General features: G+C 43.9%; 5 protein-coding genes, 1 long non-coding RNA gene and 1 pseudogene across 16 annotated transcripts in view; 2 read left to right on the forward strand and 5 right to left on the reverse strand.

Annotated features, from left to right (window-relative positions):
• The window catches only part of LOC139540586 (PR domain zinc finger protein 2-like), a 12035-nt gene extending 4111 nt beyond the window's left edge, over positions 1–7924 (reverse strand). Inside the window, exons 1-6 of the mRNA XM_071344421.1 lie at positions 7810–7924; positions 7126–7229; positions 6805–6957; positions 6036–6162; positions 2506–2616; positions 1–2321 (exon numbers count right to left, since the gene is read on the reverse strand). The exon at positions 1–2321 is cut by the window's left edge and continues 2301 nt beyond it. Coding sequence (XP_071200522.1) covers positions 1–2321; positions 2506–2616; positions 6036–6162; positions 6805–6957; positions 7126–7229; positions 7810–7924 — 2931 coding nt within the window. The remainder of the gene's footprint in view (positions 2322–2505; positions 2617–6035; positions 6163–6804; positions 6958–7125; positions 7230–7809) is intronic.
• Positions 7925–17255: 9331 nt separating this feature from the next.
• LOC139555206 (forkhead box protein J3-like) lies at positions 17256–156610 on the reverse strand. Of its 2 annotated transcripts, XM_071368815.1 has the most exons (12): positions 156405–156610; positions 94892–95360; positions 57909–57983; positions 37362–37445; positions 35917–36018; positions 30745–30873; positions 26860–27025; positions 23783–24226; positions 23326–23427; positions 22454–22648; positions 21646–21744; positions 17256–21411 (listed from the first exon to the last, which is right to left on the reverse strand). In XM_071368815.1, the coding sequence occupies exons 2-12, from the start codon at positions 95213–95215 to the stop codon at positions 21299–21301; spliced, it is 1833 nt and encodes a 610-aa protein (XP_071224916.1). In that variant the 5' UTR covers positions 95216–95360; positions 156405–156610; the 3' UTR covers positions 17256–21298. The 2 variants fall into 2 exon arrangements, with proteins under 2 accessions (XP_071224916.1, XP_071224924.1); XM_071368823.1 differs by lacking the exon at positions 23326–23427.
• LOC139551769 (octapeptide-repeat protein T2-like) lies at positions 47561–56718 on the forward strand (the record flags this gene model as incomplete). The annotated part of the gene is made up of 3 exons (XM_071363103.1): positions 47561–47628; positions 52015–52363; positions 56638–56718. Coding segments are annotated over exons 1-3 (498 nt in total), but the record flags the coding sequence as incomplete, so codon positions are not given.
• A 5179-nt stretch (positions 156611–161789) lies between the features above and the next one.
• On the forward strand, positions 161790–164463 carry LOC139555217 (phosphopantothenate--cysteine ligase-like; annotated as a pseudogene).
• Positions 164138–171003, reverse strand: LOC139555225 (uncharacterized). Of its 8 annotated transcripts, none has more exons than XR_011670963.1 (7): positions 170830–171003; positions 168743–168792; positions 168469–168525; positions 165994–166298; positions 164664–164783; positions 164531–164577; positions 164138–164217 (listed from the first exon to the last, which is right to left on the reverse strand). It is a non-coding gene; the product is annotated as an uncharacterized lncRNA (long non-coding RNA). The 8 variants fall into 8 exon arrangements; XR_011670964.1 differs by having other exon boundaries at positions 165994–166089; positions 166267–166298; positions 168615–171003; XR_011670959.1 differs by having other exon boundaries at positions 168469–168792.
• A 10149-nt stretch (positions 171004–181152) lies between these two features.
• Positions 181153–185191, reverse strand: LOC139555240 (epithelial membrane protein 3-like). The gene is made up of 5 exons (XM_071368881.1): positions 185080–185191; positions 183946–184047; positions 183474–183576; positions 182300–182440; positions 181153–182111 (listed from the first exon to the last, which is right to left on the reverse strand). Exons 2-5 carry the CDS (start codon positions 184015–184017, stop codon positions 181936–181938), a joined length of 492 nt encoding a protein of 163 aa, XP_071224982.1. The 5' UTR covers positions 184018–184047; positions 185080–185191; the 3' UTR covers positions 181153–181935.
• Positions 185192–228957: 43766 nt separating this feature from the next.
• Positions 228958–270927, reverse strand: LOC139555248 (alpha-1,3-galactosyltransferase 2-like). 3 transcript variants are annotated; one of them, XM_071368902.1, is made up of 8 exons: positions 245891–246021; positions 245713–245784; positions 245337–245395; positions 244886–244975; positions 244541–244636; positions 237674–237811; positions 231354–237536; positions 228958–229739 (listed from the first exon to the last, which is right to left on the reverse strand). In XM_071368902.1, exons 3-7 carry the CDS (start codon positions 245339–245341, stop codon positions 236849–236851), a joined length of 1017 nt encoding a protein of 338 aa, XP_071225003.1. In that variant the 5' UTR covers positions 245342–245395; positions 245713–245784; positions 245891–246021; the 3' UTR covers positions 228958–229739; positions 231354–236848. The 3 variants fall into 3 exon arrangements, with proteins under 3 accessions (XP_071225003.1, XP_071224993.1, XP_071225012.1); XM_071368892.1 differs by lacking the exon at positions 245891–246021 and having other exon boundaries at positions 245713–245878; XM_071368911.1 differs by lacking the exons at positions 244541–244636; positions 244886–244975; positions 245337–245395; positions 245713–245784; positions 245891–246021 and adding exons at positions 270231–270326; positions 270613–270927.
• Positions 270928–274662: the final 3735 nt, after the last annotated feature.

The raw sequence follows: 274662 nt of genomic DNA on the forward strand, positions 1-274662 counted from the left end.
ACAATGGTCAATGGATCTGGGGGACATTTTAGGGGAGAGGAGAGGGAGAGAGCTGGAAGTGGGGCAGTCTGGTGAGGGCATAGAGGGTAGGACAGGGGGAGGTGGAGTTGGAGAGGTCAGGCTGGAGACGCAGGGGGAGGAGGGATTCATAGTGACAGGGGTTAGAGAGGGGGGGGAGGGATCGGCTGATTCAAAGGGCATATTGGAAGAGGGACTGTGAGAAGCTGTGCCTGTACCACTGCTTGCAGTATACTGAGAATCTGGGCTTCCCAGGGCACAAGAGCCCTCCTCTCCTGCTGGGTTTAAGCCAGCGTACTCATTCATCAACACCTTCTCTAGCATACTGGTATTGGGCTTCTTCTTCTTGGTGTGGGGCTGTGTCGGAGCTGGACTTCCCTTGGACTCTGGCTCCGCTGTACTCTTCCGACTCATGCTTAAATCCAGCACTTCCTCCCTGGGCGTCTTGTTGAAGCCGTCACTCCATTTACTGATGCCGCTGGAAAGGTCCAAGGGCTGCTGATTACATGAGTTCCCTCCGCTCCGAGAGGCAGACCAGCTGCACCCGTCCTTCCCGCTGGGACTCATGGTGTCCCTCTCCTCCTTGCTGGACAGACTCCAGGCAGAGGACATGCCCAGGCTCTCCAGCTTTGGCACCTTGAGGGTGTACGACGAGACCCCAGCCTCACTCTTACAGCCATCTGCTTTCAGCGCAGGGCTGAGCTGTGGAGATGAGGGAGGAGAAGCCGTTCTTCTCTTAAACCTGCCTGAGGCTGCAGGCAGGGACGCAACGGAGAGAGGGGGAGCTAATCTGTGGCTGTCTGCTATCAGGGCGATGGTGGGTTTCTGACCGTCTGTCTGAGTCTGGAGGAGCTGTTTGAGCTTAGGAGACAGATAGATAGTTTTCTCCTTTTGAAATGCTAATGAGTCTGAGGACTGAGGGAAGAGACTTTCCACCAACAAGGCAGATGAGGAAGACGTGGAGGAGGAAGAGGAGGCAGAGGAGGACCCATTTTCAGACTCCATTTTAAGACTGGGCATGAGCGGGGGTGTCGACGTTCTCCTTTTCGTCGTGGGCTGGCCGAGGTTGGAGACCTGCTTCACAGCACAGGTCCTGGTGTCCACTTTGAAAGCCTGACTGATCTGATTGGGGCTGATGACCACTGCATCGAGACCAAACAGTGCTGCAGAACTGGAGTCCACTTCGATCACTTCACAGCCGCTGACTGAACTAGTGGACAGGATCTTGCCGTCGATGTACAGGCTGAGATTCTCCGAGATGTTATCGGATATGTCGACCATGTACTCCTCTCGGTCCCCCTCATCCTCAGTGTCTGCACTAGGCACATAGACAGGGGGTGGGCTGGCACTGGGGGACTGCTCAGGCAGACGCTGCTGCTGTTGCGGGCTCTCCTGCAGCAGCATGCCTTTCCTGCGCACACCCTTGGGCAGTAAGTGGCGCTCGTGGATTCTGCGCTGGTGTCTGCGCATGTTGGTGTGAGTGCCGAAAGCCTTATTACAGTACTTGCAAGGATGAAGCTCCTTTGTCTCTCCATTCTCATCCACGATAAAGGGCTGGTCACTCTCAGCCGCAGGGTCCTTCCTCACAACCTGAGGGCTCTGCATAAGTCCTCCAGGGACCGGGGACCCCATGACAACGTAGTGGCCAGAGACAGTGGTACAGTCTGGGCTGGAACAGTCAGCCTGCCCCAGAGGACTGAGTAAAGTAGCAGTCCCAGCCAGTGAGCCAGGCCTTTGGCCCTTGTTCTTTGGCCCGTTCTCATGCCTCCGCTCGTGCCGCCGACGTCCCACCTGCGAGCCAAAGGACTTGCCACAGTAACGGCATTTGAACGTGTGCGTCTGCTGGTTTGCAGTGGCATGGATGTGTGTGTGGCGCTCCAAGCCCTGTTTGGTGGAGAAATGGCGCTCGCAGTGCTGGCAGGGATGGGACTCCTCTCCGTGGGGGTCACCTTCAAGGTCAGGGTCGAGGTATGGGTCAGCCTCTGGTTCAGGCCTTGGTAGGGATGAGGCAGTCTGAAGGCTCCCAGGCCCCACCTCACCTGGGCTGCTATGGCTTAGTGGCAGATCAGGCTGCTCACTCCTATCCTCCGACTCAGCAGACCGAGCACTCTGCGTTATCAGCGACGGCCGCTGCTGCAGATCCCTTGGGTCTTCCTCATCACCCTCCTCCTCATCTTTCTCTCTCATTGCTGCTGAGATGAACTGGGCTTGAGAGAGGCTGTTACTCCCCATGGTGGAGCTCTCCCGAGTCCCCTGTGAAGGCCCTGGAGATGGGGAGGGTCTCTCGTCCTCCTCATTTGGACCTAAAACCGCAGAGCAACAGAATATAAAAGTAACATTTAATTTCAATGTAAAAAAATATTCTGAGATTTTAAAGGGGGAAACCTAGCCGAAATGGTTGAAATACATGAATAACACGACTTAACTAGCTACACCTGAACAGACTTCCCAAATTACAAATATCCATTATAAAATGGGGCAACTTACCTTCCTCTGTATCCCACATCTCTGTGACAATAGGTTTGGTTCCGCCTGTTTGTTTGGGCCCACGGAATCCACCCAAACAAGCCTGTCTGGCTCTCTCCAACAGTTTTCTGGCTAAGGTAGAAAGCACACATCAACCAACAAACATTAGCCAAACTCAAATAAAAGAATTCACACCAACGCAATACTGGTAAGATGTGGAATGTAATTTCTTTAAAATGTTGACATTGGACTACTTCTACATAAGTAAATGCACCATCAGAAAGAAGATGTTCAGATAAGTGAACATCTAGTGGGGAAAGTGTACTAATTCACACCTTAACTCACAACTGTGCTGTGTATTGGTTGGCACTTAAAATACATGGAATTTCAAACTCATAATATTATATTTGTCTAACAGAAAGCAAAGCAATATACTGTATGACTGCTGAACAGGATCTTAAACAATGTAGGCCAAGTACCACATGTGCTTATGTCATCAATTGTCTTTCGATATTACCATACAGAATGTTTTTCCCCCTTCTTCTAAACAGCTGCAGGTTTAAAAAAGTCAGGCTAATGTCCAATACGGTCAAATACAACTTCTGGCCAAAATGAATTTTCACAGCTATGATGCCTTCATTCAGAATTGTTCAAGTCATACTAAACTACATAATGAACAAACTGTCATGTGAAGAGACATGGATATTTTTGGAATGGCTGATCAATGTAGTGGTTATGTGCCTAGCCAGGAGACCATTTTGAGTTGATATCAGCCAGCCTCAAGAGACTGGGCTAGCATCCAGTCATCACTGGAGTTGCTGTGACAACAAGGTCATCTGGCCTGGCCTACAAAGCCTGATTCATGCGACAGAAACACATGTTGCAGCTCAGTCACCTGTGCCCCTCAAATTGGTTTCAAGTCAGCAAAATAAATAAGTTTGAGTGCTTGAAAACACGCATTGAAATTGTGCTAGCATTTAGTTTTTCTCCAGAAGTGAATTTATTTACATTGAAAGATTATATGGTGTATAGATAGTTCCCACTTGTTGGAAATTTGATGCAGATATGTACATGATTTGTCAAAGAGGGATTGCAGATAAATGACAAGTAGGCTCTCTCAACAGACAATTCTGAATGTTGAGACTTCTAACACAACTCACTGATAGTACTCAATAGGCATTTTAACATGGCAATGTTGTTAGCCCCTGGCTATCCTTAGTCCCAGGCAAAAACTGGTCGTGGGCTAGCTAAGCCTGTGTCCACACAAACAGAGTTGCCTGAAACCAACCAACTGTCACTTTTCTGGAGTAAAATATTCAAATTAGGAGACAATGGAACACTGATTGACTAGCCCTGCAAAGTCGGTGCCACCCTGCTCTGGAGCAGTGCCAGCAAGACCACTTTTTTTATGAGTGTGAAAACGCTGGAATTAGAATGCACCGTAGTGAATGAGAGAAAACAGATAGGCCGCGAGCGTCAATGCCGTCATGCACTTCACATTAGAACGCAAGTCTATTTTTTTCCGCATCTACGTGAAGCAATTCCGGTACAGTGAGCATATAAAACGCCACAAAATACCGTTTGTGCATTGTTACGTCTGGAATTGTGAGATGTACAAGTTAGTTAGAAAGTGTCTATTTAGTGTTAAATTTAGCTGCCAGTGACAATAATACATATTTGAAAGCAATAACTTTATGCCTACCTTTGATGATGCCAAGCACATGCATATAGCCTAGGCAGGCTACGACTGGGAAACTCGAACTCCGTTCAAGAGAGAATACTGTTATGTATAAATAACCAGACTAGCTACATTCTTTAAAAACTGCTAGGGTGTATTAGCTAACGTTACAACTCTCCTGTTCGTGATCCAACATAACAGGAGGCAGGTACGGTGGCTCCCGTAGGACATAATGTGAGCCAAAATGAACACAATAATTCACAAGGGCTACATAGCAAACATAAATACAACTGTTTATTATGGATTTTCATGACAATTAAATTGGCATAAACTACTTAGTGTATGTGAATTGACGCTCTACTCGCACGCAAATTAACGTAATCTGTTTGATTTCAGTTATGCCCTGGGATAAAAGCTCTTTTAGCCCTGGGCATTGGTGTGAACGTGACTATTTAGTTAACCTTTAACTAGGCAAGAACAAATTCTTATTTTACAATGACGACTTACCCCGGCCAAACCCTCCCCTCACACAGACGACGCTGGGCCAATTGTGCACCGCCCTATGCGTCTCCCGATCACTATTGAGTCAATAAATCAGTGCAAATTAAAAACAGACCGGGGTTGAATGCATAGATAGGCCTACACCAAACTTAAATCATAGACATACAGTTAACCAACATCGTTAACTGGTCATTCATATTGAAAGGAAAACACTAGGTCAATTTCATGTAGATATAAAAATGTAAAAAAGTATGAATTTCATTCTAACAGGTAATTATTATGCAAAATGCAACTCGATTTTAAGATTTGGTATTGTTGAGAAAGGAAGGGTGGGACTACAGAACTTGTGCAACTACATGCATCCTGGGCCTAGTCTGCAGCACTACATTACCTCAACTTTGCATTGACTTTGGCTGACTAGCTAGCTAGTCGCTACAGTCCTGATGCCAAATGAAAATGGAGCTCACTTACCTGGGAAACATGAACATTTCAAATTTGTCAAAGTATAAGAAACCTATACCGTGTTTGTTACGTCGAAAATAAAGGGTGTTTATTTTCAGGGCAGGCATATTCCTAGCGATGGCACAGACAAAATTGATAAACGTATCCAGGTAACGTTAGCTAACTAGATGTAGCGAAGGGTTTACAGCACATGTATGACACATACATCGAGTAATCTACCATCCCTTTACCACAACGGCAACTGTTTTGATCAGTTATTTTCTGAACACAAAAGCCAGCACTTTGCAATCTAGCACGCCCGTGCTTGACCTAGCCTGTTAGCTCGCGAGCTAGCTACCTGAGCTGAATTGACAGCAGAGTGAAACAAACCGATCAGACTATGAAATCCCTAACCTGCAAGTCCTGTAACATAACTAGCTAATTGGATACCTCTTAAATATAGGTAAGTAGAAAATGGACCAACGAATCAAATAACGTGGCTCGCAAATAAGTTGCTAGTCTGGAAAGGTCACATCCTAGAAAACTCGGTGGCTGGTTCGTCGTGACGTTTACGTTAGCTAGCTAACTTATTTATCCGACAAGCCAATGTTGACAGTATCGTGCTGTCTGTGTTGTTACATACTAGCTACCAATTTGGCTGCAATCAACCTTTTTTAAATTGACAGTAACATAAAACTACTTTTGAGATAGAAGGTTTGGAAAGGAAAATGACTGCATCTAGTTAGTTACACCTCACTGTACTGTTAGCTAAGCTAGCTAGCATGCTATCAAGAATTCAACTTCGAATGGGCGTAAGGACAATTTCCTTCGACTTCTGCCACCCACTGCCAGCTATCGTATCGAAGAGTTTGGTAAATATGTACTGCAAAATGTATGAGAGAAATTAGAATTTTAGGGGTGTACGCCTTACCTCGCTTTGCCCTGGGTGAATTTTTCTTGTTCAGATTGCTGGCTCTTTCTTCCTCTAATGCAGCTGTTATCTCAGGGTTGTCTTCCCCATTGTACCACACCAGCAACTCTTCCCCGGGTCCGATTGGCTGTTACAAGAAAAGAGGAGAGTGGGAACAAATCAGAGACAGGTTTGCTGAGAGACAGGATGAAATACTTGGGCTCTTGTTGTGCCTGTCAAGTCCAACAGGAAGTTAGGTCCTGACATTTCACTAGTTGTAGATGCCAAACTATGTATTTTAACATTTTTAAATGTAATTCCCTTTATAAATGGTTTATTATACCCAAGTATAGCAGAGACAGCATAATACAAATTTGGATTTTGCATTAATTATTTTAAAAAGTTTACCACAGTGGTAAAACATAGCAAAGACCAACCAAATTGGTTGTAATTCTCTCATTTGGCTTCAATGAGAATAACCCCCATACTAGCCAGCAGATCCGACCACTTGCTTACATCTGCACTAGGGTCGGACAGAATCCCTGTGTAGATTAAGACGCTGCGGAGCCGGCGTGAGATATGGCTTGAGAAAACATACCTCAATCCAGGAATGAGAAATGCGTTGTACTACAAATTGTCCCATTATCCCAACTGTTACACCGAGAAGATTGAACGCTAAATAGCCAGTACTCTTGCATTCACATGCCTAAATAGCAAACCATCACTCTGCTTTAATGCTCAAATGTTTAGAGAGTAACATTTTACCAGTGAGACTTCATGTCTGAATTACCCGTAACACTTTGTAGTAAATGGCTCGGTTGATCTCCATGGGGAAAAGGTTCTGTTCTTGAGTGGAGTGTGCCCAGTTTACATACCGTAGCCAGTTCCCCTTCATGGGGTCTGTAGCATCCACACACATCCAGCCCCTGGCTGGAAAATACACCTACAGAGGACAGATTGGTTATCTGGATGATCATCTTTAAAATGTTATGAAAACGGATAACAGCATATATAATACGGAGGGTGTGCTGTGCCTGTGATGTTTACAACCTATATGTCTGTGAAGGCACTGTAGATCTCTGAGGCTTTTGCTCTATCCTCTGCTGCTCACCTCCCACATGTAAACATTGCTGGACACCTGGGACCTCTTTTTCTTCTCTCCTACAAACGGGCCGAACCTCTTGCCTTTAGGGATCAGCCTCGAGGCCCAGACACCTGGGGAAAAGAGTGGAGGAAAATTCGTCAGCAATCTCAAACCAAAACCCCACTGCCTACTAAATGTTGCCTAGGCAACCCCCTGCCATTGGGGATAGTGATCCCAAATCAAATTCATCTTACAAATGCAGATTTTTTTTAAGTTGGCCAGAATTGGACATGCACTACAAAATTCACAATTAACCATGCAATATAGAAAAGCTTTCAGACTCTAAAAATGTATTAAGGTGTGCCGATTCTCTGAGGCATGCCAGAACAGGCTGGAGATTATTATTTTTCTTGAGTTGAAAGCCTTCATAATGTACTCTGCTTCCACTGCCAGATGTAGTTCTTCCTCTCCCTTGTGATCACTGGTCGTTACTGTATGGTCCTAAGTATCAGGAGCTACACTTATATGAGCTACACTCATACCACACCAGCGAACGCCACAGTCAGAAACCACAGAGCCACTCACTGCATATCGTACGGTGCACTGCTAGCGGAATTTTACCACCAACAAATGATCATTGATCACTTATCTACAAAACTGAAAAGTGATGTGACGTTAGAACAAACCCAAAGCAGCTCATTTTCAACTCACCAATGCGACTTTGATCAACAGCAGAGCAGCTTAGTCTCATGCTATCGGGCAAGCCCTTCCACACATGGCACGGAATGTCAGCGAGCATTTCCTTTGTCCCTCCAGGAACTGCCATGGTCACCTAGAATATAACACACAATTTCATATCTAAAACAGACCAACACCCTGACCAAAACATAAAAACACTCTCACACCAGGAGCACTGTAAAACTGAGCATAAATGTATTGGCTTCTTTTACCTGCTCATGTAAGACTCCACAATGGACTCTGGGTCTGGCACTTTGGGCAGGCTGTACTTACATTGGATCTAAAGGGGAGGCAGCACAGGAGACATGTATAATTGTGGTCTCAGGATAATAGTCAATCCTATGGTTGGATAATAGCATTGAGGCAGACTGCCGATGCCACATATAGCCACATGATAGTGACTCTGCCAGAGTCACTACTGATTATGAAGGGGATAGCCATCATTACTAGTACTCCACTATAATTAAGATTAACTACCCCTTTATTAACAACACAAGGTGAAATATAAGACATGCATGTTTGTGGAATCAAGTTGTTCTTCTTACAACAAGCTTGAGAAGCACAGGTAGCAAGTTCCTTTTGTAAGAGGTTGTATTTTTTACTCATAAGGTACTGTATTGGGAAAGGTGAGGGGATTCTAAGGCAAACTGTCCTGGCTGTCACTGGTTCAAAATATCACACTCCTTTATGTAGTTGACAAACTCCGACACAAAGCAGATTACATGGAGGCCAGGCACATTTTTTCAAGCTGCAGACATGCCAGCATGCATATATTTGAGATTGTAGTATGAATTCAGTGTAATAACTCATTATTGTAGTAGACTTTTCCATAGCCTGAAATACAGTGATGTGATCATCTCCATAAGTAAGGCCTACCTCACCAAACAAGTGCAAGAAAATGCCTCCAGTAGGCTATAGGCTGCACTCATGTTGAATATAGGGTAGTCTATAAGGTGTTTTAAAAGCTTTCAAATTATGATAATTTTACAGTTACAACGGAGAGAGACTAGCATACTACCTATCGACTAAACCATTATTGATCCAGAACTTTCCTACATTTTTCATGAACAAATCAATGTAGGGAAATGCTTATGTTTCTAGCTCCGACAGTGCAGTAATATCTAATCATTTCACAACATATACCCAATACACACAAATCTATTCATTAGGGTTGTGGAGCAGGGAGAGTTAGGCGGCTCGTGCAACTATCGATGGGGCAATGTTCAATTCGTTTAAAAAAATATTTTTGCAAGGACTGTGCAGAATGGACAACAGACTTCTCTTGAAAAATGTATTAATAGATTAATAATTGTTTTCAAGCACCTACGCCCAAGTCACTCAATAGCCTAACCTCAATTGTCAAATTGTTGACCGATGGTCTTTTCATGTCTCACATCATTATTAAATGGCATATTCAATGGCATTTAGATACAGTACTACAATAAATTGATGTCCACTAATCAATCAAATTTTTATTCGGCCCATGCCACATATAAATGTTTAACTGTTATGTTATCATCAGGCAAATGACATTGATAGTTGGTGTCTAAAAAATGTACACATAATCATTTGATTACATATATCCTTTAATTTCTTACCCTCAGGATGTGGATGTAGGTTAAAAATCCTCATAGTATTTTTTTTGTATTTAGTTCCAGGAGTATTACTTTGTACTTGAAAATAACGCATGAAAGACTATTACATGAATTACAAGAATCTATTGTCCATTTTATTGCAGAGATTTTTTTTGCTCAATCCAACACACACCTGGGAACCCTGGAAGCCTGCGGTGCAGCACCCCTAGAGCTGTTATAGAGCTGTTATAGGGCTGTTATAGAGCTGTTCTAGGGTCAAGTGCCATGCTCAAGGGAACAGCAGCATATTATGGCATCAAGAATCAAATAACATTTTATTGGTCACATACACATATTTAGCAAATGTTATTGCGGGTGTAGAGAAATGCTTGTGTTCCTAGCTCCAACAGTGCAGTAGTGTCTAACAATTCACAATAATACACACAAATCTAAAAGTAAAAGAATGGAATTAACAAATATATAAATATTAGATCGAGCAATGTCGGAGGGGCATTGACTAAAATACAGTACAGTATATACATATGAGATGAGTAAAGCAGTATGTAAACATTATTTAAACATGATTAAAGTGACTACTGTTCCATTATTAAAGTGGGCAGTGATTTCAAGTCTATGTATGTAGGGCAGCAGCCTATAGGGTGCTGGGTTGAGTATAGTGATGGCTATTTAACAGTCTGATGGCCTTGAGATCGAAGCTGTTTTTCAGTCTCTTGGTCCCAGCATTGATGCACCTGTACTGACCTCGCCTTCTGGATGATAGCGGGCTGAACAGGCTGTGGCTCGGGAGGTTTATGTCCTTGATGATCTTTTTGGCCTTTGTGTGAATCCTGATGCTGGCTCACGCTAACAGATTTTCCCTTCAGACTATGAATGGAAGTGGAAGTAAATGGAATGGAAGTAAAAACACATTGATTTAATCACATGGTATCTTCTTTTAAAAAAAAATAATGATATACATTTAAAATGTGCTACTGCTACAGAGTAACCAGGGAAAACGGTACTTGTCAAAGTTTCGTTCCAAACATGTTAGTGGCCAGCAGAGGAGGCTGTGTTCCCACACAATGTAGGTGATTATATACCCCCCCCCCCTTCTTTCTCTCAACAGAAGAGCACACAGTCATTCCAATAAATGTTTACCAAGTCTCAAGCCCAAGAGTATACAGTTCATTATCCATGGTTAATTGTCAACCTGACCAATAAGTGTCTCTCATTCATGTTGTTGGATAACGGATTTAAGAATTCATTAGCAAACCATTGTTAATATACACTGCTCAAAAAAATAAAGGGAACACTTAAACAACACAATGTAACTCCAAGTCAATCACACTTCTGTGAAATCAAACTGTCCACTTAGGAAGCAACACTGATTGACAATAAATTTCACATGCTCTTGTGCAAATGGAATAGACAAAAGGTGGAAATTATAGGCAATTAGCCAGACACCCCCAATAAAGGAGTGATTCTGCAGGTGGTGACCACAGACCACTTCTCAGTTCCTATGCTTCCTGGCTGATGTTTTGGTCACTTTTGAATGCTGGCGGTGCTCTCACTCTAGTGGTAGCACGAGACAGAGTCTACAACCCACACAAGTGGCTCAGGTAGTGCAGCTCATCCAGGATGGCACATCAATGCGAGCTGTGGCAAGAAGGTTTGCTGTGTCTGTCAGCGTAGTGTCCAGAGCATGGAGGCGCTACCAGGAGACAGGCCAGTACATCAGGAGACGTGGAGGAGGCCGTAGGAGGGCAACAACCCAGCAGCAGGACCGCTACCTCCGCCTTTGAGCAGGAGGAGCACTGCCAGAGCCCTGCAAAATGACCTCCAGCAGGCCACAAATGTGCATATGTCAGCATATGGTCTCACAAGGGCTCTGAGGATCTCATCTCGGTACCTAATGGCAGTCAGGCTACCTCTGGCGAGCACATGGAGGGCTGTGTGGCCCCACAAAGAAATGCCACCCCACACCATGACTGACCCACCGCCAAACCGGTCATGCTGGAGGATGTTGCAGGCAGCAGAACGTTCTCCACGGCGTCTCCAGACTCTGTCACGTCTGTCACATGTGCTCATGTGCTCAGTGAGAACCTGCTTTCATCTGTGAAGAGCACAGGGCGCCAGTGGCGAATTTGCCAATCTTGGTGTTCTCTGGCAAATGCCAAACGTCCTGCACGGTGTTGGGCTGTAAGCACAACCCCCACCTGTGGACGTCGGGCCCTCATACCACCCTCATGGAGTCTGTTTCTGACCGTTTGAGCAGACACATGCACATTTGTGGCCTGCTGGAGGTCATTTTGCAGGGCTCTGGCAGTGCTCCTCCTGCTCAAAGGCGGAGGTAGCGGTCCTGCTGCTGGGTTGTTGCCCTCCTACGGCCTCCTCCACGTCTCCTGATGTACTGGCCTGTCTCCTGGTAGCGCCTCCATGCTCTGGACACTACGCTGACAGACACAGCAAACCTTCTTGCCACAGCTCGCATTGATGTGCCATCCTGGATGAGCTGCACTACCTGAGCCACTTGTGTGGGTTGTAGACTCCGTCTCGTGCTACCACTAGAGTGAGAGCACCGCCAGCATTCAAGTGACCAAAACATCAGCCAGGAAGCATAGGAACTGAGAAGTGGTCTGTGGTCACCAACTGCAGAATCACTCCTTTATTGGGGGTGTCTGGCTAATTGCCTATAATTTCCACCTTTTGTCTATTCCATTTGCACAACAGCATGTGAAATTTATTGTCAATCAGTGTTGCTTCCTAAGTGGACAGTTTGATTTCACAGAAGTGTGATTGACTTGGAGTTACATTGTGTTGTTTAAGTGTTCCCTTTATTTTTTTGAGCAGTGTATTATACTGAGATTCATGTATCAAAATGACTTTTGAAAAAAAAAAAAAAAAAAATGTTTTTTAACATCCTGTCATGATGAGCACATGTTCAACTTAATAAAAAAACGTGTTTCCATCTCAAGAGGTAAAAAAAAAAAAAAATGACTATAGGAAGTGCCTAATTAAGTGCCAAAAAGTAACAGGGTTGGTCATAACAGGGGGAATGGATGCTTGTGTGCAACAGGGAGGGGCAATTGAATGCATGCTTCACAAAAAAAATGTTCTTGTTAAAAATTTCTAGCCTGTCTATCTATAATAACAGGGTTGACGTGTTATGCTCAACACACTCAGTTTCCCACAACAAAAGACCAGAAAAATGATTTTCAAATCCAATATTAGTGAACAATTTCTACTTAAATATCAAAGGGAGGCAAAAGGGACACATTTTGTGGAAGACCCAGGTAGTGGTTGGTTTGTAAAGCACTCGTTTCAACTGCTTCCCCAATTTCACTGAAGTCTGTGTAATAAAACACCCTTCTACCAGAGCTGACTCCTCCCATCTTCCTCAAGAGAGCATAAACTCCACCCTCAACTCCCAGGTCATCCTCCCTGGCTCCTCGACTCAGCTGTCAGCAGCACTCCAGCTCTGAGAGGGGCATTCCCCCCTTGACAGCAACTTCTCATGCCTTCCCACTCAGGACTTCCATCATTGACCCTCATGCACACATGTATACAGCTTGGCCCTAGGAGCTCTTTAAAGGGCCTCATATAGAACATCCCGTTCTCTCATCAACATAAATATTGTATGTGTGAGCACTGAGCAGTGCACATACTGTTCCTGCAACATGCCTCTGTGTGGGTGACACAGGACCTTCCTCTCTTGTAAAAAAAAAACTTGAGAGGTATTGATGTACCTTACAAATCCAGCCTTGCCACTGACTTAAATATGTGTAGTATGATGTTGTTTATGTGGTCTATTCAGTATGGTGACTCGACCACTGGAGATAGGTTCAAAAGAACACCAGTCAGTGATTATTTATTGCCTTTTACAATTGAATTGGAACTTGAAGACAGGTGCAAAAGTAGTTGTGTTTAGATTCATAGACAAGATTTTACGGTAGCACATCATTTTAAGGGGTTCTTATGACATAGTAATTATATATTTACACTGTATCAAGTTTTGTAATGAATTGCAATACATAATTATATAGTAATAACATGTAATTGGTGGTAATTGCAGTCTGTAATTACAGAGGTGTAACAATGAAGGCTTGTTACAAATGGGCAAGTTCAGTTGCTACTCAGCTGCATCCGATTCAGTAAGAACTATCACAAGGTTGGAATCTCTTGTGGACAGATATGCTGGGTGTCCCGGGATTACATAGGCTCTAATTACCTACCTTTGAATGTACACTCTTCAAAATGTCCACTCAATGTTGTTGCTAGCACTTGGTTGAGTTTACAAAAACAGATCAGATAAAGGTCAACCTCACTGACTGGGGTCTACCATACGAGTGTCATCCTCGAGTGGGAGGAAAACACACTAGTACACCACAGAGTACGTGTACTATCTACATAAGTACAATTAAATTACTACGTGTTACACAATATTAAGCTGGAAAATTAAGTGTATCTTGAGGGGTACTTACATACTTAATGTGTACATCTGCTGCAGCTTCATTTGGAACAATCAGGACAGCTTCTGCTGGGGCAGCTTCTTCTGCTTGCTTTAGTGCAGCTTCCACTGGAGCTATCAGGATGGTGTCCTCTGGTGCAGCTTCTTCAGAACATTGGTAATGTTCTACGGGGAGAACTATTTCAGGTTCTACAGAGGCAACTAGGTCAGGTACAAGGACTACTGGGACAGATTCCTCAGGGGTGATGGCAGGTCCTTCAGCAGCAGGTTCCTCACGGGCAGGTTCTCCAGAGGCAGGTTCCTCTGGGACAACTGGAAGAGGTTCTACTGCGGCAAGTTCTTCAAGGGCAGGTTCCTTTGGGACAACTGGAACAGGTTCTACAGGGGCAATAAGGGGGGTTATTAGCCTCAGCTACCTCTGTCTTGACTTCAGTGATAACAAAACAGCAAATTCTTTGGTTTGGCCTTTCCAATAGGTTCAGGAGATTAATAAGTGAAAATAACATGTACATGTGACTGGCAAATAAAGGAAACTTCAACATGAAGCGTCTTAGTGTCTGGAACTCTATTGGATTGATGCAACACCATTCTTCCACAAGAAATCCTATCTTTTGGTGTTTTGTTGGTGGTGGTGGAAAACGCTGTCTCAGGCGCACACTCCAGAATTTCCCATAAGTGTTCAATTGAGTTTAGATCTGGTGACTGACCCACACACTTTAAACCCCATATGCTTGTTTGAGACCCTTCTTTCAAAGTCACTGAGATCTCTTCTTCTAGCCATGGTAGCCAACATTTTTATACATCACCCTAAGCATGATGGGATGCTAATTGCTTAATTAACTCTGGAACCACACCTGTGTGGAAGTACCTGCTTTCAATACACTTTGTATCCCTCATTTACTCAAGTGTTTCCTTTATTTAGTCAGTTACCTGTATATTTCAGCAAAAGAAAGTAATTATTCTTAGTGTTTGTCCCCATGCTGTCCAAACACAGATTTGAGTATGGTGTGGACGTAGGATTAGCTTCCCTCAATGCAGGGGAAATGGGATGAGTGTGGAGTGTAGTGTTAACTCCTAAATAGCTTACATACTTTCATTCTATACAGCTGGGGGAATTTCTGCTACCAACCATCAAGACTAGAGCATCAGACACTCCACCTGGCAGTATTACATAACAAGTACCACCAAGGCAGGGCAGACGGCTCCCCTCCCCATATTACATTTCAACATAAGGAACTTTCATTTGGATTCACAATTAAGTAAGGTGTAACCATAGCCCTGCCATGTATAGTAGTTCTGATGACACCCTGAACAGCACAGCCCAATGTGGCCCGGTACAAATATTTAGCATACCTAAAAGAAACCTGTTCCATATGGTTCTGATCAAATAAAAATAGACACCAGAGTCAGAGGTCTGACATATAATCCATAAAGGTTACTATAAATAAACATAACCAAGTCTCAATTGAATACATTAAAACTAACTAAACAAATTGATTGAATTCACTAAATTACGAAAAGGGTGTTTCAAATCAAAGCTCAGGACATACAGATATAGAATCCTAATTTGATCCCTTTTGTTGCTGAGAGTTGCAGGAAATGCAGATGAGCCTGCTGATTTACATAAATTCACTGAAAACCCACACTAACAGTTATATTAACAGTTTAACACTTAATGTAGCCTACCTTTGGCCAGCTAATAGCCTAACCACCGATCAAGCAACATTATGGACTAAACGTTAAAATCCTGTTGCTGCAGGATTCATTTGCTGTGATAATATAGAGTCAAATTAAGATCCTACATCTGGGACATAGGAGGCTAGAGTGATTGAATAGTTGATTTAACACTTCAAAAAATAAAAATACATTTAACAAGGTAAGTCGGTTAAGAACACATTTTTATTTACAATGACCGCCTATACTGGCCAAACCCGGACGACGCTGGGCCAATTGTGCCCCGCCCTATGGGACTCCCAATCACGGCCGGTTGTGATACAGCCTGGATTCAAACCAGGGTGTCTGTCGTGATGCCTCTAGCACTGAGATGCAGTGCCTTAGACCGCTGCGCCACTTTGGAGCCCCAAAAAATTAGAGCGGAGGCTTATTTACTTGTTCAATCAATCAAATGTATTCATAAAGCCCTTTTTACATCAGCCGATGACAAAGTGCTATACAGAAACCCAGCCTAAAACCCCAAACAGCAAGCAATTCAGATGTAGAAGCACAGTGGCTAGAAAAAACTCCATAGAAAGGCAGGAACATAGGAAGAAACCTAGAGACGAACCAGGCTCCGAGGGGTGGCCAGTCCTCTTCTGGCTGTGCCGGGTGGAGATTATAACAGTACATGGCCAAGATGTTCAAACGTTCATAGATGACCAGCAGGGCCAGATAATAGTAATAATCACAGTGGTTGTAGAGGGTGCAACAGGTCAGAACCTCAAGAGTAAATGTCAGTCGGCAGCGCAGAACATAGCTGTACTGCCAGTGCCAGCAGAAGCAGCATCAGAGGAATTCTCATGACTGTCTTCCTGATGTCTTCTCTTACAGTAACTAGACCAACGCCCCTAGCTGAGTCTAAAGGAGCTGCAGCACAGCTAAGCTCCCCCACACTACCTTCCCTGACAGCAGTGGAGGCTCTTCAGTCAGTTACTCACTTCTACCAGTTTGGACCAAAGAGATGGAGCAGAATTCCAAAATGAGCATGAAGTAGTGTATGTCATGGAGTGTGAAAGTGGAAGTTTCGTGGGTGTCATGGGGGCTTGACATGTGTAGGGGCTAGGGGAGGGCCTCCGGGAGCTGGGCGGGGAAAAGGACATGCATGTCTTGATAAACCTATGATTGCTGACTAACTGTCCTGGGAGACTATTCTAGTCCAGGAACGTGTCATGTGGAAAACAACATACGGAGCCTGTCATTGACATGGAAGAAAGACTTCCAGTATGAACACTAGTACTAAATGTATGATCCTGGAAAACCTTCAGAATTAGTGAACTTTTAAACATTTAGAGTGCACAGAACTAAGTGGAACGTTGCAAGTGAAAAAACCAAATATTTCCCAAAAACTATTTTAGGTAAATGTTTGAGGTTGTGAGCAAGGAGCTGCACTACTGCCAGTTGGGCTCTACTACCTGTTATATTCAACACTAACCATTCAGTTTGGCTCTGATTTGTCATAATTGCTGCAATTTTAACAGTGTATATAGAAATTCCCCTACACACAACTACTATGGTCTAAACATACTGCAAAACGTGTTCTGTAACGGCGATGCGAGTAACAGCTACATATTATGTTCAAAATATGAAATAATTCACAAGTTGCTTCATGTAACTCATTCAAATACACAAAAAAATATGATAAACGCACAACCATTCCACAGTGAAGTTAACATTTTATTTGTTTAAGTGCCATTCATGCATATTGGGGATGGGGGTGGTATCGACAACTCTAATAACAAGTTATTTTACAGCACTAAACCAATACAAAGAGTAGCTGTATCACCTCATTGGACAGCAAAAGTAATAAACCGTGCAATAACCAAGAGGACAAAAAGGAGAAAAAGAAAACAAATACAAGAAATGACAAAGACAAAATCAAAAACTGAAAAACATAACAAAATATATATTATCAACATTGAAACACTGAATGTAGAACCATAGTACAGGTAAAAGGTAGTGTCACAAAAAGCCAACACATTTTCATCACATATATACAATATAGATATATACACATACGGTCTCACCCTCTGATTGGACAATAACAAAATACTCTATTCTTTTCCCTCTTTCATGAGTAAGACCAACCCCTTGCCTTGATGTCCCGCCCCCAAGAGGAAAAAGGGATGATTGAAAAGACATTTATTTACAAGAAGCACAACAACACACCAGCACTGAATAAAATAGGCCTCAATCAGCAGTACTTCTTGGCAGTTTTCTCCGTAATGTAACAAGCGAACAAGGCTTATTTTCTTTTTTCATATCATAGTAATCTCTCTGGCAGGTACATCTCCAGCAGTATTTAAAAAATTGAATTGTCTTTTTAAACAAAATGTACTCACTCGCACACAGACACACAAGCACACACAGTTAAGAGGGTGATCCAGTCATTGTCTTTCCCTCCCTCTTTACCTCTGATCACATCCATGAGCTCTTTCCAGCCCATCCCATCTCCTGAGCTGTGGGGGTGGATTTACTACATACCCTACGGCTGTCTGAGAGTTTTTCATTAGTGCCCTCATCATTACCAGTGATGAAATGCAACATACAAAACCATGGGCTGCCAAGACTTCCCTATCACTTTTATATCCACATTCTCACCGTGTCCCTCTAAACACCAATTCCTTAGGTCAGTCCCAGAGTCTGTAGCACCCACGCTGACTTCAACTAGCAATCAAATGGTCAATTCAAAATCGCTACACTGATCTCTTCTCCATAAAGTAGTCCTCCTTCACTAATGAAGGGCTCAATGGTGGACAATCTTAAGTGATCTTGGCTTTTTAACTGAATGAGCAATCAGACTGTGCTTTAAATGGCTGGCTGACTGACTGACTAACTGACTGACTGATTTTGGCCATTAAACAAAGCCTAAACACTCAATGGGTATCCACAGGCAAGACAATCAGCCACACACAACGCTTTCAAATACAATGAACATTTGGGAATCTAACCGAAAATCCGGTACAGGTAAAAGTAGCAGAAGTAAGAAAAGGAAAAAGATGGAGGAAAAGAAAGAAAAAAACATTTAAGATCAAAACAATGGTCAGTATTAACGAACTGGCTGCTAAAAGATCTGTGAAACCTTGCAGATATGCCTGGCAGTATAGCTAGCTGTGAGAAGAGCTAGCACTAGCTTCAGCCAAGCTTCCCTTCTTGTCTTCTGCCTCCTGTTTCAAAAGGACAATGGCGGTTCAGTATCTACACATGTACACTGTCACAAGATACATTTTGGTGTCTGGCCCAGTGGTGTTTATGTGATATTACAAAACAATGTCATGATTTTTGTTTGTTTAAAAAAACTAAACATTTTCAGAAATGGAGTAAAACAAAATCCAGCCACAGATTTAGTTTATCTAAGGGGCCAATAGTGGAGGAACAAATTAAAAAGGGAAGATGAACTGTGCTCTACCCAGACAAAGCTCCCATATAGGTTCAACGCAGCACCGTGATGAGGGTTCAGGGCCAGTCTGATTAAGGCGCCAAAGAGGGACAGAGAGGACAGGAGTGTTTCCAGAACCTCAAGTCTCCCATCCTCCATCTCCACCTGGCTGTTGACCAGATAGAGCTCATTTCTCAACATAAGAAACCCTGCCTGCAAAACGCACATCTGCCTTGAACCCTTGCTTTCATCTCTTTTTTCTGCATCTGTTTTGTGCTCGTTGATAGCATATGCAGATGATTGTAATTTTAGGGCAACACACACACACCTCGTTCCCTTTTTATATCGTATTTCAGCATATTTTCTGCCTTACAGTGTAAGTCTGACGGTCACAACCAAGAAGATATTTGGGAGATCAATTCTGATGACTTCAGACGTATAGCATCTGAATGAAGAACATTCCTATTGCTTGTAGTAATTGATTTAAATCAGTACATTTCCTGTATCAGAAGATAACAGGAAAATATCCTACAGTTCATTGTGCTGCATTTACACTGAGTTTAATATAATGAATAGACACCTACAGGCGTATACGTGTACTCATTCATTTTGTGTATTAACTACAAACTATTCCCTTAATACACTAGTACAGGGAAATTATAATCAATCTCATTGATTGCGGGACCAGTGGAAGGATGTAGTGATTGAGAATGAGACTACTTTCAGTCTAATTATTATTTTGACAAAGGAAAAAAAAGCCAGACAAAGGTGGGGGAAAAAAGGTGATGAGGTCTGGAATTCATCTACCAGTTTCAGTCTTGTTGGAGTATTGGAGATAAAGGTATGACATTGTTGACAGAATAGACACAAAACCACAACAAATACTGCCTGTAATGTTTCTGAATGTACACAATTAGGTTTATTTTTATGGGCCAGATGTGTTGGTTAAAAGGACAATGCTCTATGATAAAGCATTTGTGTTCTTTATGTGAAGCCTAGTTCAATGCAAAACACCCTGTTCAAAACATAACCTCAGTTATTGTAAACCTTCCTACCAATAGACCCACTATTGGGGAGCCTAACTTTCCTACCACTAAACCCACTATTGGGGAGCCTAACCTTCCTACCACTAAACCCACTATTGGGGAGCCTAACCTTCCTACCACTAAACCCACTATTGGGGAGCCTAACCTTCCTACCACTAAACCCACTATTGGGGAGCCTAACCTTCCTACCACTAAATCCACTATTGGGGAGCCTAACCTTCCTACCACTAAACCCACTATTGGGGAACCTAACCTTCCTACCACTAAACCCACTATTGGGGGAGCCTAACCTTCCTACCACTAAACCCACTATTGGGGAGCCTAACCTTCCTACTACTAAACCCACTATTGGGGAGCCTAACCTTCCTACCACTAAACCCACTATTGGGGAGCTTAACCTTCCTACCACTAAACCCACTATTGGGGAGCCTAACCTTCCTACCAATAAACCCACTATTGGGGATCCTAACCTTCCTACCACTAAACCCACTATTGAGGAGCCTAACCTTCCTACCACTAAACCCACTATTGGGGAGCCTAACCATCCTACCAATAAACCCACTATTGGGGAGCCTAACCATCCTACCAATAAACCCACTATTGGGGAGCCTAACCATCCTACCACTAAACCCACTATTGGGGAGCCTAACCTTCCTACCACTAAACCCACTATTGGGGAGCCTAACCTTCCTACCAATAAACCCACTATTGGGGATCCATCATCCACCCAAAGCTGACCAACAAGCACCACAGGCGGCCTGCGTTTTCCATAAAATAATAAAAACGAATAAAGAGAGACAAACTCATCCAAGAGGCAGCTGAGGCCTGAAGTCAACACGAGAAGGATAACAAGCGGAACAAGTCGCTCAAATCACAACAGTTACGGAGGGAGCTGGGGGAACTTTGGAAAGCTGCTGTCTGGGAGGGGGATGGGAGAGGGCTGGCTGAGGAACGAGAACTGGAGGATTTGTTTCGACATGAACGTGTGCTACTTGCCTGGTCAAGACAAGCACATAAGCCACCACTTAAACATGTCCTAGTAAATATGATTGTCTTCAAAGTAACCTTTTATTTTGTATGTTTCATTTTGTTTGTAAAAATGGCAGCACTCTGAAGTCTCTCCCTCTATCCTCCCAAAACGACACCTGCTCTTCTGTTCTGTATCCCACCAGCAACAGTCAGTCTCCTCGCTAGAGCGTACAGCTCAGCCTGGCTTCTTCCTCCTACTTCCACCTGCTCTGCACCACCTGACCGTTCCTCGTTAGGGGCAGAACATCTAACATTAGACAATGGAGTCCCAGTCAAAGTCATCCTGGATGTCATCAGCTGGCATGCGGTGCATCTGGAAGTTTCTGGGAGAGATCATGTGCTGCTGGTTCATCTGCGCATGGTGTCCTAAGAGAAGAGAGCAGGGGAGTTGGGCATAGTACATACACACAAAGACACACATGCACTGTGCAAGCTTCATTGGTTAAATGTGTAGTTGAACGGGAAATGGACTTGTCAAGGTGTTGTTGTAGTGCTTGTAGAATGTGGAAAGATAGGTTTGAAGAATACTCGGAGTGACCATCCCCTTAACTGAGACCTAGTTTAGTGAGTAGTTGTATAGGGGCTGCCGCTGTTCTGTACCTGTCATTGTGGGACCTGCGCTGCTCATTGGGGGCATGTGGGGGTATCCTGGGGGGCCCATCATAGACATGCTCTGTCTTGAGTCCATGTAGAGATTTCCTGTGGAGAGAAAGACAAACTCAAATATCGCAATCCCAAAAGAATATATGCGCTAGCTAAAACAAGCCACCTGGTCCGCAGCATTATTGCAATATACACTGAGTGGACAAAACATTAAGAACACCTGCTCTTTCCACGACAGACTGACCAGGTGAATCCAGGGGAAAGCTATCCCTTATTGATGTCACCTGTTAAATCCACTTCAATCAGTGTAGATGAAGGGGAGGAGACAGGTTAAAGGAGGATGTTTAGACCTTGAGACATGTGTATGCGTTTAATTCAGAGGGTGAATGGGCAAGACAAAAATATTTAAGTGCCTTTGAATGGGGTATGGTAGTAGGTCCAGTTTGTGTCAAGAACTGCAAAACTTCTGGATTTTTCACTCAACAGTTTCCTGTGTATCATGGTCCATCACCTAAAGGACAACCAGCCAACTTGACACAACTGTGGGAGGCATTGGAGTCAACATGGGCCAGCATCCCTGTGGAACGCATTCAACACATTGTAGTCCATGCCCCAACAAATTGCAAATTGAGGCTGTTGAAGGCAAAAGGGAGTGCAACTCAATATTAGGAAGGTGTTCCTAATGTTTTGTACACTCAGTGTACATTTACATAAAGGAAAATGCCACCAATGTCCAGTGATCTGGAGTGGTAAATGCAATAATAATGTTAGTTGGGATGCAGGTTAGAGGTGATGAGTCACCCACCTGTGGCCATGTGCTGGCTGGGCTTGTTGGGGTGCATGGAACCATGGCATACGGGTACGGGCTGCACTGCCCCCTGTGGCTGAATGACGCCGGTGCGGGCGAAGAACTGGTTGATAGATGAGCAGAGATCTGCGATCTGTGTGGGCTCCAGGGCCCAGTTGTTCAGCTCTGCTAGTCTCATGCTCTCCTTCAGTCCTGCACAGGGTCAAACATACATATCATCAGCCAAGGAAAACAACAGCGATGTACAGCCGCCGCCTCAGCAGCTCACCAGTCCAACCCATTCAGTAGTACTAGCTGCTAACCACTGCAGAGAAATGTCTCAACGACAAGTTAGTCATAAAAATCACCGGTCAAATCATCCACACCCCATAAATGTGAAAAGTGGGTGTAGATACTTTTATCTATGTAAAAAAAAAAAATGCTTTAATTACATAACTAAACTTTATCGGTGATAATTAAAACCGCCTACCTTGCAATTGTATACTGTAATTGGATCAACTCTGACCTGCTGAGCTACACTGTTTGGTAATTAAACTTGAAGGCAGTGTTCTTTAATTGTAGAGCTCCTTCAAATTCAACTGTTGATTGGCAACACGTCAGCACACCAACAAAAAGAGAGAACTCCAACGTGTCTAATGGTGCTCATCATGGGCAATCAGCCATGAAATCATTAGGATAAAATGACTCTGGTAAACACAATAAACAGCTTTTAAAATGTCAGTGAAAAGAATACAGGTAGACAGTAAGAAAAATATATTAAACGCAGGCCTAACATATTGAAAAATGAGCAGCCTGTATAGTTATCCTATTTGAGGCTGAAATTGGCTGTGTCAATGCAACTGCATTTACATAATCCTTCATGGCCACACCTTGAAAAGGTGAGAGGTCGACATCAGCCCAGTTATAACTGCTGGCAATACGGCAGCTCTCTTTCAGTGCGTCCAGATTTGGGTACCAGTCAGAGGGCAGACCTGTAAACACAGACGGAGCACAGACTGGTTTTTAGAGGCAGGAGGAGTCCATTAGTTTCTACATTTCCTGCAACGGTACTCTACTTTGGCCACTGGTAGGAGCCAGTTCCCTCTGAAAAGGTTGCTGTGCTCCAGAGGTACTGTCTGCTGTATGGATGCAACATTTGCTTTGTTCTCATTACAGCAAACAGCATAAATCAGATGGTGATTTACTGTCCGTTGTCCTAAAGCAGGTCTTGGTATTTATACAGAACAAATGTCCAGCTGTGTCTAGGAGGGTTATCCCTGAGTGTATCTGAATGTGTGTGTTTGTGTTGTGAGAGACATATGTGTGGAAGAGAGAGGCAGGTCTTACCCGTGTTGCAGGCCATCTGTTGCTGGGCAGGATGGGGCTGGTGAGCCAGAGTCTGATGCTGCTGCTGGGAGGGGTGCTGGCTGTGCTGCTGGGAGGGGTGCGGCGTGTGCTGCTGCTGGGCGTGCTGCGATGGGTGCGGACCATGCTGGGAGTGTGCAGGGTGATGGGGGTGCTGGTGCTGGGTGTGTTGGGCATGTTGGTTGTGCTGGCCATGTTGGTTGTGTGGGCCGTGCTGGGAGATGTGCTGTGTGTGGGGCGAGCCATGGCCCGGGTGGGCGTTCTGGCCAGGGAGCTGGGGAGGGTGGGACAGAGGCACCTGGCCACCGCTGCTGGAGTGGTTGTTTGTCAGGCTGTTCTGGGTGCTAATGGTGCCACTGGGTGAGTGCTGATAGGAGCAGGAGGTGTGGGTCTGTTGGGACGATTCCGTTGGCATGCCCATCAAACCTGGAAGTCCATATACACACACACAAAACACAGTCATTATTATTGCTCTCTGCTTAGAGAATTGAATCACTATTTGATATTAACATTATTTAACATATTAAATAAACTGATGTTACATTGAAACTAAACAGCTGCCATTTTGAACGAGCTGAAGGAATGTCTCAGCAGCACTAGAGTCTGAGCCTTTCTTCTGCATCCTGTGTTTCTTTTCACATTTGTCATTGTGCAGCAGCACTGTTTTCTAAACAAGCACGACTGGAGCACGAACATCTGCACACCCAACAGCAATCGTGTAGGGGAGTGGTTCTTAAGAGGCCTGTCCATTTACATGTTAGTCATTTAGAGGTGTCTTCGCCACTGCCTCAGAACACTTACTGAAGAGGTGACAAAGGTGGATCTCTTATCGGCACGACTTACGGCAGCAATTACAGTTAGTGCCTTGCTCAAAGGCACATCGGCATATTTTTTACCTAGTCGGCTTGGGGTTTTGAACCAGCTACACTTCGATTACTGGCCCAATGCTCTTAACCACTAGGCTAACCGCTAGGCTACCAGCTTTGCCACAGTTAACCTATTTCACTGGAGTGCTTTTAGAGTTGACTCCAGCCCCTCGCCACTGCCCCATAACACTTACTGCAGCGGTGACAAAGGTGGATCTCTTATCGGCACAGAAAGCCCATTGTCCAACCAGGGAAATACAGAAAGCAATTAGCGCGCAGCCCCAGAATAATAATGCGAGCTCATTACCTATTATCAAAGCCGGTGAATTAGCTCACTGTCTACAGCACCATGGTGTGAAATCCTCTCGCTCGCTTATTTACACTTTTTAATTGCAAGGGCTTGTCTGACTAAGAGATTTCACTTTTATGCACATAAAAAGGGAACAACTTTAAACTAATGAAACTTAGATGATAGATTAAAGGAGAGGAACACTGAAAACATTAGCATGAAATGCATTAGATTTGTGAAAGTAGGCTATACAAGGAAAAGCATTGTCTGCTTTTGCCCATAACCCACTTGTCAAGTGCTTTTTGTTCATCAGTCAATCAGATTACAAACAAAAAGCATTACGTTCTAAAGGGCTGCCATGTTTTGGAGAGCCACACTTGATCTGACTCTGTGCAATAGGCCTTTATCATTATGAACTTCATCATTATGGCAAAAGCAGGTTTGATGCTGCAATCATATGAAGTGTGTGTGTGTGATATATATCATCCTAAAGATATACTAGATTACAGGCAGAGTAAGGATTAACATGTTTCATCCCATATAATGAATAAAGTCCACTGCATCATTCTGCTATGAACTTGCCGACTCTGTTTTATGCTTAGCATTGGGAATGAGGCCAGAGGCTTTAGCACGTGGCTTTAGCACACAGTAGACCATGAAAACACCCATAGATTTGCACTACGGTTACTGTCTATTAAATAACTCATTGAAATCACTAAACCTAATTCGCACCAATTCCACTCTCCTTCGACCAAGCGTCAATTCCACTCTCCTTCGACCAGCTGTTAGATGTATAACAACACCTATAGAATAATCCTGGCATCTTCTGCACGAGTTTACTAACACTACCCGGTAGGGCTGGGCGATATGACCATATATATCATGTGACGATAGAAAAACGTCTATCGTTTAAATCGTTGTCGCAAATCACACTCTTTACGGCAATATTTTTAGTCAATTGGACGACGCTTTGCATTCTTCCACACGAGTCGCGTGGAAGGAAATTTGCAACACAAACAAACATGGAGGAGAGTGAACATGACACAGAGCACAGAGCTCATACCTAAAAGACGGGCTTCTTCGGTCGCATGGACGTGGTTCGGGTATGAAAAGTCTGACACGGACCAGAAAACCGTCCTCTGCAAAATATGCCGCAGGCCGGTCCCGACAACAGGCTCAAACACCACTAACCTCTTTTACCACCTACACAAGAATCATGTGAAACAGTACGGAGAGTCTACGGATGAGACCCAAAAAAGTAGTCGAGTGCTCAAAACAAACCCCCGACTCAGACGTTGCAAGAGGCGTTTGCCCGCGGCACACCATATGGCAAATAATCACGAAGATGGAAGGAGATAACAGCTGCCGTTACAACTTACGTCTGCAAAGACATGGCCTCAATTTACACGGTCCAGAAACGGGGGTTTCGTGAGTTGGGCTAACACTCAACTCAAGGTACCAAATGCAAATTGATATGTGACACGTATTAAAACCAAAATAACATGCAAAACAGGCAAGCCGTCAAAAATAAATAAATAAATATATATTTTAGGCCTATGTTTATTTTGTTTGCAATTTACCTCTTTAGATTTTATACATTAATATTTTATATTTTGTTACATGCTTAATTGAACATTTGCACAAGTAAAAAAATCGAAATAAAAGGAGAAATAATAAAATATGAGTAAGTACCTTTTATTTGTTGAGTTTAATTCTAAATGTATTAAGAAATAGGCCTTTACATGTGGTCATTTTATATCAACCATATACAAAATAGGTGCTATATCATGATTTGTATCATTATCAGGATATGAACTGACCTATATCAGGATATGAGATTTTGGCCATATCGCCCAGCCCTACTACCCGGGAAGGGTCATCCTGCCCTCTAGACAAGCACTCACCCTGTTGGCTGAAGGACTGCCCAAAGACAGACTTGTAAAGGCTGCGGAAAGAGGCACTGAGATCTTCAAAGTCGGAGAAGAGGAGCTGCTTGTCCCTCTCTGGCATGTTGTACTGGGGCTGCTGGAGGCTCATCGACTGAGACACTGGCTCTGGGTGGTTAGTCACCTGGGGATGGAGGAGGAGCGAGAGGAGAGGAGTAGAAATAGAGGAGAGATAATTAGAGATTTTGGAGCAGTGAATTACATCTACTCAACACCCAACACTGACGGCTGTGTTCTGTCATGCAGTACAACCTAGCGGTACACACCTCCGTCTAACATACTAACTACAATACAAACCTATTACCACAGCCAAACACAGACTACAACTTTCACTTTAACTGGTGAAGAGCACCGACTACACCATCGAACACTGACGCTTGACTGGGAAACATACGTCTCAGAGACATCAATGGATATCTGCACATGGATCTGCTGGAGAACAAGAGAGCCACAAACATTTCATGCAAAACATTTATCTACACTGAACAAAAATAAACAACATGTAAAGGTTTGGTCCAATGTTGCAAGAGCTAAAATAAAAGATGCCAGAAATGTTCCATCTGCACAAAAAGCTAATTTCTCTCAAATTTTGTGCACAAATTTGTTAATATTCCTGTTAGTGAACATTTCTCCTTTGCCAAAATAATCCATCCACCTGACAGGTATGGCATATGAAGAAGCTGATTAAACAGCATGATCATTACACAGGTGCACTTTGTGCTGGGGACAATAAAATGTCACTAAAATGTGCAGTTTTGTCACAACACAATGCCACAGACGTCTCAAGTTTTGAAGCAGCGTGCAATTGGGATGCTGACTGCAGGAATGTCCACCAGAGCTGTTGCCAGAGAATTAAATGTTAATTTCTCTACCATAAGCCACCTCCAATGTAGTTTAATTTTTTGGGGCAGTATGTAAAACCAGCCTCACAACCGCAGACCATGTGTAACTACGCCAGCCCAGGATCTCCACTTCCGGCTTCTTCACCTGCAGGATCGTCTGACACCAGCCACCCGGACAGCTGATGAAACTGAGGAGTATTTCTGTCTGTAATAAAACCCTTCTGCCCTCCGAGGCCCATCCATGGCTGCGCTCCTTCCCAGTCATTTGACTGATCAGTATAAAGAACTGTAACTCAGTAAAATCATTGAAATTGTTGCATAATGCGTTTACATTTTTGTTCAGTACATTTTTGGTGCAACAGATCAAGGCTTATATTTTAGTCCTGTCCACTAATCTAATTAAACTGCCAAGAACCCATAATGAACATGTATAAGCAGCAAAAAATCTGGTGTAAAGTGGTCACTCCTCAAACTAAACATCAACTACATGCCTTTGACTGTCTTGATCGCTGTTTGCAACCTTCTCAAAAAGTATTAAAAGAGAAACCAAAATCAACACAAAGCCAATACAATAGATGACCTGCAAAATGTATTTAAAACAAAAACACAAAAGCCTTGTACAAATAAGCAATCATTTTACCCATGTACAGTAGTGTGAGGGTCAATTTTATCCAATGGTGTATAAGAGTGCAGGCAATGTTGCCCTCTAAAAGACGGTCTAAAAAGGTTAATGATGAGAAAAACACTAATATGGAGCAATCACTATTCTATAACTGTGGAGGTACCTTACATTTACATGAAGTAGACTAGATGTTTAAGAACAGTATATATCCTTTAATCGCAGCATCACAGAGGTAGCTTTCAAGCCATACCAGGTTTAACATGTGAAGGACACTAATAATGGAGCTATCACTTAAAGTAGCCCTGCTGTTAGAGTACACATTCTTTAACACAGCAAAGGGCTTCGCAGACATACTGGTGGGCTACAGTATAGATTGCCTTGCTAAAGAATCCAGTCTGAGTCTGCCTGGCTGAAGTGAGGCAGTAGGAAACAGTCTGCTCTCAGCAGCAGCACTGGAGGGACATCCATCAGTCTGAACGGATCGATGCAGAGAGCCTGGAGCAATAGCACCCTGGGAAGCAGGAGGACCCCACCAAAGAAGGGGGCATCTCTGGTGGGAAGGCATCACAGGCAACAGCTCTCTTTGTCTGCTCTCCAAGAGTGTGTACAGCTCTCACTTTCCCTCAACCCCCCCCTGATATTCTGCACTAGAGCACCATCCCCCCGACCTCTTTAGTCTCTCACTGTCTATAGCTCTTCTGAAGGGAAACTCCTGGGTCTCTCGGATCATATGAGATACACAGTAACTAACTGGTCTGGGGCACTGCCCTCAGATTGGAGCTGATACACTGTGTTTAAGTTCCAGGGTTACAGCTATCTACTGTGATAAGAGATTGGCATGCACTGCCTAAATTCCTGTATGTCTAACTGTGATACAGTGACAGTTATTTGTGGTGCTTGTTTGGTTTTAGCTGATGTATAGCTGGGGTACTGTGGTTAGAGATTGACATGCATGTTCTAAAATCGGTGGTTTTCAACTGGTTTTGCCTTAGGACCGAAATTGAACCAGGTTGTCTGTCTCAATCCAATATCCGCATTGCGAATTTTGTTGCCAAAATGCAATCTGGAAAACTTTAAAAAATTATATATTGCTAGTAAATGTACTAATTAAATGACAATGGAACAACAGTCCCACCTTTTTAATTATATTTCGCCGATATTCTTGATGAAGAATGTTAAGCATGAAATACACAGAATCTCACTGCCAATAGACTGCCGATAGGTACTTGCTAGAACAAAAGCGGTACCTGCTGCAGGCCGACCCAGTAGTAACATTCGTGATCGCTGATTGGCTCAAAGTCAAGTTGTTGGCCATTGACAAGGATTGCGATTCTACAAGTATAATCAGCAGGTTCGTCACTTTTGTTCTAGCAAGTACCTATCGGCAGTCTATCGGCAGTCTATCGGCAGTGAGATTCTGGGAGCAAAGAAAAAAAAAGGAAAAAAGACGAGGGCATTTTCTCTGTACATCCACGAATCAACCAGTCACACTTCATATGTAATGTTGGCTATGGGATGGTAGCAAGCTAAGTTCACAGACAATGCACACAACACTACATACTATCTAACCACTGTAGCTAGTATTGACATAATTGAATCACAATGGATTAGCTCATTTCCATGAAACAGCTGCCTGTGTTAGCTGCTGAGTTAGTGCAGTGTCCTTAGCTAGGTAGCTATGTTATGCTAGTTAGCGAATATGCTAACTTGAGCTATCTAGCTAAACATTTGGCGATGGCCTGGCACTGACAGTATTAGACAAGTATCAACAGATCGCTTGAAATCTAGACCATAAGCAATACGCGTGTATATGCATTGCCAAACAACACTATTGATACCTTATGGTTTGGAGTATTTTAACTTTGCTGTGTGAACACAGGCAAACATTTGACAATCCTACCAGTGTGTCTGAGCTTTCAAGCTTACTGGTTTGAGACAATAAAATCAACCAAATCCGTTAAATAGCGCTGCTAATAAATCTATATTGAAAATTATATGATTGAACTATTTTACTTCAGAAGGTTAAATTATTTTAAAATATAGGTTCATTATCACTTCTACACACGTTATACCTGGTTTTAGTCATTTAAGTTCAGAATGGAGTATGTTTAATAAAAATAAATTCTATATTTTTTTTTACACAATCACATCCCATTCAAAACCTCCCGCAACCAACCAGCTGAGAATCCCGGTTGTAAATGTTTTCTAACTGGGATCCTGTAGTTGTTTGTGTTGCTTGGTGTTAGCAGTGTGTATAGCTGTAACACTGTGGTTAGAGGAGGTTGCAGTGTGTATAGCTGTAACACTGTGGTTAGAGGAGGTTGCAGTGTGTATAGCTGTAACACTGTGGTTAGAGGAGGTTGCAGTGTGAGCTCTTACCGGTGTGTAGCTGTGCACGCTGCCCACACTGTTTAAATTGACGGAGGCCAGACTCTGGTCAGACAGGCTGTTGTTAAGGCTGCTTCTTGGGCTGTCACTCCCATCCTGGTCTGGGTTGTATAATGCCACCTGAAATAAGAAGAGGCTGTGTTAGCTTTTCTTGCATACCGCACATCACACAACCTAGAAATACACCAACAGGGTTTGACGAATAACTGCATGCCATATACAATCATTATCATTCTGATGGTGAGTCACCATTTGCCCAAATAATGGGCGGGGATGGGTTTTGTTCCGTAACAAACTGAATTTGGTTTGTGTGCGTGTGGCTGTGTGTGTAGGAATTCGATAGCTGTGTGTGCATGCAAAGCATTTGTGTACTGGATGTTATCAGAGTGCTTTTTTTGGACTGAGAGGGTGGCTGGCCAGGAACATATTTTCTGAAGCTCCACAGCTATCCGAGCCACAGGGTCTCCTTCTGAATAAGTGTCCAGGTAAAGGCTCTTCTCTCTGGGTAGGTAAGGGAGAGCGTCTTTTTTTTACTAAAGGTCACACTACCGGCCGTGTCAGACCCATCTGCTCACAGAGCGCAAATCGGTTTGGGACAACAAAGGTCTTCAATTCAACCGAGACCCTGACCTTTCAATACAGCAACGCAAGCAACCAGAGCACCGCAACGTGCCCATCTTCATTATTATCATCTGAAAAGGCTTTGCTAAAGAAAAAAATGGTGTATTGTGGTGTCACACAACAGATTGCTATTAAGTAGCACTGGTGGTAGAAACAATCTGGCGATGAATATAATGAGATCCGGAGAGAATAGACGTGCATTCATTTTTTTCCATTTTGTGAAACTGAAAGGATGTGTGGAATGGCAGCTATGCGAGTGATGCTACTGGCTGGTGTGTGTGACAGGGCAGGGATTGGCAGCAGCACTAACATCCTGGATGGGGCTGGTGATGTGTGCTCAGTCTTGCCCAGTGTCCAGTCAGGGCTCTCTGCTTATCAGGCTGAGTGGCTGTGGCCTTGCCTGCACCCTCTCTCTCAGTGTTACACACAGCAGCAGCAGAACATGAAGGCTGCTCTGCTTTCTGAGGCCAGAGAGAAGTCTAGGCCTGACTCACCTCCAGATCTGAGCTCAAATAGTACTTGTGCTTGATTGAGCTTGCCTGGCACAATGGAACCAATGGAATAATCACAAAAGTGAAAACCCGGCAAATCTGTCAAACCAGGCAAGCTTAATCATCCGCTCAGTGTTTGAAAGAAAACATACCATTTGAACCCAGATCTGGCTGCTGCCCTCTGTAACTGTTATATAGGCAGTCTGAGTACAGCCACGCTGACTAGTTCTGAGCAATTAACCAGTTTTTTTTTTTTGGGGGGGGGGTTATTAAACAACTAATTGACAAACGTCAGTTCAATTACTTGAATTCCATAGTAGCTAATTACCACGTTTCTGCGCTGAAATAGGTAGACTATTTGCCTACAACTCCCTTCAGCTCAGCGTCCCACAGTTCGTTATTTTTCTCTAGAGAGAAACCAAATCATTCAGAAGATACATTTTGTCAAGAACTCTCTGGGACGCTGGGCTGAAGGGAGTTGTATATTTCATTAGGCAAATATATGACCTAGTTCAGTGCAGAAACGTGGTAATTAACTACAATGAACAGAATCCATCGTGCCTGTCCTTCCCGGCTAGGACATAGACGGCTAGCCTACACAGACCACATGAGAATGTACACAACACAATAATGAGAGGGATAGAGACAGTTCTTGAGGTAGCTCTACCCGATTGATAGTTGGAGTAGTTGCTCATAAGCGGTCTTGTAAGTATGCCATATATAATTTGAAGAACTAGTCAAATGATTGTCAGACAGCTATGTAGCATCCATAAGCAGCTACTAGCTAGCAAGCTAGCCTAGCTAAATAGGATGACTCAAAGACAGTACAGTATGGGGAGCACAGAGAACGTTAGATGTTTGTCTGGCTGGCTGGCTGCCTGCTACTGCCTGAGAAGAGATGAGATGGCTTTAAAGAATGAAAAATAATAACACCATCAAATAAAAACCAAGTAATACACACAACTGAAATATTATTTCATAGTAATGTCCTCTTTTTCTATTGATGTCTACCCAATGTGGAACTGACAAAGACAAGAGTGTTTTCAATGTTTTGGCAATTCAATGTTCACTATTTTGGGCTTTGGAATTTCCACTAAAATAATTTGTCATTGTTTCATAATGCATTTAATGTTGAAAAAGATAATCAAAACTGAAATCCGTGATAATTTTTTTATAACCGAACTTGTCCTCAAAAGCACTAATCCTGACACACAGCACTCTCCCTCAGTAGTGTGTCATTGTGGGCTCTCACTCAGCCAGAGAATGACACAAAAATGTAGTGCTTTAATAACAGTCAGAGGAGAGAGTATTGGATCCAGTGTTGTAGTGAATGTGTGGTGGGGGAAGGGGATGAAAGAGAAGCTAATTAGTCGACTCTTGCCTTCCACCACTCAGTGTGGGCTTGGCTCCAGTGTTCATTAGCGTGAAGGAGGAAATCAATGAGCAGCTAAGACTGAGGGCTTAGGCACGTCTCAAAATCAGCACTACAATGCTAATCAAACTGTGCGCTGCAGAAATATAAATGTTACATGTAATGAAGTCATAAGCGGGTTTTAGCCTTAAACCACCAATCTATTTTTACTCCCCTGATCCAGTGTGATGATTTCCAGACCTCACTGCTCTGTGGTTTACACAGACCCCAGAGTCAAGACGCCCACTCGAGCACGCCACACAGTCACAGACCAAAACCCAGTCATCATGTCTCTCACACACACGCAAAGTCATCCAATCCCACAAAGACAAGCATGCTCACACAGGCAGGAGCTCCTGCCACAGTAAATCCTGATGCGTGTTTGGTGCTAGCAACTAGCAGGAGTTAGTGTGTGTTCTATTCTTAGCAGTAAATTAAGTAAAAAGCCAGGTGTGTCTTTTACATAAGACTATAATCTGGAGCATGAGACTTGGATTATGAAATCAAAGCGAGATTCACCCAGATGTCTTTAACAATGCCTGCCAGTGTTCAGCAGAATCCCTGCTCACAGGATTTAAGAGGGAGAAAGAGAAGCAAAGCACAGGGCCAGACTTTTCCTTAGTAAACACACACTTCTTCCTACAATCCCCCTTCCTTTATCCCGCTCTAGTGCCAGACTTCTGTCTCATTCACAACCATTGCAAACAGCTACCTCAGAATAGACCAGAGAAAAATGTTTTAAAACATGTGTGTGTGTGTGTGTGTAAGAGAGAGAGAATGAAAGGCAGGGGGGAGACTTGAGGCACGTCTAACAGACAGTGTTGGGATTCTCACTGGTTCTGTAGTCCTGACACGGCCTCCCATTGGCCTCTCAGAGAAGGCAGGAACATGAGATAGAGGGAAAATAGAGAGCGAGAAAGAGGGAATTCCTGTGGTTTGGCACAGTGCACCAAAAGAGGCGTGGCCAGTTGTATGTTTACAGTGTAACACAGTGAGAAACAAGCCCTCTCAGGAGTAGGGCTCAGATCTGCTGCTGCTTCTCCACTTTATCATAGCAACAGTTACAATCAGGAGAACAAAAGACACTCATAACATCACACACACAAACACAGCCCCGCTGTAACCTTGCCTGAAGCAGGGATGTTCAGAATTTTGAGGGTTTTGTTTCCCATGATTCTTATGTGTGAAATCAAACTGTTGTTATCTATAAAGGATGTCCGTGTTAAATGACCAACTGAGGTTTGAAACCTCAATTTTCCCAGCAAATCGATGGCAAGTGATTATTTGTTGAGATGAGAGCAGTGTGTGTGTTTACAGGGGCTTAGCCTAGCCCGTCTCACACGCCAAAGACAGTCCTCCTACCGAAAGGGCAGACACACACCACTCCCCCTTACTGCACACACACGCAGTCAGACACACGGTTCTATCCTCGTGAGGCCCTAAAATGTATTTCCTTTCAAAATCCTATTTTCCCTAAGCCCAAAACCTAAACCCCAAAATAGCCTTTGTTCTCGTCGGGATGTGGGAAACGTCCCAACGAGGGAGAATTTTCCTCGTTTTACTATCCTTGTGGGGACTTCAGATCCCCACGAGGGTAGAAGAGCAAGACCACACACACCCTCCTCTTCTCACAAATCCCACCCTCAAGTACTCTACCCCAAAGCACCAACCCCCCCAGCCCCCCCATTTATATAAAACCCAGTATTCTTTTTATGCTCGCTGCAGTAAATGAATGAGCGACTCTTGTAGGTTACTCCAGAAAGCTGCCCCCACTGGGCCCAGAGGAGAGGGCTTAAGGTTAAAAAGCCTATTTCAATTTCAGAGTGAACAGCGTATTCAACGCCAATAGCTTGCAGTCCCTGTGGCTTCTCCCGCTCTTTCTCTGCAGTGAGGGTTATTCAGGCAACAGACATCCACACACACAGTACTGTCTTGCCAGCCTACCCAGACTCCTCCAGCCAAACGCTACGGCACGTCCGTGGACGTTAGTTTCTTCTCCACAACGAATCTGGATCTGAGTACTTGCCTGACCCCTCACCGAATGTGAACACATTCGGGGACGTCTGATTGGTCCAGAAGACGCAAAGATAAAGCGGCGGTTTGACTTTGATACTCTGATTTGTTAGAGACGATCAAATGGGTTACTTTGTTTAGTACAACACCCCTCGTCACCACAAACGACATCAATGATGACTTTAGTGTGAGTCGTGAGGCTAGGCAACCCAACCACATCTCATGGACAGACCAGAAAAGGACTGGGCATCTCCATGAACTTTCAGGTGTGTGTAGAGTAGTGTTGTCACAACACCAGAATTTTGATTTCAATACCAGAGTTATCATCACGATACTCAACTCAAATACCATACTCAACATCAATATCGTATTGAACAGAATGAGTAATCCCCTGTTGTTGTTGTGGTGTGTGTGTGTGTGTGTGTATCCATCTATACAGTGTTTCTTGTGCTGCCGTGCAGCTGTGTGTTACAGCGTGAGATGTACTGTAGTGTGTGTGTGTGTGTGTGTGTGTATATCTCGGTTGAGTGCTGCTCTCAGTGAGGAACAAGCTGTAGGTGGGTGGGCAGAGGGAGGAAGGAGGGGTCAGGGTGGTGCAGTGTGTGCAGGTGCATGCTGGGTAGGTACCTTGTTAGTCACAGTGTTGATTGCCAGAGTTGGAGAGGCACTTCCAGAGATCATACAGTCCATTCCCAAAGACTCCGACTCCAGGGTGTACGGTGTGGAAGCCTTGGGGAGGGAGGGAGGCAAAAGTATTACTTTTAGCCAATTATCAAATATAGGACCACTAAAATATTCACTCTTAACTAATTCTAAGAACAATACATAACCTCAAGCCATAAGTACGAAGGTATAGGTTTTAACACTCATATGTTGCCGTGTTTGTTAGGAAGCTAGTTTTCCTTCCAGGCAAGAGGGAGGAATGCAGATCTCTAGTATGGAAAATACACCAGGACCATTTATAAATAACAAAAGAAGCAACACCTTTATTTAGGTCACATTTGAAATATTTCCTGAGGAGATGAAGAGAAGAGCCCCCATTGCTCTCTGCGAGTCGCGGGCGCGCCGCTGGGGGAGATAACTCCCCCATGCCTGTCTGCCAAAACTGCTTACTGTAAGAGGATTGGCTGGCAACAATACCAATTTTAATTCATGATAAACATAAATGAGATTTCACAAAGTCACAATTTTCTAAATGTCTGAGACTTAATGGGATGCCTTGTATGCCAACAGTCACATCTGTAGTAAGGGAGGATGGTGTGCATGTGCACGTGGGTGAATAGTGTGAATTCTGTGCATTTGTTTTGCTTTAGAATTACACACCAATGACTATATTTAAACGAATTTACACACACAAACACACAGGTGTAGGTACTGTATAGTATAGGATGTGCACCTCTCCCTCCCCATCTTAGAACCACAGACATACACGTGGCTGGTTAACTGAGTGAGTGGGTCTTTGTGTCTGTCTCTGTATGTCTTGTAGCGGGCCAGGAGGAGATGGATGGATGCCTCAGAGCCAGGTCAATCTGGGCAGTTTACTAAACCAGTCAGGCTGTGCGTTACATTGGACACAACCCATACATAATTAAAGACAAAAGCTCCCGCTCAGAATGAACAGCCAGTGCACATAAATTGATGTTTGTAAAAAAAAAAAATTATTTAAAAAATGTTTAAAAAAAGATGACTGCAGAATGCAATGTATGTAAGTAACAGCAGCCTGGGGCATAGTTTATTAATGAGGAGCCTGCTACAAGACAAGACTGAGACTCATCCAGAGGCAGTTACATAAAGGGAGGAGAAACTCCTACTGCGTGCCTGCGTGTGTGTGTGTGTACACGCGTGTGAGTGAGACAGTATACGGGAGAGAGGCAGAGAGAAAGAGGTCTATCAGAGAGAGATTGAACATAATTTATTTTTTGCTGTATGTGAAGACTTTGTATGATATGGTTACCCAATTCTCCACATAAGCGCACTCATCATTACTGGTGATGGCATGGTTTAAGAGAGGGTATCTACATGCGTAAAACACAAAGCTTCAGGGGAGGATGTGGCGTGTCTGGAGGACTCACTCGCTCTCCGGACCGCGGCCTCTTCTTTGGCCGTGTGGGCAGGGCGTCCTCCTTTGGGTTGGTGTCGATGGCCCAGTAGGAGCCCTGTGGAGAGAGGAGGGACCACAGTAAAGAACACAGAACAGACAATGCCCTGCCTGGCCTGATACCACAGGGACGTTAGCGTTGGACATGAGGGATTCATATCTCCAGACGAAGGGTAAAGGAATCAGAGGCTTCTCTTTGGGACTGACACAATAGAGCTTTAACAAATGCTATTAAAACACAATCCAAGAGTAAATAGTGGTGTGTGATAAGTGTGTGTGTGGCTTTGTTTTATATTGGAGAGAGCTGTGTTGTGTGGCGAGGCTTCTCCTCGTCTGTGATGCTCCGTAGTTAGAGACAGTGGCTGGTGAAATGCTAAGCTCCTCCTAAAGCAGTGCTTTCTCAGCCTCAGGTAGTGTAGGTAGCCAACTGTAGCTGGGCTGGGAGCTGGAGCAACGTGTTGGCTTTCTGCCCAGGTCTGAGCCCGGCTAATCAAGGAGAGAATAGACCTGCTGGCTCTGGGGCTGCAGCTCCACACTCCAGCTGCATTATTTAGCTCTGCATTCAGCCCCATTTAATACATTTTTCTATGGTGTTCCTCCCTGAAGCCACATGCAACACATGATTTTAAATATTTTATATTAATCCTGATAAGATCTCAATTGCCAAGGGAAAGTGAGATCAGGACTTTTAAAATTCTTCCTAAGCTGAGAGAATCAATTCAATATTTTTTTTGAAATTGTCAGTCTGGACAACAGAAGAGGAGAGGTACGGTTTCAACAACCTGTGTCTAATGTAATCCATACAATAAGGTGTACCATACTCCAGTCACAGTACTACCGCCATCTAAAGCATCATTCTGGGTTTTATTCCTGGCTTTTATTTTGAAACACTGCAACAATACAATGTTGAGCAAATATGTTTTATATTTTCAAAGCTTGGGGTCGATTAGCATTTCCCTCAGAGGGAGAATAACTCACAGTGCAACCAACCAGAGATAGACATCTCATAATAAGTAAATCCCATTATACTCTCAGCTCTGTAGCCCAATTCCATTGTTGGTATATTTGGTGGCGTTGTCTTCAGTGTAAAAGGCTGAGAGTAACAGACAGAGAAACGTCTAAGGACGTCTGAAGGTGAGCTGCCTGAGCTCCGTGTTATGATCATAGCATCTGTTTTACTGCTAAATATATGATTTAGGGGTTAACTGATTTAGGGGTTAACTGATTCAATTAGAGCTCCTGGTAGACTCAAAACCACTGTCCCGGTAGAGGGCCGGGCGGCGTTTCTTTTAATTTAGAAAAAAAATCTAAGCACAAACCCTTGGGAAGGGAGTTTCTGCATTTCTCTACACGCTCCCATGAGACTCGATGGGGGGGGAAAAAACAAACCCATTTAAAGAGTTCTTAAATTATTCACAAATACACTGCATCATAGCAAAGCCTGGCAAGGAAAGTGTGTGTGTGTCCATATTGTAAGCTACAACTGTTATGAAACTAAGCTCCAACTATTCAGTCTCTAAACAAAGGCCATGATGATCGTGTGATGATTTCACCAGAAGCACTGTTTAACTGCTATACCTGCTATCAAAAAGGAAGCTGACTTTTCCTCCCTACAGTACGCATGTCAACATCACGTTCTCTGGTTTCCCCATCTCAGTCTAGATTAGATACAGGACATGGAATATGCAGTACACTTAGCGTTCCCTACCAGTTAAAGGCCAGTGCAGTCAAAAACGTGAAATCCCTGTGTACCAGTCATAAGAAGTACCATTCAAAAGTTTGGACACTCATTCAAGGGTTTTTCTTTATTTTTACTATTTTCTAAATTCTAGAATAATAGAAGACATCAAAACTATTAAATAACACATATGGAATCATGCAGTAACCAAAAAAGGTGTTAAAAAAAATCATAACATATGTTATATTTGAGATTCTTCAAAGTAGCCACCCTTTGCCTTGATGACAGCTATGCATATTCTTAGCATTCTCTCAACCAACTTCATGAGGTAGTCCCCTGGAATGCAAGTGTGCCTTGTTAAAAGCTAATTTGTGGAATTTCTTTCCTTCTTAATGCGTTTGTGCCAATCAGTTGTGTTGTGACAAAGTAAGGAAAGGGAGATACCTAGTCAGTTGTACAACTGAATGCACTCAAGTGAAATGTCTTCCACATTTAACCCAACCCCTCTGAATCAGAAAGGTGCGGGGGGCTGCCGTAATTATTTTTTATTTTCGAGATGGCAGCGCAGTAGGACGTGTATATCTGTCTTTGTCTTATCCCATGTAAATAGCCTGTATTTTTCGTATACATCTTAATCTCTACGAAATAAATATACTTCCTGCAAACCGCCTCAACAAATATGGTACGGATCTGCTATTTTTATTCCTTATAACTGGAACTTCCATCAGGAGCTCACCAGCTAACTAGCTACTAGTCTTTTGCTACTAGTCTTCTACTAGTCCACGGCTAGCGATCCTCGCCTTTCCCCCCCCCGGCATTAGCCAGCCTTAGCTCGGACAACACCTGCCAGTCTGCACAGTGCGATATCAACCCAGAGCATATCGGACTGCTTCTCTCTACCATAATCACCGGATTCCTGCCGCTCTGGATCATTACACCGGATCATCGCAGCTAGCTAGCTGCAAACAATTAGCTACTGTTAGCTAACGCCTCTGTCCCAAAGAAAGCACCAGCTAGCCTTGAGCTAGCCTCAAGCTAGACCCATATACCAGCTAATTTTAGGGCTACAATACCTCCTTTGCCAATTGGCCAGGACCCTTTATTGTTGACACGGAGCCCCTCCGATCCATCATGACTGGACTGCTGACGTGATGGCCCGATGTGGTCTCAACAGGGTATTCTGTTACGGTGTCACCGAAAAACCATCTACTAGCCACGGGCCGCAAGCTTTTCTGAACGCTGTGTCCCCTGCTTGCCTAGAGTAGTAGTGACTACAGAACGGCACCCTGACTCACCTATTGCTGCTCTTTTGACCCAATGATCACTCAGCTACACAGCTGATGCCCCCTGGACTGTTTCAATAACACAGTACGTCATTTTGTTTACCTGTCGGCCCCAGCCTCGAACTCAGGTCCTGTATGTACCTAACTGACCTGCTGTGCCCATTCATCGCCATTTACCCGTTGTTGTCTTAGCTCTCCTGATCAACACCTGTGTTTGCTTTATGCCTCTCTCCAATGTCAATATGCCTTGTCTACTGCTGTCTTGGCTAGTTTTAATGTTTTATTTCACTGTAAGTCCCTCAGTCCCGCTCAAAATGCCTTAGATAGCTCTTTGGTCCCACCCCACACACATACAGAGACCTCACCTAGGTTAACTGATGCCCCCAGAGACGAAACCTCTCTCATCACCCAACGCTTAGGTTTACCTCCACTGTACTCGCATCCAACCATACCCTTGTCTGTACATTATGCCTTGAACCTATTCTACCACGCCCAGAAATCTGCTCCTTTAATTCTCTGTTCCGAACCCACTAGACGACAAGTTCTTATAGCCTTTAGCCGTACCCTTATCCTACTCCTCCTCTGGTGATGTAGAGGTTAACCCGGGCCCTGTAGCCCCCAGTACTACACCTACTATTCCCCAGGTGCCATTACTTGTTGACTTCTGTAACGGTAAACGCCTTGGTTTCAAGCATGTTAACATCAGAAGCCTCCTCCCTAAATTTGTTTTTTTCACTGCTTTTAGCACACTCCCACAACCATGATGTATTAGCCGTGTCCGAATCCTGGCTTAGGAAGGCCACCAAAAATTCTGACATTTCCATTCAACAACAACATTTCCGCCAAGACAGAACTGCCAAAGGGGGTGGAGTTGCAATCTACTGCAGAGATAGCCTACAGAGTTCTGTCATGCTATCCAGGTCTGTGCCCAAACAGTTTGAGCTTCTACTTTTAAAAATCCACCTTTCCAGAAAAAAGTCTCTCACTGTTCCCACTTGTTAAAGACATCCCTCAGCTCCCATTAATCACCAACCATTTATCTTCAGAGTTTGTACTGTTAGGTGACCTAAACTGGGATATGCTTAACACCCCGGCAGTTCTACAATCTAAGCTAGATGCCCTCAATCTCACAAATTATCATGGAACCTACCAGGTACAACCCTAAACACGGACACCCTCATAGATATCACCCTGACCAACCTGCCCTCTAAATACACCTCTGCTGTCTTCAACCAGGATCTCAGCGATCACTGCCTCATTGCCTGCATCCGTAATGGGTCCGCAGTCAAACGACCATTCCTCATCACTGTCAAACGCTACCAAAAACACTTCAGCGAGCAGGCCTTTCTAATCGACCTGGCTGGGTATCCTGGAAGGATATTGACCTCATTCTGTCAGTAGAGGATGCCTGGTTATTCTTTAAAAGTGCTTTCCTCACCATCTTAAATAAGCATGCACCATTCAAAAAAAATTTGAACTAAGTACAGATATAGCCCTTGGTTCACTCCAGACCTGTCTGCCCTTGACCAGCACAAAAACATCCGGTGGCGTTCTGCATTAGCATCGAATAGCCCCAGCGATATGCAACATTTCAGGGAAGTTAGGAACCAATATACACAGGCAGTTTGAAAAAGCGAGCCTTTGCTTTCCTAACATAAATTTGCTTCCTGTAGCATAAACTCCAAAAAGTTCTGGGACACAAGTCAATGGAGAATAAGAGCACCTCCTCCCAGCTGCCCACTGCACTGAGGCTAGGAAACACTGTCATCACCAATAAATCTACGATAATCAAAAATTTCAATAAGCAATTTTCTACGGCTGCCATGCTTTCCTCCTGGCTACCCCAACCCTGGTCAATAGCTTTGCATCCCCCACAGCAACTTGCCCAAGCCTCCCCATCTTCTCCTTCACCCAAATCCAGATAGCTGATGTTCTAAAAGAGCTGCAAAATCTGCACCCCTACAAATCAGCTGGTCTAGACAATCTGGACCCTCTCTAAAATTATCCGCCGCAAATGTTGCAACACCTATTACTAGCCTGTTCAACCTTGCTTTCGCATCGTCTGAGATCCCCAAAGTTTGGAAAGCTGCCGCGGTCATTCCCCTCTTCAAAGGGGGAGACACCCTAGACCCAAACTGTTACAGACCTATATCCATCCTACCCTGCCTTTCTAAAGTCTTCGAAAGCCAAGTTAACAAACAGATCACTGACCATTTCGAATCCCACCGTAACTATTCAGTTATGCAATCTGGTTTCCGAGCAGGTCACGGGTGCACCTCAGCCACGCTCAAGGTCCTAAACGATATCATAACCACCATCGATAAAAGACAATACCGTGCAGCCGTATTTGTCGATCCGGCCAAGACTTTCAACTCTGTCAATCAACACATTCTTATTGGCAGACTCAACAGCCTTTGTTTCTCAAATGACTGCCTCACCTGGTTCAACAACTACTTCTCAGATAGAGTTCTGTGTGTCAAATCGGGGGGCCTGTTGTCCGGACCTCAGGCAGTCTCTACGGGAGTGCCACAGAGTTCAATTCTCAGGCAGACACTTTTCTCTGTACACAACAATGATGTCGCTCTTGCTGCTGGTGATTCTCTGACCCACCTCTACGCAGACGACACCATTCTGTATACTTCTGGCCCTTTGGACCCAAACCTCCAGACGAGAATCATGCCATACAACTCTCCTTCCGTGACCCCAACTGCTCATCAATGCAAGTAAAACTAAATGCATGCTATTCAACCGATCGCTGCCCGCACCTGCCCGCCCGACTAGCATCACTACTCTGGACGGTTCTGACTTAGAATATGTCGACAACTACAAATACCTAGGTGTCTGGTTAGACTGTAAACTCTCCTTCCAGACTCACATCAAGCATCTCCAATCCTAAATTAAATCGAGAATCGGCTTCCTATTTCGCAACAAAGCATCCTTCACTCATGCTGCCAAACATATCCTCGTATAACTGACTATCCTACCTATCCTTGACTTCAGCGATGTCATTTACAAAATAGCCTCCAACACTCTACTCAGCAAATTGGATGCAGTCTATCAGTGCCATCCGTTTTGTCACCAAAGCCCCATATACTACCCACCTCTGCGACCTGTATGCTCTCGTTCACATGAGGACCTCCGTTCCACCGCTCTTCTGAAGTCAATCTAATTCTCCGGTTGGAACGTTATTCAAGATGTATGTTAACAACATTCTAAAGATTGATTCAGTACATCGTTTGACATGTTTCTACTTACTGTTACGGAACTTTTGGACATTTCGTCACGTTATAGTGGACGCGCTTTGTGACTTTGGAATTGTTTACCAAACGCGCTAACCAAAGTAGCTAATTGGACATAAATAACGGACATTATCGACCAAATCAAGCATTTATTGTGGACCTGGGATTCCTAGGACTGCATTCTGATGAAGTGCATCAAAAGTAAGGAAACATTTATCATGTATTTTCTGGTTTCTGTTGACCCCAACATGGCGGCTAATTTGGCTATTGTTCTGAGCTCCGTCTCAGATTATTGCATGATTTGCTTTTTCCGTAAAGTTTTTTTGAAATCTGACACAGCGGTTGCATTAAGGAGAGGTATATCTATAATTCCATGTGTATAACTTGTATTATCATCTACATTTATGATGAGTACTTCTCTTGAAACGATGTGGCTATGCGAAATCACTTGATGTTTTTGGAACTAGTGAATGTAACGCGCCAATGTAAACTCAGATTTTTTGTTATAAATATGAACTTTATCAAACAAAACATGCATGTATTGTGTAACATGAAGTCCTATGAGTGTCATCTTATGAAGATCATCAAAGGTTAGTGATTAATTTTAGCTATATTTCTGCTTTTTGTGACTGCTATCTTTCGCTGGAAAAATGGCTGTGCTTATTGTGGTTTGGTGGTGACCTAACATAATCGTTTGTAGTGCTTTCGCTGAAAAGCATATTTGAAATCGGACACTTGTGGGATTAACAACAAGATTACCTGTAAAATGATATAAGATGTATGTTTGAGGAATTTTAATTATGAGATTTCTGTTGTTTGAATTTGGCGCCCTGCACTATCACTGGCTGTTGTCATATCGATCCCGGTAGCGGGATGCAGCCATAAGAAGTTAACTTAAGGCTAGGGGGCAGTATTCGGAAGTTCGGATGACTGATGTGCCCAAAGTAAACTGCCTGTTACTCAGGCCCAGAAGCTAGGATATGCATATAATTAGCATTGGATAGAAAACACTGACGTTTCTAAAACTGTTAAAATAATCTATGTGAATATAACATCAATGATACGGCAGGCTAAAACCCGAGCAGAATCCAACCGGATTTCTTTTTTTTTAGGTCACCACCCATTCAATTGCTTGTCTTTGGGATATTCAAAGGAATTCCTCCCAGATTGCAGTTCCTATAGCTTCCACTAGATGTCAACAGTCTTTAGAAAGGGTTTCAGGCTTGTCTTTTTTGAAAAATTAGTGAGTAATTGTAGTTTTTCAAGGTGGCTCTCATTTTGGACTGTAGTCTCGTGGCGCACGTGGATGAGGGAGCGCACTTCGTTTTTTATCTCCGGTATTGAACATTCCGTCTTAAATTTGATCGTTTATTTACATATTAGGGTACCTCATGGTTGATTAGCAACGTTGTTTTACTTGTTTGGACGAAGTTTATTGGTAACATTTGGGATTCTTTGTATGCATGTTGAACGAGTGGAACGGGTGGATTAGTGAATCAAACGTGCCAACTAAACTGACTTTTTTGGGATATAAATTAGGACTTTACTGAACAAAACGACCATTTGTTGTGTAGCTGGGACCCTTGGGATTGCAAACAGAGGAAGATCTTCAAAGGTAAGTGATTTATTTTATCACCATTTCTGACGCCTCTGCTGGTTTGGAAAATGTTTTTAATGCTTTTGTATGCGGGGCACTGTACTCAGATAGTCGCATGGTATGCTTTCGCCGTAGCCTTTTTGAAATCTGTCAGCGCGGTTGGATTAACAAGAAATTAAGCTTTTAAATGATGTAGGACACTTGTATGTTCATGAATGTTTAATATTTCGATTTTTGTATTTAGAATTTCGCTCTCTGCAATTTCACCGGATGTTGTCGAGGTGGGTCACTAGCGCCCCACCTAGCCCAAGTTAAATAAAGGTTAAAAAAAAAGCATGGAGGTGGTGGTGTGATGGTGCATTGCTGGTGACACTGTCAGTTTTTTATTTAGAATTCAAGGCACACCTAACCAGCATGGCTACCACAGAATTCTGCAGCAATACGCCATCCCATCTGGTTTGTGCTTAGTGGGACTATCATTTGTTTTTCAACAGGACAATGACCCAACACACCTCCAGGCTGTGTAAGGGCTATTTGACCAAGAAGGAGAGTGATGGAGTGGTGCATCAGATGACCTGGCCTCCACAATCACCCGACCTCAACCCAATTGAGATGATTTGGGATGAGTTGGACCGCAGAGTGAAGGAAAAGCAGCCAACAAGTGCTCAGCATATGTGGGAACTTCTTCAAGACCGTTGGAAAGGCATTCCAGGTGACTACCTAATGAAGCTGGTTGCGAGATTGCCAAGAGTGTGCAAAGCTGTCATCAAGGCAAAGGGCTACTTTGAAGAAGCTCCAATATATCTTCATGCGTTTAACACATGTTTGGTTACTACATGATTCCATATGTGTCATTTCATAGTTTTATGTCTTCACTATTATTCTACAATGTAGATAATAATAAAAATAAAGAAAAACCCTTGAATGAGTAGGTGTCCAAACTTTTGACTGGTACTAATAAATATTTAAATATATATATATATATATAAATATATATATGTTTGTGCGTGCGCATACACACACACATAGATATTTACACACATACATACACTCTATCTATACCTTGAGGTTGGAATAATACTTTGGGAGACAAAATAAAATGATGCCCTTCTAGTGTAAGAGCTGTTTGAAAAGACTGCCTGCAATTTCAGCCTGTTTTGGTGAGATGGCGTTTTGGCCTTCTATGGTTGCATTAACATGCAGTAAATTAGTTAATAGACCAATAAAGAGTTCCAAACCTCTCTGCCAATAACAGCCAATTTTCAGTTTTCCCTTCCCCACTCACACCACTCCCAGACAGTCTAAGATAAATTCTTGTTGATAAATTGCTATTTTCTCAGAAGACATTTATTTATTTTTTTGACCATTTTCATTTGACAAAATCACAGTTTGGTACTGAAATTGTTACAGTTCTGAATTTGACCCCCTAATTGGGCAACTTTTGATAATGTTTTCTTGTCTCAGTGAGGGAAATTCTGTAAATTCCCGAGGACTTTTGAAAGACGAGAAGTTGAGGATCATAATAAATACTGCTTTGATGTCATACAAGCAAGCCACACACCAGTGAGTCCAAATGTGCACTTTACATCGCCATGTAAAATACAGTGTCAACGTTTATGATCACTATGTTTGATGTAGTTACAAGATGACATGACGTCATATCCTGGGTTGTCCTGAACAGAATTAGCCTGTTTGTTGTATTGTTAAGAAAATTTACAACGGACCTTGCATCTGAACACACTCATGACTCCATTCTACGCGCACCAAAATTACTAATCTGTCTCTCTGAATTGCCTACTGAAAGCCAAAACAATAAGATCGTATTTTAGAATTTAACTAGTCATGTTGGCAATAGATCAAGCTTTAAAATGATGCCCACATGACCCAGATTGCGATTTATAATGGACTGTTTTTGGATTGTGTAAACAACAACAGTAATTGTGTAAAGGAGGGGATACAGGGCTGTGTTCCAAGAAAAGTGTGCTTGTGTAGTTCCTCCACGGCACAGCTAGGAGGGCTTAAAAAAAACACCTTCTAGTTGAAAACTCAGTCATGAAAGTGCATTAAAATGACTTAGGAACTCAGCACACTTGGTGAGGTTTGTGACATCTTGGAAACACCAGTATGTCTTCTTACTCAAACCCTTGTCATTTTTATGTCTTATGTTGTTCCTACCCCAAATTCCCCAAGAATATTCTTATGTTACTGAATGTATCCATTTTAGTTATTAACAAATGTGGTGAAAAGTGCAGTAAATGGAAAATGACAAAATCAACAGTGTAATAGAGGTCGACCGATTAATCGGAATGGCCGATTAATTAGGGCCGATTTCAAGTTTTCATAACAATCGGTAATCGGCATTTTTGGACACCGATCATGGCCGATTACATTGCACTCCACGAGGAGGCTGACTACCTGTTATGCGAGTGCAGCAAGGAGCCAATGTAAGGTGCTAACTAGCATTGAACGTATCTTATAAAAAACAATCAATCTTAACATAATCACTAGTTAACTACACATGGTTGATGATATTACTAGTTTAACTAGCTTGTCCTGCGTTGCATATAATCGATGCGGTGCCTGTTAATTTATCATTGAATCACAGCCTACGTCGCCAAATGGGTGATTTAACAAGCGCATTCACGAAAAAAGCACTGTCGTCGTACCAATGTGTACGTAACCATAAACATCAACGCCTTTCTTAAAATCAATACACAAGTATATATATATATATATATATATATATATATATATATATATATATATATATATATATATACACAGTGGGGAGAACAAGTATTTGATACACTGCCGATTTTGCAGGTTTTCCTACTTACAAAGCATGTAGAGGTCTGTAATTATTATCATAGGTACACTTCAACTATGAGAGACGGAATCTAAAACAAAAATCCAGAAAATCACATTGTATGATTTTTAAGTAATTAATTTGCATTTTATTGCATGACATAAGTATTTGATACATCAGAAAAGCAGAACTTAATATTTGGTACAGAAACCTTTGTTTGCAATTACAGAGATCATACGTTTCCTGTAGTTCTTGACCAGGTTTGCACACACTGCAGCAGGGATTTTGGCCCACTCCTCCCTACAGATCTTCTCCAGATCCTTCAGGTTTCGGGGCTGTCGCTGGGCAATACGGACTTTCAGCTCCCTCCAAAGATTTTCTATTGGGTTCAGGTCTGGAGACTGGCTAGGCCACTCCAGGACCTTGAGATGCTTCTTACGGAGCCACTCCTTAGTTGCCATGGCTGTGTGCTTCGTGTCGTTGTCATGCTGGAAGACCCAGCCACGACCCATCTTCAATGCTCTTACTGAGGGAAGGAGGTTGTTGGCCAAGATCTCGCGATACATGGCCCCATCCATCCTCCCCTCAATACGGTGCAGTCGTCCTGTCCCCTTTGCAGAAAAGCATCCCCAAAGAATGATGTTTCCACCTCCATGCTTCACGGTTGGGATGGTGTTCTTGGGGTTGTACTCATACTTCTTCTTCCTCCAAACACGGCGAGTGGAGTTAGACCAAAAAGCTCTATTTTTGTCTCATCAGACCACATGACCTTCTCCCATTCCTCCTCTGGATCATCCAGATGGTCATTGGCAAACTTCAGACAGGCCTGGACATGCACTGGCTTAAGCAGGGGGACCTTGCGTGCGCTGCAGGATTTTAATCCATGACGGCGTAGTGTGTTACTAATGGTTTTCTTTGAGACTGTGGTCCCAGCTCTCTTCAGGTCATTGACCAGGTCCTGCCGTGTAGTTCTGGGCTGATCCCTCACCTTCCTCATGATCATTGATGCCCCACGAGGTGAAATCTTGCATGGAGCCCCAGACCGAGGGTGATTGACCGTCATCTTGAACTTCTTCCATTTTCTAATAATTGCGCCAACAGTTGTTTCCTTCTCACCAAGCTGCTTGCCTATTGTCCTGTAGCCCATCCCAGCCTTGTGCAGGTCTACAATTTTATCCCTGATGTCCTTACACAGCTCTCTGGTCTTGGCCATTGTGGAGAGGTTGGAATCTGTTTGATTGTGTGTGGACAGGTGTCTTTTATACAGGTAACGAGTTCAAACAGGTGCAGTTAATACAGGTAATGAGTGGAGAACAGGAGGGCTTCTTAAAGAAAAACTAACAGGTCTGTGAGAGCCGGAATTCTTACTGGTTGGTAGGTGATCAAATACTTATGTCATGCAATAAAATGCAAATTAATTATTTAAAAATCATACAATATGATTTTCTGGATTTTTGTTTTAGATTCCGTCTCTCACAGTTGAAGTGTACCTATGATAAAAATTACAGACCTCTACATGCTTTGTAAGTAGGAAAACCTGCAAAATCGGCAGTGTATCAAATACTTGTTCTCCCCACTGTATATATATATATATATATATATATATATATATATATATATATATATATCAATACACAAGTATAAACCTGCATATTTAGTTAATATTGCCTGCTAACATGAATTTCTTTTAACTAGGGAAATTGTGTCACTTATCTTGCGTTCTGTGCAACAGAGTCCGGGTACATGCAGCAGTTTGGACCGCCTGGCTCGTTGCGAACTGTGTGAAGACTATTTCTTCCTAACAAAGACAGCCAACTTCGCCAAACGGGATGATTTAACAAAATCGCATTTGTGAATAAAGCACAATCGTTGCACGAATGTACCTAACCATAAACATCAAAGCCTTTCTTAAAATCAATACACAGTAGTGTTTATTTTTAAACCTGCATATTTAGTTGAAAGAAAATCATGTTAGCAGGCAATATTAAACTAGGGAAATTGTGTCACTTCTCTTGCGTTCATTGCACCCAGAGTCTGGCTATATGCAACAGTTTGGGCTGCCTGGCTCGTTGCGAACTAATTTGCCAGAATTTTACGCAATTATGACATAACATTGAAGGTTGTGCAATGGAACAGCAATATTTAGACTTATGGATGCCACCCGTTAGATAAAATATGGAATGGTTCCGTATTTCGCTGAAATAATAAACGTTTTGTTTTCGAAATGATCGTTTATGGATTTTACCATATTAATGACCTAAGGCTCGTATTTCTGTGTGTTATTATATTATAATTAAGTCTATGATTTGATAGAGCAGTCTGACTGAGCGGTGGTAGGCAGCAGTAGGCTTGTAAGCATTCATTCAAACAACACTTGATTGCATTTGCCAGCAGCTCTTCACAATGCTTGAGGCACAGGGCTGTTTATGACTTCAAGCCTTCAACTTCCGAGATTAGAATATTGAAGACTCAGGTTAAAAGGAACCACCAGCTTTCATATGTTCTCATGTTCTGAGCAAGGAACTTAAACGTTAGCTTTTTTACATGGCACATATTGCACTTTTACTTTCTTCTCCAACACTGTGTTTTTGCATTATTTAAACCAAATTGAACATGTTTCATTATTTATTTGAGACTAAATAGATTTTCTTGATGTATTATATTCAGTTAAAATAAGTGTTCATTGTTCATTCAGTATTGTTGTAATTGTCATTATTACAAATATATATATATATATATATATATATATATATATATATATATATATATAAAAATCGGCGATTAATTGGTATCGGTATTGAAAAATCATAATCGGTCGACCTCTACAGTGTAATGTTTGGATTCACTAGTGTCAGGTGAATTGTTGTCCTCACCTTTAGTCTAATAAGTTCCCCATTATGCCCAAACTGTTCCCTTTTAAATGCTACCATGGTTGTGTGTATGCTTTCCATATTTCTTATGTAAGAAACATTAATTTAGCCCTATCCATACAGGCCAATTCCCAAGAGTGTAAGACGAAATGCACTCATTAAAAATAACCTCCGTAATCTCTCTTGCTAGCCATCTCTTGTATTTTATTCAAGTGGGTAAAGTATATATATTTTTAATTTAACCTTTAACTAGGCAAGTCAGTTAAGAAACAATTCTTATTTACAAGTAGTGACGTAGTTCCTCTAAGCCAAACACGTCCATCATTGAAAACAGACCCTAGTCACTGAGTTGAAACTAACCAGTTAACATCATGTAAATGAATATGTAGGTCTATCTGCAGTGGGAGTTGTATCGGCACTACACTGTACCCCCTTACCTCCATGGTAAAGGAGTATGCCATGCCTGCCATCATCTCTCTCTCTCCATCTCAGAGAAAGACATGGCTCTCGCCTATCTCATACAAACAGCAGTGCTCATATTCCTGCCACATTACAATATTGATGTAACATATCAAGAGAGGCTAGCGCTTCTTTGAAGTTATCTTCGGGGGGAGAGAAATTCCAAATGAAACATTAAGGAAGCGAGCATGTTGGCCATGCATTTGGAATGGGATCCATACAGCAATAGATGGTTTGTATTTAGTGGAGCAGCTCCCAGGAGAGTCAACATCAGAGGATTACAGCAAAACATGAAATTAAGCATTCAGTCCCCATCCTCTACAGTTCATAGCTCGGTGTAGCACTTCAAGCCTGTGTGAGTGTGTGAGTGTGGAGAGAGAGAGAGCGGGAGAGAGAGCGGGAGAGAGAGAGAGCAGAGACAGCAGAGAGAGCGAGACAGCAGAGAGAGCGAGACAGCGAGACAGCAGAGACAGCGAGACAGCAGAGAGAGCGAGACAGCAGAGAGAGCGAGACAGCAGAGAGAGCGAGACAGCAGAGAGAGCGAGACAGGAGAGAGAGCGGACAGAGGAGAGAGCGGACAGAGGAGAGAGAGTACAGAGGGGAGAGCGACAGAGAGGAGAGAGAGCGAGAGAGAGCAGAGCGAGAGAGAGCAGAGCGAGAGAGAGCGAGAGATAGAGGAGAGAGAGAGCGAGAGAGCAGAGCGAGAGAGAGCAGAGCGAGCGAGAGAGAGCAGAGCGAGCGAGAGAGAGCAGAGAGAGAGAGAGAGAGCGAGAGATAGAGGAGAGAGCGGACAGAGCGAGAGATAGGAGAGAGAGAGAGCGAGAGAGCAGAGAGAGAGAGCGAGAGAGCAGAGAGGAGAGAGAGCAGAGAGCGGAGAGAGAGAGAGAGAGAGAGGGGGCGGAGAGAGATGGCGGAGAGAGGGCGGAGAGAGAGGGAGGGGCGATAGCAGAGAGGGGCGATAGCAGAGAGAGGAGAGAGAGCAGAGAGAGGAGAGAGCAGAGAGAGGAGAGAGCAGAGAGAGGAGAGAGAGGAGAGAGAGGAGAGGAGAGAGCAGAGTGAGAGAGCAGCGAGAGTAGAGAGAAGAGAGAGCAGGCGGAGAGAGGGGGAGGGGCGATAGCAGAGAGGGGCGAGAGCAGAGAGAGAGCAGAGAGGAGAGAGAGCAGAGAGAAGAGAGCAGAGAGCGAGAGCGGAGAGAGAGTAGAGAGAAAAGAGGAGAGAGAGCGAGAGGGGGGAGAGAGTGAGAGGGCGGAGAGGGTAGAGCAGAGAGAGCATAGAGCGGCGAGAGCAGAGAGAGAGCATAGAGAGAGCAGAGAGAGGAGCGAGAGCGGGGAGAGAGAGACCAGAGAGCGGAGAGAGAGAGCAGAGAGAGCAGAGAGAGAGAGAGCAGAGAGAGCAGAGAGAGCAGAGAGAGAGCAGAGAGAGAGCAGAGAGAGCGAGAGAGCGGAGAGAGCGGACAGCGGAGAGAGAGCGAGAGAGCGGGGAGAGAGCGGAGAGGGGCGAGAGAGCGGAGAGGGGCGAGAGAGCGGAGAGGGGCGAGAGAGCGGAGAGGGGCGAGAGAGCGGAAAGGGGCGAGAGAGCGGAGAGGGGCGAGAGAGCGGAGAGGGGCGAGAGAGCGGAGAGAGAGCGGAGAGGGGCGAGAGAGCGGAGAGGGGCGAGAGAGCGGAGAGGGGCGAGAGAGCGGAGAGGGGCGAGAGAGAGAGCGGAGAGGGGCGAGAGAGCGGAGAGGGGCGAGAGAGCGGAGAGGGGCGAGAGAGCGGAGAGAGCGAGAGAGGGGCGATAGCAGAGAGCAGATAGAGAGAGAGAGAGAGAGAGAGGTGAGAGTAGAGAGCAGAGAAAGAGCAGAGAGAGGCGAGAGCAGAGAGAGAGGCGAGAGCAGAGAGAGAGGCGAGAGCAGACCAGAGAGAGAGAGCAGAGAGTGAGAGAGAGAGCGGACAGATAGCAGAGAGAGAGAGGAGCGAGAGTAGAGAGAAGAGAGAGCAGGCGGAGAGAGGGGGAGGGGCGATAGCAGAGAGGGGCGAGAGAGGAGAGAGCAGAGAGCAGAGAGCGAGAGCGGAGAGAGAGTAGAGAGAAAAGAGGAGAGAGAGCGAGAGGGGGGAGAGAGTGAGAGGGCGGAGAGGGAAGAGCAGAGAGAGCATAGAGAGCAGAGAGAGCATAGAGAGAGCAGAGAGAGCGGAGGAAGAGAGGAGAGTAGAGAGAGGAGCGAGAGCAGAGAGAGGGGAGAGAGAGGAGAGAGAGGGTAGAGAGAGGGGAGAGAGAGGGGAGAGAGAGGGGAGAGAGAGAGCGAGAGAGCGGAGAGAGAGAGCAGAGAGAGAGAGCAGAGAGCGGAGAAAGAGAGCGAGAGAGCGGAGAGAGAGAGCGGAGAGGGGCGAGAGAGCGGAGAGGGGCGAGAGAGCGGAGAGGGGCGAGAGAGCGGAGAGGGGCGAGAGAGCGGAGAGGGGCGAGAGCGGAGAGGGGCGAGAGAGCGGAGAGGGGCGAGAGAGCGGAGAGAGAGGGGCGAGAGAGCGGAGAGAGAGCGGAGAGGGGCGAGAGAGCGGAGAGAGAGGGGCGAGAGAGCGGAGAGAGAGGGGCGAGAGAGCGGAGAGAGAGGGGCGAGAGAGCGGAGAGGGGCGAGAGAGCGGAGAGGGGCGAGAGAGCGGAGAGGGGCGAGAGAGCGGAGATCGAGCGGAGATCGAGCGGAGAGAGCGGCGATAGCAGAGAGCGGCGAGAGCAGAGAGAGAGAGAGAGAGGTGAGAGTAGAGAGCAGAGAAAGAGCAGAGAGAGGCGAGAGCAGAGAGAGAGGCGAGAGCTGAGAGAGAGGCGAGAGCTGAGAGACAGGCGAGAGAGGCGAGAGCAGACCAGAGAGAGAGAGAGCAGAGAGTGAGAGAGAGAGCGGACAGATAGCAGAGAGAGAGGAGAGAGTGAGAGAGAGAGCGGACAGATAGCAGAGAGAGAGAGAGAGCGAGCGGAGAGAGCGAGAGAGGGCTGAGAGCAGAGAGAGGTGAGAGCAGAGCAAGCAGAGAGAGAGGGCGGAGAGAGAGGGCGGAGAGAGAGGGCGGAGAGAGAGCGCGGAGAGAGAGCGCGGAGAGAGAGCGCGGAGAGAGAGCGCGGAGAGAGAGCGCGGAGAGAGAGGGCGGAGAGAAGGCGGAGAGAGCAGAGAGAGAGCGGCGAGAGCAGAGAGAGAGCGGCGAGAGCAGAGAGAGCGGCGAGAGCAGAGAGAGAGCGGAGAGAGCAGAGAGAGAGAAAGCAGAGAGGAGAGAGGAGAGAGAGCAGAGAGAGCGGCGAGAGCAGAGAAAGCAGAGAGGAGAGAGAGCAGAGGAGAGAGAGAGGCAATAGCAGAGAGCGGCGAGAGCAGAGAGAGAGAGAGAGATAGAGTAGAGAAAGAGCAGAGAGAGGAGAGAGAGAGCGGCGAGAGCAGAGAGAGAGAAAGCAGAGAGAGAGCGGCGAGAGCAGAAAAAGCAGAGGAGAGAGAGCAGAGAGGCGAGAGCAGAGAGAGAGGCGAGAGCAGAGAGAGAGGCGAGAGCAGAGAGAGAGGCGAGAGCAGAGAGAGAGGCGAGAGCAGAGCAGAGAGAGAGAGGAGAGAGAGCGGACAGATAGCAGAGAGAGAGAGGAGAGAGAGTGAGAGAGCGAGCGAGGGCCGAGAGCAGAGAGGTGAGAGAAAGAGCGGAGAGAGAGAGCGGAGAGAGAGAGCGGAGAGAGAGAGCGGAGAGAGAGAGCGGAGAGAGAGAGCGGAGAGAGAGAGCGGAGGGGCGAGAGCAGAGAGAGCAGAGAGGGGCGAGAGCAGAGGAGAGAGCGGAGAGAGAGTAGAGAGGGGCGAGAGAGCGGAGGGGCGAGAGAGCGGAGAGGGGCGAGAGAGCGGAGAGGGGCGAGAGAGCGGAGAGGGGCGAGAGAGCGGAGAGGGGCGAGAGAGCGGAGAGGGGCGAGAGAGCGGAGAGGGGCGAGAGAGCGGAGAGGGGCGAGAGAGCGGAGAGGGGCGAGAGAGCGGAGAGGGGCGAGAGAGCAGAGAGAGAGGGCGAGAGCGAGCAGAGAGAGAGGCGAGAGAGCAGAGAGAGAGGCGAGAGAGCAGAGAGAGAGGTGAGAGGCGAGAGAGCAGAGAGAGAGGCGAGAGAGCAGAGAGAGAGGCGAGAGAGCAGAGAGAGAGGCGAGAGCAGAGAGAGAGGCGAGAGCAGAGAGAGAGGCGAGAGAGCAGAGAGAGAGGCGAGAGAGCAGAGAGTGAGAGAGCGGACAGATAGCAGAGAGTGAGAGAGCGGACAGATAGCAGAGAGAGAGAGGCGAGAGAGCAGAGAGTGAGAGAGCGGACAGATAGCGGAGAGAGCGAGCGGGAGAGGGCCGAGAGCAGAGAGAGGTGAGAGCAGAGAGAGGTGAGAGCGGAGAGAGAGAGAGAGAGGGGGCGGAGAGAGAGGGCGGAGAGAGAGGGCGGAGAGAGAGGGCGGAGAGAGAGGGCGGAGAGAGAGAGAGAGAGGGGCGATAGCAGAGAGCGGCGAGAGCAGAGAGAGGAGAGAGAAGAGAGGAGAGAGCGGAGAGAGAGCGAGCGAGCGGAGAGAGCGAGAGAGGGGCGATAGCAGAGAGCGAGAGAGCGAGAGCGAGAGAGCAGAGAGTAGAGAGAGAGAGAGAGGTGAGAGAGCGAGAGAGGGGAGAGAGCGAGAGAGGGGAGAGAGCGAGAGAGGGGAGAGAGCGAGAGAGGGGAGAGAGCGAGAGAGGGGAGAGAGCGAGAGAGAGAGAGAGAGGAGAGAGAGCGAGAGAGAGCGAGAGAGGGGAGAGAGCGAGAGAGGGGAGAGAGCGAGACAGGGGAGAGAGCGAGACAGGGGAGAGAGCGAGACAGGGGAGAGAGCGAGACAGGGGAGAGAGCGAGACAGGGGAGAGAGCGAGACAGGGGAGAGAGCGAGACAGGGGAGAGAGCAGAGAGAGAGCGGCGAGAGCAGAGAGAGAGCGGCGAGAGCAGAGAGAGAGCGGCGAGAGCAGAGAGAGAGCGGCGAGAGCAGAGAGAGAGCGGCGAGAGCAGAGAGAGAGCGGCGAGAGCAGAGAGAGCGGCGAGAGCAAAGAGAGAGCGGCGAGAGCAGAGAGAGAGCAGAGAGAGCAGAGAGAGAGCGGCGAGAGCAGAGAGAGAGCGGCGAGAGCAGAGAGAGAGCGGCGAGAGCAGAGAGAGAGCGGCGAGAGCAGAGATGGAGAGCGGCGAGAGCAGAGAGAGGAGAGAGAGCAGAGAGGGGCGAGAGGGGCGAGAGCGGAGAGAGCAGAGGAGAAAGCAGAGAGCGAGGAGAGAGCGGAGGAGAGAGCGGAGGAGAGAGCGGAGGAGAGAGCGGAGGAGAGAGCGGAGGAGAGAGCGGAGAGAGAGAGGAGAGAGCGGAGAGAGAGCGGAGAGAGAGGAGAGGAGAGAGCAGAGAGAGAGAGAGAGCGGAGAGAGAGAGCAGAGAGAGAGAAGAGAGAGAGAAGAGAGCGGAGAGAGAGAGAGGAGAGAGCGGAGAGAGAGAGAGGAGAGAGCGGAGAGAGAGAGAGAGAGAGAGAGGAGAGAGAGAGAGGAGAGAGAGAGAGGAGAGAGAGAGAGGAGAGCGGAGAGAGAGCAGAGAGAGAGCAGAGAGAGAGCAGAGAGAGCAGAGAGAGCAGAGAGAGAGCAGAGAGAGCAGAGAGAGAGCGGAGAGAGAGGAGAGAGGAGAGAGCGGAGAGAGAGGAGAGAGCGAGAGAGGAGAGAGCGGAGAGAGAGGAGAGAGCGAGAGAGGAGAGAGCGAGAGAGAGGAGAGAGAGAGAGAGAGAGGAGAGAGCGAGAGGAGAGAGCGAGAGAGCGAGCGAGAGTAGAGAGAGAGCAGAGAGTAGAGAGAGAGCAGAGAGTAGAGAGAGAGCAGAGAGTAGAGAGAGAGCAGAGAGTAGAGAGAGAGCAGAGAGTAGAGAGAGAGCAGAGAGTAGAGAGAGGAGAGAGAGCAGAGAGAGGAGAGAGCAGAGAGAGCGAGCGAGAGTAGAGAGAGAGCAGAGAGTGAGCAGAGAGTAGAGAGAGCAGAGAGTAGAGAGAGAGCAGAGAGAGGAGAGAGGAGAGAGGAGAGAGGAGAGAGCATGCGAGAGTAGAGAGAGAGCAGAGAGTAGAGAGAGAGCAGAGAGAGAGCAGAGAGTAGAGAGAGAGGAGAGAGAGCAGAGAGAGCAGAGAGAGGAGAGAGAGAGAGTAGAGTAGGAGGAGAGAGAGTAGAGAGAGAAGAGAAAGTAGAGAGTGAAAGGCTTAAAAGGCAGCTAAAATTTTAAACAATGTTATTGGGGGGTTTCTTGGCTAGGAAAATATCGGATATCGGTATCGGCCAAGAATGTCATATCGATGCATCACTACTTTTTACCACATCTTCAACTTAGTCTGACTTGCCGGTCTTAAAAATAACTCATTTACATTTGCCATGCAATTTTGGGTGGGTGAACTGTTCATAATAGATTAAGAGCATGCCATGCATTTCTAAACTGGCAGCACTGGCAGACGTTCAAAACTAACATATTTCTAGTGCAGATTGCAAGAGTATATATATTTATGTATATGTGTGTGTGTCTAGACTGCTACATCAACCTGTGGACAGCAGCTGTTTATTCCCACTCCATTTACTGTCATCTCTGTATGTTGGGTTTGAACTGACAGTCCTCTTACCTTTCCTGGGTCGTCTTTGGAGCGAGGCACTTTGAGAAAACACTTGTTCAATGACAGATTGTGCCGTATTGAGTTCTGTGGGGGGGAGAGAGAGAGAATATCAGGGTGAGAGATTAGGAATTAAAAAAAACAGGAAGAGGTCTCGTGTCTTTGAGAAGAGAGCATATCATAGCCACAGAGGCCGTGCCATTGTGACAAAGTGAAAAGTGAATCTTGGTAGCATGCTACACGATCATCCCGTGTCAAGTCATTTCCTGCTGTCAAGATCAACTTTTAATTACACCCTGAGGAATGAATCTGCTAAATCCATGACTCGACACACTCAGTCACTTGATCTTTGTCTTGAACCTGGCCAAAGCCACTAGGAAGACAGGGTCTAATCTACCTGGTAACAACACTCTGGAGACCACAGCAACCTGGCTTCTTCTACTTCTCAAATTACATGGGCACCAAAAATCAAAGCTCAACTTGAATTAAGTGACACACGCATCCCAAATGAATCCCTCTCTGGGATGATGCCTGATATGAGTTATTGCTACACAAGGCTCCTTGGAGGGAAGAAAATACATTATGGAGATCATTCTGAAAGTTAACTCATTATGGTGTTGGCTAGTCCTCACCGTCAGAGAGAGGCTGATTTATCTGGCTGATCAGGGGCTTGAAGCAACATTGATGATGGCTGTAGAGGAGTGATGCTCCTGGATTAATAACAGCCAGGATAGAGCCAGCCAGGATAGAGCCAGCCAGGATAGAGCCAGCCAGGCAGCAGGGCCCTGGAATCAGCAGGAGCTGGGCCAGCCATGGGCTTAGCGGACTCACTGAATGCACGCGTCTCCACTCCATTTTATGGAGTAGTATTGATAGATAGCTGCACTAAAAAGCTTACTAATCCTCAGATGAGTTGGACATAGGTTGAGCAGATGTGAGATGAGTACACAGCATGGAGCTAGTTGTAATATCAGTAAAGAGAAAGTAGTTTTGCACCTCAGTAGGCTCAGAATACTAAAATATATCTCAAAACAAACACCACACACTTGTCAAATAATGAAGAGGCATATCAATCCCCAATATCTGGGGCACCATCCCATAGCAACCAGCCCAACCTCTTCAGGGTAGTTGCACCAGATGCATCCGCTTTTCAGGGGAAATGGATAAAGCTTGTGACGCGACTTCTGCTTTTGGACGTTAACAAGACAACAGTCCATCTTAACTCCTCCTCCACATTTACTGGATTGGTTCAACAGCGCAGAAGAGAAACTCCCAACTGTTTTTTCCTCGTCAGGACAAGAAATAAAGAATAAAAGGCCGCTCAGGTGTTTATTTTACACCTGCTATGTCAGGTTTGATCCCGTGTCAGTGGTGGGATGGAGAGATGTGGTCTGGTTAGGGGCTGCCTGCCTCCTCTCTGCCAGGAGTCTGTTGAAGCAGTTGTTCACACCTAGGCCTAGCAGGGTTCCCTCACACAGACAGCACTAATCAGCAGTACAGTATCGATCCATCAGCCTGCCCCTTCTGTCCTCTAGTCTAGCCTTAGTCTATACTGCCTCCTGCATTAAGGGACATGACCATGAGTCAGTAAGGACACTAAAGAGTAGACATACAGTAGGCTGAGTATTCATAACCTACATACAGGTCCAGGATGGTAACGAAGGGGTGTGATGCACACTATTAGTTCGGAAAACGACGGCCCCTAGGAAGAAGAAGAGAGGGAGACCGAGAGGAAGAGAGGGAGTGTAATGCAGACCTTAATGTCTTACAACTGAAGCACTTAAAAGACATCCTCTGGGACTTTGGCGACTTAAGTATTTTTTTTACCTCCCGCTTTGGGCTCGATGTGCCATTGTGTAGTTCATACATGCCTAATCTATGAGCAAAATTACTGTCTTCCCTCAATTATCCACTAAATATTAATTCATGCTACACAGAGGGTAGTACGTATGGCCCAGTACATCACTGGTGCTCAGCTTCCTGCCATCCAGGACCTACATACCAGGCGGTGTCAGATGAAGGCCCTAAAAAAGACTCCAACCACCCTAGTCATAGACTCTCTCTGCTACTGCACGGCAAGAGGTACTGGAGCGCCAAGTCTAGGTCCAAAAGGCTTCTTAACAGCTTCTACCCCCAAGCCATAAGACTGCCGAACAGCTAATCAAATGGCTACCCAGACTATTTGCGTGACTCCCCCGCGCTGCGGCTTCTCGCTGTTTATTATCTATGCAAAGTCACTTTCCCCCTACCTACATGTACATATTACCTCAACTAACCTGTATCCCCGCACATTGACTCGGTACCCTCTGTATATAGCCTCATTATTGTTACTATTTTTTACTTTATTTAGTAAATATTTTCTTAACTCGTATTTTTCTTAAAACTGCCTTGTTGGTTAAGGGCTTGTAAGTAAGCATTTCACGGTAAGGTCTTCACCGGTTGTATTCGGCGCATGTGATAAATTATATTTTATTTGAAATCCCTTGTTTGAAAACTGTTTTCTGGAAGCCGTACGGGGCCATTTCCCCTAAATTGTCCCTCACGTGGGTTACAGCCCCCAGCAATTAGTTTAAGCCAATAAAAAAATATATATATTTCACCATTATTTAACCAAGTAGGCCAGTTGCGAACAAGTTGTCATTTAACTCTGCGACCTGGCCAAGATAAAGCAAAGCAATGAGCTTCAGCCCCTCGCCATCTGAGTGACAGCTAGCAAGATGCACACCCAGCAGAGTGAGAGAGAACAAGAAACGTGGTTCAATGTTCACAAATCTACACATGTGATGTAGTATGTCATTTTCAGAGAACACTTTTGGCTCGTGAGCGCTACTTTCACAACTACTGACTAAAAGGTATACAAAAGTACTGGAGAATCTCTAAGACCCAAGTAAAACCACCCACCTTCCAGACACAGCCGTCAAGGAGCAGGAGTGGTGAGGAAAGGGGGATACCTAGTCAGTTGTGCAACAATGCATTCAATGCCAACCCCTCTGAGGAGCGGAGTGTGTGCGTCATGCATTTGATGTCAGAGGGAAGTGGTGCCTGTACACAGCGCATTCGGAAAGTATTCAGACACCTTGACTTTTACCACATTTTGATATGTTCATCTTATTCTAAAATGTAAGAATCTATTTTTTCCCCTCAGTCTACACACACTACCCCATAATGACAAAGCAAAAAAAGGTTTAGAAAAGTTTGAAAAATGTATTCAAAATAAATAACTGAAATATAAAATTTACATACAGTTGAAGTTGGAAGTTTATACACTTATGTTGGAGTCATTAAAACTCGTTATTCAACCACTCCACAAATGTCTTGTTAACAAACTATAGTTTTGGCAAGTTGGTTAGGACATCAACTTTGAGCATGACACGTAATTTTTCCAACAATTGTTTACAGACAAATTATTTCACAGTATCACAACCCCAGTGGGTTAGAAGTTTACATACACTAAATTGACAGTGCCTTTAAACAGCTTGGAAAATTCCAGAAAATTATGTCATGCTTTAGAAGCTTCTGACAGGCTAATTGACATAATTTGAGTCAATTGGAGGTGTACCTGTGGATGTATTTCAAGGCCTGCCTTCAAACTCAGCGCCTCTTTGCTTGACATCATAGGGATTTTTTATTTTATTTTTTATCAGCCAAGACCTCAGGGGGAAAAAGTCTGGTTCAGCCTTGGGAGCAATTTCCAAACGCCTGAAGGTACCACGTTCATCTGTACAAACAATAGTACGCAAGTATAAACACCATGGGACCACGCAGCCGTCATACCGCTCAGGAAGGAGACGCGTTCTGTCTCCTAGAGATGAATGTACTTTGGTGCGAAAAGTGCAAATCAATCCCAGAACAACAGCAAAGGACCTTGTGAAGTTGTTGGAGGAAACAGGTACAAAAGTATCTATATCCATAGTAAAACGAGTCCTATATCAACAACCTGAAAGGCCACTCAGCAAGGAAGAAGCCACTGCTCCAAAACCGGCATAAAAAAGCCTGACTACGGTTCGCAACTGCACATGGGGACAAAGATCGTACTTTTTGGAGAAATGTCCTCTGGTCTGATGAAACAAAAATAGAACTGTTTGGCCATAATGACCATCGTTATGTTTGGAGGAAAAAGGGGGAGGCTTGCAAGTCGAACATCATCCCAACCGTGAAGCACGGTGGTGGCAGCATCATGTTGTGGGGTTGCTTTGCTGCAGGAGGGACTGGTGCACTTCACAAAATAGACGGCATCATGAGGGAGGAAAAGTATGTGGATATATTGAAGCAACATCTCAAGACATCAGTCAGGAAGTTAAAGCTTGGTCGCAAATGGGTCTTCCAAATGGACAATGACCCCAAGCCTACTTCCAAAGTTGTGGCAAAATGGCTTAAGGACAACAAAGTCAAGGTATTGGAGTGGCCATCATAAAGCCCTGAACTCAATCCTATAGAAAATTTGTGGGCAGAACTGAAAAAGTGTGTGCGAGCAAGGAGGTCTACAAACCTGACGCAGTTACACCAGCTCTGTCAGGAGGAATGGGCCACAATTCACCCAACTTATTGTGGGAAGCTTGTGGAAGGCTACCCGAAACGTTTGACCCGAGTTTAAATTGTTTAAGGCAACGCTACCAAATACTAATTGAGTGTATGTAAACTTCTGACCCACTGGGAATGTGATGAAAGAAATAAAAGCTGAAATAAATCATTCTCTACTATTATTCTGACATTTCACATTCTTAAAATAAAGTGGTAATCCTAACTGACCTAAAACAGGGAATTTCTACTAGGATTAAATGTCAGGAATTGTGGAAAACTGAGTTGAAATGTATTTGGCTAAGGTGTATGTAAACGTCCGACTTCAACTGTAAGTAGGCAGAACATTTACTCAGTACTTTGTAGAAGCACCTTTTGGCAGCGATTACAGCCGCGAGCCTTTTTGGGTATGACGCTACAAGCTTGGCACACCTGTATTTGGGTAGTTTCTCCCATTTTTCTCTGCAGATCCTCTCAAGCTCTGTCAAGTTGGATGGGGAGCATCACTGCACAGCTATTTTCAGGTCTCTCCAGAGCTGTTTGATCGGGTTCAATTCTCTGGAGCAGGTATTCATCAAGGATCTCTGTACTTCGCTCCGTTCCTTTTCCCCCCCTCGATCCTGACTAGTATGCCAGTTCCTGCCACAGAAAAGCATCCCCACACCATGATGCTGCCACAACCATGCTTCACCGTAGGGATGGTGCCAGGTTTCCTCCACTCTACCATAATGGCCTAAATGATGGAGTGCTGCAGAGGCGGGAGAACCTTCCAGAAGGACAACCATCTCCACAGAGGAACTCTGGAGCTCTGTCACCTCCCTGAACAAGACCTTTTCCCTCGATTGCTCAGTTTGGCTGGGCAGCCAGCTCTAGGAAGAGTCTTGGTGGTTCCAATCTTTTTCCATTTAAGAATGATGGAGGCCACTGTGTTCTTGGGGACCTTCAATGCTGCAGACATGTTCTGGTACCCTTCCCCAGATTTGTGCCTCAACACAATCCTGTCTCGGAGTTCTATGGACAATTCCTCTGACCTCATGGCATGGTTTTTGCTCTGACATGCACTGTCAACTGTGGGACCTTATATAGACAGGTAGGTGCCTTCCCAAATTATGTCCAATCAAGTTGTAGAAACATCTTTTTTTAAGTGAATCTTTATTTAACTAGGCTAGTCTGTATTTAACCACTAGGCTACCTGCTGCCCCTAGTCTCATAGCAAAGGGTCTAAATACTTATGTAAATAAGGTATGTTTTTACATAAATTTACAAAATGTCTACAAACCTGTTTTCGATTTGTCATTATGGGGTACTGTGTGTAGATTGATGAGGGAAAAATTAAGTGAATCTATTTTAGAATAAGGCTGTAACGTAACCAAATGTGGAAAAAGTCAAGGTCTGAAAACTTCCCGAATGCACTGTAAATGAATGGACAAAGTCCTTGATCACTTGACACCATTTATTTATATTTGAAAACTCAATAGCGCATTGAATCCAAATGAAGTCGGTTAAGATGACATAACATGCAGAGTTTGAGCTACTACAAAAAGTGACGTTGCAGGCTAGCTCAGTGATGGCCTTCAACTTGAGTCTCTCAATGAGTCTGACCGGGGTGACGCCAGCTGCCATTAGCAACTAAATGATCCTTATAACATCTGTGCGCGATCCTAAAATATATCGGTTCTCAGCCCCCAGCCCCGCAGGAAGCCTTTTGCCAGGCCTCCTAGTTAAAGGTCAAATAAAAAGAATATCTGGTATAATAAGCAATTATTGGTACCATGGTCTTAAAATTAAATCAATTTTTTAAACGAAGACTGCAAATGTTCAACTCCTGTTTACTGCTAACAATCCCTGCAGTACCGTGTTCGGCCATCGACTTCCATGGCTTCAATGAGAGCAGGCAGTAGTAGTGCTCAGCCTCTCACAGGGAGAGATGTTTCTCAGTCTCCATTTAGGGCCTTCTTGCGGGTCTAAATCATTGATACAGTCATCTATCCCAACCCAGCCTAGATTACTGCCACTGCATTAGAGGTTTACTTTTTAATGAACTCTTCTCTGGCAGCACTCCACTGCCCTGACAGGCTCTGCGCTCCAGCAGCACGCTGTATTCTGTCAAACACGCTCCCCTCTAAGCTTACACATCACTGGTGTGAAACTAACAGGCTGAGGGTCATTCATGGGAGAAAGGGTAAAGTGGAGTGAATAGAAGCGTTTAACACATTACGACTGCAGTGTTACACAGAGAAACCTGATGACACCCACTTCTGCTTCTGGTGAGAATCCTCCCAATTAAAGCCAGTTAGCCATATTAATGTGTCTGTTTTGGGAAAAGCTACACTACAATTAGCCTAAGCATCTACAGTATGCAGTGTCATACTGGCACACAATGAGGATGGAGCAGCCTGATAGGTACCTAGTACAGATCCAGTGTTAACAGAAGTACAGTAAGTAGAAGAGATCATTGAGTATGAGCAGTAATGCAAATGTAGTCAGACAGAGCCGAGTGCTGAGCAGGGGTCCAGCCCAAGCGCTGCCCAGCATGTACCTGCAACCCCCACAGTGCAGCTCATGCTCATCCACTGTGTGAGTCTCCCACAACCGCCTCCCACACACCACAACGTGTTTCCTAAAGAACATGGTGATCTAACACACCGGGACAGCAGTGATGGCGTAAGCAGTGCCGCCCTGCCCTGACATCCACAAACACACCAGGGAGCTGCGCCACAACAGAAGGACCGCCAGGGGAAAGTAGGTCACGCTGACCCCGTGCTCCACGTGTCAAACGTTCAGAGTGAGCCAAAGGGACAGGCGGTGTCAGAACCCTGCTCCTCTCCTCACAGGCAGGGAGGGAAGGGGTCAGAGCACCCTGTACACACACTGCTGAGAGAACCAGGGGACTGCAGCCTCACAGAACACATACTGACATGCAGGGAGGTAGACGTCTCACACAGAGAACCAGCGAAGAGCGGTCGGTCTCTCCACAGGTCTGTCTAACGTTCATACACTTACACTAATGCTGTCCTTCCCTGCTGCTGCATCTCTGCCTCAAAAACATATCCTCCTGACAGGCATCCCAACACATGGCTGTTCTGACATTTCACACCTCTCATGTGAAGTTTAGTATTTACTTGTGAGCCTTTTGCAAACGTCCATCTTACTAATTAAGGGAAGGCCCGGACACGCTCTTTAATCGTTTAGATTAAACTCCAAATGGGATGACGCTTAAATACCTTCGGATTTACAGCATTGTGATCAAAAATGTTTTCCCCAGCAACTAAAAGAAGCAGGAGTGTATACTGCATAACTCAGAGCTGTTCTAGTGGAGGTCTAAAGTTTATTTCTTATGACACCTTTCCCAGATAATAACACTGACACTAATGTACCACACACACGTTCACTTTACACTCCCAATAAAGCCAGGGGCTAATACCTTTCAGACTGGATGGGAGAAAAGCCCTAATGATGAGGCAGATCCCAGTTTTGGACCAATCACAAACTCAAATTGTAAACAACAGGTGTAAAATAACAGTGAATTTCGTACTTATGGGCCCTTCCCAATTATGCAGAGAGAAAAATAGAAAAATAACGAGGAATACCTACAAAATAAGTAACGATAACTTGGCTATATGCAATGGGTACCAGTAACGAGCCGATGTGCAGATAATTGTGGTAGATATGTACATATAGGTAGGGGTAAAGTGACTAGGCAACAGGATAGATAACAGTAGCAGCAGCTTATGTGATGAGTCAAGAGTTTGTACAGATATTTGGGTAGCTATTTGGTGAACTATTTAGCAGTCTTATGGCTTGGGGGTAGAAGCTGTTCAGGGTCCTGTTGGTTCCAGACTTGGTGCATCGGTTCCACTTGCCGTGCTTCCATCTCGTTTAGGTTCAACCCATCTCTATGAAATCAACATCTAATTTACCCAACAATGAAAGACTTGTTATGAAAGATGGCACCACAAGGCTTTTAAGAGCAACTTAAAACACCAGGGCCAGCGCAGCCACTTCAAATATCCATTTTAGAGTGACTAGAGAGAAGAAAGAATAGTTTGTCTGCAGTGCCCTGTAATCGACCTGTGGGTAGAACTCCATGTGATTGACTGAAGCAGATAAAAAGAGTTGAGCCACATCTTCTGCGGTGCATACCTAAGATCTAGTCCAGTCATACAGAAAGGGATGTGATCTTTCCGATAAGGCCTGAGAGCCCGCGAGAGCGAGCGAGCGGAGAGAGAGGGAGAGAGCCCGCGAGAGCGAGCGGAGAGAGAGGGAGAAAGCCCGCGAGAGGAAAGCGAAGAGCGGAGAGCAGGGGCGGGGCGGAGAGCAGGGGCGGGGCGGAGAGCAGGGGCGGGGCGACGGGACGGAGAGCAGGGGCGGAGAGCAGGGGCGGGGCGGAGAGCAGGGGCGGGGCGACGGGACGGAGAGCAGGGGCGGGGGGACGGGGCGGAGCGACGACACGGGGCAGAGCGACGACACGGGGCAGAGCGACGACACGGGGCAGAGCGACGACACGGGGCAGAGCGACGACACGGGGCAGAGCGACGACACGGGGCAGAGCGACGACACGGGGCAGAGCGACGACACGGGGCAGAGCGACGACACGGGGCAGAGCGACGACACGGGGCAGAGCGACGACACGGGGCAGAGCGACGACACGGGGCAGGGCGACGACACGGGGCAGAGCGACGACACGGGGCAGAGCGACGACACGGGGCAGGGCGACGACACGGGGCGACGACACGGGCGGAAGGAGAGAAAGCGGAGTGACACAGGGTAGAAGGAGAGAAAGCGGAGTGACACAGGGTAGAAGGAGAGAAAGCGGAGTGACACAGGGTAGAAGGAGAGAAAGCGGAGTGACACAGGGTAGAAGGAGAGAAAGCGGAGCGAGAAAGAGAGGGCGAGAGCACCAAGGCGAAACAGGACTGACACAGCACAACTAGGATAAAACCAAGGTAGGGACCAAACAGTGGTGAAGATAAAGCATTGGCACAGTAGATTACTTTACACTGTTGTTGTGACACATTTCATACAAGGCCCCATTCCTATACAAAACACACACAACTCTGCTTCAGAGACCTCCACAGGGGGCTAAGGAATGTAGCACCTTCACTGTCTATTTGTAGTGGGTGTGGGACGATGTGTGGGATGCCTTGAACGCCACAGCGTTCCCACAGCAGCAGGGCACCACCTTCCTCTTTCACGCACGCACTCTCACACACACACACACACACACACACACGTTATGCATGGGAGCACACACAGACACACACACAAAGGTGCTAAACTACAGTCTGACCCGGTGCAATCTCACAGGATGTTTTTAATCCTTTTAGTAGTGCGAAGAACAGTGACCCCAGGGCCGTAGAGATGAGGCCTTTCTGATTGGCTGTTTATAGAACCGGGTGAGATGAGTCAGGTTAGGAATAGGTTTACCTCCCAACATTCTGCACACCTCACCTTATACAAGCCAACCACATAAACCATACACTACTGAAAAGGCCTGCCTGAGACATTCCTTCATTCCCCCTTCGCCCCAACACACTGCACACTAACTGAAGAGAAGATGCACACAGCCAAGCGCCGGCTCGATGCACAGCACAGTTCTCTCTCAAGTCCACTAAAGTACTGAGAGACGCGAAGCACACACTTGAAAAACCATGAAGTCAACTGCAACGATTTTCAACTTGATTATTTACAAGCTTCAAAGGCATTTGATCTGCCTCCCTTGGCGTCTAGTAGCAGTGCTGGCATGCTAGGTTTTAAACCCCTTAGTCTCTGATCTTTACTCACTTGTATGTTGTTTTATTAAAACATGAACAGTTTGTTTGCTGCAGCAAAACGCATGCCAAGGTGAAAACTAATAAATATGAAAGCGCTTTTACACCACGTAAATTGAACACCATCCCATGTGATGAAGACAAAGAGAACATGTCGATCACACAACCCTGTGACGAAGACCCTATCTAGAACATGTTGAGGTATTACAGTAATTAAAAAGAAACATGCTCTTCTGCAAAGTGAGATTACACCATAGGGAAATTGTCTTTTCAATGGTTAAATTAAACCCATATTTCACATTATGAGCACAATAAAATGTATGCGTACAGAAATGTAAAAGACAAATAAATGAATGAACATAGCCTCCAAAGAAATCAGTGGTCCTGGTAACCAGTATCTCTCCCGTTTCAAGTGTACAATAATGGTTTTGCATTCATTGGATAGATAAAGCTTTTAATGCACTGACTATTTAAAAAGGTTTCTCCTTAGCATGGTTGTGAAACGCTTCAGACACAGGTCAAGAAAAAGCAGCAGGTTTAACCCCAGGTAAAGCTGTGCTGACTAAACCCACTGGATATCCATAGTCAGACTTGACTGCCAAGGTCATGTGATTCTATACAGATCTGAAATATCCTTCGGGATAGGCTACAGTACATATTCCATACATAAGTACAAGGACAAGTTAAGCAAATGACAGAGACAGGCAGGTTCGTAGGAGCGTTGGGCCTGTAACTGAAAGGTTGCTGGATTGAATCCCTGAGCTGACAACGCAATAATCTGTCACTCTGCCCCTGAGCAAGGCAGTTAAACCGGTCCCCGGTCGCCGATGACGTGGATATCGATTAAGGCAGCCCCCCGCACCTATCTGATTCAGAGGGGTTGGGTTAAATGCGGAAGACACATTTCAGTTGAATGCATTCAGCTGTACAACTGACTAGGTTTCCCCCTTTCCCATCCATCAAGTGAGTATGGGGCCGTGAAGCATTGCCGGCCAGGCTTATAAAAGTACTATACTAGTTAAGAGTTCAGGTGGCCTCCGCATGACAAAAAGGATTTACCAAGATACAGTTCAAAAAATGACTAATTTGAGTCAGCAAGGAGTTGAAGCACTTAACAAAAAAAGGCAGAGAATAATTTATTACAGCTCACTTGAATCCATTGTTCAGGGTGAGTATACAGGTGACTGATGTTTCAACATCAATCTGACTACTATACTAGTTACTCTGGCGGGGAAGGTGTAGGAGACATGGAGCTCCTTTCCAGACAGGTATGCAGGGGCCAACATGGTGCTGACAGGGAAACTGACACTCCCCCTGGCTGGACTGACTAACACACCAGTCAGTCAGTCACTGAAGACTGTCTATCCAAAATGCACACACAGATATTGTCATTCACAACACAGACATTATGTAGAGTATTCCCCATATTCTGGCTTTCCAGTTTGGCATAGTGTGAGATCTGTGATCCTCTCAGCAGTAAGTCAAGATATCCGTCTTCATCTGATGTGTAACTTTGTTGAAGCCCACATATAGGAGTACAGCCACAGACAATACGGCTCAGCTAACAAACCCCTAATGTATTCTCTTGAGTGTTCATGAAAGCTGCACCAAGGATGTTCCCTTTTCAGCAGAGGAAGAGATTTGGAGACCAACAACACTGCAATGGAAATGTTCTGAGCTCAACCTCCATCACACCCACATCTTTACCTGCTTTGTTGAGTAAGCTAACCTTGAACTGGGTCTGCAGACATTTAGAAAAGCCTGTGGATGCATTCAAAGTTAAAGCCCTGACTTCAGTGAAATATTTAACATTTTTTGAAAGCCTCCATTTCAAAATTGGAAGTCGGGTTGGCTGCTGCGAATTTATTTGAAAGGCTGTGGGGAAAATGAACTTAATTTAATACTGAATGACAGGTCAACACAACGACAAAAGATCTGAGCCACTCGTCTGAAGCCTCTTTTAATCATAGTCCTTCAGAGAGCTCTCCCCCGCCTGGTGCTGAGAGCAAAGCACACACAGTCAAAGGGCTTTCCACAGCCTCCGGAGCAGAGCAGCTCCACTCACATAACTCACTGCAGAGACAGAACAGCACAGGAGGCTAGCTACTGTAGCTGGCTGACTACAGCAGCCGACAGACAAGCTCAAATCATTTCACTGCAAACAAGCACCCTTAAACAGATGGGGTTGGCACTATTAAATAAATGATTTACTCTGTAAATCTCTGGCCTGGGTTAAGGGGACATGATGGACATGGACCTTGTTGAAAACAGTTAGGAGAGCCACTGTTCAGTCATCATGATCATCATGAATTGATTGGTACAGTACAGGACACTGAAAATAATCATCTGGCCCAGAGGAATGGACTGAAGAACAAGGTGGTCCAGAAAAGTTTTAGGTTGTGAATAAAGTAGGGAACAAACATTGGCCAGGATTCCTATTTGGCTTATTTTACCAGTATGGTATAATGAAGGTCTCACTGAATGAATTTCCAGACAATGGAAACATGTCTAAATGAATGTCAAAAGATCTGCATCATCCAAATGAGGGCCCACTGCACTAAGAAATGATTTTCTTAAAACAGTGTATTTTATATTTATGTTTTAACCCATCCACCACCCACCCTCAGACGGCAACTTTTTTTACATTTATTTTTTACAGCTTTTCTGCTACTTCCACTGTCTGTCTAATCTGATCTCGAACTATGATATTTCGAAGAGGAAACAAAGACAAATGACAGGTTTTCAAATTAGGGAAAAACAATAGTCTTGCACTTAGCCTAAGCCATTTGACATAACACGCAAAACAGTAGTGAATTCACAATATTTGCCATAAGACAGAAGAGCATAATAAGACAGGCTGCTACTGTACATTTGGTCCATTTGTTTGAGCGATGCAAGCTTGCACTTTTGGGCTATACATGGTTCCCTCTCTGTCTGCAGAGGCAGCGCCAGGCCATGAGAGATGGAGGCAAAGTGACATCCTCCAGTTTATGCTCCCTGAAAGCCTTCACATACTCTCTGTTCCACATGAGAGATCTGATGAAAGCCGTTTGTCAGTACGCCATTTAGAGCATCTTCACACTTACTACACTTCCTGTAAAAATACCATCCTCTACACATATTACTCAAAAGGTAAACTTGTGTACTTTCAACGTCGACTCAATCGCTACCTCCGGAGGTAGGAGAAGGGCAGTGTAAACAATTGTCTTGGTGAGCCATCACTCCTACAGTATACATGGTAATAGCAGAACAATGTTTTAGAAACAGCTGAAATGTATGAACATTTTCCTCATATTTAAGACGTTTTTTTCAGGGGGTGCATCAGCTTTATAATATTTAATATAAACTCACAACAACAAAAAACATCCCCTTTTCAGGACCCTGTCTTTCAAAGATAATTCGTGAAAATCCCTTCAATGGAAAGGGTTTAAACACTGTTTCCCATGTTTGTTCAATGAACAGTTAATGAACATGCACCTGTGGAACGGTCGTTAAGACACAAACAACTTACGGTAGGCAATTAAGGTCACAGTTATGAAAACTTAGGACACTAAAGAGGCCTTTCTACTGACTCTGAAAACACCAAAAGAAAGATGCCCAGGGTCCCTGCTCATATGCGTTAATGTGCCTTAAGCATGCTGCAAGGAGGCATGAGTACTGCAAGGAGGCATGACGCCTAAGACAGCGCTACAGTGAGACAGGACGGACAGCTGATCGTCCTCGCAGTGGCAGACCACGTGTAACACCTGCACAGGATTGGTACATCCAAACATCACACCTGCGGAACAGGTACAGGATGGCAGGCAACCACAACTGCCCAAGTTAAACCAGGAACGCACAATCTCTCTATCAGTGCTCAGACTGTCCGCAATAGGCTGAGAGGCTGGACTGAGGGCTTGTAGGCCTGTTGTACGGCAGGTCCTCACCAGACATCACCGGCAACAACGTCGCTTATGGGCACAAACCCAGTGCTCTTCACTGACGAGTCGTCGTTTTGTCTCACCAGGGGTGATGGTCGGGCTCATGTTTATCGATGAAGGAATGAGCGTTACACCGAGGCCTGTACTCTGGAGCAGGATCGATTTGGAAGTGGAGGGTTCGTCATGGTCTGGGGCGGTGTGTCACAGCATCATCGGACTGAGCTTGTTGTCATTGCAGGCAATCTCAACGCTGTGCGTTACAGGACAGACATCCTCCTCCCTCATGTGGTACCCTTCCTGCAGGCTCATCCTGACATGACCCTCCAGGATGAGGGTCAATTCACCATTGATTTCGTGCAAAACAGGAATGTCAGTGTTCTGCCATGGCCAGCGAAGAGCCCGGATCTCAATCCCATTGAGCACGTCTGGGACCTGTTGGATCGGAGGGTGAGGGCTAGGGCCATTCCCCCCCAGAAATGTCCAGGAATTTGCAGGTGCCTTGGTGGAAGAGTGGGGTAACATCTTACAGCAAGAACTGGCAAATCTGGTGCAGTCCATGAGGAGGAGATGCACTGCAGTACTTAATGCAGCTGGTGGCCACACCAGATACTGACTGTTACTTTTGACCCCCCTTTGTTCAGGGACACATTACTCAATTTCAGTTAGTCACATGTCTGTGGAACTTGTTCAGTTTATGTCTCAGTTGTTGAATCTTTTTATGTTCATACAAATATTTACACATGTTAAGTTTGCTGAAAATAAATGCAGTTGACAGTGAGAGGACATTTCTTTTTTTTCTGAGTTTATAATAATATTTAAGACTTGTTTTACTGAGGTTTTACCTAAAATTGCAGAAACAGTAGCTGCTGGTTGCACTGAGCCACGTAAAACTACAGATGCAGCTGTGGTGGTTATCAGTAGGCTTCTCTACGCTACCTGCAGCAGCTGTGGTGGTTATCAGTAGGCTTCTCTACGCTACCTGCAGCAGCTGTGGTGGTTATCAGTAGGCTTCTCTACACTACCTGCAGCAGCTGTGGTGGTTATCAGTAGGCTTCTCTACGCTACCTGCAGCAGCTGTGGTGGTTATCAGTAGGCTTCTCTACACTACCTGCAGCAGCTGTGGTGGTTATCAGTAGGCTTCTCTACACTACCTGCAGCAGCTGTGGTGGTTATCAGTAGGCTTCTCTACACTATCTGCAGCAGCTGTGGTGGTTATCAGTAGGCTTCTCTAAGCTACCTGCAGCTGTGGTGGTTATCAGTAGGCTTCTCTAAGCTACCTGCAGCTGTGGTGGTTATCAGTAGGCTACAGTTGATCAGACTAAAGCACAGACTAAAATGTGCACGTTGCATAAGGAATTGTATTTTTTATTTTTTTTAAATGGTAGCGGTTATGGCCTTCCATATAAAACATTGTCGCAAATCTACAGTGAATTCACTTATACCCACGTTTTCGGTCTCAATTTGCTTTTACGACATGATGTTGATAAAAATTAGGCCTGGTTTGTTGTAAGATAAGCCTACTGATGATACTTTGTATAATTTTGGAGGATAGTTTGTCCTATCGGGGGACCGTTCGTATTTTGTATATGCAGCGTCTTCGGATGATGGAGGTGAATGTGGTTAGGTAGGCCTATCCCTGAACATTAACTCAGTACCACTACTTCTTACACACTACTGTTCAAAAGTCTGGGGTTACTTAGAAATGTCCTTGTTTTTGAAAGGGGGAAGGAAAAAAAATTGTCTATTAAAATAACATCAACTTGATCATAAATACAGTGTAGACATTGTTAATGTTGTAAATGACTATTGTAGCTGAAAACAGCTGTTCAATGGAATATCTACATAGGCGTACAGAGGCCCATTATCAGCAACCATCACTCCTGTGTTCCAATGACACGTTGTGTTAGCTAATCCAAGTTGATCATTTTAAAAGGCTAATTGATCATTAGAAAACCATTTTGCAAGTATATTAGCACAGCTGAAAACTGTTGTCCTGATTAAAGAAGCAATAAAACAGTTGTTCTTTAGACTAGTTGAGTATCTGGAGCATCAGCATTGTGGGTTCGATTACAGGCTCAAAATGGCCAGAAACAAATAACTTTCTTCTGAAACTCATCAGTCTATTCTTGTTCTGACAAATGAAGGCTATTCCATGCAAGAAATTGCCAAGAAACTGAATATCTCGTACAATGCTGTGTACTACACCCTTCACAGAACAGTGCAAACTGGCTCTAACCAGAATAGAAAGAGTGGGAGGACCAGGTGCACAGCTGAGCAAGAGGACAAGTACATTAGAGTGTCTAGTTTGAGAAACAGACGCCTCACAAGTCATCAACTGGCAGCTTCATTAAATAGTACCCGCAAAAAACCAGTCTCAACATCAACAGAAAAGAGGCGACTCCGGGATACTGGCCTTCTAGGCAGAGTTGCAAAGAAAAAGCCATATCTCAGACTGGGCAATAAAAATAAAAGATTAAGATGGGCAAAAGAACACAGACACTGGACAGAGGAAGATTGGAAAAAAGTGTTATGGACAGACAAATCTTAGTTTGAGGTGTTTGGATCACAAAGAAGAACATTCATGGGACGCAGAAAAAATGAAAAGATGCTGGAGGAGTGTTTGACGCCATCTGACCATCACATCAAGCAATGTGATGGTCTGGGGGTGCTAAAGTTGGAGATTTGTACAGGGTAAAAGGGATCTTGAAGGAGGTAGGCTATCACTCCATTTTGCAACGCCATGCCATACCCTGTGGACGGAGCTTAATTGGAGCCAATTTCCTCCTACAACAGGACAATGACCCAAAGCACAGATCCAAACTATGCAATAACTATTTAGGGAAGAAGCAGTCAGCTGGTATTCTGTCTATAATGGAGTGGCCAAGGAAACAAGGACATTTCTAAGTGACTACAAACTTTTGAAAGGTAGTGTATATAGCTTCGGTATTGTTATTTGGGTTGCAATTTCTTTTTGCAAATTCGTCTTACTTTTTAACTCGGCAATGTTGGGAAAGGGCTCATAAGTAAACATTTCACAGTAATGTCTGTCTACAGTTGTATTCGGCGCATGAGACATTTTGATTTGAACTTTAAATTCATATGAGAGGGTTAATTGTTTTTTGGGCTAAAATGTAATGTGTGGGGCCAACAGACTCACAGCACTGCAGCCCCCTATAGTGCCCACACAGAAACATTCTTTGGTACCTAGTGGTGCTAACCGCCCACTTAATACTAGAACACATTAAATACTACAAAGATGTAGCCTATTGGATATATAGGAACATTTGGTTTTATATGGCCTTGTGCAAGTCGCTAGCTGTTCTGGGATTGATTTGAACTTTTCGCACCAAAGTACCGCTCAGGAAGGAGATGTGTTCTGTCTCCTAGAGATGAACGTACATTTATGGGGTAGATCAGCTTTAATACTGCAGAAAGATTTTGGCTTCCATCAACGTAACTGTCTGCATCATTTCCAATCCATGTACACATAGATATATAGACACACAAATATGCATATATCTCTTTGGATCTATCTCGATAAGTATTCATATTCCTTCATTATTTTCCCCTAACCCCACCACCCTTCCACTAATTGGAGTAAACTAAATGGACAACACTTAGGTTTCTGCTTCCAGCTTATACAATTTACAGAAACAATCTATTTTACAATAGTTATCTTTTGTTTATTTTTTGTCCCATCCTTCAGCTCCACTCAACCCCTCCCATTCATCTGGGAACACCAAGTTTTGATTCATATTTTTCATATACTTTTCAACTGTGCTGTTTCACAAAAGTTCTGAACCTTTCTATTCTCTTAGTTTCTACAGATTGTAAATTAAAAGACACTTTTAGTAAAAAAATGTATTATATTATTGATCGATTGACTGACTTTTTTAAATTATTTTTTTAAATCACCCAGCAATGCTATTTGCAGAGTTATCTCCAGGTAAATGTTGCAATTCTTCAGCCATTCCTGCACCTCCGACCAAAAACAAGCTACATTCGGACCATGCCAAGACAAATGATCTAATGACTGTCTCTTCGCAGCAAAATCTGCAGAGATGGGATGGTTGTAACCCCCATACAGTGCATTCGGAAAGTTCAGACCCCTTCCCTTTTCCACATTTTTACTTTACAGTCTTATTCAACAAAAAATGTTTTAATCCCATCAATCCACAAACACCATAATGACAAAGCAAAAACACGTTTAGGAATTGTTGCACATATAACAAAATAAAAAACAGGAATATCTTAATTACATAAGTATTCAGACCCTTTGCTATGAGACTTGAAATTGAGCTCAGGTGCATCCTGTTTGCATTGATCATCCTTGAGATGTTTCTACAACTTGGAGTCCACCTGCAGCAAAGTAAATTGACTGGACATGATTTGGAAAGGCACACACCTGTCTATATAAGTTCCTACAGTTGACAGTGCATGTCAGAACAAAAACCAAGCAATGAGGTCGAAGGAAATGTCCGTAGCGCTCTGAGCATCATGTCTGGAGGAAACCAGGCACCATCCCTACAGTAAAGCATCGTGGTGGCAGAATCATGCTGTTGGGATGTTTTTTAGCGACAGGGACTGGGAGACTAATCAGGATCGAGGGAAAGATGAACGGAGCAAAGTACAGAGTGATCCTTGATGAAAACCTGCTCCAGAGCTCAGGACCACAGACTGGGGTAAAGGCTCACCTTCCAACAGGACAACAACCCTAGGCAGACAGACAAGACAATGCAGGAGTGGCTTCGGGACAATTCTCTGCATGTCCTTGAGGGGCCCAGCCAGAGCCCAGACTTGAACCCGATCTAACATCTCAGGAGAGACCTGAAAATAGCTGTGCAGCGACGCTCCCCTGACAGAGCTTGAGAAGATCTGCAGAGAAGAACGGGAGAAACTCCCAAAATACAGGTGGGCAAAGCTTGTAGCGTCACACCCAAGAAGAATCGAGAATGCCACGGTGCTTCAACAACTGAGTAAAGGGTCTGAATATTTATGTAAATGTGATATATATATATTTTTTAAATAAATTAGCAAGCATTTCGACAAACAAGTTTTTGCTATGTCATAATGGGGTATTGTGTGTAAATTAATGAGCGAAAAAAACTTTAATCCATTTTAGAATAAGGCTGTAACATGTGATATACACGTGCTTCTACACCTGCATTGCTTGCTGTTTGGGGTTTTAGGCTGGGTTTCTGTACAGCACTTCGAGATATTAGCTGATGTACGAAGGGCTATATAAAATAAACTTGATTTGATTTAACATAAAATGTGGAAAAAGTCAAGGGGTCTGAATACTTTCCGAATGCACTGTGTGTGTGTGTGTGTGTGTGTGTGTGTGTGTGTGTGTGTGTGTGTGTGTGTGTGTGTACACAAACATATACAGTGGAGAGAAGAAGTATTTGATACTGCCGATTTTGCAGGTTTTCCTACTTACAAAGCATGTAGAGGTCTGTAATTTTTATCATAGGTACACTTCAACTGTGAGAGACGGAATCTAAAACAAAAATCCAGAAAATCACATTGTATGATTTCTAAGTAATTAATTTGCATTTGCAAATTACAGACCTCTACATGCTTTGTAAGTAGGAAAACCTGCAAAATCGGCAGTGTATCCAATACTTGTTCTCCCCACTGTATATCATTCTATTGGTTGTAATAATTTTGTATAATAATTCAAATTGAAAAACTCTAAGCCGATTTAAATGGTTACCGGTCCTGGAAATTTGGGGGTATAAAAACAATCCCTGTTCTGTAGAAATGCCACAATAACCGTATAACCGAGCCTTGATCACCAAAACGAAATGCATTTACCTTTTTTAGGGTAGAGGGTATAATAGTGAGGGGCAGATCATGTGCTACGTGTTGGTGGTTACATTTAGCCTTTACATTACTTAGTAAAGGCACAATTAAAGGAGAGGAAATAATGTGGTTGCTTTGGGCCATGAAGTCTGGCAGAAAAACCAAAGACCTTTGATTTGCTTCCATGCCAACATTAAAATTACGGAGTTTATACTCCGCAATAAGAGCAATAATCAAAGCATACAACTCATAAACTGTAGGCAACAAGCATTCCTTAATCTACCATTCTTGACAGAGTCAAATTTATTAGTCAACTTATTAGTCAACAACAAAATGGTGACTTAAGCTACGCCTGAGAATAGCACGATTATTTCTCTGGAATGGAAAAGAAAAAACATCCTATCACATGTAATGTACCAAGAGTGTCAAATTGGTTAGGCATTTTCATTTTCTATTCAGTATTAGAGACATGAAGGCCATGATTGAGCACCACTAAAGGCAGGACGGAGGAAGCTGTTGCAATTGGGTCGACCTCATCCGAAACATGGTGGGGTTGTCTGGTGGCATCATGTATTCACTATGCCTGGTGAATGCAAACAGACTGCCTCTGGGAGTTTAGCTGCTCAATGAAATGCAAGAAATGAATATTTTCTGTGGAAATATGAGTCCTTCGTTTCATGTTCTGTTGTGTTCGTCTCCCTTCGCTATCAATACAGAACAAACAGGGAGTAGAAAAGGATACATGAACTTGATCAAATAGACCAGGGGTCTTCAGGGCCACATTCACCATCATCCCAAGCCTCTGGATAGGCTGAACAAAATACAAATGATCCCCCAATAGGACAGAGAGAAACTATCCTCCAATTATACAAAGTATGATCAGTAACTAGTCCAAGAAAAACTTAAGTTGGTATGGGGCAGCCAATCACGTCATGCCTTTGCATCACAATCCAATAGAACATTACTCAATCCTGTAACCGAGAAGCACCCGTGCTCAGGTCTGTTCAACGCTGGTCCGACCAATCTGATTCCACGCTTCAAGACTGCTTCGATCACGTGGATTGGGATATGTTCCGCATTGCGTCAAACAACAACATTGACGAATACGCTGATTCGGTGAGCGAGTTCATTAGAAAGTGCATTGACGATGTCGTACCCACAGCAACGATTAAAACATTCCCAAACCAGAAACCGTGGATTGATGGCAGCATTCGCGTGAAACTGAAAGTGCGAACCACTGCTTTTAACCAGGGCAAGGTGACCGGAAACTTGACCGAATACAAACAGTGTAGCTATTCCCTCCGCAAGGCAATCAAACAAGCTAAGTGCCAGTATAGAGACAAAGTAGAGTCGCAATTCAACAGCTCAGACACAAGAGGTATGTGGCAGGGTCTACAGTCAATCACGGATTACAAAAAGAAAACCAGCCCCGTCGCGGACCAGGATGTCTTGCTCCCAGACAGACTAAATAACTTTTTTGCTCGCTTTGAGGACAATACAGTGCCACTGACTCGGCCCGCTACCAAAACCTGCGGGCTCTCCTTCACTGCAGCCGAGTTGAGTAAAACATTTAAACGCGTTAACCCTCGCAAGGCTGCAGGCCCAGACGTCATTCCCAGCCGCGTCCTCAGAGCATGCGCAGACCAGCTGGCTGGTGTGTTTAAGGACATATTCAATCAATCCTTATCCCAGTTTGCTGTTCCCACATGCTTCAAGAGGGCCACCATTGTTCCTGTTCCCAAGAAAGCTAAGGTAACTGAGCTAAACTACCATATCACCTCCACCTTACCTGCCACTCTAGACCCACTCCGATTTGCTTACCGGCCCAATAGGTCCACAGACGACGCAATCGCAACCACACTGCCCTAACCCATTTGGACAAGAGGAATACCTATGTGAGAATCCTGTTCATCGACTACAGCTCAGCATTTAACACCATAGTACCCTCCAAACTCGTCATCAAGCTCGAGACCCTGCCCTGTGCAACTGGGTACTGGACTTCCTGACGGGCCGTCCCCAGGTGGTGAGGGTAGGTAACAACATCTCCACCCCGCTGATCCTCAACACTGGGGCCCCACAAGGGTGCGTTCTGAGCCCTCTCCTGTACTCCCTGTTCACCTACGACTGCGTGGCCATGCATGCCTCCAACTCAATTATCAAGTTTGCGGACGACACTACAGTGGTAGGCTTGATTACCAACAACGACGAGATGGCCTACAGGGAGGAGGTGAGGGCCCTCGGAGTGTGGTGTCAGGAAAATAACCTCACACTCAACGTCAACAAAACAAAGGAGATGATTGTGGACTTCAGGAAACAGCAGAGGGAGCACCCCCCCTATCCACATCGACGGGACAGTAGTGGAGAGGGTAGTAAGTTTAAAGTTCCTCGGTGTACACATCACTGACAAACTGAATTGGTCCACCCACACAGACAGCGTTGTGAAGAAGGCGCAGCAGCGCCTCTTCAACCTCAGGAGGTTGAAGAAATTCGGCTTGTCACCAAAAGCACTCACAAACTTTTACAGATGCACAATCGAGAGCATCCTGTCGGGCTGTATCACCGCCTGGTACGGCAACTGCTCCGACCAAAACCGTAAGGCTCTCCAGAGGGTAGTGAGGTCTGCACAACGCATCACCGGGGGCAAACTACCTGCCCTCCAGGACACCTACCGATGTCACAGGAAGGCCATAAAGATCATCAAGGACAACAACCACCCGAACCACTGCCTGTTCACCCCGCTATCATCCAGAAGGCGAGGTCAGTACAGGTGCATCAAAGCAGGGACCGAGAGACTGAAAAACAGCTTCTATCTCAAGGCCATCAGACTGTTAAACAGCCACCACTAACATTTAGTGGCCGCTGCCAACATACTGACTCAACTCCAGCCACTTTAATAATGGAATTGATGGAAATATATGTAAAAATGTATCACTAGCCACTTTAAACAATGCCACTTAATATAATGTTTACATACCCTACATTACTCATCTCATATGTATATGTATATACTGTACTCTATATCATCTACTGCATCTTGCCATCTTTACGTAATACATGTATCACTAGCCACTTTAAACTATGCCACTTTATGTTTATATACCCTACATTACTCATCTCATATGTATATACTGTACTTTATACCATCTACTGCATCTTGCCTATGCCGTTCTGTACCATCACTCATTCATATATCTTTATGTACATATACTTTATCCCTTTACACTTGTGTATAAGGTAGTAGTTTTGGGATTGTTAGGTTAGATTACTCGTTGGTTATTACTGCATTGTCGGAACTAGAAGCACAAGCATTTCGCTACACTCGCATTAACATCTGCTAACCATGTGTATGTGACAAATACAATTTGATCTCCCGCGATAACCTATGCACTATTCATTTTAAAGGAATGTACAGAGAAACAGAGAAGAGACTATCGACTTTGATGTGCCGCCTTAGCTTCCAACTTCAGACCAATCAGAACTTTCCTAGAATTTTATTTGACTTGCTACTGAGGTAAAATAAGTCACAGCCTTCCTAAACAGTCAAGGAGCCAAGTTAATGTAGAGCTGCCATACTCGCTGACCCATAAATAATACATTGCAGTGGTCAAGAGGGGCCAGACACCTCGAGCACCCATTCATCCCACTATGGGCTAATTCAAAATCAGGACCCCCACAAACCAGCTGGGCTAGTCAATCTGGACCCTCTCTTTCTAAATATATCCACCGCAATTGTTGCAACACCTATTACTAGCCTGTTCAAACTCTTTCGTATCGTCTGAGATCCCCAAAGATTAGAAAGCTGCCGCGGTCATCCCGCTCTTCAAAGGGGGAGACACTCTAGACCCAAACTGTTACAGAGCTATATCTATCCTACCCTGCCTTTCTAAGGTCTTCGAAAGCCAAGTTAACAAACAGATCACTGACCATTTCGAATCCCACCGTACCTTCTCCGCTATGCAATCTGGTTTCCGAGCGGGTCATGGGTGCACCTCAGCAACGCTCAATGTCCTAAACGATATCATAACCGCCATCAATAAAAGACAATACTGTGCAGCCGTATTCATCAACCTGGCCAAGGCTTTCGACTCTGTCAATCATCACATTCTTATTGGCAGACTCAACAGCCTTGGTTTCTCAAATGACTGCCTCGCCTGGTTCACCAACTACTTCTCTGATACAGTTCAGTGTGTCAAATCGGAGGGCCTGTTGTCCGGACCTCTGGCAGTCTCTATGGGGGTGCCACAGGGTTCAATTCTGGGGCCGACTTCTCTGTACACAACAATGATGTCGCTCTTGCTGCTGGTGATTCTCTGATCCACCTCTACGCAGACGACACCATTCTGTATACTTCTGGCCCTTCTTTGGACACTGTGTTAACAAACCCCCAGATGAGTTTCAATGCCATACAACTCCCCTTCCGTGGCCTTCAACTGCCCTTAAACGCAAGTAAAACTAAATGCATGCTCTTCAACCTATCTCTGCCCGCACCCGCCCGCCCGTCTAGCGTCACTACTCTGGACGGTTCTGACTTAGAATATTTGGACAACTACAAATACCTAGGTGTCTGGTTAGACTGTAAACTATCCTTCCAGACTCACATTAAGCATCCTAAATTAAATCGAGAATCGGCTTCCTATTTCGCAACAAAGCATTCTTCACTCATGCTGCCAAACTATCTGACTATCCTACCGATCCTCAACTTCAGCGATGTAATTTACAAAATAGCCTACAACACTCTACTCAGCAAATTGGATGTAGTCTATCACAGTGCCATCTGTTTTGTCACCAAAGCCCCATATACTACCCACCACTGCGACCTGTATGCTCTCGTTGGATGGCGCTCACTTCATATTCGTCGCCAAATACACTGGCTCCAGGTCATCTATAAACGTCTTTGCTAGGTAAAGCCACGCCTTTTCTCAGCTTACTGGTCACCATAGCAGCACCCGTCCGAAGCACGCGCTCAGCGGGTATATTTCACTGGTCACCCCCAAAGCCAATTCTTCCTTTGGCCACCTTTCCTTCCAGTTCTCTGCTGCCAATGACAGGAACAATTTGAAATAAATAAATAACTGAAGCTGGAGACTCATATCTCCCTCACAAACTTTAAGCATCAGCTGTCAGAGCAGCTTACCGATCATTGCACCTGTACACAGCCAATCTGTAAATAGCCCACCAAACTAACTCATTCCCATTTTTTTATTTTTTGTTGTTGCTCCTTTGCACCCCAGTATCTTTACTTGCACATTCATCTTCTGCACATCTATCACTCCAGTGTTTAATTGGGAAATTGTAATTATTTCACGACTATGGCCTATTTATTGCCTTACCTCCCTAATCTTACTGCATTTTCACACACTGTCTATAGCTTTTTCTATTGTGTTATTGACTGTACGTTTGTTTATCCCATGTGTAACTCTGTGTTGCTGTTTTTGTCGCACTGCTTTGCTTTATCTTGGCAAGGTCGCAGTTGTAAATGAGAACTTGTTCTCAACTGGCCTACCTGGTTAAATAAAGGTGAAATAAATAAAAAATCTGGGGAAATGAACTGGTGGGGAAGAGGGTGCGGGGGGGGGGGGCTCTGGCCTCGCGGCTTGAAGAGCTACAGGCTGTAGGGTCAGGGAAGAGGGCTGCAGGACTCAAAGCCAGGGCTAACAAATTGGTCTGGGACCCACCCACTCTGATCTCCATATACATACTGTTGTATTAGGACAGAACTCACAACATCTACCTACTGTAGCCTGCATAGAGCCTGAGCAGAACCACAAGGTAATGATAAACACGATAAACACATTTGTTTCAGCTCTTCCTGGTCATTGATAAGATTCCAGGGTAGAACCCAACAAGTAAGCATAGTCAAACTGAGCTACTGTGAATGTCAGCTGCAGTAGAAAGCCATTCTGCTTACACAGTCCCTGCCTTGTAGCAAATTTACTTTCCTCCAATTCTTTTTTTTTGCGTTTGTTAACGGGACTTTCATTGGATAAATTAACTGCAGAAAACATACATTGAGAATGGTGACATTGACAAACGAGCAATTACAACCAGCGATATTTATGTGTCATATCCCTGGCTGCCATGACCTGCGATTAGCCCCTCCGATGCTGGATGGGAGAGTTGTGGCTGTCAATAGGAGCGAAGGGGAAGGCTGAGCAGCCCATTCTGACATGTCATCCATCACTGGTTCCGCTCCGCTCCGCTGCCACAGCTGTGTCACTGTCCCCCTCACCATAGAGCGCCGACCCCAATGAGGACCCCGCAACCATGGAGATCAACTTTCACTCTCATAGGCCGTCCTGACGTGAGCAAGGCCAGAGAGAGACGCATACAACAAAAAACGATTTGTGGCAATGATGATATTCTGATCACTACGTCAATATCCAGCAATGTAATAATACTCTGCACTTAGAGAGATATCTTGGTGGTCACCACATGAATTTAAATGAAGAAAGTGGAGATTGCAAGCGGCAGCGTGAGGCTATTAGCTCTGTGAGAATGACAGAAGGGGTGATTGGGGTTAAGTAATTACCACGGTGGAGAAAGGACGGATTAAACAAAGATGAAATGAAACGACGTTGGCCAGCAATGTTCGCACTATAATTAGGCTACTAACCATGCTGATTACATCAGCATACCAAACATTTGGGCTGGCTACCTCTGTTTTTAATTCCTATCAGATGACAGTGATCAGCAGTGTAGATGTATAGGCTACATAACATAGCTTAGATCCCTGTACTGTAGGTGTAACTGCATTATGATCAGTTGAGAGCTTACCTCAGCCAGCCTCCAGACCTCTGGCCAGATCACTAGCTAGTCTCCTGCTCCTCTGGACCTTCCCACAGACATTCTCACAGCTTCTGCTAATTAGTAATGGCTGGAGCTCTCTTCTTTCAAAAAGGAAACGCTGAGCACGGGAGAAAAGCTGACAAATTAGTAGCGAGCTTCACAGGAGGCAAACTGATCTACAGGGAGAGCAGACTACCTCAATTACGGATAATATTAATTCAAATCAAACAAAGACCAGGAGACAGACGGGATGAAATCCTTCAGACACATTTTTTGTTGTTTTATCATTCATGGTTTCTAGAGCATTTATGAAAATCTTTATATAGCAGAAGCCAGCGGCAGCAGCACTAGCCGGTCTAGCCCAGCTTAGGCGGATTTAACAGGGCAGATTCAGAGTTAAAGGCGGATTACAAGGACTGGGCTCTATTTATAGCATGTAGAATTCATTATGGCTCAGCGCCTCCCTCTCCCCCCTCGCTCTCCCACTCTCCTGGCAAAATCACAGAACCTATGAGAGGCCATCCTTAGGTCAGACTGCCTTAACACAGAAAAGCCATGAGTAGGCTTTCAATAAAAACGAGACTGGCCAAGCCGATGCTTTCATGATTGGGTGTTACAGTATTCTTACACTGGAGCCATGATTATGCTTTCACTGTCTAGCAGGGGCCTATGTTTTGTGAGATCATCATTAACCTTTAATCAAAGCTTTTTAATCAAGCTGTCCCTTAAGTCAGATGGTCCAGAGCTATCCTCAGACATTACATTACATGTTTGGATAAGGCTTTAAATACAGGATAACATTTTGCTATGTCACAATTGCACAAAACACAGGGACTGTTATAAGACTTTTGCTGCCCTTACAAATGACAGGTCATTCGACAATGACAGGTCATAGATCAGGAACACCATGATAAAAAGGCCAACTGGACACACCTCAGAAAAAAATGCACATTTACAATGCAATAAAAACCATCAAGACTTTCAATTCAAATCTGACTGGGTACAAAATGATGACTCTAGGATTCTCACACTATCCGTTGTCCCTACAGAAGAACCTGACGACTGGCTAATGATTTTCCCAGTTATGAGTTGTTTTAAAGTGCTTAAAATTCTTTGCAGTTCATAACTTTATGTAGTGAGGGTGATTTGCAGTTCATAACTTTATGTAGTGAGGGTGATTTCCCCCCATGCGGGCTCCATTTCCAGATCTGAGATGAGGCATGGGCGCGGCCCATTGGAGGTAATGATCTCAGTCCCACATAAGCGATCTGGAACATATCTGGAAAAGCCATAGAAATACAGAAGAACCACCCCTTTCCTCAGTTATTAAATACTCACATGTAAATCTCAGCCACTCTAAATTCATCCCTATAATGTACTTCAATGTACTGCTCGGGAAGTATCACTGCGGTGTATAGCGCATCAGTCCAAACCCTATCCCCAGCTACTGAGCGGCTCTACAGCCAATCCTGCTTCCCCACTGCTTTAGTGTTGCTGTAGCGCTCAGTGGCTGAGTAACGTTCCAGCATAACAGAGAGATGCAGTGCTTTTGGAAAGGCCTGGAGCAGTGACTCAGTAAGTGTGCGCCCCGTCCAGAGCACAACAGTGCATCACTGTCCAGCAAAATGTGTTGCGCGGCAGGGAAAGTCAAAACAGACGAAAAAGCTCATGTTTAGGCTACGATTGGTTGTATGGGACCTATAGATAACAGACTGAACTGTGAAGTCATGGTCATGAGCAGGGAAGAGATACTGTTACATATAAGAACAGAGCCTAAATCAGCACATACAGGCCAAAAAAGACACAACTCCAGAGCCCGAGCCCTTTCATGTTCCTCCTCACTGTAGTTGACTCTTCACTCAGCGGGGTGTGGGGACAGCGGCTCCTGCCAAATGGATCCGGGGCATGCCAGCCAGCATGTCCTCCCCGCCCACTCTGAGGTGCAGAGCGTGATCAGTGGGGAGGCGGTGGGTGCAGGCAGTAGCAGGGGAGGGTTTAAGGTGAGGCTGGTGGGTGGGTGGGTTGCCAAGCAGGAGCTTCCTAACACGGGAAACCGGCTCACAGCAGGATCAAACCGGCTGCCGAATGAATCACTACCGCCACCAGGCCACCACACATTCACTGCATCTACAATTTACAGCAATCTGGGGAAAGAGAGTCGCTAAAGATATTCCCACATGCACCTCAAAAAACAAGGCTCTCACTTGCACTGCACTCCCTTTGATACAGCATGATAAAACGGAGCTCTAAAATGTCTGATTTTTTGGATGAGGAAAAATAAGCTTTAGTGTTAGGCTACTGCCTAAATGTGTATCTGAGCTGCTGAATTATTCAATATCAGCAAAGCTTTTAAAATGTAAATGCTTGCTTAACAGCGTAATAATGATACAGGCTGGATGAGCAGATGGAGGCATCACAGTCTAGCATTGAAGCAATTTTACACTTTCCCATTCCACGCCCTGAAACCCAAGCTTGTGGGAGATTGCAGGGGCAGAGGAAAGTGAAAATACTCTTACCTGGCTGATCACATTTAAATAAGCAACAAAAGGAGCTGCCTGGGATTCCTGTGCTGTAGTCAGTCACTACAGTAGTGAGCAACAACATTCTCTCCAAAGTAAATAATGTCTCGGAGGAACGGCAGCCCTCCAAATCACCTCTTAAAAAATAGAAACGTCTCCAGGCTGCCATTATTAATCCCACGCCATCCAATAGGAAGGCCAACCTTTGATCTGTTTAGGGCGCTGTGTATTTGCATTTTATAATGAGATCAGAGGTTAGCTCTGTCCAGGACCACTGTAGAAGGCAACACCACACCCCAGCTCTAGTCTTCAGACTGGTCGACAAAGCCTCAGACACTGGAGGAGACATGTCTCTATTAACATGTTACAGTAGCTGTGGCTGCAGTAGGGGAGATAGTGTTTGTTGGGTAATCAGCAGCCACATGCATTATTTTTTCAGCTTCCCTGCACGCAGGTGTGGAAAAAACAGGGGGTGAAAAGCATGCCAGTAGCAACAATCTCCTCCTCGACAGTTAAAGTTCAAAAGCAAATATTTCAGGAATTTTTAAACTGGTTGAGAATTGCTCCACATTTTCTTTGGCATCCCTCACCTGCGAGAGACGCAGTAGGGAATCTTCTCTGGACGACATTCGGTGTGGGGAGCAATATTTGAGATGGGGGTGGGTGGCAACACAGTCAGAAGCTGTTGGATGAGGTGTGTGTGTGTGTATATTGTGGAAAGTCTCCATCTATACTGTTGCCAAGGGGACTCCTTTGGAAAGAACTGAGAGCACTAACACATAAGCCTGTGTCGGTCATGAAATTTTGGATGACGGTAATTGGCCAGCCAAATGACTGCAGTCCCCATAATTTTTATATATACAAAAACATATTGTTAATTTTTTTGCACATTTTGACTGCATGTACTGTAATATAAATAAAATGAATGGAACGGGCATCCTCATTCAAGTGAATGATGGCATAATGGGTGGAGTGGCGGCCATTGTGAGGAGCAAAGCAGAAGTAAATGCAGGAAGTAAAAGCAGGTAGTGTACCCATCAATGTGGTGTGGATTTGTTGATTAAACGCGACTGACATTTAAAAAAGATACATTCCATTGGATGCGCCACATCAGTTAACATAATTTCAATGAACATTTTATATTACAATGGAAATTGCATCACAATACCAGACAGCCATTGCGAGTGTACCCATGAGTTTACCAGTCAAATTTCCAGGGTTAGAGGTTCCAAACCGTTCTCCCGGTGTGCGGCAGGAGAGGGGGTTGAAAAAGCTATGTCGGGGGCCGCAGGCAAATTGGTGCTGTGACATCGTCGTGGCAACAGCAAAACATAATCTAGCGAAGTCTAGTGACAAATCAAGGGGCCAATAGGGATGGGGGAAAAATCTAAAATAATTGATAGTCGGATATAATTTACTATGTATTGTGTTGTTTGGACAATATCACAATACTGGCCTCACAACCACAGACCATGAGTAACCAGGCCAGCCCAACACCTCCACAGAGGAGTATTTCTGTCTGTAATAATGCCATTTTGTGTCAAACTCATTTTGACTGGCTGGGCCTGGTTCCCAAGTGGGTTTACATGAATTGACTGATTTCCTTAAACTGTAACTCAGTAAAGTCTTTGAAATTGTTACATGTTGAGCTTATATTTTTGTTCTGTATAAATATTTATACACCACCAGTCAAAAGTTTTAGAACACCTACTCATTCAAGGGTTTCTTTATTTTTACTATTTTCTACATTGTAAAACTATGAAATAGCACATATGAAAGGAATCATGTAGTAACCAAAAATGTGTTAAAGAAAAAAAGATACATTTTATATTCTTCAAAGTAGCCACCCTTTGCCTTCACAGCTTCGCACACTCTTGCCATTCTCTCAACCAGCTTCATCAGGTGGAATGCATTTCAATTAACAGGTGTGCCTTGTTACAAGTCAATTTGTGAAATGTATTTCCTTCTTAATGCATTTGAGTCAATTAGTTGTGTTGTGACAAGGTAGGGGTGGATACAGAAGATGGTATTTTACCAAATAGGGCTAAGTTCATATTACGGCAAGAACAGCTCAAATAAGCAAAGAGAAACAACAGTCCATCATTACTTTAAGACATGAAGGTCAGTTAATACGGAAAATTACAAGAACTTTGAAAGTTTCTTCAAGTGCAGTCGCAAAAACCATCAAGTGCTATGATGAAACTGGCTCTCATGAGGACCGCCACAGGAATGAAGACCCAGATTCACCTCTGCTGCAGAGGATACGTTCATTAGAGTTACCAGCCTCAGAAATCGCAGCCCAAATAAATGCTTCAGAGTTCAAGTAACAGACACATCTCATCATCAACTGTTCAGAGAAGACTGCATGAATCAGGCCTTCATGGTCGAATTTGCTGCAAAGAAACCACTACTAAAGGACACCAATAATAAGAAGAGACTTGCTTGGGCCAAGAAACACAAGCAATGGACATTAGACCGGTGGAAATCTGTCCAAATTGGAGATTTTTGGTTCCAACCGCCGTGTCTTTTTGAGAGGCGGTGTGGGTGAACAGATTTCCGCATGTGTATTACCCACCATAAAGCATGAAAGAGGTGGTGTGATGGTGTGGGGTTGCTTTTCTGGTGACACTGAATTATTTAGAATTCAAGGCACACTTAACCAGCATGGCTACCACAGCATTCTGCAGCGATACGCCATCCATCTGATTTGCGCTTAGTGGGACTATCATTTGTTTTTCAACAGGACAATGACCCAACACACCTCCAGCCGCTGTAAGGGCTATTTGACCAAGAAGGAGAGTGATGGAGTGCTGCATCAGATGACCTGGCATCCACGATCACCCGACCTCAACCCAATTGAGATGGTTTGGGATGAGTCGAACCACAGAGTGAAGGAAAAGCAGCCAACAAGTGCTCAGCATATGTGGGAACTCCTTCAAGATTGTTGGAAAAGCATTCCAGGTGAAGCTGGTTGAGAGAATGCCAAGCTTGTGCAAAGCTGTCATCAATGCAAAGCGTGACAATTTGAAGAATCTCAAATACACTTTTTTGGTTACTACATGATTCCATGTGTGTTATTTCATAGTTTTGATGTCTTCACTATTATTCTACAACAAAGAAAATAGTACAAATAAAATAAAACTCTTGAATGAGTAGGTTTTCTAAAACTTTTGACCGGTAGTGTATATAATTTTGTTGGAAGGTTATGACTTTTTTTAATGAATGTCTTCATCTCTAGCCGTTGGTTACACAGTTCTAGGTAACTGTGCCAGCCCTACTAACACAATCCTGTTTCCCGGAGTGGAGCAAAGAGGAGTTTGCGGTGTCATCTGTGGGCGTGGCTCCGCCGGACACACGTTTTCAGAGGAACTGATCAGATTAGACGGACGGTTCTTAGCGGGATTATAAACCTGTTTTGTAAACATGGATTTCAAATCTCTGCGCATAACAAGCGCTTTTGCATTGACTGGGTGGGATCCCGGTAATCCTCTAGTATCTAGACATTTAATACCTTTACACTGAGGTTTATGCGTGTTGCACCACTAAGGATTCCACACTAATGCATTTCAGCGGTAGCCTATAAGGCCAACGGTTCCCAAACTACGGGGCGCGACCTCATGTGGCGTCGTCTGATATGAAATGGGTTAGCGGGAGAATTTCCAAAATCCGGGATTTTTTTTTAATAATATCGTTTTTGCATCTCAAAATCATTGTAATGTGGTTAACCTTAAAAATAGAAATGATAACGATTCATATATAAAAGATCAAATTCAACCAGAGAGCGCCCTTAGATCTCAGGGCACACTTGAGCGTTGCACTTGAATCATTCCCACGGTGAATGGTTAGGCCTGCTACGATATGAAACCACACTATTGCAGAGACTTTTATATTACTGGACGCAATTGATACGGTGAAAACAATGTGTGGGGAGGCAGAGGCACAGAAACTCACATCAATACCTTTGTCAGAAAACACTTAAACAAAGAATGTTTGCTATTAATAGCAATCAAGAGGAAACTGACTGAACAACTCAAATTCCAAAACAGACGTTAACTGTGAGGGTCGAGATGGCCATGCATTGATTTTTGTTCGCTGTACTTGCGGGGGATGCTACATATTGTTCTGTCTCACAATTCCCAAGCAAGAAACAGCACAGGGGATGTTCATTATGCTGCCTGACTATATTGACGAAAAACAGATTCCATGCGATAGAATGGTGGGTTCTTTTGAACAGATGGAGCTCCATCTATGGCGGGACAGAGGGCAGGCCTCTGCCTGCTAGTTCTGAATGTGTCTGCCTCTGCCATATGGACACATTGTATGATACACCGAGAGCAACTGGCTGCAAAAGAGCTGAGCACAGAACGCAGAGGTATACTGCAGCAGGTAACTTCAATTGTAAACTACATCAAATTACACCCACTGCCCTGCCTGTTGCAAAACTATGTGGAGATATGGGATTAGAGCAGGACAATGTTCTATTTCACACCGAGATTTGGTGGTTATCAAGGGGGAGTGCTGGAAAGATTATTCGCATTGAGAGGGGAACTGTTGTCATTAACAATGGATGTAAAAAAAAAACAGACTTGGTTAACCTTGTGTAATGAAAAGAAAATGTGTCTACTTGCCTATGTAACAGAAAGATTTGGGAAATTGAATGCAAGAATGCAATGGAAATACAAAAAAACATTCTACAGATGAGTGACCAAAATCAGTGTATTCAGAGGAAAGAATTATTATTGGAGAGAGTTTTTTAAAAGCGAATCATTCCCGTTCCCTTGGCGGTGCATGTTTCTAACAGAAAACAACATCAGTAAGTGTCCCGGCTGCTATGAGACCAGGCTGGTGTCCCACACGAGTAATGACTGCTCACCTCCCATGCTTGTAAGAGGACTTTAGGACCTACTTCCCAATCCGTTTGACTGTGATCCTGGCTCAATTGACATGCCGGTAAGTGAAATCGAACAGCTGATCGAGCTGTCATGTGACCAAATGCTGCAGACAACGCATTCACGGGTCACTACGGAGGAGTTTTGGTTCCTGCAGTCTCCCTCTGAGCATTAATGCCGCGTTCAAGACAACTGGGAACACGGGGGGGGGAAGAGCCCAGACTGGGAAAAATAGTTTAACGGTCATCCAACTCGAAATTCCAACTCGGGAACCTTTCAAGAGGTCCGACTTTCCGACCTGAGGATTACTGACATAATTTGAGTTCCCAGTTGTATTGAAAGGACCATACGACTCATGGTACCCTTAGCCAGCTTATATCTGTGTGAAGCTGGATTCAGTGCTCTCCTCTGTATTAAAGCCAAATATCCATCCAGGTTGGAAAAGCTGACGCGACATGCATCAAGCACACCCATCTCATTAGTGGTGGTGAAATAACCTCCATTATGTCAGACTCATTTGCAATTGACTACCATCACCCCACATTAAAAGTATGTGATAGTGAGTTGAGAAGACAATCAGAAATAGTGTTAAAATGATTTTCAATTGACTGCTACAGCCCCAAATAAAAAAGTAAACAATGTTAATTACATAATTTTTTTTCACATAGTTGGGCTGGCGAGAATGTTCCGATATTAAAATTGGGTTGTGTTTCAAAAAGAGTGTGTGAACCCCTGCAATAGGCTGTGTGCTTGGAGAAAGCAAGTCACGGCAGGGAAGAAGTTAGACACCCAGGCAGGACATGATCGCTTTAAATTCATTAGTGGACGCTCAGGAAGAAGCCAGACAGTGTCAAACTCATAAGCTTAGAAACTGACCCACAGCCTACCGTCTTGATAGCATTAAAAAGCCTCAGAGGAGAGAGCTTCTGATAGGAGGAGACACCTCCTAACCTGGGAGACCGGATCGCTCTTATTCGCCATTTAATCTGGAGAAAGTCATTAGGGCCAGCTCCACATATCCAATATTGTAATGACATGGACTCGAATGGATGGGATTGAGCAGCAAGATTGAATTGAAGTGAACGGAGGATAGGACTACACACAGAGAGGGGTCCATTTTAGAATACAAGAAGCTCTATAAAATGTACATACATGATTCTATCATGTAACATGCTCAGTGATGTTGGTACAAATAGATACTATGGGATGAGGGGGAAACTACAGAAAGGATGATGCATCCTTAGGCAAGTATTCTTGTAAGAGGCATACTGGGTCAACAATATATATAATACAGGAATAGCCAGTGTGTTTCTAGCTGTTCCCCAACAACACCTTTAACTTATAGCGCCTGCCCTACAGCACAGGCCCATATCGAAAGAGACCGCATCATGAAACTCTTCTGCATCACTTCAGAGTTAAAAACATTGTCAAAAAGGTGCTTTAGAGAGCGTGTAAGAAAGCCTCTGTCTGAATGCCTGCTCGTGGTCGCTGTGTGCATATTCACTCCTTCAAACACAGCATTCAGATTTTTTTGACCTTGATGAATTATCTGTTCTTATTGACAGCACTTATTGATATTTCTTAAAAGTGTAGGCTAATGGAGTTATATTGAGATGATTAAATGAGTTGCCGGCGCCTGGATTAGCCCGGTCTCATCTCGGCGGCACAGCCTGCATTATCATACAGAGCAGACGTGTGCGTGCACTGGGTCCTAAATTCCTGCAGCGCGCCAACATCACTGGGGGAATAGCGGAGCGATGACTGCATCCGACCTACATTCACCTCACCCAGACATGCTCACAACAACCCTCACACACGCCCACTAAAGGAACTAGAACACATGCTATAGGTGCATTCATATCCTAGTAGATACAACGTAGAGGATAGGATGACTACTGCTGCAGATTGCATCCCCAGGACTAGCACCCTGCTAACTGAACTACATGCTTTTGCTCTTAGAAAATGGAAATAAATGAACAGGGAGTAAAACATGTGTAGTGCCATTACATATTTAACAGCACAACCTGAAGATTGTCAACCTGAATACAAGTCAACATCACCATAAAGTACAGATGTTAAAAGATGTTCAAAAGGTCAATATCCACTAGAGTGTATTATCCTTAGCAAGATATTGCATATCTACAGAGTTGACATGAAGCCAACTCAACCCAATTCTATAATATTGTTGGATACTTTTTTCCCCTTCCATAGATTCACTCGCACACGCACTTGCTCTCACACACAGGAAATGGGCTACATACATTGTGCCTGGCTGCAATAAAGCAGTGCATCACATTCTAGTCCATATAAATGTCACTGACTGGAAAAAAGCATATCAATTTATATCTGGGCTCTGTAAAAGGCAATCAGCATAGCTTTATCTCTGTATATCACGTGCCTCTTGAGATGACACAGCACTGGCTCTCTCTCCTACATAATTGCTTTCTATCAAGGCATCTGCAATGAATAATACCACCCATGAATGGGCTATTTAGTCTGTGTTCGCTCAGATAGGGCCATCTCTCGCTCTGAATATTAATCCAGAATTGTACACTTCACACAGTTCAGGGCTGCTCCTATTATTTCACTCAAAGATGTAAGGCACTTAGTGGATATAGAGTGGGTAGTCTCGCTTTGAGCTTTAGTGAAATAACAGTGTGGGTGATTATTATGAATGACAGTTAGCTTTATGTCTAACTCAATGTCTACAAACCATCTCATACACTCATGACATCAGCTCAGAATGACATCCATTCTACTCCAGCTCCTTTCTGTCCATCATCTTACCTTCCAGCCGCTGCCTGCCTCCCTGTAGTAGGGGAAGTTATCACAGATCCACTGGTAGATCTCGCTCAGGGTCATCTTCTTCTTAGGCGAGCTGTTGATGGCAAAGGTGATGAGGCTGGCGTAGCTGTAAGGCGGCTTGCCATCTTTGTGCTGCTGGACCTCCTCCTGGTCCAGAGTGGTGTTGGGGTCCAGCATTGCACTCTTCTTGCCCATGCCCGGCCCCCCGTGGTGCCCCTGGGCATCAGCCTTCTGGATGGCTGCCCGCATGGTCAGTTGAGGCAGCCAATCCATGGAGGTCAGACTACTCTCCAGCTCCGACGTCATAGTGACGACAGGCTGGCCTGCGGCGAGTCTGTGGTGGTAGAAGGGGGTTGATGGGTGAAATGCAGGCCAGGTGAGGTGAGTGGAGGCTGAGTACAGGGCTCCCCCAGCTCAGGGCTTCAGCGGTCTAGCTGTCTCTGAGTGAAACCTAGAAGATGGTGAAGAAGATGAGTTTTTAGTCCAGCTACACACATTTGGAAATTACACTAACAATGAGGTTGGTTGAGCATAACTAATTACACAAACATGTCTGGCAGCTAGCTAAGCATTCAGTATCAAATTAGTTCCATATTTCCTGTAGTGAAACTGTACACTGCAGACTGGTTTTTGGTACTTTCAAAATACCAGGGCTCCCTTAACATGTGGATGCTTCCCATTTTTCATGTGAATATAGAAGGGTTGGGAAATGCCAGGGACCTGGCAATAAAATAATAACGACACTAAGTGCCGATACAATATTTACATTGCCATTTTAGTCATTTAGCAGACACCCTTACAGGAGCAATTCGGGTTAAGTGCCTTGCTCAACAGCACAGACCTATTTTTTCACTTAGTTGGCACGGGGATTCGAACCAGCAACCTTTTTATGCATTTCGATTCAATACTTCTATTTTATTTTGATTTGATGTTCCACACATACTGCTCACCATATGTCTGCAGCAGAGAGAAAGCATGACAAAATGAGTTTATCAATACGTACTGAAAACATGTTGGCTCACTATTTGGAAAGAAGATGGAGAACAAGCTATAGGATGAAAAACACAGGAGTTCTGGAGCAAGTACAGCCCACCAGTGCTAACTAAAGTAGGAGGGAAACACACACACGTACGTGTGAATATATTGTTTTATTTTTTTTACAGTCAAATATTGATACATCCCAATATTATTTTTGGACAATATTGTAACTGTACTGATTTTTTCCTCCATCACTAGCATATAGGCAGTGTGGTTGTGTAAACAGATACTGGACACAGTCAAGTTTGATTGACTCAGTCTGGCCCCAAATCTGTGCCATGTCTTCAGTTACACTCCTGAGCTATGGTAGTGCAGTTTGTTTCTGTGACCACATAAAGAAACTAATCTGAGTCGTGTTCATAACACCATGCAAGGCTGTCTAACAACTACTCATAACCCCTGATCCCAGGCCAGCACACAGGAACTCTAACCCCAAATATCCCACCACCCCTGCAAGTTAGCTGATTCACACTCCTCTCCCTGCCCACTCTGCTCTGCTGCCCATGCTAGATGGGGAATTGTTTTCACAACTGCTAGTGAAATGGGGGAATGGCTCATGAGGAATTGCAACCCTTGTGAGGTTAGTAAACTCCCCTCCCCTTTCTCTCCCACAGGCGGAGCCTCTGACGTAAACAAGCAGCCCTGTGCAGTTGTGCCAACCCCAGTCCTCAGCTCAGCCCTCTGCACCCACAAACAGTTTCTCTCTGGGATCGCTGCCCTCTCTGGTTTAAAATAGAAGCAGAGGAGAGGCCTAAAGTTGCAGGCATAGATAGGTGAACGCATGCCACCATGCAAAACAAGCCCCCTGTGTAGAGTGACACTGCACTATTATTTATTTATTTTATTTAACCTTTATTTAACCAGGAAGGGCTCATTGAGATTTAAAATCTCTTTTTCAAGAGCGTCCTGGCCAAGATAGGCAGCACCAAGTCATTACAAAAATTACAGACAGACATGAAAAACTACAAGTAATCTAGTAAAAACCATTGAATTCACAAGAGTATAACAATATCAAAAACAGCAAATTAAAAACATTGACAGGTCAGGGAATCAGCCTCAAAATCCTTCATCAGTGATTTAAAAACACCAATCGGGACAAGTTCTTCCAGTTTAAAATTATTTTGTAAGGCGTTCCAAGACGATGGCGCAGAGTACATAAAAGACCTTTTACCAAATTCAGTTCGGATATTTGGAACAGTTAGCAGGATAAAGTCTAGCGAACGAAGAGAGTACCCACCACATTTCTGAACAATAAAAATGCCCAAATAAAAAGGTAGTAAACCCAAAATGGCTTTGTAAATAAAAGTATACCAGTGACTGAGCCTACGAGTGACTAGAGAAGGCCAGCCAACCCTGGTATATAAAGTACAGTGGTGCGTAAGGGTTTTGCAGTTTAAAATAAATCTCAAAGTGCCATGGTAAAGAGTGTCAATTGATCTCAAACACTGAGCGGAAGCATTCATATATAAAATATCCCCATAGTCTAGTAAAGGCATAAATGTAGCTGATACTAGCCTCCTTCTGGCTTCAAAAGAAAAACAGGCCTTATTCCTAAAATAAAATCCCAATTTCAGCTTCAATTTTTTTGTAAGTTGTTGAATATGCAATTTAAAAGAGAGGCCGTCATCAATTAGAATTCCAAGATATTTATATGAGGTTACAACCTCAATCTCCTTGCCCTGACAGGTAGTAATAGGTGATAGGTTCAGAGGTCTATTTCTTGCATTAGAAAACACCATTAGTTTAGTTTTGTCAGTATTGAGGATAAGCTTCAATTGACACAAGGTATGTTGAACAGTATAAAAAGCAGTTTGCAAGTTCTGGAAAGCTTTTGTAAGAGTTGAGGCACAACAGTAAATAACAGTATCATCAGCATAAAAATGAAGTTGTGCATTTTGGACATTTTTGTCTAAATCATTTATATAAATAGTGAATAAGAGAGGACCAAGTACAGAGCCTTGGGGCACACCATTCAGGACAGACAATTTGACAGACATGAGCCCATCAAATTGAGTGCACTGAGTTCTATCAGACAGATAGTTAGCAAACCATGCAACTGCATGCTCCGAAAGACCTACACTCAACAATCTCTGCCTTAGTATAGCATGATCAACTGTATCAAAAGCCTTAGAGAGATCAATAAAAAGTGAGACACAGTGCTGTTTTTTGTCAAGGGCTTCAGTGATATCATTTAAAACCTTCATGGCTGCTGTAATTGTGCTATGCTTCTTCCTGAAGCCCGATTGGTACATTGATAAAATAGAGTTAGTAAATAAAAACTCTTTTAGCTGTTCACTTACAAGGGTTTCAAGTATTTTCACCAGGGGTGACAGCTTTGAGATTGGCCTATAATTATTTAAAAGAGTTGGATCTCCCCCTTTTAAAAGTGGTAGGACAAAAGCTGATTTCCAGATCTTTGGAATTTCATTACATTCCAGGGTTAGATTGAACAGATATGTAAGTGGTTCAGCTATGAAATCAGCTGCCAGATTTAAAAAGCAGGGATCCAAAAGATCAGGACCTGCAGGCTTTCTTTGATCTAAGGATTTCAGGGCTTTATGTACCACCTGCACTGAGAATGGCAGAAAGCTAAAAGTTTGACCAGCTCTCACTGGTTCATCCACACAGGGTTGTACAGAGACAGAGGACACTGGTTCATCCACACAGGGTTGTACAGAGACAGAGGACACTGAATCAAACAGCCTACCAGATGATACAAAGTGCTCATTGAAACAATTCAGCATTTCAGTTTTGTCATATATAGCAACAGAGTCCTTCAAAACACATGACGGTAATTCATTAACATTACTGTTACCAGACATAGACTTAATAGCATTCCAAAACTTTCTAGGGTCATTCAGGTTATCAGTGGTAACAGACATAAAATATTCAGACTTGGCCTTCCTGAGAAGAAAAGAACACTTGTTTCTTAACTGCCTAAAAATATGACGAGAGAAAGAGAGTGGAATCTCCACTCTGTATGTGTGTGTCCTCACAAGCCCGCCGTGTAGCTGCCGTGCTGTATTAAATACCTCACAGGCCGCTGAGGGTTTGAGGAGCAGTAGGAATGCCCTTGACAGAGACACAGAGACTAGGCTATACTGTGCAGCCGCAGCTCACTGACTGAAACCTCAGTCTAGTGGTAACAGACCCCGATCTGAGAAAGGAGACGCAGTAGCAGCACATATAGCTCACTGCTGCTTTATTACATGACACTACCAAACACCACAGTGGCTCTGGAGCTAATTGAAATAAAAGGTGAGTCAGGACCTGCTAATGAGAGTGATTCATCATGATAAAATGGCAGAGATGCACGGTCGGCGCCCAACCCTCTCCTAGAGCAAATAAATACCGTATTCTCATTACATACCGTTGAACACAGGAATCCCAGATTGTTATTCAAATTATTGCATTTCAACACAAGCCACATCACCTGGTGTCTAAACCTCACCCTAACCCTGCATGGTCTCTGTGTGTGTCTAAACCTAACCCTGCATGATGTGTGTGTGTGTGTGTGTGTGTGTGTGTGTGTGTGTGTGTGTGTGTGTGTGTGTGTGTGTGTGTGTGTGTGTGTAAACCTCACCCTAACCCTGCATGGTCTGTCTATGTGTGTGTGCGTGTCGCTCTCTGGAGCCGGTCCTAACCTGCGTGTCGCTCTCTGGAGCCGGTCCTAACCTGCGTGTCGCTCTCTGGAGCCGGTCCTAACCTGCGTGTCGCTCTCTGGAGCCGGTCCTAACCTGCGTGTCGCTCTCTGGAGCCGGTCCTAACCTGCGTGTCGCTCTCTGGAGCCGGTCCTAACCTGCGTGTCGCTCTCTGGAGCCGGTCCTAACCTGCGTGTCGCTCTCTGGAGCCGGTCCTAACCTGCGTGTCGCTCTCTGGAGCCGGTCCTAACCTGCGTGTCGCTCTCTGGAGCCGGTCCTAACCTGCGTGTCGCTCTCTGGAGCCGGTCCTAACCTGCGTGTCGCTCTCTGGAGCCGGTCCTAACCTGCGTGTCGCTCTCTGGAGCCGGTCCTAACCTGCGTGTCGCTCTCTGGAGCCGGTCCTAACCTGTAACACAGTGGCAGTGATCCACTGCATTCTAATTAAGATGCAGGGCTAGGATGCAGCCAGAACCACATCGGCTCGCCATGAGAGGCCAGCCAGCTGACAGACAGCAAGTTGATGAGTGCCCCCCCAAACGAATGCCATTTGACCCCATGCTAATGATCCAGATGCTTTATAATCTGCAGGGCCGAGCGTCTTAATTAGTGAACCTTGGCTGTGGCAGGAATGATGAAGAGCAGGCAGTAGCACAGCAGCCCTTCCGCCTTCATTAGGGAAAGGTTCCGTGACAGACAGGCAGCCAGGGGTAGGGCCTCAGAGAGACAGGCCCCAGCCTGCTGCTGCTGGGGAGGACCGATGCACATGTACCACAGGCCAGGCATGGTCTGGGGTAGCCAGCCAGGGGAAGGTGAGAATGGGGGAAGGGGCAGTGGAGAGGCATGAACGTGCTGGCAGCGTCATATCTATCCAGAGGTCAGAGAGTTCAGGCCTCAACACTTAGGAGCCCCAGGTAAGAGATTACCACACCACACACAGACCCACTTTGATCCGGCTGAGCAGCCCTGTCGCTTTCACAAACCAGGGGTTTTCCTCATATTTAAATACATTTTGAGTGTGGTGCACACTTGAACTGAGTGGAAGAAACACCTGGACAAATTAATTTATATTCAGAGGCGCGCAAGTGTTTGATCCCCCTCGGATTAATGGCAGATTTGGTATTAAAAAGAGGCGGACATTAAATATTTTAATCCAACAAATTCTTGACAAGAGTTCCCTACCTTTTTATTACACAAAGAGCACTGACTGAATCACTGTCATGTGTCTGTACCTAAGGCTGATGTCTCAATCAAACACAGTGCAGACATGTAGTGCCAAACCCTTCTCAGTCAGGAATCATCCTCAGTGAGGCAATAGGGTGAGTAATGACAGCCTGCAGTCTTCACCTTAACATCACAGTAGATTACACTGTCTCCTTTGTGGTGTTGTGAGAGAATGGAGGTGAGGAATTGTGCTGGAAACTCATCCCTCCCACATTCCCCTCCTACTAAATTGTTGCAGACGCCTCCACTTGGCAAGCGTTTCATAGTTTCAGTACCTACTTATAGCTCCATAAAGGCTATTTCAAGTAAGTACCTTTAAATTAAGTTGTGATGTTTAACGTTAAGAAAAATATCATTTAAAACCTTCATGGCTGCTGTAATTGTGCTATGCTTCTTCCTGAAGCCCGATTGGTACATTGATAAAATAGAGTTAGTAAATAAAAACTCTTTTAGCTGTTCACTTACAAGGGTTTCAAGTATTTTCACCAGGGGTGACAGCTTTGAGATTGGCCTATAATTATTTAAAAGAGTTGGATCTCCCCCTTTTAAAAGTGGTAGGACAAAAGCTGATTTCCAGATCTTTGGAATTTCATTACATTCCAGGGTTAGATTGAACAGATATGTAAGTGGTTCAGCTATGAAATCAGCTGCCAGATTTAAAAAGCAGGGATCCAAAAGATCAGGACCTGCAGGCTTTCTTTGATCTAAGGATTTCAGGGCTTTATGTACCACCTGCACTGAGAATGGCAGAAAGCTAAAAGTTTGACCAGCTCTCACTGGTTCATCCACACAGGGTTGTACAGAGACAGAGGACACTGGTTCATCCACACAGGGTTGTACAGAGACAGAGGACACTGAATCAAACAGCCTACCAGATGATACAAAGTGCTCATTGAAACAATTCAGCATTTCAGTTTTGTCATATATAGCAACAGAGTCCTTCAAAACACATGACGGTAATTCATTAACATTACTGTTACCAGACATAGACTTAATAGCATTCCAAAACTTTCTAGGGTCATTCAGGTTATCAGTGGTAACAGACATAAAATATTCAGACTTGGCCTTCCTGAGAAGAAAAGAACACTTGTTTCTTAACTGCCTAAAAATATGACGAGAGAAAGAGAGTGGAATCTCCACTCTGTATGTGTGTGTCCTCACAAGCCCGCCGTGTAGCTGCCGTGCTGTATTAAATACCTCACAGGCCGCTGAGGGTTTGAGGAGCAGTAGGAATGCCCTTGACAGAGACACAGAGACTAGGCTATACTGTGCAGCCGCAGCTCACTGACTGAAACCTCAGTCTAGTGGTAACAGACCCCGATCTGAGAAAGGAGACGCAGTAGCAGCACATATAGCTCACTGCTGCTTTATTACATGACACTACCAAACACCACAGTGGCTCTGGAGCTAATTGAAATAAAAGGTGAGTCAGGACCTGCTAATGAGAGTGATTCATCATGATAAAATGGCAGAGATGCACGGTCGGCGCCCAACCCTCTCCTAGAGCAAATAAATACCGTATTCTCATTACATACCGTTGAACACAGGAATCCCAGATTGTTATTCAAATTATTGCATTTCAACACAAGCCACATCACCTGGTGTCTAAACCTCACCCTAACCCTGCATGGTCTCTGTGTGTGTCTAAACCTAACCCTGCATGATGTGTGTGTGTGTGTGTGTGTGTGTGTGTGTGTGTGTGTGTGTGTGTGTGTGTGTGTGTGTGTGTGTGTAAACCTCACCCTAACCCTGCATGGTCTGTCTATGTGTGTGTGCGTGTCGCTCTCTGGAGCCGGTCCTAACCTGCGTGTCGCTCTCTGGAGCCGGTCCTAACCTGCGTGTCGCTCTCTGGAGCCGGTCCTAACCTGCGTGTCGCTCTCTGGAGCCGGTCCTAACCTGCGTGTCGCTCTCTGGAGCGGTTAAGAAAAATCCCTTACCGAATTTGTTTTCTTCCCCACAACATTAAAATCACAGTGCCGTTATCACAAAACATCATTATCCATGTTATAGCCCAACCAGACTATATGGCTATAAAGGCCTGGGGAAAGTTGTGCAAAAAAAGGAAAACCAGAGAGGAAGAGGAAAACATTTGGCTACTTTGGTGAATTTGCGAGGCATGCAAGACAATTAATACATCGCCAGATGCAGATTACCAAGACATATCCAAATGGTTCTGCCTTCTCCCTCGAGCTGGCCTGCCTTCTCTCTCTCTCCCTCGAGCTGGCCTGCCTGCCCCTCTGCCGTCTCCCTCGAGCTGGCCTGCCTGCCCCTCTGCCGTCTCCCTCGAGCTGGCCTGCCTGCCCCTCTGCCGTCTCCCTCGAGCTGGCCTGCCTGCCCCTCTGCCGTCTCCCTCGAGCTGGCCTGCCTGCCCCTCTGCCGTCTCCCTCGAGCTGGCCTGCCTGCCCCTCTGCAGTCTCCCTCGAGCTGGCCTGCCTGCCCCTCTGCCGTCTCCCTCGAGCTGGCCTGCCTGCCCCTCTGCAGTCTCCCTCGAGCTGGCCTGCCTGCTCTATCGCTAATGACAAGCGTGTGTTCAGTCTGTCTGTTTGGTGTAGAATATCCTAGCTTAGGCTAATCATGGGAGCGATGACACCGGGATACAGTATCTTCAGGTCAGTCTTGCGAGCACGGGGTAGGCTAGTCTTGGTTGCTGAGCGGGTGGGGGTGTTTTTGTCTCATAATATGAAATGACAGTAGGCTACCGGTATAGCCTGTATCGATTACCCTTTTCAGATAGAATGGTATGTGGCCCCTTGAAAGCGCCTTGCCTACGGCATGTTTGTTAGTCAGTTAGGGTCGGCTATACTACGGCTTTTTAAACTGCCGACACAAAACATTCTCTGGAGACAAACAGCATTTTACTTGTCTGTAAAGTCGCTTCTGAAGTGGGACTAACTTTCAACACTAGGCGACCAGAACTGTCAATCCTAGCCTGCCTGCGGGCAGACCACTTTCCTAAAAAAAGTACTTTAAAGTTTGTTAAATAACACTACTTACCAAGACATTTAGTAGAAAGAAAGCACATCTAGCTATCATACCATAAAAAAATTAACTGCATAAACACAACAGCACATCAATCAGCAACATTTATTGTTGTCAGAGAAACAAAAGAACATATGCTGGAGCAGAATTCTACTGTCTGAAAAGAGACAGACGCCCTTATTTTTAGTTGTCTGAAAAGTTAAATTATCCACACGTTACTGTAGCTGCGTTCTGTGTCTGTAAAGGATCATGGTAGATTGAACTTCATCACCCGGCCGGAGGTCATACATAAGTAAAAGGAACCATTACAATGAATTGACCTGAAATTGTATGATTTTTTCTTAGCCTTTTAAATGGGAAACCGCTAAAAAGAAAATCAGTATAAACGTTAAGAGAAATGATCCATTTGTCACATCCCTACTTTGACTACCTATTGTTTTCTTCACCACGCAATAGAACCTAGTAGATATATTCTTAACCCTGAATCATTTCCGATCCCAGAGAAAGGGATATCCAGCCTCCAGTCACACTTCCAGATGTAGAACTCATGATGAGTACCAGACCAGTGTTCTACTGCACTTATCTGCAATTTCTACAATGAACACAATTTTACTCCAGTCATGCATCCGTTACAGTTTAGACTTCAGTTCAGTGCAGCATAGGTGTCTGCCTACACAACAACAATAGACCCATGGCCATGATACTAGTGCTACACATTCCCTTTACACCCAGACATGATGAAAATGCATAGTTACATATCACGGTTACATATTTTATCGATTTGTACCATAGGTATCGTGATGTTCTTTTTGTACCAGCTTGCATTAGTTGGCAGTACCTATGCAAAAACACCAGTATTTGTCATCCTATAGCTTGCTCTCCATCTTTTTCAATAGAAAGCCACGTTTTCAGCACTTATTTCCCCTACTGATCAAACTAGTTCTCATGCTCTTATCCCAATGCAGCAGACATAGTGAGCAATATGTTTGGAACGTCGAATCGCAATACATATCGGAACCTAAGTAACGTGATAATATCGTATTGCGAGTTCCCTGGCAAATTCCAAGCCCTAATGAACGCTGCATTCGAAACTGACAGAATCAAACACTTAACAATAAATATTTATACCAATGATGGTTAAATACTGCCCACAGCCTGGCCTGTTGGTGTGTGTGAGGAGGAGAGCGTGACGGTAGCTTGGCGACAGAGAGGGGAATGGCTCTGCGAGCTCCCTCTGGCACACAACTCACAACAACAGTGATGTAACCTGGTAACAAGCTCTTGGCATCATCTTCTCTCTCCACTGAAACCCTGGCCATACCTTCCATATCAACAGCCTTGTTCCAGCGCGGGAGAAGCCCTTGTTTTCCTACTGATATGCAAGGGGGGGAAACAGGGAGGGGTGGGAACCACGCTCACCTGCCCTTCAGACAAAGGGAGATTCCTCACTTTTTCCAGCCCTGGAGGCACAGGGCTTATTGGAGGACTTATGTTTTTTTAAACAGAAACTAAAATAGCAACACGGCTGGCCATTGTGATTCCACGTGAGCTTTTGTAATCGTGCCGCGTGAACGCCCCAAGTGGGTCTCATCATCTTTAAAAAACTAAAAAGTAGGTAATGGCAGTGCCAAGGCAACGGCTTTAATGGCAGTATTCCTTGTCAATTAAAGTCTTAAAGTGGTTCTGTTAAAACCACTCAGAGGAAGAGAAGGAACATTAACAGCCTTCTTGAATTTTTAGGATGTATCAATTATCACTTCACTGCTCACACTGCTGAGCACATTGTTCAGCTTATTGAAGACCACAACCAAGCTGGGCTCTGAGACAGCAGCTATTTGCAGACAGCGGTCCTAACAGTGTGTGTATTGGGTAGGATTGTGGTGGCGAGTTCTGTTTTAGTGTTGAGAACCTGTTTTATGTTTGTTGGGTCTGGTGATTGAGTGAAGTAGCCAACGGTATAATGTAGTATATTGCAGGGGAGGTGGGTTCTCCGTTTCCCCTGTTCCCACCTCACCAGTGGCTGAACATCATACTTCAGAATTATTCTTCCAGTCAGAGGAGAGTGCCACTGTGTGGTGTATGGGTCAGTTTAATGCTACACATAGCCAGGCAGAAGAGACTTGTCAACATTGCAAACAATGCTGGGTTTCTTTTAAAGCCACTGGACCTGAAAAAGTCAAGCAGGCAAAGAAATGAACACCTTCACTCTTGTTGCTATGAGCATAACATACTAGTGAGGGGGCTCCAATCACTTAGTTTCAAACAAACCAGACAAATCAACAGTCTACATGGAGGTGCATGCATGTCAACATTAAGCTGCAGCAGACACCAGCCCATCCAGTCAGAGCTGGATGAGGCCCAGCCTCCAGGCTGTCATGAGGTTACAACGCAGACAACAGGCTCTGTGACCCCTACATGCAGACATGGTCAAACAGGCACTGGAAACAAGAGAAGGTTATCTGAATGGAACCTGCAGTAATTACGCCATTTGGGGATATTAGAGATTGTCTCAGCCGTCTGCCGTTATTCACGGTAGTGTTCAGAGCCAAGCGTCTGAGCTGAGAGAGAGAGAGAGAGCTGAACACGCAAGCAGGCAGGCAAACAAGGCCCTCAGCTCATTGTGCAATCTGCAGCAGGCCCTCATACAAAAACCACATACACCATTCCAGTAATTCAATAAGCCTTTCCAATGAATTACACCAGTGATGAGGGGTTTGTCTCTCTGTCCTGAACAGCTTGGCTGGGAGGTGGCCTTTGTGTAGGGAGCGGTGGTGGTGCCCTGACACCGACCATGCGAACCCAATTACCCTGGCCCCCGGGCCTGGGGGCCCGCATTAACACACTCACCCCCTGGGAGCTCGACTCCACGCCAGCCTGGCAGTTAGACAGGGAGCGGGAGAGGGAGAGAGAAAGAGAGCATGCATGCTGAATCACAAATAGACCACTTAAGGCACTGGCAGGAGGACCGTTTGTGGCATTATTGAGAGCCTTTCCCTCATCAGCATTCCCCAGATCCTGTCCAATAAGCCACAATTAAATCCTGAGCCTGGCTCTAGGGCGGGCAGCAAGCTAAGGAGGCGCTGGCGCTAGCACTGCCTCAGGACCAGAGAGGTTTTGCTCCAGTGTCGTCAGTAGCTATAGCAAACTCACATTATCAGGAAGTCTTCCAAGTCCTCCTGCAATTATAATGTATAGAGACTCTACCTGAATAAAACAAGAGACTGCTTTGTCTTCATTTTGAGTTCAAGCTCAATATGGTGTATTTGTAAATCCAATATCATCCCCTTCACAAATGACTGTGCACAAACACTCATCCAAGGGCGGCAGGTAGCCTAGCGTTTACAGCGTTAGGCCAGTAACCAAAAGGACGCTGGTTCGAATAACCGAGCAGACAAAGTGATAAATCTATCGATGTCCCCTTGAGCAAAGCACTTAACCCTAATTTACTCCAGGGGTGCCGTACTACTATGGCTGACCCTGTAAAACAACACATTTCACTGCACCGATCCAGTGTATGTGACAAAAACAAATCAATTAAGTCGCAACCGAAGTGTGATAAAATGAGAACAAGCTGAAGTTGCCCAAGCATGAGTTAAAGGAATTACCTGGGTGGGCAAAGCATGATCAGAAATCCCTACACAGAGCTAGAATGTCATGAATTTTAAATGAGACAGGGTTCAAGCTAGGCAGCTCCGGTTGTGCATTGATGACATACAATAACATCAAATGACACAACAGCAGTTAAGCCCATTTAGTGCTAAAAGTCAAGAAAAATAAATAAGACTCTAAATTGGGAGAGTGGAGCTTTGGTTCAGTCAATTAGAAGTTCTCCTCACGTAAGCCTAAACATTTTCTTCACTTGGGACGGCATTAACATTTGAGTTATAATTAAAAACGTTTTGATTTTTAATCAACATCCAATCTCTCAGAAATAATTAGCAGCATATTAAAGTGTTTACTGCCTGATGGAGCTGGTTGCTGTTGAAGAGCTGCTCTTTGACTCGTGGACGTCCAGTGTTTTACTGCACCTCCATCCAGGCACCGCCCGCAAGCTCCCTCCCCTCCCTCTTTAAATGCTCAAAAGGCCATACTGTACATGAGATGACACAGCCCAGTGTCCAATGGAAAACGCATGCAGCACAGCACACAATAACATAGTATAGAACAGACTGCAGCAGTTTATGACTAACATAAAGCTTGAGCATACACACCAAGAGCATGATGGGCATTCATGGCACATCGCAGAGGGGGCGGCTGGGTCACCATCATAAAACCACGCCCTTTCCCCAGAACGATAAATCCTCTGCATTTGAGGTTGCACAACACCACAGCATAGCGGGGATTAAGGGATTAAGTCACAGGTCAATAGTTTCATATTTTGTTGGTGCTCCAGCTTAGCCTCTGCTCTGCTAAGGCAATGTACCCGTTTGGCACAGGGCAGGCAGGGAGGGCAGGTTCTCTTTGCAGAGGGCTAATGATGTGATGTCAGAGCGCACTGTGTGTGTGCAGGAGGGGGACAGAATGCCATTGTCAGCTCTGTGTGTGACCCTGAAGCTCCATCACTGGGTCACAGCCAGCACACAGACAGTCCTCCTTTGGTGGCCCATATTTTCACTGCCAGGAAAAATAATGGCTAACTCATCCATTACAGAGAGAAATGCTCTACATTGTTTCTGGAGAGAGATTCCATTCGAGAGTGAGAGAACTACTGCTGAGTGTTCTGTTAGCTCCAGTAATGACAAAGGTGTCACAGAGAGTGGAGGAACCACAATCAGCTGTGGAATTTGACCAGGGATATCATGAGTCACCAGGCCTCAGTCATGGTCATACATTCCTCTGGCATTCTCTAGAAGCCTTCCATGCTTATCTGAGTAGAGCAGCCCAGCTTCCTTTTCTCTCCCTGGCTGATAGAGACCTAAAACCTCAGCCGGCGGCTCTCTGGAAGCTTTAGGCCACGTGATGGACTGAAAGATTTGTGGATAGACAGGCTTTTAGCATATTCACCTGTAGTGTTGCACGTATACCCAAACTTCTGTACTTTCTCGATACTAGAACATGAAAAACGATACCATACAAATTTTTGTTGCCTTCAGTACTCTGTCAAATGTCTCACGTCGTCTACTGATTGAGAGAGCCGATGTTCCCTTACAGCGCGAGAGCAGTAACTGTGCCGTGACTGCTTACCCACTGCCAGCTCTAACCTGTCGTGAGGAACCACTGGGAGTCTGGGCTGCATCATGTTAGCTCTCCACTCATTCTGCACAGAAGTTAACACACTTGAATAATGCAACATGGCATGTAGAAATGTTCATTAGTGTTTGCAAAACAATGTTCTCACACAGGCTAGAACACACCGTTAGCATCCAGCTTTGTAGGCTAACTTTCCTTGGTAGCTTACAGCTGAAGTCCACATCAATTCACAACCCTAGTGACCTTGTGATAATATGCTAACCATAATGCAAAATATTGCGGATTGAATAAAGATCTGTGACATTCACGTAAGGCGTCAACATGCTTCAGTTCGGCAGGCGCCTAGCTGACCCGAACGAGTGTGCTCGCATACTCAATTAAAAAGACCTTCGCTTGAAAAACGAGGGGAAAAGAAGCGGCAATAGTACCGTTTGTCCATTTTGAGACGCCATAGCCAGTATACACTTCCTCAAAAAAGGTCAGAATTAATATCAAGTTAGATTTCTTAACTTGTCATTGTTTTTGCAGAGATCTTAGTTGGATGTAAAGATGCGTGACTAAGATGTCTGGTGCAGTATCGCAATGAAATGTTTTGCATGAAAACAAAAACTATTAAAGAATCCCTACTGTTGACCAATAACAGACGAAGGGGAGTAGACTTCCGCTACCAACTTCGGCTTGCTTCCAGAAAACAAAAAAGTTAAAATGTCATAATATATGCACAAACTCTTCCGAACTGTTTCGGGAAGTATGCGGACGCCTTTAGTCCCCCCCAGTCAAGATAATCTTTGCTCTAATGATATGCAGTTCGTCAACAATTCGTTATTTTTGAACAACTTATTACAGACTCGAGTCATGATTAGTTTTTCTGAGTGACTCGTTAATATTAGTTGCTCATTTCACCTGCTGGCTGGCCACAATGAATTCTACAGGCTCCTCCGGCTCAGGAGACGTGCGCCGACCAACAGCTGTCTGTCATATGCTTGCAGGAAAATAAATCATGCTGCAGGTAGCATAAAGAAAAAGACATGTTAAGTACTGATAATTGATCGCATGGTGCAAGAATGCAATTCATTGATTATTGAATGTTATGGACACAGCTTTGTAGAACCAAAACACACACTTTTACAAGCCTGTCACAAATGACAGCTCCAATAAGCCCCTTATGGTGAACGACATGTGAACGAGAGTCTTGTAGAATCATGAATCTTTTGAGTTTTCAGTTCATTGTTCGCTGGTAGGGGGTCCTGCATGTTCTGGGAATTACTGATTCAAATGAATGAAATGAGCCAAAAGATTCATTATTTTGACTGAACGAGTCGAAAAGATCAGAGTCTGTAAAAAGAGCCGAAATTCCCATCACTACTTTACTCAAGCGTCGAACTGACTCTGTGTGTGTCTGAGAGAATGAGTGAGAGAGAGAGACATGTGTCTTAAAGGAGACAACGCACACTTTAATAAAAGAGATTGCTTCTTCTATGCAAATGTAGTTGATCAGTATAATAAGTCCGAAATGGAAGGAAAACAGATTGTTTTGGCTGATGTCATGGGGCTACAGGAAAGAAAAAAACTCACTGCATGCACACAGTCCTATCGAATATGCATTCACCTGTATTATGAATATGCCTAGGCTACTTTCCCAATTTATGAATAGAGATTTACCATTCAAACAAATGAACAATGTTACGCAGTTAGATTGATTGTATAATTTATTCATTAATAAATAAATAAAAATCTATAGTTTAAAATGTAATGATATTGAGCTCAAAAGATCTGTCTGATTCAAGTGCCATTCTGTGACATTGGCTAACACCTTTTTTTGCCATGGTACCGTTTTGGTATCAAGGATCATGATGGTATTGAGTATTCTGATAAGAAACCTGGTATCAAAGTCAACATTTTGGAATCGTGACAACACTATCCACATCACCCCTCCCTCCCACACACTTTTCCAGGTAGCTTCAACTAATTTGGTTACCAAGAGAGCACACTATTTATCTGGGTGTGTAGGAAGAGTAGAGGGGGAAGGTAACGATGTGAGTCACTGTTGCTTTAGCCCTTTGCTGTTGAAACACCTCCAGGCAAAAGGGAATAATCAACAAGATATTGCTCATAAAAAGGGCATAACAGGTCATCACTAAACCAGAGGATCTATCATGAGACCAGGCATATCATTTAGATTTAAAAGCTCTATGAAAGCAATCATCTCCCAAAGCCAAGTGCATGATGTTCAAATGAAGTGATGGCAATTTCAGACACACTGTCCAAACAGCCAATGTGCAGCAGTATCAGACTGTGAAATCACTATGGCAACTCAATCACACTGACTTTCAGAGCCACTGCCAACACAAGACGGTGATCACAGATCTGATCCGAGAGGTCACTATCTGCTGACCAGTCCGCACAGTTAGAAATTATGAAAGTGGAAAAATACACAGCGAGTTGCAGACCATCAGGTCTCCTGCCAGCAGTGCTGTGTCCAGTGACACAGCGTCAGACAGAAAAAGGAACTCCCTCCAGTGTGAGGAGGCAGCCACAGCCAGGCAGTAATCAGAGACTGGTGTTGTCAGCGAGAAGGCAAAAGCCCAGGCAGTGAGGAGGAGAAGCCTGCTTCTGCTAGGGAACTAGCAATTCAGAAGGGAAGGAGGACTAGGAGTGCATGGGAGTTGGCTAACAATTTCTGAATCTGGTCATGAGCAAACTGTACTGTATTCATGGGTCAGACTGGTCTGGTAATCCTCTGCTCTTCCCATGAAACAGCTGCGTCAAGTCCGTTTGTATATGTACGGTTGGACATATCTGCAGACGCATAAAGCAGTGAACGACATTATATCCACCATGAATAATAAATACAATATTATATATTGGAGAGATGGTGACTGGATCGTTTTTAGTACACTAATGCAGATATTGTATATACTGGTCTAGTATTTTATATGAACAGCCTAACTCGGTCAGACACTTCAGGGCCATACCCACTGAGCACACAGTCATTTCAACGTGGATAATTGGGTAATATTTGATTGAGACGATCAATGAGATTACAACCAGTCAAAGTTTGGACAAACCTACTCATTCCAGGGTTTCGTCATTTATTTTTACAATTTTCTACTTTGTAGCACAATAGAGGACATCAAAACTATTAAATAACACATGAAATCATGTAGTAACCAAAAAAAGTGTTAAATCAAAATAGATGTTATATTTGAGATTATTCAAAGTAGCCACCATTTGCCTTGATGACAGCTTTTCACACTCCTGGCATTCTCTTAACCAGCTTCACGAGGTAGTCACCTGGAATGCATTTCAATTAACAGGTGTGCCTTGTTAAAAGTAAAATTTGTGGAATTTCTTTCCTTCTTAATGCGTTTGAGCCAAACAGTTGTGTTGTGACAAGGTAGGGGTGGTATACAGAAGATAGCCCTATTTGGAAAAAGACCAAATCCATATTATGGCGAGAACAGCTCAAATAAGCAAAGAGAAATGACAGTCCATCATTACTTTAAGACATGAAGGTTAGTCAGGACTTTGAAAGTTTTTTCAAGTGCAGTCGCAAAAACCATCAAGCGCTATGATGAAACTGGCTCTCATGAGGACTGCCACAGGAAAAGAAGACCCAGTGTTACCTCTGCTGCAGAGGATAAGTTCACTGAGTTCAAGTAACAGACATCTTAACATCAACTGTTCAGAGGACACTGCGTGAAATCAGGCCGTCATGGTTGAATTGCTACAGAGAAACCACTACTAAAGGACACCAATAAGAAGAGACTTGCGTCAGCCAAGAAACACGAGCAATGGACATCAGACCAGTGGAAATCTGTCCTTTGGTGTGACGAGTCAATTTAAGATGTTTGGTTCCAACCACCGTGTCTTTGTGAGACGCAGAGTAGGTGAACAGATGATCTCTGTTTAACACTTTTTTGGTTACTACGTGATTCCTTTGGGCCCCAACAAGTGGCAACAGTCTTTGAAGCGTCCTCTGAAGCCCCCTCCTGCTGTTCAAAGAACATTCACTGGCATTTTCTACAAGAAATCTGCCTCCAGAAATAAAAGCTTCTCCCAAGTGGGGGTGAAACCTACTCCTGTTGCCTGCTGCACTGCTGCTTTGATTCCACCTGGCGATCTGTTGGCCAGTCTCCCCGTCTGGTACAAGTACCACCACCACACTCACTCCTCTCCCCCGAGCTTTTGCTCACCTCCAGCACATGCACTGTTGGGGCGGGTGACTCTGAACTTACAATGGCTAGCCCCAAGTCACTACATATTTTATTGTTTTGTGCATTTTGACTCATCAAATTTGTTTATAAAGCCCTTTTTACATCAGCCGATGTCACAAAGTGCTATACGGAAACCCAGCCTAAAACCCCAAACAGCAAGCAATGTTGACTCCTGCATACTTTGTTGACTACAAACTTTCTTTACCCAACCATGGGACAGACTGTTTGTTCCCACACTCGGGACTCTGACTCTGTTGGTTACAGTATTCTTTTGGGTATGCAATCTGGTTTCCACTCAGGTTATGGATGTGTAACTGCAACCTTAAAGGTCCTCAAGGTCCCGCAATGTCACCATTCCCCTTGATTCTAAGCAATGTTGTGCTGCTATATTTATTGACTTGGTCAAAGCTTTTGATACGGTAGACCATTCCATTCTTGTGGGCCGGCTAAGGAGTATTGGTGTCTGAGGGGTCTTCAGCCTGGTTTGCTAACTACCTCTCTCAAAGAGTGCAGTTTATAAAGTCAGAAAATCTGCTGTCTCAGCCACTGCCTGTCACCAAGGGAGTACCTCAAGGCTTGATCCTAGGACACACGCTCTTCCAATTTACATCACCAACATAGCTCAGGCAGTAGGAAGCGCTCTCATCCATTTACATGTAGATACAGTCAGTCATACAGCTGGCCCCTCGCCGGAGTTTGTATTAAATGCTCTACAACAAAGCTTTCTTAGAGTCCAACAAGCTTTCTATACCCTTAACCTTGTTCTGAACACCTCCAAAACAAAGGTCATGTGGTTTGGTTAGAAGAATGCCCCTCTCCTCACAAGTGTGAGGACCTCTGAGGGTTTAGAGCTTGAAGTAGTACTTGGGAGTATGGATAGACGGTACACTGTCCTTCTCTCAGCACATATCAAAGCTGATGGCTAAGGTTAAATCTAGACTTGGTTTCCTCTATCACCCCAGCTGCCAAACTAACCCTGATTCAGATGACCATCCTACCCATGCTAGATTAGGGAGACATAATGTATAGATCGGTAAGGTAAGGGTGCTCGAGCAGTTAGATGTGCTTCACCATTCTGCCATCAAATGTGCCACCAATGCTCCTTACAGGACACATCACTGCACTCTATACTTCTCTGTAAACTGGTCATCTCTGTATACCCGTTGCAAGACCAACTGGTTGATGCTTATTTATAAAACCCTCTTAGGCCTCACTCCCCCCTATCTGAGATACCTACTGCAGCCCTCATCCTCCACATACAACACCCGTTCTGCCAGTCACATTCTGTTAAAGGACCCCAAAGTGCACACATCCCTGGGTCGCTCCTCTTTTCAGTTCACTGCAGCTAGCGACTGGAACGAGCTGCAACAAAGACTCAAACTGGACAGTTTTATCGCAATCTCTTCATTCAAAGACTCAATCACGGACACTCTTACTGACAGTTGTGGCTGCTTTGTGTGATGTATCTCTACCTTCTTGCCCTTTGTGCTGTGGTCTGTGCCCAATAATGTTTCTACCATGTTGTGTTGTTCTGTTGTCATAGGTCTCTCTTTATGTAGTGTTGCGTCATCTCTTGTCGTGATGTGTGTTTTGTCCTATATTTATATTGTATTTATTTTTATTCCCAGGCCCCAGTCATCACAGGAGTCCTTTTGGTAGGCCGTCATTGTAAATAAGAATTGGTTCTTAAGTGACTTGCCTAGTTAAACAAAGGTTAAATACATTTAACTAAAAAGCACAGCAAGGTTGAAATGGGAATACGATGTAAGATATTTGGTTTATCAAAATAAAAAAAATAAAAAAACAGGTGTGTTTTATCACTGTGTGTCATCTAATAGCAGAACCAAATGGCCTGGATTGCAGTTGAGGTTCCATTAAAAGTACATGGTGCAAATGTAGGCTCGGCCCTAATGTACGTGTTCTGTCACCTGGAGCTGCATGGAAAAGGGTCCAGCAAAGGACAATGCTTGAGGACTAGTCAGCCCTTCCCCCTGTGAGTGGCCAAAATGTATGTTACAGTATCCAAAGGACTGACTATTGTGACAGATTAATGCTATAGTAGACATGGCTATCTGAAACGTGTGCAATGAGGATAACTCTGAGGCTATCTATATGGATGTATTATCTCTGTGGTTACTTGTATATGTACAGGGTGAACTCTGAATTACTCTATTATGCAAAAAATGTTTTATGGTCGTCAGGAATTCTTATTTGCGATGGTCTCATCCCCCACACAAGCTCTTAGATGCTGTGGAATCCTGTGGAGATTGGGACTTGGTGGTCAGGTTACTCTAAACTTGCTCTTGTTTGATTGGTCAAGAGTGGTTGGTTTTGTGTTGAAAGGTTACACCTTCAGATGTTATAAATGGAATTAAATGCTTTTGTGCGCTCTCTTATCCTGTATCCATTCCATGGAAGAAGGATGTATGATCAATTATCATTTCCTAGCCTTCTATGCCTCTGGCCTAGTAAGCATCTCTTCGTTTATGCTTTGTCTAGTAAATTAATCTTTGACATGTATTTAACCCTTTATTTTTGGAAGTAAACAGTCTCTGTATATGCACTTCCATAATTTTTTTTAACCGGTACCGGGGGATCTTCAGACGAGTCTTGGGAGGCCTGTAGGCATCCTAGAGCAAAACAACCAACAAGTATGTGTTCGTGGGGCCTCCCGGGTGGCGCAGTGGTCTAAGGCACTGCATCGCAGTGCTAGCTGTGCCACCAGAGATTCTGAGCCCAGGCTCCGTCGCAGCCGGGAGGTCCATGAGGCGACACACAATTGGCCCAGCGTCGTCCGGGTTAGGGAGGGTTTGGCCGGCAGGGATCTCCTTGTCTCATCGCGCACTAGCGACTCCTGTGGCGGGACGGGCGCCGACCAGGTGGCCAGGTGCTTCCGGGTTGGATGTCCGTCGTGTCAAGAAGCAGTGCGGCTACGTTGGGTTGTTTCGTAGGATGCATGGCTCTCGACCTTCGCCTCTCGAGTCCGTACGGGAGTTGCAGCGATGAGACAAGACTAACTACTACCAATATTATACCATGAAATTGGGGAGAAAAAAGGGGTAAACAAACACTTTTTTTTATTATGTAAGACTCGCACCTTTCCACAAAGGGGTCATATTAGTGTGTAGCCAAGACTATTTGGACACTAGATACAGTAGTTGGCAGATGGGCTGTACTGACTTCAGACAAGTCCCAAGACGCTTGTGGGGGCCATAAAGCAAAATGGACAACACCATGTTCGTAAGAGTCTCATCTTTCCATAGAGGGATCGTCGATTGTGAGAAGACCGATTTTCGGGATGTCTTATGTTCTGACAAACACTGCTCTAGCTCTGTCACTGCCGATGTGGAAGTGCGACAACGTTTGCGGTGACTTATTTTCATGGGAACTTTATTTTTTATATTAGGCTAATTTGATTACCATGGGTATGCAGACATTGACTCGAGGGGGCTAAATACAAACATTGGATTTTGGCCTATTTTTTAATATAGATGTTTGGTTGAAATGGAGAAGTGAATACAAAATATAAATTATTAATTTGTAGACAAATTGGAATTAAAGCCAAACTAAAATCAGTGGCACAGATGGAACTATCCAAGAAAATTTTTGATATTTGGTTGTGTTGGCAACCAAACAATTCAAGATCACTAAATATCTGTATATTTGAAATCATCTTTAAACCCTACATCTATTGTATTGCCTATTTTTAGTTGAATTCTGTGTTGAATTGAAACAATAGCTGTTGGTGATTTTGTAAAAGCTACAGTATATAGGCCTAAATAGCATACTTGAGCAATAAAGTGGGGACATTTAATTTACCCTGTTAAACCTACCTTTCAGAATGACTGATAGCAACACTGAATCCATTCAGTTTAAGTGGAGATCATCATTTTCACAATAGCACATTGAAAATAGTCCGTGACAAATATCATAGCTCAGCAGGGTTAAGCCCTAGGAGATGAAAGGGTAGCTGTAGATCAATCCTTCTCCAGTGCTGCCCAGCCTAGTTTTTCCTGATAGTGGATATCATGTTAAAGATCTGACATTGTTTTAAAAGGTACAAATGCAACATATTTTACACACGGTTTGTCTATGTTGACATTTGGTTACCACAACATAATCCTGTGGTTTAAATTTCACCCCCCCCAAAAAGTAGCTGACTTCTTTCAAATCCAATGTATTTTCCACATCACAATACGTTGACAAATGACATTGAAACATTAACGCAACCAGTTTGTACCTTGTGGGTAAGAGCTCAAGTCAGTGGCAGCTGATGAGGTTGTTAACCGCTAATTGATTTGCAAAGAACCAAAATGGAGTCTTAAATCCTCAATATATTAACATAGGACAGTCGCTAAAGCTGATACAATCAGGGACTTCATATCTTACAGACAGTACAAAGCTCATCTGTGTGTCGATCATGGATACAGAGAGCCACTTATTAATACAATTATGACCCAACATCCAGACATCACATGACATGCACCCCTTATGGATTACCAAAGTAGCAAAGTCCACAGCATGACAGAAAACTGTTAGTTAATCTTGTTCAATGCCCCTGCTTTTTACTATAGGTTAGGCTACATGTTACATCACTGTATTGCACGTGTCAAACTCATTCCACGGAAGGTGGAGTGTCTGCAGGTTTTCGCTTCTTCCTTGTACTTGATTGATGAATTAAAGTCACTAATTAGTAAGGAACCCGATACCTGGTTGTGTAGGGCTTAATCGAAAGGAAAAAACAAAACCTGCAGACACTAGGCCCTCCACAGAATGAGTTTGACACCCTGCTGTAGTGGCATGGAAAACCTGAATACCTGAATGTATTACAGACAGATGACGGGATTGTTAAGATCAGACAATGAGCAGGAGTGTGTAGGGATGCTAAACAACCAGCCCATTCAAAACTTCAAAAGCCTCATTACATGAATGCTCTGCGTGCAGCAATGTGCATCAGGCTACTGTTGATTCTGCTTCAAAATAGAATTACCAAAAACCCTTGGCAGCTTCACCCCAGAGGGTTTCAGCACCAGACTTGAGGGGCAAATGAATGTTGGATTTGAGACTTCATCACCTCTATGACTACTGACGTCGCCTAACCCTCAATATCCTTCCCAGATTTCAAAGCCTTCTGCTCTGGCACGCCCGTCGGCCGCTCACCTTACCTTCCTTTTCTCGCCACTTTAAAATTCCTGCACACATGATCCTCATCGCCACACACACACACCTCATCAGCGGATTTGCATGTCTGCTTCAGAGCAGTATGAGATGAAACAGAACCCCCAGTGGCTGCCTGTGCCTCTGCTGAGATTCACTCATCTGACAGAGAGAGCTTCACTTAGGGGCCCCAGACAGACAGAAAACAAAACGCAGGCACGATTCCCTTAAACGGCTGCACACAACCAATACCACACCATCACAATAGGATTACTAATATTTCTACAGGCTACACAACAACAATATGAAATAAATACATTGTAACAATGTAAACCTACGTCCTGCATGAGACAGCACATTCACTTTACCAATCGGAACTGTTCAGCTGAAGAGAGAGAAACCACAATACATGAGGGCTCCAATCAGGTCACATGTCAAAGATAATGATCATTTCTAATTTGTGTCTCAACGTCTCGGTCTGTCATTAGGAGACAGTTGTATTATAGCCTTAGCATGCACTGCTCAAGGGCAAACGGAGCTGTAAAGGTTAATAGAACTCCATTGCTATCCTGGGTCTGAGCAATGCAACCCACAGAGCCAAGCAACAAGCAACGCACACACACAGAGAGCCATGCAACCCCCCCCCTCCCCCCACACAGAGCCATGCAACTCACACACAGAGCCATGCAACTAACCCACACACACAGTGAGCCATGCAACTCACACACACACACACAGAGCCATGCAACTCACACAGAGCCATGCAACTCACACAGAGCCATGCAACTCACACAGAGCCATGCAACTCACACAGAGCCATGCAACTCACACAGAGCCATGCAACTCACACAGAGCCATGCAACTCACGCACACACAGAGCCATGCAACTCACGCACACACAGAGCCATGCAACTCACGCACACACAGAGCCATGCAACTCACGCACACACAGAGCCATGCAACTCACGCACACACAGAGCCATGCAACTCACGCACACACAGAGCCATGCAACTCACGCACACACAGAGCCATGCAACTCACGCACACACACAGAGCCATGCAACAAACCCACACACACACTGAGCCATGAAACCCACACACACACTGAGCCATGAAACCCACACACACACTGAGCCATGAAACCCACACACACACTGAGCCATGAAACCCACACACACACTGAGCCATGAAACCCACACACACACTGAGCCATGAAACCCACACACACACTGAGCCATGAAACCCACACACACCGAGCCATGCAACCCACACACACCGAGCCATGCAACCCACACACACCGAGCCATGCAACAATCACAAAACACACAGAGCCATGCAACAATCACACACACAGAGCCATACAACAATCACACACACACAGAGCCATACAACAATCACACACACACAGAGCCATGCAACAATCACACACACAGAGCCATGCAACAATCACACACACACACACAGCCATGCAACAATCACACACACACACACAGAGCCATGCAACAATCACACACACACACACAGAGCCATGCAACAATCACACACAGAGCCATGCAACAATCACACACAGAGCCATGCAACCCACACACACTGAGCCATGCAACCCACACACACAGAGCCATGACACACACACACACTGAGCCATGACACTCACACACACACACTGAGCCATGACACACACACACTGAGCCATGACACACACACACACACACACACTGAGCCATGACACTCACACACACACACACACTGAGCCATGCAACCCACACACACAGAGCCATGACACACACACACACACCGAGCCATGACACTCACACACACTGAGCCATGACACTCACACACACACACTGAGCCATGACACACACACACACACTGAGCCATGACACACACACACACACACACACACACACACACACACACACACACACTGAGCCATGACACTCACACACACACACTGAGCCATGACACTCACACACACACTGAGCCATGACACCCACTGAGCCATGACACCCACTGAGCCATGACACCCACTGAGCCATGACACCCACACACACACTGAGCCATGACACCCACACACTGAGCCATGACACCCACACACTGAGCCATGACACCCACTGAGCCATGACACCCACTGAGCCATGACACCCACTGAGCCATGACACCCACTGAGCCATGACACCCACACACACACTGAGCCATGACACCCACTGAGCCATGACACCCACACACACAGAGCCATGACACCCACACACACAGAGCCATGACACCCACACACACAGAGCCATGACACCCACACACTGAGCCATGACACCCACACACTGAGCCATGACACCCACTGAGCCATGACACCCACTGAGCCATGACACCCACTGAGCCATGACACCCACACACACACAGAGCCATGACACCCACTGAGCCATGACACCCACACACACACTGAGCCATGCAACTCACACACAGTGAGCCATGCAACTCACACACACACACAGTGAACCATGCAACACACACACACACACACACACAGTGAGCCATGCAACACACAGTGAGCCATGCAACACACACACACACACACACACACACACACACACAGTGAGCCATGCAACTCACACACACACACACACAGTGAGCCATGCAACTCACACACACACACACAGTGAGCCATGCAACTCACACACACACACACAGTGAGCCATGCAACTCACACACACACACACAGTGAGCCATGCAACTCACACACACATACACAGTGAGCCATACAACTCACACACACACACACACAGTGAGCCATGCAACTCACACACACACACACACAGCGAGCCATGCAACTCACACACACACACACAGTGAGCCATGCAACTCACACACACACACACAGTGAGCCATGCAACTCACACACACACACACAGTGAGCCATGCAACTCACACACACACACACAGTGGGCCATGCAACTCACACACAGAGCCATACAACAATCACACACACACACAGAGCCATACAACAATCACACACACACAGAGCCATGCAACAATCACACACACAGAGCCATGCAACAATCACACACACACACACAGCCATGCAACAATCACACACACACACACAGAGCCATGCAACAATCACACACAGAGCCATGCAACAATCACACACAGAGCCATGCAACCCACACACACACACACTGAGCCATGCAACCCACACACACAGAGCCATGACACACACACACACTGAGCCATGACACTCACACACACACACTGAGCCATGACACACACACACTGAGCCATGACACACACACACACACACACACTGAGCCATGACACTCACACACACACACACACTGAGCCATGCAACCCACACACACAGAGCCATGACACACACACACACACCGAGCCATGACACTCACACACACTGAGCCATGACACTCACACACACACACACACACACACACACACACACACACACACTGAGCCATGACACACACACACACACTGAGCCATGACACTCACACACACACTGAGCCATGACACCCACTGAGCCATGACACCCACTGAGCCATGACACCCACTGAGCCATGACACCCACTGAGCCATGACACCCACACACACACTGAGCCATGACACCCACACACTGAGCCATGACACCCACACACTGAGCCATGACACCCACTGAGCCATGACACCCACTGAGCCATGACACCCACTGAGCCATGACACCCACACACACACTGAGCCATGACACCCACTGAGCCATGACACCCACACACACAGAGCCATGACACCCACACACACAGAGCCATGACACCCACACACACAGAGCCATGACACCCACACACTGAGCCATGACACCCACACACTGAGCCATGACACCCACTGAGCCATGACACCCACTGAGCCATGACACCCACACACACACTGAGCCATGACACCCACTGAGCCATGACACCCACACACACACTGAGCCATGCAACTCACACACAGTGAGCCATGCAACTCACACACACACACAGTGAACCATGCAACACACACACACACACAGTGAGCCATGCAACACACAGTGAGCCATGCAACACACACACACACACACACACACACACACACACACACACACAGTGAGCCATGCAACTCACACACACACACACACACAGTGAGCCATGCAACTCACACACACACACACAGTGAGCCATGCAACTCACACACACACACAGTGAGCCATGCAACTCACACACACACACACAGTGAGCCATGCAACTCACACACACATACACAGTGAGCCATGCAACTCACACACACACACACACAGTGAGCCATGCAACTCACACACACACACACACAGTGAGCCATGCAACTCACACACACACACACAGTGAGCCATGCAACTCACACACACACACACACACAGTGAGCCATGCAACTCACACACACACACAGTGGGCCATGCAACTCACACACAGTGAGCCATGCAACTCACATACACACACAGTGAGCCATGCAACTCACACACACACACAGTGAGCCATGCAACTCACACACACACACACAGTGAGCCATGCAACTCACTCACACACGCAGTGAGCCATGCAACCAACCCACACACTGAGCCATGCAACCAACCCACACACTGAGCCATGCAACCAACCCACACACTGAGCCATGCAACTAACCCACACACAAACTGAGCCATATAACAAACCCACACACAAACTGAGCCATATAACAAACCCACACACACACACTGAGCCATGCAACTAACCCACACACACACACTGAGCCATGCAACAAACCCCCACACACACACTGAGCCATGCAACTAACCCACACACACACACACTGAGCCATGCAACAAACCCACACACAAACTGAGCCATATAACAAACCCACACACACACACTGAGCCATGCAACTAACCCACACACACACACTGAGCCATGCAACAAACCCACACACAAACTGAGCCATATAACAAACACACAAACTGAGCCATATAACAAACACACACACACAGAGAGCCATGCAACCCACACACACAGAGCCATGCAACCCACACACACAGAGCCATGCAACAATCACACAGAGCCATGCAACAATCACAAACACACACACAGAGCCATGCAACAATCACACACACACACACACACAGAACCATGCAACCCACACACACAGAGCCATGCAACAATCACACACACACACACAGAACCATGCAACCCACACACACAGAGCCATGCAACAATCACACACACACACACACACAGAGCCATGACACCCACTGAGCCATGACACCCACTGAGCCATGACACCCACTGAGCCATGACACCCACTGAGCCATGACACCCACACACACACTGAGCCATGACACCCACACACACTGAGCCATGACACCCACACACACAGAGCCATGACACCCACACACACAGAGCCATGACACCCACACACACAGAGCCATGACACCCACACACTGAGCCATGACACCCACACACTGAGCCATGACACCCACTGAGCCATGACACCCACTGAGCCATGACACCCACTGAGCCATGACACCCACACACACACAGAGCCATGACACCCACTGAGCCATGACACCCACACACACACTGAGCCATGCAACTCACACACAGTGAGCCATGCAACTCACACACACACACAGTGAACCATGCAACACACACACACACACACACACAGTGAGCCATGCAACACACAGTGAGCCATGCAACACACACACACACACACACACACACACACACACACAGTGAGCCATGCAACTCACACACACACACACACAGTGAGCCATGCAACTCACACACACACACACAGTGAGCCATGCAACTCACACACACACACACAGTGAGCCATGCAACTCACACACACACACACAGTGAGCCATGCAACTCACACACACACACACAGTGAGCCATGCAACTCACACACACATACACAGTGAGCCATACAACTCACACACACACACACACAGTGAGCCATGCAACTCACACACACACACACACAGTGAGCCATGCAACTCACACACACACACACAGTGAGCCATGCAACTCACACACACACACACAGTGAGCCATGCAACTCACACACACACACACAGTGAGCCATGCAACTCACACACACACACACAGTGGGCCATGCAACTCACACACAGAGCCATACAACAATCACACACACACACACAGAGCCATACAACAATCACACACACACAGAGCCATGCAACAATCACACACACAGAGCCATGCAACAATCACACACACACACACAGCCATGCAACAATCACACACACACACACAGAGCCATGCAACAATCACACACAGAGCCATGCAACAATCACACACAGAGCCATGCAACCCACACACACACACACTGAGCCATGCAACCCACACACACAGAGCCATGACACACACACACACTGAGCCATGACACTCACACACACACACTGAGCCATGGACACACACACACTGAGACATGACACACACACACACACACACACTGAGCCATGACACTCACACACACACACACACTGAGCCATGCAACCCACACACACAGAGCCATGACACACACACACACACCGAGCCATGACACTCACACACACTGAGCCATGACACTCACACACACACACACACACACACACACACACACACACACTGAGCCATGACACACACACACACACTGAGCCATGACACTCACACACACACTGAGCCATGACACCCACTGAGCCATGACACCCACTGAGCCATGACACCCACTGAGCCATGACACCCACTGAGCCATGACACCCACACACACACTGAGCCATGACACCCACACACTGAGCCATGACACCCACACACTGAGCCATGACACCCACTGAGCCATGACACCCACTGAGCCATGACACCCACTGAGCCATGACACCCACACACACACTGAGCCATGACACCCACTGAGCCATGACACCCACACACACAGAGCCATGACACCCACACACACAGAGCCATGACACCCACACACACAGAGCCATGACACCCACACACTGAGCCATGACACCCACACACTGAGCCATGACACCCACTGAGCCATGACACCCACTGAGCCATGACACCCACACACACACTGAGCCATGACACCCACTGAGCCATGACACCCACACACACACTGAGCCATGCAACTCACACACAGTGAGCCATGCAACTCACACACACACACAGTGAACCATGCAACACACACACACACACAGTGAGCCATGCAACACACAGTGAGCCATGCAACACACACACACACACACACACACACACACACAGTGAGCCATGCAACTCACACACACACACACACACAGTGAGCCATGCAACTCACACACACACACACAGTGAGCCATGCAACTCACACACACACACAGTGAGCCATGCAACTCACACACACACACACAGTGAGCCATGCAACTCACACACACATACACAGTGAGCCATGCAACTCACACACACACACACACAGTGAGCCATGCAACTCACACACACACACACACAGTGAGCCATGCAACTCACACACACACACACAGTGAGCCATGCAACTCACACACACACACACACACAGTGAGCCATGCAACTCACACACACACACAGTGGGCCATGCAACTCACACACAGTGAGCCATGCAACTCACATACACACACAGTGAGCCATGCAACTCACACACACACACAGTGAGCCATGCAACTCACACACACACACACAGTGAGCCATGCAACTCACTCACACACGCAGTGAGCCATGCAACCAACCCACACACTGAGCCATGCAACCAACCCACACACTGAGCCATGCAACCAACCCACACACTGAGCCATGCAACTAACCCACACACAAACTGAGCCATATAACAAACCCACACACAAACTGAGCCATATAACAAACCCACACACACACACTGAGCCATGCAACTAACCCACACACACACACTGAGCCATGCAACAAACCCCCACACACACACTGAGCCATGCAACTAACCCACACACACACACACTGAGCCATGCAACAAACCCACACACAAACTGAGCCATATAACAAACCCACACACACACACTGAGCCATGCAACTAACCCACACACACACACTGAGCCATGCAACAAACCCACACACAAACTGAGCCATATAACAAACACACAAACTGAGCCATATAACAAACACACACACACAGAGAGCCATGCAACCCACACACACAGAGCCATGCAACCCACACACACAGAGCCATGCAACAATCACACAGAGCCATGCAACAATCACAAACACACACACAGAGCCATGCAACAATCACACACACACACACACACAGAACCATGCAACCCACACACACAGAGCCATGCAACAATCACACACACACACACAGAACCATGCAACCCACACACACAGAGCCATGCAACAATCACACACACACACACACACAGAGCCATGCAACAATCACACAGAGCCATGCAACAATCACACAGAGCCATGCTACAATCACACACACACAGAGCCATGCAACAATCTCACACACACACACACACACACACACACACACACAGAGCCATGCAACAATCACACACACACACACACACAGAGCAATGCAACAATCACACACACACACACACAGAGCCATGCAACAATCACACACACACACACACACACACACAGAGCCATGCAACAATCACAAACACACACACAGAGCCATGCAACAATCACACACACAGAGCCATGCAACAATCACACACACACACACACAGAACCATGCAACCCACACACACAGAGCCATGCAACAATCACACACACACAGAGCCATGCAACAATCACACAGAGCCATGCACACACACACACACACACACAGAACCATGCAACCCACACACAGAGAGCCATGCAACAATCACACACACACACACACACACACACACACAGAGCCATGCAACAATCACACAGAGCCATGCAACAATCACCCACACACACACACTGAGCCATGCAACAATCACCCACACACACACACTGAGCCATGACACCCACACACACACACTGAGCCATGACACCCACACACACACACTGAGTCATGACACCCACACACACACACACAGAGCCATGCAACAATCACACAGAGCCATGCAACAATCACACACACACACAGAGCCATGCAACAATCACACACACACTGAGCCATGACACCCACACACACACACTGAGCCATGACACCCACACACACACACACTGAGCCATGACACCCACACACACTGAGCCATGACACCCACACACACACACACACTGAGCCATGACACCCACACACACACTGAGCCATGACACCCACACACACACACACACTGAGCCATGACACCCACACACACACACACACTGAGCCATGACACCCACACACACACACTGAGCCATGACACCCACACACACACACACACTGAGCCATGACACCCACACACACACACTGAGCCATGACACCCACACACACACACTGAGCCATGACACCCACACACACACACACACACACTGAGCCATGACACCCACACACACACTGAGCCATGACACCCACACACACACACACTGAGCCATGACACCCACCCACACACACACACTGAGCCATGACACCCGCCCACACACACACACACTGAGCCATGACACCCACCCACACACACTGAGCCATGACACCCACCCACACACACTGAGCCATGACACCCACCCACACACACTGAGCCATGACACCCACCCACACACACTGAGCCATGACACCCACCCACACACACTGAGCCATGACACCCACCCACACACACAGAGCCATGACACCCACCCACACACACTGAGCCATGACACCCACACACACACACACTGAGCCATGACACCCACCCACTGAGCCATGACACCCACCCACACACACACTGAGCCATGACACCCACTGAGCCATGACACCCACCCACACACACTGAGCCATGACACCCACCCACACACACTGAGCCATGACACCCACCCACACACACTGAGCCATGACACCCACCCACACACACAGAGCCATGACACCCACCCACACACACTGAGCCATGACACCCACCCACACACACTGAGCCATGACACCCACCCACACACACTGAGCCATGACACCCACACACACACACACTGAGCCATGACACCCACCCACTGAGCCATGACACCCACCCACACACACACTGAGCCATGACACCCACTGAGCCATGACACCCACCCACACACACACTGAGCCATGACACCCACCCACACACACTGAGCCATGACACCCACCCACACACACTGAGCCATGACACCCACACACACACACACTGAGCCATGACACCCACACACTGAGCCATGACACCCACACACTGAGCCATGACACCCACACACTGAGCCATGACACCCACCCACACACACACTGAGCCATGACACCCACCCACACACACACTGAGCCATGACACCCACCCACACACACACTGAGCCATGACACCCACCCACACACACACTGAGCCATGACACCCACCCACACACACACTGAGCCATGACACCCACCCACACACACACTGAGCCATGACACCCACCCACACACACACTGAGCCATGACACCCACCCACACACACACTGAGCCATGACACCCACCCACACACACACTGAGCCATGACACCCACCCACACACACTGAGCCATGACACCCACCCACACACACTGAGCCATGACACCCACCCACCCACACTGAGCCATGACACCCACCCACCCACACTGAGCCATGACACCCACCCACCCACACTGAGCCATGACACCCACCCACACTCACTGAGCCATGACACCCACTGAGCCATGACACCCACACATACACCGAGCCATGACACCCACTGAGCCATGACACCCACACATACAGTGAGCCATGACACCCACACTGAGCCATGCAACCCACACTGAGCCATGCAACCCAACACACACTGAGCCATGCAAACCAACACACACTGAGCCATGCAAACCAACACACACTGAGCCATGCAAACCAACACACACTGAGCCATGCAAACCAACACACACACAGAGAGCCATGCAACTCTCGCCACACACACACACACACAGAGAGCAATGCATCCCACACACACACACGGAGCAATGCATCCCACACACACACACACACACACACACACACACACACGGAGCAATGCATCCCACACACACACACACACACGGAGCAATGCATCCCACACACACACACAGAGAGCAATGCATCCCACACACACACACGGAGCAATGCATCCCACACACACACACACGGAGCAATGCATCCCACACACACACACACGGAGCAATGCATCCCACACACACACACACACACAACACACACACACGGAGCAATGCATCCCACACACACACAGAGAGCAATGCATCCCACACACACACACACACACGGAGCAATGCATCCCACACACACACACAGAGAGCAATGCATCCCACACACACACACAGAGAGCAATGCATCCCACACACACACACAGAGAGCAATGCATCCCACACACACACACAGAGAGCAATGCATCCCACACACACACACACAGAGAGCAATGCATCCCACACACACACACAGAGAGCAATGCATCCCACACACACACACACACACACACGGAGCAATGCATCCCACACACACACACAGAGAGCAATGCATCCCACACACACACACACACACACACACACACACGGAGCAATGCATCCCACACACACACAGACGGAGCAATGCATCCCACACACACACACACACACACACACGGAGCAATGCATCCCACACACACACACACACACGGAGCAATGCATCCCACACACACACACAGAGCAATGCATCCCACACACACACACAGAGAGCAATGCATCCCACACACACACACAGAGAGCAATGCATCCCACACACACACGGAGCAATGCATCCCACACACACACACACACGGAGCAATGCATCCCACACACACACACACACGGAGCAATGCATCCCACACACACACACACACACGGAGCAATGCATCCCACACACACACACAGAGAGCAATGCATCCCACACACACACACACAGAGAGCAATGCATCCCACACACACACACACACGGAGCAATGCATCCCACACACACACACACTGAGCCATGCAACCCACACGCAGAGCCATGCAACCCACACTCACACGCAGAGCCATGCAACCCACACTCACACGCAGAGCCATGCAACCCAGAAACACACACGCTGAGCCAGGCAACCTACCAACACACACACACGCTGAGAAATGAAACCCACACAAACACACACACAGAGCCATGAAACCCAAACACGCACCATGAAACCCACACACACACGAGCCATGAAACCCACACACACACACGAGCCATGCAACCCCCAAACACACACAGAGCCATGCAAAGCCCACAAACACAGAGCCATGCAACGCCCACAAACACAGAGCCATGCAACCCCCACACAGAGCCATGAAACCCACACAAACACAGAGCCATGCAACCCCCACACACACACAGAGCCATGAAACCCACACAAACACACACACAGAGCCATACAACCCCCACCCACAGAGCCATGCAACCCCCACCCACAGAGCCATGCAACCCCCACCCACAGAGCCATGCAACCCCCACAAACACACACGCTGAGCCATGAAACCCATACACACGCTGAGCCATGAAACCCACACGCACGCTGAGCCATGAAACCCACACACACGCTGAGCCATGAAACCCACCCACAGAGCCATGCAACCCCCACAAACACACACGCTGAGCCATGAAACCCTCACACGCAGAGCCATGAAACCCTCACACGCTGAGCCATGAAACCCTCACACGCTGAGCCATGAAACCCTCACACGCTGAGCCATGAAACCCTCACACACAGAGCCATACAACCCCCACACACACAGAGCCATGCAACCCCCACACACACAGAGCCATGCAACCCAACACACACACGCAGAGCCATGCAACCCACACACACACACGGAGCAATGCATCCCACACACACACACACACACACACACACACGGAGCAATGCATCCCACACACACACACTGAGCCATGCAACCCACACGCAGAGCCATGCAACCCACACTCACACGCAGAGCCATGCAACCCACACTCACACGCAGAGCCATGCAACCCACACTCACACGCAGAGCCATGCAACCCACACACGCACACTGAGCCATGCAACCCAGAAACACACACGCTGAGCCATGCAACCCAGAAACACACACGCTGAGCCAGGCAACCTACCAACACACACGCTGAGAAATGAAACCCACACAAACACACACGCAGAGCCATGAAACCCACACACACACGCACCATGAAACCCACACACACACGAGCCATGCAACCCCCAAACACACACAGAGCCATGCAAAGCCCACAAACACAGAGCCATGCAACGCCCACAAACACAGAGCCATGCAACCCCCACACAGAGCCATGAAACCCACACAAACACAGAGCCATGCAACCCCCACACACACACAGAGCCATGAAACCCACACCCACAGAGCCATGCAACCCCCACCCACAGAGCCATGCAACCCCCACCCACAGAGCCATGCAACCCCCACAAACACACACGCTGAGCCATGCAACCCACACGCACGCTGAGCCATGCAACCCACACGCACGCTGAGCCATGAAACCCTCACACGCTGAGCCATGAAACCCTCACACGCAGAGCCATACAACCCCCACACACACAGAGCCATGCAACCCCCACACACACAGAGCCATGCAACCCCCACACACACAGAGCCATGCAACCCCCACACACACAGAGCCATGCAACCCAACACACACACGCAGAGCCATGCAACCCTCGCCACACGCAGAGCCATGCAACCCTCGCCACACGCAGAGCCATGCAACCCTCGCCACACGCAGAGCCATGCAACCCTCGCCACACGCAGAGCCATGCAACCCTCGCCACACGCAGAGCCATGCAACCCTCGCCACACGCAGAGCCATGCAACCCTCGCCACACGCAGAGCCATGCAACCCTCGCCACACGCAGAGCCATGCAACCCTCGCCACACGCAGAGCCATGCAACCCTCGCCACACGCAGAGCCATGCAACCCTCGCCACACGCAGAGCCATGCAACCCTCGCCACACGCAGAGCCATGCAACCCTCGCCACACGCAGAGCCATGCAACCCTCGCCACACAGAGCCATTAAACCCATACACACACACACAGAGCCATACAACCCACACACACACGCAGAGCCATGACACCCACACATACTGACCCATGACACCCACACAGAGCCATGCAACTCCCCCCCACACACAGAGAGACATGCAACTCCCCCAAACACACACGCCCAACACACACGCAGATCCATGACACCCAGTCTGAGCCATGCAACTCCCCCGCAGAGTGAGCCATGCAACTCCCCCGCAGAGTGAGCCATGCAACTCCCACACACACACACTGAGCCATGCAACTCCCACACACACACACTGAGCCATGCAACTCCCACACACACACACTGAGCCATGCAACAAACCCACACACACAGACTGAGCCATAAAACAAACCCACACACACAGACTGAGCCATAAAACAAACCCACACACACAGACTGAGCCATAAAACAAACCCACACACACAGACTGAGCCATAAAACAAACCCACACACACACACTGAGCCATAAAACAAACCCACACACACACACAGAGCCATGAAACCCACACACACACGAGCCATGAAACCCACACACACACACACACACACACAGAGCCATGAAACCCACACACACACACACAGAGCCATGAAACCCCCACACACACACACACACACACAGCCATGAAACCCACACACACACACAGAGCCATGAAACCCACACACACACACAGAGCCATGAAACCCACACACACACACACAGAGCCATGAAACCCACACACACACACACACACACAGAGCCATGAAACCCACACACACACACACACACAGAGCCATGAAACCCACACACACACACACACACAGAGCCATGAAACCCACACACACACACACACACACAGAGCCATGAAACCCACACACACACACACACACAGAGCCATGAAACCCACACACACACACACAGAGCCATGAAACCCACACACACACACACAGAGCCATGAAACCCACACACAGAGCCATGAAACCCACACACAGAGCCATGAAACCCACACACAGAGCCATGAAACCCACACACAGAGCCATGAAACCCACACACAGAGCCATGAAACCCACACACAGAGCCATGAAACCCACACACAGAGCCATGAAACCCACACACAGAGCCATGAAACCCACACACACAGAGCCATGAAACCCACACACACAGAGCCATGAAACCCACACACACAGAGCCATGAAACCCACACACACAGAGCCATGAAACCCACACACACAGAGCCATGAAACCCACACACACAGAGCCATGAAACCCACACACACAGAGCCATGAAACCCCCACATACAGAGCCATGAAACCCCCACATACAGAGCCATGAAACCCCCACACAAGTACAACCCACACACAAATACAACCCACTGACCCACCCACCCACACACACGAGCCATGAAACCCACACACAAATACAACCCACTGACCCACCCACACACACACAGAGCCACACACAACCGACAGAGCCACACACAACCCACAGAGCCACACACAACCCACAGAGCCACACACAACCCACAGAGCCACACACAACCCACAGAGCCACACACAACCCACAGAGCCACACACAACCCACAGAGCCACACACAACCCACAGAGCCACACAACCCACAGAGCCACACAGAGCCACACACACACAGAGCCACACACACACAGAGCCATACAACCCACACACACACACAGAGCCATACAACCCACACACACAGAGCCATACAACCCACACACACAGAGCCATACAACCCACACACACAGAGCCATACAACCCACACACACACACACACACAGAGCCATACAACCCACACACACACACACTCACAGAGCCATACAACCCACACACACTCACAGAGCCATACAACCCACACACACAGAGCCATACAACCCACACACACTCACAGAGCCATACAACCCACACACACACTCACAGAGCCATACAACCCACACACACACTCACAGAGCCATACAACCCACACACACACTCACAGAGCCATACAACCCACACTCACAGAGCCATACAACCCACACTCACAGAGCCATACAACCCACACACACACTCACAGAGCCATACAACCCACACACACACTCACAGAGCCATACAACCCACACACACACACTCACAGAGCCATACAACCCACACACACACACTCACAGAGCCATACAACCCACACACACACTCACAGAGCCATACAACCCACACACACACTCACAGAGCCATACAACCCACACACACACTCACAGAGCCATACAACCCACACACACACTCACAGAGCCATACAACCCACAGAGCCACACACAGAGCCACACACACAACCCACTGAGCCGTACAACCCACGGAACAGGAGAGCCACAGTAAAGAAGATTGATTTCTACAGCAAATTGACTAACAAAGTCAGAGTTAAATTGATACAATGGGATCTTTAGAGACGAGGAGGCAGGAGAGTTGAATGCCTTACTAGTTTAAATGTAAAACTGTGTGGTTAGGGTATCCTACAAGTTTTGTGAAACAGCCATGCTAACTCTGTGGAGGACAGGTAGGTCTGAACGCCATGCGTTAAAGAACGCTTTTCAAACAGATGAAACGCATAGAAATATACCCCATCCCTTAAGTTTTCTGCCAATATTGCTGGAAATATCTGAGAAATAAGAGAATTCATTAAACGGATGAGACAATGAAAAAGCCATTCAACACACTAGGCTATACAATCGTCAGTTACTACTTGGCAGAAAACAGCATGCATGCACACGTTGACTATGCTGTGAATAGTACGCTGACAAACTAAACACATTCTGGTGGTCAGGTTACTCTAAACTTGCTCTTGTTTGATTGGTCAATAGTGGTTGGTTTCGTGTTGAAAGGTTACACCTTCAGATTTTATAAATGGAATTAAATGCTTTTGTGCGCTCTCTTATCCTGTATCCATTCCATGGAAGAAGGATGTATGATCAATTATCATTTCCTAGCCTTCTATGCCTCTGACCTAGTAAGCATCTCTTTGTTTATGCTTTGTCTAGTAAGTTAATCTTTGACATGTATTTAACCCCTTATTTTTGGAAGTAAACAGTCTCTGTATATGCACTTCCATACATTATTTTTAACCGGTACCGGGGGATCTTCAGACGAGTCTTGGGAGGCCTGTAGGCATCCTAGAGCAAAACAACCAACAAGTATGTGTTGCTGAGACTCACACCTTTCCACATAGGGGTCATATTAGAATGTAGCCAAGACTATTTGGACGCTAGAGACAGATGACACAGTTACTGGTTAGCAGAAAACAGCATGGATGCACCCGTTTTGACTATGCTGTGAATAGTACGCTGACAAACTAAAAACAGATTCTGCATACAACACGGCATAATCATTAATTTTTTTATCAAATGACCTTTTACTGCAATTTCACAATATCATTAAAAAAAGTTCTCCGAAAAAGAGACCTGGTTCCCTGTCAGCCTCCTCCATATGAGGTGCTTTCTTTGGGATGACTCACTTGGCGAAAGTGGCTTGTCATGTGGCATGACTCACATGACTCACTGGGTCAGAGATGAGCAGAGGATCTGTAGCGCAGCAGACTGCTGACCCACAGGGTCTGTACACCAGGAGCTTCACATTAGTATTGACAGTTCCCCATGATAACACCACTCACAGACCCAAACACTTAGCCTAGCGAATAGCCACACACTCAGAGGTGCCAGATCATATGGCTTCTATATGTAGACTACATCCACTGAATACATTTCCTGGCTCTCAAGACAGTGAGAATGTTTTACATTTGTTAGCATTACAGTAGAATGCATCCCCCCAAAAAATGTGGATCAAAGTTGAATTATCCCAGAGTTTAGAAATAAAAAGGCAAATATACTGAACAAAAATATAAAACGCAATATCTAACTATTTCAATGATTTTACTGAGTAACAGTTCATATAAGGGAATCAGTTAATCGAAATAATGTATTAGTCCCTAATCTATGGTATGCACATGACTGGGCATAGTCCCACCCACTTGGGAGTCAAGCCCAGCCACTGGGCAGCTAAGCCCAGCCAATCAGAATGAGTTTTTCCCCACAAAAGGGTTTTATTACAGACAGAAATACTCTTCAGTTTCATCAGCTGTCCGGGTGGCTGGTCTCAGACGATCCAGCAGGTGAAGGAGCCGAATGTGGAGGTCCTGGGCTGATGTGGTTACACGTGGTCTGAGGTTGTGAGGCCTGTTGGAAGTACTGCCAAATTCTCTAAAATGACATTGAAGTGGTTTATGGTAGAGAAATGAACATTACATTATTTGGCAACAGCTCTGGTGGACATTCCTGCAGTCAGCATACCAAATGCACGCTCCTTCAAAACTTTGCGTTGTGTGACAAAACTGCACATTTTAGAGTGGCCTTTTATTGTCTCCAGCACAAGGTGCAACTGTGTAATGTTCATGCCATTTAATCAGCTTCTATATATCCCACACCTGTCAGTTGGATGGATTATCTTGGCAAAGGAGAAATGCTCACTAACAGGGATATAAACAAATGTGCACAAAATGGTAAGTAGGGTTGCGAAACCTGAAAAACAGCAAGTGCTGAAAATGAATAGGCCAACACTAACCACATGAATAAAGCCTCACTGCTAGGAACCTTTCAAATTAGTTAATAGGCCAACACTAATCACAGAACAGGCATCAGGCAGACAAGGGGGTTTCAAAGTCAGTCATTTCTGAGAAGGAATAATGTGAAGAGAGCACTATGGGGGATTATCAGTCTTGAACCGCTTTCCCCAGTAGTAATCAGTATTAGCTAAAGAGGCACTACTCATTTCTTCATCCTCAATCATAATCACTTTTGTCAGAACATCACTTTGACATGCTGTAGCTAGACTTGCACAAAAAGGAAGCAATCAGGCCAGTGAGCTACAGAACTTAGCGGGAGTGTGGCCAGTTTTTTTCAGAGCACATTAAGTAATTGAAGTCTCCATGCACACAGTCCCTCCCTCACCCCCTACTGTATAGACCATCACCCCCTACCGCACACAGTCCCTCCCTCACCCCCTACTGTATAGACCATCACCCCCTACCGCACACAGGCTTTCAGACCAAACCCAGCTCCGCCTCCTGCATCTTAATGAGGAGAGGGAAACCAGAAGGGAGGAAAGTGAAGACATCACAGTATAGGAAGCTGAATAAATGAGTGAACACACCCTGGGGCGGCCAGGAAGGGGGGTTTCCAAGGGGTCGACTGAGCGGGCCGATTGTGTCAAGACGAAGGCAGCAGACTCAAACAAAACTGACATTTCAAAGCGGCAGAGCCTTGTAGATGGGAAAAGAGCAGCTAAGACACTGCATTCAACGGCAATTAGCGATTCAAGTTTGAGATGCTGTCTGCATAGGAAAACAGCATCATTTTCCAATCAAAGCCAGCTCATAGCTGACTGCTCTCATAAGCTTTGATCTTGCCCCCTGCTTTCTTTCACTGGTAACCACAACGACTACGCACAAACTTTTGTCCCATCTCTTAAAAATGTAATTCATGTAGAATCTGTCCTGTCTATGCACACGTATGGGGGGGGACAGACAGCATAGGCACTATAGGTGTATTACCCTTCATGCTCAGTGCCACTATAGTTCAGCTATAATACATTTCATGTACTCTCAAAGCGCTTCAAGAGCAAAAAAAACTAACAAGCAAGATATCATGACTGTTGGTTGACCTGAGGCCAAGTCTTAGGAAATGGCACCCTCTGAAGATGGAGAGGGTCACTTCAAGACCTGAGCAGAGAGAGCTGGTCAGAGGATGGTAGATTATGGGGTCTGCTTAAGATCTTGTAGGTGGCAAGTCTGGGAACCAGCCTGAGTCTTATAGCCACTTGACTTCTCTTCCACTCTGTGTAACACCCACTTGGGTGATGCCTCAGTAGCTCTGGGCACCAGAAAGACCACCACAAAAGGTCAGAATAGTAGCCAGTTGTCCTCACTACGAACCACCTGCCTCAGCACTGCTGTAGCTGCCACTCCTCAAATGATGTTCTTAGAAGGCCAGGAATAGGCATCCAGGTGAAACAAGAAAGCGGATACTATATCCAGAAGCATAAAAAAAAAAAAAAAAAAACATTAGCCATTTAGTTATAATATCACAATATGTAATTGTATAGATATTTTCCCCCATCACTAAAGTACAGCGTACCATTATGGCTTAAAATGAGTTAGATGCTGACATTTCTGGAATTGGCTTCAGGAGGGAGAGCCAATATAACATTTTATAATTTGTTGCTAATGAGATATTACATCTGAAATGTTTGCCGAATGCCTCCATGGCTCAGCGATAATGAAGGGAATCCTCTGAGGTGACTACCATGCTGAAACAGCCTTTAGGTGCTTAGATCCAAAAATGGGTTTAACTACATTTTAATTGACTTATATTTACCCACACTGTATTCTCCTGCAAATATATAAATAAATATGTCTCTCTGGCACTCCTAGAAGACTTAAATAGGTCACTCAGTCTCCTGTGAGTCACTGATCCTGGCAAGAGACCAAATAGTGCAGTTATAGAGAAGACAGACTGGGGCCTAATGATCGACAGTGAACGTTATCAACACTGTCATTCCAATTATTCAATTACACACTAATAGCATTTTATAAAAAGTTGACATATGCTACATAACAATGACTACTTCAGATATTCTTCAATTTAAAAAATAAAAATAAAATAAATAAAAAGTAGCCTGATAGAATTTCCCTGTCGTAAAGAAAATAAGCCTAGGCTTCCAGGTTGGTGGATGTGTGTATAGGCCTATCGCACAAAACGTACCACCGTGCAAGCTTTTATGAAGGAAGCTCTTCCTGCACTAGACAAAGTTGACACCACACAAAATTCCTCCAAAGACTGAGGCAGTCATTCCTTCAGACAGGACTGTCTTCCTCTCCAGCCCCACGGCCTGCCTGCCTCCCAAGCCCAACCTAACGTAGCCCTGCCAAGGTTGGTTGCGGGGCTGGGATTCCAGGCAGGCAGTTTACGAGGGGATGACCCACTGCCTGTCATCTCAGCCACCTGGGGTCGGCCATTCTGTAGCACCATTGATCTGCCTCGCCACACACCCAATCGCCGGCACACTAACACTTAAGTACATTCTGGGCCATTGGCACAGACCCAGTCACTGCAGTGCACCGTAGCCATCCTGCCCCTCCCCTCTTATTCATCCACTCCGAGGGAGAAGCACAAAGGCCAGAGGAAGTATGACTCATCTTAGTAACAAGATGCATTCTTCAGAAATCTCCACAGACGTGTTGTTTGCTAAGTGAGGAGCAGCTAGTGAATGTAGTGGTATGGGGTTAGCAGAGTGAGTGAGTGCAAGAGAGACCGCGAGAAAGAGAAAGCAACAGAGGTAGGGAGGGAGAGAACAGAGAGAGAAAGAGCAAGAGAGAACGAGGAGGGTGGGACTGGCGGGGGAAGAGTCATCACTCATTATGTCGGTTACAGCTCCACAGATCAACGTTCCCTCTCAAACCCCACTGATATATTACTTGGCTTCATTCTGGGATTTTCTGAATCACAGATGAAACCTTCATGTGCACATGAACTACGTGAAGAGTAATTTATTGTTGTTTGAGAGACAACATAGCGGGGCGACAACGTCGTTCTGCTGAGCAGGCAGAAAATGTTGAGGCACAGGGAAAATAAATATGTAAATCATTGGGTTGAGACATCAAGCCTAACACACGCACAACCCCCACCCTGTCCCAAATAATCCATCTGCAAAACTTTGCCATCAATAAAGCGCATGAGCCTTGTACCACATCTCACACAGTCCACAACGTTGATGAAAAAGCTCCAAAATTAAAAGTGGCAATATTTTTGATCTGGTCTGCAATAGCATTGAGCGAGCTAGAGATAATATGCAGAGGGAGAAGACACTGGGCCTGGCTGAGTCAAGCTACTATGTAGACTAGTCTGGTTTAACAGAAGCCTGACTGGTTCAACTAGGACAGTCACAGTGAGTAGTGTCTCCACGTACTACTAACCCATTTAGCCTGACTTTATTAAAATCAGGAACAAAAGATTTAATTAAACTGAGTCTGCTTTTCCTCACCGAACAGAGTCGGGCAGTATTAATACACATAAAATTATCCCACGCACATGTACAGGCACCAGGGTCTCCATAACCCAAAAAATGTCATCTTTTGGCAAAAATAAATAAAAACCGATAAATAGTTGCCGGCCAAATTGTCTGGGAGAAGAAAAAAAAATGTGTTGGTCAGGTAAGATCAACATATGCCGCCAGAGTCATGTATATTATAAAGATTTGGAATGGCTTGATAAAATAGAGTAATGATGTGTATCATGCACAATTGATGCATTTCAGTTGAGGTTAGTCTGTAGCACTTGGAACCTAAACACCGTTGCCAACTATTCACATCGGAGAGTTCCAATGCTGCAATCACTAAGCAGCAGCTGCCTATAACAGCAAACCGTTATCAATAAGTCACGTATAACACACAACACGATAGTTCAAATTACAATAAACATAACATTTATTAACATCATCCAGTAGAACGTAAAAAGAAAGATATCATTTGAGCATTGGTAACAAGTGCTTTCATACAGTTGAAGTCCGAAGTTTACATACACCTTAGCCAAATACCTTTAAACTCAGTTTCACAATTCCTGACATTTAATCCTAGTAAAACGTCCGTCTTAGGTCAGTTAGGATAACCACTTTATTTAAGAAAGTGAAATGTCAGAATAACAGTAGAGATAATGATTTATTTCAGCTTTTATTTCTTTCATCGCATTCCCAGTAGGTCAGAAGTTTACATACACTCAATTAGTATTTGGTAGCATTGCCTTTAAATTGTTTAACTTGGGTCAAACATGTCGGGTAGCCTTCCACAAGCTTCCCACAATAGGTTGGGTGAATTATGGCCAATTCCGCCTGACAGAGCTGGTGTAACTGAGTCAGGTTTGCAGGCCTTGCTCGCACACGCTTTTTCAGTTCTGCCCACAAATTTTCTATAGGATTGAGGTCAGGGCTTTGTGATGGCCACTCCAATACCTCGACTTTGTTGTCCTTAAGCCATTTTGCCACAACTTTAGAAGTATGCTTGGGGTCATTGTCCATTTGGAAGACCCATTTGCGACCAAGATTTAACTTCCTGACTGATGAGCATTTCGCTACACTCGCATTAACTAACCATGTTAACCATGTGTATGTGACAAATAAAATTTGATGTCTTAAGAGGTTGCTTCAATATATCCACATACTTTTTGTTCCTCATGATGCCATCTATTTTGTGAAGTGCACCAGTCCCTCCTGCAGCAAAGCACCCCCACAACATGATGCTGCCACCCCCGTGATTCACGGTTGGGGTGATGTTCGACTTGCAAGCCTCCCCCTTTCTCCTCCAAACATAACGATGGTCATTATGGCCAAACAGTTCTATTTTTGTTTAGTTTTTACTGTGGATAGACACTTTTGTACCCGTTTCCTCCAGCATCTTCACAAGGTCCTTTGCTGTTGTTCTGGGATTGATTTGCACTTTTCGCACCAAAGTACGTTCATCTCTAGGAGACAGAACACGTCTCCTTCCTGAGCGGTATGATGCCTGCGTGGTCCCATGGTGTTTATACTTGCGTACTATTGTTTGTACAGATGAACGTGGTACCTTGGAAATTGCTCCCAAGGATGAACCAGACGTGGAGGTCTACAATTATTTTTCTGAGGTCTTGGCTGATTTCTATTGATGTTCCCATGATGTCAAGCAGAGGCACTGCGTTTACAAGTACGCCTTGATTTACAGCCACACCTCCAATTGTCTCAAATTATGTCAATTAGCCTATCAGAAGCTTCTAAAGCCATGACATCATTTTCTGGAATTTTCCAAGCTGTTTAAAGGCACAGTCAACTTAGTGTATTTAAACCTCTGACCCACTGGAATTGTGATTCTGTGAATTATAAGTTAAATAATTTGTCTGTAAACAATTGTTGGAAAAATTACTTGGGTCATGCACAAAGTAGATGTCCTAACCGACTTGCCAAAACTATAGTTTATTAACAAGAAACTTGTGGAGTGGTTGAAAAATTAGTTATAATGACTCCAACCTAAGTGTGTGTAAACCTTTACTGTAAATGCATGGCGCGCTTCTCATTTCACAGGAGCATTGAAGAATAAGCTCTCTTTCAATGAACCAGCCTTGACATAATTTCAGTACTTACATATCGAATTTGATTGAGCAACATAAATAAAATAAAAATCATTGTGGCCGCCTAGACTGTCCTCTTTCCACTGCTGTGGAGCTGAATCGCAGCTGGACTGGAGAGTGGGGCGGGCTGGCCAAGTCATGGCTAGAAGGGATACAGCTTTTGTCAAATGCAACAAAATAAAAATAAACTACTTTTGGCATTCATTTTAGCTAACCCTAACCCTTCTCCTAACCTTAACCTAAATCTCCTAACCTGCTGCGGAAGTTCTTCTAAGCCTCTACGAAAAGTCAAATCCAACGTTAATTTGACAAAAGCTGGACCCCTTCTAGCAATGACATGGTGTTGGTAGCCATGTTTTGCTATTCATTTGACCTAATTAAATTGCTTATGCCAAGGTTAAATTAAATGAGAGGCCTAGATTGTATTTGAAAACAGCTGTGTTTTATTAATTAAAAAAGGTTCATACAAATAGCCTATAGGACAGGTCGTTCGCAAATTTAATTATGCAAATATTATATTTTGAAGTTGTTTTATTACTGTGTAGGCGACGTGTTCTTCTAGGCTAAATGTTTTTTCTTTTTTAAATGACATTCCTGATTTATAGCAAATGGCAAAGTTTTGTTTTTCAATAAAACCTTCGATAAGAACCTTGTTCTACATTATTACAATTTTACAGGTTCATTTCTGTTAGATGAATTACAATAATTTAAATATGATTTTGACCGCAACCGGCAACTGGCCCAGTGTCACCCGGGTTAGGGGAGAGTTTGACCGGCTGGGAGGTCCTTGTCCCATTGTGCTCTCGCGACTCCTTGTGGCGGGCAGGGCGCATGCACGCTGACTTCAGTCGCCAGCTGGACGGTGTTTCCTCCGACACATTGGTGCAGCTGGCTTCCGGGTTAAGTGAGCAGTGTGTCTAGAAGCAGTGCAGCTTGGTGGGGGTCGTGTTTCGCATGGCTGCCGACCGTCGCCTCTCCCGAGTCCGTACGGGGGTTGTAGCGATGGGACAAAACTAACTACCAATTGGATATAACAAAACAAAAATAACAAAAAAAAGGGGGAGAAAAATGGGTAAAATGTTTTTAAAAAATATAAAAACAATGTGATTCTGAGTACCGTGGGTGGACGCCCTAATGGGTTACACACCCAATGAATATGGATGTCTGGGAACTTACAATCTTGCCGGTCACGTTGTCCGGTGCCAAATTTCCCCAATGGAAAACTTGACAGGCACACAACCTCTAGTGCACGTACACACACCTCGATGGACATTGGAATAACAATGTTATTAACGCTCCCAGCAACAGACTTGACTACAACTTTGTTTTGGGATGAAGATCAACCTCAAAAGGCCATCTTCAGCAAGTTATTAAGCCATTTAACTTGGGTAGTGAAATTTGCATTTTGCTGAGAGTGCATAAGCTAGCCACTAATTAAAATGGATACTAAATAGTATGATGAGAGCTCCATTATCATTAGCTGTGTAAGCTTAACAAAATCCTTCGCCAGCACTGAGCACAGAGGTCTCTTAAGAGTGTAAATCGTATAGGCATATCAATTGTTTCTACTGAGACTAGGACAAAAAAAGCAAAGAAGAATATGCAGGTCCTGTAATAGGCTATCACAGCTCAAGGACACAAGGTACTAGGGTTGTGTGATATTTAGCAGGACGAGAGTTAAGTTCCTTGGTGTCCACATCACCAACAAACCATCATGGTACAAACATATCAAGACAGTCATGAAGGAGGGCACAACAAAACCTTTTCCCCCTTAGGACACTGAAAATATTTGCATGGGTCCCCAGATCCTCAAAAGGTTCTACAGCTGCATCACCGCCTGGTATGGCAACTGCTCGGCATCTGTCCGTAAGGAGCTACAGAGGGTAGTGCGAACGGCCCAGTACATCACTGTGGCCAAGCTTCCTGCCATCCAGGACCTATATAATAGGCGGTGTCAGAGGAAAGCCCATAGAATTGTCAGAGACTCCAGTCACCCAAGTTATAGACTGTTTTCTCTGCTACCGCATGGCAAGCGGTACCGGAGCACCAAGTCTAGGACCAAAAGGCTCCTCAACAGCTTCTACCCCCAAGCCATAAGACTGCTGAACAAGTCATAAAAATCGCCACCAAACAATTTGCATTGACACCCCCCTCACTCCTTTTTGTACACTGCTGCTACTCGCTGTTGTTTGTTACCTATGCATAGTCACTTCGCCCCCACCTACATGTACAGATTACCTCAACTAGCTTGTACCTCCGCACACTGACTCTGTCATGGTGCCCCCTGTATATAGCCTTGTTATTGTTACACTTAGTGTTACTTTTTATTTTAGTCTACCTGGTAAATATTTTCTTCTTGAACTGCACTGTTGGTTAAGGGCTTGTAAGTAAGCATTTCACGGTAAAGTCTACACTTGTTGAATTCAGCGCATGTGACAAATAAAAACTTTGATTTTAACTTGTGAAGACCTCTACTACGATATGCTACTCCAAATATTGCGATATAAATCATTTTGCGCCGTTAATGACTAAATCATTCTAGACAGCAATTTTCATGCTAACAGATACCCATAGACTTCGTCATTGCACTAAACGCCAGTTAGAGGTAGTTTCACGAGCCAATGCGAACTTCCTTCATACTAGACAGACATAAAAATGGTTTCCATTAGTTCATCTGACAAAGTAGATAAAGGGCCTCTGACAAAATCCCGAAAATATTCAAAGGGTATTTTCCATCTCTGTCACATAAACCCTCTCACATGAGGTGTGCTTTTGAGAACTGGTGTTTACCCACTAATTGCATTTTGGAACATTTGCAGGTGTAGCCTACTGCCATGTGCACATTGCTACCCATATAATGTGAAGAAATAGTTCAACATTCTAAAACGTCCAAATCTGTTACATCAGCATCATTGCGTTTGAATTGTTATTTTATAGTTTTTTTACATACAGTGTATGAATTTAGGATATATTGCCCCACAACTGTCCCGGAATCTGTCTGGAATATTCATTTCTCGCACAGAACAAGCTGACCAATAGAATGGGTAAACTTCTACTAATGGGAGATAGTAGATTGACATTAGCTAGTGATTTTATGTTCGTTACTTGTTGGCTGAGAAATTAAATGTGGACAGATTTTTCCAGGTAGCCTAGCAGTTAAGAGAGTTGGGCCAGTATCCAAAAGGCTGCTGGTTCGAATCCCCGAGCCGACTAGGTGAAAAATCTGTTGATGTGCCCTTGAGCAAGGCACTCCCCCCCCCCCCCCCCCCTTCTACTATTCATTTAACCTTTATTTATTTAACTAGGCAAGTCAGTTAAGAACTAATTCTCATTTACAATGACAGCCTACCCTTAACCCTAATTTCTCCTGTGAATCTCCCTGGATAAGATCGTCTGCTAAATGACTCATGTAAATGTAATCTTCAACGTGCGCCTCAGAATTCAATAAGGACGCACGGCGTTGCATCCCCCTGTGAAAAGGACCAAATCACATGACAGGTATTGGCAAATAAGAATTTAGATATCTGACAAAGCCTTGTAAGTGAGAGGTGCTATGGAGCACAGCGATTGGCAGCTGGGAGATGCAAATTAACATTATTATATGCACCATTTTTGGTGGGCCTTACGGCCACACAAAGGAGCATGGCCGTCGATGCCGCCGGGAAATTTGAGGCCTGGCACCATGGGTACATTTTATTTTCATGTGTATCTGAACAAAATGTTTTGATTATTCTGGGCAAGCAGATTAATTAAATCACCACACACATTTATTTTACTGATCCATGTCTACAACAAATTTCTGCCCGAATTTTACACCATACGTTCAGTCGACACACATATAGCCTCTATTCAGCCTAGTTTATTGGGGAGAGGGAGCGACTGTGAGAGTTAGGCAGTGTATTGCCAGGTTAATAAAAAATTAAAGTGTTGTGCTTCAGTAAACTCGCTCTCCATCCCGTGAGGAGAGGGGGGGGGGTTCTTTTGAAAACTCTGAACCAGTGCTGCATTCCCACATCCAGTGAGGGGCTCTTTAAAAATGCATTAATTTACAGCAAAAATAGATTAAAGTGCCCAGCTGAGCAAAACTCAAAATTTGGCTCCTGAATAACATTACTGATAAAACATCTCCCACAAGCACTGGGGGTTTCGCCTGAGGAAAAAAGTGCTGGCTTTCTTTCACCTTACAGCACCTTGAGAATAATGTATTTTTAATCATTACTAAAATAATGCATTTCTAATTGTCATTTTTAATTATGACTTTCCTTAGATTCAAAACAGCTGAGTAAAAACTGCAAAAACTCATTAAAATCCATCCTAGAAACTGCAGTTTCCCATAATGCTCCGCCAATGTCAATATATTCACCATTTCATATCAAGGCTTCAGAGCGTTCAAATGACAGCTGCTGAAGGCCCCCCAAAAACGCCTGGAACTGCAGTTACTGTAATTGCGCCGGCCAGCACTAAATGAGGTTCACTTAAGTGCAATTATCCCCCTCTGATCTTTCACATAAAGAGATGTCTTTAACATGGAGAAGTGGGCTCACACAATATGCCTGCAAACAAGATTAAAATTTTAATCAGAGAAGCATTTCCATTACATGAATGTCTTCATAGCTAACCTGCATTCAAGTGATGCACAGCAATGCTAATGAAGACCGAGCTAGTCCCATCTCACAAACACCAAAAGCAGGAGCACAAACTTCATACTGGATTAAAGCAGAACATGGGAGATTTCAAACAAACCGTTCAGTCAGTTAGGCCTGAGCTTGTTCAGAGAGCCTGCCTCCCTTCAACAATCACCATCATAGTAACTAACAGAGGAGCATGTTTGTGGCCACCCAATCCACAAGGGAGAAGAGTCTTGTAGTAGAGGAACAACATGCAAAGCACGAGAAAAAAAGTAGGTATTTTCAGGCAAACATAACTCTGGGATAAAATAGAAGCATAGGCCATGTGTTATATAAATAAAAATATGCTTAATCAATAAGGACACTGCACCACCTTATTGCAAGTCGATTGAAGACCGTCTACTGCCCTCTAAACTTGTAGTACTGCCGTCAGTCACCCGTCACTAAAAGAATAGCCCAGCCTATGACATATAGGATTATGATGGCTTATATTTTGGTGTCTGACTGCTTGGGCTTGTCTGCGGATAGCCTACCTGTTGGGCTCAGTCTTTCCGATCCCTGTGCAGCATCAGACTGGTACGTTCAGCCTGCCTGGCCAGGTTCAGACTGGTACGTTCAGCCTGCCTGGCCAGTTTCTTAACTACCACCAGCAGTCTGATATCTGCGTCTCACGGACTCCCATTTGAATAATCACTTCAACAAGGGGAGAAATTAAAAAGCCTATCAGTGAGACGGGGCTAGGCACAGGGCCACAGCTGCATTTCAAATGAGCTGCTGATATGTGAAAGGTGAGAGACCGGCTCTTAGGTCAGCTTTGTCAATATGGAGACTCTACCCACCGCTCTATAAAATGGTGTCATTATCTTACTATGCTTATTCAAGAAAGACCACAATATTCAACAAAGGGATATCACAATTTTATGAAATGAAAAACCTGTGAAATACAGTATTTACAGGTAGATAAGATGAATACCATAAGCCACTGAACAAGCTTCACAAACGGCAGAAGTTATTTTGTTTCATTCCAGAAAAATGTCAGAACAGAGGTTTGTTGCAGCACTGTTAGGCACAGCTGGATAATGGCTTCGCTTCACAAATGTAGGCTGAAACCTCAATCAACGCTGCACAAAGAAAATCTAAAAATTGAGGCGAAATGCAGGTCTTCCACACAGGGCTCTGAAAAGACAGAAGGCAGCCTCAAGCATGATCCTTGTGAGTGTACATCTGAAGCACTATCCTAAACCATCAGCACACTGCATAGATATTCCCATCCCTGATCACAAGAAAACCTGCCAATCTAGTTTGTGAGGAATGGAATCTTTCATTCAATAACAGTAAAGTGCTAAGTGGATGGGCGAAATAACCCCTTTCAATGTACCGGTATTATTTGTGGAATGCTTATGTATTGCGGATTTGGTTTCCAGGCGAATTAAGTTGTGCCTCACCTCCTCAAAATGCAGCACATCCTCATTTATAATTTTTTATTTAATTGTGTTTTTGTTCTACCTTGTTATTTTTAGTACGACACTGATATTGATTACCGCGTTGTTGGGTTTAGAGCTAGCAAGAAAGGCATTTCACTGTACTTGTGCACGTGGTATTAAAACATCCTTGGATGGAAATAGTTACAAACAGACCGTACAAAGAGCTGCTGCGTCTCTACTTCCTCAACTGCCGTTATGTAAATGTATCCCTGCTTGATAATTATTTATATATGTATATATATATATATATATATATATATAAATAATTAAGATTAGACCTACACTATTGTACTTAAAGGTGAAATCCTTAAAATGACAAGTGGATAAATTGAATTAAACAGGGCATCTAAGAGTTGTCTAATTTCATGCAAATACAAACATTGTAGCCAATACTGTTCAAAATGTTTAGGCTCCATGGTCCAGACATTTGAATAGATAAGGGATATGAAAATCCTCAATAGCATAAAGGTGAAGTCTTTGATGCACTGACTGATGGGGAAATGTCACAATGCGCAGAGAACGGTTCAGTGCCCACAGCCGCAACAATACTGCATCCTGCTGCACTCTCCCTCTCTCCCTCTACTATCCAGTCATCCAGAAACAACTCATTCACACATTTCTTTCAAAGCACATCAAGTAAGAAATGCATTTACAAATTCTATCTGCATGTTGTGTGCACCTAATGGTAAGTTGTGGATGACACCGTCTAATAAATATCATAAAAGCAGATTAAGCCACTGATCATCACTATGAAAACAGATTACATTACATCCAAAAAGCAGACCCATTCCTGTACTCAAGACTCAAACTGTGGACAGCATGTAAGGATAGTACAATATTGTTCCGAAAGAGAAATCGGGACCAATAAAGAACATGTTTCTATAGTAGGGAGAAGATAGGCTCTCTGACAGCCACCATACAATTCCCGTGGGGGGGGGGGGGGGGGGTGAAAGAGCCCACTTCCCACAAAATTAGGTGGAAATTGAGCTGCACTATTCCTCCTGCCAAAAGGTATGACCATATTAGAACCATATTTCCACCAAATCACATAGACCCCCAGACTGAGAACATATATATGTTTATCACTGTTAGATGAAATACAGCAATGTGCAATCAAAGCAGCAAGATTTGTGATCAGTTACCAAGAAAACAGGGCAACCAGTGGAGCAAACAAGACTGTCAATTAGGGCTGTCCTGACAAAAAACCTTGGTTGACCGAGTAATCTGTTCTTTCGACCAATCAATTGTTCAAAATGTTTAAACTGAACCATATATTGACACACCCAATTTTTGAATAAAATCAACTACATGTAGGCTACTGAGCTTGTCTGATGCTTTAAGCACTGTGATCAAAAATGAAGACATTTCTAAAGAGGGAGCCAGAGATCAATATGACCTAACCAGAAGAGAAAAAAAAGGATAAAAAACTGTTCCTGACTCCCCACTGCTGCTGGCCTTTGCAGATCCTGTGTTATGCTCCTGAAGTTGCCGGTAATAGGCTACACCGGTCAGCAACCTTTTCCACTTGGAGTGCCAAGTTATCCGACCATTTCTACTGATCTGCGCGCCAGTTATGATTTTCATATGCACATTTTTGTGGAACAGTTTAATTTAATTTATAGTTAAGTCTTCATATCTCAGAATCAATGTCAGGTGGTTAATCAAAATTCTAAATGAAAATAATACAAATATAAAAACTTATTGCCATTGCAAAGGTTAAAGATAAAAATGGTTAAATAAATAAAAAATTGCCAATATGAAAAAACTGCCTACGTAAAGCCAACAAAGAAAAACATTGCAGCCTGCAGGTAGAAAATATCCTGGCTACACATGGCCTGTCTGCTGGGAACTTGAAACATTGTATCAACTATTGTATTAACTTCAAGCTTGTGCTAGCAAACTTGCTACATTGTATAAAATATTCGGAGTTTCCAGTGCCAATGAGCTCTGGACAGACAGGCTATTTTGCACAACGGCTAAGTAATCAGGTAGGCCCATTTTATAACGTTTCCACTGGATCAGAGCATGACTTTTTTCCCCCTTTCATGCCGAGGTGTAATCAAAAAGGGAGAGCTGGAAAGATTTTTTAAATAAGCTACGTTGAGGAACTATTGTCATTCTCCATGGATTTAAAAATAGACCAATAAAAACATTAATTGAGAAGCTCCACAGTGATGTTGAGTTAAAGCATCAGATCCCCAAATGGGCACACTTATAGACCTACACTTGCCCTACATTTACATGCGTTATCAGGTTCGTGTCCTTACTCAAGATTGACAGGAGCGCTCCAAACAAAAGACAATTAATTGACAACTGGTAAATGGAATAAAATATACCAAAACTTCTCCTCACCAGCGTAGCCTAGGTTGTGCTCTCCGCAAACAACGTGTCCACTCCTACAACGACATCAATAAGACGAATAATAATAAATTGAACGCATTAACAGAAATTACAGTAACCAAACCATCATTGTAGATGATAAATTATGGGAATTAACGGTAAATGTACTACTGGTGATACTAGTGTGCCACCCCCGCAGTCTCCACAATGGATTAGTCCACTCAGACAGGCATGAAACAGACATGTCTCGTGCCATATTTTTTTTGTTTTATATATTTGAAACTGCACGAATAAAAATCTTGGTCGACCAACAGCCTACCGACCAAACAATCAACCAGTGGACTAAATGGGGTCAGCCCTATGCTAAATACAACCAATACATCTGTTTCCTTATCTTCATACAATAACTATTTACACATTGTTAAAAACACATAGCTGATAATATAACATTTGAAATGTCTTTATCCTTTTGAAACAAACAATGGGTGTTTCTCAAAAATGCTTACTACTGTGCGCCGAGCATTCAAATTGGATTACGGGAGGGTCCGAGTAAGAGTCCAAATCAAAGTATGCGAAACAGAGCATGGAGGGCATTTCTCGAATGCGTACTCCGTTTGTACATATTTTGATTCATGCATTGATGCAAGCTTCAGTGGAAAGTATGTAAAGAAATGACGCAACCATGTAAAAGAATTTATGCAATATTTCTTGAAATCAGTGTCGGACATTTGAGCTGAAGCGAGAGAAAATACACTCCGACTTTAGAATAAAATGTTGCCTATTCACATCTCATATGTTGTTGCCTGACTACAATATTTTATCTTGATACATTAATAAATACATGCTGTGTAAATTTTGTAATGTTTACCTGCCTACATAACTGTGGATAGCAAGCCCATAATAAGTCAATAGGGCTAACTGGATAGCTACTAGTACTGTTAGCTAGCCAGACAGCCACAAAGAATTGTTAGTTAGCTATCCACATCTTGTTTCGTCTGTTGTTGCCATTGTCCTGGCTGGAAGTAGGTTCAGTGAATGGGGAGGTGAAGCGTGAGGTAATACAGTAGGGGGAGTACGAGTGCTTCTCAGATGTATTGTTTTACGCGTTCTTCACACTCTCATCCTCAAGAGAATGTGGTTGAAGAATGCACTCGGAGCATGAGTGTGTGGTGCATGGCAGTGTGCATATTGAGAAACACCCCTTTATGATTGCTGTACATTGTTATGTTTTTTGTTTCTCACTTTTGTTCATTTCACTTGTTTTGGCAATGTAAACATGTTTCCCATACAAATAAAGCCCACTTCAATTTAATTGAGAGAGAGCACAGACAGAGACAGATTAATGGTAATGGTTAATGGTAATCCCATTTCCACTACTACTATTAATACCTTATTGCTGTTGGTCCCACCATTTTTTCAATGCAAGTAATTTAACTTGCCATGTCAATAAAGTCTACTGAATTGAGAGAGAAAGGGAGAACTTTGAGGCCACATTGCATGATGGTTGTCTCATCCACATTTGAAAAGCCCTCCCCATTACTGTTGCGCAAAACAAATGTACTTCGGGGAATTGGACACTGACTAAAAATACCCATTTATAAAAACAAAGTCTAATGGAACCAAAGGCTTACTTAATCCTGAAATGTTCATCCCTAACTATAACATCTTCCGACAAGAAAGAACTGTCAAAAGGGGCAGAGTTGCAATCTACTGCAGAGGTAGCCTGCAGAGTTGTCATACTATCCATGTCTGTGCCCAAACAATTCAAGCTTCTACTTTTAAAAATTCACCTTTCCAGAAACAAGTCTCTCACCTTTGCCGCTTGTTATAGAGCCCCTTCAGCCCCCAGCTGTGCCCTGGACACCATATTTGAATTGATTGCCCCCCATCTATCTTCAGAGTTCGTACTGTTAGGTTACATAAACTGGGATATGCTTAACACCCCGGCCGTCCTACAATCTAAGCTAGATGCCCTCAATCTCACTCAAATTATTAAGGAACCTACCAGGTACAATCCATAACCATGGGCACCCTCTTAGATATCATCCTGACCAACCTGTCCTCTAAATACACCTCTGCCGTCTTCAACCAGGATCTCAGCAATCTCTGCCTGCGTGCGTAATGGGACTGCGGTCAAACGACCACCCCTCATCACTGTCAAACGCTCCCTAAAACACTTCAGCGAGCCGGCCTTTCTAATCGACCTGGCCCGGGTCTCCTGGAAGGATGTTGACCTCATTCCGTCAGTAGCGGATGCCTGGTTGCTCTTTAAAAGTGCTTTCCTCGCCATCTTAAATAAGCATGCCCCATTCAAAAAATGTAGAACTAAGAACAGATATAGCCCTAGGTTCACCCCAGACTTGACTGCCCTTGACCAGCACAAAAACATCCTGTGGCGTTCGGCATTAGCATCGAATAGCCCCCGCGATATGCAACTTTTCAGGGAAGTCAAGAACCAATATACTCAGCCAGTTAGGAAAGCCAAGGCTAGCTTTTTCAAACAGAACTTTGCAAAAATGTTTTGGGACACTAAAGTCCATGGAGAATAAGAGCACCTCCTCCCAGCTGCCCACTGCACTGAGGCTAGGAAACACTGTCACCACAGATAAATTCACCACAGATAAATCCACGACAATCAAGAATTTCAATAAGCATTTTTCTATGGCTGGCCATGCTTTTCCACCTGGCTACCCCTACCAACAGTTCAGCACCTCCTGCAGCAACTTGCCCAAGCCCCCCCCCTCCACTATGCAATCTAATTTCCGAGCTGGTCATGGGTGCACCTCAGCCACGCTCAAGGTCCTAAACGATATCATAACCGCCATCGATAAAAGACAGTACTGCGCAGCCGTATTCATCGACCTGGCCAAGGCTTTCGACTCTGTCAATCACCGCATTCTTATCAGCAGACTCAAAAGCCTTGGTTTCTCAAATGACTGCATCGCCTGGTTCACCAACTACTTCTCAGATAGAGTTCAGTGTCTCAAATCGGAGGGCCTGTGGTCCGGACCTCTGGCAGTCCCTATGGGGGTGCCACAGGGTTCAATTCTCGGGCCGACTTTTCTCTCTCTCTCTCATATATATATACACACACACACACAATGTCGCTGCTGCTGGTGATTCTCTGATCCACCTCTACGCAGACGAAACCATTCTGTATATATCTGGCCCATCTTTGGACACTGTGTTAACAAACCTCCAACCGAGCTTCAATGCCATACAACAATCCTTCCGTGGCCTCCAACTGCTTTAAAATGCATGCTCTTCAACCGATTGTTGGCCGCAACCGCCCGTCCAACTAGCATCACTACTCTGGACGGTTCTGACTTAGAATATGTGGACAACTACAAATACCTAGGTGTCTGGTTAGACTGTAAAATCTCCTTCCAGACTCACATCAAGCATCTCCAATCTTAAATTAAATCTAGAACCGGCTTCCTATTTCGCAACAAAGCCTCCTTCACTCATGCTGCCAAACATACCCTCGTAAAACTGACTATCCTACTGATCCTTGACTACAGCGATGTCATTTACAAAATAGCCTCCAACCCTCTACTCAGCAAATTGGATGTAGTCTATCACAGTGCCATCCGTTTTGTCACCAAAGCCCCATATACCACCCACCACTGCGACCTGTATGCTCTCCTTGGCTGGTCCTCACTACATATTCATCACCAAACCCACTGGCTCCAGGTCATCGATAAGTCTTTGCTAGGTAAAGCCACACCTTATCTCAGCTCACTGGTCACCATAGCAACACCCACCTATATCACATGCTCCAGCAGGCATATTTCACTGGTCATCCCCAAAGCCAACACATCTTTGGCCGCCTCTCCTTCCAGTTCTCTGCTGCCAATGACTGGAACGAAGTGCAATTTTTTTTATTTAAATTATATATTTTTTTTTAATCACTGAAGCTGGAGTCTTATATCTCCCTCACTAACTTTAAGCATCAGCTGCCAGAGCAGCTTACCGATCACTGTACCTGCACACAGCTAATCTGTAAATAGCACACCCAACTACCTCATCCCCATACTGTTATTTATCCTCTTGCACCCCTGTATATCTGCACATCTATCACTTCAGTGTTAATGCTAAATTTTTATTATTTCACCACTATGGGCTATTTATTTCCTTACCTCCCTACTCTTCTACATTTGCAGACACTGTACATAGATTGTTCTATTGTTATTGACTGTACGTTTGTTTATGTGGAACTCTGTTGTTGTTTTTGTCACACTGCTTTGCTTTATCTTGGCCAGGTCACAGTTGTAAATGAGAACTTGTTCTCAACTGGCCTACCTGGTTAAATAAAGGTGAAATAAAAAAATTATAAATTACTCAAGTCATTATTGAAAACAGAAAAACTTGAACAGCAGTTTCAGGGCTGCATGTTTATGCAGACAGCAATTGTAGCTGCTATTTAAAGAACGGGTGATTAAGACAAGCCAGACCTGATCTCTTTTTGTGGGATTAAGTTTCCAAAGTTATGCAAATAAAATACTAGAACCTGAATCAACACAGCCTTGCCCTCAAGTGCTTTCGTGATTCTTAGTAGCCAAACTAGCCAGTAACATTTTGCCAATGCATTCGTTTTTTTATTATACATCAAATTGGATTGTTTTAGACAAGCTACCATCGTTATATGGGGAAATCACAAAATCAGACTACGATCCGCATTCTAAAAGCTAATGAGGTGTGAGGGACCAAGTTGACCAACCAGTCAAGCTAACGACAGAGCGTGTGACAGTTTGGACTAACCTGAAAATTCCCAAATTAGCTAACGTTTGCCACTTAACGTTACAGTAGCAAGGCTAAACTGCTGGCTAACATTATAACTAGCAACACACCATGTCAAAAGAGGTTCGGTTTTCTTTACAACATGGCTTGGTAGCTAGCTAACTGGCTAGTTCAAGATATGGAAGACGAATGCTAGCTGTCAAAGTTGCTCAGTTATCAATGGTGCTAGCAAGCTAACGTTAGCTAGATAGCTAGCTGTCAAGTTCGAGAGTTATAGCTAGCTAACGTAGGTAAAATGATGAACCATGCTATCATGTTAGTTAATTGGCAACGAGCTACCTGGATCGTTACTAATGAAGTCCCCATAGGCTCCGTCCCAGCAAAAAGAAAACTGACAAGAGGCCCTGATTTCTGAACTCAATCCCCAGAACTTCAGTGCAGCTCACTTCCCCATGAAAGTCGTCCATTTCATGGGCCTCAGTTCAACTTCCATTCCCATGTTCTTACAGCTCACTTACCCTGGGTATATATGGTCGTTGCCTTTGTCCAGGAAAGTGTTGAAGTAACTGCCCACTCCTCTTCCACCTGATCTTCAACAAGAAAGTCCCTCAGGTGCCTATTATCTTGGCGTTTGTCCTAGATTAGACCAGTTGTGCCCTCACTGATGTGCCCGTGGCGTCCCTCTTCGGCTTCTCCGCCTTTTCCCTTTCTCTCGACAACCAACATCCGGGACTCTGTCGTTTGCTACACACAAATACCCGGAACTACTTCCAACACAATTCAAGAACGATGCAGATTACAAGCTGCACTGGCTATATTACTGCACTCTACGATGTACACAGCCACAAAAACTAGTCCCTTCCCTGCCATCTCTCTCTCTCTCTGCTACAACTACTTAATAAAACGACAACAATAATAGTAATAAAACACATATTTACTCATAATCATAATAATTATAATAAACAAAACAATTAAAAATCTAATTAATGTGTTCTTAGCTATTAATAATCTTACTACAGGAGTTATGACAGTACTACTAAAGGTAATATTTAATTGCAATAAATTATTAATTTTACTATTTCCTTGACTTCAGATTATACTGTTGTTAGCAGCATCTAGTCTTCTACATGGAGCACTATCTTAGTAATGTTCATGTTATGAGACATGTATTGACATTTTTGGTCAATTCATACTTTGCTGGAATCAAACATGTCTGATCACTATTAGTACAGTATATAAAGTATTTCAGCTTAGTCATACAGTTTTGGGTTGGGTAACAGAGCCTCCAGTGGGTTCTCATTGAAAATGCTTCACTTGAGCTACAAACAGGTTGCCAATCATATTTCCCATCACAAATATGTGATGGGGATAAGCAAATGATCTACAATTACATTGTGTGTTGAATGTAGCCATAGCCAAATACGGAGACATAGATCCCACGCTGTCAATACAGTAGCTGGTCACTGTGTAATTGTGCGGTTGCCATTTGTATCACTTCAGGTTAATGTGTAGACTCTTTGTATGTAATCAGACTAAATCAAATTACATTTTATTTGTCACATGCGCCGAATACAACAGGTGGAGACTTTATGATGCTTACTCACGAGCCCTTTCCCAACAATGTAGTGTTAAGTAAGAAAAATTTGCAAAAAATTGAAAAGGAAATAGTAACACAAAATAACAATAATGAGACGATATACACAAGGAGTACCGGTACCTAGTCAATGTGCAGTGGTACGAGGTATTTGAGGTAATTTAGGTATTATGTACACTATCATTCAAAAGTTTGGCTTGGGGGTAGAAGCTGCTTAGAAGCCTCTTGGACCTACACTACTGTTCAAAAGTTTAGGGTCACTTAGAAATGTTCTTGTTTTTGAAAGAAAAGCACATGTTTTGTTCATTAGGAGGGCATGTTGTCCGGTCCTCTGGCAGTCTCTATGGGGGTACCACAGGGTTCAATTCTCGGGCCGACTCTTTTCTCTGTATACATCAATGATGTTGCTCTTGCTGCGGGCGATTCCCTGATCCACCTCTACGCAGACGACACCATTCTATATACTTCCGGCCCTTCCTTGGACACTGTGCTATCTAACCTCCAAACGAGCTTCAATGCCATACAACACTCCTTCCGTGGCCTCCAACTGCTCTTAAACGCTAGTAAAACCAAATGCATGCTTTTCAACCGTTCGCTGCCTGCACCCGCACGCCCGACTAGCATCACCACCCTGGACGGTTCCGACCTAGAATATGTGGACATCTATAAGTACCTAGGTGTCTGGCTAGACTGCAAACTCTCCTTCCAGACTCATATCAAACATCTCCAATCCAAAATCAAAGCAAGAATCGGCTTTCTATTCCGCAACAAAGCCTCCTTCACTCATGCCGCCAAACTTACCCTAGTAAAACTGACTATCCTACCGATCCTCGACTTCGGCGATGTCATCTACAAAATAGCTTCCAATACTCTACTCAGCAAACTGGATGCAGTTTATCACAGTGCCATTCGTTTTGTTACTAAAGCACCTTATACGACCCACCACTGCGACCTGTATGCCCTAGTCGGCTGGCCCTCGCTACATGTTCGTCGTCAGACCCACTGGCTCCAGGTCATCTACAAGGCTATGCTAGGTAAAGTGCCGCCTTATCTCAGTTCACTGGTCACGATGGCTACACCCACCCGCAACACGCGCTCCAGCAGGTGTATCTCACTGATCATCCCTAAAGCCAAAACCTCATTTGGACGCCTTTCCTTCCAGTTCTCTGCTGCCTGCGACTGGAACGAATTGCAAAAATCTCTGAAGTTGGAGACTTTTATCTCCCTCAACAACTTTAAAAATCTGCTATCCGAGCAGCTAACCGATCGCTGCAGCTGTACATAGTCCATCTGTAAACTACCCACCCAATTTACCTACCTCACCCCCCATACTGCTTTTATTTATTTACTTTTCTGCTCTTTTGCACACCAGTATCTCTTCTTGCACATGATCATCTGATGATTTATCACTCCAGTGTTAATCTGCTAAATTGTAATTATTCGCTTTATTGCCTACCTCATGCCTTTTGCACACATTGTATATAGATTCTCTTTTTTCTACCATGTTATTGACTTGTTTATTGTTTACTCCATGTGTAACTCTGTGTTGTCTGTTCACACTGCTATGCTTTATCTTGGCCAGGTCGCAGTTGCAAATGAGAACTTGTTCTCAACTAGCCTACCTGGTTAAATAAAGGTGAAATAAATAAAATAAATAAAAAATTAAAATAACATCAAATTGATCAGAAATACAGTGTAGACATTGGTAATGTCGTAAATGACTATTGTAGCTGGAAACGGCAGATTTTCTATGGAATATCTACATAGGCCCATTATCAGCAACCATCACTCCTGTCTTCCAATGGCAAGTTGTGTTAGCTAATCCAAGTTGATCAAGGCTAATTTATCATTAGAAAACCATTTTGCAATTATGTTAGCACAGCTGAAAACTGTTGTCCTGATTAAAGAAGCAATATAACTGGCCTTCTATAGACTAGTTGAGTATCTGGAGCATCAGCATTTGTGGGTTTGAGTACAGGCTCAAAATGGCCAGAAACAAAGAACTTTCTTCTGAAACTCATGTCTATTCTTGTTCTGACAAATGAAGGCTATTCCATGAGAGAAATTGCCAAGAAACTGAATATCTTGTACAACGCTGTGTACTACTCCCTTCACAGAACAGCGCAAACTGGCTCTAACAAGAATAGAAAGAGGAGTGGGAGGCCCCGGAGCACAACTGAGCAAGAGGACAAGTACATTAGAGTGTCTAGTTTGAAAAATAGACGCCTCACAAGTCCTCAACTGGCAGCTTCATGAAATAGTACCCGCAAAACACCAGTCTCAATGTCAACCGTGAAGAGGCGACTCTGGGATGCTGGCCTTCTAGGCAGAGTTCCTCTGTCCAGTGTCTGTGTTCTTTCACCCATCTTAATCTTTTATTTTTATTGGCCAGTCTGAGATATGGCTTTTTCTTTGCAACTCTGCCTAGAAGGCCAGCTTCCCGGAGTCGCCTCTTCACTGTTGACATTGAGACGACTGTTTTGCGGGTACTATTTAATGAAAACATTTAAATTAGCCTTTTAAAATTATCAACTTGGATTAGCTAACACTCCATTGGAACACAGGAGTGATGGTTGCTGATAATGGGCCTCTGTATGCCTATGTAGATATTCCATAAATCTGCCATTTCCAGCTACAATAGTAATTTACAACATCTACACCGTATTTATGATCAATTTGATGTTATTTTAACAGACAAAAAAATATATATATTTCAAAAACAAGGAAATTTCTAAGTGACCCCAAACTTTTGAACATGTAGTTAGGGGCAAAAGTGAATAGAAAATCAGGATAGATCATAAGCAGAGTATCAGCAGCGTTTGTGAAGAGTGTGTGTGTGTGTGAGTGTGTGGGTAGAGTCCAGTGAGTGTGCATAAAGCCGGTGCAAGAGTCAGTCCAAATAAAAAGGGGTCAATGCAAATAGTCTTGGTAGCCATTTGATTAACTGTTCAGCAGTCTTATGGCTTGGGGGTAAAAGCTGTTCAGGTGCCTTTTGGTCCTAGACATGGCGCTCCGGTACCGCTCGCTGTGAGGTAGCAGAGAGAAAGTTCTAGGACTTGTGTGGTTGGAGTCTTTGACAATTGTTATGGCCTTCCTCTGACACCGCCTGTTATAGAGGTCTTGGATGGCAGGGAGCTAGGCCCCAGTGATGTACTGGGCTGTACGCACTACCCTCTGTATCGCTTTACGGTCGGATGCCAAGAAGTTACCATACCAAACAGTGATGTAACCCGTCAAGAAGCTCTCAATGGTGCAGCTGTTGAACCTTTTGAGGGTCCATGCCAATCACTACATTCTCTCAGGCCTTTGATTGAACTGTGCCCCTGTTCTCACCTGGGTTTGTGTGTGCTATATGAAAGAGGAGTACAGCCTCTGCCAAGAGATGTGGGCTTGTAGGAAGTGCACTTGTCCTGTCGCTGGTTGAAGCCTAGCTCCAGCTGTTCCCCTCAATCACTTCATTGCTGGCAGCGGTGGGGTGATACTGCAGTCTCTCAGGCTTTTGTCTGATGTTTGCCTTACTGGTGTAGCCTTCTACTGAGGCTTACTATGGCCTCTCCCAAAAGGTCTGGACCTTAATAGCACAGGGGGGACGTTTGCTTGCCCTGTAGGTACAGTATCTAAGACCGCTCAATCACTGCATAGGTTATTATTATATCTGCCAAAATTGTTTAAGTGTGATAACTGACACACAATGTATAGGCTAGCAACAACATTTGATTGTTGTAAGGAAAAGTCTTCTGACAATTCAACTTCCACGACGTTAGGTGGCGACATAGTTCTGAGTTGTTTAAATTGCAATGGAATAGATAATAGAAGACGTCACGCCAGACATCAGGAAGTCGACCACTACTTCTCAGTCATCAGTGACTGCTTTCTCTCGGTGTCTTTAAAAGTAAGTAATGTTTCTATTAATAAGATTCATTGAAATATTAAGCTAATTCACTGACAACTGCAACACGAGCCGAATGATCTTAGGTGCGTTCCCCATGCCAATGAACATCCTAGTAGCAACGAATGTGAACCGCATTCCAGTGCACAATTTGCATGGCTAACGTTAGCAGCTGTAAAGTGTAGTTTGAAGTTGTAGCTAGTAGACAAAAGTGAGTCTAACATAATTATCCCATATGCCAACCAGGCAAGTAATCAACTAGTGACTACTATTCGTCCCCTCAAAAGTTTATGGTCACAATTATCCTATTCCTACCAAAACGTTTAAAAGTAACTCTGAAAACAATGGCTCCGCTCCTCCCACACCTTACTCCGACATTTGTCCCATTTGTTCAATGTCATTTTTGTTTTGTAGATTTATGTCTCCCCGGCTTGACCAGGCATGGCAGACCCCTGGACCCTCACTGTAGATGGGAAGCTGTCTGACGAGTTTTCCCTTCCCTCCCATGTAGGGGAGGTCAAAGGGCAGATGACAGCTTTTGCTGATCACCTCAGGAGGCACCAAAGTCCCCCTGGAGTCTTGCACTATCTGCTTCCTGGATAACTTCAGCAGTGGCCAGCGCGGAGCCTCTTCGGCAGAGTACTTACTAGTCAGGCTACGCTGTGATCTTCCAGCACAGACACCCCTCCTTATATCCCTTCACACACCTTTACTCTGGGATTAATCTGCTGAACAATAGAGCGGAGGGTTCTGGCTGTGGCCAAGTCATGGTCAACCAGCAGGCACTTCCGAACATTGGCAAAGTCCTGATGCGGTAAAAGAAGCACGGCTTCTTCTGCCTGTGGCCTTCAGCACCCTGTCTGAGTACCTGCACCTCCTCAAAGCTGCAGCACAGGCACTCAGCCCCATATGTAGGTACTGACACTCAACTAGAAGTAGTAGCAGGGCTTATCAGGGTGTACAATACATGCATGTGCTGGTATATTAAACATGCACTCTGTGTTCACTCCCCTCTCAGGGTCCAAGGCCATGTTTTATTTGGCTGCAGCAGTGTCAGATTTTTACATTCCAGCATCAGAAATGCCAGAGCACAAAATCCAGTCCTCCAATGGACCACTTCAGGGGAGTAAAGAAAGCCATCAAATACAAAAGCACATGCTCATTATCATTGATCCACTGTAAGCCAAGCCTCTTTTCTGTCCTATAGATCAGTACGAAGATGGTCTCCAAGATGTTGTCGCCGCTGGTGGACTGGGCTCCACAGGCATTTGGGATTTCCTTCAAGCTGGAGACGGACCCGTCCATCCTGCTGGACAGAGCTCGGCGGGCACTGGACAACAGGCTGTGGTGGCCAAAGTACTGGACACCAGACAAGGTTACGTAGTGGTGGTGACCCCTTACACTCATGCCGAGCTAGTACTTACGGATGAGGAAGCAAGCAGAGATGTGGAGATCGAGGACAGTATTGTCAGTAACCTGACCAGAGCTCACAGCCAAATCATAACCCAACAAGACTGAGACCCCAGAGGTGTTTTCATTAGTTGCAATGGAAACTTCACTCCAAACGTTATGCAACACAAACAAGTTACAACTGGACAAATTCATGGAGGTCCCTCCCCGTTTGATCTGTTTGCTTCCTAGAGTAAAAGGTCAAACGGTTTCCGTTGCAAATAATTTCTCACAGAATCTGACTAATGAATGCACTCCAGTAAACTGTGCTGCTTACTGGGAGGGCTGGCTTTGGTGGTCCGATGAAACACACTAACGTGTCGTACAAGTCCCTGGGGCAGGGCACTATCTCTACTTTCTTCTGAAATATTAATTAATGCTTGTCTAGTTTGGATCTTTATTTTATCTTGCAGGGCTTTCACCGTCCTAGATCAGACATTCATGTACATGCATAAGTAGGTTTCAGTACACACTCTCTGCCTTTAAAATCAAATATTTACATAATCACAGCAAAACAATCTTAAGCACCTTAACATCTTATGTCAGAAGGCAGATTACAACATATTGGTTGTGGAATGATAATGCCAACCAATGAATTGACTTAACCTCATAGCAGTTTGATTACAACAAAGCAGATTGTCAGAGTAATAATCACAGACAGTACATCAGTAAAGTAACAGACTCGGGACATTAAACCTTAACTGTATGTTGGTATTTTATGTGCTGGACAAATCACAAATCTACTCCAGAGGGAACTAGCAACAGTCTTCCTTGAAGGCATGACACCGCATACAGCTAGCTATAAGTGATAGTGTAATTTACTTGCAATTGCGTGGAAACGATTTGGTTGGTTATTTGAGTTTGACACTAAGTCCAGCACGAATACCAGACAGCTCTTCACTGTATCTTGTCTTCTCACAACAGACTTCACGAACCTGGAATACATTCAAGATTTTAATGTAGATTTGTTTAAAAAATACACTTGTTGGAATTCAATTTGATCCATAATTGACACTAGTTAAACTATACAAGTTGTCAATGAGTTAGCCAGATAACTTGCCTCAATATTCTTCAACAACCTAAGTTTATTTTTCTAAATGATTCAGAAAATCAACAGTTATTCCTGGTTGTTAATCAAAGTAAGCTGGCTAACTCATTGATTCTGCTTTGTAGTATACCCCTCAGAGGTCCTGAAAGATGTGCCTGCGGGAGGTGTAAGTAATGCCTGCAAAGCACTTATCATACATTGGATTTGTATACATTTTATACACTGCAACTTCAAGTTTAAAACGTAGTCTACAAACCTGTCCCTTTATGCGGATCTTGGCTCGTCTGAAATTCTCTCTGTTTGACTCGGATTGCGGTCAGTCTTCTTCCTCTTCGGTGTAAACCCTTTGTTCTTGGCCATTAGCGGATAGGATCGAGCAGCATGTACAAATTAGACGAAAGGTTTAAACCGGGAAGAGAAAACTCTAACATATAAAGTACAAGAATAATCTGATACGAAGGTCATGATTTGAAGTACTGGGTGAAAATGTTTTCTTAATATTGTGCTTTGTACAATGAGTATGGAAACTCATTGAGACATGGTAACAAGTAAATATTGTACATGAAGGCTAAGCTGTACAATAAATAATTACTGCTGTATACTTGTGTGTGTAACTAATTTCTACATGTTTAAAGGATATTACTCAGAGGGTGAGACACTGTACCTGGTAGGTAATGCGTCTCTTGGTATCCGGATCCAACTCCTCTTCATCTGCAACAAAGAAATAGATCTCCCATCAAGCCCTGCCCATCTCATTCCTACTCTGAACTTGAGTAAATGTACCTGGTAACACTCACCCTTCTCCTCAACCTGTAGGTCATATTCAGTTTCAGCCTCTCCATTCCTCTGTAGAAGTGCAGGGCAGCCTCTTCATCCAAATCAGATTATGATGGTTCAGTCCCAGCCTCTTCAGACACCTGACAACATAGGGACCAATCCAGCTTAGATGTAGACTCAGCAAAATTACATTGCCACGAGCAGCACTTCAGATATTGCGATGAGTGAGATATCCCTCTCACACAGTATCTGCGCATGTGCATGGGTCTGCGTGGTAGCAATAGGACCAAAACAGCTGAGAAGTTTAGCCGCATGCTTCAATAATTACTTTGTGCATCTACATCATATTGCTGAGTGTACCTTTAAAGGGATACTTTGGGATTTTGGCAATGAGACCATTTATCTACTTCCCCAGAGTCAAATTAAATCATGGATAGCATTATGTCTCAGTGTACAGTATGAAGGAAGTTAGAGGTGGTTCCATGAGCCACTGCTAACTAGCATAAGCGCAATGAAGTCTATGGGTATCTACTAGCACACTAACAGATTTCTTTGCCATAATGACCATCGTTATGTTTGGAGGAAAAAGGGGGAGGCTTGCAAGCTGAAGAACACCATCCCAACCTTGAAGCAAGGGGGTGGCAGCATCATGTTGTGGGAGTGCTTTGCTGCAGGAGGGACTGGTGCACTTCCCAAAATAGACGGCATCATGATGAAGAAAAATAATGTGGATATATTGAAGCAACATCTCAAGACATCAATCAGGAAGTTAAAGCTTGGTCGCAAATGGGTCTTCCAAATGGACAATGACCCCAAGCATACTTCCAAAGTTGTGGCAAAATGGCTTAAGGACAACAAAGTCAAGGTACTGGAGTGGCCATCACAAAGCCCTGACCTCAATCCTATAGAAAATTTGTGGCCAGAACTGAAAAATCGTGTGCGAGCAAGGAGGCCTACAAACCTGACTCAGTTACACCAGCTCTGTCAGACGGAATGGGCCAAAATTCACCCAACTTATTGTGGGAAGCTTGTGGAAGGCAACCCGACATGTTTGAACCAAGTTAAACAATTTAAAGGCAATGCTACCAAATACTAATTGAGTGTATGTAAACTTCTGACCCACTGGGAATGTGATGAAAGAAGTAAAAGCTGACATAAATCATTATCTCTACTGTTATTCTGACATTTCACATTCTTAAAATAAAGTGGTGATCCTAACTGACCTAAGACAGGGAATTTGTACTAGGATTAAATGTCAGGAATTGTTGAAAACTGAGTTTAAATGTATTTGGTTAAGGTGTATGTAAACTTCAGACTTCAACTGTACACTTAATTGCTGATAATGTATACCTGAAGAAGGTTTAGGTCATAGTCCTCCTCACTAAGATAGGCAGCCAATTGTCTCTGAATATTCTTAGCTTCTTCATCCTCTGCCTCCACTTCTTGCTGAGATTTTCCCTCGGCAACAACAAAGTAGTTTAGTTGTTTCAAGGAAACAGCCTTCGTCAAACAAACTATGACCTTTATTCTCCAGACAGGTTCAAAATTCAACTCACTGGGAATCATAGTAGAATACAGGTAATGGTCTCAATAGTATGAATTTACTAAATGGAAAATACTTACTTCCCACATCATTAGAATCATAAAACATCTTCCTGTTTCCCCATGCCATGTCATTGGAGAGAAGACACCACATTTATGATGTTAACTCAGCAAAATACACATGCACAAACAAACATGACGGAAAACGTATAGCTAAGACGGGTCAACGGCTGAGTAGGTACAGTAACTGTTACAATAGATTGTGACATCATCACTCCCAACATTCTATAGGTCGTTATCAATAAGACCTCACAGTAAGGTACAGAGCATTCGATTTGCCTGCTGGGGGGCAGGGAGAACCCCAGCTCCGCTAAAACCACTGACAACTGCGTGCCATTTTCAAGGGATTGCTAAATAAATAACTATTTGGTTGTAATATCATCACCTCTTGAAAAGCATAGTCAGAACAACAAATGTCTGATTATTACATGCAAAGGAAGTGGGTATTTTCCATTTAGTTGTGCACATTTAGCTCTATCATCAGAGTTACACAGCAAGTATCCACATGCTTTTCATGATCAGTAAACATCAATTGACCAAGCAACAGTACCAGTCAAAAGTTTGGACACACCTTGCCCTATTTGGTAAAAGACCAAGTCCATATTATGGCAAGAACAGCTCAAATAAGCAAAGAGAAATGACAGTCCATCATTACTTTAAGACATGAAGGTCAGTCAATCCAGAACATTTCAAGAACTTTGAAAGTTCCTTCAAGTACAGTCCCAAAAACCATAATGCGCTATGATGAAACTGGCTATCATGAGAACCACCACAGGAAAGGAAGACCCAGAGTTATCTCTGCTGCAGAGGATACGTTCATTAGATTTACCAGCCTCAGATTGCAGCCCAAATAAATGCTTCACAGAGTTCAGGTAACAGACACATCTCAACATCAACTGTTCAGAGGAGACTGGGTGAATCAGGCTTTCATTGTCGAATTGCTGCAAAGAAACTACTACTAAAGGACTCCAATAAGAAGAAGAGACTCGCTTGGGCCAAGAAACACAAGCAATGGACATTAGACCGGTGGAAATCTGTCATTTGGTCAGATTTTTGGTTCCAACCGCTGTGTCTGTGAGACGCAGAGTAGGTGAATGGATGATGTGGTTCCCACCGTGAAGCATGGAGGAGGTGTGATGCTGTGGGGCTGCTTTGCTGGTGACAATGTTTGTGATTTATTTAGAATTCAAGACACACTTAACCAGCATGGTTACCACAGCATTCTGCAGCGATACGCCATCCCATCTGGTTTGCGCTTTGTGGGACTATCATTTGTTTTTCAACAGGACAATGACCCAACACACCTCAAGGCTGTGTAAGGGCTATTTGACCAAGAAGGAGAGTGATGGAGTGGTGCATCAGATGACCTGGCCTCCACAATCACCCGACCTCAACCCAATTGAGATGGTTTGGGATGAGTTGGACCGCAGAGTGAAGGAAAAGCAGCCAACAAGTTCTCAGCATATGTGGGAACTCCTTCAAGACTGTTGGAAAAGCATTCAAGGTGAAGCTGGTTGAGAGAATGCCAAGAGTGTGCAAAGCTGTCATCAAGGCAAAGGGTGGCTATTTTAAATCATCTAAAATATATTCTGATTTGTTTAACATGCCTTGTGTTACTTCATAAATGTTGATGTCATCACATATCAATTATGATTGATGGACCACATCAAATTGGCTAGCTAGCTAATAACAGATCACATCAATGGCTAGTTAACAAGCAAACGTTCAGGGGATGAACTAGATGGCTATATATTTGATTTACTTGCCATCTATAGTGGTGATGACAGTAGTCCAACTGACAACTTTACCATGACGAAGACTTGCCGATATCAAGCTCTTACCAAAAGCTTAATCTCTGATGAAGCATGCTAAATGACAGGTGTCAAATATATAGGCTACTCTCACGTATATGAAAATAAATAATCAATTGATGTTTACTGATCCTGAAAAGCATGCAATTACTTGCTGTATAACTCTGATGATAGAGCTAAATGGGGAATAATCACAAATGTGTAGTTCTAACTATGCTCTTCAAGATGTGGTGATATTAAAACAAAATAGTTTAAATTTATTTAACAATCCCTTGAAAACAGGACGTAGTTCTCAATGGTTTTAGCAGAGCTGGGGGACTCCTTGCCCCCCGGCAGCCAAATCGAACGCTCTGCACCGTATTGTGCCGTTTTGCTGCTAATGACTCATACTCTTTACTTGCAGTTGACTCACCTCTTCATCACCATCCTCCTGGTCACTGTCCATCTGAACACCACATGCCATGAGTTTCTATGGTGGCAAAGAGAAACAACAATAAGACTCACTGAGTAGGGCTCAAAGATTTCAGCAAAGAAGTTTAACTATGAAAATAGACTCACCGAGATTTTGGCATCATAGAACTCATCAACCTTGTCCTTCATATACTGTGAGGACCTCTTTTGAAAAGATTGTATATTGAGGAGATTTAATGGAAACTTGAAATTGGTCTAAAGCAGTGGTCACCAACCTTTTCTGAGTCAAGATCCCTTTCGCAGTCAAAAAGCAAGCTGAGATCTGCTGCTCAGATAAAAAAAATAACATGACTTAAAAAATGAGATTAAATGAATAAAACAGTTGTTGGAATGAGGTTTGTGTAGTAGGCCTAATAGCCTATATTTCCACAGCATACTGGCTATATGCCTGGCCTGCCAATATTGTTCTTCTCAGACCATATTATATTTCAAAACTCGAGCTTTGACTCCAGCAAAATAGATCAGTTGGTGGAGCACTTGCAAGGTACAGCTGAGCATAAATTGAAATAAGTTGCTTTTTTATTTTACTGGACTGATGCATCTGATGGTCATGGTGTTTTCAAAACTGGGAATCCCAGTTAAATAAATGCTGCCAAATCATGACGTCAGTCATTTTTAGGTCGGAAAGTCTGAGCTCTAGAAAGAGGCCAGAGTTTCCGCCTTCGAATTCCGTGTTGGATAACCATTTAAAACAATATCTCGGTTGGATCTTGTTTTTTCCCCCCCAGAGTTCCCAGTTGTCTTGAACGCACTGAAGTCGAAAATCAGAGCTACCAGTTGTTTTGAACATGGCATTTGTCTCAGCGGATGTAAGGAGAGAGCAGTAGAGGGTCCGTCTCTCACTGTCCCTGCTCTATCATTCCTTTCCTCCAGTGACACTGACGCCAAAACTTGAGTTGCACTGCACAAATTCATGTTGTTCTTATGACCTAAGATGGTGAAATATTCCTCAATATTAAATTTAGACATTCATTTCGCACACACTTTATATATTAATTGACTTACAGTAATAGATTTTCTCATATTGGTCCCCTGTGGGAATCAAACCCACAACCCTGGCGTTGCAAGCGCCATACTCTACCAACTGAGCCACACAGGATGAGATTCTAATAATAATAAAAACGAAGAACTATCTAATAGGGCATTTTGTGTTTTGTAAGTGTTCAATAAAAACAGTTAACAGTGTAGAATATAAACTTAAGAAATTAACTCACTCGTAAAAAAAAAAAAAGCAGCTCGTGGCTGTATTCTTTGACAGTCTCTCTGGTCATGGTTTTAAAAGTGGTGAAATCTCACCTAGTCTAGTATCAAACTTTTCTGTGGCCGAAGTATTGGAAACTGTAGGAACGGTGACTTGAGCTATCCGATTGGCTAGCACAGTAGGCGAACTCGATTTAGCCACAGATCTCCCGGTCCGCCTGCAGGCAGAATTAGTCTTCTCAGACAAATGAAATGGTTCAAAATGGGAACACTTTGCCATACCCGGTGCGCAGGGCTTCTTATTAATCAAGTGCAGCTAACTCCAACAGCCCAACAAGAATAGCATACAAAAACGAGCAAAAAAGCCTTTGGCTCTTCTACAGAAATGTTTGGTGATCGACTAGGAAAGCTTTGACGATGAACCAGTTGATTGCGACGGACCGGTTGGTGACCACTGGTCTAAAGCAACAATGACAACTATCGGTCAAGTAAAGGACACACTCCATATAAGCATTGTTGACAATCAACTTTGTGCAGATGTTGATGGCTATGATATGAAAGTAATCATAATTCTGTTCACACAGGCATCTCCATTACATCTACCGATAACATACTGTACCTTATCTAGGACAGGCATGTCTTTGTACGCTTCAGGGTCATATTTGTCATACTGTTCCTTCACATTTGTAGCGCGTTTGCTTCTGAGCGGAGCAATAGCAAAAATCGTCACATCCAAGCCAGGTCAAACAATGCAATCCTTCCACCCGAGTTTAATCCACTCCAAATCACATTTTTTCAAATCAAATTGTATTGGTCGCACACACATAGAGCAGACGTTATTACGGGTTAGCGAAATGCATATATCCACATTAATACAAATAAAATTGTATTGGTCACATACACATGATTAGCAGATGTTAATGCGAGTGTAGCGAACAAAATAGATCAGTTGGCGAAGCACTTGCAAGGCACAACTGAGCATACATTGATCTAAACTAGAGCTACAATCCTGCGATTTCCTGTGGCAATTCAAAGGTAAAACGTTTAGCTACTATATCGATCTTGAACTAAAGTTAACTTAAATTAAATCTAGCTAACGTACCTTAGTGCTCGAACCATTTTGAGTAGAACCTTTTAAATTGGTTTGAAATGTGTTCTTCCAAACGTGAATACACGCTAATACTAGCTACTGAAGCGGAACATTACTATTTGTCTTAAAGGCAAACAAACTGAAAATATGCCTTTTCTCTAATAGAGCCCCACAGTGGAGGTGACATAATACCCATACAACCTAGCGGTCAGACAGGGAAATGGCTCCAATCGTTTTTCCAGCATTAATTTTTCCTATAGGAGATTTTAGAAGCACTTAAAGTAAGGGATGTGTTTCTTGTAGGCTAACCCTTGCGTGACATTTTGATAACCATGTAAATCTCTTTCGAACAAGGTGATGAGATGAATGTAATTTATTATTATATTCAACATAATGTTTGAATAATTTCCACCCACCTACATAATAGTGACTCATCCAGTTGATGGGTATTTTTTACATTCTCTACGCCAGGTATTCCCAAAATGGGGCTACGTGCGATGCCGTCGGGGGTACGCCAAATAAAAATGCGATTCACATTTATCATTTTTTATTTTGTACAAAAAAATCTTCACATTTTCAAACAGTCCATTTAGTAAAGCCTGTGTCCATAGAGACACATACCAGCTCTACTGATAATCCTGCTACTACCAGCAGTACTACACCTGTAGCTGTCGACAACACCAAGTTGTTCTGCTTTCACGAGCACATGCTAGCATTGGTAATTCTACATTTGTTGTTAGCTCAGCTAGCATGGACACTGACAGTTGTGAATCTCATGTGTAACGGATGTGAAATGGCTATCTAGTTAGCGGTGGTGCGCGCTAATAGCCTTTCAATCGGTGACGTCACTTGCTCTGAGACCTTGAAGTAGTGGTTCCCCTTGCTCTGCAAGGGCCGTGGCTTTTGTGGAGCGATGGGTAACGATGCTTCGTGGGTGTCAGTTGTTGACATGTGCAGAGGGTCCCTGGTTCGCGCCCGGGTCGGGGCGAGGGGACGGACGTAAAGTTATACTGTTACATTGATGCTGTTGACCCGGATCACTGGTTGCTGCGGAAAAGGAGGAGATCGAAAGGGGGGTGAGTGTAACGGATGTTAAATGGCTATCTAGTTAGCGGTGGTGTGCGCTAAAATCCTTTCAATCGGTGACGTCACTTGCTCTGAGACCTTGAAGTAGTGGTTCCCCTTGCTCTGCAAGGGCCGTGGTTTTTGTGGAGCGATGGGTAACGATGCTTCGTGGGTGTCAGTTGTTGACATGTGCAGAGGGTCCCTGGTTCGCAGAGGGAACAGACGTAAAGTTAAACTGTTACACATGCAGCCGAAGAGCTACTGTCCCCTTACCTGGGAAAGCACCGAACAACAGACAGGGACGTTGGACCATCGAAGAGGTGCAAATATGATGAGAACTACATTGATTTGGGGTTCACTTATATTGGGAGTAGTGCCTTTCCTCAGCCACAGTGTGTTATATGTGCAAAAGTACTATCTCACAACTCGATGAAACCTTTACTCTTGTGCAGACGTTTAGAAACAGAACATGCCAATTTATAAATAAGCGACAGGAGTTTTTTGAGTGAGAATTAAGACGACTTTCAAGTAGTAAGACATGTATTAAAGAAACAGATACCATTAATAAGAAGGTGCTAGAAGCGTCTTGTATGGTGAGCTACCGAGTGGCTAGGACAGGCAAGCCCCATACTATTGTGGAGGACTTAATTCTTCCTGCTGCCGCGGATATGGCTGGGACAATGCTGTGGGAAAAGGCCAAAAAAACGATACAGACAATGCCTTCATCAAACAACACTGTTTCACGATGCATCAGTGACAAGACAGGAGATGTTATGAAACAATTACTGCTTCGCATACAAGCCAGTGAATACAGCTGGATGAGTCAACAAAGTCAACAGCTCCTGGTATATGTCCGTTACATTTATGGGGGGTCAATTAAGGAAGACATCCTCTTCTGCAAACCACTGGAAACCAGGACAACGGGAGAGGATATTTTTAAAGTACTGGACAGCTTTGTGACATCAAATGGACTTAGGTGGTCAAGATGTGTTAGTATCTGTACTGATGGCGCAAAAGCCATGACAGGGAGACATAGCGGAGTGGTAACGCGTGTGCAAGCAGTTGCTCTTGACGCCACTTGGGTACACTGCAGCATCCACGAGAGGCTCTTTCTGCAAAGGGAATGCCTGACAGCTTGAAAGACGTTTTGGACACTACAGTGAAAATGGTTAACTTTGTTAATGCAAGACCCCTGAACTATTGTGTATTTTCTGCACTATGCAATGATATTGGCAGCGACCATGAAATGCTTTTACAACATACAGAAGTGCGCTGGTTGTCAAGGGGCAAAGTATTGACACGTTTTTTTGAATTGCGAGACGAGCTTAAAGTTTTCTTTCCTGACCATAATTTTCACTTGTCTGACTGCTTGCATGATGACGAGTTTCTCACACGACTGGCCTGTCTGGGTGATGTTTTTTCTCACCTGAATGATCTGAATCTAGGATTACAGGAACTCTCCGCAGCTATATTCAATGTGCGGGACAAAATTGAGGCTATGATTAAGAAGTTGGAGCTCTTCTCTGTCTGCATTAACAAGGACAACACACAGGTCTTTCCATCATTGTATGATTGTTTGTGTGCAAATGAACTCAAGCTTACGGACAATGTCAAATGTGATATAGCAAAGCACCTGAGGGAGTTGGGTGCGCAATTACACAGGTACTTTCCCGAAATGGATGGCACAAACAACTGGATTTGTTATCCCTTTCATGCCCTGCCTCCAGTCCACTTACCGATATCTGAACAAGAGAGCCTCATCGAAATGGCAACAAGGGGTTCTGTGAAAATTTTGAATTTAATCAGAAGCCCATGCCAGATTTCTGGATTGGGCTGCGCTCAGAGTATCCTGCCTTGGCAAATCGCACTGTTAAGACACTGATGCCCTTTGCATCCACAAAGCTATGTGAGAGTGGATTCTCGGCCCTCACTAGCATGGAAACTGAATACAGGCACAGACTGTGTGTGGAAAATTATTTAAGACTGAGACTCTCTCCAATACAGCCAAACATTGCAGAGTTATGAGCATCCTTTCAAGCACACCCTTCTCATTAACCTGTGGTGAGTTGTTCACAATTTTCGATGAACAAATAAGGTTTTATATGTAAGATGGTTAAATAAAGAGCAAAATTATTGATTATTATTATTTGTGCCCTGGTCCTATAAGAGTTCTCTACACCATCTCAATACTGAGCCAGCTAACGGTAGCTGCTAAGCTAATAGCAACCCTACAGGCTTGACAGGCTAGCGTTAGCGAAGTTAGCTTAGCGTTAGCATATACAGTCTTTGTCAAAAAATACAACTCTTTAATATTTAACACTTGGATGGGGAGATGTCAGGGCCTAGAAAATATAAACAGAGTAGAAAATAAACCACAATATTACTTTAGAGGAGCTATAAGTCCAAATCAGAATATTAGCTGGCAACATTTTTTCTTATGGGCTGGCCTAGCTTAGCTGCAAACCCAGTCATCTCTATCCTTCTGAGACCCTGCAATTATTTTTTGTCATCTCAGTTCTGGGTCCGTATGTTTGACCCTATACAAGCCACTGTATTAAGTCCTATTGTCCCTTTGAGAGGACATTCTGGGCTTTTCAATGATGTCACATGTGTGGGAGTGTGACCTTGACAATTTTATCTTCCTGGTTCTTTAAAAAATGTGTTTGTAATTACTATGATTTTTCAAATTGTTTCTAGTAAGTTAATATCTCAAGAATAGTTCATGAGGATCGGACACTTTTTTTCAATTTTCTGCTAAAATGACACCCAAATCTAACTGCCTGTAGCTCAGGACCTGAAGTAAGGATAGGCATATTCTTGATACCATTTGATAGGAAACACTTTGAAGTTTGTGGAAATGTGAAATTAATGTAGGAGAATATAACACGTTAGATCTGGTCAAATATAATACAAAAAAAAAAAATATTTTCTATTTAAATTTTTTGTTCCAACATCTTTGAAATGCAAAAAAAAGAAGAGAAGGCCATATATTGAGTTAGATTTTGTCCACAAGATGGCAGCAGTGTGTCTGCACAGTTTCAGACTGACACCGTGAATAATTACATCACAATATTTTGTACCAAGTTTTTTTATTGAATTTTTTATTGAACCTTTATTTAGCTAGGCAAGTCAGTTAAGAAAAAATTGTTAATTACAATGACGGCCTACCCCGGCCAAACCCAGACGACGCTGGGCCAATTGTGCGCTGCCCTATGGGAGTCTGCCAGGAGTTTGCCCAAATGTGCCGAATTGGTCAATTTATACATTGACCAATTTTATACATTTTCAAGTACATAACTATAGAGAACATACAACAATGCTATAGTAATACACTTTTTTTCACATTTCACAAACTGACCATCCTACCAATCCTCGACTTCGGTGATGTCATTTACAAAATAGCCTCCAAAACCCTACTCAATAAATTGGATGCAGTCTATCACAGTGCCATCCGTTTTGTCACCAAAGCCCCATATACTACCCACCACTGCGACCTGTACACTCTCGTTGGCTGGCCCTCGCTTCATACTCGTCGCCAAACCCACTGGTTCCAGGTCATCTACAAGACCCTGCTAGGTAAAGTCCCCCCTTATCTCAGCTCGCTGGTCACCATAGCAACACCTACCTGTAGCACGCGCTCCAGCAGGTTTATCTCTCTGGTCACCCCCAAAACCAATTCTTCCTTTGGCCGCCTCTCCTTCCAGTTCTCTGCTGCCAATGACTGGAACGAACTACAAAAATCTCTGAAACTGGAAACACTTATCTCCCTCACTAGCTTTAAGCACCAGCTGTCAGAGCAGCTCATAGATTACTGCACCTGTACATAGCCCATCTATAATTTAGCCCAAACAACTACCTCTTTACCTACTGTATTTATTTATTTATTTTGCTCCTTTGCACCCCATTATTTCTGTCTCTACTTTGCGCTTTCTTCCACTGCAAACCAACCATTCCAGTGTTTTTAGTTTTATTTTACTTGCTGTGTTGTATTTACTTCGCCACCATGGCCTTTTTATATTTTTATTTATTTATACATATATTTGTTTGCCTTCACCTCCCTTATCTCACCTCACTTGCTCACATTGTATATAGACTTATTTTTTTTTCACTGTATCATTGACTATATGTTTGTTTTACTCCATGTGTAACTATGTGTTGTTGTATGTGTCGAACTGCTTTGCTTTATCTTGGCCAGGTCGCAATTGTAAATGAGAACGTGTTCTCAATTTGCCTACCTGGTTAAATAAAGGTTAAATAAATAAATAAATAAAACATTAAATAAGAGTTAAATAAGAGCTTCTCAAGAAATGTCTTCTGTAGTGGGCACCTGGATGAAACTATGTTTTTCACCAACTCACTGACTGACTGTACTTTTTTTTATATGTACGTCCCAATGACCAACACAGAGGACAATTTTGCACTTACAATAAAATATAAATAACAATATATTAAATTTAAAAAGTATTATGTTACCTAACACCAAATGCAATTAGAAAATAATGAATCTCTACGTGTGTATTGTTTTTAAATATACGCCATTCTGGAATACTTTTCAAAGCAATAAATGCATTGAACAAAAAAACTCATGTTCTGAGTGCATTTTGCATGATGAAAATACATTTCCACATTATTACTTTTTGTATGGGGTGGGGGATTTATATACGTTATTCAAATATATAATCATATATTTTAAAATATCTGTCACATTTATGGGTTTTAAATATATGATCATATATTTTAAAATATACAGTACCAGTCAATAGTTTGGACACAGCTACTCATTCAAGGGTTTTTCTTTATTTTTTATATTTTCTACATTGTAGAATAATAGTGAAGACATCAACACTATGAAATAACACATATGGAATCATGTAGTAACCAAAAGTGTCAAACAAATCAAAATATATTTGAGATTCTTCAAAGTATCCACCCTTTGCCTTGATGATAGCTTTGCACACTCTTGGCATTCTCTCAACCAGCTTCATGAGGTAGTCACCTGGAATGCATTTCAATTAACAAGTGTGCCTTGTTAAAAGTTCATTTGTGAAATTTCTTTCCATCTTAATGCTTTGAGCCAATCAGTTGTGTTGTGACAAGGTAGTCGTAGTATACAGAAGATAGCCCTATTTGGTAAAAGACCAAGTCCATATTATGGCAAGAACAGCTCAAATAAGCAAAGAGAAATAACAGACCATCAGAAATACCTTATTCACATAAGCATTTAGACCCTTCGCTATGAGACTCAAAATTGAGCTCAGGTGCATCCTGTTTCCATTGATCATCCTTGAGATGTTTCTACAACTTTATTGGAGTCTACCTGTGGGAAATTCAATTGATTGGACATAATTTGGAAAGGCACACACCGGTCTATATAAGGTCCCACAGTTGACAGTGCATGTCAGAGCAAAAACCAAGCCATGAGGTCGAAGGAATTGTCCGTAGAGCTCAGAGACAGGATTGTGTCAAGGCGCAGATCTGGGGAAGGGTACCAAAACATTTCTGCAGCATTGAAGGTCCCCAAGAACACAGTGGCCTCCATCATCCTTAAATGGAAGACGTTTGGAACCACCAAGACTCTTCCTAGAGCTGGCTACCCGGCCAAACTGAGCAATCGGGGGAGAAGGGCCTTGGTCAGGGATGTGACCAAGAACCCGATGGTCACTCTGACAGAGATCCAGAGTTCCTCTGTGGAGATGGGAGAACCTTCCAGAAGGACAACCATCTCTGCAGCACATCACCAATCATGCCTTTATGGTAGAGTGGTCAGACGGAAGCCACTCCTCAGTAAAAGGCCATGAGAAACAAGATTCTCTGATTTGATGAAACCGAGATTTAACTCTTTGGCCTATAAGCCAAGAGTCACGTCTGAAGGAAACTTAGCACCATCCCTACGGTGAAGCATGGTGGTGGCAGCATCGTGCTGTGAGGGTGTTTTTCAGAGGCAGGGACTGGGAGACTAGTCAGGATCGAGGGAAAGATGAACGGAGCAAAGTACAGAGAGATCCTTGATGAAAACCTGCTACAGATTGCTCAGGACCTCAGACTGGTTCAAAGGTTCACCTTCCTAAAAGTCCTCGACCCTAAGCACACAGCCATGACAATACAGGAATGGCTTCAGGACAAGTCTCTGAATGTCCTTGAGTGGCCCAGCCAGAGCCAGGACTTGAAGCCGATCAAACATCTCTGGAGAGACCTGAAAATAGCTGTGCAACAACGCTCCCCATCCAACCTGACAGAGCTTGAGAGGATCTGCAGAGAAGAATGGGAGAAACTCCCCAAATACAGGTGTGCCAAGCTTGTAGCGTCATACCCAAGAAGACTCAAGGCTGTAATTGCTGTCAAAGGTGCTTCAACAAAGTACTGAGTAACTGTCTATTTACCACCACAAACCGATGCTGGCACTAAGACGGCACTCAACGAGCTGTAGAAGGCCATACACAATCAAGAAAATGCTCATCCAGAGACGGTGCTCCTAGTGGCCAGGGACTTTAATGCAGGGAAACTTACATCTGTTTTACCTCATTTCTACCAGCATGTTAAATGTGCAACCAGAGGATAAAAAACTCTAGACCACCTTTACTCCACACACAGAGACCCATACAAAGCTCTCCCTCGCCCTCCATTTGGCAAATCTGACCATAACTCTATCCTCCTGATTCCTGCTTACTAGCAAAAACTAAAGCAGGAAGTACCAGTGACTCGCTTAATAAGGAAGTGGTCAGATGATGCAGATGCTAAGCTACAGGACTGTTTTGCTAGCACAGACTGGAATATGTTCCGGGATTCTTCTGATGGCTTTGAGGAGTACACCACATCAGTCACTGGCTTCATCAATAAGTGCATCGATGACGTCGTTCCCACAGTGACCGTACGTACATACCCCAACCAGAAGCCATGGATTACAGGCAACATCCGCACTGAGCTAGAGGTTAGAGCTGCCGGTTTCAAGGAGAGGGACTCTAACCCGGACGCTTATTAGAAATCCCGCTATGCCCTCCGACGAACCATCAAACAGGCAAAGCGTCAATACAGGACTAAGATTGAATCGTACTACATTGGCTTCGACGTTCGTTGGATGTGGCAGGGCTTGCAAATTATTACAGACTACAAAGGGAAGCCCAGCCACGAGTTGCCCAGTGACACGAGCCTACCAGACGAGCTAAATAACTTCTATGCTCGCTTTGAGGCTAGCAACACTGAAGCAAACATGAGGGCATCAGCTGTTCCGGATGACTGTGTGATCACGCTCTCCGTAGCCAATGTGAGTAAGACATTTACACAGGTCAACATTCACAAGGCCGCAGGGCCAGACGGATTACCAGGATGTGTACTCCGAGCATACGCTGAACAACTGGCAAGTGTCTTCACTGACATTTTCAACCACTCCCTGACCTCCCGTACTCCATTTTCACCAATGACTGTATGGCCAAGCACAACTCCAACACCATCATTAAGTTTGCCGACAACACAACAGTGGTAAGCCTAATCACCAAAAACAATGAGACAGCCTATAGGGAGGAGGTCAGAGACCTGGAAGTGTGGTGCCAGGATAACAACCTCTCTCTAAACGTGATCAATACAAAGGAGATGGACTACAGAAAAAGAAGGACCGAGCAGGTTGGGGCTGTAGTGGAGCAGGTTGAGAGCTTCAAGTTCCTTGGCGTCCAGATCACCAACATATTATCATGGTCCAAACACACGAAGACAGTTGTGAAGAGGGCACAACAATGCCTATTCCCTCTCAGGAGACTGAAAAGTACTACAGCTGCATCATCGAGAGCATCCTGACTGGTTGCATCACTGCCTGGTATGGCAACTGCTCGGCCTCCGACCACAGGGCACTACAGAGGGCAGTACATAACTGGGGCCAAGCTTCCTGCCATCCAGGACCTCTCTACCAGGCAGTAGAGGAAGGCCCAAAAAATTGTCAAAGACTCCAGCCATCCTGGTCATAGACTGTTCTCTCTGCTACCGCACGGCAAGCGGTACCGGAACGCCAAGTCTAGGTCCAAAGGGCTTCTTAACAGCTTCTACCCCCAAGCCATAAGACTCCTGAACAGCTAATCAAATGTCTACCTGGACTATTTGCATTGGCCCCACCCCCCATTTTTACGCTGCTGCTACTGTCTGTTTATTATCCATGCATAGTCACTTTTTACCTCTACCTACATGTACATATTACCACAATTACCTCGACTAACCGGTGCACATTGACTCTGTACCGGTACCCCCTGTATATAGCCTCTCTACTGTTATTTTATTGTTGCTCTTTAATCATTTTCTTAACTGCATTGTTGGTTAAGGGCTTGTAAGCATTTCAGTGTAAGGTCTACTACACCTGTTGTATTCGTCGAGTGTGACAAATACAATTTGAGTAAAGGGTCTGAATTCTTATGTAAATGTTATATTTCCATTTTTTTTTTTTTTATAAATTAGTAAACATTTTGGGGTATTGAATTGATGAGAAAAAAATGTTCATATATTTTAGAATAAGGCTGTAACGTAACAAGATGTGGAAAAAGTCAAGGGTTCTGAATACTTTCCGAATGCACTGTATAATCACTAAATAGATTTAGCCACTAAAAACTATGAAAATATACAGCATATGGAAATAATGACAGTTATGATAGAAAAGAGACACAACTCATGCTTCATATCCTCAAGCATGTCTGATTACCTCCAACTAGTTAGGTTATCTTATTTTCCCCTTCTTGTACAACCCCTCCTTCCCCCCCACCATCCTCCTAGTCAATATGCTCACATTGCCTCTCTTTCTAGTCCAAGCATTTTGCGCTGATGACAGACCCTCCAGTCTCTCACAGCCATGATCAGGTCACAAGCCTGTCTCCTCGAGATAATCTACACCTTTTGCCCTGAAGTGCACAGCTGACAACTTTCAAATCCCCATGTCAACTTGTGTTCCAACTTGTAGATTCTGTGTGGCTATCTTATTCCACAATAAAGGCTTTTTGGGCGTCTCCCTAAGAGAGTGTATGTAATATTACCGTCCCTACTGTATCTATTATGTGGTGATGAAAGAGAACCTTTTCATTCATAGCTGTCTTCTGAGACTGTCCTCCGACCGGTCCAACCAGACGGCCAGGTCTGTAAGCTGCAGGAACAGGACTGGAGTCAGACTCCCACCGACTGACTGGTGTACACTTCTTGTCCTAGTAAAGCCTCGCTGGGGGCAGACCTCCCCTGAAACCTGCTTTTGACTCTCATCCAAGTTCCAACATCCATCCTCAAAATGATGTTATGAGATGTGGATTGTTACTGAGGGTAACTTTTATTTCGAGATTGATGCTATTTGACATGACCTATACAGTAAGAGAATATAATGTGGTGGCCAACTATGACTGCCCCTTCACAGGAGTGTCTCTGAAATGTAAAGAACATAAATGGCACAGCCTACTGGGCTTATTATAGTGTGGCATACTGGAGCTCCACAATGGTCATGTGGTGTGGAGTATTACATATTAATATAAACAATATTTCACAGGGGAATTAAACGCACGACAGCCACTCTCCAGTTAATTCCATGTCTTGAGGCATGTCTTGCTGATCATGAGGAAGATTTTATGCAAACAAATACTTTATCACAGAAATGACAGAATTAACCCAAACTGCAGCAATATTGCATACAGTAAAGAATATTCTATAAAATGAAGACTAAATTTAAAGTATTTCACAGATACAGTAATAGTACTGTATGTACACAATACATATTTACATTTAACACAGATAAAATAAAGACCTCTGTATCATCGTACATTGTGTCTCTGTTGTTCACTACACTTTAGAAAAAAGAGTGCTATCTAGAACCTAAAAGGCTTCTTCAGCTGGCCCCATAGGAGAACCCTTTGAATAACCCTTTTGGGTTCCATGTAGAACTTATTCCACAGAGGGTTCTAACTGGAACCAAAAAGGGTTATCCTACGGAGACAGCTGAAGATTCCTTTTGGAACCCTGTTTCTAAGAGTGTACAGTCAAGTGATAATAGACTAACAATACCAAGTAATACTGAATAATGCTGCTAATGTATGTCTTAGTTCACTGCCTCTTGCGCAGGTGAACATACAGGACTCCACTGAAGAGCAAGAGCGGTACACAGGACCAGGCCAGAATGAAACAGTAGCCAAAGTGGCCAATGCTCAGGTCTCTGGAGTTCTCCAGGATCTTCTTACGGTGGAATGTGAAGATGAGACAGGCGGCAAATGATGTGAAACCTGGTGGAGCAGAGCAGAAAGGGGACAGGGAGGGTAAATGCTCTTTAGAGAATAAATGTATGTCAATAACCAAAATGAACAGAGAACTTATCTAGGTTAAAGATAAAACCTCACAAATAGTATACAGTAAGTACACCCATGAAAGAACTGGGTGTCATAAACTGGTCAATTCTTGTCCAGTACAGTACCTGCAAAAACCTGACAGAGGCCTGTGAAATAGAAGAGCCCTCCTTTAGACATGGTGAAGAGCTGACCCAGGAAGACCAGGAAGGAGATAGAGGAGAAGACCACTGAGAGGACCATCATAGACTGGACTGCCTGCAGCCAGTCTGGAGAAACGAGAGGAACAATGAGACTCCATGTCATTGGGATCAACACACAGACACATTGAATAGAACTATACAGCCTATAGGGAGGAGGTCAGAGACCTGGCAGTGTGGTATCAGGACAGCAACCTTTCCTTTAACGTGATCAAGACAAAGGAGATGATTGTGGACTACAGGAAAAAGAGGACCGAGCACGCCCCCATTCTCATCGACGGGGCTGCAGTGGAGCAGGTTAAGAGCTTCAAGTTCATTGGTGTCCACATCACCAACAAACTAACATGGTCCAAGCACACCAAGACAGTCGTGAAGAGGGCACGACAAAACTTAATCCCCCTCAGGAGACTGAAAAGATTTGGCAGGGGTCCTCAGACCTCTATACCAGGCGGTGTCAGAGGAAGGCCCAAAATATTGTCAAAGACTCCAGCCACCCTAGTCATAGACTGTTGTCTCTGCTACCGCACGACAAGCGGTACCAAAGCGCCAAGTCTAGGTCCAAGAAGCTTCTAAACAGATTCTACCCCTAAGCCATAAGACTCCTGAACACCTAATCAAATGGCTACCCAGACTATCTGCATTGCCCCCCCCCCCCCCCCTCTCTTTTACACCGCTGCTACTCTCCGTTGTCACCATCTATGCATAGTCACTTTAATAACTCTACCTACATGTACATATTACCTCAACTAACCGGTAACCCCGCACATTGACTCTGTACTGGTACCCCCCTGTATATAGTCTCACTATTGTTATTTTACTGCTGCTCTTTAATTACTTGTTACTTTTATTTCTTATCCATATTTTTTTAAACTGCATTGTTGGGTAAGGGCTCGTAAGTAAGCATTTCACTGTAAGGTCTACACTTGTTGTATTCGGCACATGTGACTAATAACATTTGATTTGATTTATTGAAAATACAAAAACATGCACATGACCATATATAGGCATAAACAGACAGAATAATCCAAGGTTATAAAAAGAGAGATCCTCAATCTAAGTAGACTAGATATCATTAAAAAAATTAATTTTCCACTTGATTTACCATTTTCGTTAGAGGCAGCACACAGCCAGTTTCCCGTTGCGTTGTCGTGAATGCAGTTAGACCAGAGGTCTGTGATTTCAGCATCGGACCAAATCCACCAGGACTAGAGAGAGACAGGTTAAGTTCAGCTGGCAGGTTCTGTGTGCATGGCCATCTGACCAAACCATAAAACTGGGGACCCACTGTGGGATTCCATCAGAGCTTTCGAAGTAGTAAAATATCCATAAATCAAATTCCTACATATTTTACAAGGTCACGCTGTGGTTTTCTTAAGCACCATAGTGCTATCAGTATGTTGATATTCAACATGGTTGTGGTTTCTCTTCTCAGACTTTGATATGTCATTGTAAGTAGCACGTCATTGTCAATAAGAATTTGTTCTTAACTGACTTGCAAAGTTAAATAAAATTAAAATAAGTCAGGAAAGGGAGTGCCACAGAGACAGATTGGCTAACAGTGGAGAGTGTCTCACCTTCTCCAAGGTGGCGATGAACAGCATGGCCAGAGTGAACAGATGAAGCACAGTCACGAGCAGAAGAACCATGATGGCAGGGAGCTTCCACACTCAGGTGTCCTGGACACAGACAGAGTTTTGAGACAGTGGAATCTCTCTCTCTCTCTCTCTCTCTCTCTCTCTCTCTCTCTCTCTCTCTCTCTCTCTCTCTCTCTCTCTCTCTCTCTCTCTCTCTCTCTCTCTCTCTCTCTCTCTCTCTCTCTCTCTCTCTCTCTCTCTCTCTCTCTCTCTCTCTCTCTCTCTCTCTCTCTCTCTCTCTCTCTCTCTCTCTCTCTCTCTCTCTCTCTCTCTCTCTCGAAACCCCCGTCTGCTGCTACTATTTTAATAAATTATAATAACTGTTATCCTTTAAATCAGGCTAGAAACATGTTTGTAGACATCTGTTTCATTTATACATTAGTCTTCTATAGCTCAGTTGGTAGAGCATAGTGCTTTCAACACCAGTATTGTGGGTTTGATATCCACTGGGGCCACCCACATGGAAAATGTTTGCACACACGACTGTAAGTCACTTTGGCTAAAAGCATCTGCTAAATGGCATTTATTATTGTTATATTCAGTTCCAGAATAGGGCAGACTGCACTGTTCTTCTCCTGTCTAAATCTAAGCAACTCAATTTTCCTTGTGTGAAACAACAAGAGTGAGATTTGTTTCCATTAGATGGATAATGAATATTCTGAAAGGTATGTGTCTCGTCACATTCTTCATCTGGTTTGCATTAGGCTTTTTCACCGATGAGAAAACTGTACTGTTTGTGGTACCTGGTACTAAAAGGAGCAAACATGAGGACTGAGCATAGTATGAGGGAGAAATCTTGAGTAACAACAAAATATATTGACTCTAAAAACACTCTAGATTGAGAATAACAAAACATGTATATTTAATTATTTACTTTCACTGATTCTCAAATAATCTATTTCAATACACACATAATAATGTTGGTATACAGTATTGCATATTTGCGTGTCTTGAATTCCATGCACACTGTTCATTCCAAACAATAACAAATATTTCAATCCTCTAGATAACATTGTAACCGAAGCTTAATGAAAAATTCCAAGTACTTTTCATGTCTTTGATATTGTGACTTACCTTAAATGTCAGTACCTGGGGAACTATGACTGGTTCTGTAACCCTCAGTACCCCTCTCTCCTCTGCCGCCCCTGCTTTTCTCACAGACGCCACTCCTCCCCTTTACTCTTCCTCTACTCCCATCTCCAAAGCTGAGATAAAGACAGGGATTGGAATGCAGAGTGGGATATAGGGGGAGTTCTCAACATCTATTTCCTCTGCCCTCACCCAGTCTACAGTCCGGACAACGGACAAAGAATTACTACTGACTACTCACTGGACTGGACCCACCCAAAGTCAGAAACAGAGTCAACCACATGAAAAAGGACATGTTGTAAACATTACATTTGAAATCTGCATGATATATATATACAGTACATCTGGGAATCATTAATACCTCATTTTAGACCAGATCCATAACCCTGCAGAAAATTGAAAGATTAGAAATATGGAATATACACTGAACAAAAATATAAACGCAACATGTAAAGTGTTGGTCCCTAGTTTCAAGAGCTGAAATAAAACATCCCAGAAATGTTCCATATGCACATAAAGCTTATTTCTCTAAAATGTTGAGCACCAATATGTTTACATCCATGTTAGTGAGCATTTCTCCTCTGTCACTTGAAAGTGTGGCATATCAAGAAGCTGAATAAATAGCATGATCATTACACAGGTGCACCTTGTGTTGGGGACAATAAAAGGTCACGTTAAAATGTGCAGTTTTGTCAGACAACACTATGCCACAGATGTCTCAAGTTTTGAGGGAGTGTGCAATTGGCATGCTGACTGCAGGAATGCCCACCAAAGCTGTTGCCAGAGAATTTAATGTTGACTCCAGTGTTGTTGTAGAGAATTTGGCAGTACCTCCAACTGGCCTCACAACTGCAGACCATGTGTATGGCGTTGTGTGGTAGAGCGGTTTGCTGATGTCAACGTTGTGAACAAAGTGCCCCATGGTGGTGATGGGGTTATGGTATGGGCAGGCATAAGCTAAGGACAACGAAAACAATTGCATTTTATCGATGGCAATTTTAATGCACAGAGATACTGTGACAAGATGCTAAGGCCCATTGTCCTGCCATTCATCTGCCGCCATCACTTCATGTTTCAGCATGATAATATACAGCCCCATGTCGTAAGGATCTGTACATAATTCCTGGAAGCTGAAAACATCCCATGACCTGCATACTCACCAGACATGTCACCCATTGAGCATGTTTGGGATGCTCTGGATCAACGTGCATGACAGCGTGTTCCAGTTCCTGCCAATATCCAGCAACTTCACACAGCGATTGAAGAGGAGTGGGACAACATTCCACATTTCACAGGCCACAATCAACAACCTGATCATTTCAATGCGAAGGAGAGGTGTCGCGCTGCATGAGGCAGATGGTGGTCACACCAGATACTGACTGGTTTCCTGATCCACGCCCCAACCAATTTCTTTAAGGTATCTGTGACCAACAGACCAACTGTATTCCCAATCATGTGAAATCCATAGATTAGGGCCTAATGATTCTATTTCAATTGATTGATTTCCTCATATGAACTCTAACTCAGTAAAATCTTTGAAATTGTTGCATATTTTTGTTCAGAATATATGTGGATTGTCCATTTTGAGCTCAAAACCCACACTCCCTCTCAGAGACTGAGCATGTTCTTAACATTCCCGTTCCACTCATTACATTGAAAAACTGTCAGATTAACAGACATTATTATTCCATTTGTCAACAGAAAATTACCACACATTTGTTTTGTAGAGTTGAATCCAAAGTCACACTATAGTCGAGTAGTAGAGCAGCGGTTTAAAGTGATCCATGACTTTGATCTAGGGGCCTGTGTGGGAATGTGGAACATGTACTGTACAACTCATTGTGTCAGTCTTACATACAGTCATTGGTCTGATCAGTCTCTAGTACAGTACAGTCGGCTACTGTTGCCAGGATGTATTCCGTCAATGGGAGGAAATTACTTCTCATTAGAGACCACTTTTGATGTCTAGTGAGTGAGAACTTAGACCACCCAAGAAACCTCAACAAGTAGGCTAAAAGTTAATAAAATAACACAAACCATAATATTTCACAACACAAAATGTGTTTTATTGTAATGTAAAGCCTAAGACAATATGACAAATAACAATAAAATCATCTTAAAGGAAAACAAATGTATATTTTTCCATAAAGTGCACTTAAACTTTAACAGTGCTGCCTTGATAAAATTCAGTGTAATTCAATTCCATTAAACTGACCACTGATGTTTATATACAGTACCAGTCAAAAGTTTGGACACTGTCACGTCCTGATCTGTTTCACCGGTCCTTGTGCTTGTCTCCACCCCCCTCCAAGTGTCGCCCATCTTCCCCATTATCCCCTGGGTACTTATACCTGTGCTTTCGGTCTGTCTGTGCCAGTTTGTCTTTGCTATAGTCTCTGTTTTCTAGTTTCCCGGTTTTGACCTTTCCTGCCTGCCCTGACGCTGAGCCTGCCAGCCGTCCTGTACCTTTGCCTCTACTCTGGATTACTGACCTCTGGCTGACCTGACCCTGAGCCTGCCTGCTGTTGCGCCCTCTCTGGATTATTGACCCCTGCCTGCCTTGATCTGTCGTTTGCCTGCCCCTGTTTAATTAATAGATGAATAGTGAAGGAATCAAATCTATGAAATAACACATATGGAATCATGTAGTAACCAAAAAAGTGTTAAACAACTCAATATAGAGATAATTATGTATTTATTTTATATTTGAGATTCTTCCAAGTAGCCACCAGCTTTGCACACTCTTGGCATTCTCTCAACCAGCTTCACCTGAAATGCTTTTCCAACAGTCTCGAAGGAGTCCCCACATATGCTGAGCACTTGTTAGCTGCTTTCCCTTCACTCTGCGGTCCAACTCATCCCAAACCATCTCAATTGGGTTGAGGTCGGGTGATTGTGGAGGCCAGATCATCTGAGGCAGCACTCCATCACTCTCATTCTTGTTCAAACAGCCTTTACACAGCCTGGAGGTGTGTTGGGTCATTGTCCTGTTTGAAAAACAAACCCTAACCCTAACCCACTAAGCGCAAACCAGATGGGATGGCGTATCGCTGCAGAATGCTGTGGTAGCCATGCTGGTGAATTCAAGTGTGCCTTGAATTCTAAATAAATCACAGACAGTGTCACCAGCAAAGCACCCCCCACACCCTCACACCTCCTCCTCCATGCTTCACGGTGGGAACCACACATGCAGAGATCATCTGTTGACCTACCCTGCATCTCACAAAGACATGGCGGTTGGAACTTGGCCCAAGCAAGTCTCTTCTTATTGGTGTCCTTTAGTAGTGGTTTCTTAGCAGCAATTTGACCATGAATGCCTGATTCACACAGTCTCCTCTGAACAGTTGATGTTGAAATGTGTCTGAACTCTGTGAAGCATTTATTTGGGCTGAAATTTCTGAGGCTGGTAACTCTAAAGAACTTAACTCTGTGTTTTCCTTTCCTGTGGTGGTCCTCATGAGAGCCAGTTTTATCATAGCGCAGTTTTTGCAACTGCACTTGAAGAAACTTTCAAAGTTCTTGATATTTTCCGGATTGATTGAACTTGGTCTTTTACCAAATAGGGCTATCTTCTGAATACCACCCCTAACTTGACACAACACAACGCTTTAAGAAGGAAAGAAATTCCACAAATGAACTTTTAAGAAGGCACTGTCACACCCTGATCAGTTTCACCTGTCCTCTTTGTCTCCACCCCCTCCAGGTGTCACTTGTTTTCCCAGTGTATTTATCCCTGTGTTTCCTGTCTCTCTGTGCCAGTGTATTTATCCCTGTGTTTCCGGTCTCTCTGTGCCAGTGTATTTATCCCTGTGTTTCCTGTCTCTCTGTGCCAGTTCGTCTTGTATGTTTCCAAGTTAACCAGCATTTTTTCCCGTCCTCCCGGTTTTGACCGTTGCCTGTTTCTGGACTGTGTACCCGCCTGCCTGACCATTCAGCCTGCCTTGACCACGAGCCTGTCTGCCACTCTGTACCTCCTGGACTCTGATCTGGTTTTGACCTTTTTGCCTCTCCACAACCATTCTCTTGCCTACTCCGTTGGATTAATAAACATTGTAAGACTCCAACCATCTGGGTCTCGCCTTTAGGGTCTCGCCTTTAAATGTATTCCAGGTGACTACCTCATGAAGCTGGTTGAGAGAATGTCAAGAGTGTGCAAAGCTGTCATCAAGGCAAAGGGTGGCTACTTTGAATAATCTCAAATATATATATATTTTTTGTTGATTTTTAACACTTTTTTGGTTACTACTGTACATGATTCCATATGTTTTTTTCAGTTTTGTTGTCTCACTATTATTCTACAATGTAGAAAATAGTAAAACTAAAGAAAAACCATGGAATGAGTAGGTGTGTCCAAACTTTTGACTAGTACTGTATATATAATCCTGTGTAGCACCATTAACATGAAGAAAAAATCCCTAAACAAAAAACTATTTTTCTTTCTTCACAAAATTCAAATGACACTGCAGTTATCACCAAACTACCACTAACAGATCCCGATCATACTCATCTTTTTTTTTTTTTATAACACAATGCTGTAACGTTAGTAGGAGGGGAAAAAATATTGTATCTACTTTATTAAGAAGAGTTGTAATGCACGACGGAGTGCGAGAGGCTCGAAACAGAGCAGCAGCTTAAATGTGAGTGATGAGGGGAGCAGGGAGGAGGGATAGCAATCAAGTTGACCCGCGCTGGTAGACTAACTTATTGATAGTTATTGAGCATCTCATCTGATTACATAGTACCTGTCTTGACTACATCAATCCAACAGAAGCTAGTTAAGCTAGCTACACTGTAAAAAGGCATATTTACAGCATTATACTGGCATCCGAGTTGCCAGCTAAATACTGTAATTTTGCTTTACAGCAGAAATGCTGTAATATATTTTACAGTACTATTTTCCTTACTGTAAAACATGACAGCATCCCTGAATGTTCACACCCCTAGTTCAACGTTTGGTAATGTATTTAGGTTGACTTTTTAAGTGTTCTTCCACTTCAAATGATGTTTTTTTACACGTGACAAATGTGTGTAGAAAAAGGCTAGGATATTTGTACTTTACCATACAAACCATTCTAGAACATACTGGATTATGTAAGAAAAACAAACAATCAAAACAGATCAATGAAAAATGGGGGGGGAAATAACAGTCGAACAGGGAGAAAAAAATAAAGAAAATAAAAATAGCTGAGAGAGGAGAGAGAGGAGAGAGAGAGAGAGAGACGCTAACTCCATTAGGATTCCACACAGGTTCCGGGATGGCGCTAGCCAAGCATATTTCTGCCTCGACCCGCATGGCAGGATTTCTGCGAGAATGAGAGATGCGAACAAGGAGGCGCAAACAAGTCTCGGTGGCATACAGATTATCACACCGATCTTTGAAACTCCAGTCCTCAGCTCTGATACCTCACCTAGGCCAAACATGGAAATAGAAAGAGAGAGAGAGAAAGATGAAAACAGTCAAATCAAGCTTATGTGTTCATCAGGTCTGGGTACTTACATATTGGAGTTTTCCCACTCAAACTAATTCAGGTCTGCGAGGAAGCGGGGAAGCGGGTCTTGCGGCTCACTCCTGCTTTCGCTGTGCACTTGGTCCCTTCAGACATTATTCGAACCAGGAACCAGCATTACCTAACATAGAATCTATTAAATCAGTTGAGGCATTGAACAAATAACAATAAGAAATATAATTGCAAAGTAACTGTAACACATGCTAATGTAATTTTTGGATCAATGAATGTTCAATGCTTACCTCTGTATCAGCTCCAAGGTTGCGGAGGCCGACTCCTGGTATTCTATGTTAAAAGCAAGTGCTGAAGAGAACAGAGAGGGCAGCAGAAAAGTTGGAATCACTGTCCAAAACACAGACCTCTCTCCCCTCGATCGACACCATCCACTTTGAGGAACCCAATAGGGTATTTCCAGAAATACACAAACGGGTGTTTTTCCATACTCACTAAATATCACTAAGTAAGTACCACAATACTATATAATTCTGTTCCACATTAAATAATTGTATTACCAAGCATGATCAGCTTTGGGGTGTCCGGCAAAAATATTTGCGCCTCGACATCATCCCGAGTTGCAGTGGCCTAAAATCACAAAACACATACACAACAAAAAATAGATTCAAATAATGTGTAATAGTACAGTATTAACATAATGAATCATACATACACTTTATAAGTATAAGAAAGCTATTCCTTACATCTGCCAAGAGGACAAAGACTTCTCTTTGAAGTAGGTCATCAACAAAAAAATATCTGTTAGATCATCATTGCCTCTGATGTTACCGTCGATTTCATTCAGCAGTTAATGGATCTCTCTTCTCCACTTGGTCTTTTGGCAATTCTCTCACCCTTGTTCAGGAGAGCTTGAGTCAGGTGACTGTCAATCTTGATGCCAGTGAGGGTATTGAAGTGGTCGCAGAGTCATAACTTGGTGAAAAGGAAAGCCCAGTGTTCCTGGAGGTCACGGATGCTTGGAGGAGGACCAGTGTTGATAATGTGGAGTTGATAAGTCTGTCAACTTCATTAGGTCATCCACTTCCCTCTTGTCTGCACCTCCGGGGCACACATAGCTGAACATATTCTCCATCCCGTGTCTCTTGTTTTCCAGGGAGTCTGGTGTTTCTCTCTGGAAGGACCTGTGGTTGCCAATTGATGCAGAATGGCGCCGGAGAATGGCGCCAGAGGAGATGGCTGCCGTTTTACGCGCTCTTAACAACTGGGCTATTTTGTGTGGTTTTTTTCATTGTTTTTAACTTATTTTGTACATAATGTTTCTACCACCGTCTCTTATGACCGAAAAGAGCTTCTGGAAATCAGAACAGCGATTACTCTCCTCAAACTGAAGGAAGATTTTTTCTTTAACGAGTCGAATGCGAATTATTTACTTGAGATACACGACCAGGCCCAAATCCAAATCATTCACATGAAGAGAAGACGCCGATACAGAGGACGCAGGTCGGGGTGCCTTGTGAGAATTCGTAGGCGAGTGGGTAACCCGCCTCTACCATCCGTCCTATTGGAAAACATCCAATCATTGGAGAATAAATTGGATGAGCTCCGTTCAAGACAATCCTATCGGGACATTAAAAACGGTAATATCTTATGTTTCACAGAGTCCTGGCTGAACGACGACATGGATAACATACAGCTGGCTGGGTTTTCTGTGCATCGGCAAGATAGAACAGTTGCCTCCGGTAAGACAAGGGGTGGCAGTCTGTGTCTATTTGTCAACAACAGCTGGTGCACAAAATAAAATATTAAGGAAGTCTCAAGGTTTTGTTCGCCTGAGGTAGAGTATCTCATGATAAGCTGTAGACCACACTATTTACCAAGACAGTTTTCATCTATATTTTTCGTAGCTGTCACAAACCGATGCTGGCACTAAGACCGCACTCAACGAGCTATATAAAGCCATAAGCAAACAAGAAAATGCTCATCCAGAGGCAGCACCAACCCCAACCAGAAGCCATGGATTACAGGCAACATCCGCACTGAGCTAAAAGGGTAGAGCTGCCGCTTTCAAGGAGCGGGACTCTAACCCGGACGCTTATAAGAAATCCCGCTATGCCTTCAGACGAACCATCAAATAGGCAAAGCGTAACTACAGGACTATGATTGAATTGTACTACACCGGCTCAGACGCTATTACGAACTACAAAGGGAAGCCCAGACACGAGCTGCCAAGTGACATAAGCCTAGCAGACGAGCTAAATGCTTTTCATGATCGCTTTGAGGCAAGCAACACTGAAGCATGCACGAGAGCACCAGCTTTTCTGGATAACTGTGTGATCACGCTCTCGGTGGCCGATGTGAACAAACCTTTAAACAGGTTAACATTCACAAAGCCGTTGGGCCAGACGGATTACCAGGACGTGTACTCAAAGCATGTGCGGACCAACTGTCATGTTCAACCCCTCCCTGAATGAGTCTATAATACTTACATGTTTCAAGCAGACCACCATAGTCCCTGTAATCATGGAAGTGAAGGTAACCTGCCTAAATGATTACCACCCCGTAGCACTCACGTCGGTAGCCCTGAAGTGCTTTGAAAGGCTGGTCATGGCTCATATCAACAGCATCCTCCCGGACACCCTAGACCCACTCCAATTCGCATAGCGCCCCAAAAGATCCACAGATGACGCAATCTCAATTGCACTCAACACTGTCCTTTCCCACCTGGACAAAAGGAACACCTACGTCAGAATGCTGTTCATTGACTACAGTGTTCAACACCATAGTGCCCTCAAATCTCATCACTAAGCTAAGGACCCTGGGACTAAACACCTCCCTCTGCAACTGGATACTGGACTTCCTGACGGGCCGCCCCCAGGTGGTAAGAGTAGGCAACAACACGTCTGCCATGCTGATCCTCAACACAGGGCCCCGTGCTTATTGCCCTTCTGTACTCCCTGTTAACCCATGACTGCATAGCCAAGCATTACTCCAACACCATCATTAAGTTTGACGACGACACAACGGTGGTAGGCCTGATCACCGACAACGATGAGACAGCCTATAGGGAGGAGGTCAGAGACCTGGAAGTGTGGTGCCAGGACAACAACCTCTCCCTCAAAGTGATCAAGACAAAGGAGAGGATCGTGGACTACAGGAAAAGGAGGGTCGAGCACACCCCCATTCTCATCGACGGGGCTTTAGTGGAGCAGGTTGAGAGCTTCAAGTTCCTTGGTGTCCACATCATCAACAAACTATCATGGTCCAAACACACCAAGACAGTCGTGAAGAGGGCATGACAACCCCTATTCCCCCTCAGGAGACTGAAAAGATTTGGCTGCACCATCAAAAGCATCCTGACTGGTAGCATCAACGCCTGGCATGGCAACTGCTCAGCCGCAAGGCGCTACAGAGGGTAGTGCGTACGGCCCAGTACATCACTGGTGCCAAGCTTCCTGACATCCAGGACTTCTACACTAGGCGGTGTCAGAGGAAGGCCCTAAAAATTGCCAAAGACTCCAGCCACCCTAGTCAAAGACTGTTCTCTCTGCTACTGCACAACAAGCGGTACCTAGGCGCAAGTCTAGGTCCAAAATGCTTCTTAACAGCTTCTACCACCATAAGACAGCTGAACAGCTAATTAGATGGTTACCCGGAATAATTGCATTGACCCCCCCCACCCACCTTTCTTTACACCGCTGCTACTCGCTGTTTATTATCTATTATCTACATTACATGTACATATTACCTCAGTTACCTCAACTAACCTTTACCACTGTACATTGACTCAGTACTGGTACCCCCTGCATATAGCCTCGTAATTGTTATTTTATTGTTTTTTATTTATTTATTCCTTTTTCTCCCCAGTTGGCAGTTACAGTCTTGCCGCCTCGCTGCAACTCCCCTACGGACTCAGGAGAGGTGAAGGTCGAGAGCCATGCATCCTCCGAAACATGACCCTGCCAAGCCACACTGCTTGCTTAACCCAGAAGCACCAATGTGCGGCTGAAACACCTTCCAGCTGAAACACCTTCCAGCTGGTGACCGAAGTCAGCTTGTAGGCACCCGGCCCGCCACAAGGAGTTGCTAGAGCGATTGTGCGCCGCCACAATTGTACGCCGCCACAATTGTACGCCGCCACATGGGTCTCCCGGTCACGGCCGGCTTTGACACAGCCTGGGATTGAACCCAGGTCTATAGTGACGCCTCAAGCACTATTTAGTAAATATTTTCCTTAACTCTTATTTTTCTTAAAACTGCATTGTTGGTTAAGGGCTTGTAAGCATTTCACGGTAAGGTCTACACCTGTTGTATTCGGCGCATGTGACAATTTTTTTTTGATTTGATGCAGCTGTAACTGTCAACTTTGGTTCTTGCCGTTTTTGCCTATCCATTGCCGCTGATGTCACTTTCCTCTTCATTTTGGGCTTTCAGATTCTATCTAAAGTGCTGTTATGATTTTTATGCTCCACTCTGGTCTTAATCTTAGTGATCAGGGAGTGGTACCCACTGCCAAGTAGATTGACTTCCCCTGTCAGGCCTCCAAAAGTCTTTGGGTACCGCGTTAAAATGGATTTTTGCAATTTCACTGCATACAGCCTTGTTGGTATTGGGGCAGTTCTCACGCATGGCGTCACCAGTCTCCCTCACCATCTGCCGCCGCAACCCAACTCCCTTGGGCAATGGCCTGCTTGAGGCTGGAGGGCATCTTCTGTCGAGATACAGTTGAAGTTGGAAGTTTATGTACACTTAGGTTAAAACTCGTTTTTCAACCACTCCACAAATTTCTTGTTAACAAACTATAGTTTTGGCAAGTCGGTTAGGACATCTACTTTGTGCATGACAGAAGTAATTTTTCCAACAATTGTTTACAGCGAGATTATTTCACTGCATCACAATTCCAGTGTGTCAGAAGTTTACATACACTAAGTTGACTGTGCCTTTAAACAGCTTGGAAAATTCCAGAAAATGATGTCATGGCTTTAGAAGCTTCTGATAGGCTAATTGACATAATTTGAGTCAATTGGAGGTGTACCTGCGGATGTATTTCAAGGCCTACCTTCAATCTCAGTGCCTCTTTGCTTGATTGACGTCATGGGAAAATCAAAAGAAGACCTCAAAAAGACCTCAACAAGTCTGGTTCATCCTTGGGAGCAATTTCCAAATGCCTGAAGGTACTCCGTTCATCTGTACAAACAATAGTATGCAAGTATAAACACTATAGGACCACGCAGCCGTCATACCGCTCAGGAAGGAGATGCGTTCTGTCTCCTAGAGATGAATGTACTTTGATGCGAAAAGTGCAAATCAATCCCAGGAAAACAGCAAAGGACCTTGTGAAGATGCTGGAGGAAACGGGTACAAAAGTATTTTTATCCACAGTAACACGAGTCCTATATCGACATAACCTGGATGGCCGAACAGCAAGGAAGAAGCCACTGCTCCAAAACTCCATAAAAAAGCCAGACTAAAATTAATACATGCTTTTGTTACTTCTAGGTTAGACTACTGCAATACTCTACTTTCCGGCTACCCGGATAAAGCACTAAATAAACTTCAGTTAGTGCTAAATACGGCTGCTAGAATCCTGACTAGAACCCCCCAAAAATGTAAAATAATAATTTGATCATATTACTCCAGTGCTAGCCTCCCTACACTGGCTTCCTGTTAAGGCAAGGGCTGATTTCAAGGTTTTACTGCTAACCTACAAAGCATTACATGGGCTTGCTCCTACCTATCTTTCTGATTTGGTCCTGACATGCATACCTACACATACGCTATGGTCACAAGACGCAGGCCTCCTAATTGTCCCTAGAATTTCTAAGCAAACAGCTGGAGGCAGGGCTTTCTCCTATAGAGCTCCATTTTTATGGAATGGTCTGCCTACCCATGTGAGAGACGCAGACTCGGTCTCAACCTTTAAGTCTTTACTGAAGACTCATCTCTTCAGTAGGTCATATGATTGAGTGTAGTCTGGCCCAGGAGTGTGAAGGTGAACGTAAAGGCTCTGGAGCAACGAACCACCCTTGCTGTCTCTGCCTGGCCTGTTCCCCTCTCTCCACTGGGATTCTCTGCCTCTAACCCTATTACAGGGGCTGAGTCACTGGCTTACTGGTGCTCTTCCATGCCGTCCCTAGGAGGGGTGCGTCACTTGAGTGGGTTGAGTCACTGACGTGATCTTCCTGTCTGCCCCCCCTTGGGTTGTGCCGTGACGGAGATCTTTGTGGGCTATACTCGGCCTCGTCTCAGGATGGTAAGTTGGTGGTTGAAGATATCCCTCTAGTGGTGTGGGGGCTGTGCTTTGGCAAAGTGGGTGGGGTTATATCCTGCCTGTTTGGCCCTGTCCGGGGGTATCATCGGATGGGGCCATAGTGTCTCCTGACCCCTCCCGTCTCATCCTCCAGTATTTATGCTGCAGTAGTTTGTGTCTGGGGGCTAGGGTCAGTCTGTTATATCTGGAGTACTTCTCCTGTCTTATCCGGTGTCCTGTGTGAATTTTAGTATGCTCTCTCTAATTCTCTCTTTCTCTCTGAGGACCTGAGCCCTAAGACCATGCCTCAGGACTACCTGGCATGATGACTCCTTGCTGTCCCCAGTCCACCTGGCCGTGCTGCTGTTCCAGTTTCAACTGTTCTGCCTGCGGCTATGGAACCCTGACCTGTTCACTGGACGTGCTACCCGTCCCAGACCTGCTGTTTTCAACTCTCTAGAGACAGCAGGAGCGGTAGAGTTACACTCAATGATTGGCTATGAAAACCAACTGACATTTACTCCTGAGGTGCTGACTTGTTGCGCCCTCGACAACTACTGTGATTATTATTATTTGACCATGCTGGTCATTTATAAACATTTGAACATCTTGGCCATGTTCTGTTATAATCTCCACCCGGGCACAGCCAGAAGAGGACTGGCCACCCCTCATAGCCTGGTTCCTCTCTAGGTTTCTTCCTAGGTTTTGGCCTTTCTAGGGAGTTTTTCCAAGCCACCGTGCTTCTACACCTGCATTGCTTGCTGTTTGGGGTTTTAGGCTGGGTTTCTGTACAGCACTTTGAGATATCAGCTGATGTAAGAAGGGCTATATAAGAAAATACATTTGATTTGACTACGGTTTGCAACTGCACATGAGGACAAAGATCGTACTTTTTGGAGAAATGTCCTCTGGTCTGATGAAACAAAAATAGAACTGTTTGGCCATAATGACCATTGTTATGTTTGGAGGAAAAAGGGGGAGGCTTGCAAGCTAAAGAACACCATCCCAACCGTGAAGCACGGGGGTGGCAGCATCATGTTGTGGGGGTGCTTTGCTGCAGGAGGGACTGGTGCGCTTCACAAAATAGATGGCATCATGAGGGAGAAAAACGATGTGGATATATTGAAGCAAAATCTCAAGACATCAATCAGGAAGTTAAAGCTTGGTCGGAAATGGGTCTTCCAAATGGACAATGACCCCAAGCATACTTCCAAAGTTGTGGCAAAATGGCTCAAGGACAACAAAGTCAAGGTATTGGAGTGGCCATCACAAAGCCCTGACCTCAATCCTATAGAAAATGTGTGGGCAGAACTGAAAAGTGTGTGCGAGCAATGAGGCCTACAAACCTGACTCAGTTACACCAGCTCTGTCAGGAGGAATGGGCCAAAATTCACCCAACTTATTGTGGGAAACTTGTGGAAGGCTACCTGACGCGTTTGACCCAGGTTAACAATTGAAAGGCAATGCTACCAAATACTAATTGAGTGTATGTAAACTTCTGACCCACTGGTAATGTGATGAAAGAAATAAAAGCTGAAATAAATCATTATCTCTACTGTTATTCTGACATTTCACATTCTTAAAATAAAGTGGTGATCCTAACTGACCTAAGACAGGGAATTTTTACTAAGATTAAATGTCAGGAATTGTGAAAAACTAAATGTAAATATATTTAGCTCAGGTGTATGTAAACTTCCGACTTCAACTGTACATGGAAGTCGCTGACCCACAATGTGCTCATGTTGCCCATTGTTTTTGTAGGAAGGGAAAGAGGCCAGGCTTGGAGAGGACAGCCATTCACTCACACCACTGACTGACTCGGGAAGCAGATGAGCAACTAGAATCTTTAAAAAAGAAAAGATAAAACAATGTAGGCATATATTACAATGTGTAAGAAACATACTCCAGCGTTTTGGATTTGAGATCAGATTTATTTGAGGGTAGATATTAGGGTGGTATGTTCTTACACTCATTAAAACATTGTTCAAAGGTAAGAAACAATCACAATGCAGCTGATTTACTTAAGCCTATTCAATTATCAACGAAATAAGCTAAATAATAATGCCTACTGCAGCATTTATTCCAGACACAGAAAGGTATTCAATTGCCCCAGATATTGTTTCACTTACAAAAGGAGTAAAAATGTTCCTCTCCTGACACTTATGCCACAACATTGTACAATCAAAATTAGCTAATAATCTTTTCGCCGGCTACGCATGTTTGTCGAGCGACAGATCATTAGAAAATACAATGACAAACAAACTATTCACAGATACAGAACAATTCAGCCTGTCCATTCCTCATTTGTCTTGTAAAAAAAATACAAAGACAAAACTGTCTGTCAGGCTATGCGCTGCGCCATCACAGCACAAGAGGCCAATAATTTACAGAACCATTTAAAATATTTTTTACATTATTTTATGTATTTTTTGTTTGTCATTTCTGTCCCTTTTTATTACATATGCCTCACTCCATTGTAGCACAAACATTGAGTCTTATGTATGACGCTACAAGCTTAGCGCACCTGTATTTGGGGAGTTTCTCCCATTCTTCTCTGCAGATCCTCTCAAGCTCTGTCAGGTTGGATGGGGAATGTTGCTTCACAGCTATTTTCAGGTCTCTCCAGAGATGATGGATTTAGTTCAAGTCCGGGCTCTGGCTGGACCACTCAAGGATATTCAGAAACTTGTCCCGAAGCCACTCCTGTGTTGTCTTGGCTGTGTGCTTAGGGTCGAGGTCCTGTTGGAAGGTGAACCTTTGTCCCAGTCAGGTCCTGAGCGCTCTGGAGCAGATATTCATCAAGGATCTCTCTGTACTTTGCTCCGTTCATCTTTACCTCGATCCTGACTAGTCTCCCAGTCCCTGCCTCTGAAAAACACCCCCACAGCATGATGCTGCCACCACCATGCTTCATTGTAGGGATGGTGCCAGGTTTCCTCAAGACATTGCGCTTGCCATTCAGGCCAAAGAGTTCAATCTTGGTTTCATCAGACCAGAGAATCATGTTTCTCATAGTCTAAAAGTCTTTAAGTGCCATTTTGGCAAACTCCAAGTGGGCTGTCATGTGGCTTTTACTGAGGAGTGGCTTCCATCTGGTCATTCTACGATAAAGGTATGATTGGTGATATGCTGCAGAGATGATTGTCCTTCTGGAAGGTTCTCCCATCTCCCCAGAGGAACTGTAGAGCTCTGTCAGAGTGACCATTGGGTGCTTGGTCACCTCCCTGACCAAGGCCCTTCCCCCCTGATTGCTCAGTTTGGCTCGGGGGCCCGCTATAGGAAGAGTCTTGGTGGTTCCAAACGTCTTCCATTTAAGGATGATGGAGGCCACTGTGTTCTTGGGGACCTTCAATGCTGCAGACATTTTTTGGTACCCTTCTCCGGATCTGTGCTTCAACACAATCCTGTCTCTGAGCTCTAATTCCTTCGACCTCATGGCTTGGTTTTTGCTCTGACATACACTGTCAACAGTTGGACCTTATATAGACAGATGTCTGCCTTTTCAAATCATGTCCAATCAATTGAATTTACCACTGGTTGTCACCAGCTGTGCCCTCTCAGACTGATGTTGATCTTGATGATCTTTAGTTTGGGTGCGCCTGCTGTGAGGGACCGGTGAGTTGGCAACCAATGATGTGAGGCTTCGGGTCAGCCTGGGTGGTGACTTGAACTGCTGGATACTCATTGAAGCGGAGGAAGTTAGCTCCATTATCTCATGTCTCAACTTTCCTCTCCAATTAGCTTTAGGCACATTGCGAGTGTTCTGGAAGAAGACCGGGTGCTTCTCTCATCTTTTGCAGAAGGGTAACTGCTGCTGGTCTGGTTCTGAGAGGAAGTAATTCCTCCCACAGTGCCCTCTGCTCATGGTCCCTCGGAGTGTTGTTGTGTGGTGTTCTCTGCCTTGACTCTTAGCTCACGTCATAGTCGACTAGACGATGTGGGGGGCGAGTCTGACGTAGTGGATGAACCACAACTTGAGGAGGATCTTCTCTGGTGACTGGCATCCTTGAGCTTTAACAATTACTGTGTCCGGCTCGTAAGGACCATGAAAAATATGGGTTGGTTACAAAATCGAAGGACTATTAAAATAGATAGAAAAGTCAGGTGTTGTTTTTCAGGCCGGTAGTACCAATAAGCAATGTCCGTCCTGAGCAACGAGGAGGCAGTATTTCCAGTTTAGAGGGTTTTAATCCTTAAGAGTCTACTGACGCAGCCATGCTTCAATCTAAGTAGCATAACAAAAATATCCCCATCAAAATGTGTCAGTTTAAGCTAGACATATCATGGGCTGCGTCTCAATCCACCGCATCCGCCTATGGCGTCCTTCCCATCTTTTTTATTTATTTATTTCACCTTTTATTTAACCAGGTAGGCTAGTTGAGATCAAGTTCTCATTTACAACTATGACCTGGATGGAAATCTGCGGTGGAAGGTGGCAGAGCTACAGCAATGTTTGTCAGACCAGGAGACATCCCGAAAATCAGTCTTCTCATGAAAACGTCTGTAGCGTCCGAACGGTTTGGTCTACAAACTATTGTGACCACTCTAAGGTTTGCTCTACGACCCCCACAAGTGTCCCGGGACTCGTCTGAAGGTAACGTATACAAACTAATGGAAGTATGTAGGTAGTTTTGTGCCAACAAAAATAGGCGTTAAATATGTGTCCAAATATCTTCGATATAGCACACACTTCAAAAACTTTTCCTTATGATTTATGACTGTCTTTTTGGCCATTTATGACTGTGTAATTCAGTATGTTTCTATGGGTTATGGTAGTAAAGGCCAAATGGTATGACAATCTTAAAACAATTCCATATGTTAGCTCTTAAGATCTTTAGGCAGTTACATCTTATATGCACAAACAATAAAAATGTCAGTCAGCAAGGATATTGTCTACAAGGGGAAAAAGGTAGCAGGAGGAAAACAGGTGGTGCTCATCAGGATGGAAAGCAATGTTATCGGACTTCTGCCTTGCCATGCTAGGGGTCCTACACAAATGACCCTGAACTCTCTGGAATAGAGGCTACTGATTGGCTTATATAAGAATGACTGGCGTGACTTTGGCCAATAAGAAAACCAAAGGTGATTAGAGTCTGAAAGATATTAGACTAGGCCGCCTGATTTAACCAACACTATCAGATTACCTCTCAATCTCATCACTATCAAACAACCTTTCAGTACGATCACTTGTTGTAACACTGGGGGTGTTGTCACTCAAGTTACCCTCTACACTAGTTTCAATAGAAATGTCAGATGTTTGCTAGACTCTGCCAGAGCTAAAACATCCACATGGAATTTACGCCACAGTTTATGATAAGCCATAGCTAAATTGCAGTAGTCCAACAAACAATCAAACTAAGTACCATCGGAATTCATAGGTGACAAAATGATTTTGTCTTACTACCTCTTCAGAGATCGTCTAGCTGCTCTCCACAGGGCTTGATAAACTTGAAATTGGTTGTGCTCTGTGTTAATTATCGTAAGCTACCCATACTAATAAGGCAATCAATCTGGTGAAGCTGTTAGATGACGTCTTTTCATTAGTTTGGCAAAACTTCTTGCAATGTAAATCACAAAACATGATTTGGCAACCTAGCCCTATAAATAAAACATCAAATTCATGAAATTAATATAAAAACCTTTACATTTGGATATTGTCTTATCCATATATACTATGAATAACATATTTATAAAACACTATCCAAAGGTAAAAGTGTATTATTAATATCATGAATTTGGCATCTTATTTATAGGGCTAATGGTAACTAGTTCTAAATTCAATCATGAATGAATGAATGAATGATAGTATACAATTCATTGAATGTAGCCTACATAAACCCAACCTCACTCCAAATGTACTTTCACATAGCTTGTGTAAAACAAGTTAAAGGAGTTAGTTACAACTAGTCAATGTTATAAAGTAGGGCATAACTAGTACAAATGAGTAAGGACGCTGAACAGTATCCATATGTGTTGACAAGACAGCTCAGCAGAAACAAACACAGCTTGTTTCCAAAACTAAGCAGGGTACATAGAGGTAGGCATCTGAATGGTGGACTCGTTCACACTGAAGTACATTACCCCTCATATAACAGGAGTCACTGTTTAGGCTGGTATTGTTGGACTGTGGCTTCGTTTTGATGTATAGGTATCTCTTTATTTAAGTTGATGTCATGACGTTGAAACAATGACGTTGATTCAAACATACCATTTTACTATCAACATTGAAACAAGGTCAAATAAAATGTCTAATCAAATATGAAATTCAACATAATTTCAACCACCAACCATTTCAATATATACAGTATATTGAATATAGGAGGAAAACAGATGTTGATTAAACAGTGAGAATATGCTAAAATGTCAACATCAAAAATATGAAGAAAATGTGATGTGGAACTGATGTTGCATGTTCAACATATTTACAACACCACATGACATGAATTGTGTTGCAATTTCTATGATTGAAAGTGAGTGAGACCATCTGTGCACTGATCTGTGGCATACCAAAACAGACAACGGACAAATAACTGCAATTATGTAACACTTCAAATGAACAATAGAATAGAATAGAGAAATGTATAATGTTTTCAAATAAGTTAAGGAGAAAGGAGTCATGGCTTATAAAAAACGTCACTTTTTTTTTTTATATAGGGCTGGCTTGGGAGTCGTCATCCCCCGCCTCGTAGAGTGATGGTTCCTACAGTAGGCTGAGGTCTGCCAACACCTTTTGTATTCAGTAATGTTTGAACTAAAAACCCATGGGCTGCTCAACGTGATGTGTGGCTCTGGAATGCAATGCATTGAACGCAATATTGTTGCCATGAGTTAGGATAATGTTTGGGGTGGCAGGTAGCCTAGTGCTTAGAGCGTTGGGCCAGTAACCGAAAGGTTGCTAGATCGAATCCCTGAGCTTAAACAAAGTAAAAATCTGTCATTCTGCCCCTGAACAAGGCAGTTAACCCACTGCACCTAGGCAGTCATTGTAAATAAGAATTTGTTCTTAACTGACTTGCCTAGTTAAATAAAAATAAAAATCAAGTTTGTTCCAGCAATTTCTGAGGAAGCTAATCACTCCTAAGATTCGGATCTTTTGCGACTAAACACCTAAATAACAGTAATCTTCCAGTAGTTTTGAATTGTTCCGCCCATCAAGGAAGATGTCACTTTTTCTTTCAGATAAATGTCTTTCTTCTTCATTCCATTCTAGTGGTCTAGTACCTTTCACAAATGTTACATGGATATCACCTATAGTTGGTCCATGTTGTAATAGTGAATTTGCTAAATCACGGTGTCATAGACACAGTGGACATGTAACTGCGTCTTCACTGGTAAGACCATGGAGAGATAAGACATTCAGGACCACCAGTTTGCCTGTCTGTCACTAAATTGTTCATTCATTCCATTATCTCTCTGCAAGGGGAAAGGAAAGGGGATACCTAGTCAGTTGCACAACTGAATGTTTTCAACCAAAATGTGTTTTTCACATTTAACCCCTCTGAATAAGAAAGGTGCGGGGGGCTGTATTGAACGACGTACATGTCATCGGTGTCCGGGGAGCAGTTGTTGTTGAGGGTTAACTGCCCTGCTCAAGGGCAGAACGGCAGATCTTTCCACTGTGCAGGCTCAGTTACTGTTCCAACGCTCTTAACCACTAGGCTACCTGCCACCCTCGTGTGGCCAGAACCAATGGAAGAGGCTCTTTGGACTCTGCAAGGCAGCTCAGAGCAAATAAGCGTTGACTTTTGCCTCTGTATGCCCATTAAGATAATACTGCATCCCTATTAACACTCTGAATGAGGCAAGCCTGAATTAGATGCTCTACTTTATGTTGAGAAACTCATCAGCATGGTGTGTGGATCCCTGCGCATGCCCTCTAATTTCTGTGATTGCTGCATCCTCTTCTTTCATCCTGTTCTCCTGTCTGAACCAAATGCATGTGTTGCACGTGTGATTTCCTGACCATTTAAAAAAAATGTAATGTACCCAGGTGTCTGTTTACTCTATTTTAACGCCCTTTAACTTTCACCTTTCTCATCTTGGGGAATAGTTAATGGCTCACAACAGTGATCTTTCAAATGACTAAAATCAGAGAATTTTTCGTCAAAATGTCTACTCCTGTAGACATAAATGATAGATTCCTTTCCATGTTCAGTGGTGTAGTGTGATCTCCTCCTCTCCCCAGGTTGAGCTGAGGGCTCCATGAGGAGCGGCAGTCGGCCCATCTAGAGAGAGACCTGGAAGAGGCGCCTCGCTGCCTGACCATGGCCCACAGAGAGATCCGCCATTTGACCGATGGCTGGAGTCAGCTCTCATGACCCAGTGTGTCTATGGTGAGGCCAGATTTCACACAGACCTTTTCTCTTTCCTCTGCTTTTGGGTGCCTCAGTTGTCATTGGTCTGTGTGTATCTGTTGTGTGTTATGTATTTCTCCGATGTCAGTCTTGAATATGTGTGTGTTTGACAGGTCATTACAAACATTTCTGAGGTCGTAATGTTATTTGGAAAAAAACGACAGGCACAAGCAAGATTATGAAAGAGTCGCAGGAGTAAAATGAAAGCAATCAATCCAGATAGATTTAAGTGACAAGTGGATTTTGCACCCCTCAAACACAGGAAATAGGGAAAAAAGACAGATCCTCAGGTGGACGGGGCATGCACGTTGCTACTGTAACGGATGTGGGTGCAGATGATTATGTTTTGCCCGTGCTACAGCAGGCTATATTGGTCCTCTCATAAAGGACTAGTAAATGCCCAGCACTATTTTGTGAAGAAAAAATTAATAAATGCAAAAAATAAGTAATAATCAAAAATATGTTATTGTCACGCCCTGACCTTAGAGAGCCTTTTTATTTCTCTATTTGGTTAGGTCAGGGTGTGATTTTGGTGGGAATTCTAGTTTTTCTATTTCTTTGTTGGCCGGGTATGGTTCCCAATCAGAGGCAGCTGTCTATCGTTGTCTCTGATTGGGGATCATACTTAATCAGCCCTTTTTCCCGCCTTAGATTGTGGGATCTTGATTTTGTTAGTTACTGTGTAGCCTGCAGAACGTTTCGTTCATTTATTTATTTATATATATATATATATTTTTTTGTTGGTGTTCATCAAATAAAGAAAGATGTACGCTTACCACGCTGCACCTTGGTCTCCTCATTCCATCAACGAACTTGACAGTTATTCAATTTTTCCAGGGGGTGCTGCAGCACCCTCAGCACCTCTACTTCCCATGACTATGGCTGTTCCTACGGTGGAGAAAATGAAGGAGGCGAAAGCAGCTAAGATCCACCCAGAAGCACTGCAGCATAACTATCAAACTACAACAAATCAGCTATGGAAATCACCACCTTTAAAGAAATAATTGAAGTGGTAATGCAGTAGTTTTTGTCTTTCAAGCATTGCCTTCACAGCACCTTCCCTAACTACCTGCCCTGGGTTGTGTGTATCGGAGACGGGATGGCTGCCCATCAGATGCACACTGTCTCACTACAGACAGACCTACGGCTCCTGGACCAAGACAAGATCCAATAAAGGTCCATTAACTTTGGTCTCTAGAACTAATCAGCACAGCCGTGCTAAAAAGGGTACATTTGCTTTTCTACAACGGGTTAATAATTAAATAAAAACTTGATTTTTATTAATGTATTCATAGGTTACTATTTCATCCCAAAAAGAAAATATAGGCCTAGTCCCGACACATCTATGGTTATGTGACCCAGTCATGAAGTCTTTTTTTTCTATATCTATGGACGCGAACCATCCGTTCATTCTAAATGTTCCGTACTGGCTGGCAACATTCTTCTCCTTGCTTGCTAGCTAGCCAACTACGGCTAACACGTTCATGTCAAACTGTTCAGCTACAATAACAGCAAAGTAGCTGCATTACATTTCGTTTGCAAATGTTGAGAGACAGACATCAATGTTGGTACAAACCCCCGTTTTTGCAAACCAAATGTTAGGCTAGAAGCAAGAAATAATGTCTAGATGTCTTTTACAGTGGAGATGAAGTTAATGAATTGGCTGGCTGGAGAATTATTGACTGGATGTGCAGGGATTTCTCAGATGGAACAGAAAACAAGATGCCCATCTTTGCATCATAGGCTTACCCGTGATAAACAGGTGTTTTAGTATGGCTTAGAACGTGTCTCAACCAATCACAATGCTTGTTTGACGAACCCGTAGAATTGCTCTTTAAGATGAGGATGACTGCAATCAGTCTCATGATGTAGTATTAGACTGTAGCCACTAGGAGGGGCTACAGAATTAGTGTGAATGGGTTAGCACCTGGTCTACTGTCAATGCCAATATTCCTCTTACTTGTTAATGGAATGAACATTCAAGTTTGATAGAATAGTAACATAATATAGACTGATCTCACAACAAATTGCTTAAAACCCACCTTACAATTCATTTGAAAAATCCCCTTAAAATGATCATCCTCTTTTCTGACTACATTTCCTAAGAGCTGCTGGAGTGACGCAGTTCTATTTGTACTGTGTACATCCCACACAATGACTTATTGAAAGCAGCTGATGTTAATGGCTTGTGCTGTGTTTTTATGCCTTCAGCGGGTGTTTATTTTACATAGCAGCTGGGTTGTACTGCCTTTACTTAATGTCAGCCACAATGTGTGCCACAGACAGTGTTGATGTGCATTATGTTGCTGTGGGCACAGGCCTGCTGTTGATGTGTTGATGTTGCCTGTCTACACAAACTCCTTGCTCCGGCCAAACGCTCCGCCACACCCACAGACGTTAGTTTCTTCTACGCAATGAGTCTGGATCTGATTACCTCCCAGACAATTTCTAGAATGCAGACTAATTCTAACTGTACTGATTGGTCCCAGAAACCGATGGGTTAGGCCAGAACACGTTATTTTTGATACATTTGATACTCTGATTGGTTAAAGATCATCCAATTCGTGATTATTTGTTTTGTACAACACCCCTCATCTGACTTCACCGCAAACAACTTCAACGATGGCAGTCGTATGTATGTAGTATGTATGTAGTAAGTATGTAGCGAACATAGACCAGCGGAAGAATTCAGTTTGTCGTCATGCAAGTGTTGATGGTCAATGGACATCATGTGTTCTGGGCAGGGTTGGGTAGGTTACTTTTTAAATGTAATCCATTAGAGTTACTAGTTACCTGTCCAGAGTTGTAATCAGTAACATTACTGAGTTTGGGTAATCCAAAAGTTATGTAATCGGATTACATTCAGTTACTTTTAGATTACTTCCCCCTTAAGAGGCATTAGAAGAAGACAAAAATGTATTTTACCAATTGAACGACATCTATTGCAGGATAAATCAATGTTAAAGTTTACATAGCTGGCCGTGTATGGATGTTAAATGTTACTTTATGGGTTGGTTATGTAGGCTTCTTCTAACCCATCACTTTCTACTACATATAACAATACGATTAAATTATATCTTTACATTGAAAACCAAAGTCTATCAGAATTTCAGTAATTCCAATAAATGTTATACCCCTTGATCTTCAAGAATAGGGCTTGGAAATATGGAAGTATAGATTAAGAAACCTATGTTTTCAGAACGTTATGTGCCAGCTGGGTAAACCTTTGTTATGCCAAAATCAAGGAGTGGAATGATAGCAAAAACAAACTGGTACCCAGGCTAAAGAGATACTGTCTAAATAGGGAAATACACAGGTATTTGATTAGAAAACAACCTGTTTTTTTAAATATATTCTGGGGGTAATTTTACACTTTATTGAGACTGTAATTTTCATAACTGAGGGGAAGACAGGTTGTGCTCATTGTTTTGTATACAATACACATAGTGTATATGTGTCTATGCCTGGGGTGTCATCACAAGACTACAGGCTCTGCACTAGAAAAACACAGTGCCACTGTTCGCCCCCCATTGCCTTTGTTATTGTTTTAGTTGTTGTTGATGAAGCAGAGGAGAGGAGTGTCTGGCAGTGTGCGGAAAAGAATTGCAGAACATATTCTGGTGTTCTATCGTGCACGCAATGATGTCCGAGGGGGAAAACACTGTTGTTGTATTATCCCAAATGGATGTGGCCCTTTGCTGGGCAACTGACATTGATTTAATAAGGTAAATATCGTAAACCTTCAAATAGCCCAGGCATTTATTTGCTTAACCTCTTGACGCTAGGGGTCAGATTATTATTATTATAATTTTTTTAAATAAATAACGTTCCCAAGGTAAACGGACTATTTCTCAGGTCCAGATCGTAGAATATGCATATAATTTACAGATTAGGATAGAAAACACTCCAAAGTTTCCAAAACTGTCAAAATATTGTCTGTGAGTATAACAAAACTGATTCTGCAGGCGAAAACCTGAGGAAATCTAACCCGGAAGTGATTTTTTTTTTTTTTTTTTTTAATCTGTGTTTCCTGGCCCGTCTTTCTTCCATTTAAAGGGGTATCAACCAGATTCCTTTTCCAATGGCTTCCTCAGGCTGTAACCAGGCTTTAGACATAGTTTCAGGCTTTTATTTTGAAAAATGAGCGAGATTTTTCAAAACTAGTCAGGTGTCCTCTGATTAGTTCCTGCGTGCGAGAGGGGTAGCTGTCCATTTTCTTTCTCTCTTTTATTGAATAGGTTACGGTCCGGTTGAAATATTATCGATTATGTTTGTTAAAAACAACCTGAGGATTGATTATAAAAAACATTTGACATGTTTCTACGAACATTACGGATACTTTTTGGCATTTTCGTCGAACGGAACGAGGCTTTGGTTCTGAACAATGCGCAACCCAAATTGCGTTTTTTTGTTATAAAAGTAATATTTATCGAACAAAAATAACATTTGTTGTGTAACTGGGAGTCTCGTGAGTGCAAACATCCGAAGATTATCAAAGGTAAGCGATTCATTTTCTTGCTTTTCTGACTTTCAAAAGCTTGGATTGCTTTCGCTGCAAAGCATATTTTCAAAATTTGACACGATATGTGGAATAACAACAAGCTAAGCTGTGTTTTGGTATATTTCACTTGTGATTGTATGATTATAAATATTTTTTGTAATATTTTGCGCCCTGCAATTCACCTGTTGTTTAGGAAAATGATCCCGCTAAAGGGATCCGTAGCGCAGAGAAGTTAAATCCCTGAACACAACAGACGCTTACGTAACATATCAAACATTAAACAATTCATGGTTACCTTGAAAACAATTAATTTAGACCTGGCATTTATTTGAAACAGGCGTTTATTTTCTGAAATGTGTGCTGTTGCCTGGCTATTAAAAGGGACAGGCGGCTAGTTGAGACTCGCGTTTCATTGAAGTTGAATGACATTCTGTACGTGGCTAATAGGAAAGAAGAAACGAAGCAAGATGCTATGCTGATGATGACAGTGCATTCGGAAAGTATTCAGACCCATTTTCTTCATCAATCTACACACAATACCCCATAATGACAAAGCAAAAAGTGATTTTTTAACATTTTGCAAATGTATTAAAAATAAAAACTGAAATCATATTTACATAAGTATTCAGACCCTTTACTCAGTACTTTATTGAAGCACCTTTGGCAGCGATTACAGCCTCGAGTCTTCTTGGGTATGACGGTACAAGCTTGACACACCTGTATTTGGGTAGATTCTCCCATTCTTCTCTGCAGATCCTCTCAAGCTCTGTCAGGTTGGATGGGGAGTGTCACTGCACAGCTATTTTCAGGTCTCTCCAGAGTTGTTCGATCGGGTTCAAGTCCGGGCTCTGGCTGGCCCACTCAAGGACATTCAGAGACTTTTCCTGAAGCCACTCCTGTGTTGTCTTGGCTGTGTGCTTAGGGCTGTTGTCCTGTTGGAAGGTGAACCTTCACCCCAGTCTGGAGGTCCTAAGCGCTCTGGTGCAGGTTTTCATCAAGGATCTCCCTGTACTTTGCTCCGTTCATCTTTCCCTTGAGCCTGACTAGTCTCCCAGTCCCTGCCACTGAAAAACATCCCCGCAGTATGATGCTGCCACAAATGCTTCCCCGTAGGGTTGATGCCAGGTTTCCTCCAGACGTCCTTTAGTCCTTTAGGTGCCTTTTGGCAAACTCCAGGAGTTGCTTCTGTCTAGCCACTCTACCATAAAGGCCTGATTAGTGGAGTGCTGCAGAGATGGTTGTCAATCTGGAAGGTTCTCCCATCTCCACAGAGAAACTCTGGAGCTCTGTCAGTGCCCATCAGGCCCTTGGTCACCTTCCTGACCAAGGCCTGTGGTGGAAATTCTAATTAACAATGAGGAAAGACAAGGTCAATCACCAATCAGGATATAACTTTTTTCAAAATGTATCAATAAGGAAAGCATAGATTAATTGCTTCTATAATGATGAGGTTGGTCGGCTCAACACTTCCAAGTGTTGTGGCGAGTAGCTCTGACATATGAAGAATACAAATATATTTTATAGAAAAGATATGCCCTTTTAGTCTTCCTGACAAACAACAGATGTATGGAATGGGTCACAAGGTGAAACTTGATATATGAGAAAGAAGTATCCCGCAGCCAGATAGCATTTGCTATGAAGACTGTTCTTATCCTGTCTAGGACAGGGGTTCCTCTAGCGCCACTCCTCCCACATTCCACTGAAAAGGCAGAGCGCGAAATTCAAAGAATATTTTTTTTAAATATTTAACTTTCACAAGTCCAATACAGCAAATGAAAGATAAACATCTTGTTAATCCAGCCAACATGTCCGATTTTTAAAATGCTTTACAGCGAAAACACCACATATTTATGTTAGCTCACCACCAAATACAAAAAAGCACAGACATTTTTCACAGCACAGGTGTGAAAAACCAACCAAACTAACCAAGAACCAACCAAACTAACCAAGAAACAACTTCATCAGATGACAGTCTTATAACATGTTATTCAATAAATCTAAGTTTTGTTCGATAAATGTGCATATCTGAGGTATAAATCATAGTTTTACATTGCAGCTACAATCGGAAATAGCACCGAAGCAGCTAGAACAATTACAGAGACCAAATTGAAATACCGAAATAGTCATCAAAAAACATTTATGAAAAATACATGGTGTACAGCAAATTAAAGACAAACATCTTGTGAATCCAGCCAATATTTCCGATTCTTTAAGTGTTTTACAGCGAAAACACAATATAGCATTATATTAGCTTACTACAATAGCCAACCACACAACAGCATTGATTCGTTAGGCACGTTAGCATAGCGAATAAACCAGCAAAAGATATTAATCTTTTCACTAACCTTCTCAAACTCCATCAGATGACAGTCCTATAACATCATATTACACAATACATATATGGTTTGTTCAAAAATGTGCATATTTAGAGCTGAATTCCGTGGTTATACATTGTGAACATGTAGCATCTTTTTCCCAGAATGTCCGGATCTATTTCTGACACTCACCTATTCTGACCAAATAACTATTCATAAACTTTACTAAAAAATACATGTTGTATAGGAAATGATAGATACACTAGTTCTTAATGCAATCGCCGCGTTAGAATTCTAAAAATAACTTCAGTACGACATCCAGCTTACGTTATGGCGAGAGAGCGCCCAAAATCTGGGCGCAAACTAATAGTAAACAATTTTCGACAGATATATGAAATATCATAAATGGGTCCTACTTTTGATGATCTTCCATCAGAATGTTGTACAAGTGGTCTGTTGTCCAGAACAATCGTTGTTTGGTTTTAGAATGGCCTTTTTCCCTCGCGAATTAGCAAGCAAAACTAGCCAAGTGCCGCTAAGCTCTCCTTCGTGAACAAACGCAGTGAACGGAACACGCCAAAACTCCCGAAAAAAAATTCAATAATCTGATTAAACTATATTGAAAAAACATACTTTACGATGATATTGTCACATTTATCAAATAAAATCAAAGCCGGAGATATTACACGTCTATAGGGAAAGCTTTTCAGAAGCCAAAGCTGATGTCCATCCCGCATCATCCTGAATAGAGGAAATTGGGGTCCTGTCATTCCAAGAGGCCTCTTTTGACCATAGAAATACCTATACACTCCATTTTACCTCTATTGACATCTAGTGGAAGGCGTATGAAGTGCATGTATAGTCATAAATCTCAAGCAAAATGATAGGGAGGGCCTGGAACAGAGCCTCGATTTGAGATTTTTCACTTTCTGACAGGAAGTTTGCTGCAAAATGAGTTCTGTTTTACTCACAGATATAATTCAAACGGTTTTAGAAACTTGAGTGTTTTCTATCCAATAGTAATAATAATATGCATATTGTACGAGCAAGAATAGAGTACGAGGCCGTTTAAATATCTATCCTCAACAGGTTATTGTTTAGTCTGGCCCCTAAGACGAGGCTCCGATCTCGTTCCTGGTACTTCATAGCACAGAAACACCAATTCATTCTATGGCATAAATCAATTGTCAACTCGAGATACTCGCATCTCAAGTAAAAACCCCTTCTTGACAAGCTCACTGAGGGGAGTGAGCCTCTAGGTCATACACTACCTCAGGATAGGTGCAACAGAGATGACATACAATGGTTCCAGATAATACGGCACATCTTTTCTCAGACCTCATCTCCCCAAGGAGGGAGTGACTGGCTCAGACATTATGGAGACAAGTAAGTGGTTCCCCATTAATCACGCCATAACGTCACATGGTTTAGAATAGGTAAAGACCCATTCACATATGAAGACAATGTTTCCCTCCTTTCCTCTTCTCTTTCTGATATTCTGCATATTCTGCATAGCAGAAGACAAGCCGGACTTTTCCCCTCTCTGGGCCCCAGCTGACTGAGTCCCAGCTGAGGGAGGAAATCCGAAGGGATACATTCTAATAACAAGCATATCATTTAAGCATATTATGCTGATAAGACATCTTAATTATCTATGTTACCAAACCCATTCTGATTTTTCCGCCACGGGCCCTTCTCCCCCGATTGCTCCGTTTGGCCGGGCAGCCAGCACTAAGAAGAGTCTTGGAGGTTCCAAACTTCTTCCATTTAAGAATGATAGAAGCCACTGTGTTCTTGGGGACCTTCAATGCTGCAGAAATTGTTTGGTACCCTTCCCCAGATGTGTGCCGACACAATCCTGTCTCGGAGCTCTATGGACAATTTCTTCGACCTCATGGCTTGGTTTTTGCTCTGACATGCACTGTCAACTGTGGGACCTTATATAGACAGGTGTGTGCCTTTGCAAATCATATCCAATCAATCGAATTTACCACAGGTGGACTCCAATCAAGTTGGAGAAACAGCTCAAGGATGATCAATGGAAACAATCAATCAAATGTATTTATAAAGCCCTTCTTACATGTCAAAATGTCAAAGTGCTATACAGAAACCCAGCCTAAAACCCCAAACAGCAAGCAATGCAGGTGTAGGAGCACGGTGGCTAGGAGAAACTCCATAGAAAGGCCAGAACCTAGGAAGAAACCTAGAGAGGAACCAGGCTATGAGGGGTGGCCAGTTCGCTTCTGGCTGTGCCGGGTGGAGATTATAACAGAACATGGCCAAGATGTTCAAATGTTCATAGATGACCAGCGGGGTCAAATAATAATAATCTCAGTGGATGTCGAGGGTGCAACAGGTCAGCACCTCAGTATTAAATGTCAGTTGGCTTTTCATAGCCGATCATTCAGAGTATCTCTACCACTCCTGTTGTCTCTAGTCTAGAGAGTTGAAAACAGCAGGTCTGGGACAGGTAGCACGTCCGGTGAACAGGTCAGGGTTCCATAGCCGCAGGCAGAACAGTTGAAACTGGAGCAGCAGCACGACCAGGTGGACTGGGGACAGCACGGAGTCATCAGGCCATGTAGTCCTGAGGCATGGTCGTAGGGCTCAGGTCCTCAGAGAGAGAAAGAAAGAAAGAGTGAAAGAAAGAAAGAGAATTAGAGAGAGCATACTTAAATTCACACAGGACACTGGATAAGACAGGAGAAATACTACAGATATAACAGACTGACCCTAGCCCCCCGACACATTAACTACTGCAGCATAAATACTGGCGGCTGAGACAGCCAACCCGGACAGGAAGATCACGTCAGTGACTCAACCCACTCAAGTGACGCACCCCTCCTAGGGACGGCATGGAAGAGCACCAGTAAGCCAGTGACTCAGCCCCTGTAATAGGGTTAGAGGCAGAGATTCCCAGTGGAGAGTGGGGAACCGGCCAGGCAGAGACCGCAAGGGCGGTTTGTTGCTCCAGTACCTTTCCGTTCACCTTCACACTCCTGGGCCAGACTACACTCAATCATAGAACCTACTGAAGAGATGAGTCTTCAGTAAAGATTTAAAGGTTGAGACCGAGTCTGCATCTCTCACAGGATAGGCAGACCATTCCATAAAAATGAAGCTCTATAGGAGAAAGCCCTGCCTCCAGCTGTTTGCTTAGAAATTCTAGGGACAGTAAGGAGGCCTGCGTCTTGTGACCATAGCGTACGTGTAGGTTTGTACGGCAGGACCAAATCGGAAAGATAGGTAGGAGCAAGCCTATGTAATGCTTTGTAGGTTAGCAGTAAAACCTTGAAATCAGCCCTTTCCTTAACAGAAAGCCAGTGTAGAGAGGCTAGCACTGGAGTAATATGATCCAAATTATTTTGTTCTAGTCAAGATTCTAGCAGTAGTCTAATCTAGAAGTGACAAAAGCATGGATGAATTTTTCTGCATAATTTTTGGACAGAAAGTTTCGGAATATTGAAATGTTACGTAGATGGAAAAAAGATGTCCTTGAAACAGTCTTGATATGTTCGTCAAAATAGAAAATCTGGTTCCAGAGTAACGCCGAGGTCCTTCATAGTTTTATTTGAGACTGTACAAACATCAGGATTAATTGTCAGATTCAACAGAAGATCTCTTTGTTTCTTGGGACCTAGAACAAGCATCTCTGTTTTGTCCGAGTTTAAAAGTAGAACATTTGCCACCATCCACTTCCTTATGTCTGAAACACAGGCTTCCAGGGAGGGCAATTTTGGGGCTTCACCATGTTTCATCGAAATGTACAGCTGTGTGTCATCCGCATAGCAGTGAAAGTTAACATCATGTTTCCGAATGGCATCACCAAGAGGTAAAATATATAGTGAAAACAATAGTGGTCCTAAAACGTAACCATGAGGAACACCGAAATGTACAGTTGATTTGTCAGAGGACAAACCATCTACAGAGAAAAACTGATATCTTTCCGACAGATAAGATCTAAACCAGGCAAGAATGTGTCCGTGTAGACCAATTTGGGTTTCCAATCTCTCCAAAAGAATGTGGTGATCGATGGTATCAAAAGCAGCACTAAGGTCTAGGAGCACGAGGACAGATGCAGAGCCTCGGTCTGACGCGATTAAAAGGTAATTTACCACTTTCACAAGTGCAGTCTCAGTGCTATGATGGGGTCTAAAACCAGACTGAAGCATTTTGTATACATTGTTTGTCTTCAGGAAGACAGTGAGTTGCTGCGCAACAGCTTTTTCTAAAATTCTTGAGAGGAATGGAAGATTCGATATAGGCCGATAGTTGTTTATATTTACTGGGTCAAGGTTTGGCTTTTTCAAGAGAGGCTTTATTACTGCCACTTTTAGTGAGTTTGGTACACATCCGGTGGATAGAGAGCCGTTTATTATGTTCAACATAGGAGGGCCAAGCACAGGAAGCAGCTCTTTCAGTAGTCTAGTTGGAATATCGTTCAGTATGCAGCTTGAAGGTTTAGAGGCCATGATTATTTTCATCATTGTGTCAAGAGATATAGTACTAAAACACTTGAGTGTCTCCCTTGATCCTAGGTCCTGGCAGAGTTGTGCAGACTCAGGACAACTGAGCTTTGGAGGAATACGCAGATTTAAAAAGGAATCCGTAATTTGCTTTCTAATGATCATGATCTTTTCTTTAAAGAAGTTCATGAAATTATCACTGCTGAAGTGAAAGCCATCCTCTCTTGGGGAATGCTGCTTTTTAGTTAGCTTTGCGACAGTATCAAAAATAAATGTTGGATTGTTCTTATTTTCCTCAATTAAGTTGGAAAATAGGATGATCGAGCAGCAGTGAGGGCTCTTTGGTACTGTCTTTCCAAGCTAGTCGGAAGACTTCCAGTTTGGTGTAGCGCCATTTCCGTTCCAATTTTCTGGAAGCTTGCTTCAGAGCTCGGGTATTTTCTGTATACCAGGGAGCTAGTTTCTTATGACAATTTTGGGGGGGTTTTAGGGGTGTGACTGCATCTAGGGTATTGCGCAAGGTTAAATTGAGTTCCTCAGTTAGGTGGTTAACCGATTTTTGTACTCTGACGTCCTTGGGTAGGCAGAGGGAGTCTGGAAGGGTATCTAGGAATCTTTGGGTTGTCCGAGAATTTATAGCATGACTTTTGATGATCCTTGGTTGGGGTCTGAGCAGATTATTTGTTGCGATTGCAAACATAATAAAATGGTGGTCCGATAGTCCAGGATTATGAAGAAAAACATTAAGATCCACAACATTTATTCCATGGGACAAAACTAGCTCCAGAGTATGACTGTGGCAGGGAGTAGGTCCGGAGACATATTGGACAAAACCCACTGAGTCAATGATGGCTCCGAAAGCTTTTTGGAGTGGGTCTGTGGACTTTTCCATGTGAATACTAAAGTCACCAAAAATTGGAATATTATCTGTCATGACTACATGGTCCGATAGGAATTCAGGGAACTCAGTGAGGAACGCTGTATATGGCCCAGGAGGCCTGTAAACAGTAGCTATAAAAAGTGATTGAGTAGGCTGCATAGATTTCATGACTAAAAGCTCAAAAGATGAAAACGTCCGGGTTTTTTTTGTAAATTGAAATTTGCTATTGTAAATGTTAGCAACACCTCCACCTTTGCGGGATACGCGGGGGATATGGTCACTAGTGTAACCAGGATGTGAGGCCTCATTTAACACAGTAAATTAATCAGGCTTAAGCCATGTTTCTGTCAGGCCAATCACATCAAGATTATGACCAGTGATTAGTTAATTGACTATAACTGCTTTGGAAGTGAGGGATCTAACATTAAGTAGCCCTATTTTGAGATGTGAGGTATCACAATCTCTTTCAATAATGTCTGGAATGGAGGAGGTCTTTATTCCAGTGAGATTGCTAAGACGAACATCGCCATGTTTAGTTTTGCCCAACCTAGGTCGAGGCACAGACACGGTCTCAATGGGGATAGCTGAGCTGACTACACCGACTGTGCTAGTGGCAGACACCACTAAGCTGGCAGGCTGGCTAACAGCATGCTGCCTGGCCTGCACCCTATCGCATTGTGGAGCTAGGGGAGTTAGAGCCCTGTCTATGTTCATAGATAAGATGAGAGCACCCTTCCAGCTAGGATGGAGTCCGTCACGCCTCAACATGCCAGGCTTGGTCCTGTTTGTGGGTGAGTCCCAGAAAGAGGGCCAATTATCTACAAATTCTATCTTTTGGGAAGGGCAGAAAACAGTTTTCAACCAGCGATTGAGTTGAGACTGCTATAGAGCTCATCACCTCGCCCTAACTGGAACGGGGCCAGAGACAATTACTCGATGCCGACACATCTTTCTAGCTGATTTTCACGCTGAAGCTATGTTGCACTTGGTGACCTCTGACTGTTTCATCCTAATATCGTTGGTGCCGACGTGGATAACAATATCCCTATACTCTCTACACTCACCAGTTTTAGCTTCAGCCTGCACCATCTTCAGATTAGCCTTAACGTCGGTAGCCCTGCCCCCTGGTAAACAGTGTATGATTCGTTTTAAGTCTAATACTGCAGGTAACGGAGTCGCCAATGACAAGGGTTTTCAATTTGTCAGAGCTAATGGTGGGAGGCTTCAGCGTCTCAGACCCCGTAACGGGAGGAGTAGAGACCAGAGAAGGCTCTGACTCGCTGCTTAATGGGGAGAACCGGTTGAGAGATCCGGTTGATGTGGGCTGAATGAGCGACACCAGTTGAGCATTCCTACAGCATTTCCTTCCAGAAGCCATGAGAAAAGTGTCCGGCTTCGGGGACTGTGCGAGGGGATTTATACTACCATCTGTACTTACTGGTGGCACAGACGCTGTTTCATCCTTTCCTACACGTAAATTACCCTTGCCTAATGATTGCGTCTGAAGCTGGGCTTGAAGCACAGCTATCCTTGCCATAAGGCGATCGTTCTGCTGTATATTATGAGTACAGCGACTGCAATTAGAAGGCATCATGTTAATGTTACAACTTAGCTTCGGCTGGTGGAGGTCCTGATGAACCACGTCCAGATAAAGCGTCCGGGGCGAATTTTTTTTAATGAAAAAAGTTGATCGAGGGAAATAAATGGTAATTAAAAAAGTACAACCGTAAAGTTGGCAGGTAGCAAAAAACAGAAGGCACCTGAGCTCAATTTCGAGTCTATCAAATATCGAAAAACCTGTTTTCGCTTTGTCATTATGGGGTATTGTGTGTAGACTTAAGAAAAAAAAATATTGAATCCATTTTAGAATAAGGCTGTAACGTAACAAAATGTGAAAACAGTGAAGGGGTATGAATACTTTCTGAATGCTCTATACAGTGGCTTACGATAGTATTCACCCCCCTTGGCATTTTTCCTATTTTGTTGCCTTACAACCTGGATTTAAAATTTATTTTTGGGGGGGATTGTATCATTTGATTAACACAAGTGCTCAGCATATGTGGGAACTCCTTCAAGACTGTTGGAAAAGCATTCCAGGTGAAACTGGTTGAGAGAATGCCAAGTGTGTGCAAAGCTCTCATCAAGGCAAAGGGTGGTTACTTTGATTAATCTAAAATATAATATATCGGTTACAACATGATTCCATATGTATTATTTCATAGTTTTATGTCTTCACTATTATTCTACAATGTAGAAAATAATCAAAATAAAGAAAAACCCTTGAATGAGTAGGTGTGTTCCAACCTTTGACTGGTACTGTATGTCCTTGAGTTGTTGAGGTGTTGGAGGATGTAGTGAAGGCCCATGTTGACGGCGTCGGGCACAGACCTATTGGCTCTGCATAGGGTTGAGGAGGACGTTGGTGGTGGTTTTGAGATGGTTTTGAGTTGGACAAGGTGCTCAAAGGTTTTCATGATGACCAAGGTAAGTGCTACAGGTCTGTAGTTGTTCAGGCCAGTCACCTTTTGTTTCTTCGGAACAGGGATGATGGTGGAGGATTTGAAACAGGCAGTTACAGTGCATAGTTTCAGAGACGGATTGAATGTCAGTGAAAACCGGGGAAAGCTGGTCAGCGCAGTGCTTTAGTAGGGCTGAGGAGACCCTTGAAGAGCTTGTTCACTTCCTGTTCTGTGTCCAGCTTGGGGAAGGCTGGACAGAGGGGGAGGTTGGGAGAGGGAAGGAGGGGTGACAGGGAAGAGACTAGTCAGGAGAGGGGTTGGAGAGGGTGGGGAGTGAGAGTGGAAGTAGATGGGATGGGGGGCAGGGTGGTGGGGGGGTGGAGCGTGTTGTCAGCTGAGGGGCAAGATGGCTGAGGTCTCTTTGTAATTCAAAACGACAGTAGAACTCGTTCAGCTGGTTTGGCAGTAGTGGGTCGTCTGGTGCCTTGGGGGGTCTTTGTTTGAATTGCTGTTCTAGCCGCTCCTTTTTACAACTTTTAGCCACTTCAATCCCCTTGTTGAGCAGCTGTTTAGCAGTTCTATATAGGCCTCTTTGTTGTTGCTCCTATGTGCCACCTCTGGCTGAGCTCTGAGTTCAGCAGTAAACCAGGGTTTGTTGTTGAATTTGACAAAAGTTCTGGTTGGAATGCAGTTTTCAAATACACAGATTTCCCCTTCAGACCTTTTTGGTAGATGATATGGCTGCACTGTGAATGTTTATGTATATTTTCCTACATCCAATTACAAAATTTCTTTCAGTTTTATACCCCAAAGCATCTATTTTTGTAAGCGTTACTGTGCAATAGGAAGTAACTAAATGCACCAAAATGTCACATTTTCTACATTACATGTCACCATGATACCTAAATGCTATTTATCAAGTTTATTCTGCTGATCTGTGTATTTGTATACCGTTCTTCGGGTCCGTACTCCTCCCAATCCACCAGGTAGTGTATGCGACCACCCAAGCGCTTGGAGTCAAGGAGGGCTTGGACGGAATAAGCTGGTGCACCGCCGACGTCGAAAGGGAGCAAAAGGGTGCGCCAAGGTGCGCCACAGGAGGATGGAGAGGGCTGTACCTCATAGGCTTGAGAAGGGACACATGGAAGGATGAGGAGATCCGGTAATGGCGGGGCAACTGGAGACGGTAGGTGACAGGATTGATGCGGTGTGTTATTTTGAAGGGACCAATGAACCGGAGACTGAACGTTTTGCAGGGGTCACGAAGCCGGATGTCCCGGATAGAGAGGCACACACGTTGCCCAGCATGGAAGAGTGGAGTAGATCAGGGGTGCCGGTCAGCAAACCGTTTCTGGGAGAGAGAAGCTTGATGGAGGTGCCGATGTGCTGTCTCCCAAACCTGCTCGCTCTGTCGAAACCACTCATCGATGGCAGGCACAGTTCCGGGTTCGGTCTCCCATGGGAACACGGGGGGTTGATATCCGAGGACACACTGAAAAGGAGTGAGATGGAGTGAGGAATGCACCAGGGAGTTCTATGTGTATTCAGCCCAGGCTAGATAGCGACTCCACTCATGTGGTTGGTGGGTGCAGTGTTGGCAAGGTACTTCCCTATTTCCTGATTCAGGCGTTCTGTCTGCCCGTTGGTTTGGGGATGGTATCCAGAGGATAGACTGATGGAGACTCCCAGTCTGGGGTCCCCGATCCGAAACAATGTCTTCCGGGATCCCATACAGACAAAACACCTGTTGGAACATGGTCATTTCCATGGCATTAGGAAGATGCACAACATTTCAATAGGCTTTGCAATTGCGTGAGAAAACAGACTGATGGCCTCTGCTGAAAAGAGGAGGATCAGCTTCCTATTGGCTAGGCCTACTATATTTATTTTTCAACAGCAGTATAGCCTACCTGGCTGGCATGAAAATAAACCACAGGGGAAATTGTCCTCCATTTGCTATTTAAGTGCATGGATGACATGTATTTTTCCTGCTGCCCCTGTTTTGACACAGGTGTATGATAATTGTCCTTTCTGAATCAAAGCAAATTTCCCACATATATCATTTAGTATACACTACCGTTCAAAAGTTTGGGGTCACATTAAAATAACATAAAATTGATCAGAAATACAGTGTAGACATTGTTAATGTTGTAAATGACTATTGTAGCTGGAAACGGCAGATTTTTAATGGAATATCTACATAAGCGTACAGAGGCCCATTATCAGCAACCATCACTCCTGTGTTCCAATGGCACGTTGTGTTAGCTAATCCAAGTTGATAATTTTAAAAAGGCTAATTGATCATTAGAAAACCCTTGTGCAATTATGTTAGCACAGCTGAAAACAGTTGTGCTCATTAAAAGAAGAAATAAAACTAGCCTTCTTTAGACAAGTTGAGTATCTGGAGCATCAGCAATTGTGGGTTTGATTACAGGCTCAAAATGGGCAGAAACAAAATTACTTTCTTCTGAAACTCATGAGTCTATTCTTCTTCTGAGAAATGAAGGCTATTCCATGCGAAAAATTGCCAAGAAACTGAAGAGCTCATATAACGCTGTGTACTACTCCCTTCACAGAACAGCGCAAACTGGCGCTAACCAGAATTGAAAGAGGAGTGGGAGGCCCGGGTGCACAACTGAGCAAGAGGACAAGTACATTAGAGGGTCTAGTATGAGAAACATATGCCTCACAAGTCCTCAACTGGCAGCTTCATTAAATAGTACTTGCAAAACACCAGTCTAAACGTCAACAGTGAAGAGGCGACTCTGGGATGCTGGCCTTCTAGGCAGAGTTGCAAAGAAAAAGCCATATCTCAGACTGGCCAATAAAATTGTAAAAATTAAGATGTGCAAAAGAACACAGACACTGGACAGAGGAAGATTGGAAAAAACAGACAGACGGATCTAAGTTTGAGGTGTTCGGCTCAAAGAACATTCGTGAGACGCCGAAAAAAATGAAAAGATGCTGGAGGAATGCTTGACGCAATCTGTCTAGCATGGTGGGGGCAATGTGATGGTCTGTGGGTGCTTTGGTGGTGGTAAAGGTGGAGATTTGTACAGGGTAAAAGGGATCTTGAAGGAAGGAAGGCTATCACTCTATTTTGCAACGCCACGCCCTGTGGACGGAGCTTAATTGGAGCCAATTTCCTCCTACAACAGGACAATGACTCAAAGCACAGCTCCAAACTATGCAATAACTATTTAGGGAAGAAGCAGTCAGCTGGTATTCTGTCTAATGGATTGGCCACCACAGTCACCGAATCTCAACCCTATTGAGCTGTTGTGGGAGCAGCTTGACCGTATGGTACTTAAGAAGTGCCCATCAAGCCAATCCAATTTGTGGGAGGTGCTTCAGGAAGCATGGGGTGAAATCCCTTCAGATTACCTCAACAAATTGACAACTAGAATGCCAAAGGTCTACAAGGCTGTAATTGCTGCAAATGGAGGATTCTTTGACGAAAGCAAAGTTTGAAGGACACAAGTATTATTTCAATTTTAAAAAATCATTATTTATAACCTTGTCAACGTTTTGACTATATTTCCTATTCATTTTGCAACTAATTTCATGTAAGTTTTCATGGATAACAAGGACATTTCTAAGTGACCCCAAACTTTTGAACGGTAGTGTATGTAAAGACAAGATTGAATCAAGAATAGTCTGATGTGTGACATTAGCCTATCACTTGGGATTTATATATTATCACTTGTGAATGATGCCCAGCATAATAAACAATGCCTTTTTTGTGACTTTTTCGATTCATAGTTGCACTCCTCATGTAGCCTAGCCTATAGGCCTATATGTTTTAATTAGGTTTGTATAATGTGAAGAAATAGCCTATTAGTTTATCAACATTTTAAGTTAAATGTTCGGATCTGTTGCGTCAGCCTTAATTGCTTAAAAAGTTTTTTTGATGCTAGTGGCTATACTAATTTGGGATCTATCGCATCCCACAACTGTCCCAGACTATGTTTGCATATTTATTTCTCGCTCAGAATAGGTAAACTTTTGTACTATGGGGGATAGTAGATTGACATAGGCTAGTGCTTTTGCTGCTCGTTAGGCGTACTCATCTTGTTGGCTGACGAAAAGTAAATGTGGACAGTTCTTCCAATATTAACCTTGGAATTGGATAAGGACGAGCGCAGTTGTGTCACTGATGTGTCCGTCTTCACTTGTAGGCTGTGAGAAAGACCCAATCACGTGATGGAGAGCCCTATGAATGAGATGAGAGGTGCTTTGGAGTGGGCAGCATTTAGGGAGAAGGGCTGCAGATGGCAGATTCTTTAGGGTGCGTTATGGCCACACAAAGGGGATACCGCCGGGAAATTCGAGGCATTATCAAGTGCTTCTCAAATTGTGAATGAGAGACCGACGAAGTGTGTACAGCCTGCACAAAAACACTAAGCAGAGCTCATGCCTTTCAAGATACTTTTTTCAAATCATCATTAAAGTCGCATCATGCAGCCTTACAATGTATAACAAATCTAAACATATAGCCCAACGTTTGTACAACTAAAGTTACATTGATAACTCTAAATTAAGCATATACAGTGGGCTCCAAAATTACTGGCACCCCTGACTGGCAATGCACAAACAATACTTAAACAAAAATAAACAATATAATTAGAGATAAACTCAAAATACCAACATGTGAGAAATACTGTACTTTATTAATGTTTCAATGGAACCAACCAAAATAATTTATTGATTTAATTAAAAATCTATGTCCTCCAAATAAAGGTTTCACAATGAATGGCACCCTTAAAGATTGTAAATTACATCTACCAAAATTAAACCACAAATTAAATTCCACTTATTTAAGTTTATCTAAGTCTTAAGGAACTATATTGAGCCATTACATCACTTCCTGTTTCACTAGGGTATAAAAATTAGGTAACACACATGCAATATTCCGCTGGTATCCAACACCATGTTAAAAACAAAAGAACTAGCAGTTCGAAAGAGACAGATGGGCATAGACCTTCATAAATCTGGTAATGGCTACAAGAAGATCCACAAACGATTGAATATACCACTGAGCACGGTCAGGGCAATTATTTGAAAATTCAAAAGATATGGAACAGTTGAAAACCTCACGCGTAGAGAACGCAAATGCATTTTGCCCTCCAGGATAGGGAGGAGGATGGTGAGAGAAGCAACAAAATCCCCAAGAATCACGGTGAAAGAATTGCAGGCCTTGGTGGCGTCTTGGGGTCACCAGGTTTAAAAAATGCACCATCAGACGCCACCACATCCACAGGCTCTTTCTTCCCTATAAGCATGCTGAAATTCTGTTGTCAATTTGTTTACTGTAAAATAGCATTGTATCTGGTCAAACACAATTTTTTCCAGAAGTTTACTAAGGGTTGGTAACAGGCTGATTGGTCGGCTATTTGAGCCAGTAAAGGGGGCTTTACTATTCTTGGGTAGCGGAATGACTTTAGCTTCCCTCCAGGTCTGAGGGCACACGTTCTCTAGTAGGCTTACATTGAAGATGTGGCAAATAGGAGTGGCAATATGATCTGCTATTATCCTCGGTAATTTTCCATCCAGATTGTCAGACCCCGGGGGCTTGTCATTGTTGATAGACAAAAAAAAATATTCCCCTCTTCCACACTGACTTTATGGAATTCAGAAGTACAATTCTTGTCTTTCATAATTTGGTCCGATATACTTGGATGTGTAGTGTCAGTGTTTGTTGCTGGCATGTCATCCCTAAGTTTGCTTATCTTGCCAATGAAAAAGTCATTAAAGTAGTTTGCAATATCAGTGGGCTTTGTGATGAATGAGCCATCTGATTCAATGAATGAAGGAGCCGAGTTGGCTTTTTTCCCAAAATTTCATTTAAGGTGCCCCAACGCTTTTTACTATCATTCTTTATATAATTTCTCTTTGTTTCATAGTGTATTTTATTTATTTTTAATAGTTTTTTGTTTACTCACATGATTTCTTAATTTGCAGTACGTTTACCAATCAGTTGGGCTGGCAGACTTAATTGCCATACTTTTTGCCTCATCCATCTCAACCATACAATTTTTCAATTCCTCATCAATCCAAGAGGATTTATCAGTTTTTACAGTCAGTTTCTTAATGGGTACGTGCTTATTAGTAACTGGAATAAGTAGTTTCCTATATGTGTCAAGTGCAGCGTCTGGTTGCTCCTCATTACACACCACAGACCAGCAAATATTCTTTACATCATCAACATAGGAATCACTACAAAACGTATTGTATGACCTTTTATACACTATATTAGGCCCTGCCTTTGGAACTTTGGTTTTACTAGATATGGCTATTATATTGTGATCACTACATCCTATGGATTTGGATACTGCTTTAAAGCAAATATCTGCAGCATTAGTAAAGATGTGATCAATACATGTTGATGACTTAATTCCTGTGCTGTTTGTAACTACCCTGGTAGGTTGACTGCATGTAAGATGCTCTGTGTAACACCAACAGTCTAAGTGAAGTGGGTATGGTATCCTTTCATGTCAATGGATGTTTCACAACAAAACTACTGTAGAATGGAAAAACAGTCATATTTGTAGAACAGTACATTTCTACTTGGTTTCCAGATGACTAGGCATTAGTTTCAGTCCCTGATCCCTGAATACAAGCAGAAAGGTGTCACATTATGATGAGTCAAAAGGCACTCGCGCACATCTGAGCAATCTTTTTTGTAGGTGCATGGTAACAGTTGAACAAGATGAAGGAAAAAGGAAACTGCACACTGCTCTTGATAGTATCACTGATCTTTAATAAGCTTACGTATCGGCCTCACGGCCTTCAGAGCTTTTGTGAGTAAAAAAAAATAATTGGACGCTTATGTAGACCTAGCCCCACCCACATCCGTTCCACGCATCGAAAGAGGTTGGATGCAAAGGAAAAACAAATAATTGCTACCAAATATTACAATATGCATTTCATAAATATTTGAATAAAGTGTGTAAATAAGACGTATTAAACACGTTGACCTACCGAGCAAGTTTTCATTAATCATTGGGTACATCGTACAAAAAACATCAGAGTAATCTGTAATAGGTGCATAATTCATGTTCAAATTCATGAGTCAAAAATACCCCTTGCAATGGCCTGCACTTTAAACCACATCCTGCACCCCGAGCGAACATTCTCCAGCCACAACTTTATCCATCTTCATACACACACAATCAATTATTCTCTCTATGTGCTTTGTTTCAGGTCTTAGATTAAATCATACAACAAATTCCATTTACTAAGAATGCATGCAGGATAAGTCTGGGCTCTAAGGGATACTATTTGCGGAATGTGAAAATGTGGAAAACGTGACTGGAGCTGTTTCTTGACTACCTTAGCTATTTTTCAAATTGCTAGTGACTCCTTTTCAGGCTGGCAGAGGGTTTTAATAGCATTAAGCGACTTTTTGCAAATGACCGTGGGAGAAGCTGCTTGCACAACAGAAGTCACAGAATGTCAGACACAGGCAGAGAAGCGGAAGGGGTGAGTGACAGAAGAGGAGGGAAACCACAGTGATATGTAGACTTTTTCCGAAGAACAGAATAGCATACTGTGGGGTTTTTATAAGGTTTTTTGACATGCTTAACTAACTATAAGCTAGTAGGGCTTCTTATGCATTAAAGTTTGAATTACTGACTAAATGTTAACCTGCATTTTCCATTAGTCTCTACTCTTACCAGTGCTCTGTCTAACCATGAGGCCACAGCCTGAAATTGCAACAAATGTATCTGAGCATAAGATATGAACAGCAGTCTGAAATGTGTGTGTTAAAAAGGGCGCTGTGTGCGCTGTACTGTGTGACCGAGACTGTGCTAATCTTAGAGAGACACAGGAGGGGGGTGAATCAGGGGACTGCTGACTGTGGTGTACAATAGACAATAACAGATAAACTATACACACGAAGAACATCTGTGAGATTCTGAGTTATGCACTATAACCCAATACTATAACAAACGTGATTAGCAACTGTATTACATGTGATTGAATACTATAACAAACGTGATTAGCAACTGTATTAAATGTGATTGAATACTATAACAAACGTGATTAGCAACTGTATTACATGTGATTGAATACTATAACAAACGTGATTAGCAACTGTATTAAATGTGATTGTCAATATCCAAACTGTTGGCCTGGGAGCCTGGGTGTGTGTGCTGAAAGTAACAGTTAGCCCCAGATAAGTGTGCTGGGAAACTGTGGTTAGCCTTGAGCGAGAACAGTGGCCATTGTATACAGGTGCGAATAGCTCAGACAATATTGCAGAGCTGTCTGACCTCAGTCTTTGGGGTGAAGGAGCGTAATCTACACAGCAACAGCGTCGGGACATCACATGCGCTAAGGGGCCAGGACTGGCTTAAGGCGCCAACATCAACGATAGGCTGGGTAAGTCTAAACCACGCCCAGTCTCTACTCTGACAGGCCGGCTCGGAAGTGGGAACTATCTCTGTCATGAGTATTTATTATAATGTCTTTGTCAGTAACAAGTGTCTTCTCTGTTTTCATCCTGCGTGATGTTACAGTGAACCCGTATATACGGAAATTGCATTTGCCATTTATTACTTAGTTAATAAAAAGTACATAGCATACAATTAGTGACTCATTGTCATATTTGTCCTTATACCAGATTGAATTGACGCAACCCTAACAATACTCGGAGTTGTCCTTATGTTAGGTCCTGACCTGGTTATGCCAAATTGCTGTGGGCTACACTCATTTCGCAGACAAGATTAGCTTACAATTCCGTGGCATTATTTTAAAGTATGAAGAATACAATTGAACAAAGCTGAATAAAATAGAAAGGATACTTTCTCCAAATGATTTAAGGGACTGCGCACATGTGGTTATTCTGTGATGAGAGGATAACAAAGAAATATGTACTCCTACAGTGGGCTCCTCATACAATGGCCTGCACTTTAAACCACATCCTGCACCCCGAGCGAACATTCTCCAGCCACAACTTTATCCATCTTCATACACACACAATCAATTATTCTCTCTATGTGCTTTGTTTCAGGTCTTAGATTAAATCATACAACAAATTCCATTTACTAAGAATGCATGCAGGATAAGTCTGGGCTCTAAGGGATACTACAAAATTACTGGCACCCCTGACTGGCAATGCACAAACAATACTTAAAAATATATAATTATGGAGATAAACTCAAAATACCAACATGTGAGAAATACTGTACTTTATTAATGTTTCAATGGAACCCACCAAAAATCATACAATTATTTAATACAAAATACATTTCACCAAAATCAAGGTTTCATAATTATTGGCACTCCTCATTTACTACTTAGTGCCACCACCTCTGGCAAGGATAACAGCATGGATTCTTTTCCTGTAATGTTTGACAAGGTTAAGGAACACATTTGGAAAGCTTTTGGACCATTTCTCTATGCAGATCCTTTCAAGATCCTTCACATTCTTGGGTTTGCGCTTATCAACTGCCCTCTTCCACTCAGCCCACAGGTTTTCGATTGGATTGAGGTCTGGCGACTGAGATGGCCATGGCAGAACATTGATTTTGTTGTCACAGAACCATTTCTGTGTGGATCTTAAGGTATGTTTCGGGTCATTGTCTTGTTGGAAAGTCCACCTACGGCCAAGTCCCAGCCTTCTGGCAGAGGCAACCAGATTGTCAGCCAAAATTGCTTGATACTTGGTAGAATTCATTATGCCATCAATCTTAAGGTCAATCTTGGACCTCTGGAATTAAAACAGCCCCAAAACATCACTGACCCCCCCCCCCCCCTCCATATTTCACCGTGGATATGAGGTGCCTCTCCTTGTATGCATCTCTGTTTCGACGCCAAACATGCCAATGCTGTATCTGACCAAAAAGTTCAATTTTGGTCTCATCTGACCAGAGCACCTTCTTCCAGTCATAATTTAAATGACATTTGGTAAACTCCAAGCGCTTGCGTCTGTCTTGGGGTCAGAAAGGGCTTTCTTCTGGCAAGGGAAGGACACAGAGAAATTGATAAAATGATTGTGGGGACTGTCTTGTTAGACTTCAGTGCAGCTTTTCCATTATTGATCAGAGTCTGCTGCTGGAAAAACTAATGTGTTATGGCTTTACACCTCCTGCTATAATGTGGATAAAGAGTTACTTGTCTAACAGAACACAGAGGGTGTTCTTTAATGGAAGCCTCTCAAATATAATCCAGTTAGAACAGGGTAGCTGTTTAGGCCCCTTGCTTTTTTCAATTTTTACTAACAACATGTCACTGACTGAGTAAAGCCAAAGTGTCTATGTATGCATTTGACTCAACACTATACACGTCAGCTACTACAGCGAATGAAATCACTGCAACACTTAACAAAACACTCACTAAACACTAAAACTCAACTAAATCTTGTAATAAATAATGTGGAAATTGAGCAAGTTGAGATGACTAAACTGCTTGGAGTAACCCTAGATTGTAAACTGTCATGGTCAAAACATTTTGATGCAGTGGTAGTTAGGATGGGGAGAAGTCTGTCTATAATAAAGCGATGCTCTGCCTTAACAACACTATCAACAAGGCAGGTCCTACAGGCCCTAGTTGTCGCACCTTGACTACTGTTCAGTCGTGTTGTCAGGTGCCACAAAAAAGGAAAATTGCAATTGGCTCAGAACAGGGCAGCACGGCGGGCCCTTGGATGTACACAGAGAGCAAATATTAATAATATGCATGTCAATCTCTCCTGGCTGAAAGTGGAAGAGAGATTGACTTCATCCCTACTTTTATTTATGAGAGGTATTGAAATGTTGAATGCACCGAGCTGTATGTCTGAACTACTGGCACACAGCTCGGACACCCATGCATACCCCACAAGACATGCCACCAGAGGTCTCTTCACAGTCCCCAAGTCCAGATCAGACTATGGTGGAGTAGGAGCCTGAGGGCACACAGTGGGTTTTGAAATCTGTGAATGTATTGTAATGTTTTTAAAACTGCCTTAATTTTGCTGGACCCCAGGAAGAGTAGCTGCTGCTTTGGCAGCTAATGGGGATCCATAATAAATACAAATATGAATCTTGCTTATACTTCTGTTGGGGTTTACCCTGGGGGTCGAGTGTGGGGCTACACCAATGCCATGATTACTGTATATATGATAACCTTCGTATGGTTGCAATGCGCAATGATGGAAAAGTACTGGGTAATGGAGATGTAATGCTTTAGTTCTCAGGCTGAGAACTGTCTGCACCTGCTGATAGTCACTCAGCTTCAAGGCTGAGATGTTCCGAAAGTAGCAAAGCACCTGAGACCACACAGTTGTGGTTGATGGCTTATAGCAGAGTGACAAACCACAGTCTAGACATGTTTTTCTCATCTTAGATACTTTGTATCTTATCCAATGCAACAATGTTAAGGGATGATTGACTAATGAATTTGATGTAGGTTGTCCACACCAACTAGTATAAAGAATGTTGTCTCCAGTTTCGCCACACAGATCTTTACTATTGACTACTGAGGTATTCTGTATGAATCTCTGTCTGCAATTGCATTTTATTACTAAAGAGTTTTATACCAAGGTTCCTGTGTCATCTATCTGGAAGACTGATTGTTAAAGGAAACTTACATCACCCCATGTAAAGGACCACCCAACATTTGGCGAGCTTGCCAGGAGTGACCACTGCGTCTGGATGATCTTCATCCCACTGTGCAGCGCATCAAAGTCTGAAATTAGAAAAAGCACCGTGTGGTTGATGACTCATTTCAGTATGTAAGTGGCACCTCACTCATGGGGTTGATAATTACAGGAACAGTCGATAGCTAAATGTATGTACAAGCCCGTATACGATGTATATGTGATAAATGACCCAGAACCCCAGTTGTAATAGTTAGAAATTCCTGAGGGTCTCATGGAACCTTGTGTGAGGAACTTGGTTATAGATTAGGATGAACCAAGTCAGTACTGAGGTACTGGGTGACAAGTGATTGAAAGTGTTACACTGGATTTATGTATGTGTTCTTACCTGAGAGAGACACTGGATGTATGTATGGTGTTCTTACCTGAGAGAGACACTGGATTTATGTATGGTGTTCTTACCTGAGAGAGACACTGGATTTATGCATGGTGTTCTTACCTGAGAGAAGACACTGGATTTATGCATGGTGTTCTTACCTGAGGGAAGACACTGGATTTATGCATGGTGTTCTTACCTGAGGGAAGACACTGGATTTATGTATGGTGTTCTTACCTGAGAGAAGACACTGGATTTATGCATGGTGTTCTTACCTGAGGGAAGACACTGGATTTATGTATGGTGTTCTTACCTGAGGGAAGACACTGGATTTATGCATGGTGTTCTTACCTGAGGGAAGACACTGGATTTATGCATGGTGTTCTTACCTGAGAGAGACACTGGATGTATGCATGGTGTTCTTACCTGAGGGAAGACACTGGATTTATGCATGGTGTTCTTACCTGAGAGAGACACTGGATGTATGCATGGTGTTCTTACCTGAGAGAGACACTGGATTTATGTATGGTGTTCTTACCTGAGGGAAGACACTGGATTTATGTATGGTGTTCTTACCTGAGAGAAGACACTGGTTTTGTTTTGATATATGTGTAATTGGTGGGATTATAGATTTGGTGTGGGACAATTGTTGTATGAGTTGAGTGTATTTCATGACAGTGAATGAATATATTCTAGTCAATATCAAGAATTTCTATGTACTGAAATAAATCTTGACTGGTATAGACAAGAAGTCTTTAAGACTACTACCAGAAGGGATACATTTGCGTATTGGGAAAGACATGTTGTGAGTTTACTCTTCCATTACATCAACAAGAGAGGAGACAGGGAGACCCCCGTACTGAAGTTAAAATACAATTGAGGTTATTTACCACACATATGTGGAACCATTTACAGTAGTGTGGTTAGTGAATAAATATAGTGATACTAAAGAAGAAGGGTTAGAGAAAAAATAAGTCTGTTAGTAGAACCTAACATAGGAGGATATACCTACCTGTTTACGGGGATAGAACTGGGGTTTTCTACAGTACCATACAGATAAGTCACTCAGTCCACATTACATAGAACCTGATTAAAACAAAATCACGGGGCACCATGACAGATTCAACCAAAGGCCGGGCAGAGACAGTGGGTCCCACACCAATGAAGGCTGGGCCTGACCTCTCTGACACTGGCCTGACCTCTGACACTGGCCTGACCTCTGACACTGGCCTGACCTCTGACACTGCCCTGACCTCTGACACTGCCCTGACCTCTGACACTGCCCTGACCTCTGACACTGCCCTGACCTCTGACACTGCCCTGACCTCTGACACTGCCCTGACTGATGCTGACTTGGAGCTTTTCATTGACGGTTCTTCATATATCGATCAAACTACAGGAAAGAAACATGCAGGGTTTGGTATTGTAACAATTGATAGAGCCACTCACATACAACAACCCTTGCCAGAGACTTTCTCAGCTCAACAGGCTGAACTTTTGGCACTAACCACTGCCTGTAAAATGGGAGAAGGGAAAAGGGTTACAATTTTCTCTGATTCTGCAATATGGGTTTGTCTCTCCTGGTGTGGTGTCTGGAGGAGTAGGGGTTTTCACAATGCTTGTGGAAGTCCTATTCGTAATAGAACTATGGTTTTAGATCTCTTGGAGGCTATGATGCTGGCCTCTGCTTTGGCTATTGTGAAGGTTGCTGCTCACACTGAGGGTGAAAGATTTTGTGAGTATGGGTAACGCCATGGCAGATGAGGCTGCTAAATTGGTTGCCTCCAAGTGTCATAGCCACTCCATGTTCTTCTATGCTACTGTTGGGAAAGACACTGATGATTTGGCATCTAAACAGACTTTGGATGTTGGTTCTCATTTGGTATGGCAACAGCAGGGTTGTAAACTTGACCCAGTTTCTAAAATTTGGAGACAGACCGTGTCTGCCAGCTTATCTTATCGCCTCTGTTTGCCAAGTGGCCCATGGTATGGCCCATATGGCAATTTCTTTGGATTGGTTTTGTCCAGATTTGAGCATGTGAAACAGTTTCTGTTTCGATGTGCTACATGCATGCAATTTAACATTGCCAAAGAAACACCTCTGAAACCAGGTCATTTCCCTACATCAAGAGGACCATTTGTCCATCTTGCCATGGATTTGATAGATCTTGCAGAAAGAAAAGAAAGGAAAAGGTACTGTTTAGTCCTTATTGACAGGTTCACCAGGTGGGTGGAGGCATTTCCCACCACACACTGTGATGCTAAGACAGTAGCAAAGCTACTAGTGAGGGAGATAATTCCTAGATTTGGTGTTCCTGAGGGTTTATCTGCAGACAATGGTACACACTTAACTGGTGATGTAATGAAGCAGGTAGCCATAATGATGGGAGTGGACCAGAAGTTTGTGTCCATCTACCACCCCCAGAGTAATGGGGTTACAGAGAGAGCTAACCAATCCATTAACCAAGGGTTCGATAAGGCATGCCACTCCACCAAGAAACCTTGGGTGGATTGTTTACCACTGGTGTTAATGAAAATGTGCAGTAGTGTTAATAAAGGCCTGGGGTGTACACCACATGAAATGTTGACAGGAAGACCCATGAATGTTCCCGCACACAGACCCATGACTGACAGACAAATAGACCTCACTCTAGCTGAAGTAGAACACTTGGAGTACATGAAAGAGCTAACTACTATTGTCAGATCTCTCCACTCTCATACTAGGAAAGCTCATGAGGAGGTACCAGGTGAGGACCCTGACTACCGGCCTGTGGAGACTGGGTCAAAATCCGGGTCCACAAGAGAAAATGGAACCAGGCAAGATGGATGGTGCCATTCAAGGTAACCATGGCAACACCAACGGCGGTCAGAGTTCAGGAACGGTCCGGCTGGCACCACCTGTCCCACTGCCAGAAGGTGTTCAGCCCACAGGAGAAGATGGAGCCAGACACAGCCTGAATCAGGAGGCAGAAGGTGTTCAGCCCACAGGAGGTGAAGGAGCCAGACACAGCCTGTCCCACTGCCAGAAGGTGTTCAGCCCACAGGAGGTGAAGGAGCCAGACACAACCTGTCCCACTGCCAGAAGGTGTTCAGCCCACAGGAGATGATGGAGCCAGACACAGCCTGAAACAAGAGGCAGAAGGTGTTCAGCCCACAGGAGATGATGGAGCCAGACACAGCCTGAAACAAGAGGCAGAAGGTGTTCAGCCCACAGGAGATGATGGAGCCAGACACAGCCTGAAACAAGAGGCAGAAGGTGTTCAGCCCACAGGAGATGATGGAGCCAGACACAGCCTGAAACAAGAGGCAGAAGCAGATGTGAGTCGAGACCAAAGACTTGAAAAAGATGAAAGGCCACAAAGCCCTGAAGAACCAACTGTTTTACATGATCAGCAAGGTTATGTTGTAAATAAATAAACCCTTAGGCGGTATAAGCGAGGGAAGACGACAGCATGAGGCCGTTGGTGATTGACTGTGTTGGCTCTAGCCACACTACTTGTTTGTGTGCGTGAACAAATGGGTAAAGTTTATTCAAGACTTAGGTAGAAAAGTGTCCCCAAACGGGACTGCGGTGTTAATTTTATCTAAACCCAAATCCATGAGAGAGTTGTTTGGTTCAATGAGTAGACCAATGGCAGAGACAGATCAAGCCTGTGGAATGTTGTATTTTATGAGGAGGGCAAAAGACAAGCAGAGCCAGCGAAATTGTACCCTAGGACTCTTTTATGGACATGAGATAATTGATCAGGGTAATAAGAACATATTGAAAGGGACTGGGGGATACAAGATCTGGGGAGGGTGTTTGACAAATGGGAATCCAGAAGCTGTGGATGAAATGGGGACTGTAACCTGTGGGTTTTAGCCAGAGCATAATCCCCGGGATGACGATAATCAGAAGATAGTTAGGAAAGGCTTATGTGTACTCACCCAACGATGTATGGTTGGAGTGAAAACCTGGGGACCACTGTGGCTGAACCAATTTTAGAGAATCTGAAGGAAGAACGTGTTCCGCCATTATGTATCTGTAACAATGGCTCTTTTGCTGTGGGTGTAACAGTGCATTGTAGATTTTATGCAGGCTGAAGAAGAAGAGTGCAGGCAAAATTTTAGGACACCCTATGTGTGGGCATTTAGTGGATGTCTCATATTTAATTACTAGAGTGACCCATCTTGCTCTAAACTATGGTATGGGATCACCCTGGAGGTTTATGTGGATTTGCGGCGGTAGATGTTATCTGGTAATTCCAAAAACTGGCACGGGCTTTGTTTCCTTTGTGAAACTATCTTACCAAACCAGCAATGACTGTTAAGAGAGCAGAATAGTATGGTAGTATGGTGGCATTGGAGACATGCAATATCCCCAAACTGACATGTTAACATTTTTAAACAGTTTGGCCTAGATTCAATCCGTAGCACCAAAGATCCAGACTCTAGCGTAATTTAAATGCAATGTTCCCACGTTAGCGGAGAATGTATTCACAGTAAATGCTGCATATGACGGCTAAATCTAAAATGACCTTTAAATAATGAAAATAACGATGTAAGGTGGATCTTCCGCGGTACGGCTCGGTTCTAGTCCTTAGAGTGTGGTTGCTATGGGTGGATCAAGTTCTTTATTCAGGAGTTTTTATTTATATATGAAACCAATTCCCAATACAACTTTATAAAACACATTTTACTTCATAATCCAAAAATACAAATCATACAATTTTTTTTTAAATAATTTCTAAAGATATCACATTAGTTCCTGACTACATGTCACTGCACTTCTCTGGTGTGGCTCAGTTAGTTGAGCATTGCGCTTGCAACGCCAGGGTAGTAGTAACCACAAGGTTTCAAGGGAATAAGTAAACACAAGGTTTCAAGGGAAATTCCGGCCAGTGACACATGAGACCCAGGAAATTAACTACTTGGTCATTCCGGGTTCAACACGCAAGCCAAAGACTCCACAGTGCAATAGGCTGATGGCCCATTGTTATATTTACAAACATTCTTGACTTGCACAAGGGGAGTCATACTGGGCTGTAGACCATCGCAGTGCTGCACTTTGAACTGTTTGACGCTTCAGGGGCTTTTGCTCATTAGATTATTGCATACAGGTTTTGATTGCTCACTCTGTAATCCGGAGTGTGTCATATTTCTTCTTTGCCCAGAGCATGCGGGTCACATGTATGTCACCACGGTAACCAATGTCACTGCTCCAGCAGTACTCAGGAGACAGCACTCTACTGGGCTTATGGAGCCACAGGTACTTGTTGAGGTGACTCTCATCATGCCACAGAGCCTCCACCTGGTTCTCCTTGTCCTCCATGATGGTCTGGTAACAGGTCTCCGTCATATTTTTCACTGTCTGCCACGAGCCTCCAAACACAGCAGCATGATAGTAGAAGTCCCCAGTCTCCATGTAGGCCCTGGACCTGGGGTTGCGGTCGTAGGTGTACAGGCTCTGTGGTCGGTGGTAGTAGTAGGCGTGGAGCAGAGCCACAGAGTCTCCCAGAGCCTCTGAGCCGAACCGACCCACAAACACCTGGTCCACGTCAAAGCAGAAGACGTAGCGGCTGTATCGGCGAATCTGTGACTCAATGGCGTCTGCAATGGCCCTCATACGCATCATGGAGATGTCCTGCCAGCGAGAGTGTCTCTGCACCCTCACAACTTTCAGGCTCCGCCCAGGACCGAGCTGGATGTTTGGTACCCTCTCGGGAACATCCGTAAACACATAGTATGTCACAGGTAAAGCCACCATAAAGTGACGCTCAGCGGACAAAAGGAAAGCCTCCAGGTAGGCATCTAGATACCTTGGGATGGGAAGGAGTAAAACCTCAAGTTTAAGAATAGCATCTCCAAATATGCTGCTTACAGTAAGTGACAGAAGTGTTTCATAAGAATTAATAAGTTGCTCGAAAAAAATTGGTCACCGAAAAGAAAAACCGACCTGCCCACAGCGAATACAGTGAGAGAGACAGAGGAATGGTTCCTCCTGTGCTCCTGGTCGTAATGATCTGGGTCAAACATCCCATCCCAGATCACAGGGGCTCCCCAGTCAGTGCAGGTCTGAACATCACCTCTGGACCTGGTAGGAACAGAGAGCCCAGCTAGCACATAATGTTTCTTAGAGCTTGGTGAGAGCGTGGTTGACCTATGGCTATTTTGCATACATTGGGAATGTTCTCAAATAGTTAAGAGAATGTTTAGAAACAAGCTTATTGTGTGGGAACTACAATACTTCAGCACAACGTTTCCTACAGTTGTACTTATTGTTCTATTTAAAGTCATGTTCTCCTATTGTTCTGAGAACGTTCAGAAACAACGTTCTTCTGTGGGCATTTTAGTATTCAGCATTATATTTTCTGAAGGTTTTTTACTAGGTTCTATTTTAAGCCATGTTCTCAGAACATTGAGAACTTTCCATAAAAACAACAAAACATTAGTAACGTTCAAAGTATGTTCTAAGAATGTTAAAAATATACATTCCGTTCTGTGTCAAAACTCTATCCTCGATCTTGTTAAATGTTTCAGATGTGTTTTCCACGCCCACTAATTGGTCACACCTGATCTTAATGTGTGCTTGTTTCCTTTGAAATTGGGTCTGTTTGAATAGACTAAAATGAACAGCTTTGTATGAGTAAAAAAACAAAAACATGTCACACCATCTCCATCCAGGTGGCACAGTGGACTAATTCCATGGAACAGAAGATCATAGGTTTGAATCTCAAAATGGTTTGAATCCACAAAAATCATGATTGCATGATTAATGCCTAAGCAAAAACTTTTTATATATGTTTAAAGGAAGATTTTCACAAACCTCCAAATGACCTTCACATTTCATTCAAAACATTTAGAGAATGTTCTCAATGTTATTTAATTACCTTCAAATAACCTATAATTTCAGTTCTCAGAACGTTAATAAAACCTCCCAGGTAAACTTTCAGGGAACCACAGTAAAATGATCAGAACCTCTCTGCAACCTAAATATGCAGACGACACAACAGTAGTGGGTTTGATTACCAACAATGACAAGACAGCCTACAGGGAGGAGGTGAGGGCACTCGGACAACCTCTCACTCAACATCAACAAAACAAAGGAGATGATCGTGGACTTCAGGAAACAGCAGAGGGAGCACCCCCCCATCCACATCGACGGGACAGTAGTGGAAAAGGTGGAAAGTTTGAAGTTCCTCGGCGTACACGTCAGACAAACTGAAATGGTCCATTCACACAGACAGTGTGGTGAAGAAGGCGCAACAGTGCCTCTTCAACCTCAGGAGGCTGAAGAAATTTGGCTTGGCACCTAAAACTTTTACAGATGCACAATCAAGAGCCTCCTGGTCAGGCTGTATCGCCGCCTGGTACGGCAACTGCACCACCAACTGCAGGGCTCTCCAGAGGGTGGTGCGTTCTTCCCACGCATCATCGTGGGGAAAACTACCTGCCCTCCAGGACACCTAAAGCACCCAATGTCACAGGATAGTCAAAAAGATCATCAAGGATAACAACCACCCGAGCCACTGCCTGTTCACCTCACGATCATCAAGAAGGCGAGGTCAGTACAGGTGCATCAAAGCTGGGACCGAGAGACTGAAAAACAGCTTCTATCTCAAGGCCAACAGTAGGCAGCTTCCACACGGTTATGTAACCCTGCACCTTAGAGACTGCTGTCCCATATACATAAACTTGAAATCACTGGCCACTTCAATAATGGAACACTCGTCACTTAAATAATGTTTACATATTTTTGCTTTACTCATCTCATATGTACAGTTGAAGTCGGAATTTTACATACACCTTAGCTAAATACATTTTAATCCAAGTAAAAATTCCCTGTCTTAGGTCAGTTAGGATCACCACTTTATTTTAAGAATGTGAAATGTCAGAATAATAGTAGAGAGAATTATATATTTCAGCTTTTATTTCTTTCATTACATTCCCAGTGGGTCAGAAGTTTACATACACTTAATTAGTATTTGGTAGCGTTGCCTTTAAATTGTTTAACGTGGGTCAAACAGTTTGGGTAGCCTTCCACAAGTTTCCCACAAGAAGTTGGTGGTGAATTTTGGCCCATTCCTCCTGACAGAGCTGGTGTAACAGTCAGGTTTGTGGGCCTCCTTGCTCGCACATACTTTTTCAGTTCTGCTCACAAATTTTCTATGGGATTGAGGTCAGGGCTTTGTGTTGGCCACTCCAATACCTTGACATTGCTGTCCTTAAGCCATTTTGCCACAACTTTGGAAGTATGCTTGGGATCATTGTCCATTTGGAAGACCCATTTGTGACCAACCTTTAACTTCCTGACTGATGTCTTAAATTGTTGCTCCAATAGACCACAATTTTCATTCCTCATGACGCCATCTATTTTCTGAAGCGCACCAGTCCTAACTGCAGCAAAGCACCCTCACAACATGATGCTGCCACCCCCATGCTTCACGGTTGGGATGGTGTTCTTCGGCTTGCAAGCCTCCCCCTTTTTCCTCCAAACATAACAGTTGTCATTATGGCCAAACAGTTCTATTTTTGTTTCATCAGACCAGACGACATTTCTCCAAAAAGTATGATCATTGTCCATATGTGCAGTTGCAAACCATAGTCTGGCTTTTTTATGGTGGTTTTGGAGCAGTGGCTTCTTCCTTGCTGAGCGGCCTTTCAGGTTGTTGATACAGGACTCGTTTTACTGTAGATATAGATACTTTTCTACCCGTTTCCTCCAGAATCTTCACAAGGTCCTTTGATGTTGTTCTGGGATTGATTTGTACTTTTCACACCAAAGTACGTTCATCTCTAGGAGACAGAATACGTCTCCTTCCTGAGCCGTATGACGGCTGCGTGGTCCCATGGTGTTTATACTTGCGTACTATTGTTTGTACGGATGAACGTGGTACCTTCAGGCGTTTGGAAAATGCTCCCAAGGATGAACCAGACTTGTGGAGGTCTAGGCTGATTTTTATTTATTTTCCCATGATGTCAAGCACTGAGGCACTGAGTTTGAATGTAGGCTTTGAAATACATCCACAGGTACACCTCCAATTGACTCAAATGATGTCAGTCTATCAGAAGCTTCTAAAGCCGACAAACAGCTTGGAAAATTCCAAAAAATTAAAAGGCACAGTCAACTTAGTGTATGTAAACTTCTGACCCACTGGAATTGTGATACTGTGAATTATAAGTGAAATAATCTGTCTGTAAACAATTGTTGAAAAAATGTATTGTGTCATGCACAAAGTTGATGTCCTAACCGACTTGTCAAAACTATACAGTAGTTTGTTAACAAGAAATGTGTGGAGTGGTTGAAAAACTAGATTTAATGACTCCAACCTATCTGTATGCCCAGACGGCATCCACAGCCGATTCCTCAGAGCATGCGCAGACTAGCAGGCTGGTGTGTTTAAGGACATATTCAATCAATCCTTATCCCAGTCTGCTGTTCCCACATGCTTCAAGAGGGCCACCATTGTTCCTGTTCCCAAGAAAGCGAAGGTAACTGAGCTAAACGACTATCGCCCCGTAGCACTCACTTCCGTCATCATGAAGTGCTTTGAGAGACTAGTCAAGGACCATATCACCTCCATCCTACCTGACAACCTAGACCCACTCCAATTTGCTTACCGCCCCAATAGATCCACAGAATCGCAATCACACTGCACACTACCCAAACCCATCTGAACAAGAGGAATACCTATGTAAGAATGCTGTTCATCGACTACAGCTCAGCATTTAACATCATAATACCCTCCAAACTCATCATTAAGCTTGAGACCCTGGGTCTCGACCCCGCTCTGTGCAACTGGGTCCTGGACCTCCTGACGGGCCACCCACAGGTGGTGAGGGTAGGTAACATCTCCACCCCGCTGATCCTCAACACTGGGGCCCCACAAGGGTGCGTTCTCAGCCCTCTCCTGTACTCCCTGTTCACCCATGACTGCGTGGCCATGCACGCCTCCAACTCAATCATCAAGTTTGCAGACGACACTACAGTGTAGGCTTGATTACCAACAACGACGAGACGGCCTACAGGGAGGAGGTGAGGGCACTCGGAGTGTGGTGTGAGGATAATAACCTCACACTCAATGTCAACAAAACAAAGGAGATGATTGTGGACTTCAGGAAACAGCAGAGGGAGCAGCCCCCTATCCACATCAACGGGACAGTAGTGGAGAAGGTGGAAAGTTTTAAGATCCTCGGCGTACACATCACGGACAAACTGAAATGGTACACCCACACAGACAGTGTGGTGAAGAAGGCGCAGCAGCGCCTCAGCAACCTCAGGAGGCTGAAGAAATTCGGCTTGTCACCAAAAACACTCACAAATTTTTACAGATGCACAATCGAGAGTATCCTGTAGGGCTGTATCACCGCCTGGTACAGGCAACTGCGCCGCCCATAACCGTAAGGCTCTCCAGAGGTTAGTGAGGTCTGCACAACGCATCACTGGGGGCAAACTACCTGCCCTCCAGGACACCTACACCACCCGATGTCACAGGAAGGCCATAAAGATCATCAAGGACAACAACCACCCGAGCCACTGCCTGTTCACCCCGCTATCATCCAGAAGGCGAGGTCAGTACAGGTGCATCAAAGCGGGGACCATCAGACTGTTAAACAGCCATCACTAACATTGAGTGGCTGCTGCCAACATACTGACTTATCTCTAGCCACTTCAATAATGAAAAAATGTGTGTAATAAATATATCACTAGCCACTTTAAACAATGCCACTTTATATAATGTTTACATACCTTACATTACTCATCTCATATGTATATACTGTACTCTATACCATCTACCGCATCTTGCCTATGCCGTTCGGCCATCGCTCATTCATATATTTTTATGTACATTTTCTTATTCATTCCTTTACACTTGTGTGTGTATAAAGGTAGTTGTGATATTGGTAGGTTAGATTACTTGTTAGATATTACTGCATGGTCGGAACTAGAAGCACAAGCATTTTGCTACACTTGCATTAACATCTTCTAACCATGTGTATGTGACAAATAAAATTTGATTTGATGTAAACTTCCGACTTCTACTGTATATACTGTATCCTACTATATTTAGTCAATGCCACTCCGACATAGCTTATACTAATATTTATATATTCCTGAATTCCATTAGTTTACTTTTAGGTTGGGACACAAGCATTTCGCTACACCCGCAATAACATCTGCTAAACATGTATAAGTCACAAATAACATTTTGATTTGATAATTTTCCTGGGAGGTTAAGTTAATGCTCTGAGAACGGAAATGTTATGCTATTTGGAAGTTTGTCCTTAACTTTCACTGAGGCACTACATCGCAGTGCTTGAGGCGTCTCTACAAACCCGGGCTCGATCCAAGGCTGTGTCACAACCAGACGTGATCGGGAGTCCCATAGAGTGGCGCACAATTGGCCCAGCGTTGTTAGGGTCAGGGTTAGGGAAGGGTTTGGCCGGGGGACCCTTTATTTGGCTCATCGCGCTCTAGCGATTCTATTTCCTATATGAGGATTCTAGAAAATTGCAATGAAAATCTGTTGCCAATTGGATGGAAACCTAGCTACTGCTAGCTAATTTTGGGTTCACTTTTTTGAACTCCAAGCACAGATAAGACTTCTCATATTTTTTTTACTATTTGGTCTTTGGACCAATCACATCAGATATTTTTCAGAGCTAATCTAATTGGTGAAAATACCAATTAGTTAAAAAAAAATGTTTTAAACAATAAGAATTGGGGTTCTTGTGTAAACGCAGCCTGAGAAATGTATTTATTTAGACATTAAACATGTATGTATTTTTTTGTGACACAGCATCAGTGAGATTTAAACCTATAATCTTCTGTTCTCTATCCATGGAATTAGTCCACTGTGGCACCAGGATGAACATACCAATTACATTTTTATGCATATAAAGCTGTTCATTTTAGTTTATTCAAACAGACCCCATTTCAAAGAAAACAAGAACTCATTAACATCAGGTGGGGCCAATTAGTGGGAGCGGCCAACACACCTAAACACACACACTTAACAAGATAGCGCAGGGGTATTCAACTCTTACCCTACGAGGTCCGGCGCTTGCTGACACCTGGTGTCCCAGGTCTAAATCAATCCCTGGTTGGAGGGGATTCATGAAAAAAAGGAACTGGCTTTGAGGTCCAGAGTTGAGTTTGAGGGAGATAGAGGATAGGGAGTGTTTTGGTGATGCTGAGAACGGAATGTATAAGTTTTAAATACAATTCTTAGAACGTTCTCTGACAGTTAATATAGTTTTCATGGGATGTTTTCTTCATGTTCTCAAAAAATTGGTAACATGACTTTAAAAATGGAAACCTATAGGAAAATGTATGCTGAAGTACTGAAATTCCTACAGAAGAATGTTGTTAATGATCATTTTCTGAAGAATTTGAGAAAATTCCCAATGTCAGTTGGAGATAAGGTGGCTGCAACGAGATATGCAGCTCCATTGAGGCAACCTCCATTTTGATTTAGTCAATTTTCTTAACGATTGGTTGATCCCTCCTGATGACCAAGAGGGATCAGCAAATGAAGTTGGAAGTCCTGCTCAGTTGACTACATTAAAATGGTGGAAGCCCTCAATGTCAATGCCCAGTCTAATATGGCATTTTGGTCACTAGAGACCTCTATCATGCTCTATGGAACCTCATAGAAGGAAGTATTTGTGGTGAAGAACTGCGGTGAGCTTTGCCACATACTTTTACCAATAAAAAATCCATTAAAACAATCTTTAGATTTCTTTGTCAGACTCCAACACAATATAAATAAAAGTAATGGCATGCTCTGAACATGATTGATATAAAAACAAAATGTCCTACCAAAGGTCTAGGGAAACATCTATACTATTCCCCAGCTTCAGCTTCTCTCCAGGGGCTAGATGACATCGGTTCATGGGGATTAAGCCCTCCAAGTACCTACAACACAACAACATGCTGGGTCAACTTACACAACTCTTTCTGTTTCTATGTTAAATGTATGGATAGTTTCAAGTGACTGAATTCATATAGAACAGCCCTATGGTCCTTCTCCCTAAACTTATGCTGCACAACACGAAGCTAACAATTGGCATAGGGGAACTGAATGATTCAACTGAAATGTGTCTCACATTTAACCCACCCCTCTGAAACACTGAATCATGGTGCTTTCATTTGGAAAATACACACCTTATTGATGTAGGTATGAAGTAGGCTATGAAGAGCAGCACAGAGGCACATCCTGCACATGTTAATACACGCTTTGCCTTGTGCAATACTCTGTGGGATAATAGACAAAAACATTACGTCAAAAGGTGCGATAGGAAGTCAATGCAAACACTGTAAATCATTGACCCCAACCTTGTGAACGTTTAATTTATTGTCATCAATGTTATTAGTTAATTGGTTATGAGAGGGACTTTATTTAAAATATATATATAAAATAAACCTCATGACACATGTTTGTTAACATTTAGGCCTAATATATGAGTTTGGATTAGCATGGTTCCAGTCAAGGTGTTTTTTTTTTTAATACCCCAAAATGAAGTATAAATAAATCAATATAAATAACTGGTCATTTCCTTTATGTTAAAATTAGTCTATTAACATTGATGACATTGCTTCATCACAGAAGCCATACCTCATTTCCAGGCACGCACTTTTTTTCCAAAGTCTGTTTCAGATGGTGAAACGAATATGCTGAGGGAATTAAATATACATTGTTAAGGTGAAAACCAAACGAATGTTATTCTGACAATGATGTACAGCTCATCATACAGATAATTATTTCCTTGAATTTAGGGTAATAAAATGTACTTCATTGAATAGCCTAAATGTATCATACATCTGTGATTCTAAAGTAGCCTAAATACAGTAGGGTAATATTAAATACAATGCAATGGACTGCAAACTGTCTTTAAGGCACTAATATCATGAACATATAAATTAGACAGCGTTTACACAAATTCAAAACAGCAACAATGTCATCATGTGTAGGTGGAAATGTTGTCGCCTACCTGCTTTGCTTGTTAGAACACCTAGCTGGTTGACGCGTCTATAAAACACTTAATCTCAACAGAAGTAGTTTCCTGTATTTTGCGAGGAGGGAATGATTTACACCCAAAACATGGAAGGAGAGAATCAACCCAACACCACCATCTGATCATGCGTCGGTTTGTTGAGAACTCATTTTACCTGTTAGCGTTTTTCGTCATTAATCTTGTTCTGGGGGCAGCTCTGCAGAGTGGTCACTATCCGACACAGCCACAAAGTCATAAAATCACATTTTAAACTTAACCACAATGCTAACCCTAATATGTAATTAAATTACATTTTGTTTTCATGAACAATATAGCCAACTTTGACCTTGTAGCGGGCCAATCAAAAGTGGATAGCGCTCAGTTCTGCCTCCAGGACAAGACTCATGACAATAAACGTTGATTTGCGAGATTGCCTTTCGAGGTTATGACGCTATATAACAGAGCAGAAAAGGAAAATAAACAACAACATGCAAAACCCGACTGTGAGATATAAAAATACCAAATCGCAGTGGTGAACATCACCAGGTGTGTATCATAGACCAATTTCAAATGCTTAATGTCATCCAAAGGTAATACAATGGTCTTATACCAGTCCGTTTGGGGCATGAAAAGGCATTTGGGAATATTTTCATGCAGGTGTATGAGGTGACCACACCTTACTGCAGTTAAAACTTTCCACAGGTAACTGAAAAGTATGGTATCATAGGCCTATTTGAAATAAGTGTGTTTGCCAAGGAACAACAGTTGATAACAAGAGCCTCTACAGGTTTTGAACTTTAATCAAATCAAAGCACATTATATTTGTCACATGCAGATGGTTAGCAGATGTTAATGCGAGTGTAGCAAAATGCTTCTATTCTGGCAGTGCAGTAATATCTAACAATTCCCCAACTACCTAATACACACACATCTAAAGGGGTGAATGATAATATGTACATGTAAGTATTTGGATGAGCGATGGCCAAGCGGCATAGGCAAGGTGCAATAGATGGTTTAACATACAGTGAATAAACATGTTATATGAGTAATGTAAGATATGTAAACATTATTAAAGTGGCATTATTTAGAGTGCATTGTGTAAAGTGACTAGTGATCCATTTATTGAAGTGGCCAGTGATTTGAGTCTCAATGTAGGCAGCAGCCTCTCTGAGTTAGTGATTGCAGTTCAGCAGTCTGATGGCCTTGAGATAGAAGCTGTTTTTCAGTCACTCTGTCCCAGCTTTGATGCACCTGTACTGACCTTTCTGGATGGTAGCGGTTTTAACAGGCAGTGGCTCGGGTGGTTGATGTCCTTGATAATCTTTTTGGCCTTCCTGTGACATCGGGTGCTGTAGGTGTCATGGAGGGCAGGTAGTTTGGAGAGCCTTGCGGTTGAGGGCGGTGCAGTTGCCGTACCAGTCTGTGATACAGCCCGACAGGATGCTCTCGATTGTGCATCTGTAGAAAGTTTGCTAAATTTCTTCAGGCTCCTGAGGTTGAAGAGGCACCGTTGCGCCTTCCCTCACCACACTGTCTGTGTGAGGGGACCATTTCAGTTTGTCTGTGATGTGTTCCCCGAGGAACTTCAAACTTTCCATCTTCTCCACTGCTGTCCCTTCAATGTGGATAGGGGGGGTTGCTCCCTCTGCTGTTTCCTGAAGTCCACAATCATCTCCTTTTCTTTGTTGACATTGAGTGAGAGGTTGTTTTCCTGACACCACACTCCGAGTACCCTCACCTCCTCCCTGTAGGCTGTCTCGTCATTGTTGGTAATCAAGCCCACTACTGTTGTGTTGTCTGCAAACTTGATGATTGAATTGGATGCGTGCATGGCCACGCAGTCGTGGGTGAACAGGGATTACAGGAGGGGGCTGAGCACGCACCCTTGTGGGGCCCCAGTGTTGAGGGTCAGCGATGTGGAGATGTTGTTTCATACCTTCACCACCTGGGGGTGGCCCGTCAGAAAGTTCAGGACCCAATTACACAGGGTGGGGTTGAGACCCAGGGCCTCCAGCTTGATGATGAGCTTGGAGGGTGTTGAATGCTGAGCTTTAGTTAATGAACAGCATTCTTACATAGGTATTCCTTTTGTCCAGATGGGATAGGGCAGTGTGAGGGCGATTTATACATTATTATGTAAGGACCTATTGGCCAATAAAAATAATCCAAAATTATTGGAACACTTTCATACTTTTTGCTCATTCTTACACAGTCCATTATCTCTTAGTCTTGACTGTGTGTAATTCAGCCAATGTAACCTTGCATATGGTACCACAATTTTAAAAATTATTATTTATTTAACTAGGGAAGTCATTGCAGGACAAAGGAATTTATTGTTGTAATAATAGCCAGACCTATATAATAATTTACTATAGAAAAGGGGTTAACGGTTAATATAGTTTACAGTATATTATTCCATGCTATAAAATCAAAATGCATAAGAGACGCATCAATATGGGACAAATACAATGTGATGATACAATTACAATAAAGTTAAGGCTTAAATGCGTTTTACAAATAACAAAATGTTAATCATTAATATTTAGACATGAGAGCAAAAGGATTACAAGAAACAAGGAGGTATTTCTGTACATAAAGATATCTACACATATTTCATGTGGACACCCAAAACAGGAATTTACTAATTTTCTATGTATACATTAAAGAGCATATAATATCCTGCAGGACATAGCTGCAAAATAAATGTAAAAAATTATCACTCAGAAAATTCGTTCCATGTAATTTCAGCAAGACATGACACCCACCATTTCAGATTGTTTTGAAATTGTTTCTCTAGTTAGAAACCGATACGATTGGCATTCTTGAAGCATTATTTTGTTGATTTAATTTAATCTCAGAGAAATTAAGCCAATTGATGGCATCCAAATTGGCCATTTTAATTTCAGTAAATATAGTACCCAACATTACATTTGGACCAAATGTCTTCCTACCAATGAGTAAGACATGAGGAATAAAGAATCTAAAGTCACCCACAAACACCTCATGCCAATCCCACCCCAACAAACAGTATCAGTTCTTTATTTGACAAGTAGTATGAAGCTGTGACAATGTCATTTATTCTCTGTGAATGTTAGTGAAATGTTAGAGAAATTAGTGATGGAAGTCGCTTGCATTATTTACATTAAAGAAATGTAAAAGTAACAGGTTTTGACTAAACAAATTAGTTTGTCCTTCCTATACTCTTAATCTGTGTCCAGGAAACAGCTTATTGTGTTGTTCATTACCTTCAAAAATATATGGATTAGTTACTGTTAGACCATTTCTGGTGGACAATCAAATTATTAGGCTACAGCAGTTCTAATGGTTTCAATGTTATGGTCTTCAAAGTCCCAAACACAAACTGTGTATTGTGTTGCAATTGGTGTTGGTTGTGTTGAGTTTAATGGTAAATGTCACAATACATACAGAGCTGTTTCCTGATAATGTTATTGAAAAACATGACTGCCATGCAATTCATTATATTATTAGGGTTGTCACAACATTTTAGTCTCTAGCCCATTTCTCCATCAAAGATTTGGACTTGTAGGAAAAGTCTTCATATAAAAATTGCATAAGGATAGACCTCTCAGAGAGTGGCCACTTGTTGGACTATTCAAGGAGAGTTTGGTTGAAGCATTAGGTTGCTAGGAGAAGGACAAACTGAATTGCTTTCATGGAGGAATTTATTTTCATAAAATCTATTGGTTAAGAACCTAAAGTTGCAAAGGAAATGTTGTGATCTATTTAATAAACACAAGAGACAAGCAAAATGGATGTGTGTGGCAGTATAGCAAGAACAGCGGCATCTATTCGTCAAAACATGGTACTTTCACACTACTTTATAGTAAATAATGTGACTTCAATTACACATTTCTCTGAGCAGGGAGGAAAAAACATAACCAGATTCACAAGGTATACATTACATAGTATGGAGAAGCAATACTCCAAGCCACAGCTTCATACTACTGTCAAACAAAGAAAAATTATACTGGTTGTTGGGGTGGGATTGACATGGGGTGTTTGGGATCTGTGGAAGGCTTTATACCAATTTGGGGGGGATTCCTCATGTTTTACTCATTGGTAGGAAGAAGTGTGGTCCAAATTGGATGTTGGGTACAATATTTATTGAATATTATCTGAATCCTACAAATTAAAATGACCAGTTGGAGTGCAATCAATTAGCTACATTTCTCAGAGATTAAGTGATATTTAAACAAAATAATGTTTCAGGAATGATAATCCTCTCTGTTTCTGTAATTAGTAACAATCTCAGATGGTCGGTGTCGAATCCTCTCTTGTGCTTTTTGAGGTGCAACAACACAGTAGATAGTGAGGAGGCAGCACATGTTGCTTTTGACATAGTTTCACAGTTGTAAACCTATGAAAGGCCAGGAGGTATCACATTTTGTAATGTGCCTTGCTATTTCTCTGCAATTTTCAACCAGATAGCACACCATATACATCACTGCCTCGCCTGGTTCACCAACTACTTCTCAGATAGAGTTCAGTGTGTCAAATCGGAGGGCCTGTTGTCCAGACCTCTGACAGTCTCTATGGGGGTACCACAGGGTTCAATTCTCTGGCCGACTCTTACCTCTGTATATATCAATGATGTCGCTCTTGCTGCTGGTGACTCTGATCCACCTCTACGCAGACGACACCATTCTGTATACATCTGGCCCTTCTTTGGACACTGTGTTAACAAACCTCCAAACGAGCTTCAATGCTATACAACACTCCTTCCGTGGCCTCCAACTGCTTAAAATGCTAGTAAAGCTAAATGCATGCTCTTCAACCGATTGCTGCCCGCACCCGCCCGCCCGACTAGCATCACTACTCTGGACTGTTCTGACTTAGAATATGTGGACAACTACAAATACCTAGGTATCTGGTTAGACTGTAAACTCTCCTTCCAGACTCACATTAAGCATCTCCAATCCAAAATTTAAATCTAGAATCGGCCTCCTATTTCGCAACAAAGCCTCCTTCACTCATGCTGCCAAACATACCCTCGTATAACTGACTATCCTACCGAACCTTGACTTCGGCAAAGTAATTTACAAAATAGCCTCCAACACTCTACTCAGCAAATTGGATGTAGTCTATCAGTGTCATCTGTTTTTTCACCAAAGCCCCATATACAGTGGGGCAAAAAAGTATTTAGTCAGCCACCAATTGTGCAAGTTCTCCCACTTAAAAAGATGAGAGAGGCCTGTAATTTTCATCATAGGTACACTTCAACTATGACAGACAAAATGAGAAGAAAAAAAATCTGAAAATCACATTGTAGGATTTTTTATGAATTTATTTGCAAATTATGGTGGAAAGAAAGTATTTGGTCAATAACAAAAGTTTATCTCAATACTTTGTTATATACCCATTGTTGGCAATGACAGAGGTCAAACGTTTTCTGTATGTCTTCACAAGGTTTTCACACACTGTTGCTGGTATTTTGGCCCATTCCTCCATGCAGATCTCCTCTAGAGCAGTGATGTTTTGGGGCTGTTGCTGGGCAACACGGACTTTCAACTCCCTCCAAAGATTTTCTATGGGGTTGAGATCTGGAGACTGGCTAGGCCACTCCAGGACCTTGAAATGCTTCTTACGAAGCCACTCCTTCGTTGCCCGGGCGGTGTGTTTGGGATCATTGTCATGCTGAAAGACCCAGCCACGTTTCATCTTCAATGCCCTTGCTGATGGAAGGAGGTTTTCACTCAAAATCTCACGATACATGGCCCCATTCATTCTTTCCTTTACAGGGATCAGTCGTCCTGGTCCCTTTGCAGAAAAACAGCCCCAAAGCATGATGTTTCCACCCCCATGCTTCACAGTAGGTATGGTGTTCTTTGGATGCAACTCAGCATTCTTTGTCCTCCAAACACGACGAGTTGAGTTTTTACCAAAAAGTTCTATTTTGCTTTCATCTGACCATATGACATTCTCCCAATCTTCTTCGGGATCATCCAAATGCTCTCTAGCGAACTTCAGACGGGCCTGGACATGTACTGGCTTAAGCAGGGGGACACGTCTGGCACTGCAGGATTTGAGTCCCTGGCGGCGTAGTGTGTTACTGATGGTAGGCTTTGTTACTTTGGTCCCAGCTCTCTGCAGGTCATTCACTAGGTCCCCCCGTGTGGTTCTGGGATTTTTGCTCACCGTTCTTGTGATCATTTCCACGGGGTGAGATCTTGTGTGGAGCCCCAGATCGAGGGAGATTATCAGTGGTCTTGTATGTCTTCCATTTCCTAATAATTGCTCTCACAGTTGATTTCTTCAAACCAAGCTGCTTACCTATTGCAGATTCAGTCTTCCCAGCCTGGTGCAGGTCTACAATTTTGTTTCTGGTATCCTTTGACAGCTCTTTGGTCTTGGCCATAGTGGAGTTTGGAGTGTGACTGTTTGAGGTTGTGGACAGGTGTCTTTTATACTGATAACAAGTTCAAACAGGTGCCATTAATACAGGTAACGAGTGGAGGACAGAGGAGCCTCTTAAAGAAGAAGTTACAGGTCTGTGAGAGCCAGAAATCTTGCTTGTTTGTAGGTGACCAAATACTTATTTTCCACCATAATGTGCTAATAAATTCATAAAAAATCCTACAATGTGATTTTCTGGATTTTATTTTCTCATTTTGTCTGTCATGGTTGAAGTGTACCTATGATGAAAATTACAGGCCTCTCTCATCTTTTTAAGTGGGAGAACTTGCACAATTGGTGGCTGACTAAATACTTTTTTGCCCCACTGTATATCACCCACCACTGCGACCTGTATGCTCTTGTTGGCTGGCCCTCGTTACATATTCGTCTCCAAACCCACTGGCTCCAGGTCATCTATAAGTCTTTGCTAGGTAAAGCCTTGCCTTATCTCAGCTCACTGGTCACCATAACAACACCCACCCGTAGCACGTGCTCCAGCAGATATATTTCACTGGTCATCCCCAAAGCCAACACATCTTTGGCCGCCTTTCCTTCCAGTTCTCTGCTGCCAATGACTTGAACGAAGTGCAAATATCACTTAAGTTGGAGACTTATATCTCCCTCTCTAACTTTAAGCACCAGCTGTCAGAGAAGCTTACCGATCATTGCACCTGTACACAACCCATCTGTAAATAGCACACCCAACTACCTCATCCCCATAATGTTATTTATTTAAAACATGTTTTGCTATTTTGCACCCCAGTATCTCTACTTGCACATCATCATCTGCACATCTATCACTCCAGTGTTAATGCTAAATTGTAATTATTTCGCCTCTATGGCCTATTTATTGCCTTACCTCCCTAATCTTACTACATTTGCACACACTTTATATAGATTTTTCTATTTTTCTTTTGTGTTATTGACTGTGCGTTTGTTTGTGTAACTCTGTGTTGTTTTTGTCACACTGCTTTGCTTTATCTTGGCCAGGTCGCAGTTGTAAATGAGAACTTGTTCTCAACTGGCCTAACTGGTTAAATAAAGGAGAAATATATATACAGTGGGGAGAACAAGTATTTGATACACTGCCGATTTTGCAGGTTTTCCTACTTACAAAGCATGTAGAGGTCTGTAATTTTTATCATAGGTACACTTCAACTGTGAGAGATGGAATCTAAAACAAAAATCCAGAAAATCACATTGTATGATTTTTAAATAATTAATTTGCATTTTATTGCATGACCTAAGTATTTGATCACCTACCAACCAGTAAGAATTCCGGCTCTCACAGACCTGTTAGTTTTTCTTTAAGAAGCCCTCCTGTTCTCCACTCATTACCTGTATTAACTGCACCTGTTTGAACTCGTTACCTGTATAAAAGACACCTGTCCACACACTCAATCAAACAGATTCCAACCTCTCCACAATGGCCAAGACCAGAGAGCTGTGTAAGGACATCAGGGATAAAATTGTAGACCTGCACAAGGCTGGGATGGGCTACAGGACAATAGGCAAGCAGCTTGGTGAGAAGGAAACAACTGTTGGCGCAATTATTAGAAAATGGAAGAAGTTCAAGATGACGGTCAATCACCCTCGGTCTGGGGCTCCATGCAAGATTTCACCTCGTGGGGCATCAATGATCATGAGGAAGGTGAGGGATCACCCCAGAACTACACGGCAGGACCTGGTCAATGACCTGAAGAGAGCTGGGACCACAGTCTCAAAGAAAACCATTAGTAACACACTACGCCGTCATGGATTAAAATCCTGCAGCGCACGCAAGGTCCCCCTGCTTAAGCCAGTGCATGTCCAGGCCTGTCTGAAGTTTGCCAATGACCATCTGGATGATCCAGAGGAGGAATGGGAGAAGGTCATGTGGTCTGATGAGACAAAAATAGAGCTTTTTGGTCTAACTCCACTCGCCGTGTTTGGAGGAAGAAGAAGTATGAGTACAACCCCAAGAACACCATCCCAACCGTGAAGCATGGAGGTGGAAACATCATTCTTTGGGGATGCTTTTCTGCAAAGGGGACAGGACGACTGCACCGTATTGAGGGGAGGATGGATGGGGCCATGTATCGCGAGATCTTGGCCAACAACCTCCTTCCCTCAGTAAGAGCATTGAAGATGGGTCGTGGCTGGGTCTTCCAGCATGACAACGACATGAAACACACAGCCAGGACAACTAAGGAGTGGCTCCGTAAGAAGCATCTCAAGGTCCTGGAGTGGCCTAGCCAGTCTCCAGACCTGAACCCAATAGAAAATCTTTGGAGGGAGCTGAAAGTCCGTAATGCCCAGTGACAGCCCCGAAACCTGAAGGATCTGGAGAAGGTCTGTATGGAGGAGTGGGCCAAAATCCCTGCTGCAGTGTGTGCAAACCTAGTCAAGAACTACAGGAAACGTATGATCTCTGTAATTGCAAACAAAGGTTTCTGTACCAAATATTAAGTTCTGCTTTTCTGATGTATCAAATACTTATGTCATGCAATAAAATGCAAATTAATTACTTAAAAATCATACAATGTGATTTTCTGGATTTTTGTTTTAGATTCCGTCTCTCATAGTTGAAGTGTACCTATGATAAAAATTACAGACCTCTACATGCTTTGTAAGTAGGAAAACCTGCAAAATCGGCAGTGTATCAAATACTTGTTCTCCCCACTGTATATTTAATTAACTGGCAGACAGGGAAAAAATATTCTAATTCAAACAGTTAGGGATTACAATTATTTGGTTGCAAACCTGTGCATTCTTGGATTTGGCCTTTTCATCTCTACTTCATAGGTAAAATAGAAGGGAATATGAGGATACCCCTTCCCTCATCAATGTAAGTAAACAAGTCTATGTAGCACACAGGAAGAGCTCATGCATGTACTTTACCACAGCATTCCAAATGCTAAAGCGGTTCATTCGACAAGTCACATTGAAATGTTGCATATAATGGAATGTGTGATAGAAGATATTTCATAAATTTCCATTTTTTAAATCAGTTTGTCTGCTTCATTTAAAATCTTGTTAAAAGTCTCTCAGTTACTGGAATGGCTTGAACCAACAAACATGTTCAGAGCATTCGGAAAGTATTCAGAGCCCTTGTTTCAGCCTTATTCTAAAATTTATGAAATCGTTTTTTCCCCTCATCAATCTACACACAATACCTCATAATGACAAAGTAAAACGTTTAGAAATGTGTGCAAATTTAATAAAAATAAAAACTGAAATATGACATTTACATGACATTTACATTTACAGCCTCAAGTCTTCTTGGGTATGACGCTGCAAGCTTAGCAAACCTGTACTTGGGGAGTTTCTCCCATTCTCTGCAGAGCCTCTCAAGCTCTGAAAGGTTGGATGGAAGCGTTACTGCACAGCTATTTTCAGGTCTCTCCAGAGATCAATCGGGTTCAAGTCCGGGCACTGAAGGACATTCAGAGACTTGTCCTGAAGCTAGTCCTGCGTTGACTTGAATGTGTGCTTAGGGTCGTTGTCCTGTTGGAAGGTGAACCTTCGCCCCCAATCTGAGGTCCTGAGCACTCTGGAGCAGGTTTTCATCAAGGATGTTTCTGTACTTTGCTGCCACCACCATGCTTCACTGTAGGGATGGTGCCAGGTTTCCTCAATACGTGACGCTTGGCATTCAGGCCACATAGTTAAATCTTGGTTTCATTAGACCAGAGAATCTTGTTTCTCATGGTCTGAGTCTAACTCTAAGCGGGCTGTCATGTGCCTTTTACTGAGGAGTGGCTTCTGTCTGGCAACTCTACCATAAAGGCCTGATTGGTGGAGTGCTGCAGAGATGGTTGTCATTCTGGAAGGTTCTCCCATTTCCACAGAGGAGCTCTGTCAGTGACCATCGGGTTCTTGGTCACCTCCCTGAACAAGGCCCTTATCCCCGATTGCTCAGTTTGGCCGGGCAGCCAGCTCTAGGAAGAGTCTTGGTGGTTCCAAACACCTTCCATTTAACAATGATGGAGGTCACTGTGTTCTTGGGTATCTTCAATGCTGCAGACATTTTTTGGTACTCTTTCCCAGATCTGTGCCTCAACACAATCCTGTCTCGGCGCTCTACGGACAATTCCTTCGACCTCATGGCTTTGTTTTTGCTCTGACATGCACTATCAACTGTGGGACCTTTATATAGACAGGTGTGTGCCTTTCCAAATCATGTCCAATCAATTGAATTTACCACAGGTGTACTCCAAGTTGTAGAAACATCAAGGATGATCAATGGAAACAGGATGCACCTGAGCTCAATTTCGAGTCTCATAGCAAAGGGTCTGAATAATTATTATTTGTAATACAGTTGCTAAAATTTCTAAAAGCCTTTTCCCGCTTTGTCATTATGGGGTATTGTGTGTAGATTTTATTTAATCAATTTTAGAAAAGGCTGTAACGTAACAAAATGTGGAGAAGGGGTCTGAATACTTTCCGAATGCACTGTATGTCAGTTCCATAATGGACCGTTTAATTTCTTCAATACATGGCAATGCTTATCAATTCGGCAAACCAAAACATTTAAGTTTCTACAAATACCAGCATCAGATTCAAAATATATATTTTTGTGCTCTTCAGGATAGCCTTGAACAGTTTCCTTTTTATACTATGGACAATAACAAGATGAAAAATACAACTACAACAATAAAACATATATTTTTTGTGCATCGTTTTCTAAAAGACATACTTAAATGTGATAAAGCTTACTTGAGAACATGTTCTTTTTAAGTAACAAAATGATGCAAACATTGACATTAGGAGTGGTACAAAAAAATGCTTGAATAAATAATTTAGCTATTCATCTTCTTGGCCTAACTAAAAGGAAGACAAAGTTCCCAATGCAAATATACTTTTGCAAAGAGTTAAGGGAGAATAACAATATAAAAAGTGGTCATGTAATGCTTTATAACACCTAGGGTAAATGTTTTTAGCTGCCTGGAGCAATGCTTTTTATCGTCTTAGCATAGGCCAAAAAGGTTTTTACTCTACCATGAGGCCTGGAAGTGCTGAAAAATCATTTTTGGATGTCCCAAACATTCCCCAACCACAGATGACAAAATACAAAAAATAAATAAAGAGTCTGGCACCTTTTGATAAGGTACAAATACAGTCTGGCACATTTTTGGAACCCGCATAGGGGAAAACAAACAAGTAAAGCCAATATCTAGGATTGATTACGCTTAAGTGGAGGGGTGACCTTACAGGAGGTTCCTCCATGAGGGTCAGGGGTAGGGTGTCAGGGTGAATTGCTCAGATGAGGGAGATCCGTATGGGGATATTGGGAAACTCTGTCCTCTGTGGAGAGTGATGGCTCACCAGGTGCTCCACCACCATGTGTTTAGACATGTGCTTCATAAGGTAGGTCTCCTGAAGACAAACAAAGAATGGTTCAGTCAACACCGAGGCTCAGTAGACAAAGAGGTCTACATGCTTCACTAAAGTGACATTGTTGAGTGATGATCTGACATTTGTTCTTATTGCCTGAGAATGAGGAAACAAAAAATGGTCAATTGCAAACAGCGTTGCATGGTTTCCCACATCCTATGAAAACATCAGCTCATGCTGCACTATAGCCTACTCACTGAGGTGTAGGCTCTGCCACACATGCTGCAGCAGTAGGCCTTGGCGTTTTTGATGGCATGCGCAGACAAGTGAATCTGCAGGCTGAGTCCGAGTAGGCACGGTAGCAGTTTGGACACTTGTAGGGCTTGTCTTTGTTGTGTTGTCTCTGAGACTGGGGCAGGGAAAGAGACGGACACAGAGATTACCTAATACAATTATTCACAAACCTACAGTACCAGTCCAAATTTTGGACACAGCTACTCATTCAAGGGTTTTTCTTTATTTTTTACTATTTTCTACATTGTAGAATAATAGTGAAGAAATCAAAACTATGATGTAGTAACCAAAAAAGTGTTAAACAAATCAAAATATATTTTAGACTTTAGATTCTTCAAAGTCTGCGGTCCAACTCATCCCTACCCAACCATATCAAATGGGTTGGGGTCGGGTGATTGTGGAGGCCAGGTCATCTGATGCAGCACTCCACCACTTTCCTTCTTGGTCCAATAGCCCTTACACAGGCTGGAGGTGTGTTGGGTCATTGTTCTGTTGAAAAACAAATGATAGTCCCACTAAGCATAAACCAAATGGGATGGCGTATTGCTGCAGAATGCTGTGGTAGCCATGCTGGTTAAGTGTGCCTTGAATTCTAAATAAATCACTGACAGTGTCACCAGCAAAACACCCCCACACCATCACACCTCCTCCTCCATGGTTCACAGTGGGAACCACACATGCAGAGATCAACCGTTCACCTACTCTGCGTCTCACAAAGACACAGCGGTTGGACAGATTTCCACCGGTCTAATGTCAATTGATCGTGTTTCTTGGCCCAAACAAGTCTCTTCTTCTTATTGGTGTCCTTTTAGTAGTGGTTTCTTTGCAGCAATTCAACCATGACGGCCTGATTCACACAGTCTCCTCAGAACAGTTACAACTAGTCAATGTTATAAAGTAGGGCATCACTAGTACAAATGAGTAAGGACGCTGAACAGTATCCATATGTGTTGACAAGACAGCTCAGCAGAAACAAACACAGCTTGTTTCCAAAACTAAGCAGGGTACATATAGGTAGGCATCTGAATGGTGGACTCGTTCACACTGAAGTACATTACCCCTCATATAACAGGAGTCACTGTTAAGGCTGGTATTGTTGGACTGTGGCTTCAGATTTGATTTATAGGTATCTCTTTATTTAAGTTGATGTCATGACGTTGAAACAATGACGTTGATTCAAACATACCATTTTACTATCAACATTGAAACAAGGTCAAATAAATGTCTAATCAAATATGAAATTCAACATAATTTCAACCACCAACCATTTCAATATATACAGTATATTGAATATAGGAGGAAAACAGATGTTGATTAAACAGTGAGAATATGCTAAAATGTCAACATCAAAAATATGAAGAAAATGTGATGTGGAACTGATGTTGTATGTTCAACATATTTACAACACCACATGACATGAATTGTGTTGCAATTTCTATGATTGAAAGTGAGTGAGACCATCTGTGCACTGATCTGTGGCATACCAAAACAGACAACGGACAAATAACTGCAATTATGTAACACTTCAAATGAACAATAAAATAGAATAGAGAAATGTATAATGTTTTCAAATAAGTTTTAAGGAGTCATGGCTTATAAAAAACGTCACTTTTTTTAATATAGTGCTGGCTTGGGAGTCGTCATCCCCCGCCTCGTAGAGTGATGGTTCCTACAGTAGGCTGAGGTCTGCCAACACCTTTTGTATTCAGTAATGTTTGAACTAAAAACCCATGGGCTGCTCAACGTGATGTGTGGCTCTGAAATGCAATGCATTGAATGCAATATTGTTGCCACGAGGAACGATAATGTTTGGGGTGGCAGGTAGCCTAGTGCTTAGAGCGTTGGACTAGTAACCAAAAGGTTGCTAGATCGAATCCCTGAGCTTAAACAAAGTAAAAATCTGTCATTCTGCCCCTGAACAAGGCAGTTAACCCACTGCACCTAGGCAGTCATTGTAAATAAGAATTTGTTCTTAACTGACTTGCCTAGTTAAATCAAATAAAAAATCAAGTTTGTTCCAGCAATTTCTGAGGAAGCAAATCACTTCTAAGATTCGGATCTTTTGCGACTAAACACCTAAATAACAGTAATCTTCCAGTAGTTTTGAATTGTTCCGCCCATCAAGGAAGATGATGTCACTTTTTCTTTCAGATAAATGTCTTTCTTCTTCATTCCATTCTAGTGGTCTAGTACCTTTCACAAATGTTACATGGATATCACCTATAGTTGGTCCATGTTGTAATAGTGAATTTGCTAAATCACAGTGTCATAGACACAGTGGACATGTAACTGCGTCTTCACTGGTAAGACCATGGAGAGATAAGACATTCAGGACCACCAGTTTGCCTGTCTGTCACTAAATTGTTCATTCATTCCACTATCTCTCTGCAAGGGGAAAGGAAAGGGGATACCTAGTCAGTTGCACAACTGAATGTTTTCAACCAAAATGTGTTTTTCACATTTAACCCCTCTGAATAAGAAAGGTGCGGGGGGCTGCATTGAACGACGTACATGTCATCGGTGTCCGGGGAGCAGTTGTTGTTGAGGGTTAACTGCCCTGCTCAAGGGCAGAACGTCAGATCTTTCCACTTTGCAGGCTCAGTTACTGTTCCAACGCTCTTAACCACTAGGCTACCTGCCACCCTCGTGTGGCCAGAGCCCATGGAAGAGGCTCTTTGGACTCTGCAAGGCAGCTTAGAGCAAATAAGCGTTGACTTTTGTCTCTGTATGCCCATTAAGATAATACTGCATCCCTATTAACACTCTGAATGAGGCAAGCCTGAATTAGATGCTCTACTTTATGTTGAGAAACTCGTCAGCATGGTATGTGGATCCCTGCGCATGCCCTCTAATTTCTGTGATTGCTGCATCCTCTTCTTTCATCCTGTTCTCCTGTCTGAACCAAATGCATGTGTTGCACGTGTGATTACCTGACCATTAAAAAAAAATGTAGTGTACCCAGGTGTCTGTTTACTCTGTTTTAACGCCCTTTAACTTTCACCTTTCTCATCTTGGGGAATAGTTAATGGCTCACAACAGTGATCTTTCAAATGACTCAATTCAGTGAATTATTCGTCAAAATGTCTATTCCTGTAGACATATATGATAGATTCCTCTCCATGTTCAGTGGTGTGGTATGATCTCCTCCTCTCCCCAGGTTGAGCTGAGGCCGGGGTCAGGGCTCCATGAGGAGCGGGATTGGGAACTCAGCATATGTGGGAACTCCTTCAAGACTGTTGGAAAAGCATTCCAGGTGAAGCTGGTTGAGAGAATGCCAAGTGTATGCAAAGCTGTCATCAAGTCTAAGGGTGGTTACTTTGAAGAATCTAAAATACAATATATTGGTTACAGCATGATTCCATATGTTTTATGTCTTCACTATTATTGTACAATGTAGAAAATAATCAAAATAAAGAAAAACCCTTGAATGAGTAGGTGTGTACAAACTTTTGACTTGTCCTTGAGTTGTCGAGGTGTTGGAGGATGTAGTGAAGGACCATGTTGACGGCGTTGGGCACAGACCTATTGGCTCTGCATGGGGTCGAGGAGGGCGTTGGTGGTGGTTTTGAGATGGACAAGGTGCTCAAAAGTTTTCATGATGACCAAGGTAAGTGCTACAGGTCTGTAGTTGTTCAGGCCAGTCACCCTTTTGTTTCTTCGGAACAGGGATGATGGTGGAAGATTTGAAACAGGCAGCTACAGTGCATAGTTCCAGAGACTGATTGAATGTCAGTGAAAACATGGGAAAGCTGGTCAGTGCAGTGCTTTAGTAGGGCTGAGGAGACCCTTGAAGAGCTTGTTCACTTCCTGTTCTGTGCCCAGCTTGGGGAAGGCTGGACAGAGGGGGAGGTTGGGAGAGGGAAGGAGGGGTGACAGGGAAGAGACTAGTCAGGAGAGGGGTTGGAGAGGGTGGGGAGTGAGAGTGGAAGTAGATGGGATGGGGGGCAGGGTGGTGGGGGGGTGGAGCGTGTTGTCAGCTGAGGGGCAAGATGGCTGAGGTCTCTTTGTAATTCAAAACGACAGTAGAACTCGTTCAGCTGGTTTGGCAGTAGTGGGTCGTCTGGTGCCTTGGGGGGTCTTTGTTTGTAGTTTGTGATAGAAAAACAGTCGGTAGTGAATTGCTGTTCTAGCCGCTCCTTTTTACAACTTTTAGCCACTTCAATCCCCTTGTTGAGCAGCTGTTTAGCAGTTCTATATAGGCCTCTTTGTTGTTGCTCCTATGTGCCACCTCTGGCTGAGCTCTGAGTTCAGCAGTAAACCAGGGTTTGTTGTTGTATTTGACAAAAGTTCTGGTTGGAATGCAGTTTTCAAATACACAGATTTCCCCTTCAGACCTTTTTGGTAGATGATATGGCTGCACTGTGAATGTTTATGTATATTTTCCTACATCCAATTACAACATTTCTATCAGTTTTATACCCCAAAGCATCTATTTTTGTAAGCGTTACTGTGCAATAGGAAGTAACTAAATGCACCAAAATGTCTCACATTTTCTACATTACATGTCATATGATACCTAAATGCTATTTATCAAGTTTATTCTGCTGATCTGTGTATTTGTATGTATATTGTAACAATTGTTGGTTCACTAATGTTTTTATTACCACTTTGTACCACCCTCACATAGATGTGAGCAATTGAATTATCACCTAGGCACCTGCATGAAAAAAACTATGGTTTGGCACATCTCTTGATGCTCTGATGAAGGAATAACTGCCAAATGCGTTAGCATGCTGGCCGAAAATAAAAAGGTGAAATGAGGTGACGTCTTTTTGTCCTTTTTTAAAAGAAACCTTTTGAAGTGTCGCCATTTCCCAATTTTTCTTGAACTTGGGATTTCATTTAGGTGTTTTCATCTTTAAAAATGTCCTAATCTTTGACCAAGTCTTTAGCTAGCTAGTGAATGACGATGCTAACTGTTAGCTAGCAAGTGTGATGAACTAGAGGGGAGACAGAGAGCTGGTTTCAAGCGCAGGGTGCAGCAGGTGTTTATTGCAAAGGACCACAGGAGGAGGCAGGTAGCTGGGTTCAGGGGCAGGCAGAAGGTCATACACAAGGGGTCCAAAATGGCAACAGTACAGGCAGGGAAAAGCTAGTAACAGTACCCCCCTCCACGGGCGGCTCTTGACGGCCTAGAAAGCTGAGCAGGTGCCCCGGGGGTGTGGAGCTGTGGTCCTTTTCAGTTAGAAGTTGTGGAAACCTAAGAAACAAAATGTGCTAGCTGGGAGAGCTCTGAGTTTCTGAACAAACAAGTGTGTAGTATATGAAATCAGAGAGTTCAGGGAGACAAAAAGGGGGGTATAAGGGTAATTAACCCCTTTTTCTACAGACAGTGGAAGAGATGAAGCAGGGTTAACATGCTGTCAATGCTCAAGGCCCTTTTTAGTGCATTTGAATAATGCTGGACTTGTATACACAAAGCATGAACAATTGATTTGACTGCTGGCTGACTGGCTAATTCTTCTCTTTGAGCTACATAGTGCATTTGGAAAGTATTCAGACGCATTTATTCAATTTTAAAAAATTTGCTACAATTTCAAAAAATCGGTTTCTGCTGTCATTATGGGGTGTTGTGTGTAGATTGATGAGGAAAACAAATATTTAAAACATTTTAGAATAAGACTAACGTAACAAAATGTGGGAAAAGTGAAGGGGTCTGAATAGTTTCCAAATGCACTGTACATACACTGAGTATACCAAACATTAGGAACACCTTCCTAATATTAAGTTGCACTCCCCTTTTGCCTTCAAAACAGACTCAATTCGTCGGGGCATGGACTCGACAAGGTGTCAAACGTTCCACAGGGACGCTGGCCAATGTTGACACCAATCCTTCCCACAGTTGCATCAAGTTGGCTGGATGTCATTGGGTGGAAGACCATTCTTGATACACACGGGAAACTGTTGAGTGTGAAAAACCCAGCAGCGCTGCAGTTCTTGACACAAATTGGCATGCCTGGCACCTACTACCATACCCCGTTCAAAAGGTACTTAAATATTTTGTCTTGCCCATTCACTCTTTGAATGGCACACATACTCACATACCCATGTCTCAAGGCTTAAAAATCCTTCTTTAACCTGTCTCCTCCCCTTCATCTTCACTAATTGATGTGAATTTAGCAAGTGACATCAATAAGGGATCACAGCTTTCACCTGGATTCACCTGGTCGGTCTATGTCATGGAAAGAGCAGGTGTCCTTAAAGTTTTGTAGTCTCAGGTCTGAAAAACATACATCGCAGCTAGCACATTTGGTTCCTTGGAAGTGGTGGGAATGTACAGTACGAGTCAAAACGTTTGGACACACCTACTCATTCCAGAGTTTTTCTTTATTGAATTTTTTTTCTAAATTGCAGAATAATATTGAATCCATCAAATCTATGAAATAACACATATGGAATCATGTACTAACCAAAAAAGTATTCAATAAATCAAAGTATATTTTATATGAGATTCTTCAAAGTAGCCTTTGCCTTGATGACAGCTTTGCACACGCTTGGTATTCTCTCAACCAGCTTCATGAGGTAGTCACCTGGAATGCATTTCAATTAATAGGTGTGCCTTGTTAAAAGTTCATTTGTGGAATTTCTTTCCTTCTTAATGCGTTTCAGACAATCAGTTGTGTTGTGACAAGGTAGGGGTGGTATACAGAAGATAGCCCTATTCGGTAAAAGACCAAGTCCACATTATGGCAAAAACAGCTCAAATAAGCAAAGAGAAATGACAGTCCATCATTACTTTAGGACATGAAGGTCAGTCAATCTGGAAAATTTCAAGAACTTTTAAAGTTTCTTCAAGTACAGTCGCAAAAACCATCAACCGCTATGATGAAACTGGCTCTCATGAGGACCGCCACAGGAAAGGAAGACCCAGAATTACCTCTGCTGCAGAGGATAAGTTCATTAGAGTAACAGCCTCAGAAATTGCAACCCAAATAAATGCTTCAGAGTTCAAGTAACAGACACATCTCAACATCAACTGTTCAGAGACTTTGTGAATCAGGCATTCATGGTCGAATTGCTGCAAAGAAACCACTAGTAAAGGACACCAATAATAAGAAGAGACTTGCTTTGCCCAAGAAACACGAGCAATGGACATTAGACCGGTGGAAATCTGTCTTTTGGTCTGAGATTTTTGGTTCCAACCTCTGTGTCTTTGTGAGACGCGGAGTAGGTGAACGGAGGATCTCTGCATGTGTGGTTCCCATTGTGAAGCATGGAGGAGGAGGTGTGATGGTGCTTTGCTGGTGACATTGTCAATTATTTATTTAGAATTCAAGGCTCACTTAACCAGCATGGCTACCACAGCATTCTGCAGCAATATGCCATCCCATCTGGTTTGCACTATCATTTGATTTTCAACAGGACAATGACCCAACACACCTCCAGGCTGTGTAAGGGCTATTTGACCAAGGAGAGTGGTTAAGTGCTGCATCAGATGACCTGGCCTCCGCAATTACCCGACCTCAACCCAATTGAGATTTTATATTTTTTTTATTTGACCTTTATTTAACTAGGCAAGTCAGTTAAGCACAAATTCTTATTCACAATGACGGCCTATCCCGGCCAAACCCCGACGACGCTGGGCCATTTTTAGGTTTCAGGGAGGTTCTGAGAACGTTTTACTCTGGTTCCTTGACAAGATGGCGCCGACAGATAGGGCAGCTCTGCTTCTAGCACCTAAGCAACTTTGCAGTATTTTGTTTTTGTGTTTGTTATTTCTTACATTATTAGCCCAGGACATTTTTTGTGTCATTACATTCAATCCCGGAAATAACTTTTGGTTATCAGAGTGGCGGTAACTCGCCAGCATTACGACCGGGAATACGACTTTCCAAAATTGGATCCTTTGTTCGTAACCCCAGGGTAATTGAGCTGATATCAGAGGCTGATCCAAGACACCGCCGGCAGATATGGAGTATTTGGAGTGGACTTCTAGTCCGACTCAGGAGGCGCGCACACCATCCACCGCTTCCGAGTAGATTACTTGCTAATGTTCAGTCTCTGAATTATCAGGTAGACGAGCTCAGGGCGAGAATCTCCTTCCAGGGAGACATCAGAGATTGTAACATACTCTGTTTCACTGAAACATGACTCTCTCGGTATATACTGTTTTTGTCCATACAGCCAGCTGAGTTATCAGTATATTGCATAGACATAAATAAAGAACTCTTTGGGAAGAAAAAAGGCGGGGGTGTATGTTTTCATGATTAACCCCTCATGGTGTGATTGTGATAACATACAGAAATTCAAGTCCCTTTGTTCACCCGACCTAAAATACTTCACAATCAAATGCCGACCCTATTACCTCCCAAGAGAATTCTCTTCGGTTATAGTCACAGTTGTGTATCTTCCCCCTCAAGCTGATACCACGATGGCCCTCAAAGAACTTCACTGGACTTTTTGCAAACTGGAAACCACATATCCTGTGCCGCATTTGTTGTAGCTGGGGATTTTACCAAAGCTAATTTGAGGAAACGCCAAACGAAGTTCTACCAACACATTGACTAGCACTCGCTCTGACAAAACAGACCACTGCCACTCAGCTTTTCGAAATGCCTACAAGGCCCACCCCCACCCATCCTTCAGCAAATCTGATCATGACTCCATTTTGCTCCTCCCTTCCTATAGGCAGAAACTCAAACAGGAAGTACCTGCGCTAAGGACTATTCAACGCTGGTCTGACCAATCGGAATCCACGCTTCAAAATTGTTTTGATTACGGGGACTGGGATATGTTCCGGGTAGCCTCTAAGAATAACATCGACAAATACACGGTGACTGAGTTTATCAGGAAATGTACAGGAGATGTTGTACCCACTTTGACTATTAAAACCTACCCTAACCAGAAACCGTGGATAGATGGCAGCATTCCTGCAAAACTGAAAGCGCGAAACTCCATATTTAACCATGGTAAGGTGACTGGGAATATGGCCAAATAGAAACAGTGTAGTTATGCCCTCCGTAAGGCAATCACAGGCAAAGCGTCAGTATAGAGACAAAGTGGAGTCGCAATTCACGAGAATTATGTGGCAGGGTCTACAGACAATCACGGACTACAAAGGGAAAACCAGCCACATCGCGGACACCGATTTCGCCCGCTTTGAAGACAACACAGTGCCAGCCCGCTACCAAGGACTGTGGGCTCTCCTTCTCCGTGGCCGACGTGAGTAAGACATAAGCGAGTTAACCCTCGCAGGGCTGCCTCACTTCTGTCATCATGGAGTGCTTTGAGAGGCTAGTTCATCATATCTACCTTACCCGAAACCCTAGACCCACTTCAATTTGCTTACCAAACCAATAGATCCACAGACAATGCAATCACCATCACACTGCACACTGCCCTATCCCATCTGGACAAGAGGAATACCTATGTAAGAATGCTCATCATTGACTATAGCTCAGCATTCAACACCATAGTACCCTCCAAGCTCATCATTACGCTCGGGGCCCTGGGTCTGTGCAACTGGGTCCTGAACTTCCTGACGGGCCGCCTCCACGTGGCGAAAGTAGGAAACAACACCTACACTTCGTGATCTGTGCTCAGCCCCTCCTGTACTCCCTGTTCCCCCATGACTGCGTGGCCACGCACGACTCCAACTCAATCATCAAGTTTGCAGACGACACTACAGTAGTAGGCCTGATTACCAACAATGACGAGACGGCCTACAGAGAGGAGGTGAGGGCCCTGGGATTGTGGTGCCAGGAAAATAACCTCTCAGTCAATGTTGACAAAACAAAGGAGATGATTGTGGACTTCAGGAAACAGCAGAGGGAGCAGCCCCCTATCCACATCAACGGGACAGTAGTGGAGAGGGTGGAAAGTTTGAAGATCCTCGGCGTACACATCACGGACAAACTGAAATGGTCCACCCACACAGACAGTGTGGTGAAGAAGGCGCAGCAGCGCCTCTTCAACCTCAGGAGGCTGAAGAAATTCGGCTTGTCACCAAAAACACTCACAATCTTTTACAGATGCACAATCGAGAGCATCCTGTCGGGCTGTATCACCGCCTGGTACAGGCAACTGCGCCGCCCACAACAGCAAGGCTCTCCAGAGGTTAGTGAAGTCTGCACAACGCGTCACCCGGGGCAAACTACCTGCCCTCCAGGACACCTACACCACCCGATGTCACAGGAAGGCCAAAAAGACCATCAAGGACAACAACCACCCGAGCCACTGCCTGTTCACCCCACTATCATCCAGAAGGCGAGGTCAGTACAGGTGCATCAAAGCGGGGACCATCAGACTGTTAAACAGCCATCACTAACATTGAGTGGCTGCTGCCAACATACTGACTTATCTCTAGCCACTTCAATAATGAAAAAATGTGTGTAATAAATATGTCACTAGCCACTTTAAACAATGCCACTTTATATAATGTTTACATACCTTACATTACTCATCTCATATGTATATACTGTACTCTATACCATCTACCGCATCTTGCCTATGCCGTTCGGCCATCGCTCATTCATATATTTTTATGAACATTTTCTTATTCATTCCTTTACACTTGTGTGTGTATAAGGTAGTTGTGATTTTGGTAGGTTAGATTACTTGTTAGATTTTACTGCATGGTCGGAACTAGAAGCACAAGCATTTCGCTACACTCGCATTCAATTAAATTTGATTTGATGTAAACTTCCGACTTCTACTGTATATACTGTATTCTACTATATTTAGTCAATGCCACTCCGACATAGCTTATCCTAATATTTATATATTCCTTAATTCCATTAGTTTACTTTTAGGTTGTGAATTGTTATATATTACGGCACTGTTGAAGCCAGAAACACAAGCATTTTGCTACACCCGCAATAACATCTGCTAAACATGTATATGTCACAAATAACATTTTGATTTGATAATTTTCCTGGGAGGTTATGTTAATGCTCTGAGAACGGAAATGTTATGCTATTTGGAAGTTTGTCCTTAACTTTCACTGAGGCACTACATCGCAGTGCTTGAGGCGTCTCTACAAACCCGGGTTCGATCCAAGGCTGTGTCACAACCAGACGTGATCGGGAGTCCAATAGAGTGGCGCACAACTGGCCCAGCGTTGTTAGGGAAGGGTTTGGCCGGGGGGCCTTTATTTGGCTCATCGCGCTCTAGCGTTTCTATTTCCTATATGAGGATTCTAGAAAATTGCAATGAAAATCTGTTGCCAGTTGGATGGAAACCTAGCTACTGCTAGCTAATTTTGGGTTCACTTTTTTGAACTCCAAGCACACATAAGACACATGGGCTGCGTTTAGACAAGCAGCCCGATTCTCATATATTTTTTTACTATTTGGTCTTTGGACCAATCAAATCAGATCTTTTTCAGAGCTGATCTGATTGGTGAAAATACCAATTAGTAAAAAATTAAAAAAGAAGAATTGGGCTTCTTGTGTAAACGCAGCCTGAGAAATGTATTTATTTAGACATTAAACATGTATGTATTTTTTTGTGACACAGCATCAGTGAGATTTAAACCTATAATCTTCTGTTCTCTATCCATGGAATTAGTCCACTGTGGCACCAGGATGAACATACCAATTACATTTTTATGCATATAAAGCTGTTCATTTTAGTTTATTCAAACAGACCCCATTTCAAAGAAAACAAGAACTCATTAACATCAGGTGGGGCCAATTAGTGGGAGCGGCCAACACACCTAAACACACACACTTAACAAGATAGCGCAGGGGTATTCAACTCTTACCCTACGAGGTCCGGCGCTTGCTGACACCTGGTGTCCCAGGTCTAAATCAATCCCTGGTTGGAGGGGATTCATGAAAAAAAGGAACTGGCTTTGAGGTCCAGAGTTGAGTTTGAGGGAGATAGAGGATAGGGAGTGTTTTGGTGATGCTGAGAACGGAATGTATAAGTTTTAAATACAATTCTTAGAACGTTCTCTGACAGTTAATATAGTTTTCATGGGATGTTTTCTTCATGTTCTCAGATAAAATTGGTAACATGACTTTAAATGGAAACCTATAGGAAAATGTATGCTGAAGTACTGAAATTCCTACAGAAGAATGTTGTTAATGATAATTTTCTGAAGAATTTGAGAAAATTCCCAATGTCAGTTGGAGATAAGGTGGCTGCAACGAGATAGGCAGCGCCATTGAGGCAACCTCCATTTTGATTTAGTCAATTTTCTTAACGATTGGTTGATTCCTCCTGATGACCCGGTTGGACAGGACTTCAATAGGGTCACCAAGAGGGATCAGCCAATGAAGTTGGAAGTCCTGCCCAGTTGACTACATCTAATATGGCATTTTGGTCACTAGAGACCTCTATCATGCTCTATGGAACCTCATAGAAGGAAGTATTTGTGGTGAGGAACTGCGGTGAGCTTAGCCCCATACTTTTCCCAATAAAAAAGCCATTAAAACGATCTTTAGATTTCATTGTCAGACTCCAACACAATATAAATAAAAGTAATGAACACAATAAAAGTAATGGCATCCTCTGAACATGATTAATATAAAAACAAAATGTCCTACCAAAGGTCTAGGGAAGCATCTATACTATTCCCCAGCTTCAGCTTCTCTCCAGGGGCTAGATGACATCGGTTCATGGGGATTAAGCCCTCCAAGTACCTACAACACAACAACATGCTGGGTCAACTTACACAACTCTTTCTGTTTCTATGTTAAATGTATGGATAGTTTCAAGTGACTGAATTCATATAGAACAGCCCTATGGTCCTTCTCCCTAAACTTATGCTGCACAACACGAAGCTAACAATTGGCATAGGGGAACAGCAGAGGAAAGGGAAATACTTAGTCAGTTGCACAACTGAATGATTCAACTGAAATGTGTCTCACATTTAACCCACCCCTCTGAAACATTGAATCATGGTGCTTTCATTTGGAAAATACACACCTTATTGATGTAGGTATGATGTAGGCTATGAAGAGCAGCACAGAGGCACATCCTGCACATGTTAATACACGCTTTGCCTTGTACAATACTCTGTGGGATAATAGACAAAAACATTACGTCAAAAGGTGCGATAGGAAGTCAATGCAAACACTGTAAGGCCTATAGTTCCATTTTCACCTGAAAACACATCATAAAAGACCAGGATGTTTTTCGTTCTCTTTTCAAGTATTTTCTGACAATGAAATCATTGACCCCAACATTGTGAACCTTTAATTTATTGTCATCAATGTTATTAGTTAATGGGTTATGAGAGGGACTTTATTTAAAAATATATATGTAAAAGAAACTTCATGAAACATGTTTGTTAACATTTTGGCATAATATATGAGTTTAGATTAGCATGGTTCCAGTCAAGGTGTTTTTTCATTTTTATTTTTAAAAATATATATATTTTATTTTATTTATTTTGCCTTTATTTAACCAGGACGGCCAGTTGAGAACAAGTTCTCATTTACAACTGCGACCTGGCCAAGATAAAGCAAAGCAGTGCGACACAAACAACACAGAGTTATCCCGTGGAATAAACAAACGTACAGTCAATAACACAATAGAAAAAGTCTATATACAGTGTGTGCAAATGGCATGAGGAGGTAAGGCAATAAATAGGCCATAGTAGCGAAGTAATTACAATTTAGGAAATGAACACTGGAGTGATAATGTGCAGGTGATGATGTGCAAGTAGAAATACTGGTGTGCAAAAGAGAAAAAAAGTAAATAAAAACAATATGGGGATGAGGTAGGTAGTTGGGTGTGCTATTTACAGATGGGCTATGTACAGCTGCAGCGATCGGTAAGCTGCTCAGATAGCTGATGCTCAAAGTTAGTGAGGGAGATAGAAGTCTCCAACTTCAGCAATTTTTGCAATTCATTCCAGTCATTGGCAGCAAAGAACTGGAAGGAAAGGTGGCCAAAGGAGGTGTTGGCTTTGGGGATGACCAGTAAGATATACCTGCTGGAGTGCGTGCTAAGGTGGGTGATGTTATGGTGAACAGTGAGCTGAGATAAGGCTGAGCTGTCACGAATATTACCGAAGGTGGCCCCCCTTCCCGTTCGGGTGGCGCTCGGCGGTCGTCGTCACCGGCCTACTAGCTGCCACCGATCCTTTTTTCCTTTGGTTTTGTCTAATTGTTTTCACCTGTTCATTGTTGGGTTGTCAGGGTGGTGTTATTTAAGTTTGTTTAGCCCGCTTATGTTTGTGCGGGCTTGTTTTCTGTATGGTTAGTTAGAGGTGTTGGTTGGGTTTTTCGCTGTCCGGATTATTTACCAGAGTGTACTTAAGTGGAGTTTATTACGCCTATGATTGGCGTTACCCTTTGTACCTTTTTTGGTTGGACATTTAAAGCGTGTTTTTACCCGTATCCTTTGCTCTCTGCGCCTGACTCCACACCCATTCACTCTTTGAACGTTACATGAGCTTTTCCTAGCAAAGACTTATAGATGACCTGGAGCGTGGGTCTGGCGACAAATATGTAGCGAGGGCCAACCGCCTAGAGCATACAGGTCGCAGTGGTGGGTGGTATATGGGGCTTTGGTGACAAAACGGATGGCACTGTGATAGACTACATCCAATTTGCTGAGTAGAGTGTTGGAGGCTATTTTGTAAATGACATCGCTGAAGTCGAGGATCGGTAGGATAGTCAGTTTTACGAGGGTATGTTTGGCAACTTGAGTGAAGGAGGCTTTGTTGCGAAATAGGAAGCCGATTCTAGATTTAATTTTGGATTGGAGATGTTTAATATGAGTCTGGAAGGAGAGTTTACAGTCTAGCCAAACACCTCGATATTTGTAGTTGTCCACATATTCTAAATCAGAACCGTCCAGAGTAGTGATGCTATTCGGGCGGGCAGTTGCGGGCAGCGATCGGTTGGAAAGCATGCATTTAGTTTTACTAGCGTTTAAGAGCAGTTGGAGGCCACGGAGTGTTGTATGGCATTGAAGCTCGTTTGGAGGTTTGTTAACACAGTGTCCAAAGAAGGGCCAGATGTATACAGAATGGTGTCGTCTGCGTAGATGTGAAGGATGATTTTGTTCTCTTTTAACATAAATATATGCCTTATAGAAGTAGGACATGTTAATCACAAAACATAGCGTGACTGCAGAAAGGTTGTTGTTGATCTAGGGTGTCGACTGTGCAAACCACAAGGTTGAGACAAGATGGGAAAATGCTGAATAACAAGAAAACAGGAACTGAGGAATGTGTAGGGAAAATGCTGAATAACAACAAAACAGGAACTGAGGAATGTATAGAAACCAACATCAGTTCAATCTTCACAAACAACATTCCGGACATTTGAATCCTGAGTGCTGTGTCTGGGCACCACCGATAGGCTAGCAAGTTTAAACCACGCTAAGCCTCTACTGTGACAGGCCAACTCTAAAGTTGGAACTACCACTGACACAGTATAAAAGAAGATGTCTGTACTATTTCAGTCAGTTCCCTGTTCTACCCTGCGTGGAGATACAGCGAACCCGTATATACGAAAATAGTATTTGCCATTTTATTGTTTGCGTTAATTAAACATAATTAAAGAAAGTTAGCAGACCTTGCTTTTTATTTATCCTGATACCGGATTTGTTACACGCGGCGTTCACATAGAGGTGGATCAGGGAATCACCCGCAGCAAGAGTGACATCGTTGATATATACAGAGAAAAGAGTCGGCCTGAGAATTGAACCCTGTGGTACCCCCATAGAGACTGCCAGAGGTTCGGACAACAGGACCTCCGATTTGACACACTGAACTCTATCTGAGAAGTAGTTGGTGAACCAGTTGAGGCAGTCATTTGAGAAACCAAGGCTGTTGAGTCTACCGATAAGAATATGGTGATTGACAGAGTCGAAAGCCTTGGCCAGGTCAATGAAGACGGCTGCAGAGTACTGTCTTTTATTGATGGCGGTTATGATATCGTTTAGTACCTTGAGCGTGGCTGAGGTGCACCCGTGACCAGCTCGGAAACCGGATTGCACAGCGGAGAAGGTATGGTGGGATACGAAATGGTCAGTGATCTGTTTGTTAACTTGGCTCTCAAACTTTAGAAAGGCAGGGCAGGCTGGATATAGGTCTATAACAGTTTGGGTCTAGTGTCACCCTCTTTGAAGAGGGGGATGACCGCGGCAGCTTTCCAATGTTTAGGGATCTCGGACGATACAAAAGAGAGGTTGAACCGACTGGTAATAGGGGTTGCAACAATGGCGGTGGATAATTTTAGAGAGGGTCCAGATTGTCTAGCCCAGCTGATTTGTACGGGTCCAGGTTTTGCAGCTTTTTCAGAACATCTGCTATCTGGATTTGGGTGAAGGAGAAGCTGGGGAGGCTTGGGCAAGTAGCTGCTGGGGGTGCGGAGCTGTTGGCCGGGGTTGGGGTAGCCAGGAGAAAAGCATGGCCAGCCATAGAGAAATGCTTATTGAAATTCTCTATTATCGTGGATTTATCGGTGGTGACAGTGTTTCCTAGCCTCAGTGCAGTGGGCAGCTGGGAGGAGGTGCTCTTATTCTCCATGGACTTTACAGTGTCCCAAAACTTTTTGGAGTTAGAGCTACAGGATGCAAATTTCTGTTTGAAAAAGCTAGCCTTTGCTTTCCTCACTGACTGTGTTCCTGACTTCCTTGAAAAGTTGCATATCACGGGGACTATTCGATGCTAGTGCAGTCCGCCACAGGATGTTTTTGTGCTGGTCGAGGGCAGTCAGGTCTAGAGTGAACCAAGGGCTATATCTGTTCTACATTTTTTTAAAGGGGCATGCTTATTTAAGATGGTGAGGAAATTACTTTTAAAGAACGACAAGGCATCCTCTACTGATGGGATGAGGTCAATATCCTTCCAGGATACCCGGCCAGGTCGATTAGAAAGGCCTGCTCGCAGAGGTGTTTTAGGGACTGTTTGACAGTGATGAGGGGTGGTCGTTTGACCTCGGACCCATAACGGATGCAGGCAATGAGGCAGTGATCGCTGGGATCCTGACTGAAAACAGCAGAGGTGTATTTGGAGGG

The sequence above is a fragment of the Salvelinus alpinus genome, chromosome 2 (genome assembly GCF_045679555.1).
Source record: "Salvelinus alpinus chromosome 2, SLU_Salpinus.1, whole genome shotgun sequence".
Classification (NCBI taxonomy): domain Eukaryota; kingdom Metazoa; phylum Chordata; class Actinopteri; order Salmoniformes; family Salmonidae; genus Salvelinus; species Salvelinus alpinus.

Coding starts and splice junctions, on each gene's coding strand:
- LOC139555206 (XM_071368815.1), bottom strand. CDS start 95,215: ATGACGTCGGAGCTGGAGAGTAGTCTGACCTCCATGGATTGGCTGCCT. Junction 57,984..94,891: donor AGGCAGGCAGCGGCTGGAAG/GTAAGATGATGG, acceptor TCCCCCCCACAG/AACTCAATACGGCACAATCT. Junction 21,745..22,453: donor CAGCCAGCACATGGCCACAG/GTGGGTGACTCA, acceptor TTCTCTCCACAG/GAAATCTCTACATGGACTCA.
- LOC139555240 (XM_071368881.1), bottom strand. CDS start 184,017: ATGGTTCTTCTGCTCGTGACTGTGCTTCATCTGTTCACTCTGGCCATG. Junction 183,577..183,945: donor TCATCGCCACCTTGGAGAAG/GTGAGACACTCT, acceptor GTCTCTCTCTAG/TCCTGGTGGATTTGGTCCGA. Junction 182,441..183,473: donor TGCTGCCTCTAACGAAAATG/GTAAATCAAGTG, acceptor TCGTTTCTCCAG/ACTGGCTGCAGGCAGTCCAG.
- LOC139555248 (XM_071368902.1), bottom strand. Junction 244,637..244,885: donor TTCATACCTACATCAATAAG/GTGTGTATTTTC, acceptor GTTGTGTTGTAG/GTACTTGGAGGGCTTAATCC. Junction 237,812..244,540: donor GATGTTTCCCTAGACCTTTG/GTAGGACATTTT, acceptor TGTTCCTACCAG/GTCCAGAGGTGATGTTCAGA.